At 38.4% G+C, this 288358-nt stretch overlaps 1 protein-coding gene, 2 long non-coding RNA genes and 1 pseudogene across 9 annotated transcripts in view; 3 read left to right on the forward strand and 1 right to left on the reverse strand.

Annotated features, from left to right (window-relative positions):
* The window catches only part of LOC111097042, a 19121-nt gene extending 13776 nt beyond the window's left edge, over positions 1–5345 (forward strand). Inside the window, exons 2-3 of the long non-coding RNA XR_005362873.1 lie at positions 3314–3602; positions 4574–5345. This is a non-coding gene — a long non-coding RNA (uncharacterized LOC111097042). The remainder of the gene's footprint in view (positions 1–3313; positions 3603–4573) is intronic.
* A 10113-nt stretch (positions 5346–15458) lies between these two features.
* Positions 15459–18359, forward strand: LOC119872993. The gene is made up of 2 exons (XR_005362874.1): positions 15459–15665; positions 18142–18359. It is a non-coding gene; the product is annotated as an uncharacterized LOC119872993 (long non-coding RNA).
* Positions 18360–56126: 37767 nt separating this feature from the next.
* KTN1 (kinectin 1) lies at positions 56127–161420 on the forward strand. Of its 7 annotated transcripts, XM_038544798.1 has the most exons (44): positions 56127–56354; positions 92415–92967; positions 96641–96778; positions 98155–98325; positions 99479–99609; positions 105047–105163; positions 107697–107837; positions 110855–110961; positions 111999–112131; positions 113506–113593; positions 116144–116310; positions 116724–116792; positions 118003–118040; positions 118722–118812; positions 119179–119247; positions 119756–119793; positions 119948–120029; positions 120799–120867; positions 125729–125763; positions 126166–126256; positions 126830–126898; positions 127488–127525; positions 128335–128425; positions 128593–128661; positions 129730–129767; positions 130674–130764; positions 130841–130909; positions 131350–131387; positions 133752–133842; positions 135573–135641; positions 136618–136655; positions 138673–138763; positions 141019–141105; positions 144567–144656; positions 149138–149218; positions 150002–150091; positions 150222–150314; positions 151213–151284; positions 151529–151612; positions 151767–151850; positions 154245–154328; positions 156165–156257; positions 157105–157225; positions 160942–161420. In XM_038544798.1, the coding sequence occupies exons 2-44, from the start codon at positions 92445–92447 to the stop codon at positions 160944–160946; spliced, it is 4074 nt and encodes a 1357-aa protein (XP_038400726.1). In that variant the 5' UTR covers positions 56127–56354; positions 92415–92444; the 3' UTR covers positions 160947–161420. The 7 variants fall into 7 exon arrangements, with proteins under 7 accessions (XP_038400726.1, XP_038400720.1, XP_038400721.1 ...); XM_038544792.1 differs by lacking the exons at positions 56127–56354; positions 128593–128661 and adding an exon at positions 57150–57272; XM_038544793.1 differs by lacking the exons at positions 56127–56354; positions 151767–151850.
* A 15308-nt stretch (positions 161421–176728) lies between these two features.
* On the reverse strand, positions 176729–178318 carry LOC611024 (annotated as a pseudogene).
* Between the last annotated feature and the right edge of the window lie 110040 nt (positions 178319–288358).

The raw sequence follows: 288358 nt of genomic DNA on the forward strand, positions 1-288358 counted from the left end.
CTCTGAAGAAACCACAAAGGTTACCCACACTCCTCCTTGTTTTTGGTGTTCCAATTTTGTTCAGGTATCTAGTAGCCAGTGGCTTCAAGTTAAATTGGGTTCCTCCTCTGCAGCAAGAGGTGCATCTTGATTAGCATAAGCCAATTATATAACTCCAACCCTTGCCAGTGATTTCTCTAGGAGTGAGACTTGGCTTAGTTTCAGCCAATGAGATATTAATGCAGAAGTTCTGGGAAAGATTTTTTTTACTCTCAAAAAGAGAAAGATACAAGAAGAAAAAATGCTGTTTAAGGTAGGATCCAGGTTGTGAGGATTGAAGCTTATCCAATTTGGGGGCCCTTTTTAAGAAAAAAGGCATAAAATTGTTTTGCTTTTTTACAGTTTACAACAGTATATGATCAAGTGAATACACACATTGCAAGGGTACTTTCTAGGGCCTTGGAAAGAGCCTGTGAATGTGAAGAGTTCTAAGGGTTAAGCTTCTTTAGTTGTATGATAAATCACCACTGGCAGCCTTTTATTTTTTTGGAAAACTTGTTTTCATGGGATGGCTGGAACTATGGCAGCCATCTTGAGACCATGAGAAAAACTGGATTAAAGTGACAGCCAGCGACTGGGTGTCACTGGGTGTCTCAGCAGTTGAGCACCTGCCGCTGGCTCAGGGCGTGATCCCGAGATCTCAGGATCAAGTCCCACATCGGGCTCCCTGCCTGGAGCCTGCTTCTCCCTCTGCCTATGTCTCTGCCTCTCTGTGTGTGTCTTTCATGAATAAATAAATAAAATCTTAAGAAAAAAAAATGACAGCCAACACACTGAGGAAGGCACAGTTCAAAGATGAAATGAATTGTATTGGAATCACAACACCTGGATTTCTCAATCTTGGAACTCTTTTAAGTGCATGCTTTTTTCATGAAAAATTATAAACATGTTTATGGTTTAGGCCACTCTTCAGTAATCTCTAGGAAAAAGTAATCTCTAGGCAAAAAATCCAAGCAAAAACAACTACCACCTACCTTCTCCATTGTTTCATGCACATGCACACACATGTACAAATATGTGGAAACAGTATAACCTTAAATATGTGGAAAGGAGACAATCTCAGGGTATGGTGTCTACCTCAAATTAGCTTAATGAAAAATTAATTCACTATCCTAGCTTTTCTTAATAGTTGTCTACCCAGTGGAAACTCCACCATAGTATTTGGGAAGCACTAGTCTACAACAGTGCTACTCAAAGTGTGGTCAATAGGTTAGTGACAGTCCATGAACTGTTGATTACCAGCGTATGAGATAAGCACAGAAATTGAGAGTAAGAATTTAGAAATTTTTCATATCACTTCAAGATTTGACAGAGTAATTTTCTGTCGGTTCAAAGTAATAATTTAACATTTTGGGGGCTTATACCTTGCATATCTTTGTTTTTTTTTAATTTAAATATATCTTTTAAATTTTACTTAATAGTTTTAGATTTACAGAAAAATTATGAAGTAGTACATATACCCTATACCCTATTATTAATATCTGACATTAGTATGGTACATTTGTTATAATTCATAAACCAATATTGATACATGATTATTAATGAGTCCACACTTCATTGAGATTTTCTTAGTTTTACTTTTTTCTGTTTCATTGGTCCTTTTTCTGTTCCAGAATCCTATCTAGGATGCCACATTACATTTAGTTGTCATGTCTCCTTAGGCTCTTCTTGTCTGTGACAGTTTTTCAGACTCTGCTTGGTTTTTTTAAGATTTTATTTTATTTTATTTTATTTTATTTTATTTTATTATTTTATCTTATGGAGAGAGAGACCGAGATAGCAAGAGAAAGCATAAGCGGCAAGGAGAGAGAGAAGCAGATACCCCATTGAGCAGGGAGCTGGACACAGCGCTTTATCCTAGGATCCTGGGATCATGACCTGAGCCAAAGACAAATGTGTAACCGACTGAGCCACCCAGGAACCCCCAGACTTTGCTTGTTTTTGATGGCCTTTTGATGATAGTTTTGAGGAGAACTGGTCAGATATTTATAGAATGTCCTTTAATTTAGATTTGTCTTATGTTTCTCTCATAATTAGTCTGTTATTAATTTAATTTTTCTAGGGTTTTTTTTGTATTTTATGAAAGTATCAATCTGCAACAGATTAGAAAACCTTTATTACAGATAGTTTGAGAATTGGTCTTAACCACTATTATTCCAGTCTTAGCATTTAAAAGTGTAAAACAATTTCTCCTAATGAAACTATTGGGTTATCTTGCAATACTGTTCTTTTTCTGAATCAAAGTATTAGGAGTGGGGACTTCTAAATTTGAATCTTAAGACCAGGTAAATTAATTTTTCAGAAAATTATCTTTTTGGCTATTCAGAGTGTGTCAGTAAATGCATGATGGCTTACAAAGCATTTGAAAGAACACACAAAAACTTTCAACCATAAAGAAATGTGATTTTTCTGAATCAAGATCTTTATTCAAGGGGCTTTCATAAAATATAAGCCAGAGGCCTTAGAGGTATCATACAAATCTGAATATAGCTATAGTGGCCACTCATCCACATTTTGCTTTGTTTTGCTTCCTTGCCAGCTGTTTCGTTTTTCTTCTTTTAATTTCACCATTCCAAGTACTTTGAGCATTGCCAACCAAACTTTCTCCATTATAACACATTCCTCAGTTGGTTATTACTACCATCTTCATCTTTGTTATTTCATGTCTCCTCTGATATACTCATTTTGGTATATAAGGAGTTCCCTAAACCTTCCTTCTTTGGGAATTCTCTCTTTGATCCTCGTGTCTAGAAACCTTGATATAATGAACCTGCTTTGGGCTTTGATGCTAAAAGCGTCATTTAGTATGTGTTTCCGCTTTGGAACTTGATTCTTCCAGTTGCAAGATGTGTGTCAAACAGTGTACATAAACCATTGTATGCTGTTTCCTTTTGTTTATTTTTGTAATTTATGAAAGTACAGCTTGTTTTTGTTTTCTTTGTTTAATGTCACAGCCTTTAATTTTTGGTTTAGGTCTCCTTTTTGCTTTTGAAGATTTTTTAAAAGATTTACTTATTTATTTGAGAGAGAGAAAGAGGGATAGAGAATGGGGTGAGGGGCCAGCAGAGGGAAAGGGAAAGAGAGTCCCAAGCAGACTCCACGCTGAGTGTAGAGCCTGACTTGGGGCCCTATCTCACAATCTTGAGATCACGACCTGAGCTGAAACCAAGAGCTGGGTGCTCAACTGACTTGCCACCCAGGTGCCCCACTTTTGAAGCTTTTGACTTCATTTTGAAAAGTTAGTTCTAATTTCTTGCCTCATTTATCATGATAGGTATAACCATGAACTTGAGTATGTTTTGGTTGGTTGGTTGGTGATGAGTCAACTGAGCAGCTATGGAGGATTTTCAAGAACAATTGGCCTTAAGACTCTTGAATCTCATTTTAAGATTGTGGTAAGACTGTCCTTGCTCTCTCCTCAATCTTTACATAACAGTTGCCAACACAGAAGGATGAAGAAGAGCACATGTAAGACTTCCATTCATTCAGTGAATGAATGTGCAAGATGTGTTCATGTGCAAGATGCTGTTGCCACGCCAGCACTGTTGGGACTTGCTTGGAAGGTAAACTGCTCCCATTTATTGTGGGAAGTGGCAGGTCTCCCATACCATAGCCATTTTTTTTTTCCTGAATGTGTTTCTTTGGCACCATTTTATTTCCTTGCTACAATTTTGTCTGTATTCCCTTCTGATGCAGAACTCTGAGTTTCAGATGTCTGTATGATTGGTTTCTTCCTTTCCTATCTCATTTTAAACAACTTAAGGAAAAAGACAAATTATCTATTCTTCGTAGGTCTGTCTAGCCAAAAGTGATTTTGTCACACAGTCATTTGCTTGTTCATTTGTTCATTCATTCATTCTTTTATTCATGTATTTGGCAAATGTTTATTGGGACGTTATTATGGGGCAATGTGAGTGCCAAGGAGTAGTGGCAGAGAGGTGAAGATGGACACAATCCTTGATAAGAAACTTCTGATTTTGTGGGAAAGAGACACGTGAAATACGTATTTACATACATAATTAAAGATGAAGTTCTGATCAAGGCTGTGAAAAATAAGTACGACCACAATTACCCCAGTTTTGTGATTAGCGTTTGGAGGAGGCAGAGGCTTTCTCAGGGAGTGACATTCAGATTGAGCCCTGTGAGACCTGCTGGCCAGGTAGGGTGGAAAGAAAGAGTTCTCTACAAGGAACCCACATGTGGGGGCAAGAGGGGTGGTTTTCTTTGCTTTTGTCTTTAGCCTGGAAGAATTTGCTCATTCAAATAATATTGAGACCCTACTACCTGCCAGGCAGAGAGAAAAACTTGTATGTGGAATGCATGTTGTAGTAAATACTCTTTAATGATATAAGGAAATAGTTTTATTTATGATTCTGAAATTATTTTTGTATGTAGAGTTCATTTCTCCTCTTCTTTACACTAGTAATTGATTAGAAAAGCACTTAAAGAAAAGCATGAAGGATTGAGGGATGAATTATAAGAGTGGGCAAAAAAAAAAAAACCTAATCTTGAACTCATCAATAATCCTCTCTAGGTATCAGCTTCTTCATCCTTAACATGATAATGATCTGGATGAGATCCTGCACAAGGCTTCCCCCAGCTTCAAGTTTTGGTGAAGAGCTACTAACTTTCAGCATTTGTTCATGAAAAATAATTCTGACAGCATTATTACTTGGAATATTTTCCATGAAATACACAAAAGAATTACTTCTGTGAATATAGTTTTGAATTATATGAAGATGTTTGCAAAATCTTATTTTTATTTAGCCATCAGTAAATTTCTTATCATTATTTATTCCTGTTTCAATTCACCAAATGTACTATTGCTTGGAAACTTGTACTCAAGAAACACTAAACTAATCAAGTCTATATTCAGGCAAGTGTAATCAGTTATGTAGTTAATTATGTATATAAATTTCTTTTTGGATCCCTTGCTGTTTAAGCTCTGAGATTTAAAACTGTTATTTGGAACTGGAAAGCAAAATTTAGTGCCAGGCATTAGACTTTTTTTCCTCCTGCTCAGTTGCAGAAAAGTATAAGATACTAAATCTTGACTTAGTAGTGCAGTTATAAAATGTCATATTTTCCAAATAATCCTTTGTGTGTATGCACATACACACGCACACATATTGCTCAGAGGAATATGCAAATACTGTTAAATGTATTACAATTTTGGCCAGAAACAAAGCCCCTGGCAAAAGACTGAGAGAATCCAAAGCATTTTGCCACTTTTAAACCTGCTTCTATTCCTCTTCTGATTTATGGCTCTAGCAGGAGCCACCATTACCGTACTGCATGGATGGCATCAGCTGGCTATTCCTTCATCAAATTAATTAATAAAGATCTTAAATGAGTCATAATTTTATCTGGGAGTAATTTTGGCAAGAAGATGACTTGGCTGAACTCTCTTGCTTCTCTTTCTCCAAAGAGAATATTAGTTTTGGAGTCCTGGCCACATTTCTGTAATGCATCCCTATAGACCACTGCCGTTGGATAGAATGAGAAGTTTCTCTACCCGCTCTAAAGATGACAACACAGAGAATAGAACCTCCATTATACCTACAAGGAAAGTATAGCTAATAAAGCTAATAACCGTTTAGGTGGGAAATGGGTTTGGGATCTGCACTTGATCTTAGCCAAAAGGCCGAGAAGCGATGGGTTTGGGATCTGATAAGTCAATATTGGAATACTATTTTCAGCAGTTATTTGCTATATAATTTCAGCGCTCCTATCTGAAAATGGGGTAATGATTCTGCAATCCACATGCAAGTAGTCCTTGTTGACTACCCCACACTTTCTTAAGATCCAGCTTAGTATATTGACATTTCTGGGTAAAAACAGAAAAAAAAAAAAAAAAAGCAAAAATCTACATTGAAAAATAATGAAGACCTTGACTGGAGGTTACTCAGAAAAAAAATAATGAAGACCTCCAGTCAACTGGAGGTTACATTACACAATGCATATCAAGGCTCTCTGAAACTCCTAAACATTTTTACTTTCCCCTAGATTTTAATGCCTACATCAATTTTCACATCCATTAGTTGGAGAATTGACAAGAGACTGTAATAGAGTCCCTAAACGCAATGGTTCAAAAATTGCCTGTCTGTCTGTTTGTCTCTGTCTCTGTTCCCTAACAGGTAGAATGTAAATGATCCTGTTCAACTGGCAGCTCTTCTCCCTGGTTCTCCCAGGTTCCTCTTAAAGCTTTGCTCTGCCTTGATATTACATGCATAATAACATCAGGTGGATTCTAGTTGGAATGAAAGGAGAAGAGAGGGGATCCCTGGGTGGCGCAGTGGTTTAGCACCTGCCTTTGGCCCAGGGCGCGATCCTGGAGACCCGGGATTGAATCCCATATCGGGCTCCCGGTGCATGGAGCCTGCTTGTGTCTCTGCCTCTCTCTCTCTCTCTCGCTCTCTGTGACCATCATAAATAAATAAATGAAAAATTTTTTTAAAATTTGAAAGGAGAAGAGAATGTGAAGGAAAGAGAGCTTTGTGTCAGAAGATCCAGGCCTACACATTTCACTTCTGCTAACATTTTATTCGTGATAACCTAATCACTTGACTATACCTACTGTGGCGGTTTGCAAATTGGCCACAATCCTTCACTCTGCTCTGTATCCAAACCGTTTGCAGTGTAACTCTGCAGTTTCTCTGATCAAGGGGTAGACTTTGTCTCTGTTCCTCCTGAATCTGGCGTGGGCTTGGGACTTACTTTCCTAATAGATTGTAGCAGAAGTGATATTTTAACACACAGTTGAGAGCCTAGACTTTAGGCTTCTACTTTCTCTCTTGAAATCCTCCAGCTGCTATGTGAACAAGTGAAGGAGTCCATGTGAACCAGTCCAACCAGCCTGCTGGAGGATGAGAGACCATGAGGAGCAGTGATGAGCCATCCCAGCTGAGCCTGGCCCAAACTGATGACCTACAGAATTAGCAACTGAGTAAATGGTTATCTGGGTTGCACACAGGGTTCTCTGGGAAGTGGATGCTGAGATGGAGTCAGGAATGCAAAATATCTATGAAAGGAGAAGGGAAGGAAGCCTGTTTGGCTGGGGGAGGGAAGAGGCGGAGCCATCAGAGCATCATGTTCCTGACAAGTCTCCAACAAGGAGTTCCAAAGCTAAGATTGCCCATTAGCCAAATCCTGAACTGGACAGAAATGGTTAGGTTTTTATACCACAACCTTGCTTTGGCATTGGGTAGGTGCTACCCTGAGATGAAAATGGCCTGCTTAAAAGCTGCCATCTAACTCCATTTCTTCCTGTCAAGCAGTGGGTCCTCACTGCAAGAAGAATCTGAGTGGTGCATCTCCATGTCTGCAACATTCTTTTAAGCCACCACATTTTTAGGATTATTTGTTACCCAGCAAAAGCTAACTGATTCACATAACCACAAGGGAGGCTGGGAAATATAATGAGCTGGACAAGCTCAGCAAACAAAGGAGCCTCTTTTTTTAGAAAAGAGCGTGGGGGTGTAGGCGTGTATGCAGGTGATCACAAATGGTTATAGTTTATCCTTATTACCTACCTGTGTAGTTGTGAAAATTAGAGCTAATATACATGAAGTACCTAGTAAACTTCCCAGAGGTAGATCCAGGTTCTGTTGGGCCAGAAGCTTATATAATTTGTACAACTCTCTCTCTCTTTTTTAAAAAAAAAGTTATTTATTTATTCATGAAAGACACGGAGAGAGAGGCAGAGACATAGGCAGAGAGAGAAGCAGGCTCCCCACGGGGAGTCCGATGTGGAACTCTATCCCAGGACCTCAGGATCATGCCCTGAGCAGAAGGCAGACGCTCAACACCTGAGGCACTCAGGAGTCCCTGTAGGTCTCTTTTTAAGGATACAAAATTACAAAACCAAAATTAAGTCCAAAACCTTGAAAAGGGCCCCTGTAAGTGAGAGCCCCAAAGCTTATCCTTCTTTCACTTTATATAATAAACTTGCCCCTGACAATGCCTGATGGATGATAGGTGTTGAAAAAATTACATGTTATTATTTGTCCACATATATGAAATCACATAGCTGTTAATTTGTTATTGAGTCAGCATTTGCACAAACAAGATGTCAGAAGGTTCACATAGTTGCAAAATCCACACCAACTTCAGTTTCCTTCTTTTTTTCTTTTTTTAAGATTTTATTTATTCATTCATGAGAGACAGAGAGAGAGAGAGAGAGAGAGAGAAAGAGGGAGAAGCAGTCTCCATGCAGGGAGCCTAACACGGGACCTGATCCCAGGACTCCAGGATCACGACCTGAGCTGAAGGCAGGCGCTAAACCACTGAGCCATCCAGGGATCCCACCAACTTTAGTTTCCTTCTGAAGGAGAGCCTCATCATCGGCAGAGGCCATTGATTACTTCTGTCTTTCCATCCTATGAACCTCCTGGGATAGAGGAATCTGCAATGGGTTAGGCCTTCACTCTAGAAGCTGGAAATACCAGAAATGCCCTTTCTGAGCCTCTTACAGCCAGGGTGGAGGCACAGCACGAATCACTCAGGACACAAACCCCAGATTTTCAAACAAAAATTACGGTGTGAAGAAGGAATGCAGCAGAATGCTGTCTGGTGGTGTCTCTGGCAACAATGTCCAGTGTCAGTGGGGCAGGGGTGCACGTTGCAGCGTTTGCACCAGTGCAATGGTCCTTGCACCAGTATGAGTATAGACCCTAAAGAATCCATGAGGTGCCCAATATCTTTCAATAGACTTCGTTTCTCTAAGGTTTCATTTATTTATTCATGAGAGACACACAGAGAGAGGCAGAGACATAGGCAAACAGAGAAGCAGGCACCCCACCGTGAGCCTGATGCAGGACTCGATCCCAAGACCCCGGGATCACAACCTGAGCCAAAGGCAGATGCTTAACCACCGAGCCACCCAGGTGCCCCTAGATTTCCTTTCTTAAATCAGCCAAAGTGGTTTTCTCATGCTTTTGACTTGGACCCTGACTGACATACAAGACAGGGGTTTTTACTTTCGGCCCACACAACCGGGGAGCAGGAAATGTTCCCTTTCACTTTGGGTGGATTCCTACATCTGGAAATGCTGAGGGAAAGGAATATGTTTACATGAGAATCCAATGAAAAGGATTTTCCTCCTCTGAGTCAAATTACGCAAGTCTGATGTCTTCTGCCATTTACTTGCTATATGACCTTAGGCTACTCACAGTTTCTAAAAGTCTCTAAAATATCGCTCCTAATACTGGGTTTGGTGTGAGGCTTGGTGTGATAGCACATCTGAATGCGATCTTTAAATTGTTAAGTACTTAACAAGTGTAAGTTATTTTTAAATATAAAAAAAAAAATCTTTCAAGCTCTTGCTCCAAACCTGATCCACTAATTCCCCTCTGTAGGTAGTTTGGGTAGTAATTAAAGTCATTTTACAGGCTTGTACACATTCTTCACATAATTTGAGCTTGTTCCAGCTTGTTTGTGTAATTAATTGGTGACATTTCCCATGCCAAATGTACCTTTGTAATTTTCTTCTTGTTGATGAGGAGTAGGAGTCCCTCATCTCAACAACGTAGATATTCTTCAAAATTTCTGAAGAAACATACTTTATCATCTGGATTCTTAAGAAAAAAGAAAGTAAATTTAATGTGGGTGAAAATAATTCAAGATGGTTTATGCAATCACAGGTCGATCTTCGTGGTTTTCCATTCTTAGTTTGAAGCTTCAGAGTTTCTCTTTAGGGTTTTCTTTCTGGAATTTCTCTTGGTAAGACACCTTGGATAAAGATAGGGAAGCCAATCTTGGAGACAGCAGCACTGTATTTTTGTAATTATTCTTGAGGTTCCTTGTAAAATATTGTTTGGCCTATACATAATACATATTTATGCAGAGAAAATGAAAATACAAAGAAGAAAACCTTCTAAATCCCATTATTACCACTTTGTCATTTAGTTAGTTGTTGTTTACTTGCATATTATGTGTATAATTATTCATTGCTGTGGAACACACCACCCCAAACCTAGTGGCATAACACACTTCATGTTGTACAGATTCTGTGTGGAATTCAGGAATTCAGAGTGGAGTGGCTGCACTGCTCCAGGGCTTCAGCTGAAAGAACTGCTGGTGACTCACTAGCTGGGACTGGAATCATCTGGTGGCTTCTTCACTCATCTGCTGATTGATCTGGGAGTACTTGAAGGCTGGACTCGGCTGGGGTGTTGACTGGAGTCTAAGCATCTAAATTCAGCCTCCCCACCAAATGTGTGTGGTTTGGGCTTTACACAGCATGGCAGGCGGTTCTGAAAAGTGTCTTAAGAGCATTCTTCTGGAGAGTATTCTAAGAGAATTGGGCAGAAGCTCCATGACTTTCTATGAATTAACTTCAGAATCCACTGAGTATCACTTTCTCCATACCCTATTGGTCAAAACAGCCACAAGCTCATCCAGATTCAAGGGGAAGAGGACCCCACCATCAATGGGAAAAACAACAAAGAATTTTGTTTAAAACGAGTTTAAAACATGCATTGTGTAAGACCTTTTCACGTGGCCAACACAGTATATACCACATATAAACACGCATCTATGTTCACATACATTTTTATTTTATTTTTTATTTTTTAAAAATATTTTATTTATTCATGAGAGACAGAGACAGAGAGAGAGAGAGAGAGAGAGGCAGAGACATAGGCAGAAAGAAAAGCAGGCTCCATGCAGGGAGTCCGAGGTGGAACTCGATCCTGGGACTCCAGGATCACGGGGAAGGCGGGCGCCCAACCCCTGAGCCACCCAGGCGTCCCTCAAATATATTTTTAAAACAAAAGTAGAACCACATTATGTATTAAATATAATTTTATGTAAAAAGGAAATAATTTTATTGAGATGACTGTTGATTTTCAAGAACTGTTAAATTCCAAGTTCTAAACAATGATCTTAAAATGATCACCAAAGTGCATTTAAAATTTAATTCAGTTGGGTGTCCCTGGGTGGCACAGTCAATTTAGGGATCAACTCTTGGTTTTGGTCTAGGATATGATCTCAGGGTCATGATCTTAGGGTCCTGATCTCAGGGTCCTGAGATGAGCTCCGCCCTGCATTGGTCTACATGTCCAGTGAGGAGTTGGTTTAGGGTTGTCTCTCCCTCATGGTTCGCACATGCTCTCTCTTTCTCTTCTTCTTAAATAAATAAATAAACCTTAAAAAAAAAAAAGAAAAAAAGGTTAATTCAGTCAGAAAAATAAAATTTTGGAAAAACAGCATCTACCGAGTGTTAAAAATATATAGCTCTAAATAGTGATAGTATTTCTAGTTTCAAAGCTATTATTTGGGTTATTTTTTAAGATTATTTATTTATTTACTTATTGAGAGAGCAAGCACAAGCAGGGGAAGGCAATAGAGGGAGAAGAAGAGAGAGAACCCCAAATAGACTCCATGATGCCCAATGTGGGCCTGATGCCCTGACTCTGAGACCATGACCCCAGTTGAAATCTAGTCAGCCACTCAACCCGCTGAGCCACCCAGGTGCCTTCAACATTTTATTTAAAGACAAAGTATAGGACTCTAACCCCAGCTTGTGTTTAAAAAAGAAAAAGCACTAATAAATAAGGTGTATTTCATCTCATAATTTTTAAGATACTGTGAATTCCATGTAGTAAAATTATGGTTCAACTCTTTCATATTCACAGGGCTATAGAGAACACTCTTCCAATGTTGTTATGCTCCAAATAATCCAAGGCCTATTCACAAGCTGACTCTGATTCAGAGATCTGGGCCTGCTCCTAAATTCTACATTTCTAACCAGCTCCCAGAAAAAGCTACAGCTCCTCTGCAGGCCAATCAATTTTTGAGCAACAAAGGTTAGAACAGAGGGAAGACCCAAACAACAATAAACTTTGCATAGTCTCTATTCTTTAACTTTTTTTTAATTATAAAAGAAATACATGTTTATGATATGGAATTTCTGTACTGTAAACATATATAATCCCCTTAATGACTACTATCCTTCAGAGAATGGAAAATAATATATATATATTTTTTGGAAAATAATATTAACTAATATTTATTTGTGTGTTTATATGTGTGTTTATTGAGCTCTAAGTTATTTAAATGAGCCTTCAGGCATAGGCTCAGGCAACCACATGAGAGAAATGCTATTACTCTCCTCATTTTACAGATAAAGGAATGGAAGTATAGAGGGATTAGCTTAGTCATCTTCGCAGCTAGAAGATGCCAGAGGTAGGATTCAAACTGACCATTCTGACTCCAGACCCTTCAGTCTGAACCACAGGGCAACCTGCCTCGTCTCTTAATTTTGTTCTGTGTACATGCTAACAATGAATTATAATAATAATTTTTTAAAAATGTGAAATTTTTCTGTGCATATTATTTATTTATTTATTTTGCATGCAAGTAGTTTATTTGGGGAAGAGTTCCAGGAAACTGGAGTGGGAGTTTCTTCTATGAATGAAATAAAGAAGGAGACAAAACCAATGCAATGGTGAGTTAGTGAGCTGGTTCCCATTCTGGGCACCTGGGGCTTAATCCCCCTGGAGACCCTCTACAGAACTGGAGTATGTACCAGAGAGGCCCCCAGACAATAAGAAAGGAATAACCAATGGGGCCCAGAGGAGGCGCTATCTAGTTGCACCTGTACACAGCTGGTGGTGTACAGTAAATTTTTAAGTTTTTAAAGTTTTTAAAATTTAAAATAATTTTCATGCACATAATCAAAGATTTAAATTGAAATTAGTCTATGGATTAAAAAGCAAGTCTCTGACTTCTAGTAACTCAGTCCTCCTTCCGGGGCAATTTCTGTATGTACTTTCCTATATATCTTTTCAGAGGTATGCCTTGTATATGCAAAGTAATCCTTCATTTTCCCCCTTTCCTTAACTCGACTACTGGACTGTGCCTTTACAAATTTCTATCTAACCACCTTGATAATTATTTACATTTATGTTTAAAACTCTGTCTTCTTTGGAAGGACCACAGTATTTTATTTATGTCTGTACCATAATTTACTTAACCACTCACTGATAATACTGATACTTCCAATATTTTTTTTAAGTCAAGATGATTGAGGTAATACATACAATAGATCTCACCCTTCTATGTGTACAACACTGAGAATTTTGGTGGATGTATAAAATTCCACCACTCCAGAAGCTCCCTACTGCACCTTTTGTAGACAATCCCCAGCATTTATTGACAGTCCACTGATTTATAGACATTTATAGACAACCACTGATCTGTTTTGTTTCTGTATTTTACCTTTTCCAAAATGTCACTAAATGGAATCATATAGGATGTAGACTTTTGGGTCTGATTTCTTTCACTGAGCCCAACGCAATTGAGATTTGTCTGTGTGTACATCAATGATTTGTTCTTTTTATTACCGAGTTATATCCCATTGTATGGATATACCAGAGTTTGTTTATCCATTCACCAGTCATAAGATGTTGGGTTGTTTCCAGTTTGGGGCAATGATGGATAAATCTGCCATTATTGCATGCTGGCTTTTATGTTGACATAAGTTTTTATTTCTCTTCAGTAAATACCTAAAAGTGGGATTACTGGGTTCTATGGTAACTTTAAGTTTGACTCAGGGAGCAGTTGAACCTCTTGTCCAAAGTAACTCTTCCACTTTGCTTCCTCACCAGGAATTATGCATGCTCACCAGCATTTCATATTGTCAGCTGTTTTTATCTTAGCCATTTTGATAGAGGTGTATGGTTCGTCTACTATAAATAGTGCTATAATGAATATCCTTATACACATATCCTTTGTAATTAGTGTGATTATCTTTAAGATACATTCTTAGAACCAGAACTGTTGGGCTAAAGGGTGTGAAAGATTTATCCAATAGTGTCATACAACCTTCTGAGAGAGTGGAGCCAACTAGGCATGGCAGTGCCTGTCTCCCCTCATCCTCATCAACACAGTGTGTTATTCATTCTTACTACACATTTTTAAGTGAAATTTTACTTTAGATGATTGCTCTGCACATATCTACCTCATCTGTTGTTGGTGGGGACTTAATGTAAAGCTTTTAGAGCGGTACTTGCTGTGCAGAGGGTGGCAGAGGATGTTGTATGATTGTCATTGCCATTCAATTAAACACATTATTTTTTTTAAGATTTTATTTATTTATTCATGACAGAGAGAGAGAGAAAGAGAGGCAGAGGGAGAAGCAGGCTCTGTGCAGGGAGCCCGATGTAGGACTCGATCCCCAGGCTCCAGGATCACGCCATGATGGGCTGAAGGCGGCGCTAAACCGCTGAGTCATGGGGGCTGCCCTAAACACATTATTGTTTGCCTTGCTCTCTGAGTTCTTTGTATATGCAGGGGTGCTTTTCTGTGAAGATCTCAAACATTCCATTTATGCTGGCCAGGAATTCAGAGGCTGTGTTGTTGTTATTTAATTAGTTAACTTTATTTTTTAGAGCAGTTTTAGGTTCATTGCAAAACTGAGTGAAAAGTACAGGTGTTCCCATATACCCCTTCCCTCCCCTCCCATAACCCTTTATATGATCAATATCCTCCACTGGAGTGGTACATTTCTTATGATTGATGAGCCTATGTTGATACATCATTATCACCCAGAGTTACATTAGGGTTCACTCTTGATGTACATTTTATAGGTTTTGGCAAATGCATAATGACATTATGTACCATTGCAGTGCCATATAAAATAGTTTCATTGCTTTAAAGAATCCTCTATGTTCTGCTTATTTATCCCTCCCTTCCCCCTAACCCCTGCCAGCCACTGATCTTTTTTACTTTCTCCACAGCTTTGCCTTTTCCAGAATGTCATAGAGTTGGTATCATATAATATGTAGCCTTTTCCGATTGGCTTCTTCCACTTAAATGCATATTATACATTTCCTCTGTGTCTTTTCCAGGCTTGATATCCGACTTCTTTTTAGCACTGAATAATATTCCATTGTACCATTTATTGATCCATTTACCTGTTAAAGAACATCTTAGTTGCTTCCAAGTTTCAGCAATTACGAATAAAGCTGCTATAAACATCCATGTGCAGATTTCTGTGTGGACATAAGTTTTCAGTTCATTTGGGTAAATACCAAGGAATGCAATTGCTGGATCTTATGGTAAGAATATGTTTAGTTTTGTAAGAAACTGCCAAACTGTCTCCTAAAGTAGTTGTACTATTTTTTTTCATTCCCACTAGCTTTCTGTTCCTGTTGCTCCATATCCTAGCCAGCATTTGGTGCTGTCAGTGCTTTGGATTTTGGCCATCCTAATAGATGTGTAGTTGTGAGATAATAGAAAATATATATATTGGCCTCAGTCCCTGGTTCCTAGCACAGAGCTTTGAAACCCTTGAATTTCCTAAGTGATAAGAGCATAGGAACATCTTTTGTTCTAATATTCGGTCTTTAACCCCCATTCCCGATACAAGCATTCTAAATTCCTTGGCATTTCCTAGGTGATAGGAGTGTCTTTTGCAATAATGAGGCAACTCTTGGTGGGCTTCTGGAAGGGGGCTGGTCACCAGAAAGACGAGGCCATTATTAGAAGCTTGTGATTTTCAGCTCTACGCCCCATTCTCCAGAGAGGAGAGAAAGGCTGGAAATGGAGTTAATGATCAATCATGCCTATTTGAGGAAGCCTCCACAAAAATCCCAAAAGTATATTGTTCAAAAAGCTTCCAGGTTGGTGAATACCCGGAGGTGTGGGGAGAGCAGTGTCCAGAGAGGATACAGACATTCCACTCCACTTTCTACATACCTTGCCCTACCTATGTATCTCTTCTGCCTGGATCCTCATCTGTATCCTTTATTATATCCTCTTATAATAAGCTGGAAAGCAGTAAGTAAACTGTTCTCCAGAACTCTGAGAGCCACTCTAATGACCTAATTGAACCCAAAGAGGGAGTGGTGAGGTGCACGGGGTGGCACAGTTTAGTTAAGTGTCCAGCTCTTGGTTTCAGCTCGGGTTGTGATCTCAGGGTCCTGAGATTGCGCCCCGGGTCAGGCTTTGTGTTCAGCAGGGAGTCTGCTTGAATTTCTCTCTCCCTCTGCCTTACCCTCCTCACTCTCTCTCATTCTCCCTCTAAAATAAAATTTTTAAATCTTAAAAAAAAAAAAATGGGAGTGGTGAGAACCTTCAATCGATAGCCAAAGGGTCAGAAGCACAGGTGACAACTTGGACTTGCGATTGCCATCTAAAATAGAGGGGCAGCAGTCTTGTGGGATCTGGTGCTATCTCTAGGGAGATAGTGTCAGAATCGAGTTAAATTGCAGGATTTCCAGCTGGTATCACAGAGAATTGTTTGGTTGGGGAACCACCTTTCCCTCAACACATGGTGTCAGTGTTGTGAGTGTGGCAGTAGTCTGGGAGTAAAACAGACACATGGGAAGAGAGTTGAGTTTCTCCTACACAGTAGTGATATCTCATTGTTTTAATTTACATTTCTCTGATGACATGATGTGAAGCTTCTTTCCATAGACTTACTTTCATTGTTATATTTTCTTTGGTAGAGTGTCTGTTAAGGTCTTTGGCCCATTATTTATTTTACTTATTTTTTTTTAAAATTGTTTATTTATTTATTTGAGAGAGACAGAGAGAGAGCATGTGTGTGAGCAGGGGGAAGGGAAGACGAAGAGGGAGAGAGAGAGAATCTTAAGCAGACTCCCCACCAAGTGTAGAACCCAACACAGGGTTCAATTCCACAACTCCCAAGATCCTGACCTGAGCCAAAACTAACAGTCAGACCCTCAACCAACTGTGCCACCCAGGCGCCCCTGGCCCATTTTAAAAAATCAGGCTGTTTGTTTTCTTATTGTTGAGTTTTAAGAATTTTTTTGTATATTTCAGAGAATAGCCCTTTATTGGATGTATCTTTTGCAAATATTTTCTCCCAGTCTATGGCTAGTCTTCTCATCTTCCTCTTTTATTTTCAACTTGTCCTTTCTCACTTAACAGTGCATCATCTACTTGATTATTTTTCATATCAGGTTCCCTTCTGAGAGTGTTGCTTGCTTGGCACGTATACTCATAGGCTGGCACTCTTGGGTTCAGATTACTCTATTTTTATAAAAGATTTTATTTGTTTATTCATAAGAGACACAGAGAAAGAGAGAGAGAGGCAGAGACACAGGTGGAAGGAGAAGCAGGCTCCATGCAGGGAGCCCGACGTGGGACTGTATCCCGGGTCTCCAGGATCACGCCCTGGGCTGAAGGCGGGCTAAATCGCTGGGCCACCGGGGCTGCCCTACTCTATTTTTAAAAAATATTTTATTTATTTATTTGAGAGATAGAGAGAATGAGCAGGAGGGAGGGAGAGAGGGAGAGGGGAAGCAGACGCCCTTTTAAGCAGGGAGCCTGACGTGGGACTTGATCCTAGAACGCTGGGATCATGACCTGAGCCAAAGACAGATGCTTAACATCTGAGCCACCCAAGTGCCCCTTAGGTTACTCTTTTTAATAATACTTGTAGACATTCTTTACTTAGGGCTGTGAAAGACAAGAGAAAGATTAGTTGAGATAATTGAATCCATATTATGGAATAACCCATGTACAGATACAGCTTAGTATAACTATTCAGTATGTATAGAGTTATAATAATTTACAGATAGAATTAAATATGACTCTAATTTTTCTACTTTCTGCATAGTACTTATTTCTACCGCACACATTATGTTTTTGCTCATTTATATAGCTCCCTATAATCTTAGCTCTTCCAATGAAATATAAGTGCTAATATTACAGGAAGCTGTTCTGTTCACTGTGAGCCTAAAACAGCATCTGGCACATAGTAGGCTGTGTGTTCATATGTAATGGATACATTTATGAATAAATTACTTTGGGGTCCTGTATCCTTCAGATATTGGTGAGACCTTAAAGCAGCTGTGGCTAACGGAAATGTGTCTGCCTTGATTCTGAGCCATTCCTTTGTCTGTTTGTCTTCAGATCTGCCTATACCTGTCTTTAGATCTATCCTGCATCCAGTGATGATCACATCACTTTCTATTGTTGGAGCAGAAGCCCTCATTGCAGGGAATCCTTTGTTCCCATGTCTGAAATTGCTCAGAGAGCAGATTTAAAGGACAAAGTATCAAAGAATGGTATTTTTAAGGCTCTTGTTATAACATATGTGACTCTAATTCTGCAAAATCCTTGCTTCAGCTGCCAGGAAATGCCCTTGAATGCTGGCAACCATCAATTGCCTTCTGCAGGGGCTGTGGCAACTGGAAGCATTTCAGCAGAAGAGCACAACATTCAGTCCTGGGATGCCTAGAAAATTCCCCGTCTGACTCTCTCTGCTCAAGAGACTTCCTTTCCATTATCACCTTGGCTATCTTGATCATAGCTGGCTGAATGAAGAATAAAATACAGTAACTTTACTAGGGTTGTTATTTATCTATGCCAGGCATACATATGGTGTATTATGCATGGGAGAAGGTACTCATTACATGCTAATAGATTAAGTCTCATTAATATTTAGGGTTGATAATTAGGAAATGTGTACCTAAAAAATCACATTACACCAAAGGAAGTATATAAATAGTCAATACACATATGAAAAGATGATCAACATCAGTAATCTTTAGGAAAACACAAATCAAAACTACAAGGAGAGGGACACCTGGGTGGCTCAGTTAGTTGAGTGTCCAACCCTTAGTTTCGGCTCGGGTCATGATCTCAAGGACATGAGATCAAGCCCTACATTGAGCTCCATGCACAGCTGGGAATCTGTTTGGGGTTCTGTCTCTCTTCCTTTCCCTCTGCTGCCAACCCCTACTCTCTCTCTCTCTAAAATAAATAAATCTTTTTAAAAATGCAAGGAGATATGACTTCACACCTATTAGGATGGCTATTATAAATTTATTTTCTTTTTTCTTTTTTTTTAGGCAATGGGGTAGAGACAGAGGGAGAGAGAGAGAGAATCTTAATCAGGTTCCATGCCCGGTGCAGAGCCTGATGCAGGGCTTGATCTCATGACCCTGAGATCATGACCTGAGCTGAAATCAAGGGTTGGACACTTAACCAACTGAGCTACTCAGGTGCCCCTAAAAAAATTTTTTTAAGAATAAAATCATAAGTGTCGGTAAGGATGTGGAGAAATTGGAACACTTATGCATTGTTGGTAGAAATGTAAAATTGTACAGTTGCTGTGGAAACTGGTATGTCAGCTCCTCAAAAAATGAAAAATACAATTACCATATAACTCAGGAATTACGCTTCTAGGTATACACAACCAAACAAATGAAAGCTTGTATCAAACAGATACCTGCACATCAGTGTTTGTAGAAGCACTATTCACAATAGCTGAAAGGTAGAATTAATTACCCCAAATGTCCATCAAGGGATGAATGGATAAATAAAAGGTGGTATATACATACAATGGAATATTATTCAGCCATAAAAAGGAGTGTAATTCTGATCCATTGTGACCCAACATGGAAGGCATTAGGCTAAGTGAAATAAGCCCGTCACAAAAAGACGAATACCGTGTGATTCCACTTATAGGTGGTACCTAGACTAGTCAAATTCATGAAGACAAAAAAAGAATAGTGATTTCCAGGGGCTGGGAGAAGGGAAGAATGGGGAATTGCTGCTTAATGGGTACAGTTTCGTGGGATGATAAAGAAAGTTTTGGAGTAAGATAGTGGTGACAGCTGCACAGCAACATGAATGTACTTAATGCCAACTGAACTGCGCACTTAAAAATGGTTAAGATAGTCAATTTTATGCTACATACAGTTTACCACCTAAAAAGACCAAGAATTTATATTATATACAACTGGGCCTATCTCCAAATTAAAAATGTAAATGAAGGGCGCCCGGCTGACTCAGTTGGTAGAGCATGGGACTCTTGATTTCAGGGTTCTAAGTTCGAAACGCATATTGGGTGTAGTGATGACTTAGAAGTAAAATATTTAAAAAAAAATGTAAACGAAAAAGAAGTAACCATGGCAGTAAATACCTCTAATATGCTTGCCGTTTGTCAGGCACTTTTCTAAGTGCTTTGCGTATGGTCATTTCATCCCGCCAACAGCCAATAATGAAATAGATTCCATTATTATCTTTAGTTTACAGCTAAGGAAATAGAGGCAGAAAGAGGTAGAATAATTTGCAAAGCATTACACAGCTAGTAAGCGGTGAAGCCAAATCAAACCCAGCCCCACCAGAGAGGCTCTTCTTAACGACCGTGGCACACTGCCTCTCTACTCCTGTAATGTACTAATATGCATGCTAAGCTAACACAAAGGGCCTCAGTGAGAAAATACAGCCCTGCCCCATAACGCAAATGAAACAGCTAGCTGAATGTGATACAGCTTTTTCATTTCCTCATTTGACAAGCTCTGACTTTTGAGAGGGCTTGAGGTCTTTGAGCAGTGAGGAACAGATTATTCTAAACCATTCCTGTGATTGTACTCGCAGACTGTTAAATACGGATGTGCACCCCTCTTGGGGATCCTCTGGGACATGCTTAATTTTTCAATTACAGCATGAGCATTTCATTTTGCATTGGCTGGTACACAGTAAATGGAGCCAGCAGAAGCCAGCTGATTTCCAGAGAGGCAGAAAGCTCAAAAATCACAACTAAGAGTCATTTAGTCCTTGTATTCTATGGCATTCTTTCCCAGAAGTACACAAAATCAGCACTGCCAGGCCATTCTGGTGCTTCCATCTCTGGAGGACTTGAGCTCCAGAAAGGAGAGTAGTACATGCTGGAATATGTGCTGGAAACGAACTCTGAGGATTGTGGTCCTGGCTGTGCTTTGCTATGATTTCAGAGTCTCTCAACTTAGACTAGCAAAATTGAATCCAACTCTCATATTTGAAATTACCTACCTTATAGAAGCCATCACCTGTAAACTTTTTGGGTTTTTCTTGCCGTATTAGTACTAACTGAGAGCTTACTAAGTGCCAGGCACTCTGCTACGCACTTGAAGTGTCTTACTACATTGTCACCTCTGAGACTACCTTTGAGAGACTACCTCTAATTATAGGTAGTCTCACCTGCATTTTATGGGCCAGGAGGCCTAGAAAGGTGAGAACTGCCCAAGTCCACACACCCACAAAGAAGCAGAGCCAGGATGCAAACCAGGTCTTTCGAATATGTTGCATGCACTCTTGCTTGCTTAGTTATGCTTTTTGTTTAACAATAAAATGTATTTCCGTTAACTCTCTGATAGATGAAGAAAGTAAGAAGTAGGATTTTATTAAGTTGAATTATGTGAAAGGTTGTTTTTGCAGGTCAAAATAGTAAAATATTGGCAACTACATGAATTCAATCTGACAATTCACAACTGGTGAACTGATTAATTTCTTTTTCATATCTTGAACATGCTAATGGACAAGTATACACAAAACTATGAATTCCTGTTAAGTTTTGAAAACACAGGTGTCCCTTAATAGTTGTGATGGAACCATGAAACCACATAGACTTTATAAAAAAGTAAGTCTCCCAGGAAAGTGGGGCTACCAAGTAGACCTTCATTATTTGTTGGCCACATATGGGCAGAGAAAGCACACTCTCTCCCCTTTGGGGAGCTAATGGGACCAGTCTGTGATGAGACGCTTCAAGTTTTAGTGTCTCGCCCCTCCAAACAGCAAATTCTTGCATTATCTAAAGTAGTAAAGATTGCTTCTGAATATCTTTTGACTTTATTATCCTATAGTGGTCATTATAATGTAAATACACACACTCTGTGTGTGTGGGCATGTGTGTGTGTGTCTGTATGTGTACACGCATATACATGTTCATTTAATGTTAATGACTAAGAAAAACACTATTCTAAAACAGTATATTTCTCTCTCATCCTTCTCACTGATATCAAAGTAGCCTAAAATAAGCCTTTACTATAGTATAACAGAGGACTGAAGTTTTTTGGAAGGAACGAAATTCTGACACATGCTATATGACATGGAGGAAACTTGAAGACATTGTGTTAAAATAAGCCAGTTACAAAATAGTAAATAACATATGATTTTACTTATACTTCAATGAGGTGTCTAGAATAGTAGTCAAGCACATAGAAAGCAGAATGGTAGTTGCTCGGGCTAGGGGGAAGGGGAAAATGGGTATTTGTTGCTCAAAGACTATAGAGCTTCAGTTTTGTAAGATGCAGAGGTTCTGGAGATTGGTCACACGACAACACGAACATACTAACACTACTAGGTTGTACATCTAAAAATGGTTAAGATGGAAAAAAATGGTTGAGATGTAAATTCTGTGTTATGTGTATCTTACCACATTTTTAAAAAGATCAAAGTTTTAAAAAATATCCAGCTTTACCAAGACTTATTATAAGTATATGGGAAGATGTTTGACTTGTCTATGAAAATTATTTTAGAATGCAAAAGTAAAGGGGTACCTTGGTGGCTCAGTCAGTTAAGCATCTGCCTTTGGCTCAGGTCAGGTTCTGGGATCAAGCCTTGAGCTCCCTGCTCAGTGGGGAATCTGCTTCTCCCTCTGCCTCTGCCCCTTGTTCCTATTCTCTCTCTCTCTAATAAATAAATATAATCCTTTCAAAAAGAGAATGCAAATATAACAACAGCCATTAATTCCTCTTTTAAAAGTAGTTCTTGAAGGCTACAGTCTTTCTGAATAGAAAAAGCTAGCTGAAAAATTTTCATTTAATGCTAGATTTACCACATTTTACCTGCAAGCATCTACAGTTTGAATGCAGCAGTTGTATGTGTTCTTTCCAGAACAAACAAACATGAAGCTGTAAAAACATATTGACAGCGGTTTACTTTTATCAGTTTAATGGCCTAAAGCAGAGTTTCATACTGTTAGATGGTTTTAAAAAGCATAGCAACTCTGAAGGCAGGACTTTTTATCCTTCCTCTCTATGCCCAAAAACCTTAATGAGTAATTTCATGAAAATAGAGAACAAATTTATATCTTACATTAGCTTTAATACTGCTATAGTGAAAATGCTTTTTGTTCTGTTTTGTTTTGCTGTTGTTGAGGTGACAGGAAGTTATGTCTTTGTTCTTTTTTTCTCTTTTTTTAAAGATTTTATTTATTTATGAAACACGCACACACACACACACACACACACACAGAGGCAGAGACACAGGCAGAGGGAGAAACAGGCTCCATGTAGGGAGCCCGATGTAGGACTCGATCCCAGGTCTCCAAGATCAGGCCCTGTGCTGAAGACGGCGCTAAACCACTGAGCCACCCGGGGCTGCTGCCCTATGTCTTTGTTCTTAAAATGGAGAGGAATCAAGAATATTTCATGAAACCATTGGGCAACACTTAAGTCTCATTGCTAATACTGTGTAACAGTGAACAAAGGTGCAGATGGAAAGGAAGAGAGCTTAAGGTAAGTCACTGGTATTTTACAAGAATAAGGTCATTATCATGTGTCAAAATTAAGGAGCTCAGAAAGTCAAATGCAATGGAAAAAGGAGCACAAGTTACTATCCATAATTAAGAAGCTTCAAGATAAAAAAAATCTAAATAAGTTCTTCAAAGCCTTCAAAGTAAACTTCTTAGGTCAGGACTATGGAATACATACTTTGCTTTTAATTATTATGTGTTTAATATCATGTATTTAATGTAAATACCGAATATCTATTATGAAGATACCTCTCTAGAGGTGGGCAGACTGTCCATGAAAATCATGAGGCAGATTTTCTAGCTACCCTTTCTTGCCTCTGAAAAATTTCTGTTTGTCTAGCTCTTTCTTTCTGTAAAACATATTTCACATGGTTGTGACCTTGTCATTTTATTACTTCATTTTATTACTAGTCAATAACTATGAGTGATTAAAATTGCCTCTTCAATTGATCAGTTTTAAATAATGCATCAGCAATGACTACTCATTATTGAGTTGGCTCATAAATCATTTGAAGTTGTGATCAGCTCGTTATTAGAGGAGTCAAACAAATAGCAGTTAATTTTTCTCATTGTAAGAAATCCAGAGGATTATGGCTACTGATATTGGCTGAGTAGCATAAGTTGTTGTCAGACCATATTTTTTGAAAAATAACTATACTTTCAAAACAAAAAGAAAATCAGAAGATTAGCGTTTTGCAAATCTCTTTAATCTCTGGCTTAATAAAGAACAAGTAGATTTTCCAATCTTCTTCTGCAGTCAATCTGTTGGGCCATGGTTATTTGGTTGGAGTATATGAGGGAAATCTGATCTCACATAGATATATGGTTGGAAAGGAGATGACCTTGAGAACCCCCTGAAAGGGCCTGAGGGACCCTGAGGTCCTTGGGTCACCCTTTGAGAACCCCTGGATTGGATGACGCTTTCTCTTCATGTCTGTTGACTACTACTGAAAAGAGGAGGACTATTATACCTTTGCTTGCTGTTTACAAAGCAGACAGAAGAGGGAAAAGTATAGGGCTTTCTCATAAGGCATTTCTTCTCAGTAGATTTCTCCTCATCTCACTAATCATACCTGGGTAATAAGCCATAATGAGACCAATCATTAACCAAGAGGAGTGAAAAGATCATGAGTGATTTAGAACTGGGGCTACCCTAGGGCTGGGGTAGGCTTTACCATTCCTGGGATTCAAAGATCTGCCTCTGTTTAAGGGTTACCATATTTAGCAAATAAAAATACAGGATGTCCAATTAAATTTACATTTCAGAAGTCAGAGACAGTTGGCTTCAGAAGAGCTGTCTCTATGAGGCAGGCTTGCTACTGGGGGTGGCACGGGGAATGCAGAGAGCAGGAACCACTTGAGAAGTAGCTCTTTTCTGGGCTGTCACCACCCAGGGGTGCAGAGAAGGCCACTATACTGCAGGAAGATAGCAGCACAGCGAGGAAAAGGCAATTGAGTAGAAACCAAGGGTAGACACTGGTTTGAGCTGTATAGAATGTTTGAGGAGCCCAACAGGATCCTAGTTTCTGAGTGCTGAAAAAGTCTGAGACAGAGGAAGGAAGGAAAAAGAATGTGTCCCTGTCCACATATCTCCTTTTCAGTTGTTCCCTTCTCGCTCAGAAGCATCTGTATTTGCATGATTTAAAGTTGAATTTACATTCACAGATCTGCAGATTCAGAAACTGTCCTTTTTTTTTTAAATTGAAATTCTCAGTACTAATTCATGCCTCGATAAGATTGTAAGTAAGCAACAAAACCAAACGAACCACAACACTATTGGGGTTTTGTTTTGTCTTAAAGCAAACTCTTTCCCTAGGCAACACACAAGTGACAAAATAAATTATTTTAATACTATTTACTGATCAGCTTGCATAAATCATTCACCAACTTAAAGAAATGGGGCAGGAGGCTATCGTAAGAAAGCTTTGATAGTAAAAAGAAAACAAAAATTTTGTCACCAGAGATTGCATTTTTCTATGAAAATAAGATACCATCTATGACAAAGTATTAAATCTTTTTTTTTTTTTAACTAACAGCTCTGAGAACCCAAAGACTCATTTATTTATTCACTCAACACTTACCGTGTTCTTCTCTGTGCCTGGCTCTGTGCTGTTCATGATATAAATGTGAATTAGATGTGTTTCCAGACAGCTAATAGTTGAGGGGCGGTGCTTAAATGCTTATAGAAATAACTAACAGAAATAAAAAGAAATAATTCTAAAAGATACTTTAATAGATAAATGAACAGAAGAAAACATTTATTGTCAAGCACTGTATGAATGAAATGCTCTATATCAAGGATCAAATTTGATGGTAGGCATATGAGGTAGGCACTGTTATTATCTTCATTTGGTAGATGAGAAAGGTGAGCTCAGGGACATTGAAAGGTTTGCCCAAGTCAGTAAGTAGAGCAACTGGGATTCAAACCAGTGGCTGCTGGCAGGTGAGGAAAGGTTTCCGTGATGGACCCTTGAAAAACAAGTGTTTCCTCATAGGAAAGATGGAGTGAATGGGGTGAGGATGGGACAGTCCTGGAAAGAGAGAAGAATGTACAAGGGGGTGGGAGAAGGGAAACAGGGAGCAATTCTGAGGGAGCAGCGCCTGGCTGGGCATTGGGTGTGGGGAGTAGGAGAGAAGGCTGGTAAAAGACCAGGGTCTGGACGCTGGGCAGGGTGGGGGAGGTGCTTGAAAGTCTTCTTGAGGAATAGTGGGTTTGTTTCCATCAAAGGGACTTGGCAGGGGAGTGACAGAAGCAGATTTGCATTTCAGAAAAATGACTCTGGCAGCAGTTAGATTACAGAGAGGCAGGAAACGATTTGTCTCCCTGGCTCAAGAGAGCGGGAAAGTAATGCCACTCCTGAGAATATAGCCTAGAGAGCCTCTCAAACATCTGCTCAAAGAGAGCAGTGCTGCACTGTTAGCAGCAGCAAAATTCCTAAATGTCCTTCAACAGAGAATAAATAAATAAATTGTGGTATAGTCACAGAATGAGTACCATATGGTAGTTAAAGTGAATGAATTAGGGCAACACGTGTCAACAGGAAGAAAAAATAAAATCGAGTCAAAAAAGCAAGTAGCAGGAGGTCATTTTCGTAAAGTTTAAAAACCTACAAAGCAATGCATTAAATTATCAACTCGAGTATCTAGAGAAAGCACAAAACACACATGATAATAGCAAATTCATGACAGTGTGCTGGGAAAGAAAGGGCTTGGGAATGGGGGTAGGCTAGTCAAAGTGGTCTTAAATAGCTAGATCTGTAGCATTTCTTTAAACAAAATCACAAATATGACAGCGTTAAGATTTTGATAAAACTAGTAGAACACAGTTGTTTGTTCTCTGTCCCCAGCTGTATATTTGACATACAACATTAAAAAAAAATTAAGCTTGGATCCAAAAGTATACATTTTCTCCCACAAAGAGAAAGAAAAGAAGTAGAAAGCAACAGGGTAGCCCAGAGAGAGGGAGCTGGGAGACCAGGCAAAAGGTGATAGGACATGCAATGACACAATGGCAGTGGGAATGGAAAGTCACAAGACGTAGATGATTATTGGCTGTGGCAAGTGGGAGAGAGAGTAGAATCCAAGTGACTTCTAGCACCCTGGCTTGCATTACTGAGTGGGTGGTAGGGCTGATGGCCAAGAAAGGGAACGAAGAAGAAGCAACAGGTTTGGTTGGGGTGTGGTGAGTGGAGATCTGTTTCAGGCAAGTTCAATCAGAGCCTCTTCTTCTGGGAAGAAACGTCCAGCATGCCATTTGATATTCAGTTCAGGAGTTCAAGGTCTCTGGTAGAAATATAAAATTGGTTATCACTAGCATTTGGGGGAAACCATGAGAAAAATAACAAGATTATAACTATCACATGAATAAATATAGAAGTATAATATGGATAACACTGAAAACAAACTTCAAATGAAGCTGAGCTCAGATATGACAAGTATTATGTGTAAGTAAAATATGAATCCTGATTTTTACTCATATTATTTCAAACTTTTAAAAGAAAGTAGTAATCTGCCTTTGGCAAATTACACATTTAAGATCTGGAATATGTGTGGTCCTAATCTCTCATCACCATGACGAGGAACCTAATAATTCTCCTTGAAAAGTCTATGATCTCTCTGCTGGGTGGTATGGAACCAGCAAAAAGACACTGCTAAATTATTACTGGGAAACCAACCTAATGTTGGTAACCCAGCTAATGCTCAGGATCACCCAGGGAACCAGCAAAAGCAGTGCAGATTCCAGACAATTTGAACTAGAACACTAGGACTGGGGCCTGGGAAACACCATTTCAAAAAGCTCTACAGGTCAGGCTGGTCCTCAGTCAGGCTCAGGAGACACAGTATCAGCTCCTGGACAGCTGTCATCTGATGTAGTAGAGACTCTCCACCTCCATCTGATGACCAATCCTCCACTGGGACTTTGGGCAAGTGACTTAATCTCTTTATGTCTCAGTGGCCTCATTCCTATAATGGGGAAAAAAGATAATACCTACTCTTAGGGTAATTGTAAGGACTAAATGAATTAACTGATGCCAAAGACTTACAATACTGTCTGGCATAAGAGTGTACACATGTAATAAAAGATACTTTCTGTAATATTATTTTTATTAACACACATGACAAGGATACTGGGACACCATTTCTACTACCATTTTTGCTAACTAAATATTCTAATAATTTTTTGAAGAGAATAAGATTTTCCACTTGAGTCTTTTGTACTGTCTTCACTTCCCCTAACTTCCAAGCCTCTTGAAGTAGATGCCTTGTCTCTTTTATTTCTCTAGCACAGGAAATTTATCCTGAAGCTATTGGAAACATGAAGGCGTATTTTATGCATGAACTAGTCTATGAGAGTTTTGGCATTCAGTAGAGGATTGATTTGTATTCAAATGGCTCTTATTATTATCCAGGTCCCTCAGCAGAACCTGGTGATTTTTGGAGTTTCTGCCAGTTTCAGAGGAAGTTTTTCCATGGTTAAGAAATTTACTGTAAAGCAAATTTAGTTGTTAGGCTTCACATCCAAGCGTGCCCTGAAGACCTAATTATATGGACTTCCTGAGGTAGATATATCATATTACACTCACTTTTTTAAAGGGAACACTTCTGAATTATTGTGGTGCATATAGATTCTTAATGCAAATAGGTTTGTAAAGAAGAAAAACATCCCACATGTGTATTATAGACATACTCCTTACCAATCATCTTGCTAATCATCTCATACTAACCATGCACCTTAGGTATATCTTATGAGTATTTCATTGACTAATTTTTAAAAAATATATAAGTTTCAGGTATATAATATTATAATTCAACATTTGTATACACTTAAAAATGGTCATCACCAAAATTCTAGCTACCATCTATCACCATACAGTTGACCCTTATCCCTTTGTCCAATCACCAATCTATTCTCTGTGTCAATGAGTTTTGTTAGTTTTTAGATTCTACCTATGAGTGAAATCATACAGAATTTGTGTTTCTCTTTCTGACTTTTTTCAGTTAGCATAATAACCTCAAGTTCCATCCACGACATAGCAAATGCCTAAATCTCATTTTTTAAAGACTTTATTTATTTATTTATTTATTTATTTATTTATTTATTTATTTAAGAGAGAGAGAGAGAGAGAGAAAGCAAAAGCAGGGGAAATGACAAACAATGGGAGAGGGAGAAGCAGGCTCCCAGCCCTGCAGGGAGCCTGATAGGGGGCTTGATCTCAGGACTCAACAATCATGACCTGAGCCAAAGGCAGATGCTTAAACAACTAAACCATCCAGGTACCCAAGATCTCATTCTTTTTTTATGCCTGAGTAATATCCCAATGTGTGTGTTTAGTTTCCATAACTTGGTGACTGTAAATGATGTTGCAGTGAATATAGTATAGGGGTGTATATATCTTGTTGAATTCGTGTTTTCATATTATTTGGATAAATACCCAGTAGTAGAATAGCTGGATCATATAGCTCTATCTTTAATTTTTTAAAGAATCTCCATACTGTTTTCCACAGTGACTGTACCAATTTACAATCCCACCAACAGTCTGCAAGTGTTTCCTCTAGATCTTCTCCAACAGTAGTTATTTCTTATCTTTTTGATAATAATGATTCTAATAGGTGAGAGGTGATATTTCATTGCAGTTTTGATTTGCATTTCCCTAATCATCAGTGATGTTGAACATCTTTTCACATGCCTGTTGGCCATCTGTATGTCTTCTTTTTCTATTTGTTTTTGTCTTATTTTGCTTTTCCCCATGCCTACCTGCAGCACACTCACCTCTCTTTTATGTCTTCTTTGGAAAAATATCCATTCAGATCTTCTGCCCATTTTTTAGCCAGTTGTTTGGTTTTAGTTGCTGTATTGATTCATTTTGATAGTATTTCTCTACATTGAAAGATACTCAGTAGTTTTAATTTCCTGAGAAGTTAATAATTCTAAGATTTTTGCCTGTTAAGTGGTTGTTTCTAAATCATTACTAAAGCACATTTAGAGAGCTAAATAAAAGTGTACCCAACTGAGAGAGGGCATGAAATGATGTAACATTAAAATTTCAACACATGAAAAAAATGCTCACAATCACTGTCATTAGGGAGTACAAATTAAAACCATAAAGAAATACCACTACACACTTGCTAGAATGACAAAAATTAGGAACACTGATAAAACCAAGTGTTGACAAGGATGTGGAGAAATTGGAACTCTCATATACTTCCAGTGGGAATATGAAATGGTACAGCCACTTTGGAAGCAGTTTGACTATTTCCTTTTTTGAGAGGGGGTTGTGGGGCAGAGTTGCAGATGGAAAGGAAGAGAGAGAGAAAAAAAAAAAAAAAGGAAAGGGAGAGAGAGAGAACTTAAGCAGGCTCCGTGCTGTAGCATGGAGTCCAACACAGGGCTTGATCGTACAACCTGGAAATCATAACCCTGAGCCAAAATCAAGAGTTGGATGCTTCCAACTGAGCCACCCAGATGCCCCACAATGTGACCATTTCTTATAAACTTGAACATATACTACTAGTTGACTCAGTGATCCCACTTTTAGTTATTTACTCAAGAGAAATGAAAAATTGTTCCTACAAAAACTTCTATGCAAATATTTACAGCAGCTTTATTCATAATTGTCCCAAACTAGAAATAACCCAAATATCCTCTAATGGGGTAACTGGATAAGTACTTCGTGGTAGATCCATATGTGGGAGACTGAATAATGCCATATTTGAGGATATTCATGTCCTAAAACCTGGAACCTCTGAATGTTATGCCCTACAGTGAAAAGAGAACTGAAGATGTGATTAAGTAATTTGAGCTGGTAGGATTCACATGAATCCTCCTAAGAGTAAGATGAAGGAAGATTTGACTCCAGGTAGTCATAAGAGGAGGCACTGCAATCATAAAGTTGCAGATTGGAGTGATGTGGCCATAAACCAAGCATTGCTGGGGCTGGAAGAGGCCAGAAAAGGCTTCTCCCCTGAACCCTCCAACGACCCTGTCACCTCCTTAATTTAGACCCAGTGATACTGATTTCAGGCTCTGGCTTCCAGAGCTATGAGAAAGTACATTGCTTTAAGTCACCAAGTGACTTACCACACGAAGTGTGGTAATTTGTTATAGCAGCCATAGGAAACTAATACCTCTTAGTGATAAAAAAGAATTAAATATTGATATACCCAACAATGTAAATGAGTTTCAAGTGCATTAATCTCTTTGAAAGAAACCACTCAAAAGGCTATATGATGTCATTTATATCACATTCTTGAAAAGGCAAAACTATAGGGACTAAGAAAAGATCAGTAGTTGTCAGAGCTTGGGAGGGGTTGATTATAAAGGGGCAGCATAAAGGAGTTTTTTGGGATTATAGAACTGTTCTGAATCTTGACAGTGGTGGTGGTTATGTACTCTATTTGTCAAAATTCATAGAAGTGTTTGCTAAAGAGAGTAAATTTTGGGCACCTGGGTGGCTCAGTGGCTGAGCACCTGCCTTTGGCTCAGGTCATGATCCCAGGGTCCTGGGATTGGGTCCTGCATCAGGCTCCCTCCAGGGAGCCTGCTTTTCCCTCTGCCTATGTCTCTGCTTCTCTTTGTGTGTCTCTCATGAATAAATAAAATTAAAAAAAAAACAGACAAAGAAATATATTTTTTTAAATAGAGTAAATTTTACTGTATGTTATTTGTAAAATAAAATTTAAAAAAGAATGTAAGCTTTAGCAGCTGGGAAAAATGTCAAAGTGTTAATTTTAAAGATTACATAACACAAGTCCCTGCCCTAAGAGGCATTGGTTTTCAGCTCAGACCTCAATCAGAATATTTCTCTTTCCACTAAGGGAGAAGTTAACCCTTTGGTAGCTGGCAATACGAGAAAATGGAAGAGCAGAACAGAGAGCATATTCTTCAGGTGACTGAAGAGAGAATGCTGGGAATTCATTCCAGAGGGAAGAGAAAGCTCCTCAGACAGGAGAATAGAGAGAATCGTCATTCCCAGGGAATAGGGGTCTGGGTTTGTAGTTTGTACGGTGTACTAGAGGGAACAAACTTCTTCAAGAAATGTCCCTTCAGGTGAATTTTAACTAACCACATAAAAGAAAGACGGAGTCTTTCTGCAAAAGGCCAAAGATATATGAGGGGCAAAGACAGAAGAGGCACAGTAGAACTGGAGCAGCACAAATTGGAGTCGGACCAGAGCAGATTCTTCTCCATGGTGTGACGCTTGCTAAGGATTTCCACTCAGAGGGGAATTGGGTGTTTGTAGTCAAGCTTTTCCCCAACACACTGGTAAGGTGTAAGTGCAATCACACTCCACGGTAGTGCTCTCATTCCTGAGCTGGTCCCATCATTGTCAACAGTTCTTCCCTTGCTTCACAAAGTTTAAAGTTGAAGTTCTCTTTTAGGTATTGTTGCCATACTGAGTTATACAGAAGCAAGCAAATGTGGCAGTATGTTTACTAAAAATAATAGCACGAGTTTTGAAACATGGTAAATCCTCCCTCTCTGGCCTGTGGACTCCAAAGCCTGAAACTATATAAAACTCAGTCTTGTTATTCAGTCAATGAAATGACCGTGAGCCAGCAATGCAGACAGAACAGGGCAGCAGAGAGGTCTAGGAGCACAACTGTGCTCTGTCAATCTATCATGGTCCCTGCTGAAGCTTGATATCACCTGGTGTCAGTTTATTGACATTGCCAGAGATAATTCTGGGCCTGTGGCAGGCTGAGTGTTCTGGGACAGCAGCAAAGATTCCAGGAATCTCTGTTAGCTGGCGGTTATCTTGATGGTTGGCTCTAGAGAGCCTGGACCAAGAATATACTGTACACCCAGGGACTCACTTTCAACCTCTGTACTTCTTAAGGATACGATTGTCTACATTTTCCTGCCTGACCTAACCCTCATTTCCATATTTCTCTGCAAAAGAGAAGAAATTTAACTGGACCCCATTTGAGAAACAAGGTTTGAAGGATTATGGAAACCAACTGGTAATTGCATTATGTTTGAGTTCCTCTCATGACAGAATGTGTTATCACTGTTTTGTTTTGTTTTACAATAAACAGAATTAATTCATTATTTTTGACAGCAACCAAAAAGCTGGCCACTTATCTATTAAGCCAGCCTCGTTGGTGAAGAAAAAAATGTTATCTAAAATATGGTGAACAAGGATGCCAGGGTGGCTCAGCGGTTAAGCGTCTGCCTTTGGTTCAGGGTGTGATCCTGGAGTCCTTGGATCGAGTCCCACATTGGGCTCCATGCATGGAGCCTGCTTCTTCCTCTGCCTGTGCATGTCTCTGCTTCTCCCTCTGTCTCTCTCATGAATAAATAAATAAAATCTTTTTAAAAAAATGTTATCTCGGCTTCCTTATTAAAAAATAGAATAAAATAAAATAAAATAAAATAAAATATGGTGAACCTAAGCCTGCTTGCTCTCAGATTTGTTCCTCATACATTACTGTTATTTGTAATGTACAAAAAACTCTTAAAACTCAACAAGAAAACAATCAACCCAATTTAAAAATGGGCAAAAGGTCTTAACCAAAGAAGATATGCAGATGGTAACTAAGCACAAGAAAAGATGTTCAACATTGTGTGTCATTAGAAAATTGCAAATTGAAATGAGATATGAATACATGACTATCAGAATGGCCCAAGTTCAAAACTGACAACACTAAATGGTGGTGAGGATCTGGAGCAATGGGAATTCCCATTCATTAATGGTAGGAATGCAAAGTAATACAGACACTTTGGGACACAGGTTGGCAGTTTCTTACAAAACTAAACATATTCTTTTACGATCCAACAATCATACTCCTTGGTATTCACCCAAATGAACCAAACACTTATTTCTACACAAAAACCTGCACATGGGTGTTTATAGCAGCTTTATTCATAATTGCCCAAACTTGAAGCAACCAAGGTAGATAAATAACGTGGCATATACAATGGGATATTATTTGGTGTTGAAAAGAAACAAGCTGTCAAGTCATGAAGAGTCAAGGAGGAAAAATAAATGCGTACTACTAAGAGAAAGAAGCCACTCTGAAAAAGTGATTCCAACTATATGACATTCTGGAAAAGGCAAAATTATAGAGACAGTAAAATAACTAGTAGTCACTATGTATGGTGGGGGAGGAAGGGATAAATAGGCCAAACAGAGAGGATATTTAAGGCAGTGAAACTATTCTGTATGATATCACAATGGTAGATACATGTCATCATACATTTGTCAAAACCCATAAAGTGCACAAGACCAAGAGTAAACATGATGTAAACTAATATAATGTAAACTATAAACTTTGAATGAAAATGATGTATCAATGTAGGCTTATCAGTTTTAAAAAATGTATCACCACGGTAAGGGTTATTAAGAATGGGGAAGTTTGTATATATGTAGGGAGCAGGAGGTATATGGGGATTCTCTGTACTTTTGCTCAATTTTGTTGTGAATCTAAATAAAGCTGCTCTAAAAAATAAAGTTTATTAATTTAAAAGATCCTATATGCTATTTCAGTGAAGAGCCAAAGTAGGTGCCATCTTTGACAATTAGCTTTCTTGGCCAGTCTACTTGGCTCTCAGAGAAATTCTTTCTGGAACCACACTGGTGTTTGACCTTATTTAACTTGGATGCCAGACCAGATATTTTAAGTGGCATTTTTTTCATGCATTCTTGAGAAATGCATAAAACAAAAAATGATTTTTTTTGCTAAATCAAATAAACAATGTACTCAACAGGTACCGTATCAATTTAACATAGGCCTATTAATCCAACAATTCAATTTCTAATAGTTTATTGTGAGAAAATAATCATTTAAGGAAGTTCAACTCAGTATACTTCAGAATGGTAAAAATAAGATACAATTTAAATGTTTATCAGTAGGCAAACAGTTATATAAAACAAAGTGCATACATACTATTTAATAATGAAAGATGTTGATGCAGATCTATATTTATTGACAAGGAAAGATGTCCACAGCATTTACTGCAAGAAAGCAGCAGGTTATAAAACCATACACAGATCGGGGTGTGTTTGCATGCAGTACCCCTAGGTGGTAAGTTTTGGGAGTGTATGCCAGTTATCAATTTATGGCTTTTCAGCTTCAAATTCATGCTTCATTCCCCATTCTGCAAAAAATGGAGATGGGCCCATATGTATTTTCCCTTTGCCAGCTGACACATGTGTTAAACTTTAGCCATACAGGGAGCTCTCATTGTAGACGGAAGGGATTTTCCTCCCTTGTTTCAGTGGACTGCCTTGGCAGGCGCCTTTACCCAGAAACTTCCCCCAACAGACATATCCAATCTCTCCGGAGGTTTTGCAACAGAATGTTTCTGATGAGACACCGCCCTGTGATGAGCTTTCCACAACACCCTAAAGAGCAGATTCTGAGTAAGTGTAGACCACACAGCAGCACAGTAACTTCCCTGACAACCCGTGGCCACACCCTGCCCAGCAAAACCTCTCCTCAGCTCTTGGTGGAGAGGGTCCCTGGGCCCTCTAGCTCAGACCGACCTAGGGGTTTTGGCTGCCCCTCATATCTGCTCTTCTTATAGTCTTTAGAGCTCTCTGTTTCACTCCTTGTTACTCCAATCCCCTGCCATGGTTAATTTTTTATACTAAATGTTCCCTGCAAAAAACAAAAAACAAAAACAAAAAAGCAGCCACAAAAAGCAAAACCTAGATAAAATCATCTATAACCATAGTCTCTCTGTGATAACTACCATTTACATCTTGATGTATACACTCTAAACCTTTTATCTTGTATGAATGTGTGTGCAAGCATTGTATGTGTATGTATATACACATATATTTGTACTATCCCCTGTGGTTTTCCTACAGCTCCTCCATTTCTTTGTAAATTAACCCCACTTGAATTACCCTAGTTTGAGCATGCCAGTTGTTTTCTTACTAATATAACCTTTAAACCTGAATCTTTATGTACATCTTTAATTATGTCCTTCAAGTACATTTCTAGATGGAGAATTTGCTAGGACATTGAGTGTACCTATTTGGGTTTTTTTTTTGTTTTGTTTATTTTTTTCTGCAAAAAGCTTTATTGGTTCCATTTGGTCCATGGCTTGTGAGAGAGCTCCAGGGTGGTTAAAATGCTGCCTAGTGGCTGCAAGGAGAGGCTCAGGCACAAGCCCTAGAAGCACGGAGTTGCCAGAGGGGCCCCTCAAAGGCTGCTGGGCTTCATGGTTGTGCTTGAAGGTGAGACTTTAGAAGAGATCCTCACCCAGCCCAGCCTGGGGGCAGCTAGGCTGCAAAGGTGAGTCAGGTAATCCCCATCTTCTTGATGAGCCTCACCTCCTCATCTAGGAAGTATTTCTCCAGGAAGCCACAGAGGTAGGGGTCTGTGTGGGCAGAACACAGGGCATGCATTTCCAAAAGGGCCTGGTTCAGGTTCTTCTCCAGAACTAGGATGGCTTCTATGGCACCGAGGTTTTTACCCCACTCATCTTGGGTCAGTTCCTGTGTGATTTTAGAAGAGGGCATGGCTGCCATGCTGGTTTGGCCTCTTCAAGAGATGTTCAGCACCCTCAAGCTTCTCCTCAGCCAACTCGAGAAAGAGGGGCCCTTGCCCTCCAAACCCACATTGTCGTGGTCAAAATAGAACCCCTGAGAAGGGTAGGTGTGGAAGGTCAGCAGATTCATGTTGACTAGTTGGCTGATGATGGTGGCCTCCACCTGGGTGTAGTAGTTCTGAGGCATGTTGGAGCTCATGGTTGATCCATAATAAGGAGCTAAGCTCAAAATAAGGTGTGGGCGACCCCAGAGATAGAGAAGGCTAAGAATATGGCTCCCAAAATTGTGACTGGAGGAAAAGTTGGAGGTTGGTTGGAAGCTGGTAGAAGGGGAGACCCTGGGTCTTTTCCTTCCAAACATTGTTGAAGCAAGGTTCCATGGGACCTTTCAGTGCACTGAGTAAACCTGTTTTTAAGATGTGTGAAACCTGTTTTGGTGTTCATTTTAGTTGGAATGTTTATAATCTTGATGATGTAGGGCGTCACCCTCTAAAAAATATGTAATCTAAACTCTGGATCCTGCCAGATGCGAAAGTACCTAACGACTCAATAAGGACAAAGAAATTGGCAAGGAATACAGCCCACCTTGGTCCCTGAGAAGTTCTAGAGATCCCAAATCTTCCTGAACTTTTTAATAAACCCATTTTATGAAGGAGTATCATTAGCATCCAGCTAGAAAGTGAACTAAAGAAAGAAACCCAATCAGTTCGTGTTGGTTTATTGAACAGAACAAATAAACCTTCCACATATCAGTTGTTACCTGGGCTTCCGAGGCCTCATTCATTAAATTTCTAATGCAGGTAACCCAAACTTGATGTTTCAGAGTGAGGCCCAATTCTCATGATGATGATTTCTCATACCTGAGCTTTTCTAAGACAAACAATTTAAAACAGGTGTGGCAAATATGACTGCTTTACAAACTCAGGAAGCACAAGAAATATTGCACCTTTTGTAGGGTGAACCATATAAAGCTGTTTTGTAGGTTAAAAATTGTCAAATATCAGCAATTTCATCTGCTTTACCCTAGTACTTTTCTCTACATCAATTTAATTCAATTTTGCACCTTCATCTTGCCATATTCGCTGGAAAGATAACCTTAGCTGTTTGCAGGATTCCTTTACACCTCCCTCTTCATCTTCCCTTGTCCTCTCTCCAACCTCCTCCTCTGCTTGAGAATGTATCAGAGTTTCTGGGTGAATGGGGAGTTGAAGGGGAGAGCATCTGTTCAAGTCAATACTGTGTCTTCCATATTCTCTGTCTGCCTCTGTCCTTCCTAGGCTATTCTTGGAGCATGGGAATCAAGAAGCTGCCTAAGGATCTGTCTTCCTAGGCACACTGGTCAGCAGTTTCTTCTCTGAGATCTTAATATTTCCATAGTTGCACAGCTGTGAGTGCAAAGGGGTTTCCAGATGATCACACTGAGGCTTACCGCAGAGGAAATGGATCATTGTCCACAGTACCAGGAATATCATAGGTACTCAGTAAATATTGATTGAAGGGGTAAATAAATGATCTGAAGTTGTCAACCTAAGCGTACTAAGCAGAGTGAGCAGAAAAATAGCCATAGCAAACACTTATAGAACTCTTAATGTGGCGTTGTTCTAATTGCTTTACGTAAATTAACTCAGTTCTTGTAATGACCCTAAGACTAAGGTGACTGAGCAGAACTAAAGGATTGTCTCACATTTGTGATAGACTTCTGTAGCCTGAAAATCTGTGTGCTTAAGCTCTCGTCCACACTGCAGCCCAAGCATAGACTTGAGGATTCTTTCTAACTTTGTAAAGGAAGTTGGCCTTCAATGTCCTTGGGTATTTCATTTAGCTTCAACACAGATTTTGCTAGTGACATTTATCTATGATACTTAAGATCACTAACAAATCCCAGGCAACATCCGGCTTGTAGCAGCCCACTGGCATTCCCATCTGGCACACTTTGCAGGACTGGTCATGTGAGAGAGACAGCTAACAGCAATAATTGCTGGGTGATGAATGGCTAGAAGTAGGGCAGCTCGAAGCATGACGGGGACAAGGAATGCAATCAGGAAATGCTGACCTGGAGCTTGGAGTAGGGTAAGTTGAGCTGTGATGGATGGAGGGCAGCAGCTGCACGTACAGCATGCTGGCACACACGGTCTGAGAAGCGCTGCTTAATTTGAATTGAAACGGGCAGCTTGAGAGGCAAGCAGCGACCAAAGCCACAAACCAAAATACAAACCTTTCATTAATCTTTCCAACCACACTCACACTCTTGGGTAGTATTATTGGTTAGCATCGTACTTCGATATGATTAAAAACCAACAAACAAAAAAAAACCAAGCATGCTACAAGGCTATGAGCACTCTGAGACTTCTGAGGGAGGAACAGGCAGAAGGGGCTTTGAGCAGAGATCTAATGGGCACAACTGAGCTGATATCCAAACAAAGGCTTCTGTTTAATTTTTCTAGAATGCACTGAGGTGCTTATGCACTAGAGCAAAATATAATTAGTTCCCCCCCTTTTTTTCCCACACCTCAGAACTCCCTCTGTTATTTTTCCCCTTCCCCATTGTGGTCATACTTCTTGCATCTCAGCCCAGGTCAGAGATTCAGGCACCCCAGGTACCAGGAGACTCCCCCCAGCAGAAACATGATGATCTTGAGGAGTCAGTGTAACGTTGGGTCCACATTGGTGGACTCCATGCTGTTCCGGATGTACTTGTGCCACTTACAAGGAGAAGACCCTTCATGTGTCTTTTCGTTGTGGTCTCAGCTGAGACTGAAAATGGGTGTTTAAAAATTAACCCTCTTTCAGATACATGGTTTGCAAATATTTTCTCCCATTCTGTAGGTTGCTTTTTCAGTCTGTTGATTGCTTCCTTTGCTGGGCAGAAGCTTTCCAGTTTGATGTAGTCTCACCTGTCTACTTCTGCTTTTGTTGCCTGTGCTTTTGGTATGATATCTAAGAAATCATTACCAAGACCAATGTCAAGGAGGTTTTCCCCTATACTTTTTTCTAGAAGTTTTACAGTTTCAGGTCTTTTTTTTTTTTTTTTTTTAAAGATTTCATTTATTTATTCATGAGAGACACACACACACAGAGAGAGGCAGAGACACAGGCAGAGAGAGAAGCAGGCTCCAAGCAGGGAGCCCCACATGGGATTCGATCCCAGGTCTCCAGGACCAGGCCCTGGGCTGAAGGCGGTGCTAAAGCACCGAGCCACCCAGTCTGCCCTACACTTTCAGGTCTTAAGTTTAAGTCTTTAACTCATTTTGTTGTTGTTGTTGTTTGTTTGTTTAAAGCATATGCGAGTGGGGGTGGGGGCAGGGGCAGAGGGAGAGGGAGAGAGAATCTCAAGGAGGCTTCATGCCCAGTGCAGAGCCTGATGTGGGATCAATCTTGTGACCCTGAGCCGAAATCAAGAGTTGGACCTTAACCAACTGAGCCACCCAGGCACCCAAGTCTTTAACCCATTTTGAGTTGATTTTTGTATATGCTGTAAAGTAGGAGTCCAATTTCATTTTTTTGCATGTGAATGTCCAATTTTCCCAGACCATTTATTGAAAAGATTGTCTTTTCTCTATTGTATATTCTTGGTACTCTTGTCAAAGATCAATTGATCATATATATGTAGATTTGTTTCTGAGCTTTCTATTCCATTCCATCGGTCTTTATGTCTGTCTTTATGCCAGTACTATACTGTAATATACCAGTACTGTACTGTTTCAATTACTGTAATCTTGTAATGTGTTTTGAAATCAGGAAGTTTTTATAGTTTTATAAAGATATTTTTATTATAAGAGAGAGGGACAGAGTACAATCAGGGGAAGGGGTGAAGGGAGAGGGATAAACAGACTTCCTGCTGAGCACCCTGGGATCATGACCTGAGCTGAAGGTAATGACTTAGTCGACTGAGCCACCCAGGCACCCTAATATCTTCATCTGTGTTCTTCTTTCTTAAGATTGTTCTAGATACTTGGGGTCTTTTGTGGTTTCTATGAATTTTAAGGATATTTTCTCTATTTCAGTAAAAAATGTCATTGAATTTTGACAGGGATAGCATTGACTCTAGATCTCTTTGGGTAGTACAAACTTTTTTTTTTTTTTTTAGTACAAACATTTTTAAAATATTAAGGCTTCTGACCATAGAACTCAACAGTAAAAACACGAATAATCTAAAGTAAAAATGCACAAAGGCCTTGAACAGACATTTCTCTAAAGATATACAAGTGGCCAACAGATATAAAAAGGTGCCCAGGGCTCCTGGCTGGCTCAGTGGGTAGAGCATGCAACTCTTAATCTCACAGTCATGAGTTCACGCCCCATGTTGGGTGTGGAGATTCCTTTAAAAAATTTTTTTAAAACTATATTTACCATCATTAATTATTAGGGAAATACAAATTAAAACTACAAGAAGATACCACTTCACACCCATGAATAGCTATAATAAAATAGGATGTCTGCCTTTTTCTTCTAGAGTTGTAGGAGTCCTTCACCTATTCTGGATACAAGTACTTTGTTGGATATATATATTGCAAATTTCTCTACCAGCTCTACCCTGCATTTCATTCTCTTAATGGTGTTTTTTGACTGAAAGGTCTTAATTTTAATTAAGTATAATTTTTATTCTTTTGTTTTATGCTTATAGTTTTTTCTCTTATTTTATACCTCAAGATTATGAAGATATTCTCCTATGTTTTCTTCTAAAAGCATTAGTTTACTTTTCTTATTTAGGGCTACAATCCATTTCAAATTAATTTCTGTGTGTCTAATGTGAAATAGGTATCACATTTTCCTTGTCCAACTGATCCACTACTATTTGCCAAAAGGACAGAATGCAAAAAATTTAAACTATGGATATTATGTGAGGAATGGAAGGCAGAGGTGTTCCAATACAAGAGAATGGAAGACAGTGCCAGAAGCAATAATATATTTAGGAATGAGTAAATAGGTGTGTTTGAGGTAGATATTGAACTTTAACATTCATAGTATTACCTATTAAAAATACTGATTCCTGGATATCCCCCCCCCCCCCCCATTCAGATCAGGAGTAATCACAAGTAATTTGTGAACTACACTTTGAGAAATGCTGGTTAAGGCATGCAGGTGCTGTATGTCTGTCTCAGATCATGATAATTACTTTAAAAGTTTTGTGAACTTCCTGAGTGTCAATTTATAATCCATTCCATTCTATAGGAGTCACACACAAATCTATTTGAAATAAGCTTTCATCTATCTTGTACTTCCTATAAACCTGCTGTGGGACAATGACCTTAGATTCACAGAAGCCCCATTCCTGAAACAGAGAAGTCTGCAAGATATACTCTTAAAATCCTTAGAAGCCTTTCTGTCTGTCTGCAAGGACCTATGAGTCACTGCCTTAAATCTCCTTGACTTCTAAATAAAGGATCTTATAGCTCTATCCTAGACTTGATTTCTGCTCTGGAGCCCTTTGAGAATTGTTTGCCACTTACAATACAAGCCTACAACTCGATGAGACAAGATTCACTACAGGATTTATGAGAAGAAACTGTAAAAAAGTTGAGGGATCATTCAAACCTGAAGATGTTGTATAATGCTTCAGCCGTTGATTTGAACTCCTTTTAAATCAAAACATGCTTTTTTCTTTCAGAGATATCTGTTATTTCTCTTTTCCCAATATTAAATAACTCTGGACAAAAGTATTTATAGAACTTCTTAGTGGGGCATTATTAATGCTTAGATCTGGGCTTTTTACCACTCTTGACATTGTATCTTCTACTGTCAGGCTAGGAGCTGAAAAGAGTTTGCTGTTGTTGACACTCGTTCTCTTCCAATCTTGGTTTCTTTTCAATCTCCGGCACCAGTGGGAATTCAGATCTTCCATAATGGTCCCAATGCACTCAAAGGGAGGAAATAAAATAAGAAAATAATGAATTTTAAAGTCAAAGAAGGAAAAGCATGGATGTAAAAAATCTTTCTTTGGCTTTTAGCTGACAGTAGGAATCTCCTTTCTTTCCTGGCAATTTCACAGCAAGTGGATGCTGATAAACCCTTGAACGAATTTCTAAGCAAGATGAATATTTCTTGGTTAGTATTTAAATTCACAGTTTGTTTTTTCTGCAAATTCTGCTCTTTATTATTGTCATTGGAACATTAGAACTGATTCGTAAGAACATAACACAAAACTAATGATCTTTTTACCCCATTAGTTGGTGGAGAGTAGTACCAATGGAGGTTTTGTGGGAGGGTATTGTTTTACCTTAGTTATCGCTGCCTGAAATGAAATAAATCTTAATATTGAGTTCTACTCTGTGATTGGTGCTGTAAGCCAAGTCCATCTACAATCAGATCTTTTGACAATCACTGATGTCATTACTCAGATACAATAGAAAATGAGACTGATGTGCAATACTTAAAAGACCAGGGTCCCTTGTCAACAAGCCCTCATTGAGTAGTGATTTTTGATGAGATGCTAAAGAACACTGAGCTTTTTCTAGGTTTTGAAAGTCAGAGCTCACAATTACTATACATGCAAAAAATAAATTACTCACTGGATTAAACATACAAATGTAATTTTCGGTCACTTAAGGAAACGAATGCTTTGTGAACATGACAAATCATAAACTAAAAGAAAAATAAAGAAGTTTAACAGAGCATTGTAAATGAACGTGAAATGTTGGGTTTGGATGAGATGATTTCTATGGTTTCTTCCAGATCTAACATAGGTTTTCCATAGTGCTGGAAAAATTAGATTAATAAAAATTCACACAAAAAAGATAAAGACCAAACTACCACATCCATGCCCTAGAAAATATGGGAAAATATGAGTGAAGAGCAAAACTGAGCTGAAGTGTGTGACTTCCAGGGCTTTGTCTTCAACTTGCCAAGAAAGCATAACTCTGTCCTCAAAGGCATGTAAGCTATTGAAGATAATTATGAGAAGTGAGTGAAAGGAGGGGAAGGCAATGTTACCATCAAACATTTCTCCCTGGGATACAAAATAAGTTTGAGTGTCCTCAAAGATTTATTTTGGGGATGCCTGGATGGCTCAGTCAGTTTTGTCCACCTCTTGATCTCAGCTTAGATCTTTTTTTTTTTTTTTTTTTTTTTTTTTTTCAGCTTAGATCTTGATCTCAGGGTCAGGAGTTCAATGTGGGGCTCCATGCTGGGTGCAGAGCCTACTTAAAAAAAAAAAAGGATATTTTGGGAGGGTAGTGATGGATTTAGTCTGATATAAACAAGATCCACTTTATTTTTTTTATTTTTATTTATTTATTTATGATAGTCACACACACACACACAGAGGCAGAGACACAGACAGAGGGAGAAGCAGGCCCCATGCACCGGGAGCCCGACGTGGGATTCAATCCCGGGTCTCCAGGATCGCGCCCTGGGCCAAAGGCAGGTGCTAAACTGCTGCGCCACCCAGGGATCCCACAAGATCCACTTTAAAGTAATTTTACTGAATGCTTTCTATGTCTCAAGGAAGTTAGTCAGGTATCCAACTGTTCCACTTTGCCTAGGACTGAGCGGTCTTCTGGGATGGGAGACTTTGAGTGATAAAATTGGGAAAACCTCAGGCTTTTTTGTATAAGTTGGTTAACATAGATACAATAGAACTAAATAGAGGCCAGACATCCTTGGTACAGATCCATCACAACACACAGTAGAGTATATCCCTCCTCTTGTTCAGTGGCTTGAAGAAACACAAAATGGCCAGATGGAAGCCTCAATTTTTAGTTCAAACTGAACCATGTTGTATCTCCTGGTAGAACCTTCCTCCTTTGGGAACTGAGACCTCTAAACCTGAAGAGAGCAGAAGCAAAACTTTGTATAAGTAGATGATTAGGTATAATAACAAGAAAGGCTACTCTCTTGTCTTCCTCTTGGTTTCTGCACCTATATAACCTGTGGAGTGAAAAAAGGAGCCACACATATTGGTAGTTGATTAGCAGTATATAGTGTGTTTTGTAGAACAACAGCCTAATGTAAGGTATCATCTTTGTCTCTTGTTTGTCACCAAAACAGGGTCTTTGATAGTCATCCTGGCCATTCTATAATGTCAGCTACTTCTAGAAAATCCCTTGGGTCTTAGCCTATTGCCTCTTTTTGCTGTGAAATGAGTTCTTCTGTCAGAACAATATTGTGTGGGATACTGTGACAGTGAATAGGCATTCAGTAAATACACAGATGGTGGTGATGGCAGAAGCATTGCCTGCAGGGAAGGCAAATCCCCATCTAGAATGAGTGTTTATTCCAGTGAGGACCAATCACTACTCCCTTCATGATGGAAGGTGGTTAATTAAAATCAGCCTGCTGTCTGATGACTACTGTTCCACCCATGGTATGGTGCTGTGTACCAGGGTTTAGTGTAGGTTTCTGCTGGTTGGTGGGCTGGGCACTTAGCAGTGATGGTAGCTAGATTAGTCTTGGTGAGAAGTCCACATGCTTTAACCCCTGCCTAACCTCCATCCCTGCTTCCTATGGCTGTTTTATTCATGAGCTCACTCAACAAATTGTAGGTTGGCAGAGGACAGAGATTGGTATACCCATAGTGGCTCATCTTGCTCACTTGATTATAGAGAATGGCAACCTTGTGCCCTGGATGAGCATTCACATGGAAAAGAAATGTCCTTACATTCTCCATCTATTGTAAAAGTGGACATATCCACATGCCTCTTTCCCAAATCTCCTTGTTATCAGTTCTTCAATATTGCACTTTCTAGGTTACTAACCTCCAACCCATGAATCTGTGTAGATCTAAACATAAAAGCATCTCTCCTTTCAGGCAAAATGCACACCAGATGTATGGCTTGACTTTATTCCCACTGGGAAGATTTATTCTTCTTATCATGCTTCAGGGCCCTCCTTGGATGGGGTTATGATTCTACAGCAATTGACTTTCAGCTGATACTCACATAATGTATAGTTGTATCTCTAAACCAGGCTCAAATTTTTGCTTCCCTGATCAAGTGGAATTTTGTATGAGACCATGGGTGTGATGAAGGAGAGGTAGCACTGGAGTAGATGACATGTTTATGTAACTCATTTGTGCTTTCAGAGCCTGCTCATGCTAGATCTTACATGAACCATATCTTTTTGATGATGAACATTCTTTCCCACATTCAAAATGGGTTGATGGGTTGGATTACATTCAATTTATAATGGGCAGCTCAGGTCACCTGGTTACTTGGTGTTGTTTCATAGTCACGTATTTGAACTCGATTAGGGCATAGTGGCATTAAGTATATCCTAAAACCTAGAAGTCTGCTTCATGATTCTTCTATTGAGACTTGCTGGAGGCTATATACAGAATTCTCATCTTTTATGGATACCTCTAGCATTATTGAATCTGCTGGGTCAAAACGCTCAATTGATAATAGGAGACACAAAAGCCCTGGACAGAGTTCTTTCTTGTTCTGGGCCCCACTCAGAGTTAACAATCTAAATTACTTAGTAAATTAGCGTAGCAAACCCAAATGTGGTATATATTGCCCTCAGAGTCCAGAGATGCCCATGATGGTTACTTTTAGGTGTTAATTGACTAAACCACAGTATCCAAATATTTGGTCAAACATTGTTCTAGATGATTCCATGAAAATAGTTTTTAGATGGAATTAGCATATAAATCAGCAGATTTGGGGAAAAGCTGATTATCCTCCATAATGTGGTGAGCCTCATCTAATCAGTTGAAGATCTTACTAGAGAAAGCCTGACCTCCCTGGAAGAAAAGGAATTCCACCAGTAGATTGCTTTAGGACTTGAACTGCAACATTGACTCTTCTCTGAGTCTCCATACTGCCTGCCCACTCATAAAATTTTTGGACGTGCCAGTTTCCAGAATCACATAAGTTAAGGAATCACCAATTCCTTAAAATAAATCTGTTTTTCTCTCTCTCAATAAATATTACAATCTACTGGTCCTATTTCTTTGGAGAATGCAGATTAACATAATTGCCTTTTCCTTAGTGGTAGGAGTTGCAAACTGCACCAACTAGGCCCTTGCTTGAGAATACAGACTATAATATAAGATGAGGGAGGAATTGTAAAATTAGGTAATAAAAGGACAAGGCTGGAACCCTGAGGGACAGGAACACAAAACTGATAGAGAAAGGAAACTAAAAAGGAGACTGAGAAGGAGTTTCAGGCTGCAGAGAAGGAGAAGAGGAGACAGAAGAGCCATGTGGGTATGGTCACTGAGGTCAAGGAAAGAGAAGCATTTCCAGAAGTAATTAGTGGTGTCAAGGGACGAAGAGGAGTTAGCAGTGGAGACATCATTGATGAGAAGCATTTCAGAATCCAGTTGTGGTTGCAGGAGCAGTTTATTGTAGTATGACGAATAAGTGGATGGGTAGTGAGGATACAGTTAAGTAACTTGCCTCTTAACCAACCAATGAACTAACCAACCAATGAACTAACCAACCAAAAACCTGACTTTGCAAGGCATGGGGTAGATGGGGTGGTCTAGAGTTTATTTATTTATTTATTTATTTATTTATTTATTTATTTAAGTATTTAATTTATTTATTCATGAGAGGCAGAGAGCAGGGAGCCTAATGCTGGACTCCTTCCCAGGACACCAGGATCACGACCTGAGCAGAAGGCAGATATCTGTTCAACCACTGAGCTACCCCAGGTGTCCCTGGTCTGGAGTTTAAAGGAGCTCCCCTTTTTTCCTCTGTTTGAGTGGAGAGAGCCCTGAATGCACAAATGGCTGCCAGGAAAGATTGAAGATACAGACAGAAAGGGTGTGCTGATGGAGTGAGGTCTCTGAGGAGGCCAGAAGGGCTGACATCCAGAGTTCTGTGTTATGAGAGTTGGCATCCAGAGGAATTATTCTATAACCTTCACAGAATGATGATCTGTAATGAAGCTTGCAATCTGTTTATCTTGTCTTATAAATATAAAATTTCCAAAACAATATTTGGAAGTACCAAAAAGTGGCTTTTAAAAATTGTTGAGTTGGATCAAAGCACATTGGTAAACTGGAGATGTGGTCAGAAATAAATGGAACAAACCTGGGGAAGGTTAATTACAGGGTTGTCATACTATGAAGAGGAAAAAAAACCCCGTAAGGATTGGCTGGGATCTAAGGGTCATAACAAGGAGCTGAATATGGACCAGCAAAAAGAAGTGTGATTTAAAAAGCATTCTGGAGGAAAAAGTTTTTTTTTTAAAGATATGCTTATTTATTTTAGAGAGAAAGGGTGAGAAAGAGGAGGGGCAGAGGGAAAAAGAAGAGAGAAACCCAAGCAAGGTTCTGTGCTGAATGTTGGAGCCTGACATGGGGCTTCATCTCAGGACTTGGAGATCATGATCTGAGCCAAAACCAAGAATTGGACACTTAACTGACTGTGCCACCCAGGTGTCCCTGGAGGACAAAATTTTTTACATGCACATTTTATATTTAAACATCTAATGTGATGCTATGCATGTTGCAAATATTGCTGATTTTGTTTGATTTGATCTGAACTCACCAGGTCAGACTCTTAAGAATTATTTGGGTAGTAGTGGTGATGGTTTATGCTAAAATATCCATGTTCTCTTGCCAGACTCCTTAGGTCATGGTTCATCTCTGCAACATGGCTGGTTAGGATGAAGCTTGTAGGCAATAGTGGTGAAAGAGTTTTGTTTTGTTTTTTTCTTATGGGGCACTAAGCAGCCTTCATGCTGACAACATTTCTTCTTTAGGCCTTATTGAATAGCTAATTCTAATGAACAGATCTAACCTACTGAACAAATGACGTTTGTCATGTGAAGACTAAAGAATGAAGAACTAATCTTTGACCCTGAGCATTATTTAGATCTCTAATTAGTAAAAGTACAATATCCACTATTAAAGAGTGCCATGAAAATGTTGAGAGGACCCCAAAGATGAGGAGAGAACTGGAAAGTAAGACATCCCCCCCGCCCCCAGGCAGTAACTGGATTAGAGAAAAGAGAAATGCTGTGAGGGTGATTTTCATAAACTCTTCAAATACAGAGAAATAGGACCATCACAAAAGACACAAGAAAAGGTTTAAAACCATATTGATTTTTGTCCTTACATTTTTCTGTTTTCTGCAAATTTTCTATAATAACCATATGTTTCTTTTGAGTTTTTCCTTCAGCATTTTATTGTGGAAAAAAATTCAAACATAGAGAAAAGTTGAAAAATAGTGCAATGTACACCTGCATGCCTACCTATTAGACTCAACAGTTGTTGACATTTTTCTGTATTTCCTTTATCCATGTATAGTTTTGTGGAATCATTTGAAAGTATGTTATAGACATCATGATTTTTCACCTAAATATTTTAACAGGTGTTTCTGAAAAATAAAAGGATTGACATAGTTACTTATTGCAATCACATATATTGTTACACACAAGGAATTAACATTGGTCCTCTAATATTGTCTATACTTAGTCCATATTCAGATAACTCCAATTTGTACCCCAAATGTCTTTCGTAACATTTTTTTGCATAATGATTCAATCAAGGATAACTTATCACATTTCTTTGTTCTCTTTAATATGTAGCAGTCCTGCCAACTTCCTGAGTAAAAGTCAGAAAAAATCGATAATAAAAAACAGGATGTTATCTAAAATTTTTGCATATGTTACTTCACTTGGCATTTACAATCGTACTTATGATAAAAATGCACACAGATTTTTTTTAATGGAAGAAATGTAAAAATGTTACCTCTGGATATAAGTCTATAGGTAATACTTTTTTTTTTTTTTTTGCTTCTTTCTATTTATTTATTTTTCTTTGCCAAGTGTATTTTAACAATGAACGTGGTTGGGGCAGCCTGGATGGCTCAGCGGTTTGGCGCTGCCTGCAGCCCGGGGTGTGATCCTGGAGACCCTGGATCGAGTCCCACGTCGGGCTCCCTGCATGGAGTCTCCTTCTCCCTCTGCCTGTGTCTCTGCCTCTCTCTCTCTGTGTCTCTATGAATAAATAAATAAAAAATTTTTAAAAAAGGTGTCTAAGATGGAGATTAGGATGGAGGTTAGGAAGGATTACACAACAGTAAGGTTGTGGTGGGAAGGACGATGGGACACTGAATATTTAAAACTGAAGTAGCTGTTTGAGGAAGAATATTGGATTATATGTAATGTCTTTAGAGATAAGAATGATTTCTACCTATCTGGCAGGGGCAGGAGAGTGGTTTGGCCTGAGGTGACAGGAGAAATGTCAATTCTCTTTTTTATGCTATACAAGCAGTTTATCAACTAGCAGTTGTATCAACTATACAGTTTATCAACTAGTTGGTTGGCATATCAGGGGTGGAGTGGAAGAAGCTTGGATTTTGGAGTTTCAAATTCAGTGCTGCCACTTACTAGCCATTTGGCCTAGGCAAGTTATCTGAGTTCCCGAACCTGCTTTCTCAACTGCAAAATGGGCATAGTTACATCTCACTTAACTACTGTTAGAATTTGCAGTTATAAGCAGTATATAAAAAGCTGACATTGTAGTTATAATTCAGATATAATTTAAACAATATCCTATCTAATATTTATATTGAGTAAGAACCTGTTATAATGTGGTTAGTCTATAATAATAGAGTAGTTATATTATAATTTTGTTTCAAAATATTTAAAAAGAATGATCTCAGGGCACCTGGCTGGCTCAGTAGGTAGAGCATATGTATGACACTTGATCTTGAGGTCATGAAGTGCAAGCCCCATGTTGGGTGTAGAGATTACTTAAAAAAAAATGCATGATATCATTTAATTCTCACATTAAGTCTTAGAGCTAAGTGCTCTTATCCTCTGTAATCAGGGAGGAAACTAAAACTCTGAAAGGTGAATGACTTGTCTAAAGTCACACAGCTAGGAGGGAGCATAGCTAGGGAGCAAAACTAGGTTCTGTGATTGCAAATTCAACATTTAACAAAAATCCAGGGGGGATCCCTGGGTGGCTCAGCGGTTTAGCGCCTGCCTTTGGCCCGGAGCGCGGTTCTGTGGAGTCCTGGGATCGGGTCCCGCTTCAGGATCCCTGCGTGGAGCCTGCTTCTCCCTCTGCCTGTGTCTCTGCCTCTCTCTCTGTCTCTGTCTCTCTCTCTCTATCATGAATGAATAAATAAAATCTTTAATAATAAAAAAAAAAAAATCCGGGCAGCCCAGGTGGCTCCGCGGTTTAGCGCCACTTTCAGCCCAGGGTGTGATCCTGGAGACCTAGGATCGAGTCCCGCGTCGGGCTCCCTGCATGGATCCAGCTTCTCCTTCTGCCTGTGTCTCTGCCTCTTTCTCTCTTATGAATGAATAAATAAAATCTTTTAAAAAAATATTTAACAAAAATCCTTATGAGGAAGTTTATAAAATCATGCGATCAAGAATCAAAGAGATTGTTTCTTCCAGTTACTAGGTATGCTTGAACAAAGTATACATTTTTCAATAGTGAATTCTGTTAAGAGTTTATAGGATGCTGGCTGGTAGCCATTTTCATATTGCTGATTTAGTTGGATGTAATGTATGTACTCATTATTTATGCTAATGGCAGAAAAGGTATCATGAGTAAGTGAAATCTATATATAAATGAATGTTTTAAATGTTTGTGTTTCTAAGGGTTTACACCTTGGGAATTAACATAGTACATTGGCACATGCATGGGAATTGGAGTCTGGGTTTAGCTTCTGGTTTTTGAGTTCTGTGTCCTTGAGCTAGTTACTCAGCATAAGCCTAGAACTTACTATACCATCGGGTGGTTTTGGTAATTGTGTAAACTAGTGTACATTAAATACCTGCATAGTGCATAGGTATAATCAATACCGGTTCATCTTTCCTCATTTAATCCACCAATTTTCAATTGTGGGACAATCCTTTGAAGATGGGAGACACACCAAGGTAGTTTCAATAATGTTAAATTATGCTACAAAGTAGCTTTACCTCACTACCCATTCCTACTCAAGTTTCCCTTCAAAGTCCCCAGTGAGATTTTGGGGTTGTATAGGTAAAGTTGGAGCTCACTTCTGCTTATATGAAACTGATATATTTTTTTAAATGTATTTAAATTAAATTTGCCAACATATAGTATAATACCCAGTGCTCATCTCATCATGTGCCCTCCTTAATGCCCATCATCCTGTTACCCCATCCCTCCACCCACCTTTCCTTCAGCAACCCTTTGTTTCCCAGATAGGAATCTCTCATGGTTTGTCTTCCTCTCTAATTTTTCCCCACTCAGTTTCCCCCCTTTCCCTTATGGTTCCTTTCATTATTTCTTATATTCCACCATATCATATGGAGTGAGACCATATGATAATTGTCTTTCTCCAACTGACTTATTTAACTCAGCATAATACCCTCCAGTTCCATCCACGTCAGTGTAAATGGTAGGTATTCATCCTTTCTGATGGCTGAGTAATATTCCATTGTGAATATATACTACAGCCTTCTTCCATTCAACTGTTGAAAGACATCTTGGCTCCTTCCACAGTTTGGCTTTTGTAGACATTGTTGCCATGAACATTGGGGTGTCAAGTGTCCTGTCATTTCACTACATCTGTATCTTTGGGGTAAATACCCAGTATGCAATTGCTGGGTCTAGGGTAGCTCTATTTTTAACTTCTTAAGGACCCTCCACACTGTTTTCCAGAGTGGCTACACTAGCTTGCATTCCCACCAACAGTGCAAGAGAGTTTCCCTTTCTCTACATCCTCGCCAACATTTGTTGTTTCCTGTCTTATTAATTTAAGCCATTCTCACTGGTGTAAAGTAGTATCTCATTGTGGTATTGATTTGTATTTCCCTAATGGCAAGTGATTTGGAGCATTTTTTCATGTGCTTGTTGGCCATGTGTAGGTCTTTGGAGAAATGTCAGTTCATGTTTCTGCCCATTTCATGACTAGATTGTTTATTTCTTGGGTGTTGAGTTTGATAAATTCTTTATAGATTTTGGATATTAGCCCTTTATCTGATATGTCGTTTGCAAATATCTTCTCCCATCCTGCAGGCTGTCTTTTAGTTTTGCTGACTGTTCCCTTTGCTGTGCAGAGGTTTTTATCTTGATGAAGTCCCAATAGTTCATTATTGCTTTTGTTTCCCTTGTCTTCCTTGATGTGTTTTGCAAGAAGTTGCTGTGGCCAAGTTCAAAAAGGTTGCTGCCTGTGTTCTCCTCTATGATTTTAATGGATTCTTTTCTCGCATCTAGATCTTTCAACCATTTTGAGTTTATCTTTGTGTGTGGTGTAAGAGAATGGTCCAGTTTCATTTTTCTGCAGGTGGTTGTCTAATTTTCCTAGCAACATTTATTGAAGAGGCTGTCCTTTTTCCATTGGATATTCTCTTCTGCTTTGTTGAAGGGGAGTTGACCATAGAATTGAGGGTCCATTTCTGGATTCTTCATTTTGTTCCATTGATCTATGTATCTGTTTTTGTACAGTACCATGCTGTCTTGATGATCACAGCTTTGTAATACAGCCTGAAGTCAGGCATTGTGATGCCCCCAGCTTTGGTTTTCTTTTTCAACATTCCTCTGGCTATTTGGGGTCTTTTCTGATTCCACACACATCTTAAAATAATTTGTTCTAACTCTCTGAAGAAAGTCCATGGTATTTTGATAGGGATTGCATTAAACGTGTAAATTGCCCTGGGTAGCATTGACATTTTCACAATATTTATTCTTTCAATCCATGAGCATGGAATACTTTTCCATCTCTTTGTGTCCTCCTCAATTTCTTTCATAAGTGTTCTGTAGTTTGTAGAGTTCTCTTTGGTTAGATTTATTCCTAGGTATCCTATGGTTTTGGGTGCAACTGTAAATGGGATTGATTCCTTAATTTCTCTTTCTTCAGTCTCATTGTTAGTGTATAGAAATGCAACTGATTTCTGTGCATTGATTTTGTATCCTGTCACATTGCTGAATTTCTGTGTGAGTTCTAGCGATTTTGGGAGGCTCTAATATTTCTTGAAGCTATTTAGAAGTAGAAGAAAGATTATTCTGCTTATCTATTATTGATTAACAAGCCATTTAAAAATCATAAAAATGATATGGGGTCAGAAATTCAATTGGGGCTTGGCTGGGTGATTTTTCTCCATGGGGTACTGAGTAGGGCCACTCTGCAGTACTTAACTTGTGTCATGGATAATCTGGGGTTCTAGAAGGCTCCATTCATATATCTGGCACAGTGGTAGGTACAGTTAGAAGGGTAGGCCCAGGTAGGTCTCTCTTCCTCCCCTAGTTTCAGAACCTCCCCACGTGGTGTTTGCAGCAAGGTGGTTGGGCTTCTCACCTAGTAGCTCAGGGTTCTAAGATTAATGCTTCCAAGAGACAGGAAGTGGAGCTGCCTGGCTTTTGGAGTCTGGACCCAGAACTTGGGGTATTTACTTCTAGCATATCTTATTGGTCACAGCAGTCACAGAACCCTTCCAGATTCAAGCGTAGGGGACACAGATCATACCTCTCCATGCAAAGAGTGGCAAATAATTTGTCATGAAAGCACTTGAATACTATATGCTTGAAGAGACTACATGTCAAAGGGGCACAATACAGACTTCTAATAAGCCCAGTCATGTGCCACTTTTGATTACTTGTATGTCTGCAGCTGCAGATGTTACTATGAACTTCCCCATTCCATTACGTGGGAGGATAAGGTATACCTGGAATCTGATCTTTACTCTTGGTTCGGTGAATTGCTTCATTATACTTTCATCTCTGCCATCCCCGATCTGGTGGAGTAGGAGATGTAATCTGTTACTCACATATTACTCAGATCTCTACATAACTCACCACTTCTGGGAAATCTTCCCTAGACAAAACAGGAATAGCCAGCTTTCTCTTTCTGCTGGAGAGATGTATACTGTGTCTTTAAAAGTTGTCCAAAATTCAGAACAGAGAGAATAATTACCAGAAGGTATGCTCCAATAAACTGCACTTTGTTAAATTAAAAATAAAAGAGATGAGTACTCTTTAGGTGTTACTCTTTACAGTTTATTTTATTTAATTAAATTTGCCAACATGTAGTGTAACACCCAGTGCTCATTGCATCAAGTGCCCTCCTTAGTGCCCATCGCTCTTTACAATTTTCAATCAAATTTAATTTCTTAGCTGTTACAGTAAGAGATAACTCAGATGCTAATCCTTTTTAGCAGGTTAGCTGCTGTCTCAGTAGCTTTGGAAGGTAGGAAGCAGCAACTGAGATTAATTACATTTTAGATTAATTATTATGTGTTAATTATTGTTAATTATACTATATTTCAAAACTTAGAGGGTAGGTCTTAATTCCTAATACGGTTTATCATGCATAACAGTTCTAGTTAGCCTTTTTGTTTACATGTGAATAAATAGAAAATTTATAAATGAAGCAACTAATCAGTTTCCTTTTAAAAATCAAAGTTCAATCACCCAGAAAAGTTGAAATAGCTGATACACTTATGCTTCTTTGTTTCAAACTATGGAACACGAAAATAAGCGTGCTCTGACCGGAAAACAGTATATTTAGGGTAAACATGTCCCCAAATTCCACTTACTGTCTTTCGTACAAATGTACTTAAGTATTACTGTCTCTAAAATGACACAGGTTTTACTGAAGTCAGGAAAATGGCAGAAATTTTTATTCTAGTCTAAAACGTGCTTTAGTATTAACCAGAGGAAATTAGGTGACTATTTATAAGCTAATCAAGAGTCCTTAAACTCCATTATAGAAATGATGCATTTCCCCCTTTGTATTGGGTCTGATGGCTTCACTCTTCAATAACGCTGGATCCTTTGGCACACACTCAGGAGGCAGCCAGTAGTTTAGAGACAGATTGCTTTGAGGGCATTGGAGCAGCTGAGGGACTGAGTAACACTACTGAGAAAGGAAAAAGAGGACACTTCTCGAGTTAAAATAAGACAATGCATCTTTGGAGGACATAGTGGCTGGAGGCCAGCAGAATCCTCAGCATCTCAGGCTAACACGTTCTTGTTCAGTTTTCATTTGTACTTTGGAGGTGCTCTAGAAAGCTCAGACAAAATAGGATTCAAATGAGTAGGGCGTTTTTAACCAGCTCATATACAGGAAATCCTCTGTTGTTGTAGGAACTGTTCTGATGTTCATTCCTTACAGATTTTGCTTCTATTCCCCCTGGGTCAGGATGTAAGGGGAGGAGTTAGTGACAAGTCCTAATTTTATTGATCTCAGTCTACGCTCTAAAAGCGTTTAAATCATTCTGAGTTCTCATAACGTTCGAGGAGAGTTTGGGGTATCTGTGTATGGTCTGGGTGGTGCCTGGCATTTTGCAAGAGACTGATGAGCATCGCCTTTGCCGGTAGACTAGGAAGATCGCTGCTATCCTCTCAGCAAAGAGCAAGCTAATCAGCAGGGATTCGGGCAGCCTCTCCTTCCCGCTGCAGCTTCTCGTTATTTGCTCTGGCTGAAAGAACGGCCACCAGCTGGCAGGCACAACAGCTTCATAATATTTGCACACAATTTGTTTGGGTCGGTTTTTAATCTCTCTCTCTCCGCCTGAAGCTGGGGTTACCCGAAGGAGAATTCAGAGAAACTCTGGAGACGGAGGAGGGGGAAGATTTCGTTTCCCAGTGATTTCTGGGAGGGAATCTAGGACGGGCAGGGTGAAATCGGGTACCATTTGGTTAAGGTTTAAAAAAAAAAAAAGAATCATCCAGCGTAGGGGGCCAGGTGGTTCTTCAGTGGGAGGGCCGTGCACGACGAAACCAGCTTTGGGCGAAGGAGGGAGAGGGCGAGAGGACCAGAGCGGGGCTAAGGGATGAAGCAGGGAGTCGCGCCGAGCCTCCCGACCCTGCGCTCCCACCCGCTGCCTAGCGGCCGGACGCCGCCCGGGTGGGGGAAGCCGGGAATCCCGAGCCTGCAGCACGCCGGGGCTCACGGGAGCTGGCGGACGCGCGCGCAGGGGGGCGGGGCCGAGGCGGCGGCGCCTGTGCCTTTAAGAGGCCGGTCTCCCGGCACCGCCGGCCCAGACGCCGGGACGTGCCGGGGGCCGCCCCGCCCCGCCCCGCAGCCGCCCGTTTCCTCCCGGGCGGCGCGACGGCACCTGAGCAACTGCGGCGGCGGCGCCTCGGAGCGGGCGGCCCGGGCTGTGCTGCCCGCGCCGCCGCGTCCTCCCGGTCTCCGTCCCCGGCTGCGCAGGATAAGGGTGAGCAGGCCGCGCCGGGCCGGCCGCCGGCCGCCGGCCGCGGGGACCGCGCGGGGTTGGCGGGGGAGAGGGCGCTGCCGGCCGCGGTGTCGGGGGGGGGGGGGGGGGCCGCGCCGCACGGGGGGCGCGGCCCGGGGCCCGGACTCCGCCTGCCGCCGCCGCGTAGGCCTAGGGCGCCGGGGCGCCGCTGGTGGGGCTTCTGCCTGAGCCGGGCCGCCGCGGCGGGGCTCCGAGGGGCCGCCCAGGGCCCGACCCCGACCGCGACCCCGGCCGCGCGGCTGCGGAGTCCCCTGGGGACGTCTCCGGGTGCGAGGTTGGCCCGAGAGGGCCCTGGGGTGACCGAGGCGCCTATTTTTAGCTGGGCCTCGGGGCCCCCAGGAGGAAGGCGGATTACCGCCGCCTCGGCCGCCGGACAGAGGGAGCCCGTCCCCGGGCCGGAGCTGGGCCATGCTTACGCCATGCTGCCCCTCCGGATACTGAGGGGACCGGCGCTGGCCGCCTTCCCAGGCCCGCTCCCACCGCCGAGTGCGTGTCCCCGGGTCGCGGCGGGGGGCGGTTGGGGCTGGGAAGGCGGCGTGAGGGGACTTGGGGAAAATGTGTGGCCCGCCCTCGAGACGCGGGGGAAGTTACCCCTTCCTCTCCCCGAGGGGTGTGTCCTTCCTCAGTGGCTCCCCCCCTCCTCCCCTCCCCCTCCCTCCCCCTCCCCCCTCCTTTTCCAACAATGAGATTTTTTGGCGTTTGGGCATCTCGGCCGAAAACCAAACCGGCAGCCTAGAAAAGTCGTTGGGTAATCAGACACCTGGGGTGGGATGTGCCGCCGCGCACGTCTGTCTCGAAGGAGCGTGTGTGCCGCGGAGACGAGCGGCTCCCGTCGCGGGGGAGCGGCATCCTGACCCCGGCCAGCTGCAGCTTGCTCAGGTGAAAGAGGGCTGTTGAATGTTAGCCATTCCTTCGCTCCGGAGGGAGGGAGGGAGGGAGGAATCGAAATTCGCAGTCGGGCCTGGATCAGAAGAGGATTCCTTAGCAGACCTGTGAATAAGCACTGCCTAAAAGAGCTAGCTGTTCAGAGTTGTGGTTTTTTTCTTTTTTTTCTTTTTCTCTTTTTCTTTTTCTGAGATGCTTTGTGGAAAGTCCTGAAAATTTTGGACACCCGTACCCTGCCGTAGATCAGTACCTTGAGGTAAACGAAGCATGTCGAATTGCACAGAAATAGACCTAAAGTTTGAATTCTTGCTAAATTAGGTTGCGCTTTTTCTCTCTACCTCACCTAGCCGGCAAATGGCAACACTGTCTCCGGCTTGGCCAAAAAACGGTTTCTCAGGAGAAACGGAATGATCTTCCCAAGGATAACACTGAGCACTCTGGAGTTGACCTGTATTTGGGATGGATACCCTGCTTTACTACCGACTTGCGTGTTTACTGTGTTCTCTAAGAAACAAGCTGCCCCCGTCTCCTTTTAGTTCTAGGATCTAACAAGACATAGCTGGGCTTATTGTTTGTAGGTTCTAAGAAAAAAATCCATTTTCCTCTGTAACGTTGAATTAGAAATGACTTTTCTAATTTGGCTGCATGAGCAGTCATAACAGTATCTCTGTCAGGTGTGCTTGGAGAATGAAGTGTTTACCTTTCTGAGACTCATACTGAAACTTAAAATACAGGAAAGCCTAATGAAAAATTTTCTTCAATGTATTTAAGCACTTTAAAATGATAAAGGACAAAAAAAAAATGATACAGGACATCCAGTATTACTTAACTCTTTCTTGAAGACTCAGGGTCAACATTATGAATAGCCATTAATAGGACTTTTTTCTGTATCATCCCTTAGCATCAGTGTCGCTTCTGCTTGATGTGGATGTTTTCTTCAGTCTCTCATCCCAAGTCTTCTAGTTTGTAGGCTTGAGTCTACTTTCAGTAGGGAAAACGTTTTAATAATTAGATGTGAAATAACAGTCAATATAGCTTTTCTAAAGGGCCTGAGAAGTGAAAGCTTTTTTGAGGCTTAACTTCTAAAGGATTCGTGTTAAGATTGTTATACTGTTACTAAAGTAAAAATTGAATTTTACTTGAAAAAATATGGAAGATGTACTTTTAATTGAATGTTTATTATAATTTTTGTATAGCAAAGAAAGTTGTAATCTAAAAGATCTCATAATACATTGTAAAAATTTAAATTGTTAGTAAACTTAATGTTTCCAGGAAGGTTTTGGGTTTTTTAGGGAATCTGACTTCTAATATGTAATAAAGAAATGGAGAGACCGTGCTTTGCAGGAACATTCAATTATTTGAGGTTAACATCTTAGAAACTGCTTGTTCTTGTACTCTTTGTTTTTATGTTATTTCGAAGTATATAACTATATAGTTAAGATTTAGTTAAATCCAGAGTATGCCTAGAGGTTAGAAGCAAGTAACTGGTTCTCTATAAATGAGATTAATCACTCATGCATAAATAGAGTTTCACTGCTTTCTTTTTCAATTTTTGTGAACATGACTTTGGATGTTCTGATCTGAAAAATGTTTATGTGCAAATCAAAGGGAAAACATTGGTTTAGATAAGGGTATAAGCTACTTTTTCTATAAACAGAATTAAATGGGAAAAATCTTAAATACTATGAACCTAAGGAGTTTGATTAACTTAACCTGCTGTATCTGAACTCTAGAAAAAGAAAAGTAATGACAATTTATAATTGTTTGCATGCCAGACTGTTGACTTGCTATTTAAATATATATATATATATATATATATATATATATATATATAATATATATTGGTCTTTGATAGAGAGAGAGCACTGCAAACCATTTAGGCTATCCTCTCCTCCAATAGTATAGACTTTATTTATTTATTTATTTATTTATTTTTTAAATTTTTATTTATTTATGATAGTCACACAGAGAGAGAGAGAGAGGCAGAGACATAGGCAGAGGGAGAAGCAGGCTCCATGCACCGGGAGCCTGACGTGGGATTCGATCCCGGGTCTCCAGGATCGCGCCCTGGGTCAAAGGCAGGTGCCAAACCGCTGCGCCACCCAGGGATCCCTAGTATAGACTTTAATGTTAAAAAGATAAAATAGGCAAAATGTACTTTTAGTACTAAGAGTAGTTTTAGTAGAGACTCCCAATAGGAAATAGAATATTCTTAGTAATTATTTAAGAAATGTTCTCCTCCTTTTGAAAACGTTGTGATTTGCTATTTTACTTGTCACCTTAACTGCTACAAGTGGATTAAGAACTTTTAACTTAAATCTGGTTTCAGAAAATGATTTGTACAGTAAGTGGAACTTAATTGGTTTATATTCCCCTCCTTCCAGGACATTGCTTTTGGATTTCTCTCACTAATTGCTTTGGTCTTTCTGCCTTATGATTCATCCTCTACTCTTGAAGTGGAAGTGTTGAGGCCTTGGTTCACTTTTCTTTTTATATTCCCTGGTTATCTCATCCAGTGTCATGGCTTTAAATACCTATATGCTGATGGCTTCCATATTTATATTTCCAAGCCAGGCTTTCCTTCTTTACTGCAGACAACCTGTTCTGCATTTCCTTTTGTAGTTGAAGTAGTCCACTCAAACTGACCTTCCATTTTTCCCTTTAAACCCTGCGGTCTGGTCTGCTCTATCGCATTTGATGGCAGCCCCACCCAACATTCAGGCAAAGGAAAAAAAAAAAAGTTGGAGTCACTCCTGATTTACTCTTTTGTTGGTTACACTTGACTTTCTCATCTTGGGGAATATATCCAGAATAAAGTCACTTCTTACCACCTGTATTGCTTGCTAGGTTGGTTCAAGCCATTTTATCTTTACCTAGATTTCTGCAATTAGCCTCCTGACTGGTCTTCCTGCTTCTTCACTAGCTCCCTAGGTCTCTTTCAACTCAGCAAACAGATCCTATCACTTCTCAAAACACTGCAGTGACTTCTCCTATGCAGAGTAAAGGCCAAAGTCCGTATGGCCCGCAATGCCTTATAGAATCTACTCTTCCTATTCTTTACTTCTCAAGTTAGCTACTACTCTGCCTCCTGCTTATTTCCCTCCAGCCCCACTGGCTGTCATAAGGCCTTTAAATTGACTGTTGTCCTTCCTTGGATCACTTTTTGCCTAAGATATCAGCATGGCCAACTCCTTCAAATCTTTGTCCTTCTAATTTTTTTTTTTGTTTTTTTAAGATTTTTATTTATTTATTCATGAGAGAGAAAGAGAGGCAGAGACACAGGCAGAGGGAGAAGCAGGCTCCGTGCAGGAAGCCGGATGTGAGACTTGATCCCAGGTCTCCAGGATCACGCCCTGGGCTGAAGGCAGCGCTAAACCACTGGGCCACCGGGGCTGCCCCAAATGTTTTTAAAAAAGTCTAACTGCTTTATTTAAATCTGCATTCCCCTGTGGTGCCTGGGTGGCTCAGTTGGTTAAGCATTCAGCTCTTGGTTTTGGCTCACGTGGTGGTCTCAGGGTGGCAAGATGGAGCTCCCTAGTCAGACTCTGCACTCAGCTGGGGAGTCTGCTTGAATTAGTCTGCTGGAGATTTTCTCTCTCTCTCCCTCTGTCCCCCCTCCCCACCCACCTCACCCCATGCATGTGCACATGGGTTCTCTCTCTCAAATAAATCTTTTTTTTTTTTTTTTTTTTAAATTTTTTTATTTATTTATGATAGTCACAGAGAGAGAGAGAGAGGCAGAGACACAGGCAGAGGGAGAAGCAGGCTCCATGCACCGGGAGCCCGATGTGGGATTCGATCCCGGGTCTCCAGGATCACGCCCTGGGCCAAAGGCAGGCGCCAAACCGCTGCGCCACCCAGGGATCCCTCAAATAAATCTTTAAAAAGGATAAAGCTGCACTCCCCTATTTAGTGGTCCCTATATCCTGCTCTGTTTTCTTCATGGCACTTGCCACCTTCCAACACACTATATAATTTCCTTGTTGATTGTATTCATTCGCTCTCTTTTCTGCCCCAAACGTATACTATAATGTAACCTCTGTGAAGGCAGGGCCATTTGTCTGTTTTGTTTATTGATGGATCCTAAGAGTCTTGGGCAGATGTTCAATAAAGATTTATTAAATAACTATCTGTTCATTATATGTGAATTAATTCCTTATCCTGCAGTTTCTTACTATGATACCTCATTCTTGAACACATATAGTTTTCAGTTTGCTCATTTCCTAGGAACAGAGAACCAAAGAAAAGTGGCAGGAGGCCTCTGGGAATACCTTGGTGGAGGTAGTGATGTGGAACTCTTCTGGACCTTCCCTCTGTGATTAGGCTCATTGGTTAGGTAACTTAAAAAGTTGGTTAAAACACAAACTCAAATATTTGTGTACCTTAAGTGTTTTGTTTTAACTTAAAACATTTATTTTTGTCTTTCTTTTTATTTGGATCAATCTCTTGTCTTTAGTAGGGGTTCCTGATCTTTTTTTCTATAAATCGTACCCTAAAAGCATTGCCTTTGGTTTCTAGTATTTGTTTCTTTAAAATGGAATGAAAATGTAGGCACTGGGAAACTTTCCAAGTCAAAAATCATTCTGGATTTTCCACTCATTCATCAAGGCCTTCCAAAGAATGTAACATAGTTTTAAAAGAAATAACAGCTTCTGTTTTTATTCTACTATTTAATGATTTTATAGAAATAAGTGAGTGTATAGGAGAGTAGACTGCTCACCAGGAACATTTAGCTTTCTGTAGACACCAGCCCATGTATTTTTACCAAGGGGAAGGATGTCAGTACTCCAGTGAGAGAGGTCCTTTAAGATAGCTTCCATATTGAATACATTTCATAAGGGCCATAGCTTCTTAGCCTACAATTACTAGAGGAAAATGTCCTTAATCCACATTTCTTTATTTTGACTGGTTAGTTAAAATGTATGATTAGTTATCAGAACTTAAATGATTTTTAGTAATTGTCTATCAAGAGGCCTGATGTTATGCTACATTCTCACTGGAGAACATGGGACAATTATTACTTATTTTTGCGCATGAGTCATTTAAGTTGCCAGGGAAACAGTCTGGTCTAGTGAAATAAGCTAGAAGTCCATACGTAGAGATCTACAGGTCTTAAACTTTAATAACTCCCAGATTTTATGCAAGTTTCTTTTTTTCACTATGTATAATGTGTGGCGTAATGGAAAAAGCATGGGTACTAGGGAGTCTGAAGAGCTTAGTTTTGGTTTTGCTAGTTAGTACCCCTTACTGTGTGTTAACCTCCCTAAGGCTCATTTGCCTGGCTTGTATTATCTTACTAGTTGCTACATAAGGGATAGCTAATTATTAGAGTGCTTATTTGCTGTAAGTCTCTGTTAACACTTTAGGTGCAGAACTATATTTTGTCATTTCAAACAATTTTATATGAGACAGGTACTATTTGGTGGAAACTAGGGAGATAGGTTTAATAATTTGTCCAGAGAGCAAGTAAGAGGAAGAACCTGAATGTGAACTGAGGTATTCTGATTCTAGAGTCCATCCTCACTCATTGAGCTGTTTTGTAAGAATGCTTTCTAAACAATAATAACAACAAACCACCACCAATAATAATAATGGAGTGTTTGGCTGGCTCAGTTGGTGGAGTGTGCCACCCTTTTTTTTTTGGAGTGTGCCACTCTTGATCTTGGGGTCATGAGTTCAAGCCCCACGTTGGGCATAGAGATTACTTAAAAGTAAATAAAGTACTGTCTCTGTGCAATTTTCTGTTAGGTGTTAGAAAGCTACATTAATGTTACAGATTTTTTTATATTTCTTTTTAGAAAATAGGTAGACTGTGATCTTTTTAGATTCCAAGAAGTCTTTTCAGTTTCAGTTCCTATGAGTATGTATTATGAGTTACTGCCATGTGATCTTGTAGGCATTGCTCAGTGGTTATATCAGAAAGGCCAACTGTTGTCACCCCATTTAAAATATATACTCTATTTTTTATCCCAGCCTTACATTTTTTCATTGATTAGTTACTACCTAACATTGTAGTATTGTTTATTTATATGCTTGATAGCTGTGTCACTTATAAGCACTATGACATAGGAACTTTGTCTTGTTTACTACTGAATTATATTTCTGGTAGATGGCATTTTTTTTTTTTTTTTTTTTTTTTTTTTATTCATGAGAGACACAGAGAGAGAGGCAGAGACACAGGCAGAGGGAGAAGCAGGCTCTGTGCAGGGCACTTGATGCGGGTCTCTGTCCCGGGACTCCAGGATCATGGCCTGGGCCGAAGGCAGGTGCTAGACTGCTGAGCCATCCAGGGGTCCCAAGTGGGTGGCATTCGATTTGATGATGAATGAGTTGCTTGATTGAACATGATTGGGACTCACTGAGCCTTCTGCTAGTTCTTTGTGCCATTCTCCTTTATAGTATTGCTAGTTGATTTACGTGAAATGCCGTGTAAAATGAGACTTCGAGAGTAAGGGTTTCTGGGTTACTCTTGAGAGCTGAATGGAAAACTACTTAATACACGAATTTCAGCAAAAATATATCTGTGCACAGTTCCAGTTAACTTTGTTGATCAGTAATGTAAGTGTTCTGAGTAAAATGTATACATAATTTAGTGATTACATGTGTTGAGATCTAGTTATCTTTGAAATAAACTTGAACAAGCTAAGCTGTACATCGAAAGCTCTCAAGTGTTCTGAATGCTGTGTTGCTGAACGTTTAAGATGTTTTCTTATATTTTTAATATCCACACACAGGTTAAATTCATTTATGTTGCTTCTGACCTGTACTTACTTAGTTTATTGGGAAGTTATGTTTATTTGAAATGTGCTCTATAATTCTTCTACAGTTTTTATAACTTGAATGTCTGAGGTTGACTGACGTTTTTGATTTCTGTGATGTGAATTTCTCAAGCTTGTCATATCATTTGGTACTCTTCATTTCTGGGTAGTTTCAGGTACTATGGTGTATAATACTTGTGGTTGGTACACTGTTCCTGATGAATGGGAGTCATTTCTTAAAGCGCTTTGAGCTTGACCTAGATGTTAACTGTAATTTTAAGTTTAAATTGGATCCTTTGTAAAAGTGACTTCGTTCTTTTGCTCCTTTGGTGGTTGGGGGTGGGGGAGTGTCTGAAAAATTACATTTAGTTTTAACTTGAATGAAGTCTTTCTGGACTTGAAATTTTTGGGGTACTTTTCAAGTAAAATATACACTTAAGATTAGCCTTGGAATTATATAACCCATATATATTCCATAGCCTTGGAAGATATAACCCATGCATTTACCTTCTCCGATAGGGGTAGGGGATAAAAGAAATACTTTATAAATAAACATAGAATAACTGTAAAATTCAGTAAGGCTGAATTCTTGTCTCCTTGTTTCGCATTATTTATCTGGCATAAATGAGTAATTATATTCTATATGCTTTCAGTTTTATTTAAGCAAAACATCCCAGCAGCATTTAAAATAACATACTGCTTTTCAAAAGATTTTATTTATCTTTTTAAAAGTAATCTCTGGGGATCCCTGGGTGGCGCAGCGGTTTGGCGCCTGCCTTTGGCCCAGGGCGCGATCCTGGAGACCCGGGATCGAATCCCACATCGGGCTCCCGGTGCATGGAGCCTGCTTCTCCCTCTGCCTATGTCTCTGCCTCTCTCTCTCTCTCTCTGTGACTATCATAAATAAATAAAAAAAATTACAAAAAATAAAAGTAATCTCTACACCCAGCATAGGGCTTAAATTCACAACCCCCAAATCAAGAGTCAAATCACTTTACCAACTGAGCCACGTGGTGCCTCTAAAATAACATACTACTTTTTGTGAGGGAGTTTCAGCAGTTATTACTTTGGGTTACTATATCTGATTTCTTAAGGTAGCTTTGTGCTAGTCAAGAAAATCCTGGGTATTTTTGTAAAGATTTTAGAACTTTCTTATATTTTGAAGTATTTGCTTTAAAAAAAATTTTTTTTTAAAAAAATTAAAAAGGGAAGTGGGGGTTGGATTTGTTCTGTAGTATAACTTTCGAGAGGTGCTTAGCACTGTCATAATTTATAAAATTAAGAAGCAGGAAAGCATATGCCTGTTTGCTTGTTACATAGATTTATTTATTTATTTAAAAGATTTTATTTATTTATTCATGAGAGACAGAGAGAGACAGAGACGGGAGCAGAGACACAGGCAGAGGGAGAAGCAGGCTCTATGCAGGGAGCCTGACGCTGGACTTGATCCTGGGTCTCCAGGATCACACCCTGGGCTGATGGTGGCGCTAAATCGCTGAGCCACCCGGGCTGCCCAGATTGTTAGTTTTAAATTTATGTTTACCTCTTTGTACTTGTTATCTTTTTATTTTGTTGAGAGTTAAAACATATTGAATGATTCAGGTATACAAGAGACTGTCTAGAATTTAAAGATTAAATATAAAAGAAATAGCCCTGTACCAAATACCTGTGTACCTTTCATCAGTTTTATTTAAAATTTTTTCTTTTAAAATTAAGTACATAAAAATATTCATAAAATATATGTAAGATAAAGAGTAAGGATATAGTGAAGAGCCTGTACCTAATATCCAGTTAAGAATGTTATCCTTTTAATTTTTTTTTTTTTAGTTTTGCCACATATATTCCTAACTTTTTTTTGTTTTGTTTTTGAACTTTATAAATGAGATCCTTCTGAATGAGTTTATTTACAACTTCTGTTTACCCTTAGCTTTATGGTCCTGATATTCTTCTACCATGTTATATATAGCTCTTATTCATTCACTTTCACTGCTGCATGGAGATTTCATTGTGTGAGTATTTTTCACTTTATTACCTGTTCATGGGCATTTCGGTGGTTTCCAAATTGGCAAATACTAAAGTTAGATACCCTAATGAAATGATCCCTTGTGGATTCTGCACTAATGCTTACTGAGAGGAGACATATTTTCTAATGTGTACTGGCCATTTTTTTCTTTTCTCTGGAATGGCTGTTTATCTGTTTGTTTTTTTAAAAGATTTTATTTATTTATTCATGAGAGACACAAAGAAAGGCAGAGACATAGGCAGAGGGAGACACAGGCTCCCTGCGGGGAGCACCATGTGGGACTTGATCCCAGGACCCCAGGATCATGACCTGAGCCAAAGGCAGATAGGTGCTCAACCACTGAACCACCCAGGTGCCCCTGTTTTTCCTTTTTGATTGACAGGAGTTCTGTATATGTTCTGAATATGTTCTTTGCTGATTAGTATCACAAATGTCTTCTCTCACTTTGTGACTTGTCATCTTTTTTTTTTTTTTTTGGTCTTCTTGTATAGTGTGTTAATAAAAGTTAAAATTTTTAATTTAGTTGAATTTATCAGTATTTTCCTTTTACGATTTATACTTTGTGTCTTAGGAAATCTTTCTCTACCTCAATGTTATAAAGGTACTCTTATATGTCCTTTTATGTTGTCTTTCACAATTCTTTGCCTAGAATTGATTTTTATTTCTTCTTTTTTATGCTACTGTTTTCTCTAAAATTTTACTGCTTAGCATTTCAGTTTGTTTTTTAAGGCTAAAATGTGTGAATTTACTAGATGCTTTGAAATAAGTCTTTGAGTTAATAGTTTTGTGCACGGTCTATAGCTTGCTTTTAGAGTTGTAAGAAAATAATTATGTAAGAATGTTAAAGTATGGATAAAGTATAGGTAACTTTTTTTTTTTTAAAGATTTTATTTATTTATTCGTGAGAATACACAGGGAGGAGAGAGAGAGAGGCAGAGACACAGGCAGAGGGAGAAGCAGGCTCCATGCAAGGAGCCTGACGTGGGACTTGATTTCAGGTCCCCAGGATCACGCCCTGGGCTGCAGGCGGCGCTAAACCACTGAGCCACTGGGGCTGCCCAAAGTATAGGTAACTTGAACATCTTCACTCACCCCATGTGACATTATAAGAGATTTGTAAACATTTTAGTGATGCCAGTGTTTGTATGTGGTTTTCCTGAATTGTTATGGACATTGTTGTGAAGTAGTCTGGTTAATTATTTCTCTTTGTGCTTGGTATTTTGCAATTTCACCACAGTGCCCTGTAAGTGTGGACAAACTTATCTATATCCAACTAGTATTAAGGGTATATGTATAATTTGAGGAATCCAATCTTTCAAGTTAGGAAAATTCTTGGCTCTTTAAATATGGCTTGTTATTTTCACTTCTCTTTTGAAAGACCTAAGTGGGGTCTTTGTATGTTAATTGCTCTTTCAGTTTTTTTCCCTTTGTTTTTTTATGCCTCATACTAGGTGAATTCAGTCAGTACTCTGTAGTAGTTTCCAATTCTGCTCTGTTCAGCGTAGACTTCCATTTTGTCTGTTGAATCTATATGCCAGGATCTACAGTTTTCATTTCTTAGATTTGGGAGTTGCTTTTTCAAATACACCTGTTTCCGTTCTTTTTTTTTTTCTCTGTAATCTTTTTGCTACTTTAAAAAAGGAATCTCTTATCTCTCTAACATCTTCAACTTGTTCAAATTTAAAAATCTTTGTGAAGACTATTTTATAAAACTAATACCATTTGGTGTTAATTAACTTTATTGACCCCACCCCCATCAATTTCTTCCTGTGGTTTGGAATTTTGGTTTGTTAGGCTTGGAGATTTTTTAACACTTTTTTTTTTTTTCCATCAGTGCTAACTCCCTGTACCATTCTAAGTTATTATCAGTTTCACCCAGACTCACTATACCTCTAGTCACAGTAAAAAGAAAAAGAAAGAAGTGGTTATAAGTGTTTTTAATATACAATCATGTACTAAGAATAAGAAAGGAGAAGATAATATATATGTGTGTGTGTATGTGTGTGTGTATATATATGTATATATATCTATTGCTCTTATTAAAAATAGAAGAGAATGTGTGTGTGTGTGGGGTACCTAGATGGCTCAGTTGGTTAAGTGTCTGCCTTTGGCTCAGGTCATGATGTTAGAGTCCTAGGATGGAGCCATGCTCGGCGGGAAGCCTGCTTCTCCTGCTGCCTCGTGCCTCTCACGCTCTCTCGCTTTCTCTGTCAAATAAATAAATCTTTAGAAAAAATGGCTTTAAAAAAGTAGAAGAGAAATGAAATCTAAATGATGGTTACTTATGGGGGAGAGAAGCATAGTGTAGAAAGTACAAGAGTATAATCCATGCTTTGAATTTTCTTTTTTCTTAAGACTTGACTTTGGAGCCATTTAAATATTTTACATAATTATTAAACAAAAATTTAAAAATCTCTACAAGTCAAAGTTAAGTGAAACCACTGAATCTTACTCGTATTCACTTGGTGAACACCAGAGTGAACTATGCCGTGTGACTTTAAAACCTGGTAACTTGACTATATGTCCCAATTAGAATGTACTCTGGGAAGAGAATGGAAGGATGGCAAAAAAGGAAAGCAAGTTGAACTATTACAGTCATAATCTTGGTAGTAACATATACATTGTTATTCCAGTACTAAGTAATGTGTGCATTGTGGGCCAAATGAAATGAGTGATTACATTGGTATTGTTGAAAACAGATTTTTGCCATTGTTGAAAACTGATGTAGTGTTAAGGTCAGTGAAATATGTAGAAATGCTATAGTACTAAGTTTGAATGAAAGGATCTGTATGAGTCATGCAGTAATTTAGCTTATTAAAAATGTATGCATTTTTTGGCTCTGTTGACTAAAAAGACCTAGAAGCAATGATCAACCTATTAACAAAAAAACACTCCTGGTACCTATATTGTAGTCTTTAAATACCTTTCATGACAAAAGTAAACTAGTGCTTAGAGTGGGCATTTTCTAAGGCAGGAAATGTATAAGACTGAACCTACAAATTAAAGATTACTTTCTGTGTTACAATATTACTATAAGGTTATAGAGAGAACACATGTTATATATTTAAAACAACACACATTTATTATACCATGGTTTCTGTGGGTCAGGAGTTTGCTTAACTGGGTCCTTGCTTAACTAGATCTACAGTGTTTCACGAAACTGTTACCAAGTTGACCAGGGCTGGGGCCCCATCTGAAGCTTAGGCTAGGGAAAGATCTGCTTCCATGTTCAAGTGGTTGGTGGTAGTATTCATTTCCTTGAAAGTTGCCCGAGTGAAAGCCTCAGTTTCTTGCTAGTTGTTGTCCAGGCAGCTGACTTAGCTCCTTGCCATATGGCCATTTTTCATAGGCAGCTTACAGCATGGCAGCTTGCTTCTTCAAAGCCGTTGAGGGAGAGAAAGTGTCCTAATAAAATGGGTTATAGTCTTAGGTAACATCATGTATATGTAATCCTTTAGATCCTATTACCTTTCCCCTACTTTATTGATTAGAAGCAAGTTACAGGTCTCACACTTAATAGGAGGAGGTTGAACAAAGGTGAGACTACCAGGAGGCTGGGACCATGGGGACTACTCTATATGGTCTGTTTGTCACAGCCTAGAACATACCAGCAGCAATAGACAGACTCAAGGCTATGAGGGTAGTAGTGTCAAAACAACACAAGAGCCATCTTGAATTCCATTGGCCAGAAGGGGGGGAATTTGAACATCGATTAAGATAGTAATTAATTAATTGACAAATGAAATGTTTAACCTGTGAATTCATGATAACTAAACCTTAAAAAAACCTTTACTTAGTTGCTCTTGGTCCAGCTTATTATTTTGACACGTGGTAAATAAACATTTGTCCTATTCCCACAATTTGTGTTTCAGGGTAACCAAATGGATCAGGAGAGAAATTTCTATAGATGTAGTCTACCAAATCAAGAAAGAATGATAGAATATCACCATTTTGTATCTCTTAATGTTTAGGCAAAGATCACCAGTAGCTGCTATTGTCACTACAAAGGGGGAGACATCTGGACATTAGATACCTACTTTTAGAAGTATGCCATGCTGTCTATGCCATAGTCGTATATACAATCAAGTCATAATCCTGAATCTGATGTAGTCTTTATTTTTTTTAAACATTTATTTATTTGAGGTAGTTCACACAGGAGAGGAGCAGAGGGAGAGACTCCTGAGCATGAGGGGCTTGATCTCATGACCCTGAGATCAGAACCTAAGCCAAAACCAAGAGTAGTCACTTAACAGACTGTGCCACCTAGGTGCCCCCTGATGGAGCCTTTAAATTTACCAATTTATGGGAAATAAAAGGATAAAAACTTGTTAAATACTATGAAGATACCATCCACAAAATTCATACTGGGAATCCCTACAGGACCAACTCCCTGGTTCTTCCACCTCCCCAAATTCTGAGAACAATAAACCGAATAATAAAAAGAGAAGCCTAGGTGATAAAATGAATCAGTCAACACAGAATAACTGAAAAGATATTTTTTTTTTTTTTTGAAAAGATATTTACAAAGTAGTTGGGGAGATATGAATACTGGCTTAATACTTGATAATAAGGAGTTGTTTAAAATTTTCTGTAAGGCTAGATGTTTTGTCCTTTTTCCTCTCCAGTTCAGAGCTTTTATAGAGCTGTAACTCTAGGTAATAGGTTTGCAGCCTGGTTATTTTTCATCTCTCTCTTTGCCTCCCCTCCTTCCCACTTTCTCCTCCTGCCCACAACATGTGTAACTCCTGTTCCCATTCCTACTCCTTGGTGTCAAGTAGTGATTCTGGTTCATTTCTGTTGCTGTTACCTGCAGGAGCTGAATACTTTTGCCTATTCTAGAGCCAGGATCTGGTCGTCACCTCCATTCTTTTCTACACTGCATTTAGGTATTGGTTACTGTTTTGGATTTTTATTGTTTCTGATTCAGGGAGATGTTATCTTAGTTTTGAGTTCAGCCATATCTTTGATGATCTTTATGTTTTTTCCATCATTTTAAGTGTTTGGGATAGAACCATCCTTATTGGAAATCTTCATCTTCATTATTACTTCTTATAATCCTAATTTCTTTTTTGATGCTTAGCTCAGTGTCCTGACTGCCCTAGTTCTGTTATCTGTTCTCTTTGCAAAACTCTGCCTTCTTTTAATCTTGTTGGGTATTATTTAACTCTATAAGAACAAATTGATTTTAGTGTCACACTGATTTGTTGTGATTGCAGTCAATGAAAATCCAAAAGCCTTGAAGTGTGATTCTTGTCATGGTAGTTGATCTCACTCATCTTATGTTTCTTTAGTCTGTTTTGGAGTGTAGGTATCCTTTGCTAGTCTAAGAGACTGAATAATTTTTGCAAGGTGAAACTGGTATCTCTTGCTCTCTGAACTCTTGGTTTCTTCTTCCTCAAACTCAGAATCACATGACCTATCCTTTGTTTAATGTCCTGAGTTCATTCTTGAAAACCTTGCTAAGTGAAAAGCCATTACATGGAGACATATTTCCATTAATTTTGATGGAGAATTATGCTGTTGTTCCATCTCAACCAACCAGTTTCATACATAAAAATATTAATTTAGCAGTGAAGATGAGTTTATGTAAATTTAAACAATTTGAAAATAAATACACTTTGAATGTAAAATGTAATTGATAAAATGAAGGTATATTGTACTTGCCAAAGGAAGAAGAGAAAACTTGGGTGGTGGTGGTTAGTGGAGCCGCACTCTTTGGAAAATCTATTATTTTTGTACCATTTTATTGACTAATGTCAGCCTTTTTGATGCTCAGGGTTATCTTGCATTTTTATCTGCACTTAAAAGTCTAATTATGGCACAGATCATCACCTTTAGAGGAATAAAGTCCTAACACGAGTCCTATAAACAGTATGGAAATAGAACATATGCAGAGAAGACTAAGGAGTTGTAGGAGATGACAGCTCTGTATTCCTCTTGATATGTATACAAAGCAGAATGCTCCGGGTTCACCTAATTTGTGTAGTTCAGCATACATATATATAACTGGAAGCCATTATGTTGAATAAGTTGTGTGTTTAGCTGAAATAATACTGAAATTTCATTATAGAATGTTTATTTTGTGTGTGTTTTAGGTGAGCAATCACTAATACCACACACACACACACACAAAAGCCCTTGTTAGAAAATTAGTACTTTTTGGGGCTCCTGGGTGACTCAGTCGGTTAGGTGTCTGCCTTCAGCTCAGGTCATGAATCTGGGATCCTGGGATTGAGTTCTGTGTTTGGTTCTCTGGTCATCAGGGAGTCTGCTCCTCCCTCTCCCTCTGCCTCATCTCCAGCTCGTGCTTGCTCTCTCTTTCTTCTCTATCTCAAATAAATAAAATCTTAAGGAAAGTAAAGTACTTTTCAAGAGCCATTTTGATGAAAACTAGTTAACTGAACTATTAATTATGTGAGGTAAGTCTGTAGACTGAAATAATGTTGTATCCTTCCTTATCTAAACTAGCTCTTGGAATTTCTGCTGTTTCAGCTAGGGGACTAAAAGAATTTGGTGGCAAAGTAGAAAATAAAAATCTTATTTTTTAAAAAGATTTATTTATTTTAGAGAGTGAGTGTGAGTGGGGGGAGGAGCAGAGGGAGAGAGAATCTCAAGCAGACTCCCCTCTGAGTGTGAAGCCTGTTTCGGGCTTGACCTCACCACCGTGAGATCATGACCTGAGCCAAAATCAAGAGTTGGATGCTTTACCAACTGGGCCACCCAAGTACCCTAAAAATCTTTTATGAAATATTATTTAGTTGGTTTATCCTTTGTTTTTCTCTTTTGAAATATTCTTACATTCACATCATTATAGACTGGCAAGTATTACTATCCAAAAATTGATTAAAATGTTAGTAAGTTCAGGCAAAGAACAGTCTTTTGATATGTTATTAAAACATTTTCTAAACCATTAACTGGCGACTTTGGGATATGATCATTTAATCATTTAACCATTAGATGGCAACTTTGAGATATGATCATTTAATCTTTTAACATTTAACTGATTTGTACTACCATTCAGCCATGTTCAGTATTTTCCTATTTTGTCTCCAGGGATAGCTTGTTTACTTTATCAACTGTTCTGCTAAAATCAGATATTCTATAATGTGTATTGGGTTTTCCTGATTCAGTAAGCCTTTTGTCTCAAAAAAAGGCATTGTAATGACTCTTTTATAGTGAATGACTTTTGATACACTTAAATTTTTTAGTGACACTGTCAGGATTTATCCACAATAACTTTACCAATTTTAGTTTGGCTACTTCCTGCTATGTTCAATACATGAGTGTTTTACTTTTTTTTTTTTTTTTTAAACTCTTCAGGCAGGGTACCTCTCCCTCTGCCTATGTCTCTGCCTCTCTCTCTGTGTCTCTCATGAATAGATAAAATCTTAAAATAGGAATCAGTATAGCTTAAAAAACCTCTCAGGCATCTTGTAATTAAAATAGAAGTCTTTCATGGATCTTGAAATTTAGGATTGTGGCAGCTATGTACTTTCTGTCTTTTGAAGGCAGTATCTAAGGTTGTGTAAACATAAGTTTCTAAGAACTGTCTGCAGAACAGGGTATCCATAGGATTGGAACATTTTCTTTTGGCTATATTTTATTTTATTTATTTTTTCCAGCATTACTGAGATGTAATTGACATAACATTAGGTAAATTTAAGGTGTAGAGTGTAATGATTTGATATACATATATTTTGCCAAATGATTATCACAATAAGGTTAGTAAACATATCCATCACCTCAGTGTTTTTTGTTTCGGGTGAGAACTCTTAAGATTCACTCTTTTTAGCAACTTCTAGTATGTAATAGAGTATTAACTGTAGTCACCATGTTGTACATTAGATCTCCAGAACATACTCATCTTGTAATTGGAAGCTAGTATCCTTTGACCACCTTTACTGATTCTCCCACATCTCTTTGTAACTACCAATCTACTTTCTGTATGTACAGGTTTGGATTTTTTATTTTTTATTTATTTTGTTTTTATTTTTATTTATTTTTATTTTATTTTTTTAGATTCCACATATAGGTGAGATGTTACAGTAGTTGTCTTTCTGTCTCACTTACTTCTCTTGGCATAATGCCCTTAAGGTCCATTCATGTTGCAAATGGTAGGATTTTCTTCTGTTTTATGGCTGAGTAATATTCCAGTGTGTGTGTGTTTTCTTTATCCATTCTTTTTTTTTTTTTAAGATTTAATTTCTTTATTCATGAGAGACACAGAGAGAGAGAGACATAAGAGGGAGAAGCAGGCTCCTCACAGGGAGCTCTGTGTGGGACTGGATCCCCAGACCTGGCTGGGATCACGCCCTGAGCTGAAGGCAGACACTCAATCGCTGGGCCACCCAGGAGTCCCTCTTTATCCATTTTCATTATCTATTCATCTCTCAACAGACACTTTGGTTGTTTCCAATTTTAGCTATTGTAAATAATGCACCAATGAACATGAAGGTGTAGCTATTTTTTTGAGATAGTGATTTCATTTCCATTGAATATACACCCAGAAATGGGATTGCTGGATTATATGGTAGTTGTATTTTTTTTAAAAAGATTTTATTTATTCATGAAAGAGAGAGAAAGAGAGAGAGAGAGAGAGAGGGACAGAGACAGAAGTAGACGGAGAAGCAGGCTCCATGCTGGGAGCCCGATGTGGGACTTAATCCCCAGACTCCAGGATCATGCCCTGGGCTGAAGGCAGGCGCTAAACCACTGAGCCACCCAGGGATTCCCGGTAGTAGTATTTTTAATCTTTGAGGAAACTCTGTACTGTTTTCCACAGTGGATGTACCAATTTACGTTCTACCAAAAGTGTACCAGGTATTTTCATATCCTCATCAGCACTTGTTATCTGGTCTTTTTGATAATAGCCATTCTGACAGGTGCAAGGTGATATATCATTGTGGTTTTGATTTTCATTTTCCTAATGACTAGTGATATTGAGTACCTTTCCATGTATCTGACCATTTATATATCTTCTTTGGGAAAATGTCCATTCAGATCCTTTGCCCATTTTTTAAATTAAAAATTTTTTTTTTTGCTATTGAGTTATGTAATTTGGACATTAACTCCTTCCTTGATAGTTTATATATATTTTGGACCTATTTTGTAGGTTGCTTTTTCATTTTGCTGTTTTTTTTTGCTATGCAGCAGCTTTTTAGTTTGATGTAGTCTTGTTGATTTTTGCTTTTGTCGGTTGTGCTTTTGGTGTCCCATCTAAAAATCACTGTCAACACCAATGTCAAGGAACTTTGTCCTATTCTTGTAGGGGTTTTACATTTAAGTCTTTAATTCATTTCTAACTGATGTTTGTGACTGTTGTAAGATTAGGGGTTCAGTTTCATTCTTTTACATGTGAATATCCAGTTTTCTCTGCACTATTTATTGAAGAGACTGTCTTTTCCCTATTGAGTTTTTTTTTAGCACCTTTGTCTAATGTTAGTTGACCAGAGAGATAATGTGTGAGCTTATTTCTGGGCTCTTGTTTCTGTTCAATTGCTTCACGTGTCTGTTTTTATTCTACTACCATACTGTTTTGATTACTATAGCTTTGTAGTATAGTTGTAAGTCAGGAAGTGTGATGCTTCCAGCTTTGTTCTTTCTCAAGATTACTTTGGGTATTCAGGGTCTTTTGTGGTTCCATATGAATTTAGGATTGTTTTTTCTATTTTTATAAGATGTACCATTAGAATTTTGATGAGATTGCACTGAATCTATAGATGTAAGGCTAGGACATTATGGATGCCATGAACATGTGATACCTTTCCGTTTATCTGTATCTTTAATGCTTTCATTGTCTTAGACCTTTCAGTGTACACACTTCCTGGTTATGTTTACTGAGTATTGTTTCTGGTGCTATTATAAATGGGATTGTTTTCTTGTGGCTATATTTTAGATTTCTGTTATTTGGTCACCTTTGAATCATTAAATATTTCTGTTGTCTGGAAGGGAGGCTTTGTAATCACAAATTTTGAAGGTTCACTATTCAATGTTTTCAATTATGTTAATTAGATAATTTATAAAGCAACTTGAAGAGTGTGGGAATTCAGTTGGTAAAATTTCAGAGACTTGAGTTTTTCTTGGAGATTGTTCTTAGGTAACTTTTCTCACTGTTTGTTGTTGTTGTTGTTGTTTAGGTTGCTTATTGGGAGTTAAAAGAATTGTATCAACAGCAAACAAAAACCAAAACAAAACTTCTTTTTCTTGGCTGTTGCAGGCTTAAGTGTTAAAATACAAAAGTTCCACTTCCAGTTTATGGTAGTTTTAGCTGGACTATTTGATTTTTAACTTTCTGTTATATATTCCGTCTTCATCTTCAAGAACATTATAATGAAGTCCATATTGTGATTAAAAGTCCTTGATTTTTTCAGAGTAGTAGTGAACACAGGATTAATGTGTATTGTATTTATGAAGGTTTATTTTGAAAGAAAATCCAAAGGGAGGGGCTCATAAGGATTACCTGTATAAAGCTATTTATGTTTTGAAAAAAATTTTTTAAAGATTGTATTTATTTATTCATGAGAGACAGAGAGAGAGAGAGAGAGAGAGGCAGAGACATAGGCAGAGGGAGAAGCAGACTCCCTTTCCGGGGCCCAGTGTGGGACTCAGTCCCAAGACATCAGGATCATAACCTGAGTCAAGGGCAGATGCTCAATCACTGAGTCACCCAGGTGCCCCTGTTTTGAAATTATTTGTATCATGAGGGAAACTTTTTGTTTTTCCTCTATAGATTTATGCTGTGCTATTTGTGGAGCATCGTGTTGGGCTTACAGACAGTAAGAGAGAAGGTACAGATCAATAGGAGACTCATTCATTTGGCATGTTAAACTTCCAGTGGTGTAGAGTAAGCCTTGTATAAGAAGTAGGTAAAGTCTTAAGTGAATTTTTTTTAAACTGTGGTTCTCAAGGTACAGTTTGAAAGAAAGGTGACTTTATAAGATTGTTAATGTAAAAGCAAATACTGCTTCATTTTGGTAAATGGGAATGGGAACATTTCTTAATTTTTTAAAGTGTTTAACATCACTGTGGATTAATAATCAATTTATTATGTAAGTGTTGTTGCAGAAAAATACGAAAATGAAAACATGTAAGTAGTTGCCTTGCCCTTTTTTAGTTCCATCAATTTATATGTGCTTGCAGTTTGGATATGTGTAAGATTTTGCTATTCACAATTTTGCTGTTTGTATAGACTTTATATCTTCCTCTTAAGTAAAAGAATTAGGAATTGTGGAATGACATTTAAAAAATTGAAATACAGACTGTAGAAGTATAGAAATTGAAATGTAGACTGAAGAATAGATTGTATTGTCTTAGAAAAAAATAATCAGGGGGATCCCTGGGTGGCTCAGCGGTTTGGCACCTGCCCTTGGCCCAGGGCACGATCCTGGAGTCCTGGGATCGAGTCCCACGTCGGGCTCCTGGCATGGAGCCTGCTTCTCCCTCCTCCTGTGTCTCTGCCTCTCTCTCTCTCTCTCTCTCTCTCTCTGTCTATCATAAGTAAATAAATAAATATTAAAAAAAATAATCAGACTTCTGGTGCACTTGATTGCAAAATACTGTGAAATTTTGTTCTAACTTTATATGGTTCTGTATTTGGAAGCTCTGAACACTGTAATTGAGGGGCCAGGAAGAGAAAGTTTTTTGCTATCAGTTTTCTTCTTGGCTTTCGCAGAAGTTCATTAAGAAAAAGATCGGCTGTAATCCCTAATGTAATGAAAGTGTTTTGTAATATTCTCAGTCATATTCTGGTAGGAAGTATTGCTCATTTACAAAAACTATGTTTTGGATTATTAAATTTCACATCAAGTATTTTTGTTTGCTAACAGCAGTTTTTTTGTTACACATAGCTGATAGTCTTTTTTTAATAATAAATTTATTTTTTATTGGTGTTCAGTTTATAGCTGATAGTCTTTATTGCTTCTGAAAACTGGATATTCCAGTGTTTAGCTGGATCTGGAATTCCGTGTTAATGGAATTGTTTCTATGGAGATTTTATTTCATTATTCTTTGGCTTCTATTGCTGAGTAATATGTAAGTCTAATTTAGTTCCTTTATAGTTTTTTTTTTCTATTGCTTTAAGATCATTGCATCTTTTGTTATATTGTTTTACTACTACATGTTTAAATATGTTTGTCCTGTTCAGATTTTGTTGCCCTTCCAGAATTGGAAGGTTCTTATCTTTCAATAGTTTTTGAGAATTCTGTTATTATCTCAACAAATACTACCTTACTTGATTCTCTTCTCTCCTTGACTTGCCATTTGACCTTTTGGACTTTCTCATTCTTTCATTTGTGTCTATTAGTATTTTTTTCATGTTTTCTCTAATGTATTCTTTTGTGCTGCATTCAGTTTTTATCAGATCTGTTCCTTTTTTTTTTTTTTTTAAAGATTTTGTTTATTTATTCATGAGAGACACAGAGGTAGAGACAGACATAGGCAGAGGGAGAAGCAGGCTCCCCTCCTAGGACCCAGGGCAGATGCAGGACCTGAAGGCAGATGCTCATCCACTGAGCCACCCAGGTGCTCCTTCTCCTGTTATTCTTATCAGTCCATTTAGTTTTAAAAGTCTGTGTTTCTGTGTGTGCATATGTGTATGGATGCTCACTCACAATTTAGTTTCTTCAATTCTTTCTAATCTGATCTTTTTTTATATATATATAAGTTTTTAATTCTTGCGTGTGATTTCTTTTATGCTTCCAACAGCTGAAATTTTTTTATACTCTCACCACATTATTCTATTTGGGATTCTGGGGATATAATCCCTGTTTGTAAGTTTACCTTCATCAGGAGCGTATGTGCAAATACTGTACTGTGCAGGTTACACTGGGTAGAGGAATTTTTTTCCAGAGAATTTCATGATGTTGGCACCATTTTTGTGTTAATATTTTTGATTGAAGGAGTGGGAATGACCTGGACTGGCAAGAGACTGTGGATGCAAATCTCAGAACCTATGATTGCAAAATCTTTATGAAGACTTTTTTGTTAGCTTGTCCCACTTTTCCTACCATGCAAAAGTCTTTCTTTTCTTTGTATAAATAGGGAATTTCTACGTCTTCATTTAGCCTTCACTGACTGTGGAATCCTTGAAAGTCTCAGTTTTAATATTTATCTCATTTCCATTTTCCCAACTGCAGCACAGTGTCTTCTTTCTCTCAAATGGCTATTAACACTTTCATTTCCTGTTTGATTTTTCCCCTTTCTTAGAATTTCCCTTAAATACCAGAAGACTTGCCTATTTTAGAGCAAAACAATTTTTGTTATATATAATTGGAAGAATTTTTGCTCATAATGCTAAACATGGATTCTTCAATTTGATTTTAGGTCATAATTAGTTCAAAATTTAAAAATATAATTAAATTTCTATTGTGTTATAAAAGTATTATGTGTGCATGATGGAAAAATGTAAACATTCTGAAGGATATAAAGCAAAAAGTTACCAAGAAAAGTACTCAGAAATCACCATAGAGTTATCGGTTTCTGATGTGTCTTAAATGTTTTCTAAGCATGTATGAGCATGACTCTGTCCCATAAAAGATAATTTTCTTTCTATACTTTCTGCAACTTACATTTTATATATGTTTATGTACAATATTTCTTTTAAATGTCTTACCATATTACACGTGAAGCTCTTCTACAGGCTTAGTCATTTCCCTAATGCTGGACATACAGTCCTTTTTATTTTTTACAAAGTTACATTGCTAAGTGAACACTCTTGGGTATATCGTGTTACTTGTGTGATCATAACTATAGAATATAGATATCTAGTAGTTTTTCTTTTCTAGTAGTTTTTCTAGGAAAGGAATAATTTTCCCTGTCAAGGATTATGCACTGTTTTTATACTTAAAGATTTCTCCAAATTTCTCTAAGGAGATTGCACTAGTAATAATCAAACTAACACTAAATGAAAATACTGGGTTTTGTACTTTGTGTCCCATGCCTGATTTTTTTTTTTTTTTTTTTTAGGCAGCTTTATCAAATTTCTTTAAAAAGCTGTTCAAATTGATTTTATTTTATAATCTACACACAATAAACTACATATATTTAAAGTGTATAATGTGATAAGTTTTGACAGGTGTACATTGCTGAAACTACCACAACATGATAATGAACATATATGCATCACCTTGTACCCCTTTGTAATTCCTCATTTCCACTTTTTCCTGCCCTGCCAACCTAAGTAGAAACTTGAATTTTTTTTTAATGTGACTGAGGTTGCATTTTTTTAAAACATATTTATTGGATATCTTTATTTCCTTTGAGAACCTTTAAAACATGTCCTTTGGGTTTACCTTTTCGGGTTTATTTTTATCACATTTTAAGTGATGTTTGTAAGTTAAAGCAGTCAGACCTTCACCAATTTAGGGATTTAGTCATTTTTCTTTTGCCATAAAAATCTTTATGATGTTTTCTAGTCAGATTTCTCAGTCTTTTCCTTTATGGTGCTTGGTTTTACATGAGACACAGAAAAGTCTTTGACAAGGATTACTTTAAAATGCAAAGAAATACATTTGTGTCTTCTAGTTCTTCATGGTTTAATTTTTTTTTACCCTTTAAAACTTTGATTCATGTATTATTGAGGTGTATTATTGATGGCTTATTTTCCCCTGAAAATGGCTGTTGTGTCAGTACTACTCATTAAATAATCTATATTTTTTACATCTTGATTTGAAATGGCCCGTTGATTATATACTGAAGTTTTCATATGAATTTGGTCTGTTTCCTCTACTTGGCTGTTCTTGGGCAAATTCTTGTTTTCATTAAGTGAAGCTTTTGAAGCTTTTTCAGTATTTCCCTCAGTCTTTTTGTTTAATATTTGGCATTCTTGTCTCATCATTTGCATTTCATGTTTAGTTTGTGAAATGATGTTTTTTAGTGTTATGTCTTTCCTGGGAATAGGCAAAAATAAATACAACATTTTGTTTTAGTATTTTTGTTGTTGAGTGACCTAAGGTGATACGCCGTAGCATTATTTTATCAGCCTGTTATGTTCAACTTTAGTCAGGCTTTCTAAGGGATGACAGGTTTTGAAGTTTTCTGTTTGCTGATAAATTGAATTGATACCAGACATCATTTATTAGAACTTCTTTTTGGTGGTGGGATTGGATCTATTTGGTGAGGTTAGGAAGAAGTAGAACCGTTGAAGAAGTTACAGGGAGATAAGATTTTGGATCATAACTAGGAAAAATGTTCTAACAGCTTTCAAAATCTATAAAAAGGGCTTATGGGAAGTGCTTATTCCAGGGTTTCAAGCAGAAACTTACTGACCATTCAGCTGGGTCCAACCTTTGAATGGTTAATTGGATTAGATGGTAATTTCTAATCCAAAAATCTTGTAGTAAAAGTAAAGGTAGGTCAAGATTGTAGACGTTAGGGGAAGGAAGTCTTCTCTATATGGTATAAGTATTTTATAGTTACATTATTGATGTGAATTTCATGTTTTAATGTTAATTTTTGAACAGTTTTGATGAATTATGTTGTCTTTAGAAATTCTCTATTGATTTGAAATACTGAGTATTTGGGGGCAACTAGGTGGCTCAGTTGGTTGAGCATCTGATTATTGATCTCAGCTGGAGTCTTGATTTTGGGGTTGTGAGTTCAAGCCGTGCATTGGGTTCCATGCTGGATGTGGAGCCTACTTTAAATACTGCATATTTAAAGTGTGCTTTTGGCATTAAAGTTTTTGATTTAATTATCAAAAGTTAGATTTCTTTACAGACATAAACTTTTAACCAGATTATCACCTGTTGTGATGTTTTGAAATGAGCAAGGTTGTTTGCTGAGAAAGTGGAGTAGTTTGGGCTTGATGGTTAAGCACAAGTCTGGAAGATACTGGTTTAACGTTCAGTTATGCAGATCCTTTTTAATTTCTTTTAAAAAGCTGTTCAAATTGATTTATCTCTTGTATAAAAGAAGAAAAGTAAGTTTGGTTAAAAAAAATTGGCCATTTCATGTATTGTGACGTGATACCTAGTGGAGAAATTAGATTTATTACTCATCTCTGGCATTAGTTGGATTTGTTTTAGATTGGGGTAGCAGTACTTTAGAATGGATATTGCTTGAAATAAGAGGTGTGTTAGTAAGGTATGAGTCACAGAAATAACTGTGTGTGTTGCAATTTAAAAGGAGAAATTGCACCACAGCTTTGAGATTTCAGTGTAGTCTATGAAGTTAATTTTAGAAAAGCTGTTGTTAGTTGAATTCCCATGTCAGGCAACTCATTGTTTCATTTACTGGCTTATCTTTTTGTTACTTTGAATTCTTTTCCTCTTATTTTAAAAGATAAATTTATAGTTTTACTGTGGACTCTGGGGCCATTATACTTTCTGTGTAGCAACTGACTAGAGAAGGGAAACTTAGATGAGTTTTTGTATTTTGATGGCTGTTCCAGGAAGCAGCTAATGCCTTGATTTTTCTCACTGGTGTATTTTTCTTGATTTGTAGAATCAAGTTTTAAAAAATTCTTATTTCAGGTGTAATACACTTGTAAACTTTTAAACATATGCATACAACTGTACAAAATAAGGTGAGTCTAATTTTCCTGTTTTCTTTAGTACTTTATACATTTTCTTATATTTAAAACTTTGTCTGAGGGCAGCCCGGGTGGCGCAGCGGTTTAGCACCGCCTGCAGCCTAGGGCGTGATCCTGGAGACCCTGGATTGAGTCCCACGTCAGGCTCCCTGCATGGAGCCTGCTTCTCCCTCTGCCTGTGTCTCTGCCTCTCTCTCTCTCTGTCTCTATGAATGAATAAATAATCTTTAAAAAAAAAAAATAAAACTTTGATGTCTTCATTTGATGTAAATGATCTAGCCCTCCTCTATTGGCTTGAAATAACATATAGACTAAATGTCTATTTGGATCTGTTTTATATTTTGAGTTGTGTTATTATCTGTCCTTTTATCTATATCACATTGCAGTAGATTACAGTCTCCCTTTAATTGTTAGACTGTCTCCTATGTCACAGAATTCTGTAAATGTATACATGAAGAATAACTACTCTAGGATTTTAGGAAAAGGGGAACTAGCTGTAGGAATGGTACTTGAGCTGAAAGAGTAGAACCACATGGAGACTCATGTTTGGTTTTTATGCTCTGGTTTATAGATACTGTGTGCTTAACTTTCTCAGCAAGATCATGAATTCATTTAATATCAGCAATTTGTGCAACACTGCTAAAGCATCCAGCATTCTCCATTCCCTTTTTTTTTTTTAAATTTTAAAGATTTTATTTATTCATGAGAGATGCAGAGAGAGACAGAGACAGGCAGAGACACAGGCAGAAGGAGAAGCAGGCTCAGCAGACTCCATGCAGGGAGCCCGAAGTCAGACTCATTCGAGACCCGGGATCACACCCTGGGCTGAAGGCAGTACTAAACCGCTGAGTCACCCAGGGTGCCCTCCATTCACGTTTTTAAACTTAAGTGGACAAACAATTTACAAAGAATAAAAAATTAACAGTATAATAATTGGGATGTGTTTGATAGGACCTCTCATACCACCATTTTTACCCTTATTCTGGACTAGGCATTAAGAAAATAGTAGCATCAAAAAAAAAAGAAAATAGTATCATCAAGGATGAGAATTTTCACTAAACTTCTCTACCGTATCTACTTCCTTGCCTGTGTCTGTTTTTACAGAAGTTTGTGCTTCCGTCTAAGGTCACTCTCTACTTGTATACCAAATCCTGTTCGTTCTTGCCATTTGAAAACATTGCCCTTCATTCTCTTGCATCATCAATCTTTCTCTTTCTGCTGGATCATCTTTGTCAGCATATTAGCATGCTGTAATTTCTTCTGTTTTTAAAAATCAAACTCTCAGGCTCATATTTCTTTCTAGCTTCTTCCATTTCATTTCTTTCTTTTCGTAGAAACTCCTCCAAAGAGTTGTCCACACTTGCTGGCATTCTTCTCACAGATGAAGTCATTTCAGTTTTGATCACAGCTACTCTACTGCCTTTGGCCAGAAATCATCACTGATGTCTGTGTTGCAAAATCCAACAGTCACTTTCTATGTTTCGTCGTACTTTATTACCAACACCGTTTGATAAAGTTGATTGATCTCTCCTTCATACATTGTTCATTTAGCCACCAGGGTAGCGTACTCCTAATTTTCTTTAATTGCCTTAGGTATAATAAATGTACTGAACACTCCTAAATTTGTATTTTCAGCTTGCATGTCTCACCTGTCACATACTGTTTTTTTTTTTTTTTTTTTTTTTTTAGCTGTCTCCTGGACATCTCCACCTGTCTAAAACCTATTTCCTGATCTTCAGCCCTAATATCTCCTTTCCATATTTCCCTCATCTCAGTAAAGGGCAGTTCTGTTGTTTTTGGCATAGTCTAAAATCTTTGGAGTTGGCTTTATTTTATTATTTTTTTAATATATATTTTTAATTTTTATTTATGATAGTCACAGAGAGAGAAAGAGAGAGAGAGAGAGGGGCAGAGACACAGGCAGAGGGAGAAGCAGGCTCCATGCACCGGGAGCCTGACGTGGGATTCGATCCCGGGTCTCCAGGATCGCGCCCTGGGCCAAAGGCAGGCGCTAAACCGCTGCGCCACCCAGGGATCCCTGGCTTTATTTTTACTTGTTCTCTCACACCCCACATTATAGTCCTCAGCAAATCATCTTGTCTCAACCTTCAAAATGTATATAATTTAACAACTTTTTAATACCCCCCATGCCACCAACTTGCTCTAATCATCTCTTGCTTAGATTATTACATTCATCTCTTAACAATTTTCCCTGCTTTCAGCCTCCCCTACATATTTTCTATTCAGAACCCTCCACTAGTTTCCCATATTACTCAAAGCCCAAGCAATAGTCTTTACAGTTAAGAAAGTACATGGTGTTCACTGCTCCTGCCCACTTCAGATCATCTCTTTGACTTCATCTACTTTTAATCTTGTTTATTATACTTGAATTACACTGTTATTATTCTTGCTCGAATATACCATGTGTTTTCCTGTCTCCCATACTGTAAATTAATTGCTGGCCTGTCTTCCCTGTAGTAGAATGATGGCCATAAAAGGGCAGGGATTGTGGCCTTTTTTTTTTTTTTTTTTAGCTTTTTTTATTCAGAAAACCCTAGAGAACAGTGCTGACATATAATTGGTGCCAGGTAACCGTATGAATGAATGACAGCTTATTATGGAATACCATAGTTAAAAAGATAATATCATAGATAATGATTTGAGCTAGGTTTTGAAGGATAAGTGAAGATTTATGCAAAGGACAAGGCAAAGTTTTTTAGATTGGATAGTAGGGAGGAGGTGAGATAGGATTTTTTTTTTTTTTTGAAAAATGACTTTTTTGGTTTATGATTTAGAACCTGTGGTAACTTCTTACTGCTGATTTTGTCTCAATTGACTGCTGATCTTCTGTAGCTGGTTATGCTTTATAGTCTTCAAAATTGTATCTAAAACTCCCAGACATGAACCTGTATTCTTGATGTTGGCAAGTGATTTTATCATTTATGGATTCTTCCAAGCTAGAAATGAATTGTAGTAGTTTCTTCCTTTGCTTTTCACTATGCTCTGAGTGTTGCCTCTTCCTTAATTCCACCCAGGTGTCTCTATCTGCATTGACTTAATTCATTCTCATCAGATCTGTTTGGCTGAGTGAGATAGTAATTTTAATTGGCTTCCTTGCATCCATGTTTTACTTATCCATTGAATTTAATATTTTTATTATATTTTTATTTGTAGAAGTTCTAATTTACACCTACCCAGTTACTTTTGGTAGTTTCTGTTCTTTGCTTATTTTCACAATTCCCTCTTTCTTGTTTATGTGGGTATGTGGTAATTTATTGGTTCCAGTATCTTAAATCTTTAGGGATCTAATTTCTTATTTTGTTTTTTGTTGACTGTTGCTCATGGTGGCTTATTTTGTGTTCTGTCATTTTGGATTGTTAGCTCTTATCTGGATGACAGTCTTGGGAAATCTTGAGCTTTGCACTTGGGAGGGTATTCCACCAGAAGGAATGTGCATTTACTTCTGGTGACAGGCACTTGTGAGCACCATCATCTTGAGACCACTTAAATTTTTTGGCTTTGTATTCTGAGATCATGCAGGTTTTTTGGACCTTAAGAGCTTTGTAAGAAAAGACCCCTGGAGCCAAGGCAGATTAAAATCAAAAGTCAGGACCCTCAATTTCACTTTAGTGCTTTATTATATTGCTATTCATTGGTCTTAAAATTTATTTTTGCTTAGAATATATCAATACTATAGCATGCATACTGTATTAGAAGGTTAGCCACAACACAATGCCTACTCTTAAATTTTAGCAAGAAGAGTTCAGAAAATATTATAGGTACTTCTATTGTAGAATGGAAATTTGATTAAATGATACTCGTCTACCAATAATAGACTTTTTATCATTGTACTTTCTATAAACCATTTTCATAGAAAGATTAACTTGTTCATTTAAAAAACAATGGAAGATATCATGGATTTGAAGGAAGGGAAACATGGTATGAGTAATGGTATGTTTGGAATGCATACTATTTCAATTCAGTGTGGTCAGGTTACAGATAGGTTTCTTTTTTACTTAAGAACACTATTTTTACAAAGAATCTGTAATAAAATTTTTCAGTTTAGGCTTGTTTCACAGCTACTTACAAAATTTTAACTATGTTGTATATTGTATAAAGTTTCTGTAAGCTAATCTGAGAGAGAGTCTCTCTATATTTTAAAGGTGTGTTCATTTAGTTGTCCAGACTGTATTGATTTATATAGAAATTTAGTATTCCTGGGTTGAAAACTGCCTTTCCCTCAATTGATTACTTTTTTACAAATGTGCCTGCTTACTAGTATGTTGTTTGGTGTACATCAGTGGAAAAAAATTGACTTTCAGTTTGTTTGGAATTTAGTCTAAATTTTGTTATATTTTTCCTAGTAGTTCTTTGAGTCATCCCAGTTGACGTCATTTTATCAATTTATCAACAGAATTTATAAAATATGTTTTTTGGGGATCCCCTTTGTTTTAAATCTTTTTTATTTTATTTTATTTTTTTTAATTTTTATTTATTTATGATAGTCACACATTGAGAGAGAGGCGGAGACATAGGCAGAGAGAGAAGCAGGCTCCATGCACCGGGAGCCCGATGTGGGATTCGATCCCGGGTCTCCAGGATCGCGCCCTGGGCCAAAGGCAGGCGCTAAACCGCTGCGCCACCCAGGGATCCCTCTTTTTTAGTTTAAACAAAATGATGGCTGAAGCAAGAGTAACTGAAATGCTACAGTAGTAAGAAAGTAGAATTCAAAATCTTACATTGAAATTGAAATTCAGTAATATACTGATCAAATTGCTTTAGTTTTCCCTTCTTGTAACATGTAAGCAATTCCTTTTCATGTGTGTTTACTTAAACCTTTAAGACTGTAATGGGCATTCAGGATGGTTAAATCTGTTTTAATGTAGAAGAAATTTAAAAAGTTGAACAGTTATGCAGAGGTTAGAGGCAGTTGAAAATCTACGATTAACTTCCCTGCCCCCAAACTTAACTACTAATAGCCTATTGTTGACTAGGAGCCTTCTTGATAAGAGTTAACATATTTTGTGTAATATATGATTATGTACTGTATTTTTACAGTAAAGAAAGCTAAAGAAAATATTAAGATAATAGTAAGGAAGAGAAAATACATTTACAGCACTGTGTTATATTTACTGGTAATGAAAGTTTGTATTGAAAAAAAAAAGCTGCTTGTAAAGACCTAAACAGTTGAAACCTGTGTTCGAGGGTCAGCTGTACATTAAAAATATTTGTAATCTCACTCTAAAAAATGATTTCTCCTTTTCTGTATAACCTCAGGTGTTATCTATATGTATATAATTGTGCTCAATGTAATTTTTAGCTTTTTTGTTATTGTATTTTGCTGTATTACACTGTCCATTATTTTAAATAGTGTGATTTTTTTTTTTTAAAGATTTATTTATTTTAGAGAGAAGGTGAGCATGCCAGGGGGAAGGACAGAGAGAGGGAGTGAGAGAGTCTCAGACTACACGCTGAGTGCAGAGCCAGGCTCCATCTTCCCACCCTGGGATTATGATCTGAGCAGTCCATTCTCAGTGGACTTTGCCACTCAGGTGCCCCAAATGGTGTGATGTTTAAATATGTGATGTTTTTGTAGATGTCCCACACTTAGATAATTTCATTGCTTATCATTATAAACAATCTATTGTTATTACGTATGTAGTTTTATCCTTTTTGATTAAGCAGTTTGGTTGAAATTGTAATAATTGCTCCTAGATTTTATATCATTTAAAGTTTCAGGTTTTACATTATTAATATAAAAAGGTTTTTGAGTCTTCTGAGAAATTTACAAGATTTAACTGAGTAATGCCGTTCAATTTTTGTCTGAACAAATTAAGTTATAAGAAGACAAGTAAATGGAATCTTAAAATTATTTGATTAGCATTCATAATACTCAGATGAAACAATTTATATATATTGTTTCTTCATTCTGTTAACTTAAAAAAAAAATTTAAGTCCTTTATCAGTGGGGGAGGGATAAAAACTCTTCCTCTCTTACTCTAGAGCAGGATTTTAAATGTGGGATTCATGCATACCCCTTAGGGAGTCCAGGAACCTTCTGAATTATATGTACACCTTAGCATGTTACACTTTTGAGAAAGTGCATTGATGTTTGATAAGTTTCTTAAGGGAGTATGTCTAAATAAAATATGAAAGCCACTGGCTTGGAATGTGGTTTGAGAATAGTTTGAACTCCATTTCTTATGATTCCATGGTTATTTCGGTCCTGCTTTAGTTGTCTACTCTTGGCTGTTAATTACATTCAGATTGGAATTTATTAAGGTTTAAGGTATGATTAGGTTCAAGGCTCTTAATATTACAAAGGAAATAGAATATGGGAGCAATTATTAATATTAGTGACTTGCTGTCATCTCAAAACCTGAGTTGCTGCTTGTCTCCATGTTTTATTAACTCAGACATTACATTGAGTTGCAAATTGCAGACTGAGAAAATTTTAGCAACTTGAGTAGTATCACCTTGAGCTAAAAAAAATTTTTTTTGAGCTAAAAATTAACTTTGTTGCATCCTCTCCTACCCATTCTTTTTATTTTTCCATTGTTATCCCCTGCCCCCACCTAAAATCTATTCCTGCCTTTGCTCTTCTCTGTTTTTTTCTGGATTTCATTCCCAGTTCCTTTTTGCCTCTTTATCCTACCCTCTTTATGTTACTTTTTTTTTTAAACTTTATTTGAGAGCCTGTGCATGTATGTACTTGAGGTGGGGTGGAGAGGAAGAAGGAGAGAATCTCAGAGTCCTTGCTGAGCCTGGAGTGCTATGCCTCTTAATCTCACTACCCTGAAATCCTGACCTGAGCGGAGTCTAGTAAGAGTCAGGTGCTCAACTGGCTAAGTCACTCAGGTACTCCTCTCCTTATATTATTCTTCTACCCATGTATATGGGTACATATACATGTGAAAATAAAGTTTATTATTGATTTTTGTGGTACTCACTCATTTGCCATTTTAAAAAATAAGCTAAGTATTAAACATTTTGTGGATTCCTTTTTAAAAAAGACAAAGTGTAAAACTAAAATATTAAAGCAGGTGAGACCACCCATGATTCTGGTACAACTCTAATGATCTTGATATACCCTGTTATACATAAAATGTTTTGATCATACAAGTAAAATTATGATTTTGACTATTTAGTTTTATTGAATTAGACAAAAATCTTATTTAATTTTAAAAAATATTTACAGTTTTAAAAGCAATATTTTATTGAGTTGATATTTGCTAGTTGAACCCATTTGGATGTTGAATGTTTTATGTCTGTCTCTTTATTTTTCATATACAATGTTGCTGTGAACATCTTTATATGTACTTTTCCTTGCAAGTGTTTTGGGTTAAAGAATTGGGATTATTGGATTAAAGAAACATAAGCATTTTCTTGACTTTAAATTTGTCTTGGTGTTCTGATTAGGCTCCTCTAGATGTGGAAAACAAGTTCAAGACAGGGTGAATTGAATTGTGTGAAGGGCATTTCCTGAAAATCCAAAGATGAGAATCCTGATTCTTCCAGGCTTATATGGGACCTGGAAAAGGAAATCAGAAAATCATCAGAACATTTGAGGAAACTGTTTCAGAGTTCTTGTGGTCTCATGGCTTCTCTTTTCCCTGAATGTTTGCTTTTTGCTCTCCTTGCTTTCCTAAAACCTAAGCTGCACATGGCTGCAGTTTGCTGTTCATCAAGATCTTTGACTTTGACATGACCTTTTCTTCAGCATCTGTGGCTGCTGCTAAGTAACTTTGCGTCTTTTCTTCCCCAAATTAAAAATCTGAGTTCTAACTCGTTTTGTCCTTTTTCTCCTAATTCCCCAGCTAAGTTGGACAGGTTATGTGTAGGCTATGGATGATAATGTTAAATAAAAAACAAAAAACTTGGTCTCTGCTTGTTGAAAGCATTTCTGGTTGACTGGTAACATTTACACACACAGTAATATATGTCTAATTGATTGAAAACCTGGAGAGTTCATGCTTTATAAGGGAAAAACAATTCTGTATAAAATTTCTTTTAGTATTTTATTAGCACATGATTTCTGTTCCCCTTCAGCTTGTTAAGACTTTGCCTAAGTCTAGGGTTCTGTTAATATCATTAAAAAATTGCTTGTGGAAGTATAAAATGTTAACAAATGCTGTTTTAATCATAAAGACCAAGAGTGTGCCTAATAAACAGCTTTGTTTTCAGGTTCCATTTCTGGCTATTTTCAGACTTAGGTCATTGCTGGTGTAACTTGAAAAAAAGTATATTCCACATTTATTATGAGTTATAACCAAGTTGAAAGGCTAAATCATTTATTATGTTATCAGTATAGGATTTCTAGGTCTTTCTATCTGGCAGTAGAGACCACTATGAATAGCTTTATTTTGTCTTAGAAAATTCAAGTCTTCTTAAAATGGTTTTGGTGAAGTCTTGTGATTCATTAAATTCAGATTTATTCAGCTTTAAAGCTGATTTTTTGTAAGATCTAAAATAATTCTTACAGTGATTCCTCTGTTTAGGTAGAATTTTGTTTCTTTAATCATTACCTTTTTTTTGAGACTTAAGATGGATAATTAAAAAATTTAAAATTCTCAGATTCATTTATACATTTAAAGGACAAAAGTTGTATTTAAGTAGCTTTATCTTAAGCATGTTCACAGGCTTAATTTCATATGAATTACATACCTTGTCTTTTTCCATAATAAATTTGATATGCATTATAAGAATATAAACCATATTTATGTGGCTTATATCTACTTATAGGAATATTGATATCTAAACATAAGAATCATTCTTACTTTGAGGTTTAATTTTAGCTATAACTATCCTTCAGAATGAGGGATTGTAGTGTCTGTATTTGAGGTAGATCTGGGTAATCAGTTCATACCATTATATTCTGTAGCTATTGGGTTAATCTAAAAGTAGGACTTATTCTCTATTGTAGAGGGAGGTCTTCTTTTATCTTTTAGCATTTGGGAAATATTGTGAGGGCCAGCTTTGTTTTTGCAGTATATACTTTGTTGCAGTAAGGAGTACCATGAACAAAAATGGAGAAAAGCATCTCATTTATAATTTTAATACCAAATGACACAACCTAACATTTTGATTTTCACTTTATTATAGCTCCATGTCTGTGCTGTATCCCATTATATCCTGAGGCAGTTCGTCCCTGAAATGAAGGTGCTAGGAGTTTGTGAAGAGCTTAAATCTCTAAATGAAGGAATGAGCAACCTCTCTTTTCTTTTCTTTTCTTTTCTTTTCTTTTCTTTTCTTTTCTTTTCTTTTCTTTTCTTTTCTTTTCTTTTCTTTTCTTTTCTTTTCTTTTTTTTCTTTTTCTTTCCTTTCCTTTTTCCTTTTTCCTTTTTCCTTTTTCCTTTTTCCTTTTTCTTCTTTTCTTTTCTTTTCTTTTCTTTTCTTTTCTTTTCTTTTCTTTCTGTTAAAAGTATGATACTTTTAATAAATACCCAATGTTTGGTAATAGTTCTTCTATTTCTACATATAGTTGTACCAATCAATGTGCAATAAAAGGAAAAAAGCCATATACATGTTAAAAATTGATACTTGGAGAAAAAAGTAATGGGTGTCTAGGTTCTTTTCCTCCCATCAGGATCTTTTCACATGATTTAAAAGTAGAAGGAAGTGTACACTCTTTTTAGTTATTACCACAAATTTTTCTTTCATAGTATATTTGAATTGTAGGTGGCAAAATAATTGTGTGATTTAAATTAACCTGTTTAGATTTATACACCAGGTTTGATCTGAAATACTATTTTCAAAAGCAGTTTTGCGTGTTTATTAACTTTTATAATACTGACTCGAGATTGTTTTTTTCTCTTTCCCACATTTAGGTTTTACAGAATTACATTAACAAAAGCACCATGGAGTTTTATGAGTCAACATATTTTATTGTCCTTATTCCTTCAGTAGTTATTACAGTAATTTTCCTCTTCTTCTGGCTTTTCATGAAAGAAACATTATATGATGAAGTTCTTGCAAAGCAGAAAAGAGAACAAAAGCTTATTCCTACCAAAACAGATAAAAAGAAGGCAGAAAAGAAAAAGAATAAAAAGAAAGAGATCCAGAATGGGAACCTCCATGAATCTGATTCTGAGAGTGTACCCCGGGACTTTAAATTATCTGATGCCTTGGCTGTAGAAGATGAGCAAGTTGTACCTGTTCCACTGAATGTAGTTGAAACTTCAAGTAGTGTCAGAGAAAGAAAGAAGAAGGAGAAGAAACACAAGCCTGTACTAGAAGAGCAGGTCACCAAAGAAAGTGATGTGTCAAAGATTCCAGGCAAAAAAGTAGAACCTGTCCCAGTTACTAAACAGCCCACCCCCCCCTCTGAAGCAGCTGCCTCAAAGAAGAAACCAGGACAGAAGAAGTCTAAAAATGGAAGCGGTATTATAATCTTTTTAACTTTATTATATGATTATATTAGTTTTAATAACTTTAGAACTTGAAATTTAGATAGTTTGTTAGGTGTGTCCACTATATTAAATCCTGAGTTAAAAACCAAGAACACTGTCATTTTCACTATATATGTTTGCTTTCATTTGCATCAATTGCTGATAAAATAATTAGTATTGATCATAAAATAGCATTTAAAACTACAACTTATATTAGAAACATAGAAAATACATTAAATGGAAATATATAAAATCCAGCTGTTTTACTAACACAACTAAGGACCTATAAATAGCAGCAGTTAGAAGTTTACATTTATTTCAACCAATATTTTCTAATTAATGTGATAGGAATTAAAGATGAAAAGATAAATTAGATATCATTTTTTGCCTTTGATTAATTCTGCAAACATTTATCATGTAGTTATTTTATACTAGGATTATACTAGGTACTAGGACTACAGAGATGAAAGTAGTGCATATTTAAGCTGTGGACATGAACATAGTTACTATAAAATACTTATTTCAATTTTTTTCTTTTTAATTAAGTAGCCTCCATGCCCATCATGGGGCTTGAACTTATGACCCTGAGATCAAGAGTTGCATGTTCCACCAACTTAGCTAGCCAGGCACCCCTCTTATAAAATGTTTAGAATAATGATCTTGGTATGTAATACCAATGTAGAACCAGTGTAATAGTTCTAAGGTGGACGGATCACCTAGAGGATGTGATGCCTGAAATTAATTTAGATGTTAACGTAAGTACTAGCTAGAGTTTTGGGTGTTAGGGGATGGGTGGGATAAGGGTATTCCAGTTAGAGGGGTTAACAGATGTAATGGAGGGATGCCTGGATGGCTCAGTCCATTGAGCGTCCTACTTGATCTCAGCTCACATCTTAATCTCGGGGTTGTGAGTTTGAACCCCACATTAGGCTCTACACTGGCTATGGAGCCTACTAATAAGACAAAACAAAAAGCAAATATAATGGAAAGCACATAAGAAATAGTGTCATGATATGTGAAACTGCAGTTTGTATGAAAGGATTTGTGTTTAACATTAACTTGTTTGTGTGTGGAGTATTAAATTAGTTATATTGGATTTTATTTTATTATTTTTTAAAGATTTTATTTATTTATTCATGAGAGAGACAGAGACACAGGCAGAGGGAGAAGCAGGCTTCATGCAGGAAGCCCTGTGGGACTCGATCCCAGGACTCCAGGATCATGCCTTGGTCCGAAGGCAGGCGCCAAACCGCTGAGCCACCCAGGGATCCCCAGTTATATTGGATTCTAAATATTTGTTTGCCGGCATGATTAAGGCATGGTACTAGAGAAATGAGTAAGCACCTCTGTTTTAGTGGAGGAGAAGGACATGTAAGCCAATAATAAAATGTGACTTGTGGAAGAGATATATGAAATACAGAAGAACTGCAAGAAGCATAAAGGACTATTACTTATGGGGACCGGGGTGAAGAGCTTTATGAGGAGGCAGTGCCTGAGATCTTCCCTAATGACTCACTTGACCTTTATCAAGCAACTAGTGGACCTCTTTCCATGCTGGCAGGATATCATGTAGAAAGGCTCAAAGATAAGAATACAGTGTATTGAAATTAGAGGTTGGGAGTGGTAGTAAACAAAGATGAAAAGATATGCTGGTGCTAGATTGTGATGGTTTTTGTATACACTGTTAAGGAGCGGGATGTTATAGTTCAAGCAGGTCAGTTTACATGGTCATATTTATATTTTAGAACTATATCTTTGGCAGAACTTGAGAGCAAGTTTTATTATGTATATAGACTAGTTAAGAGGTTATTTTACAAAGTCAAATAGGAGGACTGAGCTATGGTAGTGACAGAAGAAATACAGAGTTGATTAGAGAGATGGATGCCTGGCTGGCTCAGTTGGTCGATCATCTGACTCCTGATCTCAGGGTCCTGAGTTCAAGCCACACATTGGGCATGGAGCCTACTTCGGGGGTGAGGGGGGCAAGAAAAAAAGAAAAGAAAGTAGGTTAGAGAGGTGTACGAAGTAAATCAATATGACTAATCTTACTAGATTAAGTATGACAGATGAAGGAGAATGCAATATCAAAGCTAATTACTGAAGTTCTAAATTTCTCAAGATTGGCATACTAAAAACCTTTGTGCCAAATCTGACCTGCTTCCTGTTTTACATGGCCCATGATCCAAGAATAGTTTTTACATTTTAAATGTTTTGAAAAAAATTCAAAGAATAACAGTATTTTGTTAAATGTGAAAATTATATGAAATTCAAACCTCCTCATCCACTTTATTTAAAGTGTTTTTGAATGCAGCCACACTCACTCATTAACATATGTCTATGACTGACTTTCATGCTGCCAACAGCTGATGAATAATTTTGACTGTATGGTCTACAGAACCTAACCTATGTAATGTTTGGCCCTTTATAGAAAAAGTTTGTCAACCCCTGATTGGGAGGTGGTTGGTAGCACTAAGATTGGCGAGAGAGTGAATGTGTATGGAGAGGAGAAATGCTTCCAGTTTGTTTCAGGTTTTCCTGGGGGGCCACTTACATAGGAGCAATTTAGGATGCAACAGGTTGTGTAAGGAGAGGCATAAGACTAGAATATAGATTCAGAAGCCCTAAGCATGAAAAGTAGTAGTTGGAGACATAGGTGTAGATAAAGCATCCAAGGAAATTATTTACATTAAAGACATTACCCTGAAGAATACAAGCATATGAAGTATTTTGCAGGAGTGGCTCACAAGAGTCTGAAAGGGAATATTTAAAATGTAAGAAAGAATTATGGGAGCTGATAGAGAATTTTAAATTTTATTTTATTTTGGTAAAATAATATTTACTGTTTTAACCGTTTTTAAGTGTATATAGTGGTATTAAGTACATTTATATTCTTGTGCAACCATCACCACCAGTTGTCTCAAGAACTTTTTCATCTTTCCCAACAGAAATTATGTACCCATTAAACAATAATTCTCCTTTACCCTCTCTCCCCAGCCCTTGGCAGCCATCATTCTACTTTCTGTTTCTGTGAATTTGACTACTCTGGGTACTTCATATAAGTCAAATCATATTTGTCGTTTTGTGACTGTCTGATTTCACTTAGCCTAATGAAGAGGAGAGAATTTTAAAGAGGGTAGAGATCAGTAGTAATGAGAAATAGTCAAGGAAAAATTAAAGGATATTGATAGAGTGGGTGTTTGGGACACTAGGTTGCTGTGTAAATCCTTTCATGGATATAATGCAGGAGATAAAAATCAGGTCTCACTTAGTTGAGAAATGATTGGTAGAAAAGGAAGTACAGATCATTCTTATATCATTATAAGGAAATGGATGTGGGAAGGTAGGAATTACAGTGGTGGGAAGGGTTTTATTTTTTATTTTTTAAATGGTAGAGATTTGAGCATGCCCGTAGTAGGATTAAGAGTGTCTGAAAAAATGGGTTATAAAAGAAGGAGCAAGTACTTAGAAGTCTTGATGAAGTTAAAGACAGATATAACAGAGTAAGAAAGCTAGAGTGATGTTACTAGAGAGTTTAAAAATTTGAAGGTAAAGCATTCTGGGACTTACTCATTTATTGAATCTTCTGCTGTGTTTACTAATTATTCATTAGTAATTGAATGTTTTACATTGTTTTCAATGATGGCTTTCATTTATTTTCAATAAAGATGACCAGGATAAAAAGGTGGAAACTCTTATGGCACCTTCAAAAAAGCAAGAATCATTACCCCTCCAGCAAGAGACTAAACAAGAAAGTGGATCAGGAAAGAAGAAAGTTTCTTCAAAGAAGCAAAAGGCAGAAAATGGTGAAATGTGTAGATATGTATTTAATAAATACTAATTCTAGAGAAGTACACTAGAACAAGGATCCTAGAAACCTCGCATGCTTATTAATTCCCACTTAATGTATTATAATAACTGTTAATGCTAATAGAAGTCCAGGGATCTCTAGAGCCTTGGAGTATCATAGTGCTCTGACAGATGGCCAGCGTCTAAGTTTATGATGAAGAATTTTATCTGAATTTTAAAAAGGACAAAGCATTTATTAAATATTCTCATTCTTAACTGAGTTTTGAAAATAATATAAATAGCATACAAATTATAGAAGAAAAGTATTCCTGACATGTTTGTACTTTTAAGTATTATTTAAAAATTATGCTTGAGGGCATTGGCTACATCTGTCATTACCCTATACTCCCAATTATTTCCTAAACATAGTTTTGCATGTATATATGAAAGCATCCAATGAAGAGTGATGGAGCAATTTTTATATGCTCAGAATTGTCCAGGGAAAGCATTATGAAATGTATGTAGATTAAATGGTTATATTAAGATAATAATTGGGCTGTGGTATCAACTAGTGCTAGAAAATAGTACAATTGGAAAGAGAAAATATGAAATTCAATTTGTATCAAAATTATGAAGCAACTAGGTACAGAAAAATATTACCCACAAATATTTGGTAATATTAAATGTTTATTATATATTTTAAATAAAAACTACATATGCCCCCAAAATTTTTTAGAGAAATTTTCATATGTGTGTGGAAGTTTATATCTCTAGCTAACAGATGTCAGACTTTAATGTTTAAGCTCTTACAGTTCTTCCCATTAAAATTGGAAGCAAAGTATAAGGAGGCTTCCTTTTTCCACTTTTAATGTTGTTTTGCAAATTTTAACCTAAATGTACCATGGAAATTATAGACATAATTTTTAGAAATGAGACGATATCTGCAAGGAACAATGACTGATTTTTTTGTACTAGGAAGTGACTCAATTAAAAGCTATCATTTGTAGTAAGAATTCAGTAAAGTACCAACATAAATACAGATTAATATTTTTCCTTGGGCACTAATTAAATGTGAGTGGAGTTTTAGTTAAAACAGGAAGAAAATGAGAACTAAGTAAACTCTACATTTTAGTAGAGGATAGAGAAGAAATTTTCAGATACTATTAGGAGATATGTTAACACATTTTTAGATAATGTAAGTGATTTATTGTAAAATAATGTTGAACCGGCACTGCTTAATTAGAGTGTTTTGACTTGTTAAATGATAAAATAGGAATTTAAAGCCAAGTTGGTGTTAGATATTTGAAACTAACTGCACTTATCATTAAACTTAAATGTGTGTACATGAGTTAAAACCGTGAGTGATTATAATTTTGTTGAACTTAAATTGCAGTATTGGTAGATGAGCCCCTTATACATGCAACTACTTATATTCCTTTGATGGATAATGCTGATTCAAATCCTGTGCTGGATAAGAGAGAGGTTATTGATCTAATTAAACCCGACCAAGTGGAAGGAATCCAGAAAACGGGGGCTAAAAAATTGAAGACTGAAACTGACAAAGGTAACAAATGGCATGCAACAGTTTGTTGTATTAAATACAATTTCTTTTTTAAAGATTTTATTTACTTATTCATGAGAGATAGAGGGAGGCAGAGACACAGGCAGAGAGAGAAGCAGGCTCCATGCAGGGAGCCTGATGTGGGACTTGATCCTGGGACTCCAGGATCACACCTTGGGCTGAAGGGAGGCACTCAACCGCTGAGCCACCCAGGCATCCCAAAAAATACATTTTTGAGTTCTAGTGGAATGAGCTGTAAAGTAATAATAGAATCTTTGCAGTAAAAGGTTTATTGGTAGTTTTTAGTCTGGTCTACTAAGTTTTGTAGAGCTGGACCCTGGAATTTGACTTGCCCAAGATCTCACAGTTATTTTACTGTCTGGTGATTTTTTTTCTTGGACTCTTGTCACTTGTGAAGTTTCTATGTTAATTCACAACCATCTCTTAATATTACTTTTATAATAGACTTTTTTTTAAGAGCAAGGGTAGCTTCACAGCATAATTGAGTGGAAAGTATAGAGAATTCCTATACACCCCTTGTCCTCACACATGCACACATCTGACTTTAAAGTTACGACGTTGCTTAACTATTAAAGCCTTGAGCTTCTTTGGGTCTAATTGGTTGCAGTTGCTTTTTAAGAAGAAGAAGTTTGTGCTTGATGTAAGAGCCTCCAGGGAAATTGGGTGAATCAGAGGATACTTGATACATGAATTTTTTTAAGTGTCAGGATTGTTTGTATTTGATATTTATAAGTCAGATTTCCTTTTTATAATTATCTTTGTGCTTATTTTCTCATCTGTAAAATTTGATTTATATGCCATGAGTATTAAGGTTAAATGAGAATATTTGTGAACATGTCTGGTATAGATACTAGCATACTAGACACATGAATATTTGTTTTTAAAGTGAAGGCATACTGGCACTTTAGTATTTTGCAAATTGGCCAACTTTTTAGTTGGTGTAATTTTTCCATAATGTATTAAAGACGGTGAACACTTTTTTCTCTCCTGACTGGAACATTTTTTGTTGTTTGGCGTGAGATGTAAATCTGTTTTCTCTTGCTTATTGACTTTCTGGGTCAAGAATTCTTGATGCTTACCTTTGTTGAAGTTATTACTTGGGTCTCTTAAATGGCACCTCTTTGTTTTTTTAAAGAAAATGCTGAAGTGAAATTTAAAGATTTTCTTCTGTCCTTGAAGACTATGATGTTTTCTGAAGATGAGGCCCTTTGTGTTGTAGACCTGCTAAAGGAGAAGTCTGGTGTGATACAGGATGCTTTGAAGAGGGTAAGCATATTTTTGGTTATGGGCATATTTGGGAACAGTGATTAGAAGTTCATCAAACAAGAAGCACCTGGGTGGCTCAGTCAGTTAGGTGTCTAACTTTTGATTTTCACTCAGGTCATGATCTTGGGGTTGGGAGATGGAGCCCCTGTCAGGTTCTGCGGTGGGTGTGGATTTTGCTTGAGAATCTCTCCCTTTTCCCCCTCTCTTCCCTGCTTGCTCTCTCACTCTCAAAAAGAAAAGGAAAAAGATGCACCAAGTAAGACTTTGCTAGAGGAATGAATAAATTCACATTCCCATCTTTCATACTCCAAAGCACATAATCACACTTAAAAGTTCCAGAATATCTTCAGAAGTTATTTTTTTAAACCATACTGATCAGTATACTTATTTATTTAGTCAGGTGTCTGAGTCATATGATATTTTGACAAAAGTGAAGTGCTTATAATAAGATGATTTATAGGATTTTAAGGTCATTTGGCACTTAACCTTGCTTTGCTCTGCTTGGAGGTATTGAAGGCAAGGTCAGGTGATATCTGGATAGACTATATGGAATGTTTCTGTGACTTAATATAGCATACATCAAAGAATCTGGGAGAGTTGTGTGTGTGTGACAGAGAGAGAGAGCATGATAGAGATATCATCCTTCTGAAATAAGTGATTTGGATGGTAGAATCATTGCTATGACTGAATTTTTTTAAGAAAAAGAACAACAAAACAAAAACAAAACCAAGCCCCATCCCTCCAAACAAAAGATGGAATTAATATTTAATTTCTCATGAATAGTATTATGTATACTGTGTCATACTGGGAAAGGTGACAAATTTTCAAATATTGTGTAAGATAAAATGGGGATCCCTGGGTGGCGCAGCGGTTTGGCCCCTGCCTTTGGCCCAGGGCGCGATCCTGGAGACCCGGGATCGAATCCCACGTTGGGCTTCCGGTGCATGGAGCCTGCTTCTCCCTCTGCCTGTGTCTCTGCGCCTCTCTCTCTCTCTCTCTCTCTCTCTCTGTGTGACTATCATAAATAAAAAAAAAAAAAAAAAAAAGATAAAATGACATGGTGTCTGGTATTCAATATTAGACGCTGGACTTAATTGTTGTTATTCTAAACATACACATACACTTCTAACTACTTATATGCTTTAAAACTATGAGTGGCTTCCATTTTTTTCTTTTCTTTTTTTAAAAGTTTTTATTTATTTATTTATTCATGAGAGAGAGAGAGAGAGAGAGAGAAGCAGGCTTCCTGCAAGGAGCCCGATGTGGGACTCGACCCCAGACCCCGAATGGGATCACACCCTGAGCTGAAGGGAGACAGTCAACCACTGAGCCACCCAGGTGTTGCCCATTTTTTCTTAAAGACACTTGAGTCCAAGCCATCTCACTCACCAGATTACCTTCAGTAGTCTCCTAGTTGATGTTTCTGTATTATTTCCTCATATAAGGCTAATCTGAATTCCCACTCTAAATTGTTCACTCTGCTATTCTTTCTCCTATCTAGACTTTTTTGTTGTAGCTTTTATCATAGCATATTAAGTCTATACCTCCAAGGATGTATTGACAATGTATTTTACAACTCTGGCATTTTATAATGTAATATGCTTGTTGGACAGTTTGCACATGGTGCCAGCAATGGCCCAGAGTAAACAAGGTCTTCCAGTGTAATCAGGGAAAGTGTGTAACTGTGTGTGACTTTGGGTACAAAATCTCATCATTCTGTTGCAAGAGACTTGAAATTCTTAGTGGAAGAATTTGCCCTTTGATTTGCTTTATTTTAATTGGATAAGTGTTTATCTTAAAAGTGTATATCTTAGTTATTGATAGGGATAAGAGAAAAGCCTACAGCTGACCTAATGATTGAAATTACTGCTTTTTAAAATTGAAAATAATTGCTTTAAGTGTTCTCTTGTGAGGATGGTGGTGGTGGCTTATGGAGGAAAGAGTAATTATTTTATTGTCTGAGGTAGCTTTGAACTCTAGAGACTGGGTTGATAGCTCTTTTAGGCAGGTCAAGGAGGAAGTTGGGTCCTCTTAAAGATAGTGTTTCGAAATAGAGTATTTTGCAACTTCACATTTTTCCCCATCTTTGGAACTTTTTGGTTTTCTTTTAAACTTTTACTGTTCTGGGTTTCTTATGGAGTGGTTCTCTTATCTGTAGGCACTCAGTATCTGCAAAAGTAAGTTTAGTGTCTTCCTTTCCCTGTCATAGAAACTGTCTTTGTCATACCTTTTACTAGATCTCAAGGTTCCAGGTATAAATAAATACTCACACCTAATAAGGATTGCTTCAGATAAAGGGTGAAGATAAGTGCAGGAGAACCAACATAGGATAGAGATACAGGAGTTAGAGGACTTGCTGACCAGTTACCTATGGTAGCTAAAGAAGAGTCTAGAATGAATGCTTGTTTTTGTCTCTTTAGTAACTGGATAGATTGTGGTGACAGTGGTGTTTATGAACACTTTGCCAAGGAGAGACCAGACGATTGTGAAAAATTTCAGGAAGTTGTTTTAGGCATCCTTTGGATCATTTAAGTGGGTATATTCATTTCACAGTTGAACATCTATTTCTCTGGAGTTGGAAAAAGATCACAATGGGTGTGATTTAGGAAAGTAACCCGCTATCACCAATACACATGGTAGATGTGTATTAGACCAGACCTCTCTATATATGCAGAGTTCTAAGAAAGTTCAAGAATGAGCCCTGAAAACCACCACCATTTAAAGGGCCAGGAAAGCCACCACAAAGGATACTGAAGAGAAGTAGCAAGGCCAGGGGGCAAGTGGAATCATAGATGCTTAGGGAAGGTAGAGAGCTCACGGGTGAGGGGAAAAGTCAACAGTGACATGCTTTAGAGATATAAAGGAGGATAAAGATGTGAAAAAATGGATTTGATATCCTCAGTGAAAGCTGTTTCATCAGAATACTGGACTGTAAATAAATACTGAATAAATAGGAAAGGTGATAGTGTGTCCAGTTTGAATAACCTTAGATGGGAAGAGGAGAATAAATGCTAGACGGGTTGCAGAGTTGAGGAGATCTTAGGTTGTGTGCCTGTGTGTGCATCCACGCATGTGCCTTTATGTTTAAACTACAAGACACTTGTGTTTTATATTAGAGCCAGGTAATATACTGGGTTCTAGAGTCAGATTTTCTGGATTCAAATTTGGGTTCTGCCACATTGAGATTTGTTTGGCCTTAAGAGAGTGACTTAACTCCAATACCTCAGTTTCCTCATCTTCCAGATAGGAATGATAATCAAGTTTTGAAAATTAAATGAAGTAATACATAGTAGGTGCTTAGAGTTCCTACCATAGACTATTAATGTAATTATTAGTAAGAAAATATTTTATATTTTAATTGATTATTAATTCCTTAGTGTTCTTTATAGTTGCCTCAATTATGTGATTTTTCAACTTTAACTTCTCTCTTTTGACTCTATGCTATATAATAGGAGCAGGTCTACCTACTTAAATTTTTTCTTATCCTCCTTTTTACCTCTCAACTTTTGTTAATTATAGCATTTGTTTTCTCAGATAATTAGAATATTTAATGTTTGTTTTGTGACTATGATTTTCACGTTTGGGTTAATCATAATTGTACAGGTTAATGCTGGGGTCAAAGCTTGGTAGCAGTTTTTTTGCAATAGTTTCATCTCTTGATTGGCTGAAGTTATTTTCTTCAAGAAGGGCTCATAGGAACTATATTTCTCAAATTCTGGCAAGTTAAAATGCTCTTTTGTTGTCATTATATCTGAATGATAATTTGGTGGGGTATAATATTTCTGGGTTTCACTCTCTTGAAAATTTTTCATGCTTGCATTATGCCGTCCTCTACACCTATAGCTGGATAGAGATCTGAGACCACACTGAATTTTGCACTCTTTTCATGTATTTTTGTCAGACTATACTCTCACAACAAAAACATCCTTTGGGCAATTTACCTAAGTATTTATTATTTATTGGATTTTTCCAGTGTCTACCCTACAAACTTGATTTACAGACATCAAGGGATTCAGCTTCTTTTAAGTTCATCAGTAAAGTTAATATGGTTTTGGCCTTGACTCTTGTGTCCTCTTTCAGTATTTCTTTGGATAAAGCATGTCTTTCCAATCATGATATTTGTCCCTTAACATAGTTGAAATAATGGGTATTGATTAAGCATATACTAAACCTTTGCCTGTTATCTTTATCTTTTATATTTTAATGCTTAAAAATAAAAGCTTTTTGTTTATTTCTCCTTATTCTCTCCACCCTGGACTCTTTCTTACCATAGTTCAGCAGTGTGTCATTTTCTGTTCTCTGCTTCGAATTGGATTGTATTTCTGAGGTGGTGTTACTTTTACTTCCACTCTGGGTTTTGCCAGCTCATATTTCATCTCATTCTCTGGTCTGTCTTTGAGCTTACCTTTTCTTGTGCGCTCTGTTCTTTGCTCTTGTTTTTCCAGAAATGACTGCTGTAAGATTTTTAAAAATCATGACGATATTTTTTTTTATCACAATTTTGTCTGCTCTTTGACAGTCTTTTTTGGGTGATTTTTCTTGTCATTTGTTTTTTGTTCCTTTCCGTCCTTTTTTCATGTATCTTGCATAGACCCTGTTTTCTTTTTAATCATTACTCTTTAGATGAGCATATTCTTCTTGGATCAACTCTGGCCTGGAGATTGATAATGAAAGGACCAAGGCTAACTGCTGTTTTCCTCAGGCTGTGTGTGAAAATAAATTATTTTAGTCTTTTCATCTTCCTGGGTGGGTAAAAGACTTAACTACTGAGTCTCACTATAGAGAATTTCTTTCGACTCTTCCTAACTAGCTGCTCTCTTGGAGTAAACTTTATCTGTATGATTTCTTCTTCATTCCCACTTCTTTAGCTTCTTGAGGTCTTTTTTCAAAAAGAGTCGTATTTTCTTTGTTCCTCATGTCAAATGGAAGATTGTTGGTTTTTCCTTTCAGAATATGCCGGTTAATTACAGAGAACTAGGCACCAGGGCACTTCTGTAGTCTTGAATATATTTTAATGGGGTTGTCAAGCACTTGTGTTTGATCTCCACTACTTTTGGCAGTCTTTTCTGATGTTATGTTTTGATATTACAGGTGATTGTGTCATTTTGGTTGTTTGCATTTTGGTTTCATATTCCTCTTTTGATCTTTTATGAGGAGAAGGGGGAGACTGCTACCTTGACTATGGGTTTAAAACTGGAGTCTTAGAATTCTTTGAAAAAATTTATTTTTTGGTTGATATGTATCCTATTGTATGCATCAGAATATAGAATGATACAGTGACTTTCACAAATGATATTTCACTGACTAGTACTTGCCTGTGATTCTATTTTATGTATTGTGAATTCTGCATTGGCCTAAGAATGTTAGATATTAGATACTTCATTTTCATTAGCCCATGTTAACTTTTACTAATTCTATATTGATTTCTCAATTGTAGTCAAGTAAAGGAGAGTTGACTGCACTTGTGCATCAGCTTCAAGAAAAAGACAAGTTACTTGCTGCTGTGAAGGAAGATGCTGCTGTTATGAAGGATCGCTGTAAGCAGTTAACTCAGGTGAAGACATTCTTATATTTAAGGGATATGTATTCTGAATCAGGAGCAGTGAAGGATTTCAGAAATTGTCTAATTATAGATTTAATTATATAACAAATTTATACCCAGTAAAATTAAATTTCTTATAGAATTATGGAAGTGTCTCACTTTTTCACGTTGTTATAGCCTACAGTTGAATTATACATTTAAAATAACAGTGCTTCTAGATATATTCATTTCAAATAACAGAAGCGTTTGGACATTGGGAACATGTTTCATTTGGATCTGACCTAGAATTAGTCTCTAAGGAAGCACAAAATTGGGTGTGATCTTGTTTAAATCCAATTGGATAAATGTGAAACTCTTAATAGGTAATTTATAAAGGTTCTTGTGATAAATATAATTTTTAATCAGTGAAGTTCTTAAAACCTCAGAAATTTTACTCTGAGAGTTTAAAAAAAAAAAAGACCTTTAAAAAAAAAAGGACCTTTAAAAACTCATGTAAAAACCATGTCAAATGATAAAAATTTCTAGGTAGAAAACAGATCAGTCCTGGGGATGTAATGTACAGCATGGTGACTGTAGTTAGTAATACTGTATTATATATATGTGAAAGTTGTTAGTGTATCTTAAAAGTTCTCATCACGAGGAAAAAAATTTGTAATTATAGTGGTGGTGATGTTCACTAGACTTCTTACAGTGATCACTTTGCAGTATATACAAATACTGAACCATGTTGTATACTTGAAGCTTATATAATGTTCTTTGTCAGTTATATCTCTCAAAAAAATTACATAGACTGAGAATGTAATTGAGATTCTGTAGAAAATATAGTCTTCCTGAGGTACTTGTTTGTCCTTTTAGGAATTAGATACAGGAAGTGAGGTTTATTTTTTTTTTATTGTTCATGAAGCTACTTGATGACATTATGAGGATAGCCTCATTTGAATATAAAACTTTATGTGAATTTGAAATAAATGTTAATGGAAAAACTTGGTCAGCATAAGGTTAATCAAAGTTGTTACTAAAATAAGCATGTTTCTGGGGCACCTCAGTGGCTCAGTGGTTGCGTGTCTGCCTTTGGCCTGGGGTCCTGGGATCGAGTCCTACATCAGGCTCCCCGCAGGGAGCCTACTTCTCCCTCTGCCTATGTCTCTGCCTCTCTCTCTCTCTCTGTCTCATGAATAAATAAAATCTTTTTTTTTTTTTTTTAAAGCATGTTTCCTTAAGATTAGACACTAGTTTTCTGTGGCTACAGCATCTTAACTATAACTTAAAAATTAAGAAGGGTACCACTTGGTAGTAATTCATTGAGCCATATACCTAAAAGATGTGTGTACTTTTTTTCCTAAGTGTATTCATATACATTAGTGTAACACTTTCCAGATGTAAGTAAACTCTTATGGGTACATAAAAGTACGTAAGTTTTTTCCAAGTACATAAAAGTATTAATTTGGGGGAGTGCCTCGGTGGCTTATTTGGTTAAATGTCTGACTCTTGATTTTGGCTGCGGTCATGATCCTCAGGGTTGTGAGATTGAGTGTTGGGTTCCATGTTGGGTGTGGAGCCTACTTAAGATTCTCTCTCACTCTATCCCTACCTGCCTTCTCCCAACATGTGGGTGCACACTCACTTTCTTAAAAAATTTAAAATTTTGTCACTTTCTTAGAGGAGGTGTATAAATTGATCATACCTGCCGATAACTTGAAAGTTGGTTGGCTCTTTTTTACTTTGATAATTAATATTCTAGTTCATGATAGTTGAAATACAAAATGAAATCACCCTTTTAAGATTTGGCTTTTGAGTATAATAAGATTTAGAGTTCTGATTTTTTACTTTGTCTTATTCTAAGCTTCCGTTTTGCTATAAACATGTCTTTTTTGTAAGCTTCTATTCTGCTATAAACAGGTCTTTTTCTCTTTCTTAGAAAAGAGACTTCTTTTTTTCCCCTGCTAGGTTACTTTTTTAGGCCTTTTTCTAAACCCTAAAAAAGCTAGTATCTGCAAATAATAGAAAATTAATTGTTTTGCCTTAAAACTATGCTTAAGATCAAGTTAGAATGTAGGATTTATTCTAGGTTCACTTCTTTAACTCTTAGACCAGAAAGTGCATTTGAAATAAGAGTAAACAGAATAGCAAAGTGTTTATGAAAGTCATTGATGTAAGGGTAGATGTAGGTAAGATGCAGAGACAATTTCTCTTTCTTTTTTTTTTTTTTAAAGATTTTATTTATTTATTAGAAACAGAGAGAGAGAGAGAGAGAGAGAGAGAGGCAGAGACACAGCAGAGGGAGAAGCAGGCTCCATGCAAGCTGACATAGGACTTGATCCCGAGTCTCCAGGATCACGCCCTGGGCTGAAGGCAGCACTAAACCGCTAAGCCACCGGGGCTGCCTGACAGTTTCTTTTTTAAACCCTTGATCTCAAGCATGTAGTTATTTCAAAATTCATGATTATTGACATCATTTTTGCTGATGCTAAAAATGTTTTTTATTATAATCGTATGGTATTTAAAAAAATAATTTTCATAATTTTTTTCTGGTTTATTCTTCTAGGAAATGATGTCAGAGAAAGAAAGAAGCAATGTGGTTATAGCGAGAATGAAAGATCGGATTGGAACATTAGAAAAGGAACATAATGTATTTCAAAACAAAATGCATGTTAGTTATCAAGAGACTCAGCAGATGCAGATGAAGGTATTTTTTTATTTTTTGAAAACAAAATGAAATTTTGCATTCATTTAATTAGCAAACTTAAAGTGCCTAATATGTGCAAGGCTGTGTGCTGGGTGATGATCCAATGGCTAGCTAAATTGGCTCCCTGTCTGTAAGTAAGCACCTTTCCAAGGTGGGGATGAGGCAGAGGCTGGAAGCTGAAATACTCCAGTACAATAATGTAGTCCTGCTTTATCCTCATCACTTTCTGTGGTTTCAGTTACCCATTGTTGGCCGTGGCTGAAATCCGATGATTCTCCTTCTGACATACTGTCAGAAGGTCAATAGTAGCCCAAGACTGTGCATAGTGTCTGCATCCTTACCTCCCATCTCATCATGTAGGCATTTTATTATCTCACATCATCACAAGAAGGGTGAATTCAGTATAGTATATTTTGAGAGAGAGAGAGATCACCTTCATGTAACTTTTATTACAGTACATTGTTACAGTTCTGTTTTTAGTTATTAATCTCTTAACTGTGCCTAATTTATAACTTAAACTTTGTGATGTGTATGTATGTATAGGAAAAAAACAGTATACCTAGGGTTTTAGTCCTCTGCAGTTTCAGGTAGCTACTTGGGGGTCTTGGAAGGTATTACCAATGGATAAGGAGGGATTATTGTAGAGGTAAGCATGGGTGTTTTGGAACCTTTGGAATGGGATGTAGGGAAGAGGAAGATGATAGTGAAGACTTGCTAGAAATGATAATATACAAACTGTGTTGAATGTTTTAAAACAACTAGGCATTATTAGGTGAGAGAATGAAAAAATGGGCACTGGCTTATTACTCGGTGTGATTACTTAGTCTCATTCCTAGAGGTGATGGTTCAGTGGGTCTATTTTTGGGGCCCAGGATGGATCTTTTAATGAGTACATCCCAGGTGTTTCGATAGAGATTGCTCAGTGATAACAGTTTGTGAGAGATGCAATGTGAGTTTTGGTGTTTGGAAATAAGGGCTACGATGAGGAAAAAATTTGGAGATGTAAACAGAGGCCCTGACTTAAAGGGCCTTGCATACCTGAAGAGTGGGAACCCATTAGAAGAGATTAAGAAACTCAGCAGTTTGATTATATTAGTATTTTAAATTATTACTCTGGTAACAAAATGGAGAGTGGAATAAGAGATAATTGGAAGGCTTTTGCAGGAATTCCAAGTCTGAGAAAAAGAGTCTAAAATCAGATGTTGAGAATGAGGGGTTGAGTTTGAATGATAGAGAAGAATTAGAGATGGGGCTTGGTGATGGAGTGGAGGAGAGAGTAAGAGCGAGCTGATATTGAAGGATAACTCCTAAGGTTTTGACCTAAGTAATCTGTCTCTGGTCTTACTTTAATCTCTCTTCTTTCATTGTTTCAGAAGTGTTAGTTCTTATTGTCTTTTCTACAATTATTCATTTTCATGAATCCATCTAGCTCTGGACCAGTGGTTAGTTGGTTTGTTATCTCTCTCTCTCTTTTTAAGATTGAAATACCACTTTTATCATTGTTGAAGAGGGTGTTGAAGAACATGATTTGGGTCAGGCTGTCTAGTGGGCATCTAATATTCTCCTTATTTGAACTTTCTGGACCAGTGATTTTTTAAAATTATTATTGCTAGCTGATGCTTCAGTTTGGAAACTCATCATCACCTCAAATTTAACATACATCTAAAATCAAACTCTTAAAAAATAAAATAAAATCAAACTTGTTTTTGATCAAGTTCTTATTTTCCAATATCTGAAGCATTATTATCCTTATGATTGAATCCTTTGACTTCTCTCTCTTCCAGTTTATAGTTCTGAAATCTTTAAGATTCTTTATTTCAAGGTACTCTTGCATTCAGTTATTAGACATCACCCATCACCTTAGTTTATTATTTCATGTTGGCATAATTATAGTGTCTTTTCAATCTCTGATTTCCATTCTATCATGTAAATAGTATCAGATTCTTGTTTGTAAGGTATTACTTTGATCCCATTGTTAGTCTGCTAAAAAAATTTTTAAAATAGTCTTCATTGCTAGCAAAGTCCCAGTGTTTTCCATGGACATACACTAATAACAAAGAAGAAGTGAATGAATCTGTTTTCAGGTTCTTACAGTGTCCACTACTCTGTGCTTTCATTTGACCCAATTCTCTATCTTTCCAACCCTCAGCCATTTGAGGTATTCTTTCCCATTAATAAATAAATTATAGAAGAACTGATTTTTCTAGTCTCAAGTGATTTTTTCTTTTTCTTAATTGCTACTTAACTACTAATTTGGAAATTAGTCAAATATTTGTGGTATTTTTATTGAGGGTGGCAGGTGATTTATCATTTTTATTTTTCTTTTTTAGAGGTCAGGATATAGGTTCTATATGATAAGTTTTCTGAAAAACAGAAACATATACTTTAATTTTTCTACTTGAGTAGGTTTTCTTAAAATCAAGATTATTTCACATTCTAAAGTAAGATCTATCCTTATGGGAATGTAAGATGCACTGTTCTTCATCTCTTGGTTTTGTAATTCTGAAATAAGAGGCCAGAATATTTTTGTGAATAAATTATTGCATGACGAATTTTCCATCTATTTGGTTATAGCTCAATTTGTAACTTAATAAAAATATATTGGACAAATTTCACTTTTTAAACTTCTGATTACTAAAATCTTTCATTAAAAACTGCTGTCATAAAATTGATAGAGGACAAAGATAGGATTATTTTGTATGAGTCTATTGGGTAGAAAAGAAATTCAAAGTCTTTTATTTCTAAAACTATATTTCTATTTGTATTTATTTTACATTTCCAGTATGATAGCAGCTAGCATTTACTTGCATTCTTGAATGTTGGCAACTTGTATTTACTTTGTATTCCCCACTATCAAAATGTAATTCAGTTTTTAAATTTGTTTATATTTATTTGAGAAAGATGGTCCAGACTTCATTCTATTGATGCTTTTTACATACTCATTTATAATAAAATTTCTTTTAAGTTAGCTTTGGCAGTTATTGTTTCTAAATCTTATGTTTGTAAAATACTTCTAGTTCCAACAAGTTCGTGAGCAGATGGAGGCAGAGATAGCTCACTTGAAGCAGGAGAATGGCATATTGAGAGATGCTGTCAGCAACACTACAAACCAACTAGAAAGCAAGTATGTTCCAAATGCTTTATTTTTAATTGAATGGCAGAATATTTTCATTGAATGGCAGAATATTTTCTTGAACCATCAAAATGATGTTTGGTAGTAATTGGGTAGACTTCTGTGTTTTACATTTGTTTCTAAAGTGAATTTTCAAAAACAAATTTCTTGTTTGGTAAAGAACTTTTTCAGCTAAACTGTGTGATATCTACTAGTGCCAGCAATGGAACATTGTCTACAAATTTATGAGATGGAATTTATAAGTTTTAAAACCTCTATCCCCTTTAACAGTAGTTCTTAAAATTCATTATTCTGAAGGGCATCTGACATGTTCATTAAAAAAGCATATTGTTGAGTCTTACCCTTAAAAGATTATGATTCAGTGGCTCTTAGGTGGAGCTCAGGAATCTGTATATTAAGACACATTCCTTGTGATAGTGATGAAATCGTCTCTGGGCCATATTTTGAGGAACTGTGCCTTAGAGAAGAATTAGCATGCTTACAAGAATAAGCACTCTGACTGATTTTTATTTTTTTAAGATTTTATTTATTTATTCATTAGAGACACACACACACACACACACACACACACACACACACACACACAGAGGCAGAGACACAGGTAGAGAGAGAACGAGGCTCCACATAGGGAGACCGATGTGGAACTCGATCCCAGACTCCAGGATCACGTCCTGGGCCGAAGGCAGGCGCTAAACCATTGAGCCACCCAGGGATCCCCTGACTGACTGATTTTAATAGATTTTCAGGACACCAGTTTGAGGGTGACACTGTTGACTGATGCTCATGATTGTGTGGTCATCCATTTTCCTTGATTATTTTATGGCGATTTTAGAATTTGTTTAATTGTTATCAGAATTATTCAGAGATTATACTCAACCAGACCTCATTATTAATAGTCTCTTACAACATTTCCTTCTCTATTGGCTGTAAGTGGAATTTCTCAGAAAAACAAATATTAAATGTGTTTTGTTTATTCTTCTTATGTGTTTGTAATAATAGAAGGTTCCTAATCCACTTATTGTTTTCAGGCAGTCTGCTGAACTAAATAAACTACGCCAGGATTATGCTAGGTTGGTGAATGAACTAACTGAGAAAACAGGAAAGCTACAGCAAGAGGAAGTCCAAAAGAAGAATGCTGAGCAAGCAGTTACTCAGTTGAAGGTGATATATTCCCACCTTTATTTATCATTTCATAAATAATACTTAATCCAGGGATCTAAATGTGTATGTAGGTTTGAGAAATGTAATTTGAGGCTTAAAGGGACCTGTAGTTTAAGAGCTGTTTGTATGGAAGCATGTATAGTAGTAATGAGAGAATTGAGTATAGGCTTGAGTTTGAAGTTAAAGACTGAAGATAGGAAAAATTAAATTTGCTGATTGATGGATACAAACAGAATTTCTCTGTAGGGAGGTTAGGTTTCACATGTGTGAGGCAAAAATCAAGTAGTTTAAAATTACCTTTAATATCACTTACCACCATAACTTGGATTTTTCAGTAAGTTCAATAGAGTGTATTTTTCTTCCACCATTGGACTAGATGATTTTCCTTTCCTTTCCTTTTCTTTGCACAAGACCGAGAAATGCTCCAGTAGCTTTTGCTTGAGCCATAGTATAAAAAAAATCAGTTTCTTTAGATAACCAGAATGGTAGTACCATGAGAAGCTCATGCTGAGAAGTGATGCACAGGGTTGCTCAAACTACAGAGGAATAGATTTGTTTTTTTGCACCTCATAGCATACGTACATTGAGTAGAATGATAAATAGAACTGTCCTTTCCTCCTCTAATAGAGGATTTATTGAACATACAGTTCAGTTTGCGTAAGTCCAATATATTAGATTCTTTCCTAGATCATTGATAGAATTATACCTGATATCATATCCAGAGTGGTAGGGGTTAAAAGGACTTTGAGAATAATTGAATGTGGAAAATGGTACAATTTGTTTTCTTGAAGTTTTCATGGGTCTCTTTGGGAGATTGATAAAATTGTCTTTTATTAAGATGTGTCAAAAAAAAAAGATTTGTCTTGCTGCTTTGTTTACTGCTGGTGCTTACAAATATGGAGGTTCCATATGGACATGGATAAGCAGATAAAGGATACTAAAGACTATCATCATTGAAGTATCATGGATTTTTTAGTATCATGGATACTAAAGTCATCACTGAAATGTGCTATACCTCAGAATTTGAATTTTAGGTCCCTACTGAGATTTGGCAGTAAAGATACTATCCTGTCTTTTGAAAGCATATCAGCTGACGAAGATAAAAATGGAAACAGATCATAGCTAAGTAGATGAGATATATACATAGTAGCCTAGCTATAGTGATCCACCTACACAAATACTCAGTTTTTGTAAATCCTGCATATTGGAGGGTAGAATGACTGTGGCTGATATCTTTGTATATAATAAGTCTGGGCATATCTATGTTTTATTAATGTAGGGGACTATTGGAATAAGCAGTTATTTGACGAATAAAGAGAGAGGATGCTTTTTTTTTTAAATTTGAAATCCTCTGATTGTGCTGACTTTATCCAGGTTCAACTACAAGAAGCTGAGAGAAGGTGGGAAGAAGTCCAGAGCTATATCAGGAAGAGAACAGCAGAGCATGAAGCAGCACAGCAAGGTAAGGGGAGAGATACTCATGTACATTCAGTATATAGTTCTGGGTAAGATTTTCTCCCCTCTCTAGAGATGAAGAAAGTATGAGTTGACCTTTTTGTTGAGGACAATAAAAATAGCTTTTGCACTTCCAGAGTACCTTTATTTTTTTAAGAGTTCCTAGACTTTCTAAAATAAATTTTCTACTAGCTTTATCCTGAAGCATTAAGTTGCAGATAATATTATAGTTTATAATAGGGTAATAGGAACTTAATTGTGTATGTTTCCTTTCTGTAGTTACTCCTTTTGGTTCCTTGATTACCTCCTTATTTTTTGTTTGTAAGGGAGGATCCCTGCATTGTGAAGAGAAAAACAGCAAGAGCTTTACCATTTCAAATAGTTGACTTAAAACCATCTACTTAAATGTTAACTTTTATTACTTATTCTTAATTTGGTGAATCCATCTGATAGATAATGAAGCTTGTATTGTGTGCATCATTTGTCTACATTACTCCTTTTCCTCCCACAGGAGTCAGTGAACTAGTAAAATACAGTTCCAAACAGTAGGATAGATCATACAGAGTTTTGGCTCTTTAGACCTTTGGGTTTCCTCTGATTCCCCATCCCTGCCACTCTTCCACCCCTGTATTTCCCTTTAGCTTAATATTTAAATATATTCAAGAACTTTAAAGACTTTTTTCTTTATGTATAAAGTTTATGTTAAAATACATTTATTTTTTAAATTTGTGTTTTATGCTCCATCAATGAAGCACGTATGAATTTTAACAAAAGAATTGAGCTATAAACTATATATATTTCTCTGTAAACCATAAAATCTCACTCTTGCGAGAATCAGTCACTTTTACTTTTAGTATTTTCCATCTTATTTCTAAATAAGCATATTATTTGTACATGTACTGCTATTTCTTAATAGGCATCTGTTGACTTTCTGTTACAGGAAATGAAGACTTAACACTCCTACATCATTCCTCCCACCTTCCCCTCATTCTACTGATAGGATTATGCATACTTCTTGATTATGTCAGTATCCATTGTTTACATCATTATGACAGTGTAACTCAGTCCTGAGCCAAGATAAATATTAAAACTGTAAATCTCATGAACAATGTTGTTTAATTTCCTAGAGCTAATTATTGATTTATGTTATTAACTTGTTTGATCCTTGTTTTATGATTTAAAATTTTACCTGTGTTTAAACTCTTACCTCTCCCCTCTCCCCACCTCTCAACATAGGAGGTACTGGAGAATCTTTTCAGTTTTTTCTAGAGGCCTGTGTTAGCTGTGCCTCTGGAGTTGGCATCTTCCTGTTTCAGGACTTGTTTTCTTGGCTCCATAGCTGTCTTCCTGAGACTACCTGTGTTCTGGATACTATGTCACCACCATCTTTCCTGCTTTCCTCCCTCATTTAATCGCATATCTTTTAGTCCCATGAGAGTATGCTTTTAAGAACATATGTTGAGGCCTTGCATACTTGAAAATGTTTTTATTTCTCCTTCATGCTTGATTGGTAGTTTGATTGGATGGAGAGTTCTAGGTTATAAATGTTTTTTTCCACAGAATTTTGAAGGCATTAATTCAGTGTTTTAACTTTTACTGTTGCTGGTAAAGAAGTACTGTGCTCTTCTGAGTTCTAATCCTGGATATGACCATTATATTTATTAAGGAGTTCTTTTTGAGTTGTATTTCATTCTGTTATTAATGTCTTATTATGGTAATAACATCTTTTCTTAAAATGTGCACACACATGCCTTTTCTCTTTTTCTCTGTATTTGCCTCTCTTCCTTGGTGGTAGTGGTGGTAGACTTGTTTATGTTTAGGGCCAAGATGATAGCTCTCATAATACCTAGTATCTCCATTTCCCGAGCCTTTCCAGATTTCTGAAACACCTTTCTTTTCCAAATTAGTGATCATCTCTCTATTCATTATATCTTAATTTCTGTGATTTGGAGTTAGTTATTTTCTGATTGCATCAAAGATAGCTTGTGTTTGTTTCTCATTTTCTCTGTTGTTTTGGGGTCATTGCTAAGAAGAGAAGCAGACAGAAAAGTTGTACTTCATTCTACACCAGAACACTTGTCAGCGCTCAGCATCTTTCTTTGTTTTCCAGGTAGGGGAGAGTACAGGGAATTTATAAGAAATTCACTAGATAACTTACTAAAGTGTCTTTGGGGAAATAAAGAATGCTTTCAAGAAGCAGCATTTTTAAACATTCATGTACCATTCGGTTGACACATTTATTGAGTATGTACTGTGTACATACTTGGACACTGCTCTGGATACATACTTGTACATACTTGGACACTGCTCTGGATATAGAAAAAAGGCAATTCTGATCACAGAAAGCTTACTTCTTGGGCGAAGAGAAGAATTAGTACAGTGTGACAGGTTCTGTGATAAGGTAAGTCTAGACTGCTCAGGGGAGTCATGTGCAGGAGGGTAAGAAGAAGAGGTATTCAAGGAGTTTTTTCCAAAGGAGGTAATGCCTACACTAAAGATGAGTAGTAGTAACCAGGCAGAGGAAGATAACTTTGTAAAATGTAATGCTTTGTTACAGATTTGCAGAGTAAGTTTGTGGCCAAAGAAAGTGAAGTACAGAGTCTGCATAGTAAGCTTACAGATACCTTGGTATCAAAACAACAGTTGGAGCAAAGACTAATGCAGTTAATGGAATCGGAGCAAAAAAGGGTGACCAAAGAGGAGTCTTTACAAATGCAAGTTCAGGTATCTAATTCTCTTTTTAAAAAATAAAGGTGGATCATGGCTTGATGTGTCTCTGTGGGAGAAAGGAGATAGTCTACCTTATCCAAATTCTGGAGTGGTGATGAATAATTACAACTTAATCATTGAGCATTTGTCACAAATGGTGTGTTTGAATATATGCTTAAAGACATCTTCACTCACAGTCTTAAATTCTTTGTGTTAGATTAGGGTTAACAACTTATATTTTTTACCGTATATATCAACTCTCAGAATAGAGTGCCTAGTCATTGTTCTTTAAATTATGCCTTTTGGAATCTAAGGATGTCTTTTTAAAGATAAACAGAAGTTTATACCTCATTTTGTTCATATAAGTTGGTATATTTGTTAACAGCCCACTTTTCCTCTCTTTCCTTTTTGGTTGCTTTTTCTGAAAGGATATTTTGGAGCAGAATGAGGCTTTGAAAGCTCAAATTCAACAGTTCCATTCCCAGATAGCAGCCCAGGTAATTGTGCTTTCATATTGCTTGTCATTGCTAATATAATAATAGTAACAGCATATTAATATAACTATATAATATATAATATGTAGAAATATATAGTGTAACAATATAATTCTTAGCCATTAAATTAATCACTTGAGTGCCTGTAGAGTGCCAAGCACTGGATTAGCATTTGGAAAACTAGTCAGTGAATCAACAGTGATGATCCTGATAATTATGTATAGTGCTGTGGGAAAACACCAAGAAAGAAATCCGACTCCAACTAATGAAGCGTTTTTACCATAGGAGGAAGAAATGTTCATAATCTTGACACAAAATAGCAGAAATTGGTCAAATAGTGTTAGGAATAGTGGTTTACATATTAAAGATGCTCACTAAATACTGACCAGCCATGAGGGAAGTACATTTTCCATAACATACATACTGTTCTTTTTAATTCCTCAACTTTAAAATTCTAAAATTATAGAAAAAATAGTAGCCTTTTCTGTATTAAGATATAATTTTAACATTAAAAACTTGTTTTTAAGGTTCAGGCAGATTCAGACTCCCAAAACTTTGAGACTGCACGTATTTTTTTTTTTTTCTAGTTAGTTTCTTTGTAAAAACAATCGTCTAAAATGAATTGGGTAAGAATTTTTTTTTTTTTAGAAATTTTTTTACTATAGGAGAGAGTGGGTGTATGTGAATGCACATGTATATATAAAACTATAACTCAAAGTGAATTGAAATTTTGAGTTAGTAGCTCTAGAAGATTTAGCAGGAATTCAATTACTTAGAGAATGCTGTAAGTACACTTTTGAAATGTAAAGAGGAACATGAGTATTACCAGATGACTTGTTATTTTAATCATGAACTGTATGTATCATTTCATTATTGGAAGTTGTTACTAAGATAAAGAAGGGTAAATAGGAAAAATGGCCTTTTGTGGGTGTTTTTCCTGTATATTTGTTACTTGTCAGTTATATAATTTCCAGGCCTGGCAATTTGTTTTATTTGAACTGTCTTATGCTATGAAATTCCCTAATACTGGTTGTTGGTGATCAAAGTTGTTTTCAGAATAATGGCTACTGTTTATTGACCACTCATCATGGGCCCGATACTGCCATAGAAACTTGATATACATTAATTTCTTTTAATTTTTAAAGCTCTGTTTGCTTATTGTACAACTTTTAGACTTAAATCCTTTTATCTTGACCCTGTTTTTCTTTCTTAGACCTCCGCTTCAGTTCTAGCAGAAGAATTACATAAAGTGTAAGCCTTTCAACACTTCTCTTATAATTGCTTAGTCACCACTAAATGATACCTGTTCCATCAGCACTTAAGATTTACTTGATATTCTAACTTGTTCAGAAAATAATCCTAACTAGATCTAGAACAACTTTTGCTCTCCTCCCTCTCAGTGAGTTGAATTCCTAAACATTGCACATTTTGTGTTTTTATGTCTTTATTGTAAAAAGAGTTGGGGAGCCTTTGTTTAATTTGGGCTTTAGCAGTGGAAGAGAGAATAGTGATTTGAGATTAACGGAAGTAAATTAGTTTTTGTGCCTAATAAGTAGTTGTACTTGCTCTGTATCTTAACTATGTGGTAGTATTCCCAAAACAAGGTTTTGTTTTTATTGTATTGTTTAATTTACATACACATAGCGCATTTGAGTTCAGAAGACCTAAATCTGGCTTTGGTATTACCAGGCTTGTGAGCTTAAGTAAATTACCTCTTTTTACCTCCAGTTTTAAAACAGGGGTATGTATTTTAGGGAGTTAAAGTAATGCATATGATAGTTACTACTAAACTGAAAGGAGCTGCAGAAATGGAGGTTACAGATACATGAGAAACTCCTTAAATAGGCATGACCATACTTAAAGCTTTTAATCCTTTGATTTGTGATGACTTCTAAACGTTTATTGAATATACAAATGTATTTCTTGTTAAAGGATTGCTGAAAAGGATAAGCAGATAAAACAGACTGAAGATTCTTTAGCAAATGAACATGATCATTTAACAAGTAAAGAAGAGGAACTTAAGGTACAGTAATTCTGATAAATGGCGACAGTATTTTATAGGCATTGAATTACCCTGATAAGGTAATCAGTATGACCTTTTATGAAGAATGGAAAATACTCTAAATTCATTTGAAAAGTGTCCATCTCTTTTCTAAACTACAAAATCCTCTTTAGCCTTCTAAGAAGGGATGTTCAGAGGGCTTTTCTCACATGATGTAATTCACAGTAATTTGGCAAATATGCTAAATACCAAGAATTGATGATTTCTGATTTAAGAAATTATGATTTGAGACCTTTGCTTTGAGACCTTATGTAGAAGAGATGCCTTACAAACTTTTAGAAATATTTAATATAATTGACTTTATACTATTTTTCATTCTTATTCTAGGATATACAGAATATGAATTTCTTATTAAAAGCTGAAGTTCAAAAGTTACAGGCTCTGGCAAATGAACAGGTAGATTTTTATTGCTATAGAGCATTTACTCAGAATTTGACCTTGCCTATACTTACTTTCATTGGTATCGCAAGCCCTAATTTCATTCGTATACATAGTAAATACAGTGGTTACTTGTGTTTACCTGCATGGCTATTATTGAAAGCCTTGTCTATGACCTTGATTTTCACAACCCACTTAGATACTATTATTTTCATGTAGAAACTAACATTCAATCAAATGAATTGATCATTTTTAAGATCTCAGAGGAATCCATTAAAACATTAATGTGCTGATTTGTTTTAGCTTTCTGCTGTTTAATCAAAAAGAGATATACCTTTATTTGGATAAAATTTGACCAGTGAGAAGTACAAAGTACTGTACAAAGTATTACAGAAATGTGTATGACATTGCTTTAACTTTTATTTACTCCAAATATATCAAATGTAGTTTTTCAGTATATAAAAATAAAAAATAATTTTGAGTGCTTTCTAAGAAGTTATATATTCTCATCCCATTCCAAACACAGGCTGCTGCTGCACATGAACTGGAGAAGATGCAAAAAAGGTGATTAAAGCATTGCTGTGCATGGAGCCGTTCATACATTCATGTTCAAGTGTAATTGTAGAAATTATTGCTACTCATAACAGATACTTGTGCATATAACTTATGTAATATTTTTGAATATATGAAATATTTTCATTGATTTTTTTTCTCATAGTATTCATGTTAAAGATGATCAGATAAGACTGCTTGAAGAACAGCTACAATGTGAAATTTCAAACAAAATGGAAGAATTTAAGGTGTGTAATTAAGCTTGTCAACTGAGTTTAGAACAACTTTCTATAGTTGAAATGAGTCTAGAAATACTAGTTTTTACATAAAATCACCCTGAAGCAATGTTTTTGTAGCTTATTTGGGGGCTTATACAGACAGTGAATTGTTGTCATATAATTTTTGCCTAGATTATTTTTGTTTTGTTTTGTTTTTGTTTTGTTTTGTTTTTGTTTTTTGGTTTTTTTGCCTAGATTATATTACATGTTCTTATAATAGACTTTTGAAATTTGCTTTGCCTCAGTCTTTGCTCTACAATTTTCACTTGATAGTTTGTGATGGTTTTAACACTCCATTGTCAATGCAGTGCTAGTTTCTGGTCATGGCCACTTAGCTTGAGTATTGGAAAGCAGTCTTATTGCTGGGGTCCATCTCTTCATGTGCATGAGATTTGCATTCTTTTACTTTTTGCTTTTATTTAATAGGAAACTTGTAAATATTTGCTTATGAAAGCAGGATTTCCCAGAATCCGTTGGCACAAGATCATCATACTTGTAGCTTATAGCTAGTACTGCATATCTGTATTTTGGAAATTCATTGAAAATGAAACCACATGAGATTTGCATTCTTATGTCAATACATAATTCACTTGTCACTTTAAGAATACTTGAAGGAATAATAGGGGTTTTGAGTTTGGGGGTAAGGGAGGGTTGATTTTTTTTTAACTTATTAAAATGATTACTTTGTTATCTTTTCTTAATAAAGCAGTAAATTGGAGATTCTTTTATCTTTTTCCAGATTCTAAATGACCAGAACAAAGCATTGCAATTAGAAGTTCAGAAGCTACAGATTCTTGTTTCTGAGCAGGTAAGGCTTTTTATGAATTATAAGGTAGAAATATCTAATATTAACAAGATCTAGTTCTTCTTAAATATTAACCAACTCATTCCTTTTGAGGAGTTTTGCTAAGTATGGATATATCTTTGCATTGCATTTCTATTCATCTTGTGCTTATCAAGTACCTGAATTAAGGAAAATATTTTTTTTCCCTGAGGGGAAACTAATGCTAATCTCTTGTTTATAAGCACTTAAAAAAGCATTTAAGTCATTTTGATATATTTGGCTCTCAAGATAAAAGTCTTTACACTTTTGGAGCTTTTCCTCTAAGGCAGCATGGTTTCTTAAAAAGAGATTTGAAACCTGCTACAGCACTTAAAAGCAGAATGATGTTGATCAAACTGCTTAACCTTTCTGAGACCTTTCCTTCCAAGTCTTTAACGATGAGATTTTTTTTTTTTAATTTACCCATAAGAGGTATAGAGAGAGAGAGAGAGGCAGAGACACAGGCAGAGGGAGAAGCAGGGACATGGGACTCGATCCCTGGTCTCCAGGATCAGGCCCTGGGCTGAAGGCGGCACTAAACCGCTGAGCCACTGGGGCTGCCCTAATGATGAGATTTTATTTACATCATAAGCTTGTTAGATTTAAATGGAGAAGTTTTTGTATGGTGCATAGCCTAGTGCTTGGCAGGCATCTTCTTAAACCTTAATTCCTTCCCTTAGAATATTTTTCATCTCTCTACCTCCTACTGCTATCATACTTTGTCTATATTTATAGCAAGCTATCAAAACTATAGCAGCTTGAATAAGCATGGCTCCATAAACTAGAGCCCCTGGCAATGTCTGTTCTGTGGCTGTTCCTGAGAGTTGCCTTCAGACTTTTCTCTTACACAACTCTTCTTCAAAATCCAGTGTGTAAAGATGTTCTGAAAACTCTTGATACTGGATGACACATTAAAATAGAAGCTTTGAATATTTCTCTAATAGTATTAAATTTGGAGACTTGTAGTGGAAGCTGAAATGTAAGTTATTGCAAATGATAGTACTTTTTTCACAGATGCATGCTTGCTTTCTTTAATTCACATTGTGCAGGTATTGATATAAGTAGCTGTACCAAATACTATAGAAGTTATTTAACATCTGTTTACTTTTTTAAGAAATAATCTACTTATTCTCCTCCCCCTCTTGAATATGATCGTAAGTGCCTCGCATAATCTTCATTACTTTGTATATGCTTTACTCTTGCAAACAAAAGGCAGTGGAGGAGATAATGTAAATTGATGATATTTAGTGCTGTGCAGGAACATGACTTCATGCCGCTGTAATCCTAAAATATTTAAGTCTTATTCTTAAATCTTATTTTTATTTCCCTTTGTTGTGGTATAGCTTATAAGAGATATATTTTATCAACTGTAAGAATTTTCCCCTCAATTTTTTAACTCTGAAGTCTGGATGTATTTTACAGTCTCTGGTTATAGTTTAGCTGACAGCATTTAAAATTTTAGTAGCTGCATAAAGTGCCATAAATTTGGCTTCTTCTTTGATCATTTTTAGTGAAAGAAAAGATAAAGATTAGTATAATCTTAATTTCTTTGATTTCCGCCTTTTTAAAAAAATTATTTTATTTTATTTATTCATGAGAGAGAGAGAGAAAGAGAGAGAGAGAGAGAGGCAGAGACACAGGCAGAGGGAGAAGCAGGCTCCATGCAGGGAGCCTGATGTGGGACTTGATCCCGGGTCTCCAGGATCACACCCCGGGCTGCAGGCGGCGCTAAACTGCTGTGCCACCAGGGCTGCCCAATTTCCACCTTTCTTTAAACCCTTCCTATCCAGCAGTTAGGATTCCAAGTGACAGTTGAAAGATGAACAGTTTAGTTATGTAAAGAAAAATTCAGTCCTTTTGCTCCATGGATTTTTATCTGGGAGGAAAAGATTGAGCCTATTAAAACAGAAACCAGTAATGGTGCCAAGCTGTTGTTTCTTCAGGTGTAGGAAGCAGAAAGACAGCAAATACCAGGTAAGGTAACCTGTTTGTTTCTACACTAATGAAGGGAAGGCCCCATTTGGATATAGGCCTGTGGATAGATGGTGCAAATAAATCAGTTACTAGGATCTCATTTATTCAGAATAAATTAAAATTTCTGATGAGGCAGGGTTCTGAGTTATCCTTTTTTTTTTTTAATTTTTATTTATTTATGATAGTCACACAGAGAGAGAGAGAGGCAGAGACATAGGCAGAGGGAGAAGCTCCATGCACTGGGAGCCCGTGGGATTCGATCCCGGGTCTCCAGGATCGCACCCTGGGCCAAAGGCAGGTGCCAAACCGCTGCGCCACCCAGGGATCCCCTCCTTTTTTTTTTTTTTTTTTAAAGCTCTTTTTAGCAAAGGAGGAGGAGTGTTTGTATTATTCAAATATAGATTTCTAAGATTCACTGATCAAGATTATTAAGTAAAAACTGTTGGAGAAATTTTTTCTCTTTGCCCTGTTGCCTGGTTGTATTTTATTGCAAAAGAATTTATTGTATAAAGTGTAGTTTTGGAAAAACATCTAGGGAGAACAAAATTGGATTGGGTTAGGCCAATAATGTATAAAGGAAAAGGATTGGATAGATGCTAAGTTGGTCACTTTTCTACAATTGAATATTTGGTAAGCTGATGACCAAGAATACATGTTAAACTGGAACCTTGTTAAAGGAAATTAATTTCATTACGTGCTTATGAATTAAGTATATACTAGACATTGTGCTATATGCTGAAGCTACAGAGATAGATAGGACTTGGTTCCTGCCCTCAAGAGTATGACTTTTAGTGTGGAGATAGATGTGTACCACAGAAAAGTATGATGAATAAAATTCTTGAACTCTGCTACAGAGTTAGAGGAAGAGATAATGAATTCTGCAGCGAGGGTGAAGAGGCACTGCATAGAAGGGCCTGCTAAACTTGACTTTGAAAAATGACCATGAATTTGTCCAACAGCTAAGGGGAAAGCTAGGCTGGGGGAATACAGTGTTAAAAGTCATGGCAGTGTGGTTAGACTGGTGTAATCAGAGTTTATTGGCATGTTGTAGAAATGCAAAGCATGCAAAGTAAGGCGTAGAGAAGGATTGGCTAGGGTCAATCACGAAGTAAGGACTTTGTATGCTGTATGGACCATGAGCTTGATCTAGCATATTGGTAAATCCCTTAAGGGTAATGCAAGGATGAGTGTTTTGTCTAGCATTTTAGATCACTCTAATAACAATGAGGTATTTGAATTTGTGTGGGGGAGAAATACGTAGAACTAAAGGTATAATGCAATGAATGATTAAGGTGGAAATAACTTGGACTTAATGTGTGTTTTTTTTTTTAATGAAATGTAATTGACATAAAACATTGTTTCAAGTGTACAACACAATGATTTATGTCTATATAATGTGAAATGATCACAATAATGTCTGGTTGATAGTTAACATCCATCACCATACATAGTTATAAATTTTTTGTTAATTTTTTTTTTAAGAGAGAGTATGCATGCTAGCAGGGTAGGGGGGAGTGGGAGAGGGAGAGGGAGAAGGAGAAGGAGAAGGAGAGGAAGAATCCCAAGTAGGCTCCATACCCAGTATGAACCTTGATGCAAGGCTGGATCGTACCACCCTGAGATCATGACCTCAGCTGAAATCCAGTCTAATGCTTACCAACTGAGCCACCCAAATGCCCCTGTTAAATCTTATGTGAGATGGCATTCATCAGAAATAAAGATGGGCAAAAACCCATCTTGATGAAAGATTTATAGACTTACTGAATTATTTATTTTCATAGTTTATAAACCTGACCATGTATTTTTGATAGCTCATATCTCCTTTCAGTGACAGAAATTTTTCCCATTGGGAAGTTCTTCATATACCCCTCACAAAATATTCCTTATAGGCAACAGGCAGGGAGAAGAATTGTTTGGTATTGTGATGTTTGAGATGAATGAAGACATTGAAAAAAAAAAAAGGGAGTCAGTTTTAGAAATATGTAAGAAATGAAGTCTTAGGACTTGGGTTTGGCAATGGAAACAATAGTATTTGTGAAAAATGGTTATAATAAAATTGGGGGAAAAGTAAGAAACAAGATTAGGAGAGTACAGGTAGAGAATGGGATGGGCAGAAAAAAATAATCAAAGAAGACCCCAAGCCTGTTTTAATAGGCTGCTTAGCTGCCTGGAGGCTTGGGAATGCTAAGGGGGAAAGCCCCTCTTCTGGACAAAATAAATTATAGCAGTGGAGACTTTTGTGTTTTTAAGGAGATGCTAGAAGGGAAGTGGTTAAAGTGGGGATCAGCTTACGTCATGTTTTAATGCTTTACAAGGAGAATATATTTCATGTGTGGCTCCTGCAGTTTTTAATCAATTTTAAAACTTCCGTGTATTGGTTTAGGTGGTAGTCACATAATATTTACATGTTAAAAATTGATTTGTATACAAGATTTTTTTCACTTGCCTTTGTAAATGTTAGTTTTTTAAAAGTAAAAAAGTCAGTTTATTAGAAGAAAGAACAAAGCCTCCTTCCTGGTCTTCAAGGCTTTAGAGCCTTGGATTTTTTTTTTTTTTTTTTTTTTTTTTAAGAATTGAATTGATGTAGAAGAATTAAGGCAAATTCTCTTCTTCTTAAGGTTTTTTTTTATAGTAATTAAATTATTCATAAGGTACTAATTCATTTTACTAGCTTATATTACATTTCATCTTTTTATGTGGTGTTTGTGTAGCTGCTTATCTTCTGTCTTGTGTTTTCTGAATTAATTCTTTAATTATTAGCAGTCTTTAAGTGTAGATTGCCTTCTAAATTTTGGATCTAATTAAAACTAAACAATTTTCATACAATTCTATTTTTAAACTTTTTTCTTTTTTTGGGTGATTTTTATTTTAGCCTAATAAAGATGTTGTGGAACAAATGGAAAAATGGTAAGAGTTTAAATTTTTCTTTTTATATTTTAATGACTCATTTCTACCAAATTCAAGGTAACAGAATTATTAACTATATTAATCTAGATTCTTAAATTACTCTTTGTACTTCATAATGGAAGAGGGTGGTATGCTGTTAGCTGGTTTGATTTGGGATCTCATTTGGTTAGTAGTGTTATGTATGGTATTGACTTTGTTTAGGCTAGCATGTAAGCATAAATTACTTGAACACATTTTACTTACTGGTAAAGAACTACCTTTAGACAATGATCAAAGACCTTCAGATATCTTCCTAGAATTCATTTCCTAAGAAAGACACAGGAGTTGATTGATATGCAATATTTAGCAGTGATAGCATTTACCTTGAAAAATAGTTAATATGTTTTAAATTTATGATTTCAGCATTCAAGAAAAAGATGAAAAATTGAAGACTGTGGAAGAATTACTTGAAACTGGACTTATTCAAGTGGCCACAAAAGAGGAGGAACTGAATGTAAAACATTTTGTGCATTTGTTTTCTTTGTGGGTTAGTCAGTAAAAATCCTGAAGGGGATTTATTGTAATGTAAGATTTTTCCCCACAGCTTTTAAAACTTAATATTATCCACATTTTATGAATATATGATCTCTTTTTCCCATTAAATTTAACATTTTATTAGGAATAAAAAATGCATAGTTGATTATAGCATTTACTTCTTAATGAAATACCGTTTTTATGGTTAGTAATATATGCTTCCCTACCTTCACCTATGCCCAAAGTATAACCGAATGATAACTAACAGACTTCATAAGTTTGAGTTAGGGGAAGAAATGACTTGACAGTGGTATACTGTGTGTTCTTGAGGTTGTGGAAACATAAGTGGAAATACTTGTTGGGGATAAATGAATTAAAATTCATTTGACTATCTCTAGAAGTTGTAGAATTGTAGACAGGTGTGACAAGGAGATGTCTGGGCCTTCCAGAGAGGGGGAGAAGCAGCTAAAAAAAATGAGAAGGTAGGATATTTTGAAGTTAGGTAACTTTTTAGAAAGTGAAAGTATGTTGTGCTTTTGTATCTTTGAAAAAGGCAATAAGAACAGAAAATTCATCTCTGACGAAAGAAGTTCAAGACTTAAAGGCTAAGCAAAATGATCAGGTAATGTAGATCCTGCAACTACACAAACTTGTTATGTTCAAATAGAGCAAGTCTGTTGTTTTTTCCTCCTTTCACCGATGTGGGATTTGTCAATCATAATATTAATCTGTGAATGATTAGTGACTTGAATAAGAAGCTGCAATTTATTGAATGCTGACTATGCCATGCACCGGATAGAGTACTCTAGATGGGATATCATTGCTGCTTAATGCGATGATAAAAGGTTTTGAGTGTACAAATGTAAAGGCTCTAAATAGCAGTAGAAGAAGTTATCTGAAATAAGGCAGTTTCCAACTTGTATTTTTTTCTTACCTGGTTAGAATTATTAAGTTAGTTATGACGTGTATCTATTGATTTTTCTTTTGGCCTACACTTATCATAAGTAGACTTAAAGCTACTTACTTTCAGAATGCTTTTCATTTTCATAATATGACATTTAAAAAAATCTAGAAAGAATCAATTCCTGAGTTTACTGTTTTCCTTTGGATTTTGGTATAGTGGAAAATTTAAGGGTGTAATATACTATTCTATTTCTGAATTCTTTTATATTTTGAGCAAATTACTAAGTAGGATACCTTCTTATTTCCAGGTTTCTTTTGCATCTCTAGTTGAGGAACTTAAGAAAGTGTAAGTGACATTTTAAAATTCGTCATTCTTTTTTGGTCCATTTTCTTAGTGCTTATAAATCATGATTTGTGCAATTTAGCCTGATATATGTGTTAGTTTAAGCCTTCACTCTAGAATTTTTCACTGATGGATTAAGGAAATTTAGCTGTGCTTTCCTAGTGCAGTATGATTGCTAAAACATCTATTTCTATAATTCCATTTATTTTCTTAACTTATGGCATCAAATTGTTAATTTTCTGTTTTTGCAGTAAGAATTATTAAAAAAGAAAACCAGGTTATACTGGATATAGAGATCATGTATTCTCTTGATCTCTGAAAAATTTGATCCCATAATTTTGTATAGGTTCTGCCACTGCTTTCAGAACTCTGGAAGCCAGTATTGTTGTGCATACTGTGTGCATAGGCTTTAGCCATCTGGTATTTACTGGTTAATTCTCATTTAGGAATACTTCTTTTTATTTTCCTCCTTTTTTTTAGAGAGAGGACAAGGGGAGGGCGAGGGAGAGTAAGAATCTTTATCAGGCTTCACACTTAGTGCTGAGCCCAATGCTGGGCTTGATCTCAGCACCTTGAGATCATGACCTGAGCCAAAATCAAGAGTTGTACGCTTAACCGACTGAGCCACCCAGGCATGCCTCATTTAGGAAGACTTTTAAGTATTTTTTCCCCTTATCTGCAAGATATGTTGCTGTTTTACTAAAATGGGAAGAGTTGTTTTGGATGACCCTTGTTGGTGCTATTTTTTTTATGTATTGGTGGATCTTGATGATTTCTATTAAAGTTTAAAATACTGCATTTCTTCATCTAAGGATCCATGAAAAGGATGGAAAGATCAAGTCTGTGGAAGAGCTTCTGGAAGCAGAAGTTCTCAAAGTTGCTAATAAGGAGAAAACTATTCAGGTATTGGGAGAGAGAAAACTGTGCGTGCGTGTGTGTGTGTGTGTGTGTGTGTGTGTGTATCAACTTTAGTGAATATCATTTAATTTCACGTGTTTGTCTGTACATTGCATTTTATGTCAATTTCTGTGTTTCCATTGTCCAATCTTGTCTGTTTTGTCATTGTCAAGGATTTGAAACAGGAAATAGAGGCTCTAAAAGAAGAAATAGGAAATATCCAGCTTGAAAAGGCTCAACAGGTAAAAATCCCAGAGCCATAGCATGACAGATTTGTTAGTGTATGTGTATTTATGAGCTGTTTGATTTTTTTCTTGTCACTTGAAAAAAAAAAAAAAAAAACTTTTAGTGTGCTGTAAGTATTTTGGGTTATGTGCTTTTTATTTAATTATTTTTGCTTGATTTGAGAAAATGTTCTTGATATTTTGATCAATATATTTTTTAACTTTTAAAGATTCTTTTCTAGAAAGTTTTGTGTATTAATGTTTTGTTTTAGTTTGCCAACTTGAACACACAACAGTTTGGTAAATCTTTCTTTAACCTTTATTTTTTATTGCATGGATTAAAATATTTTGTTATAGAATATGTATTGCTCAACCTTTGCTTATAGAACAAGTACAAACTTCGTTGTGGGATTTCAGAGGTAGCTGGCATTGTTGGACATAGATAGGTTTTGGTGAATTTAATCTGATAAGGCTTCATTGAAAAAACAGTGAGAGTGCATGGAATTGATGATTCAGCCATTTATCCAACAGAGTTATTCAACAGTATTTCCTGAGTTTCTTCTACTTGTGAAAGCACTGGGTTAGTGATTTAAGATAATATGTGAATGAAACAGATTATGATGAAAAAAATCACGGTTCTCTAGTATAGATTGAGAGATTAGGAAAGTCTCTTAAGGATCTGACATCTAAGCCAAAATCTGAAGGGACTATGAGACGACATATGGGGGATAAAAAGTGCTGTTGGAATTACTGTGTGTGATGAGGAAAGGATAATGTTGAGTACTGTTGAGTAGGTGGCTTTGAAGCCTGGAAAGAAGAAGAGCTCTGACATAGTAGAGAGGTAAATGTACAGTTAATACTCTAATTTTCACAACTTTAGAAATTATCACATTATTTAGACGTATTATTTTTATTTTGTAACTGTCATTGAAATCAAGAGAAGGCAAAATCCAAACACATCTCATTTTGGCAAATTCAACTAGGGTGTTGGTAATTTGAATGCATTTTAAAGCTTATCCTAAAGCTTACAGTAAATTGAAAGGATTATAAATTGCTTTTTTTCTGCTTTTTTTCTTTATATTTCAGTTATCTATTACTTCTCAAATTCAGGAACTTCAGAACTTGTAAGTAGTACCATTTCTCTTATTTCCTTTTAATAAGTCTTTTCCACAAGTTAAATACAAGTATGTACAAATCAAATACAAATCAAATATAGTTATAATGAAAATTATAGCTGCTTTTTATTTAATTTCAAGTAGCATTTTTAGGAATATGAAAATCTGTCTCAAAGTTATCATGGTTTTAAGTTTTTCATTAGAATTTCACTTAAAAGGCTTTTTGACTGAGAATGGGGATAGAGTGGAAAGTCTTATTTTTCATAATTTAAAATCTGAATATGACCTCAGACAGAGATGTTGCTCTTTGTCCATTTTGATGGTCATTGTGAAACTGGCTATATATTTTATAGCCAAACCAGTAGTAATGAACTAAATTTGCTGGTATTGATTTAAACAGGATATGGGTGAGAGTAGGGCTTACCCTAATTTATTTAGTATTTGGATCTTCAGTGATTCATGAACTTTTTTCATTAATTGTTCTCTACTCTTTTTTTTTTTTTTTTAAGATTTTCTTTGAGAGAAAGAGCACAGGAGAGAAAAACATGTGAGCAGGAGAGGAACAGGGGGAGGGGCAGAAGATGAGAGAGAAGCAGACTCCCTTCTGAGCTGGGAGCCTGACATGGGCCTTAGTACCAGGACCCTGGGATCATAACCTGAGCTAAATGCAGACATTTAACCGACTGAGCCACCCAAGCGCTCCAGTTGTCCCATACTTCTTAATTTATTATCTGCAAAATCTTGTAGGCCTTTATACTTAAAATATATTTTAATTTATTTTATGTATATTTTAGTTTATATATTTTAGTTTGGGCTGTAAATACAGCTTAAAGTCTACTTTTCCAGTCTTCAATAATTTTGGTTTGTGTAGTTGTGTAACATTTTCACTGATAGTTCTTATTACCTTATTGTCAGATTAAAAGGAAAAGAGGAACAGATGAATACCATGAAGACTGTTTTAGAAGAGAAGGAGAAAGACCTGGCTAGTCGAGGGAAATGGTTACAGGTGAGAAATTAAAAACAAAAGTAAACAACTTTTTTATACTTGAGTATCAGTTCAATTCATACCAGTTCTTTTTCAGGATCTTCAAGAAGAAAATGAATCTTTAAAAACTCATATTCAGGAGGTAGCACAGCATAACTTGAAAGAGGTATAGTATAAACATTACCAAACGTATTACATAAAAGATGAGGAATCTTTTTTTTACTGTGCTAGGAAATAACTATGTTCTCTGAGTTTACTTGCCATAAAAATTACCGTATCATGGTTGAGCAGTTGTTGATAAAATAAGTTAAATTTTATCTTTGTAAGTTTTCCTGCCTTGATTTGTCAGCCTGAGCCTAAAAGCATTTCTCGTCCTTACTTTTTGAGATTGACTCTTAAACTCACATAAGTATCTATGTTTATTTGGTATGTTAATCTGTAATCCTTTAAGTAAAGGATTACAGTTAAAAAATTCAGTTAAATAAAGTTCATTCTGTCTTTGTTTTATAAATGGCCTAATTTTAACATATAGTTAATGTTTTTATTTCATTGATGACTACCTGATCTTTTTGATGTTAGAATTAAAAATGTAAATCTGTTTCTTAGGCATGTTCTGCATCACGATTGGAAGAACTTGAGACTGTGTAAGTATAATTTTCACCTGCATTTTAAAGAGGGACTTCTCATTATTTTCTAAAATGTACTTGAATATCATGATGAGTTTCTTCTCAGTCATTTCTTGTTAAATTAGGAATTGATAGTCCAGAGGCAAATAAACTAGTAAGTCTCTGGATTTTATAAAACAGAGGCTCTTTCTGTGCTTTTAGATACCCGGAGACTTAATCCTTTCCAAGCCCTTCAAACCCATCATCCAAGAGATAATCTTAGTTATGATCTTGATGATTATTGAATCTTTCTAAAAAAGCTAACTTGCTTGAGGAGACTAATATCGTCATATCAGTTACTGTGCTGAAGAGTAAAAACATTGAATCTGATCAGCATAGGAGGTATCCATCTTTATAGATGTTCATCCTAGGAAATTTTTGTCTTAAAAAGTCTGTTTTCTTATCTTAAATGAGTCCACAGTGGTGAGAAGGATATTTGGACTTCATTTTTTTGGCATGCTATAAAATTACTTTTAAGAGATTTTACTTTGCTGTGCTGCCATCAGTCTTTATGGATGTTTAAGAAGTGGCTCTTTGAAACTGTGTCTTTAAAAGTAAGATATTGAGGATATTAGGTCATTGTCTTTATGAAGACAAAGGAGATGTCTCTGTTCTTGACACTAAAATTCTCATTTGTATAGCTAATTGTTTATCATGGGGACATTGTGTAACTGTCAAGGTATTTTTTGTTTCATTTGCTAATAGAAAGCTTGGGGACACATTCCGGCCCATTTGTAGTATATAACTCATTAAAGTATGTGATTTTAGCTGTATTTCTGCATCACATTTTTCTTTAAAAAAAAAAATCAATAGAATTTGTGGATGGATCAATTTTAAGTTTACAAAAAATTGGGAGAAAAGTACAGAGTTCCTATTTTCCTCCACCCCGCCCCTGTTTCTCTTGTTATATCTTGCATTAGTGTGTACATTTGTTATAGTTGATGAAGCAGCATCGAGATAGTGTTATTAACTAAAAGTCCATAGTTCCCATTAGGGTTCACTCTTCTGTGGGTTTTTTTTTTATTTGTAAATTTATTTTTTATTGGTGTTCAATTTGCCAACATATAATATAGCACCCAGTGCTCATCCCATCAAGTGCCCCCCTCAGTGCCCGTCACCCAGTTGCCCCCACCCCCGCCCGCCCACCTCCCCTTCCCCCACCCCTAGTTTGTTTCCCAGAGACTTCTGTGGGTTTTGAGGAATGTATAATGATATGTATCCATCATTACAGTATCATACAAAATAGTTTCACTGCCCTAAAAAAATCTCCTGGCTCTACCTATTCATCCCTTCCTTCTTCCACCCTCCCCCCCCCCCCAAGTCTCTGGCTACCACTGATCTCTGTAATTACCGTTTCCATAATTTTGCCTTTTCCAGAATGTCATATAGTTGAGATGCTATAGAATGCAGGCTTTCAGAATGGCATCTTTCACTTAGCAATATGTATTTAAGTTTTGCTGGGGTTTTCCCCCGAACTTTTTTTTTTTTTTAAGTTTTTATTTATTTATTCATGAGAGACACAGAGAGAGAGAGGCAGAGACACAGGCAGAGGGAGAAGGAGGCTCTATGCAGGGGAGCCGGATGTGGGACTCAGTCCTGGGACTCCAGGATCTCACCCTGGGCCTAAGGCAGGCGCTAAACCACTGAGCCACCCAGGAATCCCCCTCCCCAGAAATTTTTAATCCTATTCTTCATGTGTGGTCTATTGTCATTTTTCATGTAGATCTATAAACATCTTGAAATTCTTACTACATTTTAAGGTGGGATAAAAATAACTTTCAGTTCAGCAGATATTTGAGAACCTGTTTGCCCTCTGGCACAGAAATACTGAATGGCTAAAATGGGTTCTCGCCCTGAGAAAATAACACTTAACACTATTAAAATAATGTGTTTATACTAGAAGTCTGTTGCTTAGGATGACAAGGCCAGTTGGGATTCACTTGAGCTAGATAGAGTAAGACTAAAATGTATTATGGGTAAGGGAAAACCAGATTAAATTATATGTAGAATCATTTCACAAAGGCTTGGGCATATTTTAAGTTCCAGGGTCAACCAATTAATGGCTTCATTTTTAAAATTTTTAAAGTTTTCTTCCTAGGTAAAGCCATTCTTGCTTAAGGAATGTTAACTATGAAATAAACTGTAGCAGTTTTATGATGTACTTTGAGTTGAGTGATTCTGGAAATAATGTCTTTTAAAACAAATTTATAAGTTGGTGTAGTATGGAAAGAAGGAGTTGTGAGGCATTGTTTTTGCTGTCTTTTTTTTTCTTAGGGATGCTATTGAAATCTGGTTGTCCTTTTTTATATGTAACTAAATATAAGGTCTTTATAAAAATTCTAGGTTGAAAGAAAAGGAAAATGAAATGAAGAGAATAGAAACTATACTAAAAGAGAAGGAGAATGATCTTTCTAGCAATATAAAGCTGTTACAGGTGAATATATTTAGTTATAATTAATTATTGTTAATTATTGTCTTTGCATATTTTAAACAATTTTAACTACCACAAAAGAAAATAGAAACTTGCCTCCCAGTCATGCTGGGTCTCATTCTTCAGGAAACTATCAAATATTTGTGTATCTTTTGAGAAAGTGCCAATGCATAAAATACGTATATGTGTACTTATTTTAAACACACTGTATTTAACCATACACATGTTTTTATTTGGATTTTCTCCCTCAATTATTAATGTTTTTGACATCATTCCACATAAGCACATTTCTGTCTTCATGGTATTCTGTTGTATCATCTGTCATCATTTATAGAACGAATCCTGGCTTACAGATGCCTAGATTATTTAACGTTGTGCTTCCTGTTACTATAACAAATATCCTTCTCTGTTCATTTTCAATACTTTTCCTAGTATATCTGTATTTAAAAATCTGGGAAGTGACATTTTGGGTCAAAGGTTTATGCAATTTCTTTTTGAAAAGAGGTAGTTAAAATTGAAAATTCTTTATCTCTTCATCTCCATGTTGTTAATTTTGAAAGTACTTAGAGAACATTGATTTGAAATGATAGCAAATTTAGATGGCCGCATTGTCTCCAACCACTCTTGCTCACATTTCATAGTCCAAGTGTTGGTTCTGTTACATTCTCTTTCTCTCCCAAGTGGATTCATTTTTAATATTGTTAGATAATGCTAAATCACTTTCCAAAAGTATTTTTAATAAATTTACACCAACAGAGGGCCATTTCCTTTTCCTCCTCTCCCAGACTGACAAAGATGAAAACATTTGATATTATGCTTGAAAGATGGTTGGGTTGTTTTAATTTACACTTGATTATGAGAGAAGTACTTCATTTGTCTATTAAATGGCCTTTAATTTTTTCTGCATTTTTCTTCTGGGTTGACTTATTCTTACCAGTTTATAACTTTTTTTTTTTACATAAAAAAATTAACCTTCTGTCATATGAGAAGTGATTCATTTTCTTAAGCTTTTCTTTTTATTTCATTTGTGTTTTTCTCCTTACTTCTGGAAGTTTAAAACTTTTATGTACTCAAATATAAGTAATTTTCTGAGCAGTCTTAGAATGAAAGATTTCTCTTACTCTATGATCATAAAAATATTTTCACATTTCAGTGTTTATTAAAACTTACTTTTTTGAGATCTTATTCATATGTAATTTATTTGAATAAGTTAGAATAACATTTCAACCTTGAAGGAAAAAAAAGTCTAGCCACATTATTAAAGAATCCATTATTACTTTACTGGTTCTGTTCTTCATGGGACACTGTCTGGAGACAGTCACAGCAGGTGGAGGAGTGCTACTGCATATAGTGGATGGAGGCTATTGATACTGCTAAACATGCTAGAGTACACAGGACTGTCCTGTTATCAGAGAAATATCCAGCCCAAAATGTCACTAGAACTTGCCCTATTGACCTTTAAACGTCACTTTGTACTAAATTCTTATAGGTATTTGGATCTGTTTCTGGATCCTGTTTTTTTTCCATTGAGACATACTCATTCCCAGATTGATACTGAATTATTTATTCTAATTTCATACTGTTTTTTAATGTAGAACTTATTACTTTTAAAATTGTCACTTAAAAAAAAACTACTCTTTTAGAAATTTCCTGGCTTGTATGGAAGGTTTCAAAAGTTTATATGGAAAATAATCTCTGTGCAGGTATTCATGTTTAATTTTTGTTTTAAATAGGAAGTACAGGATGAAAACAAGTTGTTCAAATCTGAAATCGAGCAGCTTAAGCAATATAACTACCAACAGGTAGGTACTATTAGGTAGCTTGCCTTTCATTTATGTGGTAAAAAGTTATATAAACCATGACTGTCTATAAATATTCTTAACTATTTTGCCTTTTTACTGAGACTATCTTGTTTTATTTATAAGTATTTAGCAGATGTCATGGAAAAAAAAATAATTTTTATGCTGTTTGCTATGCTACATCCAAGATAAAATAATCTATAATTTATAAGGTGTATGCAAATAATATTACTATCTATATTCCAGTTCTTTTTCTGCTCCCCCCCCCCCACCCAAATTAGTATTTGGAGAGAAGCTAGGAATTGTGCAATGTTATGAGTAATAGTTGGTCACTATTTAAATATTTTTTCAAGGTATCATTCTGCTTGGTAAAAATAAAATCGAAAAAAAAAATTTTTTAAGATATTACAAAAAAAAATTTATTTTTCCCCCTCTGATGGATGTAAACTAGAGTATTGTGAGGGGGCAAAGAATGTGTCCTTCTCAACGAGAAGATTATAGTATAATAGTTCAGTTTGGAAGATTATAGTCATTAAAGAATGTAAATATTTTATGTGAAGGTCTGTGTATATACGTATTATGTGAAATTTCTGTTTACGTGCAAATTTTTCTTAATTTTTCTTTTGACTTCATTTACGGTCTTTTTTTTTTTTTTTTTTTTTTACTTCTGGAGTCTTAATATAGTCAAATAATTGTACAGTTGGAAGATTTCAGGCATTAGCTCAGTGCCTTACACATAGTAGGAAATTTGATAAATACTTGTTAAATGAAGAGTTTATGTATGTAGTGACAGTGAAGATTTGATTTAGTGCTTAGTACATTTTATGAACTTATACATATTTTTATTAAAATTACTTGGTGGTAGGCATACAGAATATATAGTATTTTTACCTTTGTTAATTTATATATGAGAAGAGCTTAATTGTTTATAGTCGTGTAGAAAACTTTTTTTTGAAAAAACATTTAACTTTTTTAATAGGCATCATCTTTTCCCCCACATGAAGAACTATTAAAAGTGTAAGTAATAATTTTGATTCAGTTTGGGAAGTGGTAATCGTTTTTATTGTTTTACATGGTTCCTTAGATAAGCAATTTAATGTAATTTCAAATGGCACCTAATTCTATTTGATATGTGAACTCTTCAGGTCACAAGTGTTGAGCTATGCCCTTGGATGAACTGATGTACCTTTTTTGGTACTTGGAGTTTTGTTGAAGGAAGTTGTGAGGTCTTTTAGGCATTTTGAAAACATCTAATAAAGTTAAAATATATTTTAGAGCTTTACTTACTTACCTTAAATTATCTCAGTTATCCTGATATCGTGGCAATGAATAATGCAAATAAGGTTCTGCTTCTGCATTAAAAAAATAAAATCTCATAACCTTTACGGTTGCTTTTTTTCTTTTAATTTTATTGCTTGATTGATTGCACAAGCGGAGAAGGGGGTAGGACAGAGGGAGAGGGAGGAGAGAATCCCAAGCAGGCTCCATGTCCAGTGTGGAGCCCCGTGCACAATCTCAGACTCTGAGATCGTGACCTGAGCCGAAATCAGGAGGTTGCACACTTGACTGACTGAGCCACCCAGATACCCCAATAGTTGCTTTCTTTTAAGGAGACTTCTTTGTTTTTTGAAGATTTATTATTTTAGAGAGAGCTCAAAAAAGAGGGGCAGAGAGAGGGGGAGATCATGAGATCATGACCAGAGCCAAAACCAAGAGTTGGCTGCTTAACTGACTAAGCCACCCAAACTCCCCTTAAAGAGACTTTATTTTTTTTACTGAAGCATTTTTCTTTCATTGTTGGCTTGTATTTTTTGCTAAGATGGTACATTTAAGGTCATTTCTGTTAAGTTGGTATGTTTGAACTGCTGGATGTCAACCACATTAAGTGTATTCGGTGATAAAAGTAATCTAAATGTTCTTTCATCTTGACTGATTTACAAGGCTATTGGTTTACTAGTTTAGAATTACTTACTGATAAATTGAGTCTGGAGTTTGGCTGTATAGCACAAAGGTGAGCAAACTTTTTCTGTAAATGGCCTGTAGTGAATATTTTAGGCTTTGTGAGCCATAGAGTTCTGTTTCATGTTCCTTTTTTTTTTTTTTTTTTTTTTAGATTTTATTTATTTATTTGAGAAAGAGCACTAGCAGGGGGAGAGTGGCAGAGGGAGAGGGGAAAAGCAGACTCCTCGCTGAGCAGAGAGCCAGATGTGGGGCTTGATCCTAGGACCCTGGGATCATGCCTGAGCAGAAGGCAGACGCGTAACTGCCTGAGCTACCCAGGTGCCCCTCCCCTCGCCTTTTTTTTTTTTTTTTTTAAATGATTCTTTAAAAACATAAAATCAACTCTTGGCTTGAAAGCCAGACCAAAAAGGACTGTGGTTTGGGCTCAGAGCCCTAATTTGCCAACCTCTTATATAGAGCCTTGTTCTTAAGGATAAGCTATTTGTAATTTAACTTTTACCCAAGCTGCTCTCAACTTCAGTGGAATTGAATTGTGAATTTTTGACATTGCTTTTGCATTTCTGGGAATTAAATAATTCATTAGGATTAGAAAAACCTGAGCCCTGAGAATGTTATGAAAATAATGATACCTACCTCACATTAATATATTTTTGTTGTTTGTTAGCCATTTAAAGAAAGTCATAACTGATTACCTTTTGGGAAAAATATTTAAGGGAATGTTTCTATATCAGTTTTCACCCTTCTGAAAATAGCTACTTCCTTGCCACAGATAAAAATAGAAACAACTATAACTGTAGCAGTTCATATATTCATGAACTGTTTCTTAAGGGGATGATTTCTCTTTAGCACAAATATCAGCATGCCATATTGTAAAAGTCATTTGTGAAAATAAAAATGCATCACAAATAGGTTTTCTATGGTTACAGTTAATAGCTAAGCTTGAAAGTGTTTGCCTATTAAGTTAATACATTTTGTAAAGCATCGTCTACTTTCTGTTTTAATTTTGTAGTAATAAATATCATGTTCGCTGTTTACCTAAAATATTGCTATGTGTATTCGTGTTCTGGTTTAGAATTTCAGAGAGAGAGAAGGAAATAACTGGTCTTCAGAATGAGTTAGATTCTTTGAAGGAGGCTGTTGAACACCAGAGGAAGAAAAACAATGTAAGCAAATCTTTGTCAGAATAAAGCTTTTCTTTTTATTATTTCACTGAAATATCATGCTTCACCATTATTAAAAAAAATGTACTTTTACTGTTGTTTTCTTAATCTTTATAAGAAAGTACTGTTTTATGTGTACCTTTTAGGGAGGATTATTAGAGTAATCATTTTATTGGAGAACAGATATTTTAATGAATAATGAAATTAATGAAAAGACTAATTTGTATACTTCTAATCACTTTAGATATTGAAACTATAATTATTACAGCTTCAGATTTTTAATTTTTAATTAAAATACAGTTGACTTTCTGTTGAACTATAATTTGAAAAAAAATTATTTTTTCATCTCAATATTTTATTTATTCATGAGAGACACAGACTGAGAGAGAGAGAGAGAGAGAAAGAGGCAGAGACACAGGCAGAGGGAGAAGCAGGCTCCATGCAGGGAGTCGGATGCGGGACTCGATCCCGGGATCATGCCCTGGGCAGGCGCTAACCGCTGAGCTACCCAGGGATCCCCTCATCTCAATATTTTAAAATCAGTGGTATCTCCTTTTAATTTGACTGGGCTAGCCTTTTTGTAAACTAAGTTTCCATTCAACTCAGTATTGAAACTCAGTATTTTCAGTAATTAAATGCCTTTCAGAGCCTTCTGGCCTCATTTTTTAAACTAAGAGGTGGTTCAAATTTTGGTAGTTAAGCATGGTAGGGGCCTCAAAACCTGAATACATTTATACTAGAATGGGAAAGGATAGTGTCCTGAGAAGTATAAATCCTAATACTTCTGCTGAACAGACAAATAGTGAATTTAGGTGATTTTCTTAAATTCTCTCTAATCAGAAGTAGAATCCAAACATTCTTGCTAGAGAGAGAATTTTTGCAAAAAAGTATGATTGCTAAGACTTAAAGTTGAAAAATGTTACTGAAATCTCTTAAAGGGGATATCGATAGGAAATTGATAAGTGTTTTCTAATGAAAGTTTAATTTTTCAAAGTTTGCATTAATTTGTTAATTTAACGAGTTGACATGTCCTTGCACCCCTGAGTTTGTCAAAATTAGGAATGTGAATATGCCCTTTGTATGTTTGTGTAACCTTACTAACAGCAACGCTTGGCCACAAAACCTGAGGTGAATTTGGCAGTATACTGCTAACATCTGCACTGTTTTATTATCTGGATTCTGAGATAAGGAGGACATAGTAATACCAGTCTAATGCAGCAGCATCGCTGCAGGCATTGAAGTGTGTGATAAGAGCCAGGACGCTGGAGGCCAACAGATTGCGGCGGCAGTCTATTCTACATTCTAGTTCAGCCACTTACCTGGCTGTGGACATTTGACCAAACTTCTTAGCCCACCTCAGCTGTGGTTTCCCCATCTATAAAATGGGAGTAAATACTCGTTAGTGTTGTTGTGAGGATTAATGAGAATTTATTTGAAGCACCAAGTTTGGTGTTGGGCACATAAGTAAGCATTCAGTAAACGGTGATGATTGGCTTTTTGTTTAATCTAATGTGTAGATTTCACTCTGAAGAAGGACTGAAATATAGCAGGTTGTCCTTACTGGTATTTGCTAATGAAATGCTGTTAAAATAGATCTTTCAGAGCTCAGTTTCCAATGACTTCTGTTTCTCTTCCAAGAGAATGTGGTGTTGAGCTTTCCAGCCTCCCTGTTTTCAACCTCAATCAAGTAGCTCATGCATTCATGTCAGGTTGCTTTATGGCATACACATTTGACTATGCCAAAAAAGATGGGCAAGCACAGTGAGTGACTCTGTTATTCATAGGTAGACTTGAAAAGTGTTAATTCAATAAAACCTATTTAGAGGGAAAAATGTTATGTTGCAGTGGAAGTCTGAGTGAACATGGGCCTTGTTTAAAAATGACATGTAAAGCTTTTTGCTGTACTTGTGTATTTGCCCTGTCTTTAATCCTCTAATATTTGGTGTACCTGAAATCATATTTTTATCTTGGTTTGTGTGTTTACTTTTGAATGCTTTCTTCTTTGTCACATGTGCACAGTAATTACTCTATAGCTGGCATATCTGGTGTGTATACTAAAACATGGGAAGTGGGCATCTTTATTTTCTCATTCAGACTTCTAAACATTGCCTTTTATTTTTTTGCTAATATACATATTTCCCATTGAAATAATTTTGCAGTAACCAGCATTTAAATGCAGTGCAAAATACTGATGAAGTAAAAAGCAAAAATCTTTCAATAATGGATAAACTGAAATCATTCTTTCTAAAAATGATTAGGACCTTCGGGAGAAAAACTGGGAAGCAATGGAAGCATTGGCATCAACTGAAAAAATGCTGCAGGACAAAGTGAACAAGACTTCCAAGGTTGTAATGCTAACTCCTAGAAGCAATCCATTGAACAGAGAAAATCTGCAGCTTGTCTTAAAATCAGACTAAAGCATTTAATTTTACTGCAATTTAAATATAAAATCTCCTTATCATCCACATTTATCATCTCTGTCATCTCTGCTTTTTTCATCTACTCTTTGAAGCTTTAATTTTGGGCATGCAATTTGTTGTGATTACCTGATTGTCTGAGCTTTGATGATTCCTGCTTTAAGCTGAAGAATCTCAGGAGACCTGTGCTACCCGTGTAAGCTCCTGTCACACTGTATGCCTCGTGGGTTGGTTAAGGGCACTTTGGTAAAAACCCTGACCCCTCCCCCCAAATCTAACTGAATCAACAAACACATTTGAATATCTTGATGTACACAAACTCTCAGAGGTTGTTTGGGCGCATCAAGATGATTCACAGAAGGTAGAAAATGATCAAAGTGCTAAGTAGAGGGAAGGGATCAATTCTGAGTGGTTTCTTAGAAGAGATGGCGTTAAGATTAAACTTAAGGTTTTGAAGTGGCTAGACAGTAATGAGGTATGTGTTATGTTTAGTATGGCTATTAATAGAAGAAATAATTCTCTTGACCTGAGTATGTAAAAAGTACTCCTGAAACATAGAGCTCCCTCTGTCTTCAAAACAATAAAAGATACTCTCCATGAGTTTGTCGTTCCATGAATTTGAAGATTCTAATGAATTGTAATTAAGAAGAGTTGTTCTTAAAGATGGAGACAAATTAATGTGCCAGTTTAGTCAAGCATTATGAAAATTCCTGGAAAGAATAAACGTGGAACAGAAGTATTGAATTTTGTAGATGACTTAATAAAGTTAATTATGTGATTTAGTTGAGCATTCTGGAAGTATTTTGTGGATTGCAGTAACTTGTTAAATTTTAAATGTAGGTCTTAATGACATTTGGAGGACTTCTTTTTAAAGTAGGATAGTTTCTGTAAATTTTTTAAATCACATATATGTTGTTATTTTTTCTCTTGTGTGATAGATTTGTATTTATTTCTGTACCTATTCCCCTGCCTTAATTTTCACTAAAACCTAAATGTGAGACAGTGAACAGATACTGGGACTAGAGAAATCTAGGCCAGGGAACAGAATAAGCTAGGTTAGGTAGGATATTGTTTTATTGGAAGTGGCTGAAGTCAGTTCTATTAACAGTGAGGGTTCTAGTGTAGTTTCTGGTTGTTTCTGTTACTTTGTTTTTTACTCTTAACACCTGGACCTTTAGCTTTTATTTGTTCATGAGATTGGGGTTTGGGGAAGTGCTACTCCCTTACTATACCATTCCTGCAAGAAATTAACAGGCTACTGTGTAGGCATTCTTGCATATTGTTTCTAAAAGAGAACTAAAATTTATCCATGTTTCCTCATGTGCTCAGTGATGAGTATAAAAATTGACCCTTCTTTCAAAACTCATCACCAAAAAAAAAAACAAAAAACAAAAAACAAAAAAAACAAAAGAAAAACAAAAAAAAAACAAAAAACAAAACAAAACAAACTCATCATCAAGTGCATGGTAGTAGCTTCTTGCATAGCTAATTATCTAAAGAGAATAGAATTTACAGTCTTTCTCTATTTTAATGGAATTTAGACTGTTTTCAAATAGTCTAGGTATAAAGTGATTGACTCAGAAAACCACAAGTTATGCTGGAAGGAGAAATAACTGTAGAATTCCTTTTGTGTATTAGATGATAAATAAGGAACAATAAGCTTATCTAAAATGTGAGAGAGGGTGATACACTGCTTTTTCAGGATTATCTTTAAAGTAGCAAATATTTTTGAAGAGCTACTATAAATGATACGTTCACTTGAAAGGTACTTCATATATATTATATTTAGAAAAAGATAGCAATTTTCAATATTAGATCTTTTCCAGAGTAAAGTGGAATGGAAATTGCTATCCACAACCAAGCTGCTATATCAAATGGAATATTTTTTAAATGTTAAAAATGGAAAGTTAGTACAGATCAAAAGTAACTTCTCATTTTTCTGTGTCTTGTTATAAGTTAGACAGTTGCTTCTTTTACTTAGATTCTTTTTCCCTTGGAAAGTTTTCCAAAACACTTGGTTGCACAGTATTCTCTTCCTGTTTTTCTTTAGCGATTGTTCTACGACTTCTATGGTCAGATGATTAAAATGACCTCTTAATTGTGAAATAACATTCTGAATTAGCATTTAGTTTTCCTGGAGTGAATGTATCTTATCCAGTTAGGTGGGTGTGTTTCTGAGAAATAGTGGACTTTATTGAATCACTGAAAATACTCCATTAAAACATCTGGTAAAAATACTGCCACTAATCTTGAATAAAGTAAGTTTCGTGTGTGTGTGTGTGTGTATAGCATGTGGTGAATCTCTAACTTTATTGTGTAATTTTAGATTTTCATATTATTTAGATTTCAGTTGATGAGTGTGCATCTTATCTCAGTAATGGGTTTCAAAAGTAACATTTAAATGATGTGGGAAAGATAGGGTTGAGATGTTGCTAGCTTGCTTGCCTTCTTGTCACCTGTTGAACTTCACAAGTATTTTTTTTTCTTGGCTTGTTTTAGATGTGCATTTTTTAGCTGTCATTTTTTTAGTTTTGTAGAGATGATTTATTAGATTTTTATTTTGCGTGTGATCAAGTCATTACCCTAATTTTGACAAACCATGGTTTTGAGTTAATAATTGATATCCATTATAGCTGGTTTTAAAATCACCAGATTTAGACATGCATTTGTCATAAATTTACAGCTGACAGAGTCCCTGTGTCATAATTATTCTTCTTGATGCTTGGTATTGGTGAATTAATTGCCATCAGTTTTTCCTCTTTTTTCTTTTCTCTTTTTCCCATAAAGTACCACCCATCAAATTTTGATGGCCTATTTTTTTCTTTGTTTAGCATAAGTAACTTCACTTGACCTTGAAGCTGGAAATGTGAAAGTTGCCTTTTTAATCTCACGGCATTATAGTCCAGCAGTGATGCCTTTTTTAAATAGAGATTGCCCAGCCAGTAAGCCTCAGTTATGTTGCTCAGGTGCATCTTTTTGCATGTAGTTCAAGTGTTAGCTATAGGAAGTGTTTTTTGGTTTTTATACATGTAGTTTAAACTTTTAGCTATAGGAAGCTTATTTTTAATTTTTTTTTGTTCTTTGTTTTTTTAATTGTTTTTAGAAGAGCAGATCACTTGATTTCTAACAGCAAGGAAAATGTCCATGTTATGAGATACTGCCTTGGCTTAATTAATACAAGACATTGTTATTTAGGATGCTTTAGAGATTTTGCAGATTTTTTCTTATGCAAGCATTTTAATATTTTGAAATGAGGAATTTTAACTTTCATCAGTATCAAGATGATTTTTTTTTAAATATTGTGACTTTTTCCTCCCTTGGAGCTTGAAAGATTTTTTTTAAAAATTCTATAATCTTGTAAGTTTGACTTGGTTCATCTTCTGCTTTAGGAAAGACAACAATATGTAGAAGCTATTGAATTAGAAGCTAAAGAAGTTCTCAAAAAATTATTTCCAAAGGTGTCTGTTCCTCCTAATTTGGTAAGATTGGTTTATCATTTCTTTAAATGTGTCCTCTTTATCATTATTTAAGGAAGTTATGAATAAGCAGCATTTGCATTCTGCACTTGGTTTAGAAGTACATCTATTCTTAATTTTTTCCATTTTTAACCTAGGGTGCTTTTGATTAGGGAAGATAACTTGGTTCAAAACTCATTTCTGTTTATTCAACTGATACTCTTTTGTATGCTATAAAATTTACATATCTTATTTAGGGGAACATGAACATTTGGGAAAGAAATATTGCTTAACGTTTAAGCCAGTTATGTTTTTAATGGCTTTATTCAAAACAGAGCTTAATTTTATTTTTATTTTATGTATCTATATATTTATGTATTTATTTTTAAGTGGGCTCCACACTGGGCATGGAGCCCAACAGGGTTCTAACTCATGATGGTGAGATCAAGACCTGAGCCAAGACCTGAGTTGGACACTTAACTGACTGAGCCACCCAGGAGCCCCAAAATAGAGCTTAATAGAAATGATTGGTTCTAGCTTTAGAACACTTTATTTTTTAATGAAATATGTTTAATACTTTGAACCAGGCTTTTTTCATACCAAGGCTCAAGATTTTGGTCATCTGTTAACTTCTTTAAGGAAAAGTCTTGAGGATAATACAGAATAACTTGCTTTACTTGAGGTTAAATGAGAGAGAAAAAGTAGCTTTGATTCAGAGAATTATTACAGTGAATATTTGAGGGTAGAGAAAGCCAGTGAGAGTTCATATAGTTTCCTAAAATGGTGTTATATCTTTCTTTAAGCTTTATTTTAATGGAAAATTGTATACACACTCCGATAACATAATGAGCCTGATGTACCCCATATATCAATACACAGTCTTGTTTTACCTCCTTTCCTATACTTCCTAGACACTTTGGAAGTAAGTCAAACATCAGAGCATATCATCTGAAATTACTTTAGTATGTATTTATGAAAGATAAGGATTCCTTTAAAAAATTACATTAAGGGATCCCTGGGTGGCGCCTCGGTTTGGCGCCTGCCTTTGGCCCAGGGCACGATCCTGGAGACCCGGGATCGAATCCCACATCGGGCTCTCGGTGCATGGAGCCTGCTTCTCCCTCTGCCTATGTCTCTGCCTCTCTCTCTCTGTGACTATCATAAATAAAAAAAAAAAAAAAAAAAAAAAAATCTCTTTTAAAAAAATTACATTAAAAATCCTTAATTTCATTTATTTTGCCAATGCATTTCTCCATTTGTCATATACATTTTCAGTTTTAATGAAATAACAACCGCTTACTGTAGTTTGTTATAATCACGACCTAAGTAAGGTCGATATGTAATTGGTTTAAGACGTCTCTTAGATCTTTTTGATTCCACAGATCCTCTCCAATATGTCAGCTACACCTCTCTTCCCCAACTTTTTTTTCTTCTTTCTTTCCTTGAGGGAGGGAGAGAGAATCTTAAGTAGGTTCCACACCCAGCGTGGGCTCCATCTCACAACCCTGAGATCATGACCTGAGCTGAAATTAAGAATCAGACACTTAGCTAACTATGCCCCCCAGCGCCCCCTCCCACCTTTTAAGCTTAATGGTTTCATATGAAATTTCCCAGTCTGAATTTAATTGACTGCATTCTTGTAGTGTCAGTGTGTTGTCTGTCCTTTTATTCCTATAAATTGGTAGTTAGTAGAGGCCTGATGAAACTCAGGCTTAGTATTTTGGAGGTGGGATTGAATGGGGCAAAACTTCTTCATGGCAGTATTGTGCACTTCTATCATGAGGTCTGTAAATGTCTCCATATTTTTCTTTGGCCCATTGGAACTTATTTAGGCTGGCTATCAAATCTCAAATCCTTTTTGACACAGCACTGCTAAACTTTCATAGCTGCTTTACTTTGTGGTATGACAACATGTTTCTGATTTATCATTTACATTTTCTGCCCCAAACTTGGAATCAGCTGTTTATCCAAGGAGCTCTTGGCTCTTCTTTCTGTGTGTGCTAAGTGTGGTATAAGTAAACTTCATAGCCTATTTTATATGTAGTGTGAGTTTAGCTGTTACTCTCAGATTATATCTACAGACAGTCTACATTTAACTAGTACAAGAAGCAAAAATTTTTTTTCCTTTGTCACTGTTGAGGGTACATTCAGGTTTGATCACTTTAGTAGCTATCTACTCTGTGGGTTCAAATGATGAGACAACTTGTACTGAACAGACTGAAGGATACATTATTTGTTATAGTGGTTGAGAGCCTAGTAGTTCTAGGCTGTTACATGGAGCCTAGAAAAAAGAGGTTGTTGTTCATCTATTTCATATTTGTTTCTTTTGTGGCCATGACCTGTTTTTTTTTTTTTCTTTATTCCTACTTTATAATTTTATTACTTAATGGAAATAAATTGAGAGATTTATTTGGCAGTGTTTTTATGAGCCAACAGTTAGTGATTATACTATCTGTTCTTTAAAGATTGTATAAGATCACCAGCATTAAAAATTCTTAATGTAACAGATTCATTCTTAAAGCAATATTACCCTCAGTAGCCATGTTTTTGACACTGTAAATATTTATAAATCACCATAAGACTTGGATGATGATATTTGGCTTTTGTTCATCACTTGTTAAAAGTTAAATATTTCTGCATGTAATCTGTATTTGAGAAGTATATTAACTCTACTACTTAAAAAGTGTAGCATTTTTATGTTTTTAAAAATGTGAAGGATAAGCTCCTCTATTTAACTTACATTAAAACAATGTTAATGAAATTTAATCTTAAATTAATATAGTTAGTAGATACAAAGGGGTCTTGTACATGAAGTAAAAAATTTTTTACTGTTTTCTATTGTTTTTCTGCTAAGCAAATCTGTATAGGAGAGATCTAAACTATGTAACCTAGAAGAACGTTTATAAACTTTAAGCAGTTAAATCAGCTTTTCAGCTGACTTTAACTTTTACTGAATCCTGGTATTTGAAGCTAAGTAGGACTTTAATAGCATACATTTGGTCTTGGATTAAATTTATAATATAAGAATGTAATTTTTTTTTTTAAATGGGCTTTTTGGGGATGCCTGGGTTTTGCAGTCAGTTAGGCATCCATCTCTTGGTTTTGCTCAGGTCAAGATCTCAGGGATGTGAGAACAAGCCCTGCATTGGGCTCCACACTGAATGTGGAGTCTGCTTAAGACTCCCTCCCTCTATGCTTCCCCTCCCGCACCAGATGCTTGCGCGCATGCGCGCGCTCTCTCAAAAATAAATCTTTAAAAAAAAAAAAAAAAAAAAAAAGAGGCTTTTTTTTTTTTTTTTTGACAATTTGTTCTGTGGGATGGTCTTAGCGTCCAGCTCTATTTATTTTTTATTCTTATTTAATAGAGTATAGAGGATTCTGATTAGGCCACATAAGTAAAGCTTTAAATGTGAGCAGTTAATAGAAATTTCATTTGTTTTTTTGTTTTTTTAATTTTTTCTTAGAGTAAACTAAACCAGAGATTTTAAATCAAATTTCCTCTTATTCTACTCTTTTAAACAAATACTCTATATCAGAGTTTAAAATTTGGACAAGGAGCATAAAAAATATAGCATAATTTATTCTAAAATTTAGAATAATGACTAAAACCAAAATATATGCCTTGTGTTGGCATCAGCTAACCTATCAGGATTTTTTTGTTGGTTTTAAACAAGTAAATGTTGATGTATTCTTATCATCTCTCATTATGATTTTAAAAACATTTCATTTTAAGTATTTATTTTGAAAGTATTTCCAGAATCCCTGGAGTACCTTCATAGTTTGAAATCCTCTGAATATTTTCAGTTAAACTCTTAGTTTATAAACTCAGAATACTTAGTTTTTGAGAACTGGTTTACCCAAGAAAAGTTTTGAAATTTATTTTCAGTTTTCTCTGTTTTAAAGATTGACTCTATTAGTCCTGGCACTAGTAAGTGGTAGAAGCTGGAATTAATTGAGTGCATAGCTCTATATGTAAGTCCAGAGTTCAGTGGTAGATATCCTTGCTCAAAGTAAATAAGGTATGATTTTGGTGGTAATATAGAGGTATATTTTTAGTGTTTATTTTCAAGGTGGGTTAGGTACAATTTATGCAGCAATTCTATTTTTTCTTAAAGATTTTATTAATTTATTCAGGAGAGATACAAAAAGAGAGAGAGGCAGAGACACAGGGAGAAGGAGAACCAGGCTCTCAGGGGGGGTAGGGGAGGGGGGAGCCTGATGTAGGACTCAATCCCAGAATCCTGGGATCAAAAGCTGAGTTGGGGGGAAAAGAAAAAACTGAGTGAGCCAAAGGCAGATCCTCAACCACTGAGCCACCCAGGTGCCCCAGCAATTATGTTTTTTGAAATTTCCAGGGAGGTGGTGTTTGTCTTTAGGTTTGTTGTTGTTGTTGTTTTGTTTTGTTTTTTGTTTTTTTATAGTCATCTAATTTGGTTGTTTAAAATGTTTTACCTATTTCATTTAAATATTTTTGGAAATCGGTTATTTTGGCTTCTCTTTTACAGAATTATGGTGAGTGGTTGCGTGGATTTGAAAAGAAGGCAAAAGAATGTGTGGCTGAAACTTCAGGTTCAGAGGAGGTTAAGGTTAGTTCAAGAAATGAAGTATCTGTGTTATAACCAGACATGGAAGAAGGAAATAAATCAGAATTTGTCTTTTAAGTTTGGAAAGATAAAGTATATAATTATGAATAGAATAATGACCTTTTGAGAAAGTATAAGAAAGTGGTTTCATTTTGTATAAATTTTGATAGAAATGCTATAAATCTTCATTGCCTTTGATAAGTACAAAAAGCTAATGTTTGCTGTTTAACTCTGTATCGTAATCATTTTTAAAACTGTGTATTTAACTATCTCTTACTCTCTTTTTAGCCTGGGTTTAAAAAGTAAAGATCAGTTGAGGTAGGTAGGTAGAAACTGACTGGTTTGCTAAAGTATCCCCAAATACATCATTAAGAGTTCAGAATCTAGATGTGTTTTTATCTTTGCTTAAATTTGGAAGATTTATATGTATCTCAAGTGGCATGAATAAAATCCTCTTTTCCGTGTGTGTAGCATAGGCGTTGTGACTTGACTTCACATGTGGTTCTGCTTTGATTTTAACCATCCTGCTAAAGAATGATAAACCTGTTTATTATAAATTGTATTATATATTTTGTAGTAATCAGACTCAGGGAGTTTTATTAGTAAAGCCTAAATGACCAAAAAGGTCATTGAACTTTATTACTACCTAATAAGGTTGAAATGTAATATCTCACTATAAAACAGTTAGAAACCATTTGTCACAATATACCGTTAAATACAGGAGCAAATTTGAACCACACAAAACTGGCAAAACTAGAGAATTTTTCTTTATTTCATTCTTTGTAGGTTCTAGAGCACAAGTTGAAAGAAGCTGATGAAATGCATACATTGTTACAGCTCGAGTGTGAAAAATATAAATCTGTCCTGGCAGAAACAGTAGGAAATGATTTTTTAATCTACTTTTTGGTTTTATTTTTAAATTATTAACTTACTCCTTAGTGGCTTTAAATAGTTTATCTTGTCATTAACACATGAATTTTTCAAAACAACTATACTGTTGCTTTAGGAAGGAATTTTACAGAAGCTACAGAGAAGTGTGGAGCAAGAAGAAAATAAATGGAAGGTTAAGGTCGATGAATCACAGAAGACTATTAAACAGGTATTTAGAAAAGCATAGAGCTAGTGGTTCTCAAGAGTGTGGGCCCTCAATCAGCAGTGGCAGTACAACCTGGAAACTTGTTAAAAATGCTCCTTCTTGGGCCCCACTTGAGATTTTCTGAACCTGAAACTCTGTGGGGACAGCAGTGTGTGTTTTGAAGGGCCCCCACATCTGATTCTGATGCCCACCCATGTTTGAGAATAGGTGGTTCAAAGTTTGACTGAAAGGTGGTAATCTAGAATGCAGAGTGCTTTGGAGGTTGTAGAACTACTATGTGGTAATATAAGGCAAAGAATTGGGGGTTCAGAACAAACTTTGCAATGTTGATATGTGACCCCATGATATAGTATTCAAGAAAAAGTTAATGGGTCCTGTTGTCGCATCTTTGTATGGACAGATGGTAACTAGACTTTTCGTGGGGATCATTTTGTAATGTAAGAGAGTATCAAATCACTGTAATGTACATCTGAAGCTTACAGGATATGATATGTCAATTATACTTTAATTAAAAATTACAATTAAAGGGAAAGTAAAGAGTGTAATCTGTTGCTCACTTGTTTTCTTGGGCCAGCCTGTGCAGAATTTAGGGTTGTTGGTGGTATTCTATGTTAATGTATTTGGGAATTAAATATGGCCAGGACCAGTTATTCGTTGGTTGTAAAAAAAACAAACCCAAAAAAACCCACACCTTGAGCTGGGCCTTAATATCATGCAAATGGAGTAGGTTTTGACTACAATTTAGATCAAGTTAAATGTCATGCTCTCCTTTTCAAGGTCTTTTAAAATTCAGTATGGCTTTAAATAAGATCTCAAAACCTCTGAAGTTTGATTAAAATTCTACGAGATAGAAGCCTCTCTATCCTTGATTACTTGGTCATATAATTGTTTCATATTTCAGATGCAGTTGTCATTCACATCTTCAGAACAAGAGCTAGAGCGATTAAGAAGAGAAAATAAAGATATTGAAAATGTATGTTATTTCCTTGCTTGATTTGTATATAACCTGTGGACTCAGTTTTAGCATTAAGGGTTGTCTTAAGATCTGTGTTTTAAGACTTCTTTAATGATACAGTTGTTACACTTTTAAGAACATCTTGGTAGTGTTTGAGATGATACAGTGTTGTATTTGTACATGTCATAACTTTCCATTGTGGGGGAGCATCATGAAAGGAGTTCTTAAATGTGATAACTTTTCTTCTTTGTTGCGTTGCTAGCTGAGAAGAGAACGAGAGCATTTGGAAATGGAACTAGAGAAGGCAGAAATTGAACGATCTACCTATGTTACAGAAGTCAGAGAGGTACTTAGAATTTTTTCCACTTTGCTTCTCAATTTAAGTTTATAATAGTGATAAAATATTTCAGTGTACATTGTTTGTGGCAGAACTTCCAAGTAGCATACAAAACATGGGATATCATAAGGAGATCAATCTTAAACTCTAAACTTCATTGCAGCTGAAAGATCTGTTGACTGAATTGCAGAAAAAACTTGATGATTCATATTCTGAAGCAGTAAGACAGAATGAAGAGCTAAATTTGGTAAGAAGCTTGTTCTCCACTGGGTATCAAGTAGGCTCTGAAAACACTTGTGTTGACATGTGGAGAAACCATCCAAACTTTCTCCTTGCTAACATCTTTAGCTTGGCATTTTTGTAAGTTTAAGATAATCTTCATATTCTGATGACTCTTAAGATGATCTTTTCTTTTCTTGACTCCCTAAGATGATCCTTTTTTCTTAGCTCCTAACAATGGCATGTTTGGCTTGCAACTCTTTTCCAGAAAAAAATTCATGTTTTATAAAACCTAATTTCTTAGCATTATTTTCAGTGAAAAAAGAAGTGAAACAAATAAAGATTGCCTGAATTGTGAAGATTCTCTTCTCAGAGCTAATGATAGTTAACTGGACCTCTTATTTTCTAATCTGAAAGGAGATTACTGAAGATTGTAGATACATATTCTTCATTCAGGGGCAACAATTCATTCCAGCTTCTTATTTTAACTGGTCTTTCTATTGATTATAGATAACAGAAAGCTTGTGAAGTTCTTTATCATCAACATAACATTTAGAATATAGTAATTCTAAAACTGTAGACTTAAAGACAACTATGGTTGTCTTATAAAGTTAAATGCCTTATAAAGACATAGAATACCCTATATTCCCATTCTTAAATTTTCTAGAAATTTACAGATTATGACAAGCTTAGCTGTTAGATAAATATGACTATCTTGTATGTTTCAAACAATAATTATGTCTTTCTGTGACTGAAAAATTGTTATAACACTTGACTAAATTTGAAATATCTGAATGAACTCTAGGAAGATCATAGTAAGTTTCTCCTTACCCCAAATTAACCCTGCATAGTTTGGAACTTTCTTAGTACTACTCTATGTATCAAAAATTTCTTAACTCACTCATTTGTAGTTGGTCTTCTGTGTTATGGCAGTGATTTATGGGAATGAGTTTTCAAAGTAGGGCTCTTTGAAATGTACACATAGAGCTCCCCTCTTTATTTTCGAAATAAAATTTTGGTTTTACTTATTTTCATTTTATTTAATCGAATAATTCCCACTGCAGTGTGAAGTTTTATATATATGCTTGCTATATATTGCACAGATCAGGACTGTGGTTATGCCATACCTACAAGCCATAAGCTCTACCCTAGAATGTGTTTTTTAAAAATCATTTTAACTTTAACTATTGGAGATTTTACTTTTAACTTTGGTGCTTAGTAGCTGACTCCCAACAGAGGCATCATACCCATAGGATTATAATTGAGTCTTCATTCAGCCTAATGTTCTTTTTGTATTTTTGCCTCTCTACTTCTGTTAAGGGGCACCATTTTAAATGGTATTTCTTATTTTTGCCTTGAATTCATAATCTTTTAGTTTTTCAGTTTGTTTGCTCAGGTCAGGATAACTGTTGCTACATTTTAAGATAAAATAACTTTGTTTGCCTATACATACGTTTTGTGTTTGGGAGCTGAAGGAATAATCTTTCTGATGTGCTAAATAGAGTTAAGTGAAGGAGCAAAAACTGAAGTATTTAGATAGAGTTCCCCAAATGAAATGTCCCTCACTAGTTCTTTCTCCAGTTCAAAAGGTTAGTATCTTACATTTCTCTCTATTAGGTCTCCAGAAACTGTTTGGAATGTTGCACCTATTGGTGTGTGGCAAAATCTGTTAACTGGATGAATTTAATAAAGTTATTTGTTGTCAGTGTAGTCCATTTCCCTTATGCATATTTAATTGGAACATTTATCATGAGAAGAGGCATTATGTATTGGCAATAGAGTTTATAGAACTTTATAACTGGACAAATTGACTACTGAGAAGTATATTTTAAGACATCGCTTGTATAATTAGGCTGGTGTGATCTTACACTGATCTCTTTTAGTGATGATTTAAAAGATGATCAAAACTTTTAAATTTTTGAAGTTTTCATTTTATGGATTTCATTTACAGATTCATCTGTTCAGTGTCTCTTAAAATACACAGTTGACTCTTAACTGTATAGGTCAGAAAGCCTTAAACTAATGAGTAAAATTTCTGGCTACTTGCCTTTTAATTTGAAATAATTTAACTGTGAATGAAATACTTTATGAATAGTGAAGAGTAATACTTTTAAAAGGCACTTTACTAAAAAAAAAAAAAAAAAAAAAAAGGCACTTTACTGGAATGTGATAATTTTTGTTTTTACGTTTACAGTTTTCTATTCTGAACCATAGTTTGTTTCTGTAGCTTTTCTTATATTTAGCTTTCCAGATGGAAACCTCCACTGCTTAGCTTTTCTATACATCTGGTGCAGCATATTGGCTAATCCACTGTGCATAATAACTGTTAGCGATCCCATTCTTTCTCATTCATTCTTCTAGAGGTCTCAATCAAAGAGGAATGCAAATTAAGTTAATTGTAGTATTCCCTTTATTTTTACAGTTAAAGACACAGTTAAATGAAACACTCACAAAGCTTAGAACTGAACAAAGTGAAAGACAGAAGGTAGCTGGTGACTTGCATAAGGTAAGACACTGCTTGTCTTGAAGATGCTATATCATCATGCTGTGTTGTGCCTTGAATCTTAAGTAAAACATACTGCTAATTCTGGATTTGTGGGGTTTTTTTTGCATATTAATGTGTTTATAAATTTAAGCTGTTTATTCTACAGTTACATTTTTGGAACTAAACTTTTTGGCTTATTTTCCATTCTTAATTTGCTTCATTATTTCAACACATTTATATAAGTGATTGTTTTATGAAGTATAGATTAAGTTTTAAATGTAATTGTAGGTACTCTTTAAAAAAATTTGGCCACATCCATATATTGTTTTGTTGGGATTTTCCTATGTAGTTGCTTACAAAGTATGTTTCCTTTGATTTTTATAGATTTAAAATGTGTAGACCTCTGATGTTTCGGAAATTTATTCCTTTTGTTTCTTCATGGAAATAGACTTTCTTAATCTTGTGTATAAATGGGGAATTTTTAAGATTATATTTCTTACTTTTTACATTAGCTTAGCAAGTTATTTTTAATTCTGTTTTTAGATATTTTTAATCGTGCCGTTCACATATGCTTATATTAAAGCTGCTTTAGAGCTAGGATTATGTTTGTAGGAGTCATTAGCAAAACAAATGTCACTTTTTTTAAAGTTGAAATATTTTTGTATGATACAGCTTCTGATTGTTATATAAAAGTCTAGGAATCCATAAAGTGTACATTTAGCATGATAAAAAAAGTATAGGAATCCAGAATTGCTTCAAGTTATTTTGGTGTTACTATTACCAGTAGACAAAATGTGAACTCAGGATGTTTATTTCAGAGCTCAAACGTAGATTCATGATATGGTGTCAAGGACGAGCAATATGATTTACTTTGATAGATGATTTTATTTTTTGACCTCTTTGATCAAAATATAAAACATGCAAGTTTAGGAGTGTCTGTGTGGCTAACTCGGTTAATCGTCTGCCTGCAGCTCAGGTCACAATCCCCAGCGTCCTGGGATTGAGCCCCATGTCAGGCTTCTCCCACTGCCCTTGCTTGTACTCTCTCTGTCAAGAAAATAAGTAAAATCTTAAACAAACAAACAAAAAACTAGCATGCAGTTTTAGCCTAGTAGTTTAGTTTCTCAGGTATTAAGGATAGTAAACAGGTGCTAAAGGATGGACGTACCATGTTATTTATAAATGATAATGCAGTAGAAAACAGCTGCCTCATATCTGTAGACCAGAAATACTATGCAACACTTGATTAGAAATGCACATAAATATTCATATAAAAAGTTAACAAAATGCTTTGTAAAAAAAGTATCAAAGAGCGTGTATGTTAAAAGCCCATTTATATGAAATTTTCTCTTAGCACATATATGTGTACAAGAGGGATCTGGACAAGATGGTCAGAGGAAAGCCACTGTTTTAGGATTTGTAGGACATATATGGTTTTTCCCACATACACTTCTTGGTGTTTTTTTTTCTTCTTCTTCTTCTTTGTGTTTTTAACACAACTCTCTAAAAATATAAAAACAATTCTTGGCTTATGAGCTATAGATAAACAGGTTGTAGCCAGATTCAGCTGATACTTGATCTAGACTAATGTTAACCTAAATATCAACTGTGGTAATTTCTTCTTTTAATTTCTTTACACATTTTCTCTGCCTTTTGAACTTTTTAAAGACAGCATGTTTTTACAATCTGGTCAGGGAGGAAACTTCATTTTGGAGAAAAAAAAAATCTTAATAGATTGGCTGTACATTGTATTTTGAGATGAACCTCAATCTTGTACAAAATAAGAAAATCACTCATTTTTCTTCTCCTAATACTCCATTGTAGTATTTAGAAGCTACCATATTGTTTTCCTAACAGGCTCAACAGTCGCTGGATCTTATCCAGTCAAAAATCGTAAAAGCTGCTGGAGACACTACTGTTATTGAGAATAGTGATGTTTCCCCAGAAGCGGTATGCATTTTCTTTTACCCTAAATCTCTATGCTAATTACCTTGTAAATTAGGTGAAAAATAAAAATGTGCAAGATCCTTCTCTGACTAAAACAATGACTTTGTAATGTACTTCCATCAGGTATGTTGCATTCTTACTGAAGGTTGTCTTGTCTTCCTGATATTTTATCTGAAATACAGTGTTCTTTTTAATGTTTGTTTTTCACTTTAGTTTAGTAAGATATTACATTAATTTAATGTTTGTGTTGGAAGTATTTTGGTGTACTGCTTTCAGAGCGCGGACTTTGTTAGACTGCCTGTGCTTGAATCCGGACCCTGCTTCTTAGTAGCTGTGTGACTTTGGACAACTTTCCTTAGCCTCTGTGTGCTTTAGTTGCTCCATCTCAGAAAGGCAATGATAATAGTACCACCTGTAGGATTGTTTAAAGGAGTAAATGAAGTTACTATATAAAAGATTTTAGAAGAGTGTGTAGCACTTACAACAGAGCTGTTGTCTAGCTCAATATATGTGAACTTCTTTTTACTGTTATGAATGTGCTCCCCTTTAGTGTCTGGCAGATTTTTTTCCTGAAAGGAGAAATGGATTTACAACTATTAGGCAGGGTCTGGATTTTTTCCCTTTGTTGGCCTAGTGACATTTACAACATAGCTTTCTTTGATGCAACCTAATTTGTGCTGATAGATAGCAAATGCTATTTTTGTATGTGGTTTTTTGTTCATTTTTAATGTCATTTTCAAGATTTTTCATGTTTATATTTAAAAGAGCAATAAAGTATTTTCTGTTTTAGGTTGCAAATGCCTTTTCCTTATGTTTGGAGTTTTTCATCAAAAGTGATCTTCTCTTTTAGGAGTCTTCTGAGAAGGAGACGATGTCTGTAAGTCTAAATCAGACTGTCACACAGTTACAGCAGTTGCTTCAGGCAGTAAACCAACAGCTCACAAAGGAGAAAGAACACTACCAGGTATTAGGTAAGAATAATTGAACTACTATTGTCTGTTTATGGGTAATTTACATAGTGTGTGTGAATGTATGCGCAGTGTTGGTTTACTAGGAGTACAGGAGCTCTTGTTCCCCTGGTAGAAATAGTCCCTCGTTCTCTCAACGCCTGCAGTTGACAGCTTTAGCTTTCTTGGGGTTTTATTTCCATCTCTTATATATTTTGGTCTTGCAATTTGAAAGAGGGAGGGGGCCTTTTATTTTTACCTCCTCTGACTTTCTTATAAAACAAACTTTCTTATGACTTGTTTACCTAGGTTTTGTTCATTGCATAATGTGGGCAATTGCTTCTTTAGTTTATCCTAATCTTAGTTCTGTTAAAGTATCTGTGTGATTTTTTTTTTTTTGATAACTTGGTAAAATAAAGTGACTATAATGTTTTTACTGAGATAAGATGCTGAATTGAATATCCGATCATCACAATTTCTTTAAATTGTTAACTGACTTTTACTTAAGTCTGCTAATAAAGATAATCAAAGAAATCCCATTTTTTAACTCCTAAAGTAAGAGGCTTAATTGAGGATAAATAAACCTGTCGTTAACCAAACCATTTTTATGAAATTTTGTTGCCCTCCAGATAGGTTAGGTGTCCTGGAAAAGTTGGATGGATCTCCATTTTGGTATAGGGGCATCCATTCTGTCTCGCTTTTCTGGAATGATTGTCCTCTGGCCTACCTTAACACAAACTCTCTTTAAAATGCTATTTCAGGTCAGTCAACTCTATAAGACTTTGTAGATAAACCCAGCTCATTCTTTTAACCTGTCAGCAAAAATAATAGTATCTTTATTTTTTATCCTTGGTAAGCTGACCTCTCCATTGCCTGTAGTTAAACTTTTGCTACATTACCTCCCTTCTCCACATTAGAAAATAACCTTCCTGTTTCATTGGGTAACTTTTTCCCATGTCTTCAGTCTTATTCTCTTCCTTGCACATGCTTCTTCTGTTAGGTCTTGAAAACCTGCTCTAACGTCTTATTTTAACCTTGCATTTCCCTTCAGGTTATCACCTTAATTTTTTTTTTTACCTCACTGTTTCATAGAGATTCTTAAAATAAGAAACTGTTCTCACAGTATCTACTTCTTTACTCACTATATTAACAGCTCCATGGGCTCTAGAATGTCATTCCAATGAAAACTTTTTTGCTGAGATCATTAGTAATTTCCTGATTGCTAGAACTAATACAGGCCTTTATTTTGATACTGAAAGTATAAGAAAGTATAAGTTTCCAGTATAAGAGACTGAAAATAGTTCTAAAACATGCTAACTCTGCTGAAGTCAGTCCATAGGCCTTGGTGTGATAAGGAAAGGGTTTCATTTCTGAGAGCCTAAGAAGATTGGATTGTCATCCCTTCCCTTCATTTATATGAATTAAGAAATTTTTTTTTTTAAGCTTTGGACTAGCAACACTAGTACTTTATAAAGTATGCTTTTCTGTACCCAGATATCTATTTTTCCTTGTTTTATATTTGCTTGTCTTCTAAGTGTTCAAACTGTATATTGGACCATCTCAGAAGATTTCACTACTCCAGAGTCTTAGTCTGTTTGGGCTTTTATAACAAAATCCCTTAGAGTGGGTGGCTTAAATAATATTTATTTCTGACGGTCTGTGCATGGCAGAAGACGCAAGGGAGCTCTCTGGAGTCCCTTTTAGAAGGACACTAATCCCATTCGTGGTGATGGAATCTTTCAAAGGCCACCACTTCCAAATGCCATTTCATTAGGGGTTAGAATCTCAGTATACGAACTTGGTGGGAAGTGGGGCACAAACATTCAGACCATTAACACTCAAGTTCTCTTAGCTTGGAACCAGTTTATGGAATCCTGTGGAGGAAGGTTAATTTTAATAGCAGTCACTTTATGAATATCATTCTAAGCTTGAACAGGCTTCTGACTTGGGGTCATTTGCTTAATCTTGACAACAGCCCAGGGCAGGGCGTAGGTTGGTGTTATTATTTGTTTTTTTATTCCCATTTTACAACAGATCCACAAAGCTTCTATAATTTACCCAAGGTCATACGGCTAGTAACTAGGTGAGCTGGGATTTAAATTGAGGTGAGCTCTGCCCAGTGCTTACCTATGCTCTTAATTGGTACTTTGCTTCTGTAATTCAGGCATTCTGTGCTCTGACCTTTTTATGTTGCTGCTTTTTTCCCTCCTCATTCTGTCTAATCCTTTTTTGCCAGCCTCTTAGAGTTTGTGTTGCCAATTCTCATTTTTTCCTAAAATTAGCATTTGGTTTATCAATAGTGAGTTGGAGAGGCTCTCAATGTTATCCGGAAAAAAATGAGGTGGAATTTTGTGTACGTGTTCTGTACGTATGTGCTCTACCTATTCCATGCGGCAAATAGATTTTTTTTTATGATGTAGTTGTTTCTTGTTTCTGAAAGAAAGATGTTCTTTTACAGTGGTATTGAAGTACAAGAATTAGTGCTCCAGATAAAAACTAGCTTTTATTTCTACACTTCACACTTGCTATCCTATAGCTCAGGTTTTCATATTTTGTGATGTGTTTATACAGCACTTAATAGTGCCCTGTTCTGGTGGGCTAGGTAGACTGCCTGATCCGACATTAATCTGGCTTTTAATTAAAGAACATGATAGCCAGTGGTAACTTTGCCTTTTAACTTTCTCATTCTTTTCCTCTCAACTTTTTATTTTGAAAACGTTTACGCATAAAGAAAAGTTGTAAGAATAGTGCAACACTCACACATCCTTCACCTGCTTTACCTCTTTACACGTATATACGTATTTGGTTGATGTCAAACTGTTTGAAAGTAACTTTTGGATGTCGTGACATTTTATCCCTAAATACTTCATTATGCATTTCTGAAAAACAAAAGCATTCTCTTATAAATCCATAATACCATTATCACGTCCAAACAGATAAAACCAGTAGTTATATAAAATTATCCAGCATTAAACTCATAGTCAAGTTTCCACAATTACACTGCATATATTTTTTTAGCTATTTTTTCCAAACCAGGATCTAGTCAGAATTTGCACATTGCATTTGGTTGTCTTTTTAGTCTCTCTCATGACTTTCTGAAGTTTAATTTCCTTTAAAAGAAAAAAAAGATTTTATTTATTTATGTGAGAGAGAGCAGAGCCAGATGGTAGGGGCAGAGAGAGAGAAGCAGACTCCCCAGTGAGCAGAGAGCCCAAAACAGGGCTCTATCCCAGGACCCCAGGATCATGACCTGAGCTTGAAGCAGATGATTAAGCAACTAAGCAAACCAGGCATCCTTGAAGTTTAAGTTCTTAAAATTATTCTGACTTAGAAAGCTTCACATGACCTCAGAAAATTTCTGTCTGAAACTTTGTTTATTCATGGGGGGAGAGTTGTAAATTTTAGTGCTGCTCACCTGATTAGCTTTATATTTTCTTGAGTAGAACTAATAAAAATGGATTCCCAATGTTCTCTTAAATTTTCTAATATTTTTAAATCCTCACATTATTCTCCATTTGGTCTGAGATTTTCACCCATATTTTTAAATCTACCTCAAAAGCTTCTGAATCTTGCTATTTCTCTCTTGTTTTTGATTACCATTACTGTAATTGCTTTGATCCTAGTTGAAAGAGCCATGCTAGATCAAATAGAATATGTATTTTTGGTGTTTGACAGATGTCTTCTGATTGCCTTTTGTTTCTTGCCTTAAAATGAATTTCTTTCTTTCTGATCTTTTACAGAGTGAAGTAACTGGGAAACTGTTCATTCAAGGATAACAGAAGGCATTGTATTATATTTTGCCAAATTAAAGCCTTATTTATGTTTTCACCCTTTCTACTTTGTCAGAAACACTGAACAGAGTTTTGTCTTTTCTAATCCTTGTTAGACTACTGATTTAAAGAGAGAAAAAAAAAAGCCAACTCTGTAGACACCTTCAGAGTTTAGTTTTATAATAAAAACTGTTTGAATAATTAGACCTTTACATTCCTGAAGATAAACATGTAATCTTTTATCTTATTTTGCTCAATAAAATTGTTCAGAAGATCAAAAGTGGTGAAGACAATATAAAATTTAACATTTTAATACTGATGTTGTACACTGTTTTACTTAACATTTTGGGGAGTAACTGCCTCTGATTTCAAGAAAACACTTTTTTGTTGCTAATGTAATCTGTTTTTTGTAATGGCGTCAGCAAATAAAGGGATGCTTATTATTCAGACTTGCTCTAATTTTCATTGCGCTTTAACATTAGCAGTACAGATCAATGTAATTTAGAATCCATTTATTAATTGCAACTTTTAGACAGGTAAGATAGGTATTGTTGCTTATCTTGTGTAAGAGAAGTTCTGGGTCTTCTCTGTGGCTCTGTGCAGTGTAAGCCGTGTCCAGCAGTGCTGTATGCTACAGAAAGGATGAGGCAAGAATTTAGCTTTCAGACTCACCACTCCCAACTCCAGGTGGAAGAGCTCTGCTTTTTTCTTAACCAGTAATAGTTGACTTTTTAGTATCCTTGTCAGGTACTGTGTTACACAGTTTGCACGTGTTATTTTTTGTTGAAGAAAGTTTTAATTAATTAAATAATTTGATGCAAGCACTAAGATGCTAACCCTGCAGATGCTAACTGAGCACTGAAAGCTGTCCTGTGCCCTTGAGTATGAAAGTGCCTTTTAGGCCGTACTGTGGTCTCCTTGCTATTTCAGTAATGCTTCTACTTAGAACTCCCTTCCCTTGGGTATTGGGCTTGGCATGCTTCTTTACCGTTTTGAAATCTGTTTGTCACCTTTCTCATCAGGCCTTTCTTTACCATCCCATATCTCCCCGGCCTCCCTATCCACCTATCTACTTTTGTTTATAATGTTTGTAGTCTCCAGTATACCTCTTCCTCCCACCAGGAAGTAGCTCCATGAGGGCAGGAATCCTCTCGTCTTTTCTTCACTTTTTCCACAGCCCTGAGCAAGTGCCTGACACTTACTTGTGCTCAGGTATTGAAATGAATGAATGGATAAAATTCATTTTCATAGTTTGAGGATTATCTAAAGTGGTGCCTTCCAACCTTTTTGTATAACCTCATCTACACCAAATCAGTATTTTTAAAGTATGTAGAGATAAACTAAAGAGGCTGCTCATGGCCAGTGATGACCGGTCTGAGGATTTGGACTCTTCCAAGCCTTACCTGGTTGCTTTCTGCAAATCTGAAGGCCAGATACCATATCATCATCATCATCATCTCAGTCGTTTTCCTTGGCTATTGCCTATAAAGATACCATGTCTCTGCCATTTGAAAAATGCAGACGGAAATCCCACCTTTCATCTTACAACCTCTTGCTGCTCTCCCTTCACAGCTTTTCCTCAGAAGAAATGTGTAGTTGTATTATTTTTCAACCTCTTCATTTGTTTAAATTTTTAAAAATTAAAATAAATTTTAAATTAATCAATTAAGGATTCAGTTCAGTCATTAATTTGTGTCCCCACCCTCAACATCCCAACCAAATACACATTCAGGAAGTTCACAACCTTGCTGGTCCAATTTGGGATTTTATAATTGTCTCTTCTGTTCTCAACTGTCTACCTTTCCCCCTGTGTGTTATAAGTAGATCACTGAAAGAGGAAAGGAGCATCAAAAGAGAGTCCTCTGTCCTCCATCTTGAGGGACTCCCCTTGTCACTATTGCAGCCAGTTGAGGCAGGAAGCCCTAAGAATACTACGCAGGTCGAGGAGAGCCTACAGGGAGGGGAGAATGACCAATGCACAATGTTGACAAAATCGTGCATGGTAACAGGATCCATTCTAAACAGCAAGATAAACTAGGGGATTTTAATGTAACTGTGCCAAAGCACAGACTCCACGTTGCAAGTAATTTGTAATTACGACATGTTGAGTTTTGCTGTTGTGTCTCAGAATATCCACAATTGTCTGAAATGGCTGCTGCTCTGTTTTCCAATGATATACCTGTGTGAGGTCAGATTTTGTATGCTTCAACCCAAATAGCATACCACAGCAGACTGCATGCACAAGCAGTTCTCTTCCATTAGGCCAGATAGTAAAGAAATTTGCAGACGTGTAAAGTAATGCTAGTTTTCTCACTATATCTTTTTGGTTGGTTTTGTTTTGGAAAGTGAAGTTACATTTCATGGAAACGTGTTCATTATTTTTATTTAAAGATTTTATTTATTCATGAGAGACAGAGGCAGAGAGAGACACAGGCAGGAGAAGAAGCAGGCTCCCTATGGGGATGCTGATGCGGGACTTGATCCCAGGACCCTGGAATCCTGACCTGAGAGCAGCCCGGGTGGCCTAGGGTGTGATCCTGGAGACCTGGGATCGAGTGCCGCGTCAGGCTTCCTGCATGGAGCCTGTTTCTCCCTCTGCCTATGTCTCTGCCTCTCTCTCTCTGTGTCTGTCCTGAATAAAGTCTTTTTAAAAAAAAAAAAAAAAACAGATGCTCAACCACTGAGCCACTCAAATGCCTCTGTTATGTTTTTTAAAATAAGACATGGACATTTAAAATTGTTCTTGGTTTCGGGGGATCCCTGAGTGGCACAGCGGTTTAGCACCTGCCTTTTGCCCAGGGCGCGATCCTGGAGACCCGGGATCGAGTCCCACGTTGGGCTCCTGGCATGAAGCCTGCTTCTCCCTCCTCCTGTGTCTCTGCCTCTCTCTCTCTCTCTCTATCATGAATACATAAAATTAAAAAAAAAAAAAAAGTTTAAAAAAAATTGTTCTTGGTTTCAATTTCTAGTACATTGAATAGTATAGAGATAACAAAAAAGCTTTTGGAAGCGTAAATTATTTCTAGTCTTAGCGTGTTGTTTTTTCCCAACACTGGGCAATTCAATGAGCACTTTCTTGTATTTTGTGTGATATTTAATTCATTTATTAATGAATTAAAAATGATAACATTTTCAGTCTTTATTTGCACTTTGCCAACTTCTTAAAATTTATTTTCAGTTTTTGTTTTCTGATTCATTTTATTTAATTTTTTAAAAAAGATTTTATTAATTTATTCATGACAGATACACAGAGAGAGAGGCAGAGACACAGGCAGAGGGAGAAGCAGGCTCCATGCAGGGAGCCTGGCTTGGGACTTGATCCCAGGTCTCCAGGATCACACCCTGGGCTGAAGGCAGGCGCCAAACCGCTGAGCCACCCGGGCTGCCCTGATTCATTTTAGACTGTAAGTTCTCTGTACTTCTTTGCATCCACCGATTTTGATTTATGAGGATTTTGTCTTTCAGGTCTTGAGTTTTAAAAAAATCACAAATATTTTAAAGATACAGAAAATAATGGAAGATAGGAAAAAAACCTATGCATCCCCTCAATATCAAATATTAATGTTTTGTCCTAATTGAGGTTTTTGTTTTGTTTTGTTTTAAAGCACAAGGTACAGTTTAAATAGCTTGTATAGGGGGATCCCTGGGTGGCTCAGCAGTTTAACGGCTATCTTGGGTCCAGGGCATCATTCTGGAGACCTGGAATCGAATCCCCACATCAGGCTCCCTGCATGGAGCCTGCTTCTCCCTCTGCCTGTGTCTGTGCCTCTCTGTCTCTGTCTTTGGGTCTCTTATGAATAAATAAATAAAATCTTTTTTTTTTTTTAATAAAATGTTTTAAAAAAAATAGCTTGTATAATGCTCCCTGGTCCCATTTCCTTCCCTCTCCAGAGGTAGCAGCTGCACCAAAGGTGATGTTTATCATTTAATTTCATGTTGTTATACAATTAATACATATACATGTGTCTGGAAACTATGCATGTTTTTGAACTTTATATAAATATTCTATTTGCTTTATTTGCTCAATATTAACTTTAAAATTTATATATGAAGCTTTATTTTCACTGTAGATATGCTACAATTGATTCGATATACTCCTCTAAGTGACATACATTTATTTATTTAAGATTTTTATTTATTTATTCACGAGAGACAGACAGACACACACACACACACACACACACAGAGGCAGAGACACAGGCAGAGGGAGAAGCAGGCTCCATGCCGGGAGCCCGATGTGGGACTTGATCCCGGGTCTCCAGGATCATGCCCTGGGCTGAAAGGCAGGCTCTAAATCGCTGAGCCACCCAGGGATCCCTCTAAGTGACATTTAAAAGCACTAATTTATAAAAATTTTATGTAATTTTGATTTCCTTTAAGAGAGGGTTTTTTTTTTTTTTGAGTATTTTTCACATCATTAATTTTTTTTGAGAGGGAGAAGGGGGGAGGGGCAGAGGGAGAGAGAATCTTGAGCAGGCCCCATGCCTAGCACAGAGCCCAAAGTGGGGCTTGACCTCCCCACTCTGAGATCATGATCTGAGCTGAAATCAAGAGTTGGACACTTAACTGACTGAGCCACCCAGGCAGCTGACCTCATGGATTTTTTAAGTATTGTTTCCTAATCCTGCATTTGGTCTGTGAATATGACTTATATGACACCAATTTCCTGAATTTGTGGTGACTTTAGAAGAAAGAAATTATAAACCAAAAAAAAAAAAAAAAAGTTGGTTTAGAATAAAAGAGGTTATCAGCAAGAATGCTAATAAGTTTTGGCAGGAAATAATTTCATTATATGATTTGAGATTTCAAATTACCAGGATAGTTCTGATTCTCTTCAGTTAGAAAATGAGAAAGAATTGGATAATACTTATTTTCTGGTGATCTTAGGGTACAGAGTCAAAGAGGTATGGGCAGGTCTTCTTTACATTTGTGCATTCTCTTGCTATGAAGAATCAAGAAGTTAGTGGTTTTTGAGTTAAGAGCAGGTTTTTCTTGAGCTATTCAACAGAGTTCTTGGGATTTCATTCATTGCCAGAATACAGAGTTTATCTGCTCGATGCACAATATTCATTTCAAAATATCTAACACATGGTATCGTTGTAATTGATAGATGATAGTTGTAGGAAATAGAAATTTACATTAATGAATTGTGTTGATAAGCATATCTTAATCACCTTCTAAATTGTGCAGGCTTTTTAGCCCTGGGCATCTAGTTTTTCTCCTTGTTAGCTGTGCACGTAATAAGATGATGTGGCTTTAGTAAGTTCTAACCCAAATGCAACAATGAATTTTCTTTAATTCCTTTGTTACCAATGGCCAATATTTGTAAATATTTTAAGCGATTGAAGAGAATGAATATTTTCTATTTATTAAACACAAATTGTTGATTGATGTGTTCCCATCATGTTTATGGTTTATTAGATCTGAATTGGGGCTCAAGAATTTGCAATTTGGAATGAGTTTCAAGTGATGCTGATTTGGGTTTGGTGACCACACTTTGAAAATCATGCATTATGGTTTTTAATTTCCTTTTCTTGTGCAAGTTTTTTTGCGGTTTGTCAAATAAAGAGTTCTTATTTCCAAACATTGCTAAATATTTATCAATTATTTTTATGTCTTTTCCATAATTTCTATAAATTTGGGAAGGAGGAGAGCAATTGCAGTATGTCAGCCTGCTACATTGAAAAAGAAATTCTCCCAAATCCTAAAAAGACTTAAAGTGCTAATTGGTGGTTTTCTTGATGTTCTTGGTGTTTCATGATATTTCCTGGTTATGCCACATTGTTTTTTTAAAAAAAAACAAGTTTATCTTAAGTTTTTTCCCTCTTTGGTGGATTTCTCTATCCCCACTACTCCAAACCTGAATGTGTATGAATGTTATTCTATATGTTGACTAATGTTAGGATTTTTATCTTCTTAAAGGAAGAATCAATTGTAATAAAATTTTTTCTTACTCTTCATACCAAGGGTAGGATAATTTATGCAGTCAACACTGTGAGGATGGTATAGAAACTCAGGTATAAAGACTCTTAGAGAATGTTTGATATCCCCTTAGGGATAGTCTCTACAGACTCGATTTTCTGTAGATGAACATGTCCAATCAGACGGAACAGGTTTTTGTTTTTTTTTTCTGACAACCAATATTAGTGTTTTGACTAACTTGACACCTATTTTGAATAAACCTGAATTTCATTTCCTACCCACACTTGGATAGAAAATACAAAACTTTCTCACATGTGCTGAGCAGCTGGTTTTAATGCTATCAGTAGCCTTAACAGACAATTGGCCTTGCTCTCTATTCACGCTCAGAATGATTTAGGAGTATAAACTACCCCATTGCCTTAGAATATATCACCCAACACTCTACAATAGACAATATATATTACAACTTTTAACTGGATTATGGCTGATGCCCTTATAAAGCAACTAATTAACCATTTATTTGGGGTCATTCAATTAATGATAATAAAAAGTGGCAATCAAAATTATTGAAAGCTAAGTGTTTTATTTTATTTTTATTTTATTTTATTTTTGAAAGCTAAGTGTTTTAAGTGCAGGTTTCATTTTGCTGTTGATTTGCTTTTGAAGTTTAGGAAGATGTATTATTGCTTTGGGAGTATATTCTTTGTAGTCTTTGTAGAGTTTTCCAATGCCAAAGTTGAGTTTTGCTAACTCAAAGACTAGACTTTCTAGAAGCTGAAAATGCCAAAGGAAAGATTCTCTCCTAGAGCCTCCAGAAGGAACTCAACCCTATCAACACCTTGATTCTATACCAATGGAACGTATGTGGGATTTCTGACCTTGAGGACTGTAAGAAATTAGTTTGTGTTGTTTTAACCCACTAGGTTTATCATATAGCAGCATGAGGAAACTAACACAACCACTCCTGCCCATAGTTTTCTGTCCTTTGCACCTTGGATGGATGTTCCTGCTTATCCAGTGACTAGGCCAGCTCTGGCCCAGGTCCACCCAGGGGACTCCTTTGTCATCACTAGGCTGCAACAAGACTTCTGTGAGGCTTGAACTAAAAGAATGCTCCTTTGAATTGCATGCTCTCTAGAAATATTGCCTCTCCTCTTTGCTGTCAACTACACATCTCCTTGTCACTCATCCTCACTTATTAAAAACTGCCCCCCCCCCCTTATGTCTGTCTATCCAGTGCAAGTTCCACAACCATCACAAGTGATTTGAACTCTTCTACATGGATCCCCCCACTCAGCAGTCTAGGCTCACAATTTTTAGATCTTGACTCCTGTAGAGTTTATTATGGCCATTATAACAAATTACCCAAAATCAATTTCACTGGACAAAATGTGTCATCAGGATTGATTCCTTCTGGAGGCTCTTGAGGAAATGTCCCTTTTCCTTTTCTGGCCCCGGGGCCCTCCTGCATTCCTTGGCTGATAAGCAGCCCTTGCTTGTGTCATTTCAAATACTTGCTTCTGTTGTCACATCTATCACTTGGTCATCTTGCCTTCCTCTTCTGGGGACTCTTGTGATTATATTGAAGGCCCGCATAGATAATCCAGGAAAATCTTCTCATCTCAAAATCCTTAATCACAGCTGTAGACGCCCCTTGCTGTGTAACATAACATAGTCACAGGTTCTGGGCATTACAATGTGGCTGTCTTGGGGGGAGGGGCATTGTTCAAATTACTGCAACTCCAAAGACCATCTCTTTTACACCTATGACCACACGTTGAACCTTGCAGTTATTCTCCATATCCTATCCTTTGATACAATCCCATATCATTCTAGATCTCTTGGCTTCTAAATGCCACTGTTCCTGTTATTTGCCCTCATGGAGGGCTTAGCCCCTTGACAACATTTGAAAAAAAAGTTATAATGCCTATTGATTTTATCCCTCCCTTTCTCTCTGGTCCATAATATCTCCTTTGTGTGTGTGTGTGTGTGTGTGTGTGATATACTAAGTTCCATTACCCCTATCCCGTGCCTGGCCAAGAGCTCCAAATCTGTAGAAGATATTCAAGTGGAAGCTTATATGTGGTGAGATTGTGCTGCTGCTCTTAATTCCCACATCCACTCTGATGGCATAAAAGGGCTCGAAGTTAGAAACAAATTAAGAGGATTTTTCTGAAATTGCTCTTCTTGTGTTGTGAGTTCCATCTCCACCAAGGGAGAGAAATAGGTGGTAGGAGGAGGGAATCCTTCATCTCCAGTCAAGAGGCAGGGCTTTCAAGGAGACTGTCTCTAGAGCTTGTAATGCATCCTCTGCATTTGGAAAAGAATGGACCAGGGAATAACTCCTGGAAAATACAAACACCAAAAGATGGTTGCTTTTTTTTTTTTTTTTTTAACAATTTCATTTATTCATTCATGAGAGACATAGACAGAGGCAGAGACACAGGCAGAGGGAGAAGCAGGCTCCCCGTGGGGAGCCCGATATGGGACTCGATCCCAGGACGCTGGGATCAGGACCTCAGCCTAAGGCAGATTCTCAACCACTGGGCCACCCAGCACCCAAGAAGGTTGCTTTGAAGGCAGGTTAGGGGAGAGGTGACTAAGATGGATGGCCTGCATTACCCACATCTTTCAGAATGAAAGATATGTGGATATCTGGCATGGACCAGGCAGAAGGCACAGGAGGGAGAAAGCCAGTGGGATAGTCTTGGATTCTGTCCAGAAGGGCCATCTGAGAGGAAAAGACCTCAGCAGACAAAAGTTGAAGGTAACTCCAGATGCCTATGAGTTGAAGAAGTAAGCAGCAAGTTGGGATAGAGATGCTCTTGCCCTCAAGGCCGGTGCAGGTGAGAGATCTCCACGGCTGGGAATGCAGGATAGGGTTGATGGAGTCACACCAGAGAGCTCAGATCCCAGAATCTGTGCTTGGAGGAGAGCTGTGCAGAAGCACACTGTGTGGGCAAGAAATCACCTTAGTTTACCACTGGGGCTAATTTGTCCCCACAGCATGTTACAGCCCTGTAGCCTATTCAGCATAGCCATTTGCCCCCCGAGTTGTGGGGAGGCAAGTGAGATGGCATGTGTGTGGTGCCTGGCACATTTTGGGCCCTGGGTAATGTTAATCTTCCTTCCCTGGTGAACTAGATAAGCCTCATATGGTAAACACTGGCTTGTGCAGTGAGGTATGTCTGAGGCAGGGGAATTGGGTCCTTGTTGCCAGGAAACCAACTTAGATCCTTTGAGCACCATCTCTCAGCCTAATTTATTGGTTTGTCTTATTCTAATTTTGGTTCCAGTGATAGGATTATCTACAGATCTTAACAGGAAGTAGCTTCTTGGTACTGGACCACATCAAGTTTAAGCCCATTCCTTCTTGGCTTCACTTCTCAGGTGTTTGCTTGTTTGCTTTTTGGCTAGGATTAAAGACACTTGCTGTAAATATGGATATGCCACAGTATGTTTACGGAGCATTTTCATTCAACAAGTTTTTTTTTTACCATAAGTCTTCTAGGAGACAGGAGGTCTGGGGCTGGGATGCAGCAGAGAACAAGAGACGTGGTGTCTTCACAGAGCTCAGGGGGCCCCACAGGGTTACAAATCATGGCAACTCCAGTGGGAGGTCCACTGAGCCAAGTCAAGGATGGCTCTCAGGAGAACATAATGTCTAAACTAAGGCTTAAAGTGGGAGCATAGGCAAAGAAGGGAATATAGGGCAGGGAGTGACAGTGGGAGGAGGGAGTGGAGCAGGAGGTACAGGAGATGGTGATGGATAATGTGAGGTGTGTTTCCACCCTTATCTAAGTATCTCCTATCGTTTAGCAGGTACATGATAATGATGACAAGACAATTCTGTCCATAAAGTTTCACTCTCACAGCATTTCTGAATGAGAACCAGCACATCAGTGATGGTACTCATTTATGGATGGTGTATTAGGAATCAAGACTCAGCTTAAGTGTATCTTAGTCCGTTCAGGCTCCTATAACAAAATGCCATGCACTTGGCAGCTTGAAAACAGAAGTTGAGTCTGAGATCAGGGTGCCAGCATGGTGGAGTGAGGGCTGGCTTCCAGGTCATAGATTTCTCATTGTGTCCCCACGTGGTAAACGGAGGGGGGGGGGTGTGTGGGCAAGGGAGCTCTCTTGGGCCTCTTTCATAAGGGCACCAATCCCATTCATGAGGCCTCCCTCCTTGTAACCTAGTCACCTCCTAGAGGTCCCACCTCCTAATACCATCACCTGAGGGTGAGATTTCAACACATGAATTTTGGGAGAGCAAGCATAATCTCTGCCTTGGAACTTTCTTGAGCATATGTAGCCTATCTGCTTAGCAGCCACACCTAACCTCCTTCTCCTTTGCTGCCTCCCACTACAGAGGCTGAAAAGCCAAATACTTTTTCAGCTTCCCTTTTGGCTAAGGGTGGTGATGTAATCCAGATCTGGGCTGTGAACCCGAAGTAGAAGTCTATAGGATAGGGCTTCTAGGAAAGCAAAATCTCACTTGATTCAAAAAGAAAAAAGGAACACATGAGCGGATCTAGCCCTTTCGCCTTTTCTCTTTTTTTCATGCCTGAACACATGGCTGGAGATATGGCAGTCATCTTGTGGCATGTAGGACAAACCAAAGAAACTGGAAAAAGAAACCCCGAATCTTTTTTTTTTTTTTAAGATTTTATTTATTTGTTCACGAGAGAGAGAGAGAGGCAGAGATACAGGCAGAGGGAGAAGCAGGTTCCATGCAGGGAGCCCGATGTGGGACTTGATCCTGGGACTCCAGGATCATACCCTGGGCCAAAGTCAGGCACTAAACCACTGAGCCACCCAGGGATCCGCCCTATCTTTGAAGCTCTGACTTGCCTCTGTGACTTCTCACCTCCAGGCTTGTTTAAAAAAAAACAAAACACCAGCTATGTTTAAACCACTAGAGTGATTTACAACAGAAATCAGTTGTTACATGATGCTGAGCAGAACCTAGTAGTCCTTCCTCTGAATTTCCACCTTACATGTCATACAATCTTCCTTTCCATTATCCCTGAATACTTCTTTTGGGTTTGTCTGTATGACTTTCCCAATAACTCCGAGCTCGTTGGGGTCAGGGACTGTCCTACCACTTGGATGACCCCAAAGCTATCATAGTACCTGGCAGATAAGAGCTGCTTAGTACTATTTTGTTAAATGAGTGAAGGACTGAATGAATGATGTGGCCGTGTGGAGGAACGTGTGGGGAAGGAGATACACATTAGTGCCCGTGAGGCCAGAGGAGAGGTTGGTAAGAATCCAGGCAAGAGGCGATGAAATCCTGAGCCAAAGCAGGACCATGCAGATAAGAAAGTGGATGAAGTCAGGGCTCCATCCAGGGCTCATTTAGGAGGCAGAAGGGACAGGACTTGGTAAGGACTTGGGGAAAAGAGAGGGGAAGAGGAAGGGCTCTAAGATGCCTGAGAGCACTTCAATGCTTTGTGGGTTTGCGTGTCCACCAGTTCTGTGGTCCTGAGTTACTCAGACATGTTGGGGCCTTAGTCATCTCATCTGAAAAATAGGGCTAACAGTAATGCACTTAGGCTTGTTGTAGGAAGCAAATGGCTTAGCATGTGTAAATTGCTTATACCAGTCCTGGCACTTTGTAAGTGTTCGATACATGTTATCAGTTGTCACCATCATGGTCTGTGGCTATTGGGTCAGGAGGGCAAGAAGCCAGGCAGGGGGATCCCTGGGTGGCGCAGTGGTTTGGCGCCTGCCTTTGGCCCAGGGCGCGATCCTGGAGACCCGGGATCGAATCCCACGTCGGGCTCCCGGTGCATGGAGCCTGCTTCTCCCTCTGCCTGTGTCTCTGCCTCTCTCTCTCTCTCTGTGACTATCATAAATTAAAAAAAAAAATTAAAAAAAAAAAAAAAAAAAAGAAGCCAGGCAGGATGTTGAAAGAGGATGAGCAGGAAGGGGGAGTTCAGGAAGAATGAGGAGGAGGACCCAAGTAGCTAGCAGGGTGACTTTTAAGATGTTCAACAGCTTCTCGGTCTCCGCCCCTAGAAAGAAAGACTTGATTTAAAGCGGCACTGAAAGTCATTTAATGAGCTCAAGAGGGATGGGATTAGGTACAGCCCGCTTTTATTCAAGACTGGTGTCAACTGGTTATGCTGCTTTGATTATTGTTTTAAACATGTCCCAGAGGGCTTAGGGCAAGAAATGAAGAGTTGAGGATGCTCATTTTTAATGTGAAGAATTGTAAGCTATTCTGGGGCACAGTAGGAATCTCGGGAGGGCTGTGCCTAACAGATTTCTGAAACAATTAGTGAAGCCGGGAAGAACAAGAATAACGTAAGAGGCGCCGTGTGAGGGCCATTAGCCTCGAGGCAGCGGAGGACCCTGCATGATGAGGCGCCGGAAATGGCAGGGCAGCGACCACGCTCTAGCTGCTGCGACCGGGGGCCTGTGATTAGGTTACAGGGGAACGATGACAAAAGCTCCACTTACTATGAGGGTCCAGTGTTGTACATGTTCGTCTAATCCTCTCGGTTTCCTGCAAGAGTGAGCTGCTGTTACTATGCCCATTTTAAGAATGAGAAAACTGAGGATTGAAGAGAAAAGGAACATTTCCAAGATTGACTGACCAAGAAGAGGTAGAACCGGGATTCAGACCAGGCCTGGCCAAGATTTGGCTGTTTCCTTTTCACTGTATCGTATAGCTCATGACATTGCTGCACAGGAATTTTATTGGAGGGTTTCTTACCTCTGAATTATAGGAGGTGCTTCTCAGCTCAGACTCAGTCTGGAAGTTTACTTCTAGGAAGAATAGAGTATAAACCCTCAAGCATGTCTGAATCATGGGCAATACCTGTGAATTGACTACTTCAGCTCAATCTAATAGACTTTTGTGTGTGCCAGTAGATGGTTTCTGATTCCCAAGTGACCCTGGCTCCTGGAGGTGGGGGGTGAATCTGCAGAGTGGGTCTTCGGTTTGTTACAGTTCTGGCTGCCCTTGGTGTGGGCTTGCAGGGCTGACCCGAAGCTTTGAAGGAATTGAGACCATGATGGGGTTTCCTGCTGTCCCTTTTAAGGACTGAAGAATGAGATCCCTGACCTCACTGCAGAGAAGCATGCATGCACTTGGTTGTGGCGCTGATGTCTTGCATCCCAGCACATGATTTTTACTTTTTTAAGATTTTATTTATTTATTCATGAGAGACACAGAGAAAGAGGCAGAGACACACAGGCAGAGGGAGAAGCAGGCTCCCTGGGTAGAGCCCACCATGGGACTTGATCCCAGGACCCCAGGATCATGCCCTGAGCTGAAGGCAGAGCTCAACCACCCAGCTACCCCGGTGTCCCTCAGCACATGATTTTTAGAAAGTATCCTCCTACTGTGCTGTAAAAAGAACTCCAGGCCTCTGCACCTTGGAGGCGGCAAGGGCGGCGTTTTCTTTAGCAAACAATAAAAGCATTTCTGTAGTCCCTGATTTCTCTTTTCCTTTCTACCCAACTTGTTATCTCATAAGACTGCAAAGGGACCTGGCAGGTCTTGACCCCACTGTGGAGTAGAGACAGAGGCTATTACACGGATTAGGAGGGCTGCCTGGCTGACACCTGCAGTGTCAAAGGTGATTGCTCAGGAACAAATGGTTTGTTCTTCATCCTGACATCTCCTCTTTCCAGTGCTGGACCTATTTTTGGTAGCCAGCGATACGAATTCCTCCACACCATCCTCAAATCGATCTCTTGAGCCTATAAATACTCTGAACCTCTGCATGTGTGTGCACACACACTTTATCAGCTTGCTCAGATAGTAAGTTTGATTTAGAGTCTCTTTTTTCCCCCTCAGGATTTTATTTATTTGAGAGAGAGTAAGTGGGCAGGAGCAGAGGGAGAGAGAATCTGAAGCAGACTCCCACTGAACACAGAGCCCAACTTGGGGTATGATCTCTTGACCCTGAAATCATGACCAGAGCCGAAACCAAGAGTCAGTCATCTACTGTTGGTCATAGTCACCAACTGTGCCACCCGCACCCCTGATTTAGAGTCTTAAAGAGCTCCCTATGGATTTTTCTGCTCCTCCTCATGATCACTGGTTCCTCTTTATCCACCAGGGTATAAAGCCTCTGTGGAAGAAATCCATTCTGATCAAAGCCTGGCCTGAACATGCCCTTCTGGTTGTGCTCAGGAACCTGTGTGCCTGAGGGGTGGACAGGGCAGCTCTCATATGAGCTGAGGGAATAGCAGGATAGGGTGTCCTGTGGGTTTGCAGTGGCTCTAGGCTTGAGACCAAAGGAGTGGGATGGAAGAAGGGGGACCCCTGTGATGCCAGGGTTCTTCTTCAGAAGTGAAGTATGTAACAGGACATAAGCCAGGCCAAAAAAGGAGAAATAACTGCAAGATGAGGATAGTTGAACAAAAGAAAGTATATTTAAGTACTTAGTGGCAACATGTTTTTAAGTTTCAAGGAGGTAATGCCTCTGAGCAGGTCCAGAAACCATAAATGGGTTTCTAAGGCAGTGGAAACCACTCCTCAAAGATGCTGTTCACAACAACCGTAAAATTTGTACAGGCCTTAGCTCACCCCAAGCACCATGCACAAGCCAGGACACATACAATCACTGAGTCTCTGCTGCATCTCCGTGATATATGCAGTCTCAATCCCATTTCACACATCCAGCAATGGAGGCACAGCATAGAAGTCACCGGCTGGAAACCACAAACCATAGAAGTCACCGGCTGGAAACCACCGGCTGGAAACCAGCATAGAAGTTACCGGCTGGAAACCACTGGCAGCACCAGGCTTCCCATGAAGGTTTGACTCTAAACCCCTAGCTTGTTCTCTTTTCCCAGTTTGATGACTAGGCTTCGAAGCAATGTTGGTGTGAGGCAATTTGGTGGTAGAAAACACCCTGCCTACTTCACAGGACTGTGGTCAGGATACAGAGATTACATGTGTGAAAGCGTTTTGAGAACCATGCATTGCTGTCCAAGTAAAAAGAAGCATTATTATTGCTGTCATTGGTCATTTAATTTTCCAACTCTGTCGATGGATTCTGAGTGTACATCACATATGCCATCACTAGAGGGAGGCAACAGACAATGTTTATAAGCAAACTTGGTCTTGGAAGGAAAATATATTTTTCTTGTAAATGATGCTCAGGAGTTTAAAATAGAAAAGCAAAGGTTTGTAGCCATTCTCATCAAGGTTTGATCATGTGTATTTGTTGAGGTGTTTCCACAAACGCCTGCTAGACTCTTATGAATGCTTTTGAATAGTGGGTATTTTCCCCCAAAATGAATGGATGATATTAAAGGTGAAGAATTTACTCTTTCTCTTTGTCCTCTGGCTTCTTGCCTTCTGTCTCCTTTGTGATCATTTTTGTTTTTGTTGAGGTTCAGCATATCCTTCTTTCGCTCCACTTCATTTCAGTTCAGTAAGGCACGTTCTTGACCCTTCCTATCCCTTTAATGGTGTTCTCCTGAGCTGGCCTCTTTGACTATTGTATATGGACCATTTGATGGTTATTTTTACATTATTGTCATCTGTATTTTTCTCTCTGTTATCTTCTCTTGCCATTCTTCTAGAATTCTTCAGCTCCCTTCTGCTAGGTGGAAAGAATGCTGGACCAAGAGTTCAAGCCTAGTGAATATCCCTTACTAGGTATTTGACCATGAGACACAGAAGAATCCCACTGAGCCTTTGTTTTAGAGATAATTATAATTTCCATGCTTACTCTCCAAGCCATTATTTTGTAACCCATATTAATCTGGTTCTTGTCTCTGCTTTTATGCAGAATTATCCAAATAGTCCACTTAGTCTCCTACTTTGAAATATTTCTGGGAGTCAGTCCCCAGGTACTCATGAAGAAGTCTCCACCTGCAGAGTCTGTTATGTTTCATCAGATGATCCCTCAGCCATAGTAGATTCTTCTGTGGCTTCCCTGGAACCAAAGCTGCGTGGGGCTCTGTTGCTAAAGAGAAGAGTGTCTCTCTTACTTTTATGTTACCACCTGTTGGAAGACTCCCAAAGCAGTACCATTAAAGCTTCCATATCAGGTTGCCTCTCTCTCACATTCAGGACTGGCTGGAGGTGGATTCATATACTAGCCTCCACACTTTTATCATGAAAACCTCTATCTCCTTTAACAACTAAGAACCAGTCAGTTGTGCTGAACTCTTTCCCTTAGGATGATTCCTACCTTTCTGTGCTGCTCTGAAAACAGGTTATTTGCCAGGCATAATACAGTTTTGTTTTTTGTTTTTTTAGGGTCAAGATCTTTTATTTCCTGATTTTAAAAACTGCCACCATCATGGCCCTCCCAGGTTCTTCTGCACCTTTGTCCCAGTGGCTCCTGGCAGTAGCTCCACACAACTCCTTTCTTGCCCCTGCCTTTGGTCCTTCTGGTCCTTACCCATCAGCTTGAGTTTGACAGATCAATTTGTTTTGTTCCTCCAACCTGTGGGAGTAAGGACTGGATTCTTCTTCCTGGTGGAGGGTTCTTCATCAGCCAATGTTCAAGCCCAGCCTACTACTGATTAGTTCTACTTGCTCTTGGCTTTTGTGCCTTTGGCATCCAGCACGCTCTGGGCATGAGCAAGCTGCTTTACAGAATCTAGCACGAGGATTCCAGGCAGCACCAGCCACAAGCTGTTCATGAAGACACAGTAAAACCAGAAGTAGAGCGGGTGGCCCAGCTCCCCATGCTGGAATCCGTCCCGGTGCTCTGTTAGGAAATAGAGCACATCCCCATAGATCTGACCCACAGAGACCATGAGTTGTAAGACGAAGCGCAGGGGCTGCTGGAGGAGAAAGGCGATCACCACCCACAGGCTGAGTGGTCTCCAAAGGCAAGCTGTGATGGTCTCCGTGCATATCGTAAAGTTGTCACTCAGGATGTATCGGCTGTCGCCCTTGGCATACTCTTTCCAGAGTTGGGACAAGAAAGCTTGGTCTCCAAGAAGGTCTTTGTGATAAAGGCTGAACCAGCCCTCAATCACCATGTGAATGAACCCACACACTGCAAACCAGCACAGGGACAGTCGCTGCCAAGTCCCCAGGAGGATGACCGCAGCACGACCTGACAACAGCCATGTGGTCACAACCAAGACCCCAGAGACAGAGAAGAGGCCAGCCAGGAGATGCCAAGTGGGGCAGTCGTTAGGCACAAAGTTGTCCAGCCTCAGCTGCCGAGGCCAATATGGGTGCAAGGGGCTGGCGTTGGTGGTCATGTCTTTGTAGGCTGATGGCCAGCGGTGTGGTCATGGCAGCCTCTCTCACACACTCCTGCCATAATACAGTTTTTGAATCTATTAGAGGGCAAATCTTGAGTTCTTCCCACAAGACTATGTCTCACGCACATAGACTGTTGTTAGACCCATTCCCATGGCCCCTGAACATATCTGGACCCCTGTAGAGGACAATGGGAAGCTCTGGCTGAAGAGAAGATCTCTGCTTTAGTTGAAACTATAAGTATCCTCTTGTCCAATCCTTTATGGTTCTTCTTCCTTCTTCCACATTTCTCTCAATCTTTTTCTTTCATTTTATTTTTCACTTTCTTTTTTACATTTTTTTAAAAAGATATTTATTTATTCATAGAGACACACACACACACACACACAGAGAGAGAGAGAGAGAGGCAGAGACATAGGCAGAGGGAGAAGCAGGCTCCATTCAGGGAGCCTGACATGGGACTCGATCCTGGGCTTCCAAGATCACACCCCAGGCTGCAGGCGGCACTAAACCACTGCGTCACAGGGGCTGCCCCTTTTTTACATTTTTTAAAAATTTAAATTCAGGGCAGCCCCAGTGGCCCAGTGGTTTAGCACTGCTTTCCGCCCGGGGCCATGATCCTGGAGACCGGGGATCGAGTCCCACATCAGGCTCCCTGCACGGAGCCTGCTTCTCCCTCTGTCTGTGTCTCTGCCTCTCTCTCTGTGTGTGTCTGTCATAAATAAATAAAAAAATCTTTAAAAAATAAAATAAAATTTAAATTCAATTTGCCAACATATAGTATAACACCCAGTGCTCATCCCATCTTTCATTTTAAATACCACTCTTACATGTTCAAAGAACAACTGAAGTGGATATGTCAACAGGACACAAAATTTGTTTAAAGGGGTTCCCCTAACCAAATTTGGGATAACCTGAGTATCAAAATTAATGATGACAGTAATGGATAGTAACACATTGCATTAACAAAAGAATCTATCAGTCTACATTTATACTAAATGAAAGGGAGAGGGGTGAAGGAAAAGCCTTTCTTTGTAGGAGAATGCCAATTAATAAATCCAGAGGAATGACAGAATTACAAAACCATCATTTTTCAACCACGACCATAATAATTAATTCAGGTAAGAATTACTAATAGATAATAGAGCCATTGCATGAAGGATATTCTCACAGTCTCAAAGCATATATCACTCACTAATTATAAAAGGAAAAAGGCACCTTTATGATGGAAAAATCTTGCAGACACCACCTTAACTAAGTGATCAAACATCATAAATAATGGACAAATCAACCTCATGGCCTCTGGTGTGACACATGAAGATACAATACCACCCCCATGGGATTCTTGCCAAAAGTGTTGAGCCTGAATCTAATCAAGAAGAAACAAACATCCAAATCAGGGAAATATACCAGAGAAAAGGAAATTAACAAGACATTTGAAATAACTGCAATGTATGGAGGTGCTTGGGTGACACTGTCGGTTAAGCGTCTGACTCTAGCTTTTGGCTCAAGTCGTGATTTCAGGGTCATGAGATCGAGCCCCACGCAGGCTCCACACTTAGCCTGGAGTTGGCTTGAGATTCTCTCTCTCTCCCTCTGCTCCTCACCACATGCATGCATCCTGTCTCTCTCTCAAATAAATAAATCTTAAAAAAAAAAAAATGCAATGTGTGATCCTTGATTGGACCCTAGATATTGGGGAAAAATCAGATACTAAAGGACAGCATTAGGACAATTGAGGAAGTTTGAGTATGGTCAATAATAGTACTATATCAATGTTAGAAATCATAATTTATATAATAGAGGAAAAGTTAAAATTAAATTAGAAATAAAATGAAATAAAATGACATTCATTATTGGGGGCGTCTGGATGGCTTAGTTGGTTGGGTATCCATCTCTTGGTTTCAGCTTAGATTGAGATCTTAGCATCATGAGATTGAACCCCACCCACATTGGGCTCAATGCTTAGCCCAGAGTCACCTTGAGATTCTCTCTCTCTCTGCCTCTGTCCCTCTTCCTGCTCATGCTCTCTGTTCCTCTAAAATCAATAATTTTTAAAAAATCATTTATTATTTATGCATTTGTGTCTCAGAAAACTAATCTCTATTTTTTTTAAAACTCTCCCAATTTTATAGGCTGGTAAATATTCCTGTGATCTTTACTTGCTCCTTTTCTGATATTCTCTTTCAATTTTCTTTGCTTTATATTTTGGTTACAAGGATCTCACAAAGAAGAGGGAAAATCATCAAGAAATGGCAATTTGTGTTTTTTTTTTTTTTTTTTTTAAGATTTTATTTATTCATAGAGACAGAGGGAGAGAGGGGCAGAGACACAGGCAGAGGGAGAAGCAGGCTCCATACAGGAAGCCCGACGTGGGACTCGATCCCGGGTCTCCAGGATCACACCTGGCTGCAGGCGGCGCTAAACCGCTGTGTCACCAGGGTTGCCCAAGAAATGGCAATTTGAAGGGCAACTTGGGTTATTAACTGGTGTTTCCCTTTGAGACAATTGTGAGAGATCCGCAGCCTTTGATGGAAGAGGCCATTTCTGTTTTTGTTGGACAAGTGCTTGCATAGCACTGGTTTGGGGTAAGACATTTTTACTTCCTCTGGGTTCCAAAAGGTAACTTATTTAAATAACCTAGCATTTCCTTTCTTTGTTTTTTCAGGCTCAATACCTAAGGCAGATGCCTAGAACAAGGGAGGCTCTATAAATTGGTCATATGGATCTCTTAGTTCCTTGGGCTATACTGTGGGCAGTGAAACCTATAGTTCCTTGCCAAGAGGAGAAACATCAATGCTATTTAAAAATTATCATTTTTATTGTTATTATTACTGTTATTGTTATTTGAGTTCCAAAAGTCAAAAAACCCAAAGGAGCATAAGATTGATTTCATACACAATAGGACTGGAAACAATAAATAAGGACAGTCTTTTTTGACAAATGCAAACTTTTTATTGGCCTTGGATAAATTGCTTTGGTTTTGTTTTCTGAGTTAATAGATGAATTGAATTTGATGTTAGGAGTATTTCAGTGAGAGGAAAGATGTTGATAGCAACCCCAGATAAGTCTAGGTGACCCCAGAGCATGGGTGACCTGTGTTCCCTGTCCTTGATTGAATACCACAGAGTTGGAGAAGTCGCAGGTTACAGGGGGATAGCCAGGGGGCCCTGAGGCAGCATGGTGGGGTCCTGGCATCCCATCTTAGTGCAATGAGAGTACACAAAGGTCCTATGCCTCCCTGAAAGGAGAAGGAGGGGCTGAAAAAGGTCCAGACTGATGAAGATATGGTGTGTGTTAACACTGATTTAAATTTGACAAGATTAAGTTTGCTGCCTTCAGCAAAATGGGGGCTCAGATCCCGAAAATGATTGATATAAAATTAATGTTATACCCTGACAGTCTGAGTCAAGGCTATGAAATTTGAATGGCTCTACTTATTTTGTTGGGTTTAGCTGGGACCTTAACAAATGAGCAGGTGTTGTTTGGGTATTATTAAAAGTGGACTGCACCTGAATTTTCTTTTCCTGCTTTGTTCTGGATTAAAAAGTTTCTCAGGACTGTGAGGCCAGACCCTTTATTTTAGCTCAGTTCTCCTGGCCCACGTGGGGTTCCTGAACCAGGAGGGCTCTGAGTGTTTTGCAGTGGATTCTTCCACATTTCCAGGGCTCATTCCCTATTCTCATTCTGTGCCCATGTGGCCTGAGATGATGGATATGACTGTAAAGGTCCTGGAGATACAGAGACCCAAAGGTGCTCACAATAGAAGACCATCTGGGGTCCTGAAGAAGCAGGATGTCCCCTCCCATCCCCAGCAGCAGGAACATTTACTGCAGTTTTTCTTTCAGCAGCGCAAACGACTTTCCTGGCTGGTGGGGGTGGTCAGATGAGAGCACTGGGCAGAGAAGATGCTGGAGCATGGTGCACTGTAGGATAAGGGAAAGCATGCAGCCCCTGGGCGTGGGGGAAGTGGCAGCATGGAGTGCAGGGGATGTAGGGTGGGCATCAGCATGGCTGCTGGCTCCCATCCTCCTCTCTTCTGCACCTTGTACAATCTCTCTCTGTTGTATGAAAGGCTGTGTTGGGAGGCTGCATCTCAGAAAAGCCACTAGCTCTGAGCTGTTGGGGACTTTCTGGTAGTTGTGAAGGAATCACACAGGTGAGTGAGACTTTTGGGGACCCAGGTAAGTTATGTAGAAATCTTCAGCTTTAGTAGCCCCATGGAAACTGCAATTCTGTTTGTATTCTGAGGCTTGGAGTTTTACATTTGGAGTAATGAGCTCCCTGTCATTACCCAAGAGACTCACCCTTGTAGGAAACAGAAAGCACCCTTGGGGAGGAGGAAATAGGATGCCTCCTACATCCTCTGAAGAGTGTTGACCAGTACTAAATGGCTCAAGAATGGTCATGGGGTGGGGAGCTGGCCTTTGGGGGTCGAAGCTGTCTGAGGAGGGATTTGTCTATTTTTAAGGACTTACTTACTCTTAAGTTCCTCTGCCTCAGCACTGTGCTGCCCCTGGCATTACAGATGATGACAGCTGGACCCTGTCTCCCCACGCTCACCTTTTAATGGAGGGAACAGCCATTTGTTTCTTTCTTTTTTTTTTTTGTATATTTTTTAAATTGGAGTTTGATTTGCCAACATATAGCATATTACCCAGTGCTCATCCCATCAAGTGCCCCCCTCACTGCCCGTCACCCAGTCACCCGGCCCACCTCCCCTTCCACTACCCCTTGTTCGTTTCCCAGAGTTAGGAGTCTTTCAAGTTTTGTCACCCTCTCTGATTTTTCCCACTCATTTTCTCTCCTTTCCCCTATAATTCCTTTTCGCTATTTTTCATATTCCCCGTATGAATGAGACCATCTAATGTTTGTCCTTCTCCAATTGACTTTCTTCACAAAGCATAAAACCCTCCAGTTCCATCCACATTGAAGCAAATGGTGGGTATTCGTCGTTTCTAATGGGTACAGCCATTTCCAGACACAAAATATCGAAGGGTCAGTACTCAGCCAGCCACCTATCCTAGAAAGGGTTCTGGGTGCAGGACACAAGCCAGCTGCCAGTTTCTTTATCTGGAATAAATGGTCATGGGATGAAGCTGGATAATGGCGATAAAAGATGCAGCTTATTATAAAGGACGTTCATATGACAAAGCAAATACAATAAAGCAGGAAATCAGGATGAATAAACAAGTTTGTAAATGATGAGGTCAAATGCAGTCACAATTCACCTTTCAACTTCTTGGCAGCTAGGACAAAAAATGAGTATAATAATGGGCAAGAGAATTTTTAATTATTAATAATAGCTAATATTTCTTGACTTCTAGGTGCTGTTTAGACAGTTGCCAGAGAATGTCTCATTTCGTCCTCACTACAGCTCTATGAAGAGAGGGATTTTATTTATGGGGCAGCCCAGGTGGCTCAGCGGTTTAGCGCCGCCTTCAGGCCAGGGCGCGGTCCTGGAGACCCTGGATCAAGTCCCACGTCAGGCTCCCTGCATGGAGCCTGCTTCTCCCTCTGCCTGTGTCTCTGCCTCTCTCTCTCTGTCTCTCATGAATAAATAAATAAAAATCTGAAACAAAAAAGATTTTATTTATAGGGTACCTGGGTGGCTCAGATGGTTAAGCATCTACCCTGGGCTCAGGTCATGATCTCTGGGTCCTGGGATGGAGCCCTGTGTTGGGCTCCCTACTTGGGGGGTGGGGGGGATGTCTGCTTCTTTCTCTCCCTCTGCCTCCCCCTCCCCGCTCTCTCTCTCAAATGAATACAATCTTTAACAAAAAGATTTTATTTATCTCTTTGAGATAGTGTGCTTGCGCACATACTGGCAGAAGGGCAAAGGAAGAACAAGCAGACTCCATGTTGAGCACAGTGTCTAACGTGGGGCTTGATCCCAGGACCTGGAGATCATGACCTGAGCTGAAATCAAGAGACAGATACTTTACTGAGCCACCCAGGTGCTCCTGAAGAGGTTCTAATTTTACACCCATTTTTATACAAAAGAAGAGAGAGAGAGAGAGAGAGAGAGAGAGAGAGAGAGAGAGAGACTACATAACTGGGAACTGGTGGTCCTACTTACATTAGGCTGACTCTAGAGCCCAACCTAAAACCCTTGGCCTAATGCTATGTTGCCTGCTTCAATATATGTAAAAGGGCATGCATACTTCTTTCTTTCTGGCTTCTTGATATGTGTCATCAAACCAAGAACTAGAGAGGAGTCCCACAATAGTCCAATAGGCCAAAACTGATTTAATTTGGTCAACATTAGGTTTGTGGATGGAAAGTGGAAAGCCTGTCTCAGAGAGCAGGTGCAACAAAGGATTAGATGTCTTCCATTCCTCAAGGTCACTTAGAGAGGCAGAGGGGTAGGGAGCTCCTTGCCTCACATTACACTGTAGAGGAGTCTCCTTGTGAGAAACATTGTGGTCACTGGAGGTACATATTTCAGATTCCTTTCTGTTGGCCTTCACACATCCTCCAGATTTTGCCAATTGATGGGTTCAGAATTGACAGTTATGTTGAAAATTAGGAGCAAAGAGTAATGATTTCCTTTAACTACAAATCATGTCATTTTATCTGACACATCTCAGAGTCCCTTCTTATTTTCTTGGCCTCCACCTACCTCCTAGATGCAGCTCCTTACTTCATCTCAGCTGTTGTGATGGGGATTGACTCTGGCAAGGCTCTGGTGTGGTTCTGATGCCCAGAGTCTGTCTCCTTCCAACACCTCTGGATGTGAATGAGCATCACGCCACAGATGTGTGTTGGGGGTCCTAGTTTTCTTAGAGGTCGGGGCCATTCAATGACACTCAGAAATTCAGGGAAATTAAATGGGCCACATTTTGGCCAGTGAGACTAGAGATGGGTAAATTCCCTCTCCATTCTTCCCTTTGATGGAGAGCCCTATGGTACATTTCCCCCCCTCTTTATAGCCTGAATGGAGATGTTGTGTGTGGCCAAGCAGGTATACTTATTGGACAATGGTTGTCTCTCTTTAAGAATTGTCAGGACGAAAAAAAAAAAAAAAAGAATTGTCAGGACATATTGGACAGCATGAGACATGACCTTGTATTTACTTTCCATCCTTCCCTAACTCACCCTTCTTTCCCCTCACTTTACTGCCCTGGCATTGAGCTTCCCAACTAAAATAATTAGCCTTTAATTTTTGACTACAAGGAATCTAACATGGGCTTTGGAGTTCAAAGTGAAGTTCCTTCTAAATTTTTCATCTAGGCCACTGTCCTATGCCATTTAGTTTTAGAGAAGGGACTCTAGGGCAGCCCTGGTGGCTTAGCTGTTTAGCGCCGCCTTCGGCTGGAGGTTTAATCCTGAAGACCTGGGATTGAGTCCTCTGCCTGTGTCTCTGCCTCTCTCTCTCTCTCTCTCTCTCTCTGTCTCTGTGTGTGTCTATCATAAATAAATAAATAAATAAAATCTTAAAAAAAAAAAAAAGAAAAAGAGAAGGGGCTCTATCCATGGACCAGAAAGTATGGGAAGCAGAACCCAGCAACTACATGGGAGAGGTGGACTCTGATCAGGGAGACTGATCTCCAGTGTTTCCATGGCAAGTTAGGAATTCAGAATCAGAGGACTATGACATTTCTGACCATCTTTCATTTCCTTGCTGTTTAACCCGGACCTGCCTTGATAAGGCTGCATCTTCTCTCTTTGGTCTATGCACTGGCATGTATGCTTTCATCCTTTAAATGTATTGTACTTAGATGATCCGAATTCCTCTGAGTCTTATATCATTCCTTCCTAATAAACAAAATGATGGCTCAGCCCCCAAAGCCGGCAAATCTCTGTTGTGAATTAATGATATTAGCAAGTTACTATTATAACTTTCCATTCTAATCACTTGGAATGAATTCCTTTGCTCTGATGTGACTTCCAGATTCCTGTGGGACTCTTCACAGATGAATTCTAGACAACTGAGCATCTTGTTGGCAAACAAAGAAATAAGAAATGGAACTTCTTCCCTACAGGGACTAAGAAAATGCTGACAGAAGTCCTGGTGTCCTCTAATAATGCCACCTCCTTTAGCACGTCACTTGTTCATCTGTTGGCCCTGGCTGTACAGAAGTCAAACTGTGAGAAACCATGTGGTCACTAGAGACACATATTTCAAATCCCTTTCTATTGGCTCTCATACAACAATGACATAACTTAAGATTTCATGGCTAATTTGAATTTCTCTAGAAATCCAATTTAAGTCTTTAGGGTTTATAAAATATCCCCAAATTCTTCTGTAGATATCATAATGAAAATGCCAGAGCAAAGCCACCCCATAGCAAAGCTGCTGAACCTCCATTCCAAGCTAATGATGAGAGGCTGCCTTGGTAATGTCAGTATGAAAGCAGCTCCCTTGAGAAGAAGAAGGATTAGTTCATGACTTCAGAATTCTTTAGGCTGGGTCAGATCACAGAGAAGATGGAGGAAGGTCTTCGAGGGACTGGGAAAGCAACCAGTAGTGCATGGTCCACATCTTTGTCTTTTTCCACTTCAAAATCCTCAGCCCTGACGCAGAGAGGTACACTGTGAGGTCTATGCCCCTTAAACTGAGACTGGAGCTTCTCCTGGAGTCAGAGCTTGGAGGAGAAGTCATTTAAAGGGATCCTCCCTGGGCTTTTCAAAGAAGTTCCATTTGGGTGTCTTGGGGGCTCTGGCCTCAGAAGCAGCAGTTACTGAGGCCTGCTCTGAAAGGAGCTTGTCAGTGGATGTGTTTGTTGCAGGGACAACCAGAATGAAAACAGTCTGATGCATTTGGAGTCAAAAGACTTTTTGCTAGGGTTCAGCATTTTCTTGATGACTTCTTTTGGTGCCAGAGTGTCTGACTGCTGTTTTGTCTGGAGATGCGTCCAGAATTGACTAACGACAAATCAGCCTGGGGTTCAGTTTCCCTTTCTCTGTAGACTCAGCAGGACTGTCAGCTGAAAGGCTATCACAAGTCTTCTGAATGCAGACAGAGCCTCTACTCAGGTTCTCTGGTCTCTCAACTTCCTTCAGTATGTATGAAGCTTTTAATGGCTGGGTTGAACCATTTCTATAAAAATGGCTGGGTATATTTCTAGGAAACATAGGTGACAAGATAGGATTTCCATAGTGGCATCATTCTGTTTTACTACTCGTTTTGTTCATATCTTTTCTCCTTCTTTTTTTTTTTTTTTTTAAAGATTTTATTTATTTATTCATGAGAGACACAGGCAAAGGAAGAAGCAGGCTCCATGCAGGGACCCCGATGTGGGACTCGATCCCGGGACTCCAGGATCACACCCTGAGCTGAAGGCGGCGCTAAACCGCTGAGCCATCCGGGCTGCCCATCTTTTCTCCTTCTAACGGCTCTTTTTATTTTTATTTTGAGGTTAATCAAGTGGGGGCCCCATTAGGCTGTTGAGGCACTCAGGGTTGCTGGTTCATCCTGGAGTGCTGAGGGGTAACCAATGTTCACTGTTGAGAAAGGAAAATACCTTACTCTGAAAACCCAGAACACTGCTATACACATAGCTGCTTCTCTTTCTTAGGGGTCAGGGGAAGGTCCTGGCACTCTCTTTAGTTCTCATCACACCATGGGGCTCTCAGTGACAGAGAAGACACTTAAAGGGGAAGGTCATCTGACTTAGGCCAAACTTCTCCCCCCCACCCCCCAGTTCTGGGGGGGAGGGGCAATGAAATCTCTACTTGACATCCCTCTTGGCACTGGTATGTGGGGGCTGTATCCAACCCCAGGGAGGAAGGAGGTCGGGAGACTGCTTCCTCCTGGACCAGCCTAGATTGCCGCAGCCTGGAGGCAAGGGCTGATGCATTTCGGGACCTGGGAAAACAGAGCGAGGAAGAGAGCTCTATACAAGGCACCGCTGTCAACTGTTCCCAGGCTTCAGTTCCAAGGCATGGGGCAGCAGGGACCCTGCCCTCCACCACCACCACCCCCAAACAGAACCAGAAAGGGCCAAGGTGCTCGATTTAGTAGCAGAAAAACACAGCAGCAAGGATAGATACAGACAGAGAAAGGGGAGCGCATGCAGGGCCACACCAGTCCCCTAAGAAGAAGGAGGATCCAGGGCACTGACAAGAGGACCTAGGGGTTAAGGACCCTCTGTGCAGCCCGCTGGCCAGGCTGGTGGGGAGAAGCACTTCTCCATGACGCTGAGGAGGCAGTGGCGCTGGGTTTTCTTAAGGGTAAGTCCGCATGTGAGGGGTGGCGCCCTTGGTCTGGGGCAGGTCTTGACCGCCCGGCTGAGGTTGCATGAGCCCCGAGTACCCGTCATCCACGCGGCTGGGCTGCTCGGAGCTCGGAGAGGGGGGGCTCCGTGCCACTCATGTTGACAAACCAGTAGGCCACGGGTCGGGCGCTGTGTGGACGGAAGACGTGGGAGGCCGGCGAGTTGTCCGGGATGAGCACCAGCTGGCCCAGGTCCTTCTCGTCGGTTCCCCGGGGGGGAAACAGCCGCGCCGCGCAGGCTCCCGCCAGGGTCCCGCAGGTCCTCTACTGAGTCTGCGCACTAGGCGAGGCTGGCGCTGACGGGGCACGTGCTCAAACACGCGCTCGCCCATTGGCTGCCGGACGTCACGTGCGCGGGCCCGCCTCAGCACGTCGGCCAGATGCCAGCTCGGCAGCGGCCACGGGGGCGCTGAGGTCAGCCGCGTTCACCAGCTGAAGGGGCTGTGTGCCAGGGCTTCGACCAGGGCGACGACCACGCAGGCCTTCCGCGTTCTGGGCCCCGGCCTCAGAGAGCAGGTACTGGACTGGGGTCTTGGGGATAGCGCCGCCCTCCTCCACCAGCGGGGCGCGGGGGCGCTGCACCCTGGGCAGAAGAGCAGAAAAGCCAGGGGCGGATGGCCTGGCTCTGGGGCTTCTGAGCAGCGCGACTTCCGGTCACCTTTGCCCTCGGGCGGGTCGCACCTCCTCCTTGCGGACCTGAGTAATGGCGGCGGAGCGGCCTACGGAGCTGGCCGGGGCACCCGGCTTCCCCTCACTCTGGGCTCGGGTCAGAGGTGCGGCGTGGAGGCTGCAGGGAAGGTTTTCCAAGAGCTCCTGAGGGAGGGGAGCCAGGTTTTAAGGAGGAGGGGGAGGGAGGGGCACGGAGGAGGCACCGTTACCAACGTGGACTGTACTTCCGGGGAGGCGGCAAACGTGAAACCTCCATAGCTGCTTCTCTTGGATGGGGCGCACTAGAAACTGATTTTTCTGGTAATCCGGGCATCTCCTAGAATAGCAGTTTCCACACTTTAAAAAGTTTCCACACTTTTTAAAGAAGCAGACTTTTTCTGGAAAGTGGGAAACTATAGTCCCAGTGTATGACACAGATAAACCAAAGGCCTTGGTTGTGGAGGTGGGTTAAATGCTCCACCCTCTTGACCTTCTCTTTCCCCTTCCTGTCTTGGCAACACTCTATGAGCCTTCCGGAAGCCCTGGCACTTCCTGGGACAGTGAAAAACTACTATGCCCGCCGGATGTATGAGCTGATATATTTCGTATTTGTGGGCAAGATGATGATACCGGTAAAGATTACGTGTATTATCAGTTTGACAAAGGCAGTTTTTTTTTTTAATTTTTATTTATTTATGATAGTCACAGAGAGAGAGAGAGAGGTGCAGAGACACAGGCAGAGGGAGAAGCAGGCTCCATGCACCGGGAGCCCGATGTGGGATTCGATCCCAGGTCTACCAGGATCGCGCCCTGGGCCAAAGGCAGGCGCCAAACCGCTGCGCCACCCAGGGATCCCAACAAATGCAGTTTTGGATATTGATGATACAGGTACCATGGCTCCCATACGAGGCCATTTGGGAGTTCAGAGTTAGTTTCTGCCTCGAGGGAAGTAGCAAGTCCTAAAACAGGCAGATAGTTATGTGTATGGTGGTGGTGCGGGGTTCCCATTTCCACAGTGGCCACCATGACTTAGCCCAGAAAACCCCAAAGGTGTTAGGAAGATCACTTGTAGTCTTGAGAGGTGTAAGTTCAGCATTTAAGCAGGAGGATTTCTTCCCTCGTTCTTCCATGAATCAAGGCTCCTGGACAGTCAGAAAACCAAAGGGCTTCCTTTTGGGTTGACTTTTGGTGCAGTGAAGCTGGTCTGTTCCATTTGACTTGAAAGTTAGGAATAACAAATTGATAACTTTGGTGGCTGTTACATAATTGTTTTAGGGTATATGAGTTTGAATTAATTCTACCTCGCCCATAAATTTCCAGTGCCCCTATGTTTCTGATCCCCATTGCTAGAGCATACCATGGGCCATTCACCAACTTGCCTTTCTCAACAGGCACAGTTGAGGAGGTGTGAACAGCGGGTGCAAGTGTGTCATCTGAGGGTTGTTGACTGACAAGGCCTTATGTGTGATACTAACCTACCCTGGCCAACTGGTATTATCCTTGCAACTTCTACTTAGCAATATCACAGAAATATCCAGAGCACTACCACAGTGATCACAGAAATTCTTAGTTGCAGCCCACTTTGTCACGTGAAAGAAAAAAGGCTTGGAAATAGCTTATGGGCTTAGTCTGATAAATCATATCCCATTAATTTCCAAATATTTCTGAGAAATCAAGAAAGTAAACCTAGTAAATTCTATTAGTTCATGACTGAGTGATTACTAATCGTTATGCATTTTAAAACACACAGAGAATTACATTTAATGTTGTCTTCATCTGGAGAGAGATTTGTTTTATTTGACAGAGCATGACATCTTGGGGCTAGTACCACTTGGTCCTCCCTGAAAATTCATAGATATGGAATTTAAAAATTTTCTTTAGGTGAGCATTAAGAAAATAGGTACTAATTTCTCTCTCCAATTTATTGGTCCCATAACATGGAATTAGTACCTTTCAGGCCTGATGGAGCTTGCCTGCTCCATCCATGGCGTCTCCTCTCCCTGGAGATGAGCATGAGTTCCCTCTTCTGCCTCTATCTTATGACACTTCCCTAAAACACTTTGTTCCATACTCTCTTCCTTGGCTTATAAAAAGGCAGTGGTGCAATGGAGGTTCAGTATTTAGGCACACATATTTTGTGTTAAGGGGCTGACAGATTTGAAATGATAAATTTCATATTTCATTTATGAGGGGGATGTTGTTGACTAGCACAGGAAGAGCATGAATTTGAGTTTTCTTCAGTTGGTGATGATGAATTGCCATTTGCTCATTTAGTAATTATCAGTTGATCACCTTCCCTTTGCTCTGATCTGCCCCTTTTCTTCTGCTCTTTCTTTGTATGTTCAGGAGCTTATCTGTTGGTTAATTGTCTGGTGTTAGATGCTAAGTATTATCATGGACAAGAGTAACACAATATCTCTGAATGAACCTACAGTTCTTACCACAGCCTTTGAACTTATGGAGAAATTCTATCAGCCACCATTCCCTTTTTCTGGTAAATAGGATCCCTCCCTCCCTCTCTCCCTCCCTCCCTTCCTTCCTTCCTTCTTTTTGTAAGTAGGATTTTAAAACTGATGATTCTGTTTTGATTAGAGCCATAGTGAAGAAGCTAAAAACATGGGCTTCAGAAAAAGATTGCCTAGGCTTGATTCCTGAATCTCCCACTTACTATTTAGGATACCTTAGGCAGAATACTTCACCTCATGGTGCCTCGGTTCCTTGCAAAATGGGGTAATGTTTACTTACCTATCTCATAGTGTTAGAGGGAAGATTAAATGAGATAATCCTCTAAAAGTTTATAGAATAGGACCTGGCACAGGGTAAATTCTTAGTAGTAAATGTTAGTCATTATTATTATGATTATTTTATTTGTAATCATTTTTTATTTCTTTAATTTCGTTTAGTCATGTGAAATATAGTTGTGAAGCATAGTCATGGTATATGAATGGTGAAAATAATCTTTTGATTTACCTGATCCTTGTCTAAAAGTTTGTTGCCAAAGGTGTTATCCTGGGGTGCAATATATTGTTCCCTTCTCAGGCCCCCATGCACGAAAGGTAGGGGATATAAGTAAGATAATAAGATTGTATTGGAAGTCAGGAGACACAAAGTTGGTTGTTAACCCTTTACTGTAGAACAACTTTGGCTCAATTCTTCAGTCACCTTCCGGTCACCTTTCCCTATGTATGAATCTGAACTGTTAGGAACCATAGTAGGTGGCAGTGAGAGCCTTGATATGTGTGTGTGTGTGTGTGTGTATATTTATATATATATATATATATAGTGTTTTAATTTATGTTTTAAAGAATTTTTTATATAATGTGCAGATGAGCAGAAGCACACATCTGTGTGAACCCACCAGGCTCTTTGGATGACTTTTAATGTCGTAAACAACAAAAGCCTATCATTTACTGAGCTCCAAGTGTGTGCTAATTCTCTATGTTTATTATTTCATTTACTCTTCAGAGCAACCTCATGATAAGTTGTATTATTCTCACTTTTCAGATAAGGAATCTGAGCCTCCAAGAGTTTAAGTGATGTGTTCAAGTTCACTTGGTTAATGAGAAGCAGGAAGGGATTCAGAGCTAGACCTGTCTTAAGCATTGCCTCTATGATAATCATCAGTGCTCTTTTCTTCCAGGCCAGAATGTTTAATTCCTTATGCAAGATTCTCCTTCTGAAAGGGCAGTTGGCTCTTTTGTCCACATGCATCCTTGGGTTGCTCTGATGAGCAGAGTGCCCTGGCAGCCTGAGATGAGCAGATGGTTTGAGCATGAGATAAACCTTCATGGTTTTTGGTCTTTAAGATTTTGGAATTCTTTGTTACTGCAGCATAACCTGCCATATCTTGACTAAACTGATCATCTTCCAATAAGATGATTAACATTGATAGCTAAATTATCTCTGTATTTTCCTATTTGTCAGATACAGGCAGCAGGCTGAATCATCTTTGGGAGAAATAATGATTAAACATTTTTCAGTGCTAATGAGATAGGTCATGAGTTGAAAGGATCGCTTATAATTTTTTCAGTGTTTTCTTTCCCCTCTTCTGCCATTTTTTTTTCTCTGCTTTTTACTTCTCTTATTCCTTGCCCTGGGCCTCCTTTTAGTCTCTATACAGTTTGAATGCCTACTGCCATTCAAATGTTTTTTTGAAATAGAAAGGAAAATTCAGAATCCAGGAAAGCAAAATGTTAAATTCCAGATCCTCTTCATTTTGTTGGCAATTTGGTTAAAAAAGATGATGTTTAAGGAGTTTACCTTCACTTTTCACTAAACAAAGCAATAATAAAACTCAGTTTCTTATTTTTCACATATCTTCAAAGTTCTTTTCACCTCCATTTCTCTGGGTACTACATCTGTGTGGCCTGAGGAGGAATCTTGGCTTTTGCAGGAAGATTGAATTTCTGGCTGAGCCCATCTCTCTCTGTCACCCAATTATCATCAATAAATATTTATTGGCCAGCAACCCCCAATGGAGCCCTGAGTATTAGGCCTCTGTGAGTCCCAGCTGAACATTATTAATTCAATGACTGTAGTTGTAAATTGGCTAAGAACACACAATGGAAGCGATTACAAGTGCTCTTGTCAATGTGGGCTCACTCCATTGAAAGATCTTTTAGATCTGCTTCAGCCTTGTTCCAAGAAAATACGAGAGGCAATTTACTTCAAACTCCTTTAGTTTCTTGCCCAAATATTAAGCAAGAATAAGGCAGGTTGGAAGAGGCATCTTTGGAATGTATTGTTCTAAGTGACTTGGAGGTTTGCAGGGTCACTTTTTGAGCTAATGTGAATTAGCAGGCAAAATGCTTTCCACTGAGATGAATTATGTGCTCAGGGTCACCTGGTTTTTTATCCAAGTTAGAGAAGTCAGAAGTAGATAGAAATGAAATGACCCATTATCAAATAATCAATGAAAAAGCTACACTCCTGCAATGTTTCTGGATCAATATACAAGTTACCTTTCAGAGAGATGAATTATTCTTGAGTAGTTTGGAGCAGAACAATGCTCACTTCCAGCCAGACTCCCCAAATGTATTATCTGTGAAAGCAGAGAAAGAAAGCATTAACCTACCAGAGACAAGAAAGAGGGATGCTCTCCAGGCAGGGGCCTTTCCTAAACAGTGCCCAGTGAGGGTATTCTTGGGAACATGGTTTGGCAAACATTGATCCGGAGGCACAAGCTGCTGCTGGTTAAGGGGACAGCGTAGATGAAGGTCTGGGAAAAGGGCGTGTTCCTACCCCTAGGACAGCATAAACCGATACTTTCCGAGAAGCAATTTTGCAGTGTCTATCAGAATTTAAATTTCTGTACTCTTTGACCTGGCAATCCAATTCTTAGAATTTATCCTACAAATACAGTTATGTATGTATAAGACGTTTCTTTTTTTGTGATGGTAAATACATAAAACAGCTTGAAAATGTCCACCAAAAAGGGAATGGGTAAGTCAATTGTAACTTATTGATGCCATTGAATATTATAAGCCATTAAAAATTAGGTAAATAAATATGTTCTGGCATGTGACCTCAGGGAACCTATGAAACCTCTTACTGCTCGAGGTATCTAATTTGTAAAATGAGTATAGTATTTAATAACTATTAGTTGAGTGACAGACTAAATGACTATATGTATGTTGTACACATACAGTTTTTTATTTTTGGAAGGACTGAAATTTATAAAAGTAAATGAAAAACCCTTGTAGATAGAGCTAAGTTTAGAATTCCTAGATCCTCATCTGGAAGTCAGAAGTGGGGGATGGAGAGACAAGAAAGGAAAGTAGTTTTTACTGAAAACACACAGTATGCTAGGCTGTCTGCTATATACTTTATATAATCATATTTTTTAGTTTTCAGAATCATCTTTATTAGGTACTATTATCTTCCTCTTACAGATGAGAGTAATAAGACTCAGAGAAAATTTACCTGAGGTCATATAGTTGTGGGTCGCAGAACGAGGCTTCCAATTTAGGTTTAGTATCAAAGCCATGCTTTCCATCATCTCCTTTCATACTAAGATCATATCTTATCCCTGAATATTTGATGTTTAGTGTAGGGTCTGGCTCCATAATGCTTGATACATTCCATAAAATATTTGCTAAAATAATTGAGGATGCTGACAGATCACTTTTGCTTTTTATTCTTTAATATGTAGGAATAATTATTATGATACTTTCTTTAGTGTGTAAGTTTTTCTGTGTTCAGTCACCATAGGCTAAGTTGTGCTGCAGTAATAATTTTACATAGGTAAAATTTTTGTTACATATACTTCATGGATTGGCTGCTACTCTGCTGTATGTTGCCTTCATTTCAGGATGTAGGCTGAAGAAGCAGCCCTTTGCTGGAACATTGTAAGTCTCATGGGAGAGAAGATGCGGGATGGAGGAATCATGTAATAGTCCATAAGGCTTCTGCACAGAAATAGCGCATGTTGTTTCTACTCACATTTCACTGGCCAAAGTGAGTCAGATGACCAGACATGAGCACAGTAGGGTGGGAAGAGTATAATCTTCCCAGAGGGAGAGTTTGTGTTGGGAGATCCATTGAGGAGTAGCAGGTAAGAGCAGCAACAGATATTTTGAAGAGTAATGAAGAGTATATACCTCATTATCCTAGGCAAGATAAAATTTAAGCCTCTTGAAATAGATACTGTTTTCTACTTCTGTTTGGCGCATATATACATATATAGGGACTTTTACTCTTCTAATTCTTAGGCTTTTTTTCACTAGAAAGTAAATTAAACTTAATTTCACTTTTATGGGAGTCAGTCTGATCCCAAATCAGCAGTTCTCAAAATATGTTGAGGGAACTCTGGTAGCTCCTGAGACATTGTCAGGAATCTGTGAGGACAAACTGTCTTAATAGTAATACCAACTTGTTACCTCCGTTCTCACTCTCATTGTCTCATGAATGTGCATTGGGGCTTTCCAGTGCTACATGACATGTAATATTGGAACAGACTGAATACACGAGCAGATATGAGAATGGGCTATCTGCTAGGAATTCAGGCATTAAAGAGGCATTAAAGAGGCTAGCAAATTCAGGTATTAAAGAGGTTAGCATTAAAGTGGTATGTAAAACAATACCACTCTTCTCACAAAGAAAATATAGTGTGCTTTATAAAAATGTTAACATATAATGGGTTTTTTTCTTAATAAGATTAGCAAATACATATTTAAAAATTTAAGTTATAATTTCTAATATAGCAAATGTCAATACTCATAACACATCTAAACAGTAGCTCTTTGGGGGTACTTAATAACTTTGATCAGAATGTAAAGGAGTTCTGAGGACAAAATGTTTGAGAACTTCTGTTCTAAAATGATGTGATAGGCCCAGGCTGTCTCAATGAGAGTATTAGTGGAAAGATCATTAAACACAGCTAAAGTTTCCTAAGCTATACTGAAGATAGTGTGGAGCCCAGTGGATTCCTATAAGTACTGTTATTTTTCATAATCATCACCAGTGTTCCATATCTTGTACCTCCTGAAGGGGAGAGATGATTAGTTTGTTAAAGAAGATTGGTTGCATGAATTATTTCCAGCCTTGCAGAAGTTCACAGCTTGATGTTACACCAGTAATGAATAAGAAAAATGGCAGTACATAACCCTGAAAAGAAATATGTGGCTTTCTAATAAGAGGCACTAGTAATTTAACGTTGTCTTGGAACTTTATCATCATGTCTCACTAGCTTCAATACAGAAGAACTGAAAGCACACCACACATTTACACTGATGAATAGTAATAATGAAGACTACTTTGTGGAGAGCCTTTATTCAGGCTCTGTAGTGTTTTCATGTATGAACTAATTAATCCTTCTTTCACATTTGTGACCAAGCTCAGAAGTTTTATTTATTTATTTTTTGCTTCCCTCTGCTTGCCTTTGCACTATGCCGGTGCCCTTCTCCCCAAAGAGGTATCTCCCAATAAAAGGACTTTAAAAGGCAGAATCTTTTATCTCTGTTTCAGAATTCTTATCAAATAACCTTGTTTTGAAAGTTAGTTCTGAAAGGATAGTTCTGAAGGAGCATCTGGACATGCATGCTTGTGTGTGTGTGTGTGTGCGCGTGCGTGTGCATGTGTGTACATGTGTATATTTTGGTATTTCATGCCGGAAAGAACTTTGCTTCTTCTGAGAAGCTGATAGTGCTATTTACTAAGCAGTGAGGTATGTAACATTGCTGCATTTCATTTTCTGCCTTGGCTTTCGGAAGCTCAGTCCTCACATGATATTTACTTTTTAAATTCTTTTTTATTGGGATCCCTGGGTGGTGCAGCGGTTTAGCGCCTGCCTTTGGCCCAGGGTGCGATCCTGGAGACCTGGGATCGAATCCCACGTTGGGCTCCCGGTGCATGGAGCCTGCTTCTCCCTCTGCCTATGTCTCTGCCTCTCTCTCTCTCTCTCTCTCTCTCTCTCTCTGTGTGACTATCATAAATAAATAAAAATTAAAAAAAAACTTAAAAAAATGAATTCTTTTTTATTGAAGTTATTTCCATTTTGGAAGCAGGCTCAAGATACAATATTAATAAAGAACAACAGTAAACCAGTTAGATGTAGGATGGCCTTTAAACATAGGTAAAATTAGTCACTATTACATTTGAAAGGCTTAGCTAGGACAGGAATTCCTTCTTGAGTACCATGTATCTGCCACTATTGCCTAAAATTCCAGCAGGTGCCTCCTTTCAGATAAGATATTTGGTTTCGTGAAAGCTCCTATTTTACAATGAAAACATACTATTGGGAAGAGGCCTACCTCAACCGATTGGCCCTTACTGAGACCATGGTCAGACTGAGAGCATAGTCCTAAGGAGATGGGACAGGAGTTTGGAATTCCTGCAGAGGACTGGTGGGTCATGTGGGGCTATCAGGCATCCCAAGAAAACATGAACTGATACTGGGGCGTACGGACTGGGGAAAAGTTGGGCTAACAATGTGGAAAGGGATTGAGTATCACTGTTCATTTCACTGTTGTACTGATTAACGGACTATGACAGGTTTGGACAATGGGGAGAGACTGGAGGAAACCTTGGTCATTAAGAGTCTAGTTGTCAATCTGCTAGTTCCATAGAGGGGTCTGCTACAGCTGATACTTACAAAACTCACATTTGTCCTCTTGTCTAATTGCAATAAACCACCAGGATATTGCTAGACAATAGTAGAGGCATGGACAACTTTTGTTCTTTTGGATTTTAACAAATATTTCCTTTTTTAAAAGATTTATTTATTCATGAGACACACACACACACACACAGAGGCAGAGACACAGGCAGAGGGAGAAGCAGGCTCCGTGCAGGGAACCCGATGTGGGACTTGATCCTCGGACTCCAGGATCATGCCCTGGGCTGAAGGTAGGCACCAAACCGCTGAGCCACCCAGGGATCCCCTGAACAAGTATTACTATAGTTATTCACCATTAAGTGTTAAGCTGCCTCTTTTGAGATCTACATATTTAGTTATCCTTCCCTAAATATACATAAGATACTTATTATGTTACAGATATAACCACCTATTCCTGTATCCATATTGTCCTACCTTATTAAGAGTTTTCATGAGGGATGAGTATTAAATTTTCCTAAATTCCTTTTTTAGATAGGTATGTATATGATCATTTGGTTTTTCTCCTTTGATCTATTACGGTAGGGATTTATACGAATAGATTTTTTAATATTGAATCATTTTTATATTTTTGGAATAGAAATTCCCTGAGGTATTGCTTTCAATGTATTGCTGGATTCTCCTTGTTAAGGCTTGTTAGGTTTCGAAGTCACTAGTATTTGGACTTTTTGAAAAGAATTTAAATTTCTGCTTTCCCTATGCCATGCAACAGATTTAGGTATTCTTGGAATTAGTTCCTTGAAAAATTTAAGAGAGTTCTCCCTGAAGCTATCAAGCCCAGCTGTTTTTCTCAAGTGCATTTACTTACAGGTTTTATAATTGCTATCAAACTTATCTTTTTTTCTTGTATCACTTTGGTGAATTCTGATAAGCTTTTTCCAGGAAAATGTTTCATTTCATCCAGGTTTTCAAATTTGTTAACATATAGCTGTATGTTACTCTTTTATTATTTTTGTATGCAACATTATTTTTTAAAGTGTACATAATGAATCTGTCTTGTGGATAGGCCATAATTCATGTAATTAGTTCCTATTATTGGACATCAAAGTTGTTCCTGACTATCTTCTATTTTAAATAATGGCCTGAGAAAAAAACTTGGTTAATCTTAGCATACATTTGACTAGTAGTTTTAAGGTAGTTGACTGGTAAATGAAACCAGTTTTTTCTTTTTGAGTTTGTCAGGTTTGCCTTTCTCCTCCATCTTGTTGAGAGGAGTGTAACAGAGAGATCTGGTCTTTGAATTCACATTTTACCTATGCCACCTAATAAATTGGGACCTTAGAGATGTAATCTCTCTATATCTTAGTTTTCTTTTCTGGAGAGTATAAATAATGATAATGATTTCAGTACTCAGTACTGGGACTGGAAACCCAAGTATTTTAAGCAGAAAGGAATTTAATACAGGGAGTTATTAACTTATGCAATTGTTGGCAAAGTTGGAGGAGCAGTCACTCATCTGGACCTCCTAGAAAGATTCCCTATCCCAGAACTGATCCAACAGAGGAGCCGATACTCCTGAAGCCACCATGGGAACTGTTGAGTTCAGGAAAATACAGCTGAAGTGTCATGTTGCCACTGCTGCTTCAGGTGCCCAAGAAGCTGGAAGAATGACTATAATGCTGCTGCAGAAAAATCTCACATTTCCACACTTGCTTGTCAGAAAGAAACTTCTAAAAAGGGCAAGAAGCAGCCTCTGTCTCATTTCTACCTTCCAAACTCATGCAAATACTTAAAATCAGTGAAACCTAATTTACATGCAAAACTGCGGGAGCTCCACAGGAGTCTGGAAACAGTTTTCAGCTTTACAGCCTAGAGGTTGAACAAGCCAGTCCACAGCCAGACGCCCTTCATGAGATTGTTATGAAGATTAAATAAAAATAATTTATGTAGGTACCTGGTACAGAGTATAATGCAATCAGTATTGTTATTTATTATTGTTTATTAAGAGCAAATCGTGTGCAGAGATTGCATTCATTTACTAGGGTCGGAAAAAGTAATAATGTTTCTTTGCTGTCCTCAGAATATTCCTAGGAAAAGTAGGTAGTAGATATTAAAGAAATAATTCTATCACAACAAAAAAAAGTCCTGTGAGAAAATAGGGACAGGGTAACTCTGTTGGCAGTATGTGTTACTTCATTTATTCATTCACTAACAAAATATATTTATAAACCTAATTCATTATATGGACTAGGCCTAGTGTTAGATGCTGGGTTGCAGAAGTGAGACAGACAGGGTGTTGTCCCTGCTCCAGGGTGTGTGTGTGTGTGTGTGTGTGTGTGTGTGTGTGTGTGTAGGGGGCAGTGGGGATTGACAGGAAAATCAGAGGGAAAGGCTTTACAGAGGAGGGGACATTTGGGCTGGATCTTGAAGGATGAAGGAGATTTTCAGCAGAGAAGGGAAAAAAGGCAATTAGAGAATCACAGGAGTGAGATTTATAAAGGATTTTAGGCATCAGCCTAGGGCAGTGTTTCCCCAAGTGTGTTCCACAGAATACCAATCCCCAGAGTGGTTCCTTGAAAGGATAGTTTCAGGGTGAGGCACTATTTAGAGATGATAAGGATTATGAACACATTAAAATATTGAGGTTTACTGTATAATATCACTAAGTGTTTAATTCAATATTAAGTTTTTGACCATGTCATGGTCAAAATGATGTAATATCTTTATGTGATATCTTTGATATAATATCTTTGATGTAATATCTTTTAGCAAAGGACCCACTTTGGGAAACATAGTCCCAGGGCAAGCAACCATTTTATTCCATGAATGGCAAGATGAGGTGCAGAGAGGTTAAGGGTCACATAGTTATTTTATAAATTCCAAGAAGTCAGAGAGCATGTTATTCTCCAGAATTTTTATTTCCCCAGCAATTAATCCAGTACCTGGCACAGAGTAGATATGAAAAAATATTTGGGATGAAACATTGGTGAATCAATGATAGATAGCATGAACGAGAAGAGAATTCAGATACCTCAACATTTAGATTAATGTTTTTACTAATATATACCTTTCAGCTAATGGGAAACATTTCCAAAAAAGACACAGAGAGAAATTCTGCCCACAGGCGTTATGTAGAGACCTTTCCCTTTCAGGTAGGGTTGCCAGATAAAATGCAGGGTGCGTGTAGTATTTGGGACATGCTTACACCAAAAAAGTGTTCATCATCTTTCTGAAATTCAAATTTAACTGAGTGTCGTATATTTTTATTTGCTAAATCTGGCAACCCTATTCTTAGGAGAACAATATGGAAACCTTTCTACTTGCTAAATGTTGCTTGGTAATCACCTTGAAAAGTGATTCCTATACAGAAGTGTATTTTACTTTTCAGTATATCACAGGGTCAATCTCAATCCCTTTAAGTGGGTCTAAGAAGATAAACCGATTATGTACAACTTCATTTCTTTCAAGTTCCTGCTGAGGGGAAAGCTTTTGTGTAAATAGGGAAGTGGCAAAACATTTATCTCATCAGCCTCGGACCCCAGCACGTGGGAGGGAGCACCAGAGAATTCTTCCAGCCAGGGCATTGCAGCCACCTGTTATGATTCAACCAACAGGAGAAGCTTGACAGAGATGGGAAGATGCATGTCATGAAGGAATAGGGAAGACAATCTTCTAAATAGTGAGGCTGTTCAGAGAGCACTTGCTATTACATACCTCAAGCCAGGTTTATGTTTCCAAAATGTGGTAAATTTAGCCATAAAATTTCTGGAGCTTGGACTAGGTGATTCCTTCATTTTGTGCAGTGCAGACCTGGATGTAGATCACAAATTATAATGCTTTTTAAAGGACTCTTGTTCTCCATTCATCTTTGTCCTGCCCCACAAAGATGCACTGAGACCTCACACAAACCATCCGTTATTTCTTTGCCAGGAGGATCCTGACCTTAAGACCGTTAAACAATTAAAAAGAGCACTAAAAAAACCAAAACACAAAACCCCAAAACAAAAACAAAAACCCTCCCTAAAACCTTTGCTTTTTATACTGTGAGTGACTTTAGGCAGTCCACGTAGCTTTTAGCCTCAGCTTGGTGTGAATTATACGTGCTTTTGTAAACCTCAACTTAAAACCTCTTATGTCTTTAGATAGCTTTTTGCACTGCACTCCTTTATGTGGGTTATTTTTCATGATACACTGCAGTGATTCTACTTCTGCAGAGACGGGCAAAGACTTGCTTAAAGTGTTGATTAATTACGCTTTTATTCATTGATTTGTGCATTTTACAAACATTTAAAAAATGCATACTGTCCAGGAACTGTGTGCAAGGCACTGGAGAAGCAGATAAAGCACAGCTGGTGTCCTCAAGGAGCTGGCAGGTTAAACAAATATTTGCAATTCTGTGTGAGAAGTGAATAGAGGTGCTGCAAAGAAGAGCTGGCTGAGTGATCAACTTCGCCTGTCGGAGGTGGAAGGGGAAGGGAGAGCCGCACAGAGGAGATTTAGGAGCTGAATCCTGAGGAATAAATAGGCATTTTCTAATAGAAAAGGCAGAATGGGAACAGCATGTGCAAAAGCAAGGGAATGTAAAGTGCTAGAACTTGTTCAGTGAGAGGCCTCTACAGCTAAAGCTGACCCACTGGGATCCAGGAAGAAAATAGCATCACTTTTTACCTTTAGTTTTATATAAAAGTAAACTTCACTAATATTAAGTGTATGACTTGTAGTTGGCCTATGTAATTTATCAAAAAGGTTTGACTGGTTGCAAGCTCAAAAACGCTTCACCAAAAGGGGGCGCTCACGATCAAACTAATTTGGCTACCACTACTGAAGTGGTAGAGCTAGGGATTCAGTTCGTGGCTTCCAGCTCAGGCTGCAACAGTGCCAACAGGAATCCGAATAATTATGTTTCCTTTAGACCAGGGGACCTCAAATTATGGTCAGTGAAGACGGAATGCCTGGAGTGCTTGCTAAAAAAAGTAAATTCTCAGGCCTGTCCCAGGTCCATAGAATCAGCATCTTTCAGCAAAAGGAGCCAGGAACTTAAAAATTCTAAGATCTCCCCAGGTGATGCTTATTGTCAGTAGTTACTCAAGCTGCTGTAACAAAATATTGCAGACGTATGGCTAAAGCAACAAATTTATTTTCTCACAGCTTTTGGAATCTGGAAATACCATAGTTAAGTTCCATTTGATTCAGTCTCTGATAAGGGTTCTCTTTCCTGGCTTACAGATGGCTGCCTTGTCCGTGTGTCCTCACAGGGTAGAGAAAGCTCTGGTGTTTCTTCCTCTTCTATAAGGGCACCGTTCTGTTAAATCAGGGCTCCACCCTTATGATCTCATTTAACCTTAATTACCTCCTTAAAGGCCTTGTCTCCAATAGTGTCACATAGGGGGTTAGGGCTTTAACATAGGAATTTTGGGGAGACACAGTTCAGTCTATAGGTCTTATGTTCACTGAAGTTTGAGGACCACTGTTTTAGTTTAACCAATAAAGGAGCAGTACTGTCAGTGATAGCTTCTGATGTAGGCTTATTTATTCCTTAGAACCCAGAAGAAGAGCCAAAGAAATTTGGAATTTTCAGCATCCTATTACCTTCCAGATTAGTGCTGTTCAGTAAAAATGTATTGGGGATGACAAATGCAAATCACATATATAATTAATAATTTTTTAGAAGCCACATTGAAACAAAAAGCAAAAAGATGAAATTAATTTTGATAATTTAGTTTAATATATCCAAAGTATTATCAGTCCAACATAAAATCAATATAAAAGGTTATTAATAAGATACTTTGAATTTTTTGTGCTAAATCTTTGAAATCCTACATGTATGATTTTACACTTACAGCATATCTCAATTCACATTAGCCAGATTTCAAATGCTCAGTGGCTATATGTGGGTAATGGTTACCGTATTGAATAGTCTGTGCTAGGTTATTATAGTCTTCCATTCAAGGCTTGAGGAGGCAAAGCAGACAAAATGTGTTGTGAGCATGCTGTGCAAGTAGCAGCATTTCTAAGAAAGGCTTTATGAGTATGATTAGTTCTGAAATGTTTTTGTTAACATGACTCTCCTCTAACCAGCAGCTTAAGATGTCAAGTTTAAGCAGAGAACAGAAACTGACGGCTCATCCTAGCAGTTGAAGAAATTGTCACCATTCAATGTTTTGTTTACCATTTACATAAGAAATCACAAGCTGCCAGAACTGGCCGATGACTCAGCCAGGCTGACCAGATGATAGTTTGCCGTTAAATGAAAATTGAGCTGCTTTTGATTTATCACCCTCAATTATCACTTCTCACCTCCACTGAACCCTTCCCAAGACCACTGTTGATGTCACTTCAAAGGATCAGGACTGGATTTCATCTGTGTATTAATCCTATAACAGTCTCCTTCAAACAAAGAAGCATCTGCAGTCAGTGTTGGGGGTGGGGAGAACATATGGAGAAAGTTCCTTGAATTTTATATAATGAAGAAAGCATTAGACTAATTGTGAGGTTAACTTTATCCGTATCCCACACGACCAAGTGGCTCTGGTGCTACAAGCATGATATTGGTGCTGGGATGTATCTTGAGACCTACTAGAGCTCAGATGCCTCCAGTTACTTTAAAGACAATAAATTCTTGTCTTGTTAGAGGGAATTGGGAGTGTTTGGCTGGAAAAGAGAAAGTTTGGTCGGGGAGGGCATATATTTGACAGCTTTTGGAAGAGGAATTACTCATTGTATATAGTCGGAAAGGGCAGAGTTAGAACACGTTTTTAACTCAAACAAAAGAAGACATTTTTAATGAGATTGTGACATCATTATTAGACATGGACATCAGACTGCGTTTCCCTAAGGAAACGTTTGTTGAGTACCTATTTTAGTCATTTATATTATTTCATTTAAATTTCACAACATTCGTGCAAAGTAAGTTTATTACTTCATTTTAAATGTGGTATATTCCTGCAGCAGGACCCTATGACAGCAACCAGGTTCGAGGAGGCCATCCCCCCTCTTGCTGGGACCTGCTGAGTATTCAGCTTTCCTAACAGGCTTTCTGCCCCAGACAGGAAATCAAGTGTAAATGTCATTTGCTTTCTGTGCTGGATTGGAAAAGAAAACTTGTGTGTTCTCTACAGTGGAACTCTCATTTAATATGAGAGAAACATTAAAACAACTAGTACAAAGTTGTAAAAGGTTTTTTATTTAAATCAATACTTCCCATTCTTACTAATAATGTGTGTCATGTCAGAGTCCTAATTCTCTTCTCCGTGTGCATTTAAAAATTTTTTCTAGCCTATATAATTTGCACATCCATAATCACTTTTTTTTTGACTGAGATACATGTTGTAGTATCCATGAAAGAATATGTTCATAATGCAGTTATAAAATGGATGTTGGTTTTTCTTTGGTCCTACCAGCAGAATGGGTTGTGGCTAGAGCTGTCTCTTAGCTTTTGTGGCAGGAAGTAGACATAAATATACGTGTGTGATACAAACATATAAAATATTAAATGGGGCAGCCCCGGTTACACAGTGGTTTAGCACTGCCTGCAGCCTGGGGTGTGATCCTGGAGACCCAGGATCGAGTCCCACATTGGGCTCCCTGCATGGAGCCTGCTTCTCTCTCTGCCTGTGTCTCTGCCTGTGTCTCTGCCTCTCTCTCTCTGTGTGTCTCTCATGAATAAATAAATAAAATCTTTAAAAAATAAAATAAAATAAAATAAAATATTAAATGGCTAATGTTATCAAGTGCTTACTATGTGACAGGCATTATTCTAAGGGCTTTATGGGTCTCAGCTCATTGTTTCTGAGTTATTTCCCATAATATAGCTATTGTTAATACCCCCACTCTATAAAGGAGGAAACTGAGGCATGGAGAGGTTACATAACTTGCCCAGGGTTACACAAATAGTAAGTGGTAGTCAGGATTCAAACCAGCTATTCTAACTCAAGAGACCATAAGCACAATAGCTATCTTGTCTCTTGGTATGGCATAGCATAATGTTTCTCCTATTCTAGCAAAGAACAAGCACACTAGTAAGACCCCAGTAGAGACTAGACTTACACCGTCAAATGTGGTCACCACACATGGCTAATGAGCACTTGAAGTGAGGCCAGTCCAACCTGTGATGTGCTATAAGAATAAAGTGTATATTGGATTTGAGGACTTCATATGAGAATGAGGGGCTCTTGGGTGGCTCATTTTGTTAAGCATCAGATTCTTGATTTTGCATCAGGTCATGATCTCAGGGGCTGGGAGTCTTTACTGCTTGGGAGTCTTTACTGCTGCCTCTGCCCCTCCTTCCTCTCTCCCTATCTAAAAAAATAACCGCAAAACATCTTGTAATTATTTCATATTGATTAAATGTTGAAATGATTCGGGCATATTGGGCTAAATAAAACCTATTTTTAAAATTAATTTCAAAAAAAAATAAAATAAAATTAATTTCACCACAAAAGGTTGCAGATGGGGAGGGGTGAGAGGATGGGGTAACTGAGTGATGGGCATTAAGGAGGGCATATGATGAAATGAGCACTGGGTGTTATACTATATGTTGGCAAATTGAATTTAAATAAAATATACATAAAATAAAAAATGGTTTTAACTTTTTAAAGTATGGTTTCTAGAAAATTTAATACATACATGGCTTACATTTGTACTAGTATTTCTGTTGGACAGCACTGGCTTTGACATTTGCTTAATCATTTGTTCACTCATTTGTTCCTATGTCTTGGAACCCATGAGGCACAAAGGATGAAATATAGCAGTCAGCAAGACAGATTTGGCATCTATTCTCACGTAGCTCAATATTTTGGAAAGGCTGGTGGGTTGGGGGTGGGAATGGAGCCTAAGAAGCAATTACCTAAGTAGTTAATTAGTTATCATCATTACTATTAAATAGGAGAAGGAGTTTGCTATGAAAGAATACACTATGGGTACCTTACCCTTGGGCGCCGCACAATAAATATTATTCATTCAGTAAATATTTGTTGAGTGAGAGAATGAATCTGGGGGATTAAGGAGGCTTCCCTGAGGAAATAACTTCCAGACAGAGTTCCAAGGAATGAGGAGAGAAGTGAAATATTGGGAGCTTCAGCTGCAATCACCGGCCCTGCAGGGCTGGGTGGCTTTGGCTGGTTCTCCCCTTACAATGGGAACACTTCTGGTCTGGTTTCATGACACAGCTGTGCCCAAGCATTTTGTAGGGGTGCACAGACATGTGGGGAAACTGTGCTCCTTGGCATGAGGAGGAGTGGGCCACAAGCAATGGAGGCGTTTTTAGGGAGCCGGGCAGGATGGGGTGGGGGGAGGGGTGCAGGTGCCTTTGCCTCCCTCCTGCAGGAGCGGGCAGTGCTCAGCACCCCCAGCTCTAGGACCTCAATTTCTTCCACGTGGTGATGGCTTCTGTTCCTTCTTTTCCTGTTCCTCCTTGCCCCCACCCCTAGTTTTGCCTCAGCAACATTTCCCATTATTGCACGATCCATTCGACAGGTTTTTATTTTGTTGTTGTTGTTGCCCAGTATAAATGAGACCTCCAGTAGGGAGAATGACTTTTAAATCTTTTGTGACCCTGGAGTACAAAATGTTCCCAATTTCTTCCCCTGAGCAGTTTCCATTTCTGTGGCAAGCAACAAGAGTGCTTATTCTTGTTGATAATAGTGTAGCTTGGAGGAGATGGAAGGAGGAGAAACCTGTGCTGGGTGGCTGGGTGGCTGGAACTTGCCTAGAGGAGGAGAGAGCTGGGAGCAGGGCTGGGGGCAGAGGGCTGCTTTGGGCAGCTTGGGAGGAATGCTGGGCACTTGCTCGAGGGCTTGAGGTTGTATGGAGCCTCACGTCTGTGCAGCCCCTGGGGAGCTGATTCTTGGATGAGTTTCCTTCAGTTTTCTGCACACCTGATCCCAGGTTGCCAAGTTACCCAATGAGCCGGAAAATAATAAAACCACCGTAAACCCAGCTGGGGGTGATTTTGTTGGGTTCTGAGCTTGTATATCTTGCCTGGATCTTATATTGGGCTTGAACACAGAGAGGGCTATCCCAGGGTGGGTAACCCAGAAAATTTTAACAGGGAAATTATGCACAGTTCCCTGAATACACCCAACAAATATTTGTTAAACCAACAAATAAGAATTTGCAGTAAGAAATACCATTTTAGGTATTTTTTAAAAAGATTTTATTCATGAGAGAGAGAGGCAGAGACATAGACAGAGGGAGAAGCGGGATCCCTGCAAGGAGCCTGATGAGGGAGTCTATCCTAGGACCCCCAGGATCATGACCTGAGCCAAAGGCAGATGCTCAACCATTGAGCCACCGAGGCTCCTTATTTTATTTAGTTAATTTGCTACACATGTACTCCCTGGGTGGGAAGTCAAGCCAGTGAAGTATTATGATGTGGTTTGGTAAATATTGTGTAGCATTACTCTCATTGTCATAAAAACCCAACAGGGTGTCAGTTGGGTTCGTTGTTTCTGAAGTCTCTTATTGCTCAGATTCTGTGATTCTTTGAAGGATGCTTGGGCCAGGGACAGACAAGCTTCTGATCCAAAGAAGGTTTATATTCAGGCTTTGTGTCTACCTAGTGGTGACTATAGTTCTTTGCTGAAGGGTGTTTCAACTTCACTATTCTCTTTCTTTTAGTGGGGGCTGCCCTGTGCATTGTAGGATGTTTAGTATCATCACTGGCCTCCTAGATGCCAGTAGCACCACCCCATGTGACCCAAGTGATGAAAAGCAAGACTCTTCCTGACATTGTCCAATGCCACCTAGGAGGCAAAACTATCTCTGCCTGGGAACTGCTGTTCTATGGTAATAAAGGGAGACAGCACTACAGACTGTTAGGAAAAAGCCCACTATGCAAAAAGCAGTTTCTGCTGGAATATATCATATAGAATGCAGGTTTGTGGATTTATTTTCCCAAACCATTTTGTTTAGCACACATTAAAATTGTCCTTTCTTAGCGCTCACTGCTTGTGGTGGAGGGCGGAGGGGTGGAGGGTCCTTGAAGCACAGCAAGATTCTAGGGGTGGATAACTCAACATGGGTGATGTCTGCCTGCTATGTCATCCTTCTGTCCATACTCCTTCCACTATTCCTTGTGTATGGTAGTGGTTCTAGACTCTGAATGTACGCTAAAGTCATCAGGGAGGCTCTTCCAAAAATAATGTGCTTGGCTCCACAGCCAGGATTCTGACTGGGCATCCATATCAAATGATTTAACTGTGGAGCTAGGGATAGGGGCCTTTGATGTGGCAAAGAGCATGGGCTTTGGGACATGTCTGGCTTTAGCCTCAGCCAAACTTCTCTGAGTTCATTGTTGATGAAACTGGGGATAATTATAGCTTTCTTGCGTGGTGACAAGTAAAGGAGGTAACTTGTCAAAGGAAGGTCTTATTGTGAGATGCATAATACGTGCTCAATAAATGCCCTTTCCTTGTCAGTCTCTTTCCTGATCTACTTCCTCTCTCCCCATCTTTTTCCCACTGGGTCCCAGCCAGTCTCAGGCCAGTGAAGTATCTCTGTGTGGCTGATGCAAGGTTGTCTCACATACAACTCACAATGGAGCCACTTTAGCTCCCTGCACCTGGAAAGAAGCAGTTTTTGAGGCACTGGGCCCTGGCAGGCCTCAGAGGGCTCTCCTGGTATATTCCTGGAGAAGGTGATCAGAGGAGCCAGCAGTGAGCTGCCAGCTGGGACCAAGGAAACACATTCCTGGTCAAGAGTGTGTCTTGATCACAGCCTCCTATTTTTTGAATGGGGAAGGGGGCGGGGGGCGTGGCTGTGGCAGAGGCTGTGCACTCAGTAAGTCTGAGTCAGCAGATGTGAAAAAGGGAAGGTGCCATTTATTCTTTCATTCATTTCATTCATTTACCTTTTTAAGTCATTGCCTTTTTATTTTTTTAATTTTTAAGATTCTTTTTTTTTTGTATATTTTTTTATTGGAGTTCGATTTGCCAACATATAGTATTAACACCCAGTGCTCATCCCATCAAGTGCCCCCCCTTAGTGCCCGTCACCCAGTCAGTGCCTTTTGATAAGACCCCCATCGTGCCCCGTAGATGCAGGCCCCCAGAATTGGAACAGTGCCCTAGTTATGTTGAACTAGAAGGTGATAAATACCCCTGAAAAGAATGTACTTGTGTATGTCTGTTGGCCTTCCTGGAGGCTACTGACCAGCCACAATGTTTAATTAAGAGCCTGGGGTCCCTGTGAACCTATCTGGTCCTGGGCTTTAGAAAACCTCACTGTTTTATCAGGCAGAGATTAGTAGCTACAGATGTATTATCAGGGAGTTGAAGTAGCCTTGTAAATAAGTACAAAAGTTATATACCCTCATCGAATTATTTTTAATTAATTCTCTTCCCTTGGAATGCTCTTTGCAATTCTTTGCACTTGTCTATCTCTGTAATTTTGTGGCTCAAGGCAGAGAGAAGTTTGAGTGTCTATCTAAGGAATAGGGATGGAGAGGAAAAGTCCAGAGAGATTTTCATTTGCCAAATCAGAAGAGGGGGAGAAACTTCAAGGCTCCCATGGTTAGACTTTAGTAAACTTCTGTGACCTCTGCAACTTCTCACCTTTGTTATTTTGTTTTCTTTTTATTGATTAGCAGAAAACACTGAAAGTGGAGTGTGAACAGAGAGGAAAGAGGTGGACAGTTTCTGGAACCATCAAAAATACTGTTCTTTAGGTATGACTTCATGCTGTCTCCTCCCCAAGGTGTTGCTCTTCTGGAGAAGGCCAGAAGAAACTTTCTCTGGTTCTTCTGGCTAAATACCCCCAAGTAAAAAGCCCTATTTTCATCTTCCTCCCACCTTCTGCCCAAAGACTTTGGTCTGGCCCCCAATATCTACTTCACAGAGAGTGAGTATCTGCCCCTATTCACAGGACTTGTCACACTGGCAAGCATGACATGGATCTGTATTGCCTGAATCTTATTGATAGTTTAGGGGTTATAACTCACCTGGAGGGAGGTCCTTTGTGGTAGATTGTCCAGTGAGTAAGGACTGTCAGGTTCTCTCTGAGGAAAATTTGAATTAGGAGTCCTAGGGGTACAAGGATCATTCAGCTAAAAGATCCTGTCAGCCCAGGGGCTGAGATGAGCATAAAGGTTAACAGTCTGTTTTCCAGGTGAAGAAATTGAAAGATGAAAGATGCTCAGTGAGGGTTAAGATTTGCATTCATGGTAGAACCCGGGAAGTCTGGATATGCTATTTCCTGCCTTGATCATCTGCTGTGCTGACTGCTTTGGGGTAGAGAAAACAAGTTAGGCCCCTGCCCTGGCAATGCCCTGAGAGGCACAGCTATTAGAAGAGGCTCTGTCAGTATTTGTTTTCTGACTTGCTCTTTGCTTGAAAGTCTCCAAGTACAAGTGGGAATTTGGATTTCACAAAGAACAGAGCAAGTGTAAAATCCACTCTTTAAACCCAGCTTGGAGCAGGCCTTAGGCAAGGTTGTAACGTCTGTGAAGTTGCTTTCTAGTTCCAGGAAGGCCTTTTTTCCCCTCTGTTTTTCTGTCTATTCCCCTAGCTCCACAGCTACTTTTTCTCTGTATAAAATTTCCTGATGTAAGAAAGTAAAAAGCAGCTGTTAACATAATTCTAAGTGAAAGAAGCCAGTCTGAGATGGCTACATGCTTTCTGATCAACTCTGACATTCTGGAAAAGGCAAAATTTTGGAGATAGAAAAAGATCAGTGGTTGTGAGGGGTTGGGGGGCAGAGGGGAGAGGGAAATAGGCACAGCACAGAGGCTTTTTAGGGCAGTGAAAGTACTCTGTGTGATACTGTAATGACAATTGTATGTCATTATACATTTGTTCAAACCCATAGAAGGTGTAACATCAAGAGTGAGCCCCCAGTAAACAAGGTACTTTGGATGATAACAATGTATCCACATAGGTTCATTGGTTTTAACAGGTGTTCTACTCTGTGAGGGAGGTGGATAATGGGGGAGGCTCTACATGTATGGGGGGGGTAGAGGGTATAGGGGAAATCTCTATACCTTCCTCTCAATTTTGCTGAGAACTTTAAACTCTTTAAATCTTAAAAAAATAACCCAAACTAACAAAAACAAACAAAATGACTGCTAAGACAGAATGTTACTTATATTCCCTGATAATTTGACCCTTTGAGGACATATATCCTTTAAGCCAAAAAAAGAGTTGCAAATTGTACATCAGAAAGAACTGTGCATCACAATAAAAATAGTATTTAGCATCTTCTCTGGGCCTGGCAACTCTGGTCAGCATTGATACTTCCTAATTCATCAGTCATTCCACATTATCTTTCTCTCCTTGCTAGCAGAGCCTTCATGTCCAATTGCTACCCCCCCCCCACCACGTGTTCCAGGAAGGTGACTGTACCTCAGTATCAGGAGGTCTGTGTTCCTTAGGTCAAAGCTAATTGTGCTACCTGCCTTTTTGTTGCCAGGGATTCATTTAGACCTGGGAATACAATGCACACCTGAGACATAAGGGGGATTTATATCTTCTTTGATATAAAGACCTTTTCAGGGGAGAATCTGCCTTCCCACTCTTCTGCTGGTTGTTGTTGCATGAGGTAGTGTTGTTTGGAGCATCTCCCGCCATGTTGCCACCACTGGGGAGACACATTGCTGAAGGCACAGCAGAATGATGGAGAGCGTGAATCCTTGATGATGTAAAAAACTGCTCAGCCAGCCTTGGAACAGCCCCAGTTCTGAACTTACTATGATTCCTTATTGTTTTATTATGATACTTTTATTTGGGTTTTCTTAGTTATTTAGAGCTAAAAGCATCCTAAATGATACTGTGCTAAATGCTGTATGTAGATCATCTCAAATGATTCTCACAACTTTATATTGATGAGAAAATGGTGGCTTGGACAGTTAAATTGCATTCTCCAAGTCACACAAGCAACCACTGAGACCTCATATCTAGACGCATGCTTTCAAACAGCCTGGCTCTCACCCACTATGGCCAAAAAACTACCTCTTGCTTCTGCCTTCCTCTTGGACCTTATGTCAGTGTCTTAACCTTGCTGAGCTTCAATTTTCTCATCTGCAAAGAAAGACAATACTAGATGGCCTCAAATGTCCTCCCCAACTCTAAAATTCTAGGAATACAATTCCAATTCTAAAATTGGTCCCCTGTCCAGGCACCATTGTGTAAGAATGGAAGTCTGTATTTTGCTGGCTTCTTGAATGCAGATGGGAAAATCTAACTCTGGATGACATAAGCAGGAAAGAAATTTGTTGTAATACATATCAGGATCACAAAGTCATGTCCTTGGAATAGCCTGATAAAGAAGTCACTGCCTCCCCTAAGGCTGCTCACTGGTTCTGCAGCCAGCACCAGTGCTACCACTGTGTTGGACACAGAAGGTACTCACCGGTGGTCTCAGAATGAATCATAGACTGTTTTTAATTTTTCACTTGCTCCAGGGTAAAAATTACAAGTGGAGACATTTAGGTCATATGGACTTAAATTTACGTTCTGGTTCCTGGGGGCTGGGATTCAAGCTCAGGTGGGGTTCCCCCAGAAGCAACCCCAAAACAAGAGTTTAAGTGCAGGTGGTTTGTATGGAAGGCTTGTCCAGGGAAACAATGGTGGGTAAGTGGGAAGTCAGGCAGGAAGAGAATGTATCAATAGAGGTTGTGTTACCAAGCAATTTACCCCTCTGGGCAATCCAAACTTAACTCAGTTGGGGAGTTCTGGGAGACAGTGGAGACCATGTACCTCAAACTTATCCCACTAATGGACAAAGGAGCTAGGGTATTTACCCATCAGCTCTTACCAGTCATTGGTTGAGGGCTGCTGCAGGGTAAGGGGTGCACTGTACATTCCCTGGCACTCCCTGCTTGTACTGCATCCTGTGGAAGAAAAGTAGGGGTCAGGGAAAGCCCTTGGGCAAGAAGCCTGAGGAGCTGGCAATTGGAATCTGATGGTGCATAAACACCTGACATTTGTTACCTCTTACCAACATTTCCACAAACATAGGAAGAAAGTTCAGAAACTAGGCAACCAGCACAATCAATATCTGTCATGGGGTCCTTTGTGAAATCATGTCAGAAAGGTAGCCACACCGTGTGTGTGTGTGTGTGTGTGTGTGTGTGTGTGTGTGTGTGTGTATCGTGGGGGGGACCCGCACAGACCAGGTCCTCTGGGTGTCACCAGCATCTGAGGCCCGGCCAACTTGTTAGAAATGTAGCCAGTGCAGGCTCCGGTGTCTTATGGCTTCTCACATGTTTATTTCATCTCTTATGTGACTGTAAGCATTTCAAAGGCAGATACCATCTTTGACCTTTTTACTCTCCTGTCTCTTATCAGTTGCATTCTTTACGATGCTAGGCACATAGCAGCCACTAAGATGTTTAAAAATTGAATTAAAAGTTTTTGTAAATGCTATTATTAGTAGTCTGTATAGATTGATGGAAAGCTAGAATTGTAACTATGCAGAAGGACCCTATAAATCACATAGAACACAGGTTTTCTACACCAAAACTCCTTCTATGGCATTCCTGTCACAACTGATAGTCATTGCTATTATCCTTACTTTTAGGGGCCAGTCTTGGTGGCCTGGTGCAGTGTGGCTCTATAGTCAGCCTGCCTGCTTTTGAATTGTGACTGAGCCTTTTTACTCTGTTTGTGGCCCTGGCAAAATTAGGTAATGTTTTGCAGACTTCGTTTTCATATCTACACAATGGTAATAATGGTAGTGTTCCTTTACATAGGTTTGGAAAGATTAAATGGAAAAACTGTATGTAAATATAAATACACATGTAGCATATATACACATTTGTTATATATCTGTTATCTGTAGTTATTAGATAATGTTATTTAGCATTGAGTCAGTGAATAGCAAACACTGTGTTGGGGCAGCTATTACTCCTTTTTTTTATTTTTTATTTTTTATTTATTTTTTTTATTGGTGTTCAATTTACCAACATACAGAATAACCCCCAGTGCCTGTCACCCAATCACTCCCACCCCCCGCCCTCCTCCCCTTCTACCACCCCTAGTTCGTTTCCCAGAGTTAGCAGTCTTTACGTTACGTCTCCCTTTCTGATATTTCCCACACATTTCTTCTCCCTTCCCTTATATTCCCTTTCACTATTATTTATATTCCCCATATGAATGAGAACATATAATGTTTGTCCTTCTCCGACTGACTTACTTCACTCAGCATAATACCCTCCAGTTCCATCCACATTGAAGCAAATGGTGGGTATTTGTCATTTCTAATAGCTGAGTAATATTCCATTGTATACATAAACCACATCTTCTTTATCCACTCATCTTTCGATGGACACCGAGGCTCCTTCCACAGTTTGGCTATTGTGGCCATTGCTGCTATAATATTCGATAAAGGAGGAAAGACTATCCATTGGAAGACAGTCTCTTCAATAAATGGTGCTGGGAAAATTGGACAGCCACATGCAGAAGAATGAAACTAGACCATTCTCTTACACCATACACAAAGATAAACTCAAAATGGATGAACGATCTAAATGTGAGACAAGATTCCATCAAAATCCTAGAGAAGAACACAGGCAACACCCTTTTTGAACTCAGCCACAGTAACTTCTTACAAGATACATCCAAGGCAAAAGAAACAAAAGCAAAAATGAACTATTGGGACTTCATCAAGATAAGAAGCTTTTGCACAGCAAAAGATACAGTCAACAAAACTCAAAGACAACCTACAGAATGGGAGAAGACATTTGCAAATGATGTATCAGATAAAGGGCTAGTTTCCAAGATCTATAAAGAACTTATTAAACTCAACACCAAAGAAACAAACAATCCAATCATGAAATGGGCAAAAGACATGAACAGAAATCTCACAGAGGAAGACATAGACATGGCCAACATGCATATGAGAAAATGCTCTGCATCACTTGCCATCAGGGAAATACAAATCAAAACCACAATGAGATACCACCTCACACCAGTGAGAATGGGGCAAATTAACAAGGCAGGAAACCACAAATGTTGGAGAGGATGCGGAGAAAAGGGAACCCTCTTACACTGTTGGTGGGAATGTGAACTGGTGCAGCCACTCTGGAAAACTGTGTGGAGGTTCCTCAAAGAGTTAAAAATAGACCTGCCCTACGACCCAGCAATTGCACTGTTGGGGATTTACCCCAAAGATACAGATGCAATGAAACGCCGGGACACCTGCACCCCGATATTTATAGCGGCTATTATTCCTATTCCAGAAACAGGTTATTCAGTCTCCTTGAAGATGGACTTCTTCATTTGGGAGCAGCTGCTATTGTCAGCAAGTACTTCAGTATATCAAGTCCAGATCTCTTGCTCTCTAAATTCCAAGCAAAGGTTCAGTATTGAAAGTAAATTATAAATTCCAAAGGAGTGATTTTTAAACATGTGTTGATCTTGTTTTGCCTTTTCAAACTATAGAGAAGAATTCTTTTTCATTTGCATGATTAGCTCTCAAATAAGAGAAGTACATTATCAACTCCAAAGTTGGTTATTTCCTAAAATGTCTTCTGAAAACTCTACACCCCAGAGGAAAAAGCCTCTCCTTCAAGTCACAATGCCCATTCATACATTAAAGCCTCTGAGAAGTCCTACAATAAATCCTTCCCCAAATTAAGTTGACATGGAATCTTTTTGTTATGTCACATTTATTAATATACCTGAAGTTTTGTGGCACAGATTTTTATTTGTTTGACCCCTTTTCTACAAGGTTTCTGGTATTGGGCACCAACCAATACTACAGATACTGAAAATAAGTGCTGTATTTTCACAAAAAAAATTGAATAAAATTTTGCAATTAATGACTTCTCTTCCCACCTCTTCCTTTTGCTCTGTACAGAAGGACATTTTTTACTGTCTGCAAAACTGGAATGACATGGAGGGGAAAGCAAAAGAGCCTGCTCTCTCTGCACCTGCTCTCTTCCCTCTCCCCTGACTAGTAAAGCTACTCCTGCTTCTTGAAGATCAGCTGCTCCCACCACAGCAGCAGATCAAGAAAGAGTTCTATACAGAGAAAGCCTTTTTCCATAGCCTTGTGGGGAGGGGGTTCCCATTAGTGAGCATGAAAAATTAAACTTGAAAAGGAGGGCATATTTTCACTAGAACCTATCTTTTAAACTCTTCCTGTGGCTACTAAAAACTCTGGAGATTATCTTCTCCCACTCGTGAGTATGCTCCTCACCCAAAGCTGAAGTTGATAAAAAGGTCATTTTCATGATTTGAATGACAGTGGCTCTTCCTTATTGTTTCTGCTCTCATAAAGGCAGGTCCCGCTCCTTTTGCTGGCAAGCAGTGTAATTAGGTTTGAGGGACAGTGCCTAGGAGAAGCACCAAGCCACAGGATCTCAGCGCTGGAGCCTGAAGCCCAGACTCTGTTTCACAAGTGAAGCAATTATGGTCCAGAGAGGTTAAATGTTCTGACCCAAGCCACACAGCAGAGATAACTTCTTCCTCCTACTCTAATGATACTTTTTGTGCTTTCTCTTCTGCTCTTGTGTGTGTGTAGATTGTGGGGAGGAGGGGGGCATATGGCTTCACAAATCTGATTTTTTACCTTTCCCATTTGCAGCCAAGAAATATATTGCTGAGTTTAAGGTCTTTCTCATTCATTCAGTAAATATTTATTTAAGTGCTTACTGTGTGTCAGGCATTGTGCCAGGACATTCTTCCATTGTGTCTATTAAACAAACATGATTTATTTCCCTCTGAAGCTGATAGAATGAGGTCCTAGGCCAGTTGCTGTATGCACACAAAAGTGGTATTTTTTATTTTCTGGTTCCTGGCACTAGATACTTCGACCCCCATCACTGAAGAACTCCGCTGGTGTTTTCAGCCCCTTGGTGTCTCTTGAACTGAGTCAGTTCATGTCTGAGACCTCAGGCTTGGAATTTTACAGAGGTGGCTTGCTGGGTCTTTCCTTGCAGGGGACTAGGAGTGCTCCTCTTCCTTGAAGAGTGAGAGAGTATGGGCTGATCTGAGTGTGATGCCCTTGTACCAACCCCCTATCTCCAGAGTGTGAAGGTCCTGGCTACACTGAATGGGGGTGTCCTCCAAATCTGTCCTGACTACCAGACATGAGCAGACAGATGCCAGAAGGAGGGCAAAGAAAGGAATGTCCATGCTCTGGCTTGTGGGTGGCCAGTACCCTGGGCTTGGGTCCTGCCCTGAGGTGTTAAGACTTAACTTCAACAATTATTTCCTGAGTGCCTTCTCTATGCTGGTCACAAGTCTAGGTGCTTGCATACAGCTGTAAATAAAATATGCAAAGGTCTCTGCCCTTGTGGTATTTTCATATGATTGTGAAATGTACACATGAACATGGAATGTACACATGCACATGGAATATATACATGAATATAGACTGTACAAATGAATGTGGAATGTTCACATGCATGTGGAATGTATACAAAAACGTGGAATGTTCATGTGAGCATGGAATGTACATATGGTAGCTTGCTGTGGATTGCTGATTAACTCAGTTGAGAGAAAGAATGAGGCATAAGACAGGCCCCTGTTTACCAGAATGGAGTAAGGGAGAGACAATGAGGATTTCCAAAGGGATACTTTATTCACCTCCCCAGTCTTTCTGGGCCCTGACTCTTGCTGTGCTCTCAACAGAAGCAGGACTTGCCAGCGTCTTTCCTTTTAATCAAGAATTCTCATCTCCTGACAGTCTCCCGTAGCAGCAAGAGGGTGGAGCAGCTCACCCGTAGCACCTTACTGTCGTCATTTCATCTGGGCTCTTGTGTGATGGGGGTCAATGTGTCGGACTTGTTTCTGCCATCAATATGACGAAAAGAGTCTGGAAAGATTCTCCTATAACATTCTAGAACTTGGAAATATTAAAGACCAACATTTCTCTGCCTTATCAAGTCAGAAGATTGAAGAAGCTGTTTCATTAGAGCCAAGATTTTTAGAGTATGGTCTTCAAACTAGCAGCCGCAGCGTCACTTAGTGTGTTAGTTATATATTGTTGCTTAACAAATTACCCTCAAACTTAGTGGCTTAAAACAGCAAGTGTGTATTATCCTAGTTTCTGTGGATCAGGAACTGGGTGTGTCTTAATTAGGAGTCCAGGCTCAAGATCTCATGAGGTTGTGGCAAAGCTGTCAGTAGGGCCTACAGTCTCCTCTGAAGGCTTGACTCAGTTTGGGGGGAGATCCACTTCCACAACTTACTCTTGTGGTGGTTGTTGGACCTCAGGCTTTCTCCACCTGAGCCACCTCTTAGGACTTTTCGTAACATGATAACTGACTCCCCCCAGGGTAGGCATTCCAACAGAGAGTAAAAAATCATTCAAGGTAGAAGTTTTATAGAATCTGAACTTGGAATTAGCATCCCATTATTTCTGCCATATCCTAAGTTCAGGTAACACTCAGAGCAGGGTTTGAAGCAGGGTATGCCTACGAGGAGGTAGGGATGATTACATGCCATCTGAGAGGCTTTCTACTGCCCCCCCTGGGAACTTGTAGAAAAGCAAATGGTTAGGCCCCATCCCAGACCTATTGAATCAGAAACTTGAGTGTGGGGCCCAATAGTATGTGTTCTAAATAAACCTCTCAGGTGATTCTGATATATGCTAAGCTGGTTATTGTTGTCTTAGAGTGCTGAATGCTCAGTTCCCACTAGAACATGTCCTTTGGAGAATGAGCAGTCCCACATTTTGCAGCCAAAGACAAAGAGGATTGTATGTGGAAAGTTGACTTCAACTGGGTAAATAGGCTTAGTTCAAGTTAGAATAAAGTAATAGCTTTAAAAAAAGGGGCTGGGCAAGTAACATGAGTTAAGGGGAAGGATGAATCCGGTAGGAACTGGTGAGAACTAGGGAAAAATGGAAAGTGAAGGCCCCATTATAGGGGGCAGCCGCCCTGTGTCCTCACTTGTGGCCAATTGGTAATTGTGCTACATCTTTACATCTTTACATTTTTAAAGGAAAATACTGAAATCTAGACTTTGAATTGAAATTTCCCATTTATAAAATGTTGGTAACTAATTAAAAAAAATTTTTTTAAGGATTTTTAATTTATTTACGAGAGACACACAGAGAAAGGCCGAGACATAGGGAGAAGCAGGCTCCCTGCAAGGAGCCCGATGTAGGACTCGATCCCTAGACCCTGGGATCACACCCTGAGCCAAAGGCAGACGCACAACCGCTGAGCTATCCAAGCATCCCAATTTTAATAAATTTAAAGGCACTTTGTTGATGCATTGAAACAAACACACACAGTGCCTCTGGAAGAAGATCTGCAAGAGATATAGGTGGGAGATTGTATACTTGTCCTGTGCAACATTTCTTCTTACTGAGTTAGCTTGAGGGCTGTATCACAGAAGAAATAGAACAGAGCAGGGAGATATTGGGTATTTATGGAATGTTATGGGGCAAAATAGTTCTGAAAAATAATACAAACTTTAAAAAAGTATTTATTTAGTTGAGAGAGAGAGAGAGAGAGTAAGGGCAGAGAGAATCTCAAGCACACCCTGTGCTGAGCATGGAGCCTGACCCTGAGATCACAACCTGAGCCCAAATCAAGAGTCAGATGCTTAACCAACTGAGCCACCCAGGTGCCCCAAAATAATGGAAACTTTTATCCTTATTCCGTCACAAATATAGGAATGTCACTTGTTGAGTACTGATCTTTCAGGAAGTGCTGAACTAAGTTTTGATGAGCTTTACATAAAAGAGCAAAGAAATGGCCATGTCTTCTTAGCTGGCTATTGAGGGTAAGGGGTGTTTTCCTGTTTCAGAAGAGGAGGAAATAGACATTTACTGAGGTTCCTTTACAAACTGAAATCCCAAAGAAATCCAGTTCTTGAACTGAGACAGTACTAAAAATAGCTGCTTGCATCCAGGTTAATCTACACAAGTAAAAGAAAAATAATTACGTTAACTGCTATAGATGGGAAAGCCAGAGGTATTAGGTTAGACACAAGGAAGTACTGAGAGGATAAGAAGACTTAAAGGCACAACAGAGAGAAGCTCCGAGTTTGTTTGTTTGCTGATCTAGAGTTTCTAAAAGGAAGACTTAAAAGCTTTCTCCCTGATATGCTCTGTAAGCAGTCCTGCAAGAGGGGTGGGTGAAGGAGGCACTGTTTGGCTCCTTTTTTATCCTGTGATTTCTTTTTTGGACCCAGCAAACAAAAGACCCCCACTTTACTTAACTCACCCAAATGATTTACCAGCTGTGTCTTCCCCTAGGAGGTAAACAGGCAATAAAATAAATGAAACTCCTATTCTTTATTACTTGACCCCCATAAATCATCATTCACCCTGGGTGAGAACTTATCTCTAAGGCATCACACAATATTTAAAATGCTATCTCCTTTAGTATAAATGAAATAGAAAGGAGCAAAAATCCCAATGATGATGTATTTTCATGCAAAGACAATTCCACAGGCAATAACTATTAAATTTCAGAAAAAAATGGGAGATCTGTGTGTGTGTGTGAGGGGGAGTGAGGATTCTTAGGGGGCTTCTCAGTTTCCTCTATTCTGTTCCCAACCTTTCCTAGGATTAGCTTCACTTTTGGAACTTTAGGTTCTCACAGAGCAACACATAGATAAAATCATATGGGATATTACTTTCCATATTTGGTTACTTATAAAGTCTATCTTGAACTAAAAGCTTATTGTGCCAAAATAGGGGGCTTTTGTGTGGTGCTGGTGAGCAGGCGGGTGCTATCCTGTCACCATGACAACAATCATTTGCATTAGAGCAGGCTCCTCAAACCACATTACAGTCACGTGGCTCACAGGGACCCCTTTGAAGCCCTTGTAATCTTTTCCCTAAGCGTGATTGTTAACATCTTCTGAACATAATCATTAACCATGTTCCGTAACAGATAATTACCTACTGTAGTTAGCATTTTCTATCCCTGAGTGCTCTGTGGGATTCACAGAGTGCATGACCCATTCTACTGCTACTTTACCTAACCCAGTAAAATAAAGCAATTTGGCTTCTTGAAATCTGGAAAAGTTTGCATTTCACACAAAAATATTGTGTTGACCTAGACATCATGTTTATCTGTCACATGCCCCAGGGTGTTCTTCATCCCTGTCTTTGCATACCCTTTGCAGGCAGCTCCCAAAATGTCATGGGCTCCCTTCTGTCTGTGTCTGCTCTTTTTTTCCCTTGATGTCTGCTCACTTATGGAACTCCTAGTGCCAACTTGTTTTTATTTCAGATTTATTGCACTCACTTGCCAGGATATATGGGGATTTTTTTTTTCTGTTTATAGAATTTTTCCCTATAGATTTCTCTTTATACCTAACATTATTCCTTAAGACTCTCAAGGCTGGTGTCAGGACCCAGGGGAGTCATATTTCTCTCTTGGCTCTAGTTTGCCCAGGAAAGTCTGTCTTGCATCAGAGAAAGCCTTCTCTTCCAGGTTTCCTAACTCTATTTTATCTTTAGGGGAACACTCAAAACTTCAGGAGAGCTAGTTGAAATGGATGTTAGAAAGAGAGCATGTGAGAGAAAAAGGAAAGAAAAAAGAAAAATCCGGACCTCCAAGCCACACATTCTTCCAAGGCTTTGATTAAAACACTGCACTATATTACTCTATACCTGTATGGAATCACTATGATGATAAAGAGTGCTTAGGTGTTGTCATTTTTTTTTTCTGCCTTTTTTTTAAGAGAGGGAGAATGAGAGTGAGAGGAAGAGGAGAGAGAGAGAGAGAGAGAAAAGAGAAGAGAGAGAGAGGGAGAGGAGGGGCTAGGGAGAGGGAGAGAGTATCTTAAGCCGACTCCATGCCCAGCACAGAGCTTAACATGGGGCTTGATCTCACAACCCTGAGATCATGACCTGAGCTGAAACCAAGAATCAGATATTTAACCAATTGAGCCACCCAAGTGCCCCAGGTGTTTTAAATGGTACTTTGCCAGATATTTGGATTCTAAAGGTGAAGCAATAGCCTTTAGTAATCTAGGCCATCCCTTGTGGCATAGGTTGGGACATGAAGAAGAATGTAAATCATACATGTTTATTTCCTGCCCTGATGATCTTTCTTTGCAGATCAAATAGACTAAAATGAACTTTTGGAGTTATATAGGTGCCATATCTTCTGAACTCCAAATCTGGACCCATGGCAAAGCCATCATACTCTGTGGGTGATAGAATCAATATCTCCAAAATCATGTGGCTGAAAGAAGTAATCAAAACTCTACTCTGAAAGAGAGGAAGACCCAGAAGAAGTTGCAGAAGGTTAGTCTGCTGGATGAGGGGGTATATGGTGTCTTGGGGAGGGGCTCTCTCGTGCTGAATACATATATAATGTATATACATGTATAATGCATATATATGTCTGTATGTGCATGTGTGTGTTTGCATACTATATATATAGATTTTTTTTTTTTTTAATGAGCCACTCAGGTTTTTAAAATAGCTGGCTAGGCCACCTCTATTTTCAGTTTACTTTTGGCTCCAGGTGTCTTGATTCCTACAGCATTATGGCTCCCCTTTCTCTACCCTTTCCCTAAAAAGCCTGGAAAATGGGGCCAATGCCCTATATGTATGGCACTCTAGACAAAGTTTCTATCATAATGAGCTCCCTTGTGATGCAGAAATCAATAAACCTCTGCCATGAACACCTGATAGTGAACCAAATTACACATTTCTTCAATTGAGCATTGTTTTATTTAATATGCTCATACCTTTCTAATGGTAGGTATAAAATTGTTGTGTTTATGGGAAAAAACATATTTGGCTCTGAGTGAGTGTGTGTGTAGAAGCTTCTCTAACACTACCACAAGTAAACATTCTTCTGGGATGAGGCATTGAGATTGAGTGCACTGAGGCCCCATCCTTTTACATTTCTGAAGGCCTAAGGCAGAGGAAATTCTTAACATACAGAATATAATTACCCAAATGGAAGGTGACCAAGGTGCTGGAGTTAAGATTCTTGTACTTACACACAGTGGGGTATTTCAAGAACCTCCTTATCATAAACAACTGGGCACAGTTTTCAAAGATGAATGTGTTAGGGCAGGAAGATAACAGCTGGTTGTTTGGCCAGTGCATTGTTTTTGCATTAATTTGACTTTTTTTTTTTTTTGTCAGAACCCAGGTGGAGATGAACTTATTTAGATTCTCTCTGCCTGCCACATGTCAGTTCAGAAATATCCCAATGCAGTGTGGCATTACTTATGTGCTGTGGGATCTGGGCCAACTGATTGGATCCAGTGAATGTGGATAAGCTTTATTCATTGGCAAAATTAATAAACTGTCACTGTGACTTGAGCCAGTCAGAAGGCAGCTTATTCATCACAGTTCAGAGCCTCTGGGATGAACCGGTCTAGTCCTTGATTGGCTTCAGCCACACAGTAGTTCTGTGTGTTCACCAATCAGTGTGTCAGGGCCCGTGGGGGCACTGTCACAGCTCTGTACTGATATCTATCAGATAAACTGATTAAATCCGCATTAATCACAGGGCCCACTGCAAGTGCAGTCGGTGCCCTTGGGTATTGCCAGGAGGATCAAGTGCTTTGGTTTGGAGAAATAAGTGGATTTCCATATTTGCTGAAAGTGATTACTTGGTGACAGCATTCTAGTGCTTTGCTATTATCTTTTAATTAATGAGTACTGAGGAATAAATTCTGACCACAACCATGTGTACATGCTATTCAGATATGGGAGCAGGTAGAAAGAGAGATGGACTAACACATGAAGGTTTTGCAGTTATAAGATGCGACATTATTGACTTCCAGTTGTTCCTTACCCCTCTTCCTTTATGTGCTGAACTCCTCTGATGCATGTTCTTTCCAGCCTGAGGATTTTGCATTTGATGTCCGTTGCCTGGAATGCTCTGCCCCCCAGATGTTTGCATGACTGGCTCTTTGTTGTCATTCACATCTCCTCCACAGAGAGAGACCTCTGATCACCACATATAGTGCAGCTCCGTTCCTTCACTCCATATTACATTCTGTTGTATTTCCTTCCTAGCACTTATTGCCATCTGAAATGCTTGTTGAATAGGTTGTCTGTAATGCGGCTCCACTGAGTTCATCACTATATCCCCAGGCTCTAGCACAGAGTCTGGCACACACTAGGTACCTATGTGTTGGGTGAATGAGTTTTTGTGTCCTGTAATGGTCTTTTTTTTTTTTTTTTTTTAAGATTTTGTTTGTTTATTCATGAGAATAAATTCATGAGAGACACATAGAGAGAGGTAGAGAAACAGGCTCCCTGTGGCTAAACTGATGTGGGACTTGATCCAAGGACCCTGGGATCGTAACCTGAGCCAAAGGCAGATGCTTAACCACTGAGCCACCCAGGTGTCCCCCTATAACAGTTTTTGAATAAGTTAGTGGACATATGGTTCAGAGGAAAGAACACTTCACCAGAGGGCTTTAATACTTTTACTCTAGACTCAGGCCCTAAGCTATGGGATGTCTTTGGGCCAGTCACTCAACTTCTTGGGGCTAATTGATTACATTGGGGCTCCTCAGTTTTAAGACAGTGTTTCCAAATGTTGGTTTTTGGTTGAGAGGGGAGCAAATTGGACAATTGGTATTTTCTGTTTTAGTCATTAGAGTTTGAACCTTGCCCCAGAAGTTTATCTTAGAGATGGTAAGGAGCACCTATTAGGGTACTAGTATGCAACTCATTTAATATCTTCCAGACTATTTAACAGTCAAGATTCCCATATGGGAGATTGGTTTTCTCTCTTTGGAGACCTGTGGTCCATGAGTACTTACAGGCCAGTAGAATTAGACTAATAGTAAAGATAAAAACTAACACACATGTAGAATAGTTTCTGTTAGATCCTTCAGTGTCCATTTCCTTTCATGGAGCTTTTGAAGGAGCTTAGGACAGCTGTAGGGAGAAACTGAGCTGTGAGAAGGAGGTCTATGTGTCCCAGTGCTCCTCTGCCTGGGGCGGGGGTAGGCAGAAGCCTGTGCTGGTGACAACCTTCACCCCTTATTCTTACTCTTCAACCTTCACACAAACATCTTCATGCATGGGACTCTTGGAAAGCAGATTCACAAACTGGAATGGCCATATTGTTCCCACATTTAAAAAGAACTGCACCTTAATGAGTTTTAAAAGGACGCAAGTGATTTGAAAAGCAGCAAAATACAAGTGGCAGAGCACTGGTGTGAAAACACAGATAATAATCCCAAGGTTGGAGACTGAATGTGATCTTTGGAAAGAAACAAAAAATGAAGCTGTTAAACCAAAAACAGGAATGAGAAGATCAGCACCACATAAATTCTCCAGAGAAAATAAGATGTGAAATGCAAGAGAAGTTTTGGAGCAGTGGTTTTGTTTCGATAGATACGACTTGTTCTAATGCAATTTTCTGATTTTATAGCTTGTTTCTTGTACAGCAACTCCCCAACCTCCCCACCACTTACACACACTAAAGGAGTATGTTTAGTTTTCCTCCTGAGAAAGAAAACATTAAAAAAGGTAACTTTTTCAGGGTGCTTTCTATTTCAAGGATACTCTTTGCCACCAGTGAAGAATTTTCCTGGGTCCTACATGATAAATGCAATTATTTTATTCCAATCAGCTAATGTTCTTCAAGAAGTTATTTTTTTGGAGGGAGAACACAATGCTTTAAAAATGTTTTGGTTTTTAAAAGTGGATCCCTTTGACACTTCAACTATTATTGGGAAAAGGCAGAGTTTGATGTTGATTCCTGTCCAAATAGGAGTTACATTTGAATGGTAGGAGATAGTCCTAACAACCAAACAAATGAACACTTTGAAGGAAAATGAAGTAGGTAAGAAGATAGAAAGGAAAGAGATTACATTTTTTGATAGACTGATTAAGGTTTCTCCTCTTGGAATGGGTAGTATTTGAGCAGATTTAAGTGAAGTGAGAGAACAAACCATTTAAGTATTTGGGAGAAGAGCATTCCAGGCTTCAGGCAACAAGACCAGCATGATTGGAACAGAAAGAGTGGAAGGGAGAATGAGGTTGGGACAATAGTCTCATGAAGCTATGGTGAGGACTTCATATTTTACTTCCATGTTGACTACTTTGGAGGACTTTGAGCAGAGAAGTTACAAGGACTGACCTAAGTTTTAAAATAATTATTCTGAGTACTATGTACAGAATAAAGAAACTAAGAGTGGGATCAGGGACATACTTAAGGAGGTATTATATTAGTTCAGGCAAGATAGTGGCTTGGAATAGGATGTTAGAAGTGAGTTAGTGAGAAATTATTATATTTGGAACATATATTTAAAATAAAGGTATTGGAATTTATTGATGGATTATTTGTGTGGGATGAGGAAAAGACAGGAGCTAATAATGAATCCAAATCCTTAGGAACTGTGGGAATGGAGGGATGGTTTTGAATTTCCAATGTACTGAATAAATACTGATAGAAGTGCAGGCAATAAAGATGTAGGTCTGGGCACTTAACACAGGTGTGGTGTGGAGGATGGCTAGGACAGGTTCCTTTAAATGCTAGTTCATTGCCTTTTTGTTTTTCACTGATCCTTTCTGACTTTGTGAATTTTGTTTTTTTTGGGGGGGGCAGGGGTACAGTGGGGTGGAATTTAATGTTCTTTTTTTAATTGAAATATAATTGAAATTAGCATTGTGTAAGTTTAAGGTATATAAGGTATTGATTTGATACATTTATATATTGCAATGTGATTACCACCATAGGATTAGCTAACACCTCTATCATGTCATGTAATTATCGCCTTTTTTGTGGTGAGAACAATTAGGATCCAGTCTCTTAGCAATTTTGAAATTTATAATACAGTATGGTTGACTATAATCACTATACTGTGCATTAGATGTCCAGAACTTATTTATCTATTAGTTGCAAGTTTGCACCTTAAAAACATTTCCCCAGTTCCCCAATCCTCAGCTCCTGATAACTACCATTTGACTCTCTTTTCTACAAGTTCAATTTTTTTTTCAGATTCCACATATAAGTGATACCATATAGTATTTTCCTTTCTCTGTCTGACTTATAATATAATGCCCTGAAGTTCCACTCATATTGTTGCAAATGTCAGGATGCTCTTCTTTCTTGTGACTGGATAAGATTCTGTTGTATATGTGTATGTACTACATGTTTAACCATTCATCCATTGATAAACTTAGGTTGTTTACATATCTTGCTATTGTTGAATAATGCTGCAGTGAAAATAGGAGTGCAAATTACTTTTTGATATCCTATTTTAATTTCCTTTGGATATATACCCAGAACATATGGTGGTTCTATTTTTAATTTTTTGAGGAACCTCCATTCTGTTTCCCATAGTGGTAGCACCAATTTATATTCCCATCAACAGTGCACACATGTTTCCTTTTCTCTACATTTTTGCCAACACTTGTTATCTCTTATCTTCTTGATGAGAACCATTCTAACAGGTGTGAGATGCTGTTTCATTATGGTTTTGATTTGCATTTTCCAGATGATGAGTGATGTTGAGGACCTTTTCATGTACCTGTTGGCCATTTGGATGCCTTCTTTTGAAAAATGTTCAGTTCTACTGCCCATTTTAAAAATCAGTTTTTTGGTTATTCAGTTGTATGAGCTTTTTATATATTTTGGATATTAACCTCTTAATCTGATACACGGTTACAAAACTTTTCTCCCATTCCATAGGTTACCTTTTCTTTTTTTTTTTTTTCAAAGATTTTATTTATTTATTTATTCGAGAGAGAGAGAGAGAGAGAGAGAGAGGCCTCTGCCTCTCTTACAGGCAGAGGAAGAAGCAGGCTCCCTGTGGGCAGCCCAATGCGGGACTCAATCCTGGGACTCTGGGATCACACCCTGAGCTGAAGGCAGACACTCAACCACTGAGCCACCCAGGAGTCCCTATCTTTTCATTTTGTTAATTGTTTACTTTGCTGTGCAGAAGCTTTTTAGTTTGATCTTGTTCCACTTGTTGATTTTTGCTTCTGTTGCTTATGATTTTTGCATTATATTCAGGAAAATCATTACCCATTGCAAGGAGCTTTTCCCCTGTGTTTTCTCATAAGATTTATAGAATTAGGTCTTATATTTAAGTCTTTAATCTATTTTGAGTTAATTTTTATGTGAGTGGGATAAGACAGGGATTTTGTTTGTTTCTGGTTTTGTTCTCTTCTAGGAATTGTCACTGCCTGATGTTGGCCCCATGGATCTTGAGACTAGATCCAGGCTTTACTATCAAACTGACCACATAGGGGCAGAGCTCCCTGGTCTCCAGGAATAGGCTCTGGACCTTTGCTTTGAATTCTGCAGAGTTCCCAGAAAAATTCACACCTGAGATCTAGCTTTCAGGGGTGAAGCTACAATAACTCACTAGGGAAGACACCTCTGTCCTCACTGGAATTGCAGAACATGACCAGGAGTGTCCTAGCTACACTGAGCATACTCCGCCCGTCTGTGGCTCAAGCTAGTCAAGGCTCACCAGTGTAGCCAAGAGTAGAGTCTGTTTTTCCAGTGTATATGGTGGAGGTAGATACTTGAAGGAAAGTTAAATTTCTTTCTAAAGAGATAGGGGAGATATATGTCTCATGGCCCCAACAGGAAATGTCTACTACCTGAGGGGAGAGAAGCAGCATGCTCAGGGGACAAATGGAAGAAAAAGCATTTTGGGGTATCTGTAGTCCGTGAGAGAGCATGACATAACAATCTATTTTGAGCTTACTTATAGTTAGACACCTCCGAGGATACATACATTGAACCACACCCTGCCTTTAGGTGTTAATGAGAAAATGATAACACGTGTCTGAGTCAGAGCCAGCCATGCCAAGAGACAGAAGCTTCTCAGAAATCAAGCTCATGCTGACCTCTTTGCAGTCATCCTAGAAATAAGCCATTCTTCTCTGTGATTGATGGCAATATTAGCCCTGGTTCTGGTTTAAAGAGATCAGAGATAGGCAATGGACTGGTTTCATTAAATGTGTATTGTAGGTTATGGTATGTTAGAGCTGAAAAGGATCTCAGAAGCTTTTTAGTCCAATCCTTTAATTAGATGATGCAGAGGAAAAGCCTTAAGCAGAGTTCTAGATATAAAATAACATATACATATGAAGACTTGTTTAACCACTCTATGCAAACTGTGTGACTGTCCTCTTAATTTGCTATTTCTGCTGGGTTCATGTCTGAATGAAGGGAAATTAGGCCCTTATGGTATACATCCTTTGTCATTTCCTGTCAGTCACTCATTAATTAGAAAAATTTTCACTGAGTACCTATCGCGTGTCTGGAACTGTTCTCAGTTGAGCATATAATAGCAAGACAGGTAATAGAGGGAAGAGACAGAAAAATCTCAATAGTCAAGTGCATTATTTAGAAATTGTTAAGATATTATAAGGAAACACAAGAAGGATGCTATAAACTAGTGAGAAATGGAGCTACTCTAGCTAAGAAGATCAAGGAAGAAGTCTCAGAAGAATGGGATAATTCAAAAAATTTAACTTGGAGTAGTCTGAGAAAATTCCAACCCGCCTAGTTCAGCTGCTGCCCATTTGAGATGATCCTAGAGCTGTTCTTGTCTGACTGCCCTCAGGTTAAAGATTCCCTAAGCTGCTGGGAGTTAACCAACTCTACATAGCCCAATTTATGGAGACCGTAATCAAGAATGGCCTAAGAAGTAGCTGGCTATTTTGGGGGATGTGTGTTCAGATGCCAGGTTGTATCTTGTACAGCTTTAGGGTCACCATTCACACAGACTGAATTAAACACAACTGTACAAGGTGACTTTGACCAAGACCAGGATTTTAATATGGTTTTCCCCTTTATCATATGCAATGGTCTGGGTCAAACCAGGGAAATAATGGTAGGGGAGTCAGATTGAAGAAGACCGTAGATTCAGATTAGTCTACTCTGTGCCCCTCATGTAAATTCCATGGTGGTGATCTGAACATTCAAGTTTTGTGAACTTTAACCCTATATATTTCCAAACAGAATCATCACTGCAAAACATGAAGTCCAAAAGCCTTGAGGGGCTCTTAACTAGTTTGTTCCAGGAAAGAAGTCCAGAAACTTGATACTGTTGACAAAATTCCCCGAATATAATGAATTGCTTGGAATGTTCAGGTATCATCTTCACTACCCTCCCACTCCCAGCCTAGTGATATTATATATTTATTCACTTGCCTTTTTCCCTCCTTCTCTCTCATTCCTCAAATTTAGGCTGCCTGAGAACAGAATCTTTGATTCATTCATGCTTCCCAGAGCCCTAGACCAGCACTGCCTTACATATAGTTGGTGTTCAGTAACTTTATTCTGTCAATTAACCTGGAAATTCACAGAGCTTATGTGATTATGAGTCAGGGCTTTTTCATCTGGGGCCTCCCAGAAAGGTTTGACTTCCAGTCCTCCAGCAGAGTAATCCCATCTCTGGGAGTTGGGAACAATCTGGAGGCTCTCACCTGGGGAAGATAGAAAATCCAGCATCAGGGTTAAGATAGGCTGGAAACAGAACTCACATCCTAGTGACATCCCCGAGTCCTTTGCCTGAGTAGGGGTGGTAGATAGGGGTTGGGGCTTCTTGGGAACCCTCTTCACCTTCAGTGGCTGTGGGCTGAGCACTGCACCAGCACTCACTATTCATCCAGTATGCTCAGAATTCTATTCCAGAATTGTATTTTAAGGGAACCCTTCTTTACCTTGCCTTTCATTTTCATTTTCAGCCTTTAAATCAAAAGGAAAACCTGTTTTATTCTAAATCAAGAATGTACTTAATGATCTTTTCCAAATGGAAGCAAGGTGCCCATAGCCCACAATTTTAATTTAAATCAATTCCTTTCCTAGCATGAAAAACAAACACAAATAACTTCCCAGGAAGGTGAACTTTGGAGACTGTGAAGGGTTCTTGGGGTACTTGCAGTTGATCTTTTACAAAGGTAAACAGGAACTTACCTTGCTTGGTTTCTGTGAAGTTTGTGGGGGGTGTGTGCCAGCCGTCAACAAAACACCGTTGTGAGGCCGAGTGCCAAGTTCTTTGCGTGAAGGGCAAATCCATGTTGGTGTAGGGTTGCGGCCACATATGGTGCAGATGCCTGCTGTTTGGAAAGAATTGCAGTGCAATTAAAAGACTTTTTGAGACTTGGCAATATTGTTAATTCCTTTGCCATTTTATATGAGCAGGAGGATTAATTAGCATTGGCTTTATAGAGTTATATCTTAAATGCATATGTTTTGGGTTAGATATTTCTTTTTACTAGATTAGTCAGACTTGTTCCCAACTGTGAAGGCTGCCTCATGGGATTCATTTGTGCCTGCCTGAATGCTTCTTGTTTGCTGGAGTGTGTTATCCAAGGCTGACACCAGCACCATTTATAGTGAGGCTGACTCTGTCCTTACCTTGCAATATTACTTTTGATGAAGAAATCAGAAGGCAAGTGAGTAGGGATTTTAGAATGCAGGGGCAGACTCGGTCACAGAATACCTTTTGTTTTTGTTCATTTCTGCAAATGACTTTTTAAAACAGTCTGATTTTCCGAATTGCAATTTCTTGATTTTGTTTTGTTTTTACACTTTTTATAGGAGAGAGAAAATGAGACAAAACTCTTTGCAGCAGGGGCATCTTATAATGAAGCTTAGAATAGGCCTCTAGAGCTACTTTTTCAGACTTCTTCAGTGTTCAAATTTGAGGCCAGGAGGTTCCCAGTTCAATATGGCTGTCAATTATTAAGCCATAATTAGTAGAATAGTTTTTCATGGATGCTTTGGTGACCTTGGAAATATAGGATATTCCAGAAATATATGTATTCATGATTCTCTTTCTTATTGCTCATGGTAATTGGGGTAGTTTACTCACCTCTCAGCACTAGGACTAACATGTGGAGATGTACAGTAAATGTTTGTTGAATGGATAAATGTTTGGCTTGGTGCTTGGGACATTGCAGACAGTGGCTGTCAATTTAGCCTGTATGAGGTTTCCAAGACAGCTTATTAACAGAGTCCTTCCATGTACCAGCCTCAAGTCCTGATTTGGAGGTCAGAGAAAGGGTGCAAAAGTCCATATTTTTAACAAATACCCTGATGGATTTGGATGCAGGTTACCTTTGGACCTCACACACTGGGGAAAGAAACTGCTCTGGGGGATATGGCAATTCTAAAGCTTTTAAGGAAACATTTCTTCAGATCAGCTCAGGTTCCTTTGCATTTCCATCCATGCCCCTGGTCTCCTCTGAGGACCCTCCATGAAGGCTCAGGTAGTCCATTCTGGTGCCACTTCTTAGTCTTCCACTTCCTGACCATTTTGGGGGTCCACTTTGCTACAGACCAGATTCTTGCTGTTCCTCTGGAGCTACCTGAGAACAGCATAATTGAACTATACCCTATACCTCTTTGTCTTACTTTGGGATTGTACAAATTTACTGGTGGCTAGGGTGCCTTGTGCTTCTTTGTCTGGTTTTTCTAGGCACCAGTGCTGTGTATTTCCACAAGACATTGAATGAAGTCAATCATATGAGCTTAGGTGTCTAAATAAGATGATGAATTTAAATTTCTTAGCACACCTCAGGGTATATAACATATGCTCCATATATTGTAGATGTTTTTCCCTCTGTGAATTATAAACTCCTTGAGGGCCATTCCAGGGATACAAACTAGAATCAAACTAGGTTTTCCAAGGGATGAAGCCAGAGCTGATATTCACCTGAAAGTTGGACATCAGTCTGACATAATCATAAAATAAATAAATAGCAAAACTCCAGGGATGCATCAGGTGGGCAGTTTTTAGCAACAACTGATGCTGTCTACTGAGAGGGGTATTGATAAAGTGATATAGGAAGTAACTGCACTAATGCCTCCTAAGTAGACTTAGCAGAGCAATGTGATCTTCACACTCAAAAGCTTGGGATGCTCCTCACCTCCTCCTGGCCACCATAGGAACAAAGAAGGCATTTTGTAGTAGGAAGACTTTTTTTTGGTCTCATTAAATGAGTATTATACTTTTGATAATAGCATAAATGTGTGCTGTAGTAAATAGGAGCAGAAGTAATAAAACAGTAAAAATGTACCTACTGAAGAACACATTTTAAAATCTCAAATGTTGGCCACAGCAGACAGAGACTGGGAATTCTCTCTAGCTTTCCCAGCTCTGATTCTCTTGCTCCTTAGGACACTCAGTGTGCAAAGCCTAAAGAGATGTCATGGGAGATATTCTCAAAGCCTGTGTAATACAGGATGTCAGGGCATATCGGGGTAGTCTGCCTTAGTCTGCAAATCATCAGTCAGCCAGGTTAAGAGGGGCTGAAAGCAAAGGAGAACTTATTTTTAACAAAGAGTTGGTGGTCTGTAGTTTCAGAGTTTGTTCAGAAGATTAATCCTCTGAGTTGGTGATTCTTTAATTCTTTTGGCTTTTCTGTTGATATAGTATGGTCATCACAGCTCAGAGGTTCCCCACAGCAGAGTTCCAAGAGGGAAGGAAAGGGTATTTTCTTTCTCTCTTTCCCTTTGTCTGTCACCCTCCTTTTCCAACTTCTCTCTCACCTTTTCTTTTTCTCCTCATCTTTCCTCATCTTGTCCTCCTCTCTTCCCTTTCTCCTCCTTTTTTTCTCTCTCCCTCTTTTATCTAGATTAAAATCCTTTTCAAAAGCTTATAAAATATTTACTTTACTTACCTTTGACTAGAACCAAGACATGTGCTCACCTCAGACCAGTCACTAGCCAGTGCCTAGAGGGTTACCATTTTGGTTTAGACCAACCATGGGTTCTTTCTTGGGTCTAGAGAGGGGCTCCCTTTTCTGAGCTTGTAGCTGCATGCATGCTATCAAGACTCAATGCCCCAAGAAAGAAGAGAGGAGTGACTAACTGGTAGGCAGTTGTTACAGGTTTCTAAAGCTGTTACAACAAAGTATCACAAACTGGGTGGCTTAAATAATAGAAAGTTATTGCTGTACAGTTCTGGAGGCTACAAATCTGAGATCAAGGTGTTGGTGGGGTTAGCCCCTTCTGAGGTTCCATGCCTTTCCCATAGCTTCTGGTAGTTTGTTAGCAATCTTAGGCATTCCTTGGCCTCTAAGAGCATCATCCCAATCTCAGCTTTTATCTTCACATCGCTCTTTTCCCTGTGTGCATTTCTTTGTCCAGATTTCCTCTTTTTTTTTATAAGGACATTAGTTATAATGAATTAGGGGCCCACCCTACTTTAATATGGTCTCATCTTAATTAATTACATCTATGATGACCCACTTCCCAAATAAGGTCACTTTCTGACATACAAAGGTCTAGGACTTCAACATAAGAATTTTGGTGGTGGGGAGAATGGGGGACACAATTCAACCTGTAACAGCAGTAAGTAGTGTCTGCCATGTGAGGTAAAGTGGCTAGATTGACGTGAACATGATAGTCTCAGCCTTAGCTACTCTTATTTTCCTGTTTGCATTTAGCATTTAATTCAGTCTAAAGAGAACTTGTGTTCTTCTTTTTTTTAAATTTTATTTGTTTATTCATGAGAGACAGAGAGGCAGAGACATAGGCAGAGGGAGAAACAGGCTCTCTGTGAGGAGCCTGTTGTGGAACTCAATCCCAGGACCCCCGGACCACGCCCTGAGCAGAAAGCAGATGCTTAACCGCTGAGCCAGTGTCCCAAGAACTTGTGTTCTTTCAATGTTAGAGAATAATAATAATAATTTAAGAAAAGCAAGTGAGAAAAAAAGGCACAAACCCGAAACTTCCAAGAACATAAAAAAATAATAAATCATCACAGTCATCATCATCATCATCATCAATCCATCCATTTTTGTATCTGTCTACTTCCTCACTATAAATAGCAATAGAAAACCACAGCCACTCAACTGGCAAATATTGGGAAAGCCCTCAAAAATCTAAGAACCAGTAACACTGTATAGTTACTATACTCCATACTCATGAGGATCGTTAAGTAACTCTAATCATTTATGAAATTTAGTCTAGTGGAGTCATAAAATTGATTTTTCAAACATTTATATTCATTATTTAAACATTTTTCCCCTAGAATTGGCCATAGAGAACACATAGAAAATCAGTTTACTCATTTTAGACATTTTACAACTATGTGTATGTCAAAATTTATAAATGTTTAAAATACCTTTTAGAGCGGTAAATGCTATGTGATGTTCTTCTCTTAAAGTAACTGCATATATTTATTCCAACTTTTTTTTTTTTTTTTTTTTTTTTTTTTATTGGTGTTCAATTTACTAACATACAGAATAACACCCAGTGCCCGTCACCCATTCACTCCCACCCCCCGCCCTCCTCCCCTTCTACCACCCCTAGTTCGTTTCCCAGAGTTAGCAGTCTTTATGTTCTGTCTCCCTTTCTGATATTTCCCACACATTTCTTCTCCCTTCCCTTATTTTCCCTTTCACTATTATTTATATTCCCCAAATGAATGAGAACATATAATGTTTGTCTACGTCTACGGCCATACCACCCTGAACGCGCCCGATCTCGTCTGATCTCGGAAGCTAAGCAGGGTCGGGCCTGGTTAGTACTTGGATGGGAGTCCAACTTTTTATTTAAATGGGAAGTACACTTCTAAGAAGATGAGCATGACATGTTTCTGCCTAAAATCTTTTTTTTTGAAGAAGTCATTAAAAGGTATTATATGAAGATCATAAAGCACCCTATGACAGAATTATTTGGAAATTATTGTAGTAAGTTTTTGGTCATCAAGACTACTGTTCTGTGGTGCTTTCTGATGGGTACTGATGGCTTGGAGGGCTGACAGGGAGCAGGAGGCACCTGACACATAGCTCATGTCTAACTTGATAAGAGAAGATGTGTGTTGGGTTGGAAGAAGCTGGTTCTACTGAGTTGTGTGCTATTGCATAAGGCGGTAGGCCCAATTCACGCAATGCTCTGCCCTCCACATCATGAATTTGAGCTTTACCTGAATGAAGCCATGGGGCTCTGCCTCCACCCAATGCATGGTGTTTCTCTTTCTTCAGTGATTGATGCAAATGAGGTCTCTATTGAGCAAAACTGTCCTATGTGACCAACACTCCTTTGGCTGAGCCACCAAGAAAGGGTCTGTACTTTGGCAAGAATACGTTTTCTCAAGCCCTTCCCCAGTGAGGGTAGACCTGCTAAAAATTGTTTCGTAGGCTATGCCCAGGCCTCTTCTGGATTGCAGAGCCTGGGAAATTTGTCTTGAGCTCCCCTCTTCCCAGCAATCTGCCCTCTGATGCATTTAAGGGTCAACAGTTGCTTTAATTGCTCCTGTTTCCACTATCCCTCTCTCTATCCACCACACAAGCATGGAGAGCATCCGTTTGAGTGATGCTATGACTTTGTTAAAAATTAAGGTGAAATCCACTTTATTTTTAAAAATTAAAAAAATATATTTTATTTAAATTCAATTTGCCAACATAGAGTATCACACCTAGTACTCATTTCATCAAGTGCCCTCAGTGGTGAAATCCACTTTATTTATTTATTTATTTATTTATTTATTTATTTATTTATTTATTGAAATCCACTTTATTTTTTTATTATTATTAAAAAAATTTTTTTTACATTTTTATTTTCTAATTTTTTAATTTTTTTATAATAAATTTATTTTTTATTGGTGTTCAATTTACCAACATACAGAATAACACCCAGTGCTCATCCCATCAAGAGCCCCCCTCAGTGCCCGTCACCTATTCACCCCCACCCCCCGCCCTCCTCCCCTTCCACCACCCCTAGTTCGTTTCCCAGAGTTAGGAGTCTTTATGTTCTGTCTCCCTTTCTGATATTTCCCACACATTTCTTCTCCCTTCCCTTCTATTCCCTTTCACTATTATTTATATTCCCCAAATGAATGAGAACATATAACGTTTGTCCTTCTCCGATTGACTTACTTCACTCAGCATAATACCCTCCAGTTCCATCCATGTTGAAGCAAATGGTGGGTATTTGTCGTTTCTAATGGCTAATATTCTATAGTATACATAAACCACATCTTCTTTATCCATTCATCTTTCGATGGACACCGAGGCTCCTTCCACAGTTTGGCTATTGTGGACATTGCTGCTATAAACATCGGGGTGCAGGTGTCCCGGCATTTCATTGCATCTGCATCTTTGGGGTAAATCCCTAACAGTGCAATTGCTGGGTCGTAGGGCAGGTCTATTTTTAACTCTTTGAGGAACCTCCACACAGTTTTCCAGAGTGGCTGCACCAGTTCATATTCCCACCAACAGTGTAAGAGGGTTCCCTTTTCTCCGCATCCTCTCCAACATTTGTGGTTTCCTGCCTTGTTAATTTGCCCCATTCTCACTGGTGTGAGGTGGTATCTCATTGTGGTTTTGATTTGTATTTCCCTGATGGCAAGTGATGCAGAGCATTTTCTCATATGCATGTTGGCCATGTCTATGTCTTCCTCTGTGAGATTTCTGTTCATGTCTTTTGCCCATTTCATGATTGGATTGTTTGTTTCTTTGGTGTTGAGTTTAATAAGTTCTTTATAGATCTTGGAAACTAGCCCTTTATCTGATATGTCATTTGCAAATATCTTCTCCCATTCTGTAGGTTGTCTTTGAGTTTTGTTGACTGTATCCTTTGCTGTGCAAAAGCTTCTTATCTTGATGAAGTCCCAATAGTTCATTTTTGCTTTGGTTCTTTTGCCTTCGTGGATGTATCTTGCAAGAAGTTACTGTGGCTGAGTTCAAAAAGGGTGTTGCCTGTGTTCTCCTCTAGGATTTTTTTTTTTCTCCTCTAGGATTTTGATGGAATCTTGTCTCACATTTAGATCTTTCATCCATTTTCAGTTTATCTTTGTGTATGGTGCAAGAGAGTGGTCTAGTTTCATTCTTCTGCATGTGGATGTCCAAATTTTCCCAGCACCATTTATTGAAGAGACTGTCTTTCTTCCAATGGATAGTCTTTCCTCCTTTATCGAATATTAGTTGACCATAAAGTTCAGGGTCTACTTCTGGGTTCTCTATTCTGTTCCATTGATCTATGTGTCTGTTTTTGTGCCAGTACCACACTGTCTTGATGACCACAGCTTTGTAGTACAACCTGAAATCTGGCATTGTGAAATCCACTTTAAAGTGAACAATTCGGTGGCATTTATACATTCATAATATGGTACAACCATTACTTCTGTTGAGTTCTAAAACATTTTCATCACCCAAACAGAAATCCCCTTACTTTGTATCCAGCAGTCACACCTCATTCTCTCTTCTGCCCCCCACCTCCCAGCCCCTGGCAACCACTAATCTGGTTTCTGTATCTATTCTGGATATCTCATATAAAAGCAATCATGAAATGATGGAACCTTTTGTGTTTGGCTACTTAGTGTAATTTTTTTCAATATTTATCCATATTGTAGTGTGTATCATCACTTTATTCCTTTTTAATGGCCAACTAGTCCTCTATGTGGATATACTATGTTATTTATCCATTTATCTGTTGGTGAACATTTATTTGGTTATTTCTCCCTTTGGCTATTGCTATGACTTATTTTTAAAGGCTGTGTCTTCCCCTTGTAGGTAGAGAACTATAGACTAAAATCATCAACCATGGAGCCATAAGTGTCTTGAAAAGGAGGCATGCACAGTTTCTAGACCCTGGGGTTCTAGCTTCAGCTGCTCCAGAAAGCGTTTCCCTGTCTTTCCTCAAGGAATTTGTGACTCCATCAGCCACCTGATTGGGACTGACAGCCCTTGTCATGTGTTCTTCATATTAGTAGCACTTGTGCATCTACCCGATGATTTTGTCTACACTTTCTTCCATACTGATTCAGCATCTCTCTTTTAGGTTGCCGTTCCTGTCCTGTAAGCTTGACCATGGCTTATTTTCATTGCTCTTAGATTTCTCCAAGAACTCAGAGCTTCCCATACCCTAGGCCTAGAACTAGGATTTGGAGGTTATGATATAAGCCCAGTAAAGTGGCTAGCTCTTTTTAGCATTTAAGTTTTCCAGACTTGAAAGCTGGGCCCATGGGAATGTTAAACTGCCTCATGGTTTTAAAAATGCCAAGTGCTAGACAGATTATGTGCAAAATGGAAGGCCTAGGTAAATGTGATTTTTAAGAACCTCAGCTGCGGGGCCCCCTGTAGTGGAGGGCAGTAACAAACTGCTGCCCTGCTGGGCTTTGAATCATGGGCCATTATTCTCCTTGGCCCTTCTGCTGACTCCATAAACCATTTGAGTCCAGTCTTATATTTTATAATGTCACCAGGATCCCCGTTGGTGTTACAGCCCATGTCTCCTAAGAATTTTTTTCTGTCAGATACATGGTGTGTGCTCCTATAAGACTGTTCCCTGGTTGGCCAGTTTTTAGGGCTAACACGTGTTTTGGCTTACTTTCCATGTTAAGACAGTTTAGAATTGCCTAGAACTGACCCTACATGTTTATAAAGCCTCAGTATGCTGACATGATTAAGTGGTAATTCTTTAAATGTGAGGAATATTTTTTACCATGAAGCCCAAACAGTCCTTGATGACATATGGGAAAACCAGTGTCAGCTACATCACATCTTTGGGGGCCTCTTGCTGCCCATGGCACCGACACCCCCTCTAGTTTGTATGTGTAGCATTATACGAGTAAGAAGATGGCGTCACAGAAGGAAAGATTTTGGCTCCATTGTGGATGAAAGAAAGTTTACCTTACCACTTCCTATCTAAATAAGCCTCATGAAAACCCTATAAAGCTTTCCTGGTCATCTGGGCCACTGTGTTTTAAGACAACATCCCTTAGCTCAGAGCTGTGGAGAGAAAGGAATGTTTTCATCTCAAAGCTTTGTGCAACTTTATAAGAAAAGGAACTTGGGGAAATCTTCTGACTCCCAAACCACACTGCAGGAACAGGACCGAAGGTGACACTCTGTTTCCTCCATTCCGTCCTGCTCTCCTCACAAGCACTGCTCCAATTTACTTACGAGCAAAACTCAGAAGAAATTCTTTCCCACCACTTCCCCCTACGTCATTACCAGAGCACTTTCCAGAAAGAACTCAAGGGCCAACTCTGAGAATTCCAGGACAACATGCTTTATAGGGCCTTATGACCTGTGGTGGAAGAAATTTTGGGCCTTGTGCCCATTGGCCGATAGTAAAAAAAGGTTAACTATTATTGCAAACAGGGTGGTGGACCCCATCAATAAACAAGAGGAAGTAAGATTTGTGACAACTTTTGCAACATGATTAAATGGGGAGATTTCTACTGGGAAATTGTATACTTACATGGGGCTCACACTAACTCCATAGTCTCAGCATTGTCCCCTCTTCCCTCCTGCCCATTTCTCACCAGTGCTTGTGTTTCAGGGATGACTGGCCCAGTGTTGTCCAGCAAGCTCATACATACCCCAGTGGTCTATTATGTGCAAAAGACGTCCATTAGAAATGTTTCTTTGTGAAATGTGAACTGAGTCCTTGAGGTTCTTAGGCTTGGCACAGGGAGGCAGGGTTGGTGGAGAGGTATCCAGTACCTGGTGAGCCCCTTCCCGTCCTGCCCCAGGCCCTCCACTGGGCCGTTGTGCAGGCTGACTTAATCTGTCCTTCCAGCCATCCTGTAAAGTAGGAATTATCATTTTTTTTGTAGATGAGGAGACACAGTCTCGGAGAAGTCATGTTTATTTATTTTGCTCCCTGCTGTTCTTTGAAGGATTTGAGGTAGTTAACAAAAGCACTTGCAAGTCAAAAGGAAAACTATAAAGACTTGATGCAGAGAAGTGGAATGAAGGCAATGCATGGAAGGAATAATAAGCCACCCAGAAATGCAAACCAACTGATAAAGTGGTTAGAAGTAGCCATAAATTTAGCTTAGGCTTTCCTAGAGGCCAAGACAGAAGGAATAACAATTTATAGTTTATAAAGTTAAACAACTTATGTAATAGGTAGAGGAACCAGAGTTTGAACCCAGTATTGTCTGATGCCAAAGATCATTCATTCATTCATTCATTCATGTATAGGATGGGACTTGTGCTGTCGTTTTAAGTGGTGGCTAAGGCCCAAGTCTACAACAAGAAGCTAAGCAACAAGTCCTAAAGATTTGGGCCAGACACTCCATGCCAGGCTTAACAAGAAGTTGCAGGATGAGGCCTGCTAGCACCCACTACCCTCCCACTAGCCCCTCTCTGGGCTTTTTGGGAAGAGGACTGGGAGGGTGGTCTTCCTAGCACTTAGGCCATGTGTGTGTGGTAGGGGGCTGGTATCTCACTGTGGAGAAGGAGGGCTTTCACTTCTTCATTGTGCAAAGATTGGGGACCTATGAACAGCTGCTGGGGGTTTGCTGAGCTGCAGAACCCACAGGTTTACCGTGTGCTGGCACCAAAATAAAGAATGTTGAAGACGTTCTTGGAAAGGTCAACCTGCGTTCCCTGAAGTTGAGCAAATATATATATATATATATATATATATATGTATATATATTTGCAAATATAAACATATTGAGCAAATATATATATATATATATAAGACTGGTTCCCATATGGGCCTAGACAATTGTGAAGACAGAAGGCCCACTGGAGTTGTTGGTGCCAGTGAGATTATGGGGCAGTGTCCCTGGGAAGAGGAGAGAGCATCTCCCACCCTATCTTGTTCTCCACAGCGCTTGGAGGGTAGTAAAAGTATTCTTAGAGCTTTTATTCTTCAAGCATTCTTAAAAGAGACTTTTTTTATAAAGATTTTATTTATTTATTCATAAGAGACACACAGACAGAGGCAGAGACATAGGCAGAGGGAGAAGCCCTTCCTCATGTGGAGAGCCCAATGCAGGACTCCATCCCAGGACCTCAGGATCATGCCTTAAGCCAAAGGCAGATGCTCAACCATGGGGCCACCCAGGCATCCCCATTCTTAAAAGAGTTATTTGGGCAAGTAAAAACAAAAGCTAAAAGACAAAACCCTTCAATCTAGAGACTTTAAGCAAGTTGCTGACATCTGCTTTTTCCTCTTTTTTGCCACCTATAAAATGGGCACAGGACTTACCATCTCCTCCTCCTCCCACCAAGATTTTGTGTGGCTTCACTGAGACCAGCACAGGATGCATCTCAAGACTGGCTCACACAGGGCACTCAAAACTGATGTGGAATCTGTTTCCTGTGATCTTTCTTTCATCAGTTCTCTCAACTTCTTTATCTGAGTTTCTTCTGTCCTGAGGAATCCCTAGGATATCCTGTTCCTGTGGATTGTAGCCCTCTTTCTTTGGGCTATTGATTATAGAGTCTTGAAGAGATTTGTAAAACCAGATTCCTGAGCTCATTCAAGGGGCTTCTTATTCAGTAGCCTAGTGTGGAGGTAGGAATCAGAAGTTTTAATAGCTCCTCAGGTGATTCTGATTCATAGCCAGTCAGGTGTGAACACTCCTGTCTCAGTTATTGCCTTTTCTGTAGTTTGACCAGGGTGCCACCTACCCCTTCTTCAAATATCACTTCTTGTTACTACAAAATGCATAAAGTTCCCATGAAGTTCTCACCTTTGCCTGAAAGGCAAAGTTGCTTCAAAAGGTGGGTGCAGAGAACCTTGACTCACTGCTAACATTCCATCTCAGACTGGTTTATCAGATTAGCCCCTGTCAACCTCACAAGTTCTTGAGGAATGGGACTGGCACAGATTCCTTTTAATGAGCAATAGGATGAGGAGGTTCCAGGCCTAGGAATCCCATTTAGGAGACCAGACGTGGCCCTGAGAAGCCAGGGGATATAGCCCATGAGCAGTGGTATCTTGAGGAAGGAAAAGGGAATGGAGAAGGAACACAGTCATCCCTCACTTAATAAATATTTACATCATCCATTTTTTAAAACTTTATTTTGATATAATTTCAGACTTACAAAAGAAGTTGAAAAAATAGTACAAAGATTCCCCACACCCTTCCCTCAACATCTTCAGATATTAACATCTTAGAAACTATAGTCAAAGGACGCCTGGGTGACTTAGCGGTTGAGCGTCTGTCTTCAGCTCAGTAATTTTGGGGTCCTGGGATGGAGTCCTGCATAGGGCTCCCTGTGGGGAGCCTGCTTCTAACCTCTGCCTAGGTCTGTGCCTCTCTGTGTTTCTCATGAACAAACAAATAAAATCTTTAAAAAAACAAAAATTATGGTCAAATGATCAAAATGAGGACATTAACATTGATATGATACTATAATTGCTACAGATTAATTCCATATAATTAAATTCAAATTTAATTTCAAATTAAATAATTCAGATTTCTCTAATTATCTTATGTATGCCCTTTCTCTGGTTAGGATCCAATCCAGGATCCTGTAGCACATTTAGTTGTATTTCCTTAGCCTCCTTGAGCGTAGAACAGTTGGTTAGGGTTAGGGTTAGGGTTAGGGTTAGGGTTAGAGTTCCTCAGTCTGTCGGTCTTTCATGACTGATGCTTTTGAAGAGTGCAAAAAAAAAAAAAAGTTATTTTGTAGAATGTCCACCAGTTTGGTTTTGTCTGGTGTCTCCTCATGATTAAATTCAGGTTATTAATTTTGGCAAGAATACCACAAGAGATGATGTGGTTCCCTTCTCAAGGCATTATAGGAGGTGGTATGAGATTTTGTTTTCTTTGTTTTGTTTTATTTTTCTAACATGAAAAGCATGTTAGAAGAAAATGTACCTATTTTAGCAATTAACAATCTGTTTTAGGAATAACAAGGAAGAGGTGAAGCTCCATCCTGAACTGGTGCAGAATGGGACCCTGCTCTGCTATCCTGGACCACCTCTTAACTTAAGGGCTCATCATTTCCTTCCAAACACTTCCTTCCTCCAGCTTGTTCCTTGCTGTGTGAAGCCTCCTCTTAGGGAGACAGAGTACTTCGAGAAGCATTTGTGCAATCTCCTATGAAAATAGATCCGAAAGTAATAAAGGTGTGGCTACTGCCTTAGTTAAGCATTGTTTTCTTTGTTTTTTTTTTAATTTTTTTAAATTTTTATTTATTTATGATAGTCACAGAGAGAGAGAGAGAGAGAGAGGCAGAGACACAGGCAGAGGGAGAAGCAGGCTCCATGCACCGGGAGCCCGATGTGGGATTCGATCCCGGGTCTCCAGGATCGCGCCCTGGGCCAAAGGCAGGCGCTAAACTGCTGCGCCACCCAGGGATCCCCGCATCGTTTTCTTTGGGAAGAAAATTGGATCTAACAAAAGGGATTGAATGTGGTTGAAGAAGCAGAGATATTTATGGTTGTATGTGCACAAGACTTGCCAGTAAGGAAAAAAATTAAACAAACCAGAAAATATAATTGTTGGTACAAAATTAGCTCATGTTCCAAGGGGGTAGGAGAGAAATGTTTCAAAATACTATAGGAAGAGAAGAAGCTGAGTGGAATTGTGAGTACAAGAACAAGAGGATACTTTTTTTTTTTTGCCTTCCCTGCACAGTTAGAGGTCATATAATTTTAAGATGACCTTTGCTAGAGTGACAATATCCAGAATATGCTTGTGTTAATATGAATATATATATTATATATATAATCTTTTGTATAAAGTTATTTATTTATTTTAGAGAGAGAGAGAGCATGCCTGAGTAGGGGGCGGTGGGACCGAGGGAGAGAGAATCTCTAGCAGGTTCCACACCCAACGGGGAGCCCCATGTGGGGCTCAGTCACTGAGATTATGACCTGAGCTGAAACCAGACGCTGAACTGACTGAGCCACCCAAGCTCCCCTTCATGGATATATTTTTGCCTTGCTTGAGTCGTTTTGAAATACATTAAGAGCTTTAACAGAGGTAAAGTATTAAAAACATCAAGGCGGACTTCAATTTAGTACTTGTTTGTCCATTTGGTGATGCTGACCTAAGTGAAGAGGAAGAGTACCCAGAGAATAGGCCTTTATTTTTACACTACGATGTCAGTGACCTTATTGTTGGAGAAAATTATATTTGCTTAATTTAAGAGAATGAAAGAGAGAAAAAAAGATAAAATATATAGAAAAAAAGGAGATAAAACATTTCTGGATCAAACACTTGTAGCAGTTGGCATCTTTCAAGATCTCTTTTTATCCATATACCCACATAGAGGTGTGTTATTTTATGAAGGTGAGATACTGCACATGTTGGTATGTATCCTGTTACTTTTTTAGTCTCTTCTGCTGCTTAAAATTATTAAATGCTTATTGTAAAAAAAGATGCAAACACTTGAGGATATGTGAGGCAGGATATGAAAGCCTCTCCAGTAAACACCATTTTAATAGTTTCATGTATGTTCTGTCTGATTTTCTCTGTACTCTCTTGGAATTTAATGTTTTCACCTAAAGTATCTTGGACTTCGTAACTTTCTGACGTTGGCAGGTTCATGTGACCTTTCTGGTATTCAGAATTTCTTTTCTTCAGATTATGGGGGTCAAAATGTTCATTGATCACCTATCTTGTAAACATTTCTCTCATGACTCATCTTGTTCAATATTTTGGGGATATCTGTCTCCATTAATTACCCCAACCCTCTTCAGAATTCTCCTGCCTTGACTTCACAGCGCTGCTTGCCATCCTGTCACTTACCTGGCTGTCTCCCCTACTAAATTCTGCCTGTATTCTCTTTGAACCAGAAGGTCTTTCCTGTTTCCTGATTTCTTATCCAGTGTCTCACTCTGGCTGCTCTGCTTGCTTCTCACATTCTCTTTGCCCTCATTCTGTTTTAGATCTTTCCTGCCCTCTCTGAGTCTTCTAGAAGGATGGCTGCACAACTTCTAGTTTTGGTTCTTACATTGATCCCTAATGAGGAATCTGCTCATATTAGTTTCCAAGGGCTCTTTAACAAAGTACCACAAATTGGGCAGTTTAAGACCCCAGAGACTGGGACACCTGGGTGGCTCAGTGGTTGAGCATCTGCCTTCGGCTCAGGTTGTGATCCCACGGTCCTGGAATCAAGTCCCGAATTGGGCTCTCCACAGGGAGCCTGCTTCTCCCTCTGCCTCTTTCTCTGTCTCTCATGAATAAATAAAATCTTTAAAAAAACTCCACAGAAACTCACTTATTAACTATTCTGGGGGCCAGAACCCAAAATCAAATATCAGTAAACTCAAGGTTTCTCCCAAGGCTCCAGGAGAGAAATCCTTTCTTGCCTCTTCTGGCTTTTGGTGCTTACTGGCAATCCTTGGTATCCCTTGATTGTACCTGTATCACTCCTATTTCTGCCTCTGTCTTCACCTTTTCATGTGTCCTGGTCCATATTTCTGTCTTTTTGTGAGGACACCAGACATTGGATTAGGGCCCACTTTAACCCAGTATGACCTCACCATAACTTGATAAATATCTCTTCAAAGATTGTATTTCCACATAGGGGAAGGGAGGGAAAAATGGAATGGAAAGAAACCATAGAGGGAGACAAACTGTGAGAGGCTTGTAAATATAGGAAACAAACCAAGGGTTGCTGGAGGGGGAGGTGGATAGGGGAGTGGGGTAATTGGATGATGGACATTAAGGAGGGCACGTGATGTGATGAGCACTGGGTGTTCATGTAACTGATGAATTACTGAACTATGTCTCTGAAACTAATGATGTACTAAATGTTGGCTTATTGAATTTAAATTTTAAAAAAGACATTTCACATGACGTCATGTACTGAGGTTCCAGGTGAACATGAATTTTGGGAGAACACTATTCAGTTTATTTATTTTTATTTTTTTTAAAAAAGATTTTATTTATTTATTCATGAGATACACAGAGAGAGGGAGAGAGAGGCAGAGACATAGGCAGAGGGAGAAGCAGGCTCCATGCAGGGAGCCTGATGTGGGACTCGATCCCGGGACTCCAAGATCATGCCCTGGGCTGAAGGCAGGTGCTTAAACCGCTGAGCCACCCAGGGATCCCCCACTATTCAGTTTAATATACCACTCTAGATCCATCTTATCACTTCTCTTTTAAACATTTCCTTCTGAATGTCTCCAGCTCAACATACCAAAAAATGAGGTCATTATCTTACCAGTCCTCTGAGGAGCCCTGGCAATAAATGGCTAAACAAATTCAAAGTTATCAAGAAAGACTCTTTGAAATTTAAATTTTACATGCAATTTTGAAGTAAATGTACATTGTGCCTTGAGGATGTGCTTCTGCTAATATGAAGCTCACAACCTGTAAGACATTTGAATATTATAATCTCATCCTTTTTAGTTTATATTTTCATGTATATTTCATTTTACATGTGTATAAATGTTATGTGTATTATATGATACATTAATAGAGTAGATCAGTTATATAATTTTATAAGTAAATAAATACATATACCTGTATTAGGGTGTGTGCTCAGAGATTTTTTCAGTGAATAGAGTGTATGATCAAGATTTTGGAGAACAGTGGTCTGCCAAATCAGGTTCATTTTCCTTAGCATTGCATACAAGGCCTTCAGTTACAACCCCTAAATTTATTTTATTTTTTTTAGAGCAGTTTTATGTTCACAGCAAAACCAAGAGGTAACAGATTTCCTCTATACACTCTGCCCCCTCCCATATATAGAATCCCTGCTTATCAGCATCCTACACCAGAATGGTACGTTGGTTACAACTGCAAACCTTATTGACATATCTTAATCACCTAAAGCCCTTAGTTTACAACAGAGTTCACACTTGATAATGTATGCTCTGTGGGTTCAGACAAATATATAATGGCATGTATACATGATGTTAGTAGGTAGGGAGTAATCTCACTGCCTTAGAATCCTCTGGGCTGCACTTAATCAACATCCACTCCTCCTGGCCCCTGGCAAACATTTATCTTTTTACTGTCTCCATAGTTTTTCTTTTTCCAGAAAGTCACAGATTCCGAATCATATAGTATGTAGGCGTCAACCTTCTTTTCAACCTTGTCTCCCCTGTATCCCTCTATGCCAGCACACCTTATGCTCCATGCAGCCATTCACACACTTTGTTCTTTGGCTCTAGCTGTCTTCTCCATTGTCAGAGCTTCTTCTTATGGTTCACTCCCCTCTTTCTGCAACCCTTCTTTTTTTCCCAAGGTGGAGTCAATCCTGTCTCTTCCTTGAGTCGGCCTTTGCTTTTTAGTCATTCTATTGTTCTCTCCTCTGCTCTCTCTCATGTGGTTTTTTATACTGCTGCTCAGCTTCTCCACTGTAGTAGGTGGTGGTGTTGGCTGTGTGTGTGTGTGTGTTGATGCCTGCTAGTTGGGAAGTCCCTTGAGGATGGAGCCAGCCATTCCTTATTCTTGATCACCCTCATCTCCCCTTCTCAATACCAGTAAGACACTTAATATTTGTTCAATACATTTTTGCAGAATTGACTTGTTATTTAACAGTTCTCAGGTTAATGACATTTTATGTTTGAGCATGGTCTACATTTCCCAAACAAAGAATGGAAATCATTACTAAATGAGGAAATGCTAAAATCCAGCAGTTCTGACACTGTTTCTTATCTGAGACCTTTCTCTCTTTCTCTGTAGAACTGTCACTGTTAAGTTTTCACAGTGACTGAACATGGCAGAAGAGCAGAGGACACAGTCTCAGATGGAGATAAAACATTCCATAAAAATGAAATGTTTTCCATTCTGGTTCTTTTGTTACCAAAACCTGGTTTTGCAAATTTGCCAAGTTTTTCCCTATTTGTCAATAGCAGTAGTCACTTCCATTAGCTAGAAAATAATTTTCTTTCCTTCTAAAAAGAAGTTCTTAGTTCTCTAAGACTTATATATGTTTCATCCATTTTTAGCTTTCTTTTTTTTGGCAAAAGAAAAACTTTTTTTTTTTTTTTTTTTTTAAAAACTGGGTATAAGTTGCAGATGTTTAATGCAAAAGGAATGAGCTTTTGTAGTCAATAGAACCTGTTTGTACTCATCTCAGAAATGGCTACTGAGATGAGCAGTGTGTGACTACTGGTTATATGGCTTTCTTTTTTGTCTGCTTCAGTAATTCTGAGGGCTGTCTAGAATGACATTTATTATTTATGCTTGGCCTGCCCGTACAAACCAGACAAGAAAATAATTTTCAACCTTATCTTTCTTATAATATGTTTAAGCAAGTATTGTAAGAACGTGCATGTGTATCATGTAAAAATAATAAAAAGATAATACCCAGTTTTGGCTAAGTGGTGGAGCAAATTATGCTTTCATCTCCTGTTGGCAGGAATTTGGATTGGTATAATGTTTCTGGAAAGCAATTTGGAAAAATGGATTAAAAACTCATAAAATGTGCATATCATTTGATCTAATAATTCCATTCTTAGCAATGCATTCTAAAGATATCATTACAGTTTTGGACAAAGATTTAATATAAACATATTCATTGCAGCATTATTTATAATAGTGATAAAAATTTAGAAATGACCTGCATGTCCCATAAGAGGAAATTGGTAAAGCAAAGTTTGGTTTTCCCTTATGATAAAATACTTAGAGGCTAGTACAAATTGAACTGTAGATGGATTTTTAAGATACAACATATTGCTAAGTGAATTAGGCTATAAACAGTATGTTCAGTTTGATTACAATTTGTTATTAAAAAATGTGTGTAACTTTGATTTTTCCAGTTTCCTCTAGCCTCAAGAGGCTATACTTGCTTTTAATATTCATATCCTATGGCTCAAGCCCCCATTGAGCTTTCTACTAGAAGATTCCTTGCTCTTTCTCTTATTACTTTGTCTGGCATTTCACTCCTTTGCAGGTCACCTGTTACTTTCTCCTCCAGATTAATATCTCCCTCCTTATGATGCTTTGCAGAATCATGGACAACAATTGGGTTCCCTGTAATGCCCCAAGCACAGGTAAGAGTAAGCTGTGATGCTCAATGCAATTTTCCTGAGTACTTAGGTATAATATGTGGGAATGGCAAAGCAAAAAAGAAAGCTTAAAATTGGAAACTAGGTATGTTTGCTTCCAGAAAACTTATGCTTGGTTCAGTCTCACCCATGTATCCATGTGTCCTCTACTGGTTGTGTTTCTCCTTTTCCACCAACTGGTCATCATTAATGCAAGGACCATCTTTTATTCCTCTCTCAAGAGTGCTCTTAAGCTTATGTCCCCTCCCAGGAATTTTTGCCATCAATCCCTCAAAGACTCTGGTGAGGGGAAAACTGTTTTCCTAAAAGGAAACATAATTTGTACAAATTAATTCCACTCACACCGAGGATAATGACATTTGCATTATTATGCTTAGTGATTTAACTTAGTGTCTGAAGCCTCCCCATTTCAGAATGGGTTCTTATAAATTGTGTGACCATTAAAGAGACCCTTCTTTTTGTTCCCCATACTTCCCAAAATAAAGGGACAATTTGCCTAAAAGAAAATACCAGCTGTCATTCTGGAATGTAAACTTTTCGTATAGTAATAAAGGAAAATTGTAGTTCTTCATTTTGCCTTTGCTTTTTGCCAGTAGTGCCAGTGAAAGGATGCAAAGCAAAATCAGCAAAGGGAAAAGAAGCATAAGGTAAAGATCTGGAGAAAACCAGGTATGAGCTTCCAAGAGTCCTCTGGAACGTGGAGTTGTCAGGGCACACTGAATTCCCTCAGCAGAAAGTTGTGACAGTGTGCATGAAATGTTGTCTACCAGGGACCCTCACTAACAATTCAATGCCCAGGGATTTTAGCAGGAGCTGGTCACATAGAGGTACCCTCTGCCTAGAATGTATCAAAATTCCAGACTCCCTGAGGAAAGACTGGTATTCAGCCTAAGCCATATTATTTGCATAGACAGTTTAGGAGTAAGCCCTTCTTATCAGGGAATGGTGGGAAAACTATTGAAATCCAAGTTCCCAGGCACTAGCCAGGGGATAACCTTATAAGCAGAGCTTTCTGAGGATAAGAGTCTCAGACCTGCTGTGGTAACTCTTTTTTTTTTTTTTTTTTTTTTTGCACACCTAATCTCAGAACTGATATCCCTGACTCTTCTATAGTCTATTCACTAGATGTGAGTCATAAGGTCATAAGGTGTAGCCCATAGGCAAGGGTAAGGGATTTCACAAGGACGTGATTATCTGGAGGAAGGATCACTGGGGGCCATCTTATAGACTCCTCACTACAAGAGGTGACTTTGCTTTTCCTTTCTGTAGTTTCTGTTTTTTCTCTAAGGATATGTGGTATCATTTTTTTTTTCATGTAGCGTTTTTATAATAAAAAGCTATTTGAAAACTGATTAATTATATATATATATATATAGTATATCAATATGTACTGCTGGTGGAAGGAGGAGTGTATTTCTTGGTGGAACAAAACTAGAATTTCTATAGGTACCATCCATACTTATAGGTGTGGATTCTTATAGCCTAATAAATCTTGTTGATGTATGAGATGGTGAGGTTACCTGGGGGGAAAATGTTTCTAGTTCTATTTGTAAGAATAAATGTATGATTGAAAAAAAGTTTAGTGTTTTAGAAACAGAAACAGTAGCAGCAGGAGAGCTGACGTAGGCAATAATTTGTGAAGTGGCAGGATGTGGAGGCTAAAGGAAGCCTTACCAGGCTCCAGGAACCTTTAGATGAAGGCAGATATTATGCCTTGAAATATCTGGCAAGAAACTCTGCATGTCATTGGTAAATGTGTGCAGCATGGGGGCAGGGTGAAGGGGGCATGAGGAGGTTGGAGTTGGCCACTTCCCTCCCTTGGCCAGGGGTGATGGTGTTCTCACTGCTGCTCTGGTAAGAAGAGATGAGGGGAAGAGGAACTTCTTTCCTCTTCTGAGCTGGAAATTTCCGAGAGGAAGGGAGCCTGGCCTAAGGGAAGTTGGAGTTACCCTTGGTGGAAAAGATGCCTGATAATCTGATGAGGGCAGTCACGTGGGGGCCCACTGCTGTCAGGCATCTGGAGACCCAAAGGGCACTAGGACAGCACTTGGGTAGCAAACAGGCATTTAGTGAGAGAGAGAGAGAAGGAGAGAGAGAGAGAGACATGAATGTATACATGTAGTCTAGAGGCTACTCAGAGGCCTCCTCCATCATTCATGATTCCCCAAATCTGCTCTTTTCTACACGTTAATTAAGATATTCTAATATGATATTATTATTATTATTAATTATTTTGGTATATTTCTCCCCACCATAATGTTAGCTCTTTGAGGGCAAGGATTTTCTCTGTTTTGTGTCTGGCATATTAGAGGCACTCAATAAATGTAGTAGAATTGAATTTAAAAACACATCGATACCAGTACTTCATGTTTTTTTGCCTTGCTTCTGTTGCCTAGTGGTTATTTAAATCAAAACTGCCTATATTTGCCTTTCAACTTAGTGGATTTCATCTGCTGAACTGCGTGAACTTTAAAGAAGATTTGCCAATATTATACTAAGTGAAAGAAGCCAGACAGAAAAGGCCACACGTTATATATGATTTCATTTATATGAAGTGTCCAGGATGGGCAAATCCCGAGCAATAGAGAGCAGATTCATGGTTGCCAAGGCCTGCAGGGAGGAAGGAACAGGGACCAAGTTCTAATGGGTGTGGGGTTTCTTCTTTGGGGTGAATTAGAGAGTATTATAGCTGTACAGCTTTGTGAATATACTAAGCCCACTACAGGAGGCTTAAATTGTACCCTTTAGGAATGGTATGGGAATTATATCTCAACAAAGCTGTTATTCTAAAAATACACATTTGTCATTAATTTCTCACAAGGCAGGGTGGGGGTCTGTCTTTTATTGCAGTTCCACAGATAAGTAAGACAAGGCCTTTTAGTAGTGCGGTGTGATACAAATAGTGTGGTGTTGGAGTCCGACACACCCAGATTAGTATCCAGCCCCTTACCACTGTGTAACCTTAGGCAAGTTTCTCTTCTGACCTCGGAAGTCTCATTTCCCTTTTTTGAAAAGTGAGTATACTAATACCTAAGGCAGAGGACTGTGTGAAGGTCAATTGCATTAGCCCATGAAAAATGCCCAGCTCTGGGCTTGACAGCCTGACAATGAGCTTGGTCCTTTTCCTTCTTCCTCCTACCTCGGAAGACCTGCACAGTGCCCAGGTGAGTGGCAGAGCAAGTAATTAGAATCTGATTACTTGAGGTAGGATACATTTTGTTGTATCCAAAATGATGAATCTGCTTCTTGAAGTCTGCAGTGGTGCAGCTTTGTTGTGTGCATTATTTGCCGTAGAAAGTCACTGTCCCATCTCTTTTTCTTATCATAATCAGAACAGATGTTCTAACAGTATCACTGAGCATGCCCAACAGGTCTTGTCACTGCTCTGGAGATTAGTGCGGTCCTTCTTTCTGAGAAGGAAAGAGGTAGGCAAACAGAACTCATTCCACTAATTCTTGTTTGCTAAGTGGTTCGGCAGCATTTCTGCTTCACACAGTGGCATGCTGGTAAATGTTAACAGTCCATTCTCTGGGACATAAAAAAGTCCTGATTTGTAGTGCGTGCCAGTTTCTATGGTTTAAATCTTTTCTCCGGGGCTGACTTCAAGCTACCAATGTGATATCACTGACTGTGGAATTGGGAAAAGAAGCACCTGATCAGTTTTTTTTTTTTTTACTTTTTTTTTTTTAATTTATTTATGATAGTCACAGAGAGAGAGAGAGGCAGAGACACAGGCAGAGGGAGAAGCAGGCTCCATGCACCGGGAGCCTGACGTGGGATTCGATCCCAGGTCTCCAGGATCGCGCCCTGGGCCAAAGGCAGGCGCTAAACTGCTGCGCCACCCAGGGATCCCCTGATCAGTTTTCTCAAGTTGGGGGAATGGGCTCCAGCAATCACTGCCTTTATGAGGTAATTATACCACCATGGATCAGTAGAGCTGCCAATCAGCCTATAGACATGACCACTTAGGCAGGAAGGAGTTTCCTCACACAGATTTTCAGATTTTCAGAGCATGAGACCTCTCATGTGTCTTCTGCCTTCTGAGAGCCCATGCTTCCCTGAGAGTATGGAAGGCACAAAACTCTGAACTTGGAGGTAGGGTTAGGAATCTGTACAGGGACTTACTGGAGAGTGGGGGTTAGGATGGTTAAGAGTTTAAGCTAAATCTGTTTGAAAGATGACTTTTTGACCATATGTGAGGGTGTATTGGAGTCAGCACATTCAGACCACTCAAAAAGCCTCATACACTATAGCCTGATGGAATTGAGTGCATGCATATTTGACAAGGTCAGAATCACAGAACTAATGTCTAAGAATTATAGGATGCATGTTAAGGTGAGAGGCAAAGGTGTCTGGCAAGTTGGCAGCCCTACAAAGAGAAGCTATGCAAACCAACTAATGCAACCTCCACTTCTCCAGGGGGCTGACCCATTTCCTTTTGGGTAGTAGGTTACAGATATAATATACCTGGAAGCAAAGCCATATTGATGAAGGTGATTACGGAAATAATCTTGAATTCTGGAACTGTTTAGAATTTGCAGGATGCTGTGTATTGGTGTGGGAGTGTATTGGTTGTTTTTGTTTGTTGGTTTGTCTTGTTTTTTTGCCATGAGAGTAATGGCTGGGCTCAAATTCTTTTCTAATCAAGGACAATGGGTTAGTTAGAGCAACCTAGCTTTTATAGCATACTCCAGTGATTTAATATAAATATCCTGTTTCTTAGGACTTTCTTCTGGTTGGCTGAAAGTGAGGTGGCTCCACTTTCCCTAGGCTTTCAGGGATTCAGGTTGATAGAGGCTCTGTTATCTTCAGTGCATGGCTCCCTTATTTTCTTCCTATCAATTCCCAGCTAGTGAATGGGAGAAGGACAAATAGAAGAAACATGTTTGCTTTCAACTACATCCATTCCACTTACATTCCTTGATGGGCCCCCTTTTGCATGAGGAAAAATTTCTAGAACAAGATGAGCATTTATTGAAGACCTGTCTTTACGACAAGCTCTTCGATTTTTAGATCATTGAGTAGGCCCTGGCTGGGCTGCTACTTCCCAAGAACAAATGTGTACTAGGGAGGGGAGCAAAATCTTTGGTGGGCAGCAAGCTGTGTTTTCCAGAGGCCGAAACAATTCTGTGGTCAAAATGGGTGCTGACCAAGAGTGTCCTTTTGTTAAGAGTATCTTTACTTACAGATTGGGCGTGTTAGCATTTTTGTCTCATTTTTGTTTCCTTTCAGGAGGAAACTTAACATTAGTCAACAAAGCATGGTACTGTGTTAAAGCCAAGAATTGCATTTGGTCTATGTTCCCTCAGTGGGGCCATTCTTGAAGGTGTGGCCTTTCAGCCCTGGGGGAGCCATTAACTGAAGGCCCCCTGCGCTTTTTGCCTTAGCAACTTCTCTGCTTCTTTGATCCCTGGGCTCTTGTTAAATCCACTAATTTACTAATTCACAGCCCTGGGGATTTTAATTGAAGCCAGCATGAGTAACAGTTAAGGTCTCATGGCAATTATTGGGGCAAATAAAATAACCCCTTCCAATAACTAAAGCTACTTACTAAGAATTCAAACCTTATCCATTTCTTTTCATACCCAGAGATTTCTAGAAGATTTATTTCTCCAGGTTCATGCCTTAAGAGATAATGAACAGTAGATGAACACATTGAAAACTGGCTTTTCTGGCCAGAGGGAACATCTGTGCCTTAATGCTTTGCATATATAGTGGAAAGGGATCCACTTCATTTGTTTACTTTTGCAGAAAAGCAGATAGATAATTTAGCATGGGACAGTCAGGGTAGATATGACCCTTCAGCTGCCCCCAAGAATGTCAACAGCTCTGTATTCAAATGTGAAGATCAGTGACTTCACACCCTAAGGGCCCTTTTGATGGTGTTCCAAAAGCCATTTGGTGAGCTTTAATCTTTGTGCCTTGAGATAGTCTTTTAGGCTTCCCAAAGGGGATTTTAGCTTAGTGCTACCAAGTATTTGCAGGCAGCTCAGGCAGTGAGGGCTTAAAATGTTGAGGGTTTCTGTGCTAGAAGGCCTATCCTTCCTGTTCCTGTCCCACTCTCTGTTGTCTTTCTGTGGCTTCTTGTTCTTCTTATTTTTAAATTTCTTTCCATGTTGTCCTTGATATTTATAATATTAATTTTATGTCAACTTGATTAGATCACAAGATGCTCAGTTATCTGGTTAAACATTATTTCTGGATGTGTCTGTGAGGCTGTTTCTGGCAGAGGTTAGCATCTGAATCAGTAGACTGAATAAAGTGGATTACCCTCCCCAATATGGGTGGGCTTCATTCAATCCACTGAGGGCCTACATAGAACAAAAAGATAGAGGAAGGTTGAACTGACCCTGCCTGTCTGAGCTGGGACTTCAGTTTTCTGTTGTGGTGCTCCTGGTTCTCAGGTGTTCAGGTTCTGACTGGAATCTACACTATCTACTCTCAGCTATTTGAATGGCTCTGCTCGGTCTCCAGCCTGCAGGTGGAGATCATGGGATTTCTCAGACTATAATCATGGGAGCCAGTTCCAAAAAATCTCTTTTTCTCTTTCTCTTTCTTTCTCTTTCTCTTTCAAGTAGGCTCCATGCTGGGCATGGAGCTCAAGGGAGGGTTTGAACCCATAACCCTGAGATCAAGACCTGAGCTGAGATCAACAGATGCTTAAATGACTGAGCCAACCAGGTACCCCAATAAATCTCTCTTTATATTTAATCTCCTGTTGGTTCTGTTTCTCTGGGGAACCCATTCTCATATTTCACCTGTGTGAAGTCGATGGGAAAGTATGATTCCCCAGACGAGGTACCAGATCCCAGACACTGGATACTTCTAGAGTTAGCACTGAGTAAATATGTCTACTTGCTGGGGATATGCATCAGAGCTGGTTTTCTTCTACATGGTTGGGATTAGAAATTTAATGACTTCCATAGGGTATCAAAATGTGTATATGCTTGTAAAGACTCCCAAGTGGTCTGATCTTATCACTGATCAAATGTATTTCTTGCCCTAATCAAGATGACAAAAATCTAGATTCTTATGTAGACTAGATTGAAAGATTCAGTCATGTTTGTATTTATCTTTTCTGACTGACAGTCTACTTTTTAGCATTTTCCTTATGATAAAAGTTGACTATTGGGAAATTCCTATTTGTCTTGGTATGGCAATAGGTATTTCACATGTGAGTGCCAATAGTTATTCCTGTCTGGAGACTTATGCTGAGAAGAATAATGATTCTGCATCCAATTTCAGTATGAAAAACTTGCACCATTGATTAGCAGCACCTGCCAGAGGAGTAGAAGTCAGACACAGTGACATATTTGTCATGTCCATTCATTTAGCCACTAAATATGGAGTGCTTGTTACATGCATGGCACTATTCTAGGGGAGAGGGCATTTTGTTGCCCTAGTCTCTATCGTAGGTGCAGGGGCACTGTTGTAGGAGCTGACTCTTTGTTACTCCTGACTGACTCATTATTTTACAGGTCTAGATAGGTCAAATGATTCATCTGAGGCCACATAACTAGTCAGAAGAGTGTCAACCAGAAACAAAGGACTCTTGACTTCCTAATTGTCCATCCTATGACCCTCTCACTATTACCTGGTGAACTGATTATAAGCATTTTTATTCTAGGCAACTTAATAGTTGTAGAAAAATTCTTGACCTTCTTGTGTGTCTTTCATAAAGGTTTGACCCTCAAGTTGGGCTGTAATCCAGGAATAAGGAGACTTTTCCTTCTTTCTTGGAGGCTTCCATGCTGAATTACCTGCCCCCTTTGAGAATGTAACACAGGCAGCAGTGCCTGTGGAAAATTCTTTGTTGGCAAATATCAATGTGGATTTAGTTAAAGCAGGATATTATCCAAAGACCCTATGGAGGTTACAGAGTGCCTGGGGAGGGGAGGGGGAAGCTCCGGGGATCAAAGTGTCAAATGGCAGTTGGGTGAATTTTTCCATGGCTAAATTCCAGGAAAATGATCCCTGATATGCTTCTGTTGTTCAAAGTAAGCCCGTTCCTGCCCAGGGCTTGTGAGAGTAGGCATGTCCAGATGGGTGGGTGGAGAGTCACTTGGGAAGAGAGATTATTTTTTCTCATTAGGATCCAGTTTATTTCACCAGTTCCTGAGCTCACTCTACCCTGTAGTTAGGGAAAGGGTGTGTGCCTCCCTGCTATGATTTCAATCTGAACTTCAAACCTTTGCAAAACAGGCTACTCTATCTCTTTTCCTGCTTCGTCGCCATGGAAAACTGGTGAGATCTGACCTCCTCCCAAAGTGTTTAAAGCAAAGTGTCTACTCAGAACTCTGTGGGCTCTTACTACAATTCCAGGGAGGACAGAATTCTGGCCACTAGTGGAGAAGGCTTTGCTTGCCCGTGAATCTTTCTTTCAAAGAAATCATAAGCTAATTTATATAACCATATCTATTTAAGGGTTGTTGAAAGGATTTCTAGGAAGTTAAGACAAATCTGAAATAGATGTTCTAAAATGCCTCTATCCATGAGGGCATTATTTTTAAGAAGCTTACTACTGGTCATTAGAAAGACTGATATAGCAGGATTTGTCTGGCCCAGCTCAGATCATTTTGGCCCACTCAAACATTGCCCACAAACAGATCCTGTATGAGTCCATTGGCTTCCCTGGCTCTCTGCCTGAGAACGTTCCCTGGCAGTGCTTTCTGGACACAATGTTGGGGAGTTAACACCCGAGGAGCAACCCTTAGTAAATAAGGGACAGGACTCGGTGGGTAAATCCTCCAGCTTCCTCACCCCCACAGTAATGAGTTCTGAGGTGGGTCTCTAAGAGGTCTCAGTGAGATAAAGCCCAGCTATCTGCAGCCAGAAGTTTCTCATTTATGCCCCTTAACTGACTTGCCTCCCTTCACTGTCTCAGTTTCCAGTTTTGTCACCATGAGTTCTTGTCACCTCCAAATAAAACTTGTACCCAGATCCTGGTGTCAGGCTTATGAGGAAACCCAAATAAGACTTGACAGACAGACCTCTGTATCTTTTTCTGCCTGAGCTGGAATATCTAGATTGTAGAAAGGGTGGGTTTTTTTTTTTTTTTTCTGAAGGTTTCAAATGTACTTTACTTCTTAAATCATGCCATATTTTAGTGGGTGCACAGTGCTTTCACTTGGCATCAATTATGAGTTGGTTTTGAAACAATCCATTACTACACCAGCTGGGATTACTGATCCCTCCATTCCTTTGGGGTGACTCTGCCAACAGAGGACAGGTTCCATTCTATTCCAGTTTGTGTTGCTGTATATGACCATACAGCAATACAGAAAGTGGCTCCACTAGCTAATACAGCATTACCATATTTGTCATGGAAATCAGGTGCCTGTTTCTGGTTATTCTGGCCAAGCTGGGAGAACTTCTTGAAGCCTTAGCCTTCTCCGCTCTCCTCTGTTGGCAGGTATGTTTGTCCACCTGAGGGGTTGTCTTATCCAGGGTGGGAGACACAGCACCACAATGTAAACAAAGGAAGAGTCACTTTGGAGGAGCACCTGGGTGGTTCAGTCAGTTAAGCAATTGCCTTTGGCTCCGGTCATGATCCTGGAGCCTGGGATCAAGCCCTATGTCAGGCTCTGCACTCAAGGGAGACTGCTTCTCCCTCTCCCTCTGCTCCTCCCCATGCATTCTCTTTCAAGTAAATAAATAAAATCTTGAAAGAAGTAGTCCTTATTTGGGAAATAGAAGGTGTTACTTTCCTGGTCTGATTTCATGAGCTCTTCTGTGACCTTTTTTCCTCTAGCATACTTCCCTACAGTGCCTCCGCTGTCCTTCTCTGTGGTCTGGATTCCTCTGCATTCTTTCACAGCTCTGCTAGGCTGGGAGGCTAGTGAATATTGGGAGATGACCAGAGAGCTAATGGGCTAACATGTTGATGATGATAATAGCTAGTGCTTCTTGAGTGTCCACTCTGTGTCAGGCACCCTGCTAAGGACTATATAAGGATTATTTGTCTAATCCTTTAATAATCCCAGAAATTAGGTGCTATAATTATCCCTGTTTTAAAGATAAGAAACCAAGGCACAAAGAGTTTAAGTAATCTTCCCAAGGTCACACAATCAGTAAGTACTGGGGCCAGTACACAAACTCCTATTTTTCTTTTTTTTTTTAAATAATAAATTTATTTTTTATTGGTGTTCAGTTTACCAACATACAGAATAACACCCAGTGCTCATCCCATCAAGTGCCCCTCTCAGTGCCCGTCACCCATTCACCCCCACCCCCCGCCCTCCTCCCCTTCCATCACCCCTTGTTCGTTTCCCAGAGTTAGGAGTCTTTATGTTCTGTCTCCCTTTCTGATATTTCCCATACATTACTTCTCCCTTCCCTTACATTCCCTTTCACTATTATTTATATTCCCCAAATGAATGAGAACATACAATGCACAAACTCCTATTTTTCAATAAATATTTAACACCTGTGTGTCAGGCGAAAAAGACGGGTAACACCCTTGTTTCCTGTTCTACAGTCTCTCAGTCACTAATGCCATGCAGAGAATTAAAATAAGCTGATATGGTGGAGTTGCAAGGTGGCCACTTCAACCTGGGAAGTCAGGGAAGGCTTCTTGGAGGAGGTGACATTAAAGCTGCTATCTGAAGGACAAGGAGCCAGACTCCAAAGATAATGGGGAAGAAAAATTCTGCAGATGAACAGCTGGGGCAACCAAAGAGTCAAGGCAAAAACAGAAAAGAGAGGAAGAATGATTTCTGTGAGAGGAGGGAAAGGCAGGAGGGTCCCTTCTGGAGCCTCCCAGTTGCCATTCTTCATTTGATCAGGCTTTTCAAAACTCAAAGGGGCTCTGGGGCTCCCCAGTGGGAATTAGGCCAAGGGGTCCTATTAAGCTTATAATACCAGCCATATGGGTAACAATGTGATTAGGGACCAGGGTGGGAGGCTAGGGCACACCCAGCTGGCTGGCTCCCTGGCTTGCTGCACTCTGACCTCATCCCGGAAGCTGGGCAGTGCTGCAGGCTAGGAGCCACCCAGAGATTTGGTGGGAGGGCTTTGTGTCAGGTTGGCACTATCTCCACTCCCTGACAGGACGAGGCCTGGGCAGCCACCTCTGGGCTCAGTGCCAGCACCTTGTATTGAAAAACAGTGGGACTGATTGCAGTGATGTTTTGCAAAGGAAACAAGGAAGAGAAAGTGACGTTGGCTGAGATTACAGCTCACAACATTTCAGGCCTGGGCCAGTTTCAATAATGAAGGATCAGACTCCTCCCAGAGAGTGTTTCCAGGAAACTTCAGGGTATGAAACTGTTCTAGAGAAAGGAAAACGTCCCAGAACAAATAATAATAATAACAGAAGGGCAAATGAATCCTGCTTGTGAGAGAGCATGGGTGAGCAAGAGAGCTCCAACACTGTAACTGGATCTGATTAGTTCTGGACGAATTCCGTATACAGTTTCTTCCCATTCTCTAACCCTTTTTGTCCCAGTGATCTTTGGGACCAATCCTGCTGAATTGCTGAGGTATCAGTCATAGAGAGGCAAGTAGCTGGAGAAAGGGGATTTGCAGCCGCCTGCCAGCAGCACATTTCACACGTTAAGAAGGATACTCCTGGTGGCATGTATAGATTGCATAGCCAAGGCCAAGCTCACTTTCTAGGTCCTGAGATAGAATACCTTGCTGTGGAGGGTGGGAATGTGTGGTGTGTTAAGTCATCAATATCCCAGGTGCTTAGATGGAACACCTACCCCAAAAGAGACAGAGAGAGGACTGTGAGTTATTTTGAAAAACAAATGCCCCAAGATAAACAAAGGACTTACCTGGGGGTAGAGGGGATATGAAGAGCTGTTAATCAAACCTCATCTGCCTTGGGTACTTTCGCAGTGGGTCCAGAAAATTGTTATGTTCACACCAGTCCCAGTATAAGCCTAGATTTTCCTTTATGCTTAAGGAAGACTTGATGTTCTGACAAAACCACTGCAGTCTAGGCTGGAGTTAGAGTTTTCAGTGGAATGGGCTCTCTTAGTCTCCATGTTTTGGTGATAGAAAGGACAGATAATGTGTCACAGATTGGTATAGGGTCAAGTAGGGCCTTCATGTTTGGGTAAGGGGTACATGTGGGGGCCAAAATTCAGCTAGCAGTATTGTCAAAGCTATTTGCTTGCCATGCAGTTGTGTCAGCCCAAAGAAGGGGACACATTTTAAAAACTGGTTCTTCTAGCAGGATATTGGTTCCTAATTCCCAGAAAGGTGTTATTGTGTAAGTCTTTGTCACTGAAGAAAATGTTTCTCATATTTCCCTTCTATATACCTTTTCTCTCTTCCTTCTTTTTTTTTTTTCCTCTCTTAGAACACTTCCCCAAATGTCTTCTGGGAAAATGATATGTGATATATAAAACAAAGGTTCAGTGTTAAAATAAGTTTGGGAAATGCTAGTTTAACCACAGATTTATTTGAGTAGTAGGATTTCTAAGAACATTTCATATGTGACCTGTATTATGAATCTTTGAGACATGCTGTGGTGAGTAGAATTCCCCAAATGTATACAGCCGTGGAAGCATCTTGGAGAACTAATGTTCTGTGAACATATGTAGTACTGTTTTTTTGTCTTGTTTTTGGTTTCAAGTTTTTATTTAAATTCTAGTTAGTTAACATAGAGTGTAATATTGGTTTCAGGAGTAGAATTTAGTGATTCATCACTTATGTGTAACACCCAGCAAGGGCTTTTCTTAATGCCTATCACCCATCTAGCCCATCCCAACACCTACCTCCCCTCCAGCAATCCTCAGTTAGTACCCTATAGTTAAGAGTCTCTTATGATTTGCCTCCTTCTCTTTTCTCCCCGCTTCCCCTACGTATTCATCTGTTTTGTCTCTTAAATTCCACATATGAATGAAATCATATGGTATTTGTCTTTCTCTGACTTAATTTGCTTAGTATAATATACTCTTGCTCCATCCGCATCATTACAAAGGGCAAGATTTTATTCCTTTTGATGACCAATATTCCTGTGTGTGTATATGTATGTACACATCTTCCTTATCCATTCGTCAGTCAATGGACATTTGGGCTCTCTCCATGGTTTGGTTATTGTTGATAATGCTGCTATCAACGTCGGGGTGTATGTGCCCCTTTGAATCACTGTTTTTGTATTTGTGTAATTGCTCAATCATAAGATAGTTCTATTTTTAACTTTTTGAGAAGGTTCCACACTGTTTTCCAGAGTGGATGCACCAGTTTGCATCCCTACCAACAACATAAGAGGGTTCCCCTTTCTCTGCATCCTCACCAACATCTGTTGTTTCCTGAGTTGTTTTAGCCATTCTGACAGATATGGAGTGGTTATCTCATTGTAGTTTTGATTTGCATTTCCCTAATGATGAGTGTTATTGGGCATCTTTTCATGTGTCTGTTATCTATCTGCATGTATTCTTTGGAAAAATGTCTGTCCATTTCTTCTGCCCATTTCTTAACTGTATTATTTGTTTTTGGGTGTTGGATTTGATAAATTCTGTATAGATTTTGGATACTAACCCTTTATCAGATATATGTCATTTGTGTATATCTTCTCCCATTCTGTAGATTGTCTTTTAGTTTTGTTGATTAGTTCCTTCACTATGCAGAACATTTTTATCTTGATGAAATCCCAGTTGTTTTTTGCCCTTGTTTCCCTTGCCTCTTGGAAACATGACTAGTAATAAGTTGCTGCAGCTGATGTCAAAGAGGTTGCTGCCTGTGTCCTTCTTCAGAATTTTGATGGATTCCTGTCTCACATTTAGGTCTTTCACCCTTTTTGAATTTATTTTTGTGTATGGTGTAAGAAAGTGGTCCAATTTCATTCTTCTGCATATAGCTGTCCAGTTTTCCCAACAGCATTTGTTGAAGAGACTGTCTTTTTTCCATTGGATGTTCTTTCTTGCTTTGTTAAAGATTAGTTGACCATATGTGTGACACATATAATACTGTTTTATTTTTATTTCATTTTTTTAATAATAAATTTTTTTATTGGTGTTCAATTTGCCAACATACAGAATAACACCCAGTGCTCATCCTGTCAAGTGCCCCCCTCAGTGCCCGTCACCCATTCACCCCTATATAATACTGTTTTAAATGATCCAGGTTGCATCCCTTAGATTTTTAGTCAGGAGAATATTGCTCTGGAAGCCTGTCATTGTTTTGTCAATTGGGAACCTAGGGTAAATGTCAACCAACTGCCTTAATTTCCTAGTGGAGTCATGGCCTCCTTGGTGAAGGAGACAGCATGCTTTTCTACAAGCACTGCTGAAATATTCAAGGGTGCACAAAGCATTTAGCATGTGGGAGGACATCTTCTTGGATGGGTGATTGGGGTTTAACAGTCACTTATTCTTATAATCCTACATAAATGGGATTCTTCAAGCATCAACAACCAAAACCAATTCCTAGGGGGCCAAGAATTTTTTTATGCTGTCATTCAAAATAAAGAATAGAAAGTGATAGCAGAATAAGGAATTTATTCTTAAAGACCCACAAGTTTTAAGTTTGCTTGCAATAAGGAATCATGCAGAAAATATCTGATGACTTTGACATGAGTCTTCGAAATATGGAGAAATGTCTATCTCCCCCACCCACCCCAAGAAGCAAGTGAACAAACAAGCAAAAAGGATATTTTCTGTGTCTCTATTGCTTTCCCTTGTACCTTACTAGAGTCTCTATAAGACCAAGAGAAGTTTATGAGGGACTAAAGAGTTTCTATTCAGACCAGGGGACTACAAATCTCCTTGTAGCCCTAGGGATGGAAAGGGTCTGGCTCCCAAGTCAATCCTGTCCTCGCTGACTGTAGCAGGTAGGAAGCCAGTCAGTAGAGTCCAGCTCAGAGTGGAATTTGAGAATGTATTTTGTAGGCACAGTTACTGCACCTAGAAAGCTGAAAATGAGATCTTCCAGGAGTCTCTAGGTCAGGAAGGGTGCTGTTAAGCCTCCCACTCACCCACATATTGAGGTCCCATGGATTATCCCCTCTAAATCTAGATTGGTTTATTTTGTTTATCCAGCTCTGTGATTCATGCAAACTGGAAACATCTTGACACAGAAAATCACCAAAAAAAAAAAAAAAAAAAAAAAAAGCAACTACTATTGTTTTTGCTGAAAGTATTATTTTGGTTTGTCGTATATGGATCTGGAACTAGCCCTAAAATTTAAAGGACATCACAGAATCATAATAATCAGGCACACCAGTGAGTCGTTATTTCTGCTTTAGTGCTTGGAGAAGGGGAGATTTCTTACACTGATTGGAAACGCAGATGAATTCAAATGCAAATCCCCTTGCCTACATGTGGGATTAGAGAAGGTGTACATTATAACAATTTGAATACTCGTTTAAATTTGACTCTATTTGTCTTTCCAGATTTTACTCACATCTATCCTCATTGTGTTTGCCAGCCAGATAATGAAGAACTTGGAGAGCTTTAAAAGTAATTTCCCTTCTTGTACCCTGAGCTAGCCTCATAGAAGAAGTTCTACAGATTTATGAGTAGAATGACCTTACGTTTTGGTTTGCCCAGACAGTCCTGGTTAATGCTTGTTGATGGATTAATGATTGTTCATTATTTTTAGCTCCCAATTTCACTCTCCTAAGTGTCCTATTTGGATGATAAATTACATGGTTTCTCTACTCATGAGTGGGAGAAGTGGGTAGGTAGAAGAAATACCACAGTTGGTAAATCTCCCCTTTTAAATCATTTTGGCTACACCATCATTTAAATAATAAACACATTTTGTATACACACATATACATTTATTTTTTAAGTTATTAACTTTAGACAGTATGTATTAATTCTCTACTGCATAAAATGTAAAATGATACAAATGGAACATCATCCACATATAGCATTTCCTCCACTCTCATCACCCTTGCTCCCTCCTAGCTTTGGTCAGTCATTATATTACTTTCACATTGTCAAGATTTACATTTGTTAGTAACATGTATATTCTGTTGTGTTATGCAACAACTTTCTGTTGTGCCTGTAGGTGGATTCTGAAAGTTGAAATGCAGTGAAAAATATTTATAATATCATACTTATATAATTATTATTCCCAGTAGAATCAAGTAACATGAATGAACCTTTATTTTTTTATATATTTTTAAAAGATTTTATTTATTTATGAGAGACACAGCGACAGAGAGGCAGAGACCTAGGCAGAGAGAGAAGCAGGCTCCTTGTGGGAGCCTGACACGGGACTCAATCCCAGGACCCCAGGATCATGCCCTGAGCTGAAGGCAGACGCTTAACCGCTGAATCACCCAGATGTCCCATGAATGAACCTTTAGAGAAGTATATCCATCCTATGCCATAATCAAGACAATGTTTCAACTCAAATGGATTACCTTTTTTACCTTGTCATAATTACTCAGGGTTTTTGTTTTGTTTTATTTTCAATTATATCTGAAGTACTTTTTCCCCCCACAGGCTTGCTTTGTTTGTTATTTCCTCCTTTGGAGTTACTATTTTTCTTTTCACTTGTTAACTGAAAGACATGTCCTTAAGAGCCTCCATGTTCTTCTTCTTCTTTTTTTTTTTAAGATTTGTTTTAGAGAGAGAGCAAGTATGCATATGCATGCACAGGGGTAGAGGTATAGGGAGGAAGAATCCCAAGCAGACTCCCCACTGAGCACAGAGCCCCAGGTAGGGCTTAATTTCTCATGACCCTGAGATGAGATCATGACCTGAGCCAAAATCAAGAGTTAGATGCTTAACCAACTGAACCACCCAGGTGCCCCAGAGCCTCCAGGTTTTTAATCATAAATGGAACCATCTTGTTCTTAAAGACTTTCACAGAAAGCTCTAACCTCTTGTTTTAATTTGGATCAATTGCTTTCTAAGTCAATTGCAAAGTTGTCATCTTCAATTTTCTATTTATTGGGTTCTTGTAATAGTTCCTTTCCCTCTCAGAAACCATTTATTATTCTTTCTTAAATATTTTTTGTTGTTTTGCTGAAGGCCATTTTCAAATAATGTACAGAATAACTTTTTGTATTGCTGGATTTTTGAAAATGTCTTTCTTTCACCCTCATACACAATTGGTGCTCATCAAGATCCCAATCTAGTGCATCACTCTGGGTCCAATCAGGAGACAGAAGCCACACAGTAGTTTAAAGGTAAATAATGTAAAGAATTATTAACTCTAATGGAGGACTGGAACAATGAGAAATTATCTAGTAAGAAGTAAAGAGAACTCTCTAAAGAATATAGGAATAATAGATATAAATAACAGTTCTACCCCCTCTGCTGAGAGAATTCGCAGGAAGAGCCACCCTGAGCCCAGAGCTGAAATCCAGATCTTTTTGGAGAAAGGACAGCCTTGGCTCATTGGATAGCAGAGAGGATGCTGTGGTGCCATGCTAGTTGGAAATCTACCCTCTGGAACTTGCTAGAAATCTGCCCTGTAAGGAGAATTGTTAGGGAAAATTGTTCATGTGCCTGTTCAAGGGTCTCTCACCAGGGATGATGCTGCACCATGAAACAGCTCCAACAATGACTCCAAGAGTACTTCTGGCCACTGGGTGCTGCTGCCAGCTTTGCACTTTGGGAGGTGGTTGCTAGAGAAGCTGCTGGTGCTGCAGCATCTGCTGAGTGATAGTACCCAAAGCAGGACACAAAGCCCTGTGAGGTTGCTTCAGCCTCATCTGCTGGCAAAGCTTTGGTGGCTGTCAAAGAAAAATAAAGGGCCTAGGTCAATTTTTATAGAGTAAGCAAAAAAGGAAAATTTGGAGCAAAGAGGCAATAAATCAATAACTGGCACATCTAGGTTCAGAAGCATGTCATTGGGATATTGAAGACTTTATTGCCTTCTGATAGCTTGTGATACACATGAGAAGTGTAATGTTATCCTATTATTTATTCCTTTGTGGGTGACCTGTTTTTTCCTTTCTACAAGGTTTTAGAATTCTCTTTCTCCTTAGGATTCTGAAAATTTCATCAGTGTGTGTCCGGATGTCAACTTTTTTCCCAATTTACCTGCTTGAGACTCTGTGGATCCTCTAATCTAAAGACCTGAGTCTTCAGCTCAGGAAATTCTTGTATTTGATTATCTTATTATTATTCCCTCATGACAATTTCTGTTCTGTTTTGAACTGTTGCTAAGCAAATGTTGTACCTCTTGTATTGGTCCTTTCTGTCTTTGCAACTTTCTCCTCAAACTTTCCCTGTCTTTTGGTTGAAGTTCTGGGGAATTTTCTTTGCTTTATATTATACATTACCATTTCAGGCTTGGCTGTGTCTGTGTTAATATTTCACACTCTCTGTTAAATAATTCTACATTACTAGTAATATTTTAAGTTTCCAGTAATCTCTTTTTTCTGATACTGCCTTTTTGTAACAGTGTTCTTATTTTATGAATGCAATATCCTCTTGAATCTTAGGATACTAATTTAGAATTTTTCTCTTAGTTTTTTTTTTTTTTTTCTATTCCTTGAATTTTCTGTTTCCTGAAGGGTTCAATTACTTTGTTTTGGTCTCTCCATTTTATATGGCTGATTTCCCTAAAAAGTTCTAGTTTTTTGTTTGTTTGTTTCAAGTTTTTATTTAAATTCTGATTAGTTAACACTGGTTTCAGGAGTAGAATTTAGTGATTCATCACTTACATATAACACCCAGTGCACATCACAAGTGTCCTCCTTAATGCCCATCACCCGTTTAGCCCATCCTCAGCCCACCTCCCCTCCATCAACCCTCAGTTTGTTCTTTATAGCTAAGAGTTTGTTTTATGGTTTGCCTCTCTCTCTTTTTCCTTCCATGTTCATCTGTTTAGTTTCTTAAATTCCACATATAAATGAAATCATATAGTATTTGCCTTTCTCTGACTGACTTATTTTACTTAGCATAATACACTCTAGCTCCATCCGTGTCATTGCAAAGGGCAAGATTTCATTCCTTTTGATGATTAATATTACTGTGTGTGTGTGTGTGTGTGTGTGTGTACACATCTTCCTTATTCATTCGTCAGTCGATGGACATTTGGGCTCTCTCCATGGTTTGGTTATTGTTGATAATGCTGCTATCAACCTCGGGGTGCATGTGCCTCTTTGAGTTAGTGTTTTTGTATTCTTTGGGTAAATACCTAATGGTGTGATTGCTCAATCGTAAGGTAGTTCTATTTTTAACTTTATTTATTTATTTATTTTTATTTTTAACTTTTTGAGGAAGTTCCACACTGTTTTCCAGAGTGGCTGCACTAGTTTGTAGTCCTACCAACAGTGTAAGAGGGTTCCCTTTTCTCTACATCCTTGCCAACATCTGTTGTTTTCTGTGTTGTTAATTTTAGTCATTCTGACTAGCATAAGGTGATATCTCATTGTAGTTTTGTTTGCATTTCTTTGATGATGAGTGTTATTGAGTATCTTTTCATGTGTCTGTTTCCATCTGTATGTCTTCTTTGGAAAAATGTGTGCTCATGTCTTCTGCCCATTTCTTAACTGGATTATTTGGGTTTTGGGTGTTGAGGGTTTTTTTTTTTTAATAGATTTTGGGTACTAACCCTTTATCAGATATGTCATTTACAAATATCTTCTCCCATTCTGAAAGTTGCCTTTTGGTTTTGTTGATTATGGTTTAGTTATTTTGGTCCTTCTGTTTCATATGGCTTATTGTCCTAAAAAGTTCTAGCTTTTTGCAGGTTACTTTCATTTATGAATGAAGAACTAGCCTGATTAATAAAAGGAGGTGATGAAAAAAAAATAAAAGGGGGTGATGTTAACTTCCTTTGTAGTTGTCTAGGAAAGTTTCCTCAACAGATCCTTTCCCTCAGTGAGATGGCTAACTTTAGGATTTGTGTACTGAGGGAGACGTGCCAGAAGTCAGTCCACCATGTCCCTCTGCTGCAGGGGATACAAACTGAATTTTCTGAGTCAAAGGGCAAGCAGTGTATATCCCAGTCCTTAGTAGGAAAGGAGACTTGGCATACTGACAGCTCTTTCTTGAAATCTTTCAGTGGGATCTTCCAGTTCTATCCTTTTATACTCAATATTCATGAGTTGATTAACTGGTTATCAGGCACCTACTTTGAAAATTGCTGTATCCTGTTTAGTATCCTATTTTTGAAAAGCAATGTCTAATTGAATCTTGTTGTCTTTACCAAAATATTTATTTTAATATATATTTTAAAGATTTATTTATTCATTTTTAGAGAGAGAGTAAAGGAGAGAGAGAGTGAGGGGAGAGGGAGAGAAGCAGATTCCCCACTGAGCACAGAGCCTGACATGGGGCTGATCTCATGACCCTGAGATCATGACCTGAGCTGATATCAAGGGCAGGATGCTTAACCAAGTGAGCCAAATAAAATAAAAGTATTTATTTTAATACTGATTTGGAAATCTCTTTGAGTATTTATGAAAATGTACATGTAGGATAATATTCCTAAAAGTGTACCAAATGGCATTCAGTCTTAACTTGAGAATCAGTGGCTTGGCTGATGGGGAGGAGTTGTGCCTGACTCAATTATTAGCTACTCCGAGCTTTTTAAACAGTTACAGTCATTGCTTCTCTTGCTTCTCTTCTACCTGTACTTCCTTAAGTGACTGCCCAGAAGTATCTATATGGCATTGGGAGACAGGTCCTTCTGGGGAGGTGGGTCTCATGCCACCTTGAGCTTCACCTTTGATTCATTGTGTGACTTTAGTTAATAACCATAACTATACCTGCTGTCCCAAGGGTTTCCCATTGGCCAGGCATTATGCCAAGCCCTCTATAAACACATTGCTAATTATCTCTTACAACAGCTTCATTAGAACAGGACCATAATCACCCCCAGACTTACTGAGATTCAGAAAAGTATCCTATGAGGGTTTCACAAGTCTATGAATACACTATAAACCACAGAATTATACATTTTAAATGGAGGAATTTTATAGTATTTGAATTATATCTCAGTAAAGCTGTTTTTTTTTAACCAATCTGAGGTGCAAGTGTTTAAAATTATGAATGAGGTTAAACATCTTTTCTTTTGCATAGTAGAAATTTTTCTTTTTCTTTTCATATCTTTCATTCACTTAAAAATGGGGTTGTTGGTTTTTACCCACTGATTCATAAGAGGTCAAGGTTGATCTATCATATATGTTGCAAATAGTCTATGTTGCTATTTGACTTTTGACTTTGTGTTTTCTTGTCCATCAGAAAATGCTAACTTTTATTGAGATAAATTTTTCAATTTTTTATGTGTTTGGTGTTTTATATGTTATGTTTACCTGTCATCAGCTTCAAGATGATTTAAAAAAAAATCCATGCTTTCTTCTAGTATATGATTTATTTTAAAAATGTTTAATGTTTTATCCATTTGGAATGGAAATAGAGTGTAAGAATTTAGTTTATTTTCTTCCAGATTGTTGGCCAACTGTCCCACCATCATTTAATGATTAATATATCTTAGCTTCATTTATAAGACAGTCATTTCTATCATGTGTTAAATTTCCATATGTATTTGGTTCTCTAACTTTTATTCTGTTTCACTGATGTTTCTGTCAGTTCATTCATCAAACTCTTTTATTATTGTAACTTTATAATCAATTTAAAACATGGTAAAGTTCTTGTTCCTTTTGCTTTTATTTGGGAATTTTCATGGCTTGTCTCTTACATTTATTTTTTTTAATAGGTGTCTTTAGCTTAAATAATCAAGTTTCTGGGGCACCTAGGTGGCTCAGTGGTTAAGCATCTGCCTTTGGGTCAGGTTGTGATCCCAGGATCCTGGAATTGAGTGCCATGATTCTCCCTCTGCCTATGTCTCTGCCTCTCTATGTCTCTCATGAATAAATAAATAAAATCTTTAAAAAATGGTCAAGTTCCAATAAAAAATTTGTTGTTTATTTGATAGTATGAAATTTACAAATTTTATTAGGAGCCTATTCCCTATATGGTTAAAGATGCCCTCTTTTTTGGTTTCCCTATACTTCTTGATATTCCTCTTTGTCTCCTTTACTCTTGTTTGATGGTCCCCAGAGTTGGGTTATTGGTTAGTGGGACTATGAATTTATTGTTTAAACTGGGACACTTTTGAAATTAAACAAATTGCTATGAATAATTGTGCTAGGACAACAGGTGTAAACCAGGACTGTCCTGGACAATCTGGGATATATGGTCTCCCTAGTCATTGGTCCCTTTCCAATTTATAATTTTTTCTCCTCTGTGATCTTATATATTGTCAGTGTATCAGCTACAGTCCACATGTTAATGATTCCCAAATGTGCACCCAGCTTCTCTTTAGTTCTTGATTTGTATTTCCAGCCCTATGTCTGACATTCATCCATGTGCCCCACAGTCATCTCAAACTCAAGTTGGATTCAGTTTCCCTTTATAAACGGGTTCTCCTTGCTTGTTTCCCAGTAAAGTTAGCTATTTAGCCTTTTGAGCTATAATCTGAAATTCATCTCTATCTGGAACTCATCCCTTTCTCATATTTCCCCCATTGGTCTCCAGATCTTTTCAATTCTATCACTGAAATAGTTTTTACATCCAATCCCACTTCTAATTGCCACAGTCTTCTCTTTATTAGGGTCTTTGTGAGTCTCTTTTTCTGGATTATTACAATGGCTTCCTTTCTGGTCATCCTGTCTCAAGGCTTTCCTTACTTCAGTCCAGCCTCCAGTCTCCTATTAGAGTGAAAATGTAAACCTGATATTGTTATTTATCTGCTGAAAGATTTGTGCTGGCACCACCTTGCCAAACCCCTTACCATGCTATGTAAGGCCATCACAGTCTGGTTCTGTTTTCCTGTTTAAATTCTCACCTCTCCTGAACAGATGCCCTCAGTCATACTGAAAGTCATTCCATCTCCCAAATATACCATGACCCTTCTATAACTCTAACTCTGCACAGACTGAGCACACTAAAATGCCCTTTCCGCTCTTTTTCCGCCCAAAACCAGCCTCCTCAGACACTGAGATAAAGCCTTGCCTCCTTTGTAAAGCCTTCCCTGATTCTCCGAGGCACTGAATCCCCTCCTTTGCAGTGCTCCTGCATCTGTCTCTTCACACCTTTCACCCACTTATCACTCAGTGATCCTTCTCTGTGCTGGTCACTTTTTAAGGGGATGGACTTATTTCCCCAGAGCCTGGTACTTAGCAGATGTTCAATAAATTTTTGTTGACTAAATCCATGAAAGATACTGTGAGTGGTGGTTTGTGACTATTTGTGGTTACCTACAAATTCCATCTGGAATGCCCAGGGCAAGCTTGCTTATTTTTAATATTATAAATTATAACAATAAATTCAAATTATTAATAGTAAAAGTTGTGGAGGACCTGCTTTATTTAATATTATTATAGGCCCTTCAGGAGGCATTTTCTTCTTTAATCTTAAAAATAACCTATCAAGTTATGTTTTTTTCTAGTCATTTTATGATTAAGAAAGCTAAGGTTGAAAGTGGTTAAGTAACTTTTCCTAAGAGCTAGTAGATAGGATTAGAACCAGCTGTATTTGATTTTAGAATTCACAGTCTTTTCTAACTTTGTTTGGAGGCAACTTTTCCCTCCTAATGATTTTTTGGGATCACATTTCTTCCTCACCATCCCTGATCTCTCTTATTCCTTCTCCTCCTTATCTCGACCCAGAGGCTGATTCTGAACAGCCCACCAGTAGGGCCTAGCCTTTCTGATTCATGACCCCCTATCCCAACCCCAGGTAGCCCCCAGCACCCTCAAACCATTAAAGAGTTATTACTGTCCAAGGTGGGAATGAACTAATCTGAGAAGGAAATTTGTGTACCAGTGGAATGATCCAGACAAGGCTCTCAGGTCTCCTGCTTTCCTCCAAAAGCACACAGAGGCATTTAACAGTGGATCTCCTGGGGACACTATTTTGTTTGTTGTTCAGCACAGACAGGGTGATATGAATGATGGGAATTGGGGGTGAGGGTTTAAGGTTATAAGAGAGCTGCAGCTCAGAGAGATATTTGGGGATGTTAGGAGGCTCAGGCAGTGTCAGAGACTACCAGCTCTGGTCTGGGCAAAGCAGGTTCCATTCATAATCCTATTTAAATTTTATCTCAAAAACTAAAAAATTAGGCAATCATAAGGAAAAAATGTCACTTTTAATCCTTTCATGGTATATGTACTTTAAAATGTTTTTCTATACATACACCTCTCCCCAACCCACTATTTCTTCTATAAAAATAAGATCATACTCTGTAAAGTTCTAATATATATCTTTCATGTTATTGAACAGTCTTGCTCCACACCATTTGCATGCATTCATAATGGTCATGTGAACATTTATCTGATGTTGTTTTGGTGTGGCATCCCATGGTTTAGAAATGAATGGGCAAGATGGGATTGAGGAGGCAAATGGTGGCACCCAGGTTTAAATGGCTGACCTGAGACTACCTCATCAACCTACTACATCTGGCTCAGATACTATAAATTAGGGCAAGAAAGAACTTCAGAAATGACTTCACTGGCCCACCTCCTTTTACATTTGGGGGCACTGAACCAAAAAGTGAAGGTTCTTTTTTTGTAGTTTGTTTCTAAAGATTTATTTATTTTAGAGTGAGAGAGTAAGAACACAAGCAGGGGGAGGTGCAGAGGGAAAGGAAGAGAGAGAATCCTAAGTAGCCTAGCACAGAGCCCGACTCCGGGTTTGATCTCATGACCCTGAGATCATGACCTGAGCTACAACCAAGAGTTGGATGCTCAACCAACTGAGCCTCCAGGCGCCTATGCTTTTGTTTTCCAAAAGTGGAGGTTTTTGCCCAAGGTCACTGAGGCTTACACTGGCAGGTCAGGCCCAGAGCCCAGAATTCCTGGTTCTTTGTCCAGGCTTTTCCTACTCTTCCAGTAAACAATCTTGAATTTTTAGAAAAATGTGATGTATTTGGAAAAATTTTACTTACAGTGCTTATGTAGAGAGGTTGGAAAGTGAGAGCTTGGAGGGAAGACAAAAGCAGAAATTATCTAGACAAGAGAAAAACAAAGTATGAGTGATTATGATCATTGTTAAGAGTTTGAAGTACTAATATAAAGTGAGCATGACCTGTTAGGCATACTAACGGAAGAACTAGATCAAAAGATAATATTTGCTTATTGTTGGTAAGTGGGTTTCAAAGGGTTATAGCTGATACGATAGCTAACCATGTGTGAGGTCAGTGGCTTTAAAGATCTTCAAGTTAAGTAATAGTCTCCCTATTTTTGAAGGGATAATAGAGGCCTAGAGACATCAAGTAACTTCTTCAAGATCACAGAGCTGACTGGCCACTCCTAGGGGTAACTGTGTGTTCTAGCTCGGAAGCCCATCAGAGATACAGGACTATCTGCCTGGAGAAGGAAGGAGGAAACATCTATATGTTGCTATACTTGCCTGTGGTCAGGCGGTGCTCTGTAGGTATTAATTCTCCTGCATATCTGGTTGTTCTTGTGTGAACCTGTGGTTCCTGGTCAGACAGACCTCATGTAGAATGTGAGGAGCTTGTATAGAGGTGCACCTATCAGGCAGTACCTGTATGAGCTGTTCAGAACCTATGCAGAATTGGTGACAGCAGCTGTGGATGGATAAGAGGTGAGGAGGAGATTTGGAGTTGTGTACAAAAAGTATTTATTCAGACTAGAACTCAAACCTGCACAGGTAGAACATGCTATGCAGCTAAGACTTCTTTTATTTGTGAAGGCCTTTCTGAAATATGGAGCCTCAAAACTTAGACTCTTTCCTTTATGGCCCAGGGAGCAGGCTGCCATGACTGTTCGTATTTGGGTCAGGAGCCATCTCTAGACAATCATGGCGGCCAGGGAAGCATGGCATGTTTATAAAACGACAGGTGCTGACATTTAATCATATTTAGAGTTTAGTGAAAGGTACTAAAGGTTCCTAGAAGTCAAACAGTAGATGTCCATTAAGACAGCCACTAATAATGCATTTATCAAAACTTCTTTGATCCAAAGCTCAGAGTGTTTTAACTTTTATTTAAATCTTGATCTTCACAGGAACTCAATGAGGTAGTTAGGTAAAAAATGTTTCATACAGAAAATAAGGAAAAGCGGCATCCCTTTGAAGAAAGCCTCTGAAACATTTGCATGGTTTCTCTTGTTTCTCTCCTTCATAAAGTGCACAGAAAGAACACCTTGAATATTGGATCCAGAAGGCTGGGCAGAGTTGGTTCTGTTTGAACCAAATTGGAATGGAATTTCAGAGACAAACTTATGAATACTTCTAATGGCTGTATCCCACAATAGCTTTCCAAGATAGATTCAATTCAACATTCCAAGTGGATACAAAGTTGACTGAAATGGAAAGGGATTATTACACTGAATGGTTTTGGACAGTCTAACCAAAGGGTGTAGGCCCTTGCCCATGTATTAAGAGTCAAACTGTACCTGTCTGCATGCCTGAGCTTTCTGTCCCTGGTACTCAGAGCTTTTTTGGGTGAGGCCAGGGGCAGACTCAAAATCTTCTTACCAGTTTTAATTGGACATTAATCTTATCCTTTGTTCTGGTTGATTTTTCTGAAGAAACCAAGAAAAGTAGGTAGCTTCATGCAATGTAGTTGCCTTTGTTACTATGAAAGGCTGTAATTAAAACAAATTTGCAAACCTAGTTTTAACCCCACACTGTCCTTTGTAGAAAAGAAAAAAATTCTCCTCCTCCTCTTTCTTCTTCCTCTCCCCCTTCTTCCTCCCCTCCTTCTTCCTCTCCCCCTTCTTCCTCCACTCCTTCTTCTTCCTCTCCCCTTTCTTCTTCCTCCCCCCCTTCTTCTTCCTCCCCTCCTTCTTCTTCCTCTCCTCCTTCCCCTCCTTCTCCTTTTCCTTCTCTCTCTTTGTAAAATCAGCTCAGGAGAACAGCTGTACCCTATCCATATTTTGGATAGAGTCAAGTGAAAAAGTACATTTGCTTTCAAGTGTGTTTTCTTGTTTCTTTTTTCTTTTTTTCCCTGGTTCTGCAGCTCTCAAGCTTCTGACTTAGATAAGTTAGATAAGTTCTTGATATTTCACCTAGTTGAACTGTGTATTGGGGGCTAGATTTTCCTCTCCCCTCATCTCAGCATATGCCTCTTGATTCCTTATTTTGCATCTCCGTCTCCTAGATTTTTCTTTCTCCATTTAGGCCTATCTCCAGAAAATTCCCCATAGAGCAGAAAGGAAAAGAGATGTTCTTAATTTGACTTTGGTACTGGGTGTGAAGGCAGAGGACAGAAGGTCTCACTTCAGAATAAAGAAATACTAAGGAAAGGGTAGTGATGAGAAATCCTGAAACACTGGGGGTCATTTTTGGCATTTTCCCTAGAAGAGGATGAGCATCAGTATGTTGGAGCCAGCTCCAAATCCAAGTTCAGTGATCTCATTTTGGTAGCTTAAAACTAGCCATGAGGAAAGTATTTACACCATGGAGATGGACACACATCACAGACCCTTTTGGAGTGCTGGTTGTTAAACCTTTCCCAGTGAATCATAGATGTTACCACTGAGTGCCTGCATTATTACGGTTGGGAGGCCTGGATTATAATGTCTTTGTAATAGGTTTTCTGTAAAACGCCCATTTGTTCCACTTCCCTTCCCCATATCAGATTCCACTGAGTGAGGTACCAGAGGCTCTGTACCAGATATTAGGGGAACAAGGATCTGATCCAAACTGATTGTCTCCCTGGAACTCTTTCCCCAGATAAAGTATGGCTCACATTCCCTCCCTCCCTCCCTCCCTCCCTCCCTCCCTCCCTCCCTCCCTCCCTCCCTCCTTTCCTCTTTCTCCTCCTTCTCCTCCTTGTCTTCCAGTCTGTGTTTCAAACTCCCCATCTCAATGAGGCCTTTTCTGACTGCCCACATATCCCTATGACAAGCTCACATCCCTGCCACTGCACTTCCTGTCCCACTCTGTGCTTCACTTTCATTTTTCATGTCTCTTATCTTCTAACATATTACACACTTTGCATATTGATCAGTTTATTATATGTCTTCTCATCTGGAATGTAAGCTCCTCCAGTTTAGAAATCTTTGTTTTGTTCACTGATGTATCCCAAGTACCTAGCATAGTGTTTGGCACATAACAGGTGCTGAATAAATATTTGTTGGGTGAATCAAATGAATGAACAATCCTGTCTCTAAACAAATTGGTGGAAGGTGTCAGAAGTCAACAATTTCCTGGCCCAGGGTTCCTTTCCCTACTCTGAAGGAGGCCTCCCTTGAGAATCATTTGGAGGATGTGACTAGAAACCTCACAGCTGAAAGGGTTGCCCAGAGGGTGATGGTGGAGACAGATTACTGTCTGCTGCTGGCTCTACCCCTGTATGGTTACCATCTTGGCGTATTTGCTCAAGGCTTTTCAGCAAGAAATAAACAGGACAGTGCAGCCAGATGGAGGAAGAAAGAAAAAGGACAGACTCTTAGCCTCACCTTTGTCGTGTTCTGGCTACTGCTATGGGAACCAGTTTGGGAGAGCTCAGGCCAACTTCATGCTGGTGCAGTGAGCTGTGCCTCACCTCAGGCCCACATTTTAAAGACTTTTTTTTTTTAATTTTTATTTTTTATTCTTATTTATTTTTTATGATAGCCACAGAGAGAGAGAGAGAGAGAGAGAGAGAGGCAGAGACATAGGCAGAGGGAGAAGCAGGCTCCATGCACCGGGAGCCCGATGTGGGATTCGATCCCGGGTCTCCAGGATCGCGCCCTGGGCCAAAGGCAGGAGCCAAACGGCTGCGCCACCCAGGGATCCCAGGCCCACATTTTGTATCTCTCAACATTCACCCTAGAGCTTCTTTATTGATGCCTCGGCTGGGGATTCCTCAGGTATTTACTAGGCTTACAGATTGTACCATCCAAGGCAGTTTATGTTTCTCTACACTTTTTAGGTTGGCAGGCTCCATAATGCATTCTTTACCCTTCTCCCAAACGGTCCCTGGGATCACACTTTCTAATCAAGTGCTGGCTTTTATTTAAGGCTTTGTCTTAGTCTCTTTTGTAAGGAGCCTGGGTTAGGCAATCCTTTTCAGTGTAAAGTTTAAGTTTTCTGACTGCTTTCCCCCAAAATTGCTTAGTGGGAGAAAGGCAGAAAAGAAGAAGAGTTCTAAAATTGGGATAGATGGATCAGATTTTAGGAAGTCTGAGAACTCTCTCAAATTGAATGCAAAATTGTGTGGTTGCATGCATTTTTTTTTCCTGAGAGAAGTTCATTGGATTAAACAGATCATCAGAGTGTAAATAATCTTATATGGAGAGAAGGAGAAGGAAGGAAAGGAGAAATTTGGTTCTAAGGCATTGTTTGAGAGAGTAGAGATGGGACCTTGGTGTAGATGCTGAGCAGCTGGGAAGTGGTGGCACCAGAGAAAGGAAAGAGTGAAAAAAAAAAAAAAGGAAGTAAGAGTAGATGGAAAATATGTTTCTCTGATTTTACCTAGCTGGGAAGCTGCCTCTGGCATTCACTGCAAGCTTTACCCACTATTCAGATAGCCAATGCTGAACCTCTGCTTTAGATCCCACTTGTCTCCGCACCTAGACCTTGGTTTCCTAATTTGTCAAAGAAGAGGATTGGCATTAAAGATTGCTAAAGAACTTTTAGCAAGAAAATACTTGCCTCATCTGGTTCATGTCCTTGTGGTTTGATTTCTGGTAGCTTTTACCTTGGGAAGACTGAGCATTTTTGCTTTCACCGTAAGTGGAGGAACCCCAGCCCAGTCCTTAACTGGGGCCCTACCTATCTAGCCCTCAGTACCTGAAGTGTCACACTGGAATGAAAATTATGTTAATTGAATTTTGGGGCTGTGAGCCTTTGGAGTGAGCAACTAGAGAGTCAAAATCTAATTTACATACTGATAAGAGTTGAAAAATGATGCCTTCTAATGAACAAAATGCCTGTAACTGGTCTGGCTTAATATTAGCATAAAAGTGTTCATCACATTGGCATACAGTCAGAAGACTGTGTAAATTTTCCTTTAAAAGTTCACTAAATCAGAGATCTGTCTCCATTTTTGGTTTCTAAGTACTCTATAGGTATTTTGGTAGGCCTGAAAGCAGAAACAAGAATCTGATTAAAGATCAATGTTTGACATTATTCTATTGGTTGGTTATATTTGTTTGATTGGTGAGAGCTTTGGAGAGTGAGAAGAGAAATCCCCAATGCTACAACATCAGCTTATGGTGATGTTGGCTGGAAGATCCTGGTTTAGGTAGGATTAAGTTTCTCCCTCCCACCCCCTTGAAATGTGCGGGCCCAATGGCTCTAGGCTGGACAGTCTTCTGCAAGCTTCACAGGACTGTTTGGAAATGAAAGGTTTATTTTCATAATGCTGCCCAGCTGCTTTGATTGACTTCTGCCCACCTCCAGTACTGACAGGTTGTTTCAGCGTCAGGTCTCTTTGGCCTTCCCAATTTTTCCCTCCATCTTCTGTTAAGATAGTGAGGTCACTCTCAGATGTGTGTGTGTGTGTATGTGTGTCCAAGATTACTGTGAATTTGTACATGAATATTCATAGCAGCACTATTCACAGTAGCTCAAAGGGGAAACCACCCTCTATCCATGAATGGATAAAAAAATTATGATATATCTACATAGTGGAGTATTACTGAGCCATAAACTGGAATGAAATACTGACATGCTACAACATAGGTGAATCATGAAAACATTATACTAAGCGAAAGAGGCCAGACACAAAAGGACAAATATTTCATTTTTGCATTTATAAGAAGTATCCAGGATAGGTAAATCCATAGAGATAGAAGAAGGCAGATTGCTGATTGTTATGAGTCAGGGAGGGAGAAAAGATGGGAAGTGATTACTTAATGGGTATGGATTTTCCTTTTGGGATGATGAAAGGTTTTGGAACTTGATATAGGTGGTGCATACACAACATTACGAATTAAATGCCAAGTCTTGTAAACTTTAAAATGGTTAATTTTGTGTTACATGAATTTCGCCTCAGTAAAAATGAAAATCAGATGTCTCTGAATGCAATGTGGAGGCTGGGTTAGAAGAACAGACTTCAAAACTATTGTAATAATCCAGGTGAGAAATTCTGATAGCATGGACCAAGGTGGTGCTTTGAAGGTAGAAAGGAATAGGTGGATCCAAGAGATATTTAGAGGTAATAGTAAAAAACCTAATGACCATTCATCACATCACAGGAGTCCCTCTGATGGTGTCAAAGAAAAAAAAAAGGGGGGGGGGGAAATTAGAGGAATTCTTCTTGGGGGCTCTAGTTGAATTTCTTACATTAGATGCTTAGAACTCTTTGATTTTATAGGTATAAATAGAGTAAAATATTTCATATCAACTACCATTGTGCAGCTATGCCATAACAGAAAATTTTAGGCTTTGTGGGAGAAAATACTTGGAAGCTTGTGTATTGGTCACTTTTCTAGCATCTTATTGCGTTTGAGAAATCTTTCTGGAAGTGATGAACAGATATATTAGAGATACCATCCAACCCTGGATGGTCACATCACACCCCCAAGGAGGCTAACAGCATATGCTTTGATGTGTAGTTGGTACAGAGAAGTCAATAAGCTTTTTGAAACCAGAGGGAAAAATCTATGGCATGCTTTCCCTGAGCACCCTCAAGAAAGTACAAATTAAAGGAAATGATTCAAACTGACCATATATAATTAGTCTAAGGGTATTCTCTTTCTCCCTCATCCCCATATTAAACCTCTCCAAGATTAGCTTTGGGGACATATATCTAGTTTCCACAATAGTAGATGCTTGTCCTAAGAATCTTCTGTTATTATTGTAAAAATAGATTAATGGGGCATTGACTGGCCATGGAACAATTTAGCAGAGCTCATTAATCTTTTTTGGAAGTCTTTTTTCCCCTCCCTATCTTATCATCTTTCTCCTTAACAAATATTGTTATTTTAAAAACATCTCCAAAGTAAGAAGAGTCCCAGTGGTTATTTTTATCATGAATTAATCTCTGTCCTGTGAGATTGAAGGCCCTCTGGGTGAGTCTTGCTTCTCATACCATGCTGAATGTACAACTATCTTTTTTCTTTTTTAAAAGATTTTATCTATACATTTGAGAGAGAGTTAGAAACAGAGCATGAGCAGGAGGGAGAAGGCAGAGGTAGAGGCAGAGGAAGAAGCAGACTACCCCTGATTAGGGAGCCTGACACAGGGCTCGGTCCCAGGATCCTGAAATCATGACCCAAGCGGAAGACAGACACTCAAATCACTGAGCCACCCAGGTGCCCTGTATAGTTATAGTTCTCTCTAATAAGTGTAGCCTCCATCATTGTTGCTTAATAGCTTAATTATATTACCCAGAACAAAGGCTGGCCCAGGCCTAGTTAAAGACAGTTCAGATAGTAAACCCTAGCTGGCCATGGGGAGCAGGACAATGCTTAGGGGAATAGAGTGTTAAGTGGATATGTGTCTTCAGTTCTTTGGTTCTCTTTTGCTTGTAAAGAAAGCACTTTGCTCTTGGCCCAAGGACTGACATTCCCAAGGGCACTAGTATCTGTCTCTGGTAGATGGAAATGTACATGGTGGGATGCTTCTGATTTCTATCCTTACATGTATGTTAAAAAGTAGTATAAGGTGTGGTAACAGTCACACAGTAGAATGAGCTAGAAAAACCAGCAGTGAAACCTAAATATATTTAAGAAAAAAAAAATGATAGGAGAAGGATTTTCAAGGTTTGGAAAGTTTGGGAAATTTTAGAGAAAATCTATTTTTTCTTTGAGTTTTTTTTTTAATGACCTAAGTCATGCATGAATAAATCATAATTATGAAAATTTAGGTTGTCTGTAGCTAATTATTTGTATCAACTACCAAAGTGGTCATCCTTTACTCCCCCCACCCCTGTGCCACCCCAATAACTTCACTAAAAACAGTTTTCCTAAACAAAAATGAAATTGTCTATACCTTACTTAATATGCATTGAAGGAATTTGGGCCTGGCTTGAACTTACCACGAACTGAATATTTTTCTAAAAAATTCATATTATTCCATTGTAAAGAACCCCTGGCTTAAAGTTGGCATAGATTTATTTGTATAAGACCTTGAAGCTTTCAAAAGAATAGCTTTCAAAAATAATGTTATGAGAAATCCAATGACATGGTTAGACCACTGAAGTGATTAAAGTTTAAATGAAGAAAGAAATCGGACTCTGAAGTCAAAAAGACACAAATAACATCTAGCCTGTGAGAACTAGAGCAAATCTTTGGTGTCATCAACCCCCATTTTATGGATGGAGAAGCCAAAGTCTTTCCAAGATAAAGTATTGGCTTTTACCAATCAAATTCATTTTCTTTTACCTTTTTGATTGACTTGGCTTCATCATCCCTTTGACCTCGATACCCTTAACTAATTCATTCAACGGACATTACTTGAGAACCCACTGTTGCCAGGACCTGGGGGAACCAAGATGAGAAGCTGAATTCTTTCCCCTCAAGGAGCCCACCCAAGTATACAGTGGTGGTATTAAGTCCCCTAATACAGACAAAAACACATTCTTATTTTTATGCTTTTGAGGTTTTTCTGCCTTTAGTTCTCTTCCCACTCTTTTCTATCCCTTTCATTACCTTTTATGGCATAACTATCTTTTCAGACTGCTGATCTTTTCATGCTGATCTCTGTGTCCTCCTTATGCTTATAATTAAGGTTCCAAAATTTTAGAAGTTAACTCTCGTATCAGTCAGGATAGGCAAAGTTACTCTTGAGTAACAAGCAACCTCCAAATATCTGTGGTTTTGCATAACAAAAATAACTATTTCTCATTCATACAAAATCTCCCTTGTAGGTCAACAGGGAACCTTTTTTGTATCTTATCACTGAGGGAACCAGGCTAATAGAGGCCTTACCTTGACATGCACTTTCATGATGAATGCCCCTGGGGAGGGACGTTGGAGCTGAATGCCACTAATTAAATGCCTTCATGGAAAAAAAACATGACACCTATCTCTTCCTCACATTCCATTGCCTGTATGGAATGGCTATATCTCTTCAGGGGATGGAGAAGTGCAATCCTTCCTTGTGTATGGATACTTTTGAACATATAAATGATTACCACAGTTATGTAGTCCTTATTAGTATGCCAACTTTATCAAATTAAAAGAATTGTGAAGGTAAATGACTATGACCTTCTCATTTTGTAAAACCATTGTGTCCACCAGAGGGCACAAAACCAGGCACTTAATACATTTATGTTTGACCTGAGATTTTTTGAAATCCTGTTTAACTAAACCCAGTTTATGTTATTCAGATTCTGTCCTTATCATATGGATTAAAAGCTTTAGAGAAATGTAGGACCTGGTTTGTGTTCTTGCTAGCAGAGCCAAGTCAGAGAGTTCCAGACAGAAAACTCATTGAGGCCTTTTCTAATTCCCAGACCTGTCTAAATATTCTCAGTGATAGTCAGTCACTTAACACAACTCCCAAACAGTCATTTATTCAGCTTAAAACAAACCAGGCAAAGTGACAACTCATATTTATCAAGTATCAGAAGGAATGCACATTCCAGATGACCTCTGAGATTCCTAATAAGATTCTTTAAAGTTTCTTTCAAGGAAGATGGTAATGAGAAAGAGCCTGCACCTTTTTAAAAATTTTTATTTAAATTCAAGTTAGTTAACATACAGTGTATTCTTAGGGGTAGAATTTAGTGATTCATCAGTTACATATAATATCCAGTGCTCATTATGTCAAGTGCCCTCTTTAATGTCTGTCATCCATTTAGCCCATTCCTTTTATAAATTAAAAAAAAATTTAAGTTTTTATTTAAATTCTAATTAACATATAGTGTAATATTGGTTTCAGGAGAATTGAGTGACTCATCGCTTACATACAACACTAGTGCTCATCACAGCAAGTGCCCTCCTTAATGCCCATCACACTGTAACATTCCCCCACCTCCCCTCCAGTAATCCTCAGTTTGTTCTCTATGGTTCAGTCTCTCTTGTGGTTTACCTCCCTCTTCATCTTAACCACTTTGAAGTGTACAGTATGGTAGTGTTAACTACATGCATATTGTTGTGCAACATACCTCTAAAACTTTTTCATCTTGCAAAATTGAAATTCTTTGCCCATCTTTTAATAGATGAGTTTAGCCAATTCACAGTTGCTGATCCAATAGATGGGTTTGGTGGTAGTTTTGTCATTGTGTTTTATGTTATTCCCTCAGTTTTTAGTGCTGATTTAATATTGAAGTCTTTTGCTAAAAAATTTCTGTTTTCATCATTTTATTTTATTTTAGCCCATTCCCCTACTCCTCTCCCCTCCAGCAACCCTCAGTTTGTTCCCCTATAGTTAAAAGTCTCTTATGGCTTGCTTCTCTCTCTGTTTTTATCTTGTTTTATTTTTCCTTCCCTTCTCTTGTGTTCATTAGTTTGTTTCTTATTCTTATTTCTTAAGTTACACATATGAGTGCAGTCATATGTATTTGTCTTTCTCTGATTGACTTATTTCACTTAGGGTAATATCCTCTAGTTCCATCCATGTCATCGTAAATGGCAAGGTTTTGTTCTCTTTAATGGCTGAGTAATATTCCATTGTGTTTGTGTGTGTGTTTGTACACACACACACCACATCTTCTTTATCCATTCATTTGTCAATGGACATTTGGGCTCTTTAAATATTTTAGCTATTGTGGATGTTGCTGCTATAAACACTGGAGTGCATGTCCCCCTTTGAATAATTATTTTTGTATCCTTTGGATAGATATCTAGTAATACAATTGTTGGGTCATAAGGTAGTTCTGTTTTTAATTTTTTGAGGAACCTTATATCTTATCCAGAGTGAGTACACCAGTTTTCATTCCCACCAACATTGTAAGAGGGTTCCCCTTCCTTCACATCCTTGCCAACATGTGTTGTTTCCTAAGTGGTTAATTTTAGCCATCCTGATCAGTGTGAGGTGGTATCTCATTGTGGTTTTGATTTGTATTTCCCTGATGATGAGTGATGTTGAGTACTTTCTCATGTGTCTGTTAGCCATCTATATGTCTTTGGAGAAATGTCTGTTCATGTTTTCTGCCCATTTCTTGACTGAATTTTTTATTTTTGGGGTGTTGAGTTTGATAAGTTCTGTATAAATTTTGGATCTTCACTGGTTATCTGATACGTCATTTGCAAATATCTTCTTCTATTCCATAGATTGCCTTTTAGTTTTGTTGACTGTTTCCTTTACTGTACAAAACCTTTTTTTCTTGATGGTGTCCCAATAGTTCAGTTTTGCTTTTGTTTCCCTTGCCTCTGAAGATATGTCTAGCAGGAAGTTGCTATGGCCAACATCAAAGAAGTTGCTACCTGTGTTCTCCTCTATGATTTTGATGGGTTCCTGCCTCACATTTAGGTCTTTCATCCATTTTGAATTTTTTTTGCGTATAGTATAAGAAAGTGGTCCAGTTTCATTCTTCTGCATGTAGTTGTCTATTTTTCCCAACACCATTTGTTGAAGAGACTGTTTTCCATTGGATGGATATTCTTTCTTTTTCAAAGATTAGTTGACCACAGAGTTGAGGGTTCATTTCTGGGTTCTCTATTCTGTTCTATTGATCTGTGTTTATGTTTTTGTGTCAGTACCATACTGTCTTGATGATTACAGCTTTGTAATACAGCTTGAAGTCTGCAGTTGTGATGCCTCCAGCTTTAATTTTCTTTTTCAACATTCCTCTGGCTATTCTGGGTCTTTTCTGGTTCCATACAAATTTTAAAATTGTTTGTTTTAGCTCTGTGAAAAATGCTGATGTTATTTTGATAGGGATTGCACTGAATGTGTAGATAGCTTTGGGTAGTGTAGACATTTTAACAGTATTTGTTCTTCCAATCCATGAGCATGGAATGTTTTTCCATTTCTTTGTGTCTTCCTCTGTTTCTTTCATAAATGTTCTGTAGTTTTTGGGATACAGATCCTTTACCTCTTTGGTTAGGTTTATTCCTAGGTATGTTACAGTTTTTAGTGCAGTCATTAATAGGATCATTTCCTTGATTTCTCTTTCTGCTTCTTCACTCTTGGTGTATAGAACATGCAAGATTTCTATGCGTTGATTTTTATATCCTGTGACTTTTCTGAATTCTTGTATCAGTTCTAGAAGTTTTTTGGTGGAGTCTTTCAGGTTTTCTATATAGAGTGTCATATCATCTGAGAAGAGTGAAAGTTTGACTTCTTTGCCAATTTGGATGCCTTTTATTTCTTTTTGTTTGACTACTGAGTCTAGGACTTCCAGTGTTATGTGGAACAACAGTGGTGAGAGTAGACAACCCTGTGATGTTCCTGACCTAAAGGAAAAGAAGAGCCTGAACCCATAAGCTTGCTGAACTATCCCTGAGCCCCAGAGCCCATTTGGGCACTCAGCTTTATGATGAATCTGCGTCTTGGGCTCTAGACTTTCGTTTGTCCTTGCACCCATCCGCCTAGGTCTGTTCATAGTCACCCAGTTCCCAACCTCTTACCTGTGATGCCTCCCAAACCTGGGTGGTTCAAACAGACTAATCATTCAGTGCTCTTTCAAACTGATTCTTTAAGTTTTTGTTCAACATGTATTTTAAGGAGGGGCTGCATGGTGGAGAATAGAGAAGCAGGGTGGCTGATGATAGTGCTCAGATTCCCCTCTGGTGCCCTAAAAAATTCACCCGTGGCCAACTCTGTAACAAAAGACTCCAAAATTAGTGACTTTAAAACAAGAACCATTTATTATTTCTCATGAGTCAGTGGGTTAGCTGGACTCATTCACACATCTGTTCAGCTGGTGAGTCAGATGAAGACTGCCTGGTTTGGGATGGCCATGTTTGGGATAGATGAGATCTCCCCTGTGGGCTTATCACATGAACATACCCCACATGTCTCCCTGGCAGGTCGGTCCAGGCATGTTCTCAGGCTAGCCTATATATGTTCTCAGGACATTCACAGAGAAACAAGAGGACAAAGAAATGCTAAAATACTTTGTAAAGCCTCTATAAGTGTCAGGTTTGCTACTGTCCTGTCCCATTGGCCAAAGGAAGTCACACGGTTCAGCCCAGAATCACAGAAT

Source organism: Canis lupus, chromosome 8 (genome assembly GCF_011100685.1).
Source record: "Canis lupus familiaris isolate Mischka breed German Shepherd chromosome 8, alternate assembly UU_Cfam_GSD_1.0, whole genome shotgun sequence".
Taxonomy (NCBI): Eukaryota; Metazoa; Chordata; class Mammalia; order Carnivora; family Canidae; genus Canis; species Canis lupus.

Excerpts from the sequence above, each read along its gene's own strand:
- KTN1 (XM_038544798.1), top strand. The coding sequence starts at position 92,445 with ATGGAGTTTTATGAGTCAACATATTTTATTGTCCTTATTCCTTCAGTA. Across the intron at positions 116,311-116,723 it reads CTTTACAAATGCAAGTTCAG|GATATTTTGGAGCAGAATGA; the intron begins GTATCTAATTCT and ends TTTTTCTGAAAG. Across the intron at positions 131,388-133,751 it reads TTGGAAGAACTTGAGACTGT|GTTGAAAGAAAAGGAAAATG; the intron begins GTAAGTATAATT and ends TAAAAATTCTAG.